This window comes from Enhydra lutris, unplaced genomic scaffold, assembly GCF_002288905.1.
Source record: "Enhydra lutris kenyoni isolate GAN:26980312 unplaced genomic scaffold, ASM228890v2 scaffoldscaffold82, whole genome shotgun sequence".
Taxonomy (NCBI): domain Eukaryota; kingdom Metazoa; phylum Chordata; class Mammalia; order Carnivora; family Mustelidae; genus Enhydra; species Enhydra lutris.
In genome coordinates, this window is record NW_019154166.1 from 2284676 (window position 1) to 2552692 (window position 268017).

A 268017-nucleotide genomic window follows, 5' to 3' on the forward strand; every position below is an offset into this window, starting at 1 on the left:
GCTCTGTGGGGTGCTCGCTGGTGGAGCAGAGCCCTGAAAGGTCTGATCCTGAGATATGCGCTCATGTCCGATTCCTGCTGCTCTGTTTAGGTTATGATGTGATCGCTCAAGCCCAATCTGGGACTGGGAAAACAGCCACTTTCGCCATATCGATTCTGCAACAGATTGAATTAGATTTAAAGGCCACACAGGCCTTGGTCCTGGCGCCCACTAGAGAGCTGGCTCAGCAGGTGAGCATGTCGCTTCTTCCCTCTTCCCCTGAGGGGCTCCTTTAGGAATGATCCGCATCATCAGAAAACGGGGAGAGGTGTGCTCCCCGCAGATCACCGTTCATCAGAAGTGAAGCACGGGCTGGGGGGACAGCTAGAGGGGCCAGCGCGTGAGGTGAGGAAATAAACCAGAGCTCCGGGAAATCTGGAGGCTCTTGGGGTTAATTATAAGCCCTCTCTTGCCCAAACACAATAAGCATTATTTTCTCCACCCATTTCCTGAGTCAAACAAAAAGGTGGAGCCTGGCTGGCTAGGCAGGTTTGGTGTTTGTTTGATGAACAGAGCCCCTGGCGATGGGCAGAGAGACACCTCGTCAGTGGTGATGTGCTCCTAGCAGCTGGGGGCAGAGCGCACGCACTGCCCTTTGTTCATCCTAGCTTGATGCCTGCGTTGGTGGCCAGAGCTGTTTCATGCCTGGGGCACATAAAACCCTTGTGGTAGACTGTTTTCCCGGCTCTTGGAGGAGGGAGGGTCAGAAACGGTAATCTCTTCACTAGAAAAGTTGCGTGGAGAAGTCAGGGTGATTCTGTGCTGACTGAACAAAGGTAAGGTACTGCAGGCTAGGGAGAGTTCTAGAAGAGCTCTAGAAAGACCTTATGTGTGCAGAAGATACTTTTCTAGAAATTGCACATACCCCCAGCACAGGTCGTGCGGCCAGAGTGCGCTAGGATGCCGGTGGACGGCCTGTTCCTGAGACCGGTGGCTACGAGACCTGACGAAATGGGTTGCTGGTGGCCTAGGAAGGGGGTTACTGTGAACCCTTGTGTTCGTAGGAGCCAGACGCAGCTCACACCCTGAGCCTGCCACTTAATGCGCGTGATCTTAAAAGAAGCATCTGCCCGTTCCTTGTCTGAGCAGTGAGTTCAATGGCACCCCGTCTGGGTTGGAGAGCAAGCGTCTCGTCCCGATCCTCTCCGATGGGGCCTCGCTCTGGCGCGGCTCACATACGGGCATTTGTCTCCGGGTCTAGATACAGAAGGTAGTCATGGCGCTGGGAGACTACATGGGCGCCTCCTGCCACGCCTGCATCGGGGGGACCAATGTGCGCGCCGAGGTCCAGAAGCTGCAGATGGAGGCACCGCACATCATCGTGGGCACCCCGGGCCGGGTGTTCGACATGCTGAACCGCAGATACCTGTGTGAGTCCTGTCCCCCATCCCCAGCCCCCCACGCCGGGCTGCGCTGCTCTGTGATGAGCCCATGCGTGTCATCTGAGCCCGCTTCCCGTCCTGAGCCTGGGGGAGCGTTCTGCTTCTCGGGGCTGCCAGCTGGCTGAGCGGGTTGCAGGCGGAGGATCAGCCTTCCATCTTCTGAGAGCAGTGCTCTTGTCCCTTCCCTGTTCCTCATCGGGAAATCAAAGTCTCCTGTCATCCCCTCATTCTGGTCTGCTGGTGTCTTCTCTCGCTAGCTCCCAAGTACATCAAGATGTTCGTCCTGGACGAAGCTGACGAGATGCTGAGCCGCGGCTTCAAGGACCAGATCTACGACATATTCCAGAAACTCAACAGCAACACCCAGGTGAGCAGCCGCTGCCCGAGCTCCTGCCGCAAAGGCGAGGCTGCCTTTGTGCGATGTGTGCTTGGGGTGACAGCAGGGGTGCCATCGAGAACGCTGGGGTCTCCCCTTCAGCCGTTCTGGGCACCGGCTTCCTTTGCAGGTGGTCCACGGGAAGGGGGGGCGAGTGTTGTGAAGGCCCCCCACCCCGAGGCTGCCGTTTTGTGTTAGGTGGTTTTGCTGTCTGCCACGATGCCTTCCGACGTGCTCGAAGTGACCAAGAAGTTCATGAGGGACCCCATCCGGATCCTGGTCAAGAAGGAGGAGCTGACCCTGGAGGGCATCCGCCAGTTCTACATCAACGTGGAGCGAGAGGTGGGGCCCAGCGCAGGAGGCGGGCCGGCGGGGCTTGGTTGGGTATAGCCCCTGACGGGTCTCCCCTCCCCCACCCAGGAGTGGAAGCTGGACACACTGTGCGACTTGTACGAGACCCTGACCATCACACAGGCGGTCATATTCATCAACACCCGGAGGAAGGTGGACTGGCTCACCGAGAAGATGCACGCCCGGGACTTCACCGTGTCCGCCATGGTACGTGCCCCTGGCATGTCCGCGGGCCTTACAGGTACCTGCTCCCCTGCGCCCGCGGGCCCGTGACACGCATCCTCCTCTCTGTTCCTGCTCTAGCACGGAGACATGGACCAAAAGGAACGAGACGTTATCATGAGGGAGTTCCGCTCGGGCTCCAGCAGAGTGCTGATCACCACTGACCTGCTGGTGAGTGGGGGGCGGCCGCCAGGCGGGGAGGAAAAAGGGAAAGTCCAAGCTGATTCCCTCTCCAGGGGGCCCGCTCATGCCTCTCTTCCGGAAAGTAGCAACTTGGAAGACGATCTGGCGTGCTTGAGGCTGCTCGGGAACAGGGCACGTCTGTTCCTTTGCCTGCCTTTGGCCGCCTACACTCACTCCAGTTCCTCCAGCTTGATTGTGTCGCGCTCGTGCTGACACGTCCTCTCCCCTGACCTAGGCCAGAGGCATCGATGTGCAGCAGGTTTCTTTAGTCATCAACTATGACCTTCCCACCAACAGGGAAAACTACATCCACAGGTAAGCGTAGATCTGGAATGTTCCTGCAGCTTGCCTTGAGCTAAAGTTCTTTCCTCTTCCCGTTCCGTCATTCATCCATCCTCACCCTGAGATGTCCTTGTTTCCCACCAGAATCGGTCGTGGGGGACGATTTGGCCGTAAGGGTGTGGCTATTAACATGGTGACAGAAGAAGACAAGAGGACTCTGCGAGACATCGAGACCTTCTACAACACCTCCATCGAGGAGATGCCCCTCAATGTCGCTGACCTCATCTGAGGGGTTGTCCTGCTACTAGGCCCCCCAGGGTTCAATCTGGGGGGCTGAAGAGCGGCAGGAGGGGGGAGGGAAGGGAGCCAAGGGATGGACATCTTGTCATTTTTTTTTCCTTTTTTTTTTTTTTCTTTGAATAAATGTCACTTTTTGAGGCAAAAGAAGGAACCGTGAACATTTTAGATCCCCTTTTCTTTGGGGCAGGCTCTTGCTCCAGGCGCCGTCTCTTCTCCCAAAAACACTAATCTGTCCGTAACCTAGTCAACCTCCAAACCCCAGAGGCTCTCCCCCACCCCAGCTGAACGCCTCAGGATCCAAGGGGCCACAGTGTCACTCAGCCTCATTTGCTGGACCAAATCTGGAGAATCTCTGAGTTCAGGGACTCGGGATTGTCCCCAGGTGGGGGGAGCAGGGGAGGAAAAATGGTAGCCATTTTTACATTGTTTTGTATAGTATTTATTGATTCAGGAAACAAAACACAAAATTCTGAATAAAATGACTTGCAAACTGCCTGTTTGGGCTTCTCATTTCTTGCCTCCCCTTCCTTCCCACCTGTTACTGGCACATCTCTGGCTGTGCCCCTCACCTCCCAGCGAGTAGTCATTACCCTTCCAAATTATCCTCGGATTGCCTTTTTTCCCCACCTCCCTTCTGACCAGAAAGTGGTCCCATTCACTGGATGGGACACTGCTCTGTAACGGGCTGGACGCCAGGCACCCGCAGCATCACAAGTGCCTCACGTGTCTCAGCCAAGAGGAAGTGACAGAATAGAAACCTTTCCCGGGGCCCCTGGGTGGCTCAGTGGGTTAAGCCTCAGCCTTCTGGCTTTCTGCTTGGCAGGGGGGGCGGCTCTACCCTGCCCGGCCTACTTGTTATCTGTCAAAATCCCCCCCCCCCCCCAAAATTTTACCTTTAACCAAACCCCTTGGCTTACATACCCCATTTCTGGGGAACATTGGGGTATGTGTCCCCACGGGTTTTGTAATCCCTTGGGACCTCTGGCAGACTTGGATACATTGTTCCCTGAGGAACAGCTGCCTCCAGACTCCCATCTATGTGTGAACTTTTGAAGGCTGGTGGCACCCACTTGGGAAGCCAGGGCAACCCCCCTCACTCAATGACAAAGGTCAGTGACTCAGGGATCGGTGGCTGGGGCTGAGGTACTTGAGTCAGGCTGGGGTGTGGACCGCCGGAGTTACAGGAAGTCAAAATCCTAATTCCTCCTTCTCCAAACGGAGGCAGAGGGCTAGGGTTGAGCAAGCAGCGGGTGCAGACAAACCCAACCCGGACTGCCAGGGTGAGGCCCGTCGGTCATGAGGCTCGCTGTGCTCTTCTTGGGGGCCTTGGGGCTGCTGGCAGGTAAGGAGAGGCCCAAGGGGAGGAGGCCCCGGGAGGGGCATGCCCGAGGGCTGCTGACCAGTCTTCCTCTGCTGAAAGCCCAGGGGACGGGGAACGACTGTCCTCATAAGAAGTCGGCCACTCTGCTGCCGTCCTTCACGGTGACCCCGATGGCCACAGAAAGCACAGCAAGCCCTGGGACCACGAGCCACAGAACCACCACGGCAAGCGCCACCAGCCAAGAACCCACGACAGCCACTCACAAGCCCCCGACCACCCCCAGCCATGGAAACACCACAGTTCACCCAACGACAAGCAACAGCACCACCGCCAACCCCAACACCTCCACCAGCTCCCCCCACCCAGGGCCACCGCCCCCTCCGCCCCCACCGCCCAGTCCCAGCCCGGGGCCCCAGGAGGCCATAGGAGACTACACTTGGACCAATGGCTCCCAGCCCTGCGTCCGGCTCCAAGCCCAGATTCAAATTGGAGTCATGTACCCAACCCAGGGCGGAGGAGAGGTAACGCCAAGAGACGGCGGAGGACCAGAGGGGCAGGGGTGCAAGGCCCCCGGCTGCGGGGCAGAAGGGGACACGTGGGGTGGGCATGCAGAGGGTGAGGAGCCTTGGACGGCACAACCGTGTTCTCACAGCACGCTCATCTTAACTTCTGCAGGCCTGGGGCATCTCGGTCCTGAACCCCAATAAGACCAAACCAGAGGGGCGCTGTGAGGGCGCCCACCCCCGTCTGCTGCTCTCGTTCCCCTCTGGACAGCTCAGCTTCGGATTCGAGCAGGTACCTGGCCCTCATCCCTGCCCCCATGAGCCCTCCTCCCACCCAGCACTCGCTGCGCTCCTGACTCGGGGCCGAGGCTGCCGCTGTCCCTGGCCGCCCTGAGCCTTCCCGGTCACCTCCCCAGGACCCACGGCAGGGCGCGGTCTACCTGAGCTCCGTGGCTCTGGAGTACAACGTGTCCTTTCCTCGGGCAGCGCGTGAGTAACCCGCCCCCTCGCCGCGGGCCCTGGACGTCCGGGCTCCTGAAGGGACAGCAGCCGGGGACGGGGACAGAGAGCTGACCCTTCCTCGCTCTTCCAGAATGGACCTTCTTGGGTCAGAATTCATCCCTTCGGGCTCTCCAAGCGCCCCTGGGCCAGAGTTTCAGCTGCAGAAACGCGAGTGTCACCCTGGCACCGTCTCTGCGCCTTGACCTGCTCGGGCTGAAGCTTCAGGCTGCTCGGCTGCCTCCCTCGGGGGCCTTTGGGCCAAGTAAGACCCCTCCTCCCCCCCTCGGACAGCCCCCCTGCCCTGGGCCCAGAACCTTCCTTCTTACACTGTGAACTTCCCTTCCTCTCTCAGGCCTGCCGTGGCTCTAAGGCAACCGTCCTACTTCCTCTGCAAGACTCTGGCCGCCTCCCCTTTTGTTTAGGGCCCAGAGTCTTCTAGGGGAGCTCCGCACCAGCCTCCCACTTGCCAGCGTGCCCCCCGAGGCCTCCTCCCTCCTGGGCCTGGCCTCCACGTGATTCCTGCCCACCCTCCCTCTCTGCCAGGTTTCTCCTGTCCCAGCGACCAGTTCAACCTGCTGCCCGTTATCATCGGCTTGGTGGCGCTCGGCCTCCTTGCCCTGGTGCTGGTTACATTCTGCGTGGTTCGGAGACGCCCACCCTCCTACCAGGCCCTCTGAGGATCTGTCCCAACACCAGAGGACACCACGGGGCCCGCGGTTCTCCCCACTCAACCGACTCAGAAACAAAAGTTGTCTTCCCTCTCCGCCTTCACGGTCACCAACAAGAGCAGAGCTAATGCCACATGGAGGGATGGAGGAGAAAGATGTTTGTTAGATGTGACCTGTTTTTCCTCTCCCAGCCCCCGAATAATAAAACCTGCTCGAACCTCTGCCCTCGGTTTCCCCTTTCTTATCAGGATTAAAGGCCGCTGAGGGTCGCTCACACGCCTTTCTGCGCCGTCCAGGACTGAGGCTCAGCCAGCCAGACCGTCAGGTCACAAGTGACCACGTGCCCTCATGGGTTCACAGCAGGTGTTGCATCCGCCTTGCCCCCCCTTCTCCTCTCTCCGGGGCCTCTGGCTGCTCCAGCGCCCCCTGCCCTCCAAACCAGTTTTGCAGTCACAGGTGAACCAATGAGCGTGGGTGGGAAGGTCACACCTGGGTCATTTCCTTTCCAAGGGCTGTGTGGGATCTCCTTAGCAACAAGAAAGCTCTGCGCTGCCCGCAGCCGTCGGGGGAGGGTTGCACACGCCGATCAAACCCTCCTGCACCAGGGATGCTCCTATCCCAGCTGCGGCAGCAGTGGGTACTCTGACCTCCACCCACAATCACCCTCGGTGTTCCCCCAGTAACAGAATACCTCCAGCCAGGGCCCCACACCTCCAGCCCCGTGCGGTGTACTTTGTGGGAGCGGGCGGCCGCCCCAGGCCGGTTGCCCACCCCAGGCCGGTTGCCCCACTTCACAGGAGCCCACGGTGCAATCGCCCGGGGGCCAGGACTGGGCCCTTCCAGCTGCAGAGGTCCTATAAGGCCGGAGACCTGTCCCACTGGGAGCAGCCCCACCACCGCGTCCCCGGACATCCGGGGTGACCTTGCTGTCTGTGGCAAAGAACGGCCGCTCGACAGCGTGATCTGTGCGGCGGGCGCCAGGCCCGCCTCCGCCAGGATGGCTGGGAGCCCGAGTCCCAGCGCGGGGGCCGGAGGACATCGCTCCGCGGTGCTGGGGGGGGGGTCGTCCACGCTGGCCTTTCCCAAGGGGTGCTGCTGGGCCCGGGGCCTCGCTGGCGCGCTCGCTCGGCACGCGGCCGCAGAGGGCGCAGGGGTCGGCGGGGTGGGAGGGAACCCTCAGGTCCCGGGGCTCGCCTTCCTCCCCTGCTGCCTCCTCTTCCGCCTCACCGTCCCGGCCCAGCAGCTGCGAGCGCACCCAACCGCCAAGGCCCAGGGAGTCGGGGGAGGTGGAACGGGGGCCTGCGCGCAGCTCGGCGCCTCCGGGGGGCTACCTGCCACAGGCTGTCCTGCTCCCGCCGGCGCCCCTCGCTCTGGAGACGCCGAGACAACAGGAGACAGGGAGCCACGGCGCCCCCACCCAACGCCCTTCGGGAGACTCAAGTGCCTTCTCTCTCAACTTCGAACAACGTGGAGTCGGCCCAGGGCGAACAAGATGGCGCCGCGCAGCAGGCGCGGAGAAAGGCAGGAGGCTCCGCGCCTCCGAACTGGAAGCGTAAACAAAGGCGCGATAGGTGGAACTGCGCAGGCGCAGAGCCCGAGGACGCCGTGAAATTCGAACAGGGAGGGTGCGTCCGAAACGTGGTCTCTCGGCGAGACCTATTTCACGCTGCTGAGGGGGGGGGCAAGAAAGAGCGGGGACCAGGGAGGGCGGAAGCCCAGAGCGCGCATGCGCAGCGTCGGTCAATGGCGGCCCGGAGATGGGCGGAAGCTAGTTTTGCAACATGGCGGCCGAGGCAGACGGCCTGCTGAAACGGGCGCTGGTACCGCTTCTCTTACCTGAGAAATGCTACGACCAAATTTTTGTCCACTGGGACTTGCTTCACGGTGAGCTTTATTCGGCCTCCTATCAAAGCTCTGCTCGATAGCCCTCGGCCATCAGTGGCGCGGGACTGCGGTCCAGGCTGCGGCCTCCCCTGCCGGGCTGAGCCGGGCGGAAGTCCCTGCGGAGGGTGCGGAAGTGTCTCGGCCTTCATAGACGGGGACTCGCCTTGTATGGGCGGGCGGCGGCCGGGAGGGGTCGGCAGGCGGCGGCGGCGGAAATACTTATTTATGAGAGTGAGAGATGGGAAGACTCGGCACGGAGCAGAGTCACAGCCTGACTATATGTCGTTCCGGTTTCCAGTAGATCGATAGGATCCCGGGGTCCTGGGATGGAGCCCCGCGCCAGGGAGCCTGCTTCTCCCTCTCCGTCTGCCGCTCCCCCTGCTCCTGCTTTCTCTGTCAAATAAAATCCTAAAAAAGATGAGTAGACCTTGAGCAGTTGGCGCTTGCTTCAAGGCCTCTGAGGAGTTTGGGCTCCAGGGGCACTTCCAGGGGCGCCTCTAACCCTCCACGTTTGCTCATGGTCTGAGCCTGGGGTGATCCCGCAGTGCCCCGTCTGCGAGGCAGACCCCCACGAAGCCCACTGCAGACGTCAGTTCCCGTGGGAGACCGGCCCAGCCTGCTCTTGTCCCTTCCTGGTCCCCCACTGTGTGCTCCTGGGACCCGACTGGGTCGAGCTCCTAGGGCTACAGAAGGTGTGGGCCAGGGCCTACCTGAAGGGTAACGTGAGGTCCCTGAGCAGGGGGCCAGGGACAAGGGTTCAGGAATGAATGGGTCGGGAGACAACTGGAGTGGATCGCCTGGGTTGCCCAGATGAGGCGAATGAAGGATCTGTGGACTCCTGGGCATTGCTCAGCTTTGCACAAGGGAAGCGATGGAGACTCTTGGAAGTCACACCAAGAAGTTTTTTCTCCCACATTTTTATTTGACCAAGAGCGCGTGCATATACAAGCAGGGGGAGCCACAGGGAGAGGAAAAGGAAAAGCAGGGAGACCAACGTGGGGTTCGATCCCAGGACCCCTGGATCACGACCTGAGCCAAAGGCAGACGCTTAACCCACTGAGCCACCCAGGCGCCCCCACACCAAGCAGTTTAGATGTAATCCGCAGGGTAAAGCCTGTTTTGGAAAAGTCAGCTGACAGTGATAGGATTTGGAGCAGGAAGGCCCAGGCCTTTTGCACCCGCCACCAGACAGCCCCAGGCTTCCCTGTGCGGCTCCGTGCAGGTCTTAAGGAGCGGTGGCAACCCACCGCAGTGTGAAGAACCTTTAGCCTTGGGCTGGGTTCGAGAGGCGTCCATTCTGTTTACTCCTTTTTTTCTCTTCTCAGTCCCCTGCCTCAAGATCCTGCTCAGCAAAGGCCTGGGTCTGGGCATTGTGGCTGGGTCACTGCTGGGTACGTACCTTGTACCTTATCTTCTTTCCCTGCCGTTGGGTGGAGGGCGGAGAGCTGAGATGCCAGAAACTGGGTGGGTCCCTTAACCAGAAGTGGAGGTCCAGGCTTCCCAGCCTGCTGTCTGGCTGGGGTGGTGTGCTCCCGAGGGATACACGCCCCTCATCCCTGGTCTTCTCTTCCTGTCTCTAGTAAAACTGCCGCAGGTGTTTAAAATCCTGAGAGCCAAGAGGGCTGAAGGGTTGAGCCTTCAGTCAGTAATGCTAGAACTAGTGGCACTGATGGGGACCATGGTCTACAGCATCACCAACAACTTCCCGTTCAGGTGAGGAAGCCCACCCTTGGTCCCTAAGGGTGAATGTCCACATGTCTAGTGGGGGTAGGGCGAGGCAGGTAAAAGGGTGGCAAAGCTTAAGCCCTTCTTGAAATCTGGCCGTCTTGTGTGGTCGTGACGAGAGGAGAGTACGCCACGGATGGCCAGGACCTAGACGGAGTCTGTCGGGGGTGCTGAAGGACGGAGAGTCATCAGCGAACTGTGGCCCCAGATGGAGGGGCCATGGAGGCTCTCCCTGCCTCTTTCCAGGCCCGCCTTTCTTCCTCCCAACTCTTGATTCTGCAGCTCTTGGGGAGAAGCCCTGTTCCTGATGCTCCAGACTGTCACCATCTGCTTCCTGGTCCTGCACTACAGAGGACAGACCATGCAAGGTGCTGGGGGTTCAGCAGAGAGCAGGCTGTGGCTCTAGCGGGCCCTGTAGGGCACTCCGGCCTGGGGAAGCCCGAGCACTGGAGAGGCTCAGCGGGACTCCTTACTTCCCTGACCCCCAGGTGTCACCTTCCTAGCGAGTTACGCGCTGGTACTGCTGCTGCTGCTGTCCCCGCTGACGCCCCTGGCCCTTATCACCCTGCTCCAGGCCTCCAACATGCCTGCGGTGGTCGTGGGGAGGGTGAGGACTGGGAGCAAAGGAAGGGTGCAGGGCGGGAGCCCCACGTGTGGGGGTGCGGGTGGACCGGGAGGGGCCGGCAGCTCTGTGACGGGACACGGGAGAATTCAGATGTCACCGTTCACTGTCTCCCCCAGCTGCTCCAGGCGGCCACCAACTACCGGAACGGACACACGGGCCAGCTCTCAGCCGTCACCGTCTTTCTGCTGTTTGCGGGGTCCTTGGCCAGAATCTTCACCTCCATTCAGGTGAGCGCCTCTTCTGCCCTCCAGGGGGCACTAGAGCCCTACCCTTGCGCAGCGGCGGGCTTGAAGCGGCCCCTTCTCTGAACACTTTCTGGGTCCCTGGCGGTCTCTCTTGCAGGAGACGGGAGATCCCCTCATGGCGGGCACCTTTGTGGTCTCTTCTCTCTGTAACGGCCTCATCGCCGGCCAGCTCCTCTTCTACTGGAATGCAAAGGCCGCCCACGGGAAGAAAGAGCAGTAGGGTGGAGCTGGCTCCTGGAGCGGGTTCCGGGTCTCTTCCATTCGTCCCCCCAGCCTCAGGGTCGTTCCCATCCGGACCAGCCTGCTGGTGGGACCTCTCCTCGTTCTTCATTCCTCTACGGTCGTGACAGCCTTGAGCCAGGGTTTTGGTGGGTATGCATATCCTCGGAAGGGACAGGCGTCGAGATTTTCAGGCTGACACTTTGCACGGCCCCGTGCGTGTACTATTAACTTACTTAATCGTTCGCATACTTCTCCAGCAGCAATCCCCAGCTATTTAGGTATCTCGGGCCCAAGTCAGCCCTGCACTACCCCAGCGGCCCTAGAGGGCAGAGCCTGCCGATGGAAGCATCTGGGGGCCTGGGGCTGCTGCCTCCCTCCCCGAACCTGGTTGGGACGGCCTCCAGGACCCCAGTGCTGGCTGGGGGTAGGGTGGGGGGATGGAGAGTGACTCAGGCAGGGCCGCAGGGTGGGGTGAGGCGGTTCCTGCTCTGGCAGGTCCAGGCGGAAGGGAGCGGAGACTGCTGGTTCTTGCTGCAGTGAGGGGGGAACAGACACAGGGCAATAAAGACGCCGAGACATGGTTTAATTGTAAAAACTGTGTTAATCCTACAAAAAAAGTGTGTTTTGTGGGGGAGGTGGCAGCGGAGATGGGGACCATAGCACAGGCCTCCTCTGAACTGGGGTCCAACAGAGTTCTAAAGGAGGGTTTGCAGCTTGGGGTGGGCGTGGGAGGTTCTGGGTGAAGACAGAGGAGGGGGGGAGGGGGCCCTTCCTGGGAGGTCCGTGTCCACCGGGGTTAGAGGTGGGTCAGGGGAAGGGGGGACCCTGACAGGGGAGGGTTATACGGAGTGGGAGAGCCTGGGGGGAGGTAGGGGCTATAGTGGGGGAGCAGCTCTCCCTGGAGCCGGGGGTTACTCTGAGGGAGGGAGCACGGCGAGGTCGTCTCTGGTTTACAGTGGGAAGAGCTGCAGAGAGACAGACACCGGGGTTAGAGCCTGTACCAGGCTGGGAGGGGCCGGCAGGGCCCCCCACTCACAGGTTGGGGGGCTGGACCAGCTCTGGGCAACGTAGGAACAAGGCCCCGGCTGTCCGGAGCAGACCCCGGGACAGCTTGAGAACAGCGGCGCGGCCCTGTCGGGGCACGCTCCGGAGGGCCAGCTTGCGTGCTGCGCCTGTTTTCCTCTTTTGGGGCGGGAGGCCAGGAAGGGGCAGAGTTGGGCCTGGCCTCTCCTTGCCCCGCGGGCAGGGAGAGGAAGCCGGGTCACAGGAGGGCCAGAAGCAGGGAGGAAACGGGAAATTCAGGTAACTAGAAACAGGATCACATCCGCGGGGCCGGCACTGCGGGGCTGGGATGGAAACCCGGGGCCACCAGAGCGCTCCCAGGCCAGCGCGGCACTGGGGCGTCCTCCCAGTCGGCTCCCCCCGCCCCCAGAGTGGCCCCTGCGCGTCCCTCAGCCCGCTCCCCACCGCTCACCCGTATCCGCCGGGCAGGCAGGCTGTGGAGTAGTTGGGCGGCTGGTACCCAAAGCCTCTGCTCCCCTGGGTGGTCGCGAACCCGGGGCCCCAGACCGGCCCGCCAGCAGCCACGCCGCCGCTCCCCGCGCCGAAGTGGGGCGCCCCGGCTCCCGAGCTCTTGGCCTTGCGCCGAGGCCGGTACTTGTAGTCGGGGTAGTCGCGCAGGTGCCGGGCGCGGAGCCGCTTGGCCTCTTCCACGAAGGGCCGCTTCTCGTCCTCGCCCAGCAGCTTCCACTGCGCGCCCAGGCGCTTGGAGATCTCCGAGTTGTGCATCTTCGGGTTCTGCTGCGCCATCTGGCGGCGCTGCGCGGAGCTCCACACCATGAACGCGTTCATGGGCCGCTTCACCTTCTCCAGGGGGAGCCCCCCGGAGACCCCTGGGCTCCCGGCGCCCTCCCGCTCCTGGCAGCCCGAGGGCGAGTTGGCAGGAGCCGCGGGGGCAGGAGGCTGCAGGCTCCAGACCTGGTCGTGGGAAGGGCCGGGAAGCGCCATGGGGGCGTGGGGCGGGGGGGGCGGAGAGGGAAGCCTCGAGAGAGCGTCCCGCGCGCCCTCCCCTCCGAAGCGCAACGTCGGTGCCCAAACCCGGGGTCCTTAAAATGCAAGTGTCTTCCTAGTCTCGAGTCGTTCCAGAGGAACTCGTGTCCCTAAAAAGTAGGCGTCGTCCCCAAGTTCAGAGTCCTGAGAACGGAGCCCCTGCTCCCAACCAATGAAGCGCACCTGGGAGAGCCGGCGCTCGGCCCGCCGCCGGGCACCCCGCACTGAGCAGGCTGCGCGCTCCGCTCCCCGACGCCGCGAGGCGTCCGCCCCAGCCCGCCTGCCGCCAAGGCGCGCCCGGCCTCCGAGCGTCCCGAGTAGTCCCGGGCCCGGCCGCCACCGCCCCTCTCACCTGGCCTCAACGTCTGTGGCTGGCGGGTGGGCCAGACCCGGGAACGGCTTTTAACCAGACTCCGCCCCACTCCCTCCCCGCAGACCGCGCCTCCTTAAGGGCGCCAACGTCCCCCTCCCTCGGGCAAACCCAGGTGTCCTGTTCTTCCCAGCCCCCAACAGTCCCCTCGGGGCACCACGCCCCCTCCCCACCCAAGACCCAGATGTCAAGCCTTCCAGCCCCAGGAACGCTGCACGCCTTCTCCTTCCTGCTGCAGCTCCGGCAATTTAAAGTCAATTCCTCCGCACAATGGGATGGCGCACAGGGGAATCAAAAGCCCTCAGGGTCCCAATTGAGCGAGGAGGAAGTTGGGAACACCCCACCCCCTACCCCAAACCCTTTTCTTGTGCCTATTGCTCCTCAAAGCCCTGACCTGCCCCTGGGCCAACACCGTCTGGAGGCAGGCCGGTTCGGGCTTCCTGAGTCATCCCAGCAGGTGCTCAGGTGGTGATTCAACCCGGGGTCCAGGTGAGCAGACTTAAGCCATCCCGATGCTAGCCCCCAAGCCTCGGTTTCTCCCCGCCGGCTGCCCTCTGCAAACCTGAGTCTGAGGACAGGGAGCCCCAGGCCCCGGGACAACCCCCCCAACCACCACCACCCCCGGAGCAAGGGGTCAGCAGCATGTATCCCTGAGAACGAGCCTGGAACCAGAGCGGAGGGCGGGCCCCCTGAGCCTCAGAGGGTCTCGAGGGAGCCCGGCTCCCCGTTCTGCCCCAGGCCTCGGTAATCGGATTAGGCAGCCCAGCCTTGGCTCTCAGCCCTTCTCGGGACCGGCTCCAGCTCCCGCTCGAGTACCCCGCAGCAGCCCTACCTAGGCCTAGGCCGCCGTGACTCAGGGGAGGAGCGGCCCGCTCCCTCTACCAGCACACCCGGGGGAGGGGAGAAGCACCACGACAGGCCACAAGCCACTGGGCTCCAGACTAGGAAGAGACCTGGGCCTGGGAGACAGGAATGCCAGGAATTCCCAGAAGAGAAAGCAGGTGGGGAGAGAGGAAACGAGGCCGGGCAGGTCCATCAGAGAGAAACTGACGGACCCAGCTGGGGCCAAGGAAGGTACAAGGAACCACAGAGCCATTTGGATTTTTTTATTCTCTTTTTAAATACTGTACAGTGAAAAATAAATACGCCTTCTCATCCACCAGACAAGGTTGGTCCCCCCCTCCCCTGGGGGACCTTGTCAGCCCCCTTCATACACACCCCTGGTTCTACTCCAAAACCTTCCCCATGCCTCCCACCCACTCATACCCTTACTATCCCCGTCTTCCACAGTGATGAGGCCCCAGAGATGGGGGGTACAGGATGGGAGGAGGGATAGCAGGGGAGCCCCCCTGAACTGTCGAATCTGGGTGGGTCGAGGAGCACCCCGCACCAGCAGGCGGAGGACGGGGGTGTTCAGAGATCGGGGCGTTAAGAGGATAAAGGCACATCCAGTCTGATGGGGAAGGAGAGAGGCTCCCCTCACCCTGGGGGTTGGGCGGACAAGAGGGAGGGGGTATGACCCTGTTACACACCCCTCCACTAGCTCCTGGAGGTTGAGGGGGACCCAAGCTGCTGTGCCACCCCCCTCCCCCCTAGATAGAGCAGCTCCAGCGCAGGTCGGTCGGGCCTGTGAGGGCCACGGTGTGGGGCAGCAAGCGAGACGGAGAAGGGAGGGATGCGGGCCAGAGGTTTTATGAAACCCCGTTCACCAAACTACCCAACTCCAGGGACGTGGAGAGCTCCCCATTCTCTGAGGGGCCCTTAGGAAGCTTGCTGACAGAGTCACCCTGAGGGGAAGTGGGAAAGAAAAAAGGAGAGGAAGCGGGAAGCCGGTCAGTAGAAATCCAGGCCGTGCCCCCCCCATCCTAGTGCTCCTGGCGGCCGGCGCCCCAGGGGCTGGTCCCGGGACTCTAGCGACTCTCAGAGGAACCCAAAAAGTCCGAGCCAAACCTCCCTCTGTCCTACCACACCTTCCCTATTCCACACGCGGCCTAAACGCCATCAGACACGGGCTCCTCCGCGAGTCCCTGCGTGCCTGCCCCAGGAGGAAAGCGTGGCGGGTACGGGCACCCTGCCTGCCTACCTTCTGTCCCGAAAGAGAGTCCTCTGAGGGCTTAGCGCGTTCCAGGGGGGGCCGCTGGCGGCTCTGAGACTCTGCTCGGGAGATGTAGTCAGCCACGGTCACTGCAGAAGGCAGAGGACCCAGGGTTTCAGAAGGAAGCAGGTGTCCAGCTCTTAGACGCCCGCTAAGACCCAAGCCCTGGCAGAAGGCACCCCGTTCCCTCTGCCCTGGGGAAGGACGCGGGCACCCGGCGTGCGCTGACCTGGCTGACGGTCCCCACTGATGGACCCATCCGTCCGGTTCCCACGGTTACGGCGGCGGCGGCTCCGGTTCCGACGCTGGGGTCTCAAGTCATCTTCTGTGGGGCAGGGAAAACCCAAGGGGTGCATCTCATCTCCCGTACCTCAATTCCTGCTGGGTTCAACCTCTCTAGACCCAGGCACAGCCCTTACCCAAGCCATTCTCTGTCATGCTGGGCCCGTCGGATTCCAGGCCTCCATCCATGACAGTCCGGTCCTCATCCGTGCGGCGGCGGCGGGAGCGGCGGCGCCTGGCACTAGCTGGGGGGGGTTCCCCAGGCTCTGAGTCAACTGGGGGCTCTGGTTCAGAGGTGTCCAGGAGGCTGTAGGGATTGCTGTCGGGGTCTTTCAGCACTGGTCGGAGGAGGACGAGACGGTGGTTATGGGGCGTCCGCCGTCCCTCCTCCTGGCCCGCACCTGCACCCCCAGCTGTCCCACGCTGGCACCTGAACTGATAGACGAAGCGCTGTATCTTGTGGCAGGCCGAGGGGCAGCTGGGGGTCCCCTACCCCGGCCCCCGATCGGCCGCCTCCGGCTTTCTTCTCCCCGGGTTGGGGGGTCCCGGTCACCAGGCCCAGCTCGGCTGGGCTCCTCCCTCTTCTCCGATTCGGTCTCGGAAGCTGTGGATGGGTCCGAGCTGGGGCCTGAAGGACACAGTGGGCTTCAGTCGGGGACCCTCGCCCCTGCCCAGGATCCATCCCGCAGCCAGTCCCACCTTCAACGTGTCTGTCACCCTGTCCTCGAGGTTCCACCAGGCCTGTAACGCCCCCCATCCCCCCTGCAAGGCCCGCAGCCTCTCTTACCATAGGCAGGACCGCCCGTCCTCCGGCCCCGGCCGCGGCCCCCGTAGCTGCCCCCATAGGTCCGCGTGGCGTGGAGGGAGGAGGAGGAGCTCTCATCGGTGGTGTACCCGGCCTTGTCACTGCTGCCGCCGCCCCGCCCGCTCCCGGGAGGGCGAAAGCCCAGTCCTATCTGCCGGAGCTGCTCGTCGATCTGGAGCCTCTCCAGGCGAAGCTGCTCCACCTCCTGGTCAGGCAAGGACAGAAGGAGGGACCAGAGGAGTGACCAGACCCGCGGACAGCCTCCCTCCTGCCCGCTTCTTCGCCCTGACCGCCCCCAGCGACCTAAACTCGTAGGAACGTGACAAAGACGTGGGCTGAACAAGGAACATTACGGGACCCAACCCCACAGCCCCAAATCCCCGCTCCGAGGTTCCCGCTATCCTCAGAGACAAGCAGGGCACCACTGTCCCAACCCTGTCCACCAGCGGCCTCTGCCTCCTCACTGCACCCAGACCCTCCCACCCCCCCGCCGCCTGGGTACCTGCAGGTAGGAGAGATGGTATTCTAGCAGGGCCTGGGCGTTGCTGATGCTCTCCCGGGTGCCCACGAATATGAAGGGAACCATCCCCTGCAGAGGAGAGAGGGCGCAGGGTCAGCGGGACAGTCGGGCCCGGTACCAACCCGACCCTGTCTCCTACAGAAGCTCCCCCAGGGGCATCATTCTGGGCTCTGCGCCTCCCATCCCCCACACCCCGGGAGCCCGCAGAGGAGAACCAGAGGACGCTGCCATCTACTTTGAGAAGCAGCCCTCAGAGGCAGTGCCCCGTACCTCCTCCCTGGGATTCTTCTTGTCATTGTCACCTTCTACTCGAACCCTCACCACACCAGATTTATCCACAATCTCCTGGATCACTTTCCCGTTCTTTCCAATCACTTTGCCTGAATGGGTAAAGGAGGAATGAGGTTTTTGGTCTGTTTTTTTTTTTTTTTTTTAAGAAAAAAAGAGTAAAAATGGGGTGCCTGGGTGGCTCAGTGGGTTAAAGCCTCTGCCTTCAGCTCAGGTCATGATCCCAGGGTTCTGGTATCAAGCCCCACATGGGGCTCTCTGCTCAGCAGGGAGCCTGCTTCCCCCTCTCTCTCTGCCTGCCTCTCTGCCTCTTGTGACCTCTGTCTGTCAAACAAATAAATGAAATCTTTAAAAAAAAAGCAAAAACTAAATAAACACTAAAAAAAAAAAAAAGTAAAAATAGAAAAAAATAGATAAACAGTCTTCCAGCTCCTACACCCGGATTCTGTTTAATTGTTCTCCTTCAAGGTTTCTACTGAGTTCTCAGGACAAAATACTACAATCCCCAGAAATCTGTTCTTCCATTTTGTCACTCTTCTGACAGACTGTTTGCTCCATCCTCGTGAGACTGGAAGGTCCCCGGGGGTGCCGATCCCACCACCCTGGTCCCGCCGTGCTCTCTCCTGGGCGTACACCCACGACTCACCAACAAGGTTCCTGGGCACTTGCACGGAGTCCTCCGAAAACTCCAGGTAGCTCCGGGCCTGTCGGCACGCCTCGGGAGTCTACGATGGGAGGAGATGGGGGCTGTTACTCAGCCCCTGACCTTCCTGCCTCTCTCTGCCTTTGGGAAAGTGTGCTGCCACCAAAGTCGGGGAGGTCCCCGGGACGCAGACATCGTCTCCCCTGAGCGCTCGCCCCTCTGTAACACCCCAAGGCCCCCAGCCACGGCTGTCTTTCGCTGACCTCCCCATAGATGCGGAAAGTGCAGGTCTCTTCACCCAGCTCGATGGCGGTCACCCCAGGTACTTTTCGGGCCTGCTGGATGTTGGCACCGTGAGTCCCAATGGCCAGTCCCATCAGGTCCTCTCGCACGGTGAACTCCTCCTGGAAGGCGGCCGCCAACTGCTTACTTGTCTGAAAGGAAAAGGCACGGCGGGTTCCCAGCGGCGGATCCCCAGACACCTGGCCCGGGCACCTGACCCTCTGCAGGACCTCAAAGAGAGAAAAATGTGTGGAACCGAGCCAGAACCACCCCAGATCCACTGACCACCGGGACCCGTGTGGAGGACTCCAGAACCGTTCATTCCACCCCTACCTGCCGAACACCCATGGCTCGGCAGGGAGGGGAGGTACATGAGGGCGGAGTTTGGGCCGGAACCACCAACGTTCTGGATGTGGCTCTAACCCGACCTGGTTATGGGATCCAGAACACAGCACACTCTCAGGGTCTCTACTTTGTCCTCTGCTACACGGTTACGCCTGACTGACCGCATACCCCAGACTCTCAGGAGATTAAATAAGGTTGTAATGAATTAGAATTAAATAAGATGTGAAAGGCCCTTTCACAAAGTAAATGCACGAGTAAAGAACCAGGATTATTTGAACCAAACTCGTATCAACTCCCAAAATAGTCAGCAGGAAGCAAGGGGCTGAGAAAAGCACGAAAGGAGCTACGGAACAGCACGCCGCCGCTTCGTTTCCACAGCGGGGCGCAAGGGCAGGAAGACACGGAAGGTTCTGGAAGAGGGAGTCCTATGTAGAAGCACCAAAGAGGAGAGAGATCTGAAAGGAGACACTCCCGATCCCGGTCCACTCCTCCTCCTTACAAGACGCAAGAGACTGTACTACGGCAAGGACTTCCCCTAGCCAGGAAGAAAGTGGACACGGAGGGATGACGCTGGGTGTTCAGAACAACTGAGTCACGGAGGGAGGGAGAGATCTAGAGTGATTTACAAATGTCCTCTGGAGACGTCTGCCAAGGGTTTTATTCCTTAAACTGCCTGATGGGTACAAGGGTACCTACTGTGTTATCTTTTTCCCTTACAAGGGCGGTATTTCAAAATAATTTTAAAAAACGGGGAGAAGACAAGCTCTCTCAAAATCAGACTTTGCACAAATGGCTAACTTAGTTATCTACACTTTTTAAGAGATTTTTATAATTTATTTATTTATCTGAGAGAGAAACAGAGGGGGGAGGGTGAGCTTGCAGGAAGAGGAGGGACTGAGGGAGAGAATCTCGAACAGGCTCTGTATAGAATGCGGAGTCCAATGCAGGACCCAATCCCAGGACCCTGAAATCATGACCTGAGCTGAAACTGAGAGTCAGATGCTCGGCCGACTGAGCCGCCCAGGTGCCCCGTTATCTGGCACTCTGTACCCGCTAATCAATACAACCAGATCCCAGGCGATCTGAAGTCTACTTTGGTCACCAGGGAACCAGAGCAGACACACTGTGTACCATCTCGGGGTAAGGGTGGATTTTTAACTGCCAGTGCCCCGAGAAGTAGCGTCCCAGAGAAGGAAAGATCGCCGTGGTCCACCATCTCCACAGGCTCAGAGAAAAGCCCCCCAGATCAGGTCTCTGGATGAACAGAAGTGGATGGGCGCACATGCACCCTATTAGCGTGGGACAGTGTGGCACCTAGGGAAAGGGGATCTGACCTTCCTAAGGTATCAGAACTCAGAAAGGCCTTGGAGAAATGTTCTGGTCTAACTACCTTGCTGTCACAGAGATAAAGCTGAGTGGAATCAAATGATCTGCCAAAGCAAGACTCGGGATTTCACGTCCAGTGGTCTTTCCAGCATATAAACGGTTCTCAAATATACGCCGCTGAAGCGGTTTGATTCAGAGGTGACCTGGGTTGGGGGTGATCTGGGGAGATGACCTGGGGGAAGTGACCTGTGGGGGGTGGCCTGGAGGGGGGATGACCTGGGGGAGATGACGGGGGGGGGTGATCTGGGTAGATGACCTGGGAGGGGGGATGACCTGGGGGAGGTGACTTCCGGGGGGTGACCTGGGGGAGGCCACCGCCGGTCAGGACCACCCCCTCCTCTTCTACTTCTAGAGAGTGGCCCTGGTGGACCTGTTTTAGACACCGCGCTTTCAAGTAGAATTTCCCTTGATTGGGGCGCCTGGGGGGCTCAGTGGGTTAAAGCCTCTGCCTTCGGCTCAGGTCATGATCCCAGGGTCCTGGGATAGAGCCCCACATTGGGCTCTCTGCTCAGCAGGGAGCCTGCTTCCTCCTCTCTGTCTGCCTCTCTGCCTACTTGTGATCTCTCTCTGTCCAATAAATAAACAAAATCTTAAAAAAAAAAAAAAAAAAAAAAAAAAAAGGATTTCCCTTGATCAAAGGGCGCCGTGGTTAAGAACAGAGTCTGAAACCAACTGTACTACTAGAACCCGACGGAGCCTGGCATCTGGAGGAGTCTGGGATCAAACAGCAGACCCAGCTTTAATGGCCCAGAAAGACCTTCGTCTTTTTGTTCTGGGGACACAAGAGCTGGGGTGGCAGGGGGGGATGGGCAGGGGCGACAAGAGCGCCGTTCAGCAGTAGCAGCGCGGCCCGGGCTCACCTCCAGATGCTTGGTGGCTTCTTCGTTGCGCGACATGAGCAGCAGCTTGGTGCGCAGGCTCCGGAAATGCATGTCCCCCAGCAGGGACGCCCGCTTCACAGGCGCTTCTGTGGTCGACTGGGGAGAAACCAATGGAAAAGTCATTCAAACGGACTTGGAACACACACCAGGGAAGGGCGGGAGCTGGGAATCAGGACGCCTGAGTCTCTGGGAGAGGACAGGGGTTAAGAAACGAAACGAGAGAAGAGGAAAATCGTCGTCAGTCTCACAAGGGCCTACTATCTGGGTACCTAAGGGAAGGGATTTTAGAGGGGAGAACTGTACAGTGTATCTCCTGAGAGTCCAAATACACAGGCAGGGTCCAGCCCAGACTGTGCTGTGGTGGCCAGACTAAAAAACGAACGAAGGCCAGCCAGGGGGCGACCCGGGCCCGCAGGGTCAGGAGCTGTAAGAAGCCTTCTTTGAAAAACAGAAGCACATCTGAGCTCCTTCCGTTCTACAAAGGAGTTCAAAGGGGAGAAGGAAAAAAGCACTGAGGGGGTTTACGTGCAAGTCAGGCACCAGGTAACTCACCAGAATGAAGAGCTCACTATTCGTGATGTTGAGAAAGATGCAGTTGGCTCCCAACGCTTTCTTGAACTCTTTGTGGACGTTTTCGTTGGAGCAGCTGCCGAGAAAGAAGGGTGCTCAGTGGCACAGTGCGGAGTGCGCGGAGAGGTTCACGGGAGAGACAGGGACAAGGAAACGAGAGAAGGAGGAGGACCGCAGTGAGAGAACAGGGATGAAGAAAGCTGGGAGACAGCAGGGCTTCGGAGGCCCAAGGGAACAGGAGGGAAGACGGACACTAGGAGTGGGGCCTGGGAGAAGGAAGGGCAGACAGGCGGACCGCCAAGGGGCCCCGCCCCGACATCCCTAACTCACGCCTCTCTGAGATCCTCAGGCACAGCCATGGTGACCTTGAAGAAGCTGCCTTTGGTTGCGAGGGGATTGGGATTCACTGGCCGAAGCCGTTCCAGGGTGACAATCTCATTGTAAGTGGCATCGCAGGCGGCGTATTCGATGACATAGAACTGGCAGAAACAAAGAATGGAAGAAACAAGCGTGGATGACCTGATTGTCGGCCTCCCCCCTTCCGGTGACGACGACACACGTGTCCCATCACTCACATCTCCCTTCATCATGCGCACCCGGGCCAGCCACCAGCCGCACGGTTCTTGCTCGTTGGCTCGAGAGTACACCTGGCAGCGGAAAAAGAGACGCTGAGTGCCATATCACAACATCGGAACGAGATAGGTGTTCGGACACTTGGGAGACCCATTCCACAGAAACAACGGGAAACTTGAGGGAAGAGCTGACTGAAAGCCAGAGGGTGCGGTCACCGGAGACGGAGGGAAAATGACTGCCCTGAAATGGGGCAGCTCCCAACAGTTCGACCATGACAGTGACCGGGGAAGCAGGGTACTTCTCCTGCACAGCCTCCCAGGCAGGGCACAGCAGCTTAGCGTGGGAAGGAAGGAGAATGAACCAACCAGCAGGGAGCCTAGGACGCTAGTATCAGGGCGAGGGAGACGCAGAATCCTGGGAAAAGTGACATTTCTAAAGGGCAAAGCACGGGGCGCCCTGGGTGGCTCCGTTGGTTGAGCAGGGGCCTTCGGCTCAGGTCATGACCCTGGAGTCCCCGAAGCGACAGCATCGGGGTCTCTGCTCAGTGAGAGTCGGCTTCTCCCTCTGAGCCTCCCCTCTCTCATTCTCTCTCTCAAATGAATAAAACCTTTAAAAAATAAATAAGTAAAAATGGAAAAAAAAAATAAAGGGTGGAACCCGCGGCCCTTACCTCCACTTCATCCCCTTCTGTGATCTCTTTATTATAGTCGGCTGGAGGCGGTAGCCGGACATCCCCGAAGGGAATCTGTCTCTCACTCTGCCAGCTGCGGAGGAAACAGTGACACGAAAGCTACTCAGCCCACTGTGGTTGTCCACGTCTTCAGGAAGGGGTTACTGCCTCTGCTGGGCAATTCCCACCCGCCCTGGTTTTTAGAGGCTACATTCCAGGCCCTGCCCCAGAGTGGTGTCTTTTCTTTCACTAGAATCTAACTAAATAGTAGTCAAAACGTCCCCCACCCTCACCAAATTTTGGCCCGCTCCTCTCCTGGGATCCACCTGAGTTGGCCACCCAAAGCCCTGGCTCTCCCCCACCTATTACATGCCTCATAGGACTCAGCCGCCCCCTCTTCTCCACTCTCCTTCTAGGAACTAGTATGCTGGATTCTCTATTCCCAAGGTCTTACTTGTTTTCAAAGTAGATGGTGACAGAATCTTCATGGACATCCTTCACAAAGCCCTAGGACAGATTGTAGAACAGAGTGAAGACAGACAGACAGACAGACAGACAGTGACAATTTAACACCACCAAGGGCACAGAGACAGAGACTGTTACCTTCCGTTTTAGGCAGGGACACAAGCGATCTGAAGACAAGGCCAGGAAAACCCGTACTGGGTAAAGAGTAAGAATGGACACGGAGGCAGAGACAAAGGAAACGATACTGACATGGCAAGAGAAGTAGCAAAATCCAGAGTAAGATGACACAAATTCAACAGAAGGGCGAAACACCATGTGCCCGAGAACAGCCTGGAAACGGACGGGTCTACTACGGCTCCCACAGGGGCCTCCCTATCTTTCTGCCTCCTGGTGTGCTGCGCAACTTGCCAGAGTTCAATTAAAATGCCAGCCACACTCAGCAAGGCTAAGAATATCCCATGAGAGTGCGAGGCCGTCCTGGGACACCTAGAGGACAGCAGGATCCGCCGAGAGAGACAAGGGTCCAGCTCCCCAATGGCGAGAGGCCTGAGCAAACCTGGGCCTTCATGGTCCCACAGGAGTACTCAGAGCACTGATGACGTTCAAAGCGGTGACCACGATTTATAGAAGGGAAAGTCAGGACTTTGGAGATGTGAGAGTTCTTTTTTTTTTTTTTTTTTTTTTTTTTTTTTAAAGATTTTTTATTTATTTGTCAGAGAGAGAGGGAGAGAGAGCAAGCACAGGCAGACAGAATGGCAGGCAGAGGCAGAGGGAGAAGCAGGCTCCCCGCCAAGCAAGGAGCCCGATGTGGGACTCGATCCCAGGACACTGGGATCATGACCTGAGCCGAAGGCAGCTGCTCAACCAACTGAGCCACCCAGGCGTCCCGGAGATGTGAGAGTTCTTAATGCTAGACTAGGACACACTACTATGAATCTGAAAAAGATAAAAGAACCCCCAATTCAGACGACATGAGAAAGGAACAAGGATGCCTGCATAGCCGGTCCACCTCTTAGTACGTCCTCATTGAAGAAGCCAAAGCTATGGGCTCAGCTGTGCTCCTAATTTTTCTACCTTCTCTAATCCTCACACACTCAAATTTAGGGATGGCTAATTCTGAAAGTCCAAGTTATCAATTTGTTCTTTTACAACTGAGCTTTTGGCGTCCTAGCTAAGAAATCTTTGCCTAGGGGCGCCTGGGTGGCTCAGTGGTTTAGGCCTCTGCCTTCAACTCAGGTCATGATCTCGGGGTCCTGGGATCGAGCCCCACATCGGGTTCTCTGCTCAGCGGGGAGCCTGCTTCTCCCTCTCTGCCTGCCTCTCTGCCTGCTTGTGATCTCTCTCTGTGTCAAAAAAATAAATAAAATCTTAAAAAAAAAAAAAAAAAGAAATCTTTGCCTAATCCAACCCCACAAAGCTCTCTCCTATTTCTTCTTCTACAAGTTTCATAGTTTTTATTTTACATTTAGGTCTACGATCCGTTTTGATTTAAATTTTGTACGTGGTGCAAGATACGATCAGAGCTCATTTTTTTTACCCGCGGACAGCCAGTCTGAGCACCATTTGTTCAAAAGACTACCCTGTCTCTACCGAATTGCTTTTTCACTTCTGTCAAAACCCAGGAAGCACAAATTATTGTATTACTGACAGAAAGCAGATCGGCGGTTGACAGGACTTTGGGGAGTGACGAACTATCTTGACTGTGATGATGGTATGACACAGCTACAGAGATATGTAGACAGGGATCTGTGTCAAAAACCTAACAAATCATACTCTGAACACATCTACTTCATTGTTTCTAACTCAATAAAGCTGTTAACAAAAAACGAGGGGTTGGGGCGACTGGGTGGCTCCATTGGCTGAAAGTCCGACTCTTGATTTTGGCTTTGGTCATGATCTCAGGGTTGTGGGGAGCCGAGTGCTGGGCTCCAGGCTCCGAGGGGAGTCTGCTCCGGACTCTCTCTCTCTCAGCCCCATCAAATAAATAAATCTTTAAAATGAAAAAAATTGGTGGGGCGCCTGGGTGGCTCAGCAGGTTAAAGCCTCTGCCTTCAGCTCAGGTCATGATCCCAGGATCCTGGGATCGAGCCCCGCATCGCATCAGGAGCTCTGCTCGGCAGGGAGCCTGCTTCCCCCCTCTCTCTCTGCCTGCCTCTCTGCCTACTTGTGATCTCTGTCTGTCAGATAAATAAATAAAATCTTGGGGCACCTGGGTGACTCAGTGGGTTAAGCCTCTGCCTTCGGCTCGGGTCATGATCCCAGGGTCCTGGGATCAAGCCCCGAGTCGGGCTCTCTGCTCAGCGGGGAGCCTGCTTCTCCCCTCTCTCTCTGCCTGCCTCTCTGCCTACTTGTGATCTCTCTCTCTCCGTCAAATAAATAAATAAAATCTTAAAAATAAATAAATGAATAAATAAATAAATAAATAAAATCTTAAAAAATAAAATAAAATAAGATGAAAAAAATCTGTGTTTCGAAAGGCTAACACACAAGAACTCTTCCTGAGCTCAGCCGCTAGGCACAACAGCTGAGCTTGGGAGAAGAAACACAGAAAACGCACGCCTGCATCATTCCCACCCCAACCAACTGGTCAAAGGTGGGTTTACTACACCGCTGTTTCCTTGCAGTGGGAAAACCTAAACCCAAATTTTACTCTTGATACCAGCGGGCAATCCTTCTTTTCTCTCGGGATCAGATCTCGTTCTGGTCCCTCCCTATGCAGACCTTTACTGTGGCCCAAGGTGCCTGGCCTCCTCCTCAGCCAACGCTTCCCCTTCCTCTGCCACTCCCCAGGTTTTCTCCGCTCTCGGTTCCTTGCACCCCGGCCTGTGCCTACTACTCCGCACACAAGTCTCCCGAGGCACTTTTATCCCTCACTAGTTGCCCGAGTCCCTCTTCCCTTTTAGGTTCTTCTCTTAGCTCCTTCTTTGGCGTCTTCCTCCTTCTTCCCGTAACCTTGAACACGGCACCCCTTTCCTCATTTCTCCCTTTTTGAGGGTCTGTCTGGATTTCCAGAAACATCTCAACCAGCCTCTTCCACTGACTCTATCCAATTCTTTCCCCCAAATGTCAATCTCCAAAGTGGAAAAACAGTCTGAGTTAGCTATTCTCAAAACGTTTCAGGGATGAGATAAAAGGAGTGGAAGAGATAGAAGAAAATCTTGTCTGTTCCTCGGCGAAGAGATTCCCGTTCCAGACCCGCCCCTCACAGAGGATGTGCCCCAGGCTCTGATCCAGCTCTCCCCCAACATGCCAGGGTTGGCCCTCGGACGAAGCGAGCACTAACACCCCGTTTTTGTTTTTAGCTCCCGTGATCCATCCCCAAGGCAGAAATGCAGAGCTCGGAATGGAGTCTTCCCTCCCATTACTCAGCAGTTCAACCAAACGCCACACACTCTTCGACTTCTCAGGTCTTTTCCCTTCACATGTTCTCCAGAACAAGCTTTCTCCTCAACGTCGTATTCCCGTCTAGTCTCCGCTCCTTAACCTCACCCACATCACCTGTGTTTTCCCTCCAAAGACACCAGGGGTAGAATGTGAGTCCACGCTCAACAAGGGTACAGGCAGGTGAGGCCAGGGGCAGGTGAGTCAGTCTCTAGAAAGCCACCGAGATCCAAAGAATGACTTAATTCAGTGGCTGCGGCATATCCTGGCTTTGGCTTATAGGGCCTCGGACCAGAAAGAGAGAGAGTGGCCCGAGATTTCCAGATACCCACGTAAGAAATTAGTCCCCACCTCTGTCCTATGTTCTAGTCTGGGGCTCTCAAAAGAAAGGAGGGAGTTCTAGGAGAAAAGCTGGATGGATCTGGGTAAAAACCAGAGGTCGAAGATGAGGATGTTATACTCCTTAAGGCAGGAATGGGAATGTGGTATCAGTCAAGGTCTGCGAAGCCGGATGACTGCGCCCTGAAAGGTGACCAGACACTTGGGAGGGTACAACTTAGAGAGTAACACAGTATACCGGCAGAAAAGGAAGCGCTGGTGGGACAGCCCCCGGATAATGGAGATCCCAGACCTGCCATGCGCAGGGCCGTCGTGGAAGAAGAGGCACAACACGACCCAATTCTGAGACAGGAGAAGGGACCTTCCCAAATGTATAGTTCTAGAAGCAACGTAAATACTTCTCGACCCACAACAAAGTTTGCTGAGTCATGAATATTAAATCAGTGGCAAGGTCAGAATGGCTACGTATCTAGATGGCACTGAGAGTTGAAGATTAGTCGGAATTTAGGGATTTATTGTTGTTTTTAACTGAGCCATGAGGCAGAAGTGCTAACGCAGCCACAACACAGAATCCGCATCACCTGGCTTTCCGCTCAACTCCGAACTCTGCTCTCTGATTCGAAGCATCCTGTCCCTAATTCACCCAAGTTTATCCCTGCCAGAGCCCACAGGGGAAAAGGGAAAGATTCAGAGAGATTTTCTCTCAGACACGTACACGTGGAAAGGGAAACATCTCCCTTCCCATCCACCCCAGGTAATCCGAAGTGGATACCAATCTTTCCCAGCTCTGCTTAGTGCCTACGCTTCCTAGAACAAAAGCCAATCTCATATCTCCATCTCCAACTCAATTTAAGAACCCAGAATTGAGGGGTGGGGCACACCCAGATGAAGGCCAAAATACTGGGGGAAATGGGTCTCAAATCCTATGAGGGAGGGCATTTCAACAAAGGCAATGCCAAGTCTGAAGGAAAAGGATACAAGAGACAAACGTGCTCTATCCGAATCAGAAAGGAATTAGAGACTTTTGCCAAAGAAAACAGAAACGCTAAGGAGGCAGCTAGAAGGAAAAAAAAAAAAGTCTTCTGAGTTAGAAAAGTATGCAGAAAAGAGTGGCCAGGAGCTTCCTCCAGACAGGGAGCTAGGCAGTTCCTGGAGGGTACACAAGTTTTAGGTAAAACCCGAAGACTTAGGTTGACAGGATAAGTCAAGACAGAGAGATAACGGTTGCCACTGGCGCTGAAGGGAAGGAAATCTGGTGACGGAAGCCGGGCCCAACTGGAGGCATTTAGGGTGAGTGAAAAATCACTACCCTCCTCTGACCCGCAGAAGCCAGGGCAGAAGCCTTCCACTGCAAGAAGACGAGACCCTTCCAGTGACAGGACTTCATGGAGAAAGAGCTGGAGAAAGTCACCTCCAAGGTCATGAAGGTGGAGGGTCTTTTACAGGAGAAAAGGCCCGAAAGGAAGTGGAAGAAAGGGGGCTCTTCTCCCTCGGGATAACGAGATACCCCTGCTCCGGCTCCTCGGGGTAAAATGAGAAGAAGACAGGAATCAGAAATCTCTGCCACGATGCCAGGCCTAAAGTCCAAAGAGGTTAAAAAATAATGACAGTTACACAAAGAAGAATCCCTGAGAGGCAAGAGGGGGGTCACCCCGTCTGGCTTCACCCAAATGGGAGACAACGTCCTGGGAAATGACTTCGGAATACAGAAGGCGGGAGTAGGGGCGCCTGGGTGGCGCAGTGGGTTGAGCCGCTGCCTTCGGCTCGGGTCATGATCTCGGGGTCCTGGGATCGAGTCCCGCATCGGGCTCTCTGCTCGGCAGGGAGCCTGCTTCCCTCTGTCTCTCTCTCTCTCTCTCTGCCTGCCTCTCCATCTACTTGTGATCTCTCTCTGTCAAATAAATAAATAAATAAATCTTAAAAAAAAAAAAAAAAGAAGGCGGGAGTAGCAGGACTTCTACCGGACCAAATCCTGGGCAAGGGAAGTGCGGAGGCAGAGAGCAGGGACCCTTTGAAGACAGATCCCCTCCTTCGGAAGGAGAAAGGTTATCACTCCCAAACGGAGCGAGTTGGCCAGAAGTACTGGAGAAGCAGAAATCCTTCACAGGACCGCCGCCTGTGATCCCTCGATCGGAGATTACAAACGTGGGGCTTACCCTGCTCCAGGGAAGAAGCTACAGGAAGGATCTAAAAAGACAGCTGAGGTTGCCCCCCAGAGAACGGCAGGCCAGCTGGCCGCGGGATAAAGGGGTGAGGTGAGAGACTTGGGAAAAGATGCCACCTTACGGCTAGGAGGCAACTTGACGGCTTACAACCCAGAGTTGCTGAGGTCAAAGATAGCAAATGTCATAAATGGATTTTGACCGTTTCTCCTTGGGTTGGGAGCAGAGATGCAGCATGGAAGTGGGGTGAGCCTTCCAGAGCCGGGAGGCAGAGGCCTCTCCGAGCGAGATGAAAGGATCTAATATGGGACGGCCTTCCCAAGGGGGCAATAGGGAAGAATAAAGAGAATTCTCCATGTGCTTGGACCGGGGGGGGGGGGGGGCGTGATTAAGGTCTAAGGTCTGTCTTCCACCGGGGAAACAAGAAAAGTCCACGAGAAGCTGGGAAAATGGGGTCTCCCGAGTGGGGGGGCCGGCGGGGGGAGATGCGGACGCTGATCCGAGCACAATAATGCCCCGACGTTCGTTCTCTCCGAGACGGGGTGCAGAGCAGGTGTAACCGACCGAGGGGCCGGAAATACGAGGAAGGGGGCTCACTTGCAGAGGTCTCCCCAGGAGGACTGCGGGCGGGAGCGGGGTCTGGGGCTCGGGGCGCCAGGACTGGGCTCCAGAAGTGCAATCCCGCCCCACGGTCCCCCTCCCCGGCGGGAGCCAGGGGCCGCACACGGGTGTCCCCGGTCGGCGCGCCGCCTCACCTTGTAGAAGGCCCCGTTGGAGCCGCGCACCTCGACGGGCAGTCCCGGCTCCACGTCCCCCCCGGAGGCCAGGCCGCCCATGGCGCCGCCGCCGCCGCCACCTCCGACTGCCCCGGCGGCGGCTGCAGCGGCGGTCTGAGTCCGGGCCGGGCCAGGCCCCCGGCGTCTCCCCGGGGGAGGAGCCGGAGGGGGAGCCGCGGGGGGCGGGAGCCGGGCCGGCCCCACGGCGGCCCTGCCACAGCCAACGAGCAGGGGGCCGGGGCCGGGCCGCTCCCCGTCCGCCGCCGCCGCCTTGGTCTCCGCCACCGTGAGGGAAACGGCCGCCGCCGCCGCTGCCTTCGTCACCTCAGCTTCCGCCTGCCGCCGCCCCCGCTGCTGCCTCAGTCCCGGGACCCGCTGCTGCCGCTGCCGCTCCACGGCCTCCACCTCCCCCTGCCGCCGCCGCCTACTGCGCAGGCGCACCGGGCACCCGCCCGCCGCGCGCGGGGCCCCGAGGGCCACGGCGCAGGCGTCAAGGCTGGCGACCCAGCTCGCGCTCGCCAGCGCATCAGGGCTTCCACACTCCCTTTCGCTCTCGTGCGCCCCCTCCTGGTCGCTTGCTCGCGCCTGCGCAGAACGAGATGCCTCTCTTTCTTCGCCGCCCCCCCTCCCCCGCCCACATCTCTTCCTTTCCCCGCCCCACAACACTGAGAGCGGACCAATCGTGCGGAGGGAGGGGCCGAGCCCACTTGGTCGGATTGGATTTCTGCCGCTCCTGGTAAGGCCACACCCACTTCCCCACCGCCCAGCATCCCCGGGCTGGGGCAAGTTCGGGATGGGCATGCGCCTGGATGACTGCTTGGTCACTTTCCCCACCTTTGTCTTTCTTGGTGCGCACGCTCCAAAGGAAAAAAAAAATTAAAAAAAAAAAAAAAAAAAAAAAAGAGGAGGCCAAAGGCCAAAAAAAAAAAAAAAAAAGACAAAGCCTGGGGCGCATGCGCCGGGCTTAATCGCGCTCACCCTGGTGTAGACTCTTAGGAGCATCTCTAACTCCAGCTGTAGATTTAAGAGCCGTGTTCCTGCCTTGAGAAGTCGGTCGTGCATGCAATGAAAGGTTAAAGGATAATTTCAAGGCCGTACCAAAAAGCAAAGGCAACTTAGCGCAAGATTTGATGTCCAAATGCCGAGGAAATTCAAAATAGGAAAAAATGTAGAGTAAGAGGGTAGTAGAGGGAAAACTCCGGATTCCCGAACTAAGATAAGAACTTGGGTTGTAGAGATGAATATAAAAGTAGCACAGAAATTAGAACCGTGTTGTGCATTTAATCACTTAGCAAGTATCTATTTCGCCCTCACTGCGTTTCCAGTGGCTGTGTGCTAAGCGCTAAGGATGCAAAGACAGGATGTCAAAACAAGGATTTTATAATGCCTTGGCAAGGAGGGGACAAGCAAGTTAAACCAACTCACAAGTAAGTGCACAGGGTGGGACTGAAGGTGCGATAGAGATAAGGGCTTGGTCTGAAGGGAATCCCCGGGAGACAATGATCTGGGGTTCTTCCAAGTGACTGGGGAAGACTTGAAGTTTCGAGAACTGAGATGTGAGGCCCGAGTAGGCGTTTGCTAGAGGAAACATTCGGTAAGAGTATTCTTGAGCTATTAGGAACACCGTGATGCAGACGAACAGAAAGACATATCCTTTGGGGAACCACGACTAATCGGAATAGCATTTGGCTTGAAGTAAGGAGCTGCCAGAGGGTAGCCTGTGAGGAACTTGTAAATCAGATTAAGGAGAAGGGCATTTACTTTATGAATTCCAAAGAGCCACTGAAAGGTTTTAAGCAGGAGTGTCTTTCTACAACTGCATAGAATGGATTAAAAGTAAGGGTGGTCTCAAGATGTGAAACCGTGAAAAACCATTGCGATAAGAAAGATGCCGATGACCTTGGAGGAGGGCTGTGGACAACAGAAGTACACAAAGATTGGGGCCTCTTAAATTTGCTGTAGAATCAACAAGAATGGGTGGTGAGGGTGGTGTGGGGAGGGTTCAGGAGCTGGTGAAGAAGTGGGAGGACCCCAAGACAACTCTCAGATTTATACTTCGGGTCACTGAGTGAATGGTGCTGCCAATCATGATAAAAAGAACGCAGGCGACAAAGTTTTGGATGACACGTTGATGACTTTGAGTTTGGTGTTGCTCTGAGTTGAAGGGTCCATCGTCTACATGGATATCCCTTGTCTTCAACAAACTTCTCTTTCAATTTAAATGTAATTTCTTTAGCCTTCCACTAGGACTTCCACCTCACACTGTGAAAGCATCCTACAGTCCTTTGTGGTATCATCATGGTTGTACTCTTAATAATTTGTCCAGCATCTGTCTTCTGCCATGTAAGACATCAGAGACTGGGCTCCGGGTCTATTTTTGCCTACCACTGTATACCCAGTACCTAGCACAGTTCCCAGCACGGCAAATTTTTTCTTTTTAAGATTTTACTCATTTATTTGACAGAGAGAGAGAGAGCACAAGTAGGGGGAGCAGCAGAGGGAGAGGGAGAAGCAGGCTGTCCGCTGAGCAGGGAGCCTGACGTGGGGCCCAATCCCAGGACCCTGAGATCATGACCTGAGCCGAAGGCGGACGCCTAACCAACTGAGCCGCCCAAGCGCGGGCACACACACACACACACACACACACACACACACCCAGGTTGGCTAATATTAATGAAAAGAAAGGATCAATGTTCTGCAAGTCAATGGACACACAGGTATGTGGTCCAAAGAGGTCTTGGTTAGGCAGGTGGATGCAAGAATCATCTAGTGTATTATTCATAGTTAAAGCTATAAAACAAAAATAAATCTCTAAACAGAAGTGTAGACTGAGGAATGAAATGGTCCATGACGGAACTTGCAACTACAGCAGTATTTAAAGTGCTGGCAGAAGAAGAGGTGACTTGGGACACCCGGGTGGCTCAGTCAGAAAAACATCTGCCTTAGGCTTAGGTCATGATCCTGGGGACCTGAGATCCAGTCCCATGCAGCGTCTGCTTCTCCCTCTCCCACTCCCCCTACCTGTGTTTGTTCTGTCAAATAAAATCTTTAAAAAATTAAAAAGAGAGAGAGAGAGAGATAAGCCTTCCAGAATTTCTGGGCATCAGTATAGGGAGGGAGAGACAGTAAAGATGGTGAAGAGCCAGCAGCAGTTCTGACAAGGAGAGGGAGAGAGAGTTTGAGTCACTGAGAGGAGCAGATCATCAAACGTGCTGGCTGTGAGACTGAAGAGTTTGAGTTTGGACTCATTTTTTCCCTAAGATTTTATGTATTCATTTGAGAGAGAGAGAAAAGGAGTGCATGAGAGGGGTTAAGATCAGAGGAGAAGCAGACTCCCCACTGAGCAGGAAGTCCGATGTGGGACTTGGGGCTGGGACTCCAGGATCATGATGAGATTCCAGGATCATGACCTGAGCCGAAAACAGTCCCTTAACCACCTGAGCCACCCAGGTACCCCTGAGTTTGGACTCTTAAACAATTGCAGTGACTGAATTTTGTTTTAAAAATGGCACCCTTGGGACGCCTGGGTGGCTCAGTTGGTTAAGCAGCTGCCTTCGGCTCAGGTCATGATCCCAGCGTCCTGGGATCGAGTCCCACATCGGGCTCCTTGCTCATCAGGGAGCCTGCTTCTCCCTCTGCCTCTGCCTGCCATTCTGTCTGCCTGTGCTTGCTCTCTCTCCCTCTCTCTGACAAATAAATAAATAAAATCTTTAAAAAAAAAAATGGCACCCTCACAGACTACTCAGCCTCTGACACCAACAATCCTTTCAGGTTTACGTTTTGTCCATCCGCTGTAGTCACAGTCCATTCAGGCAGAAGATGGGAGTGGGAGAACAGGGAACAGTGTTTCAGACAGGGGAACGGCTTGTGCGGGTGGCCCAGAGGGGGAGCGCGCAGCACTTCTGAGGTACTTACAAAGAGTCTGACATGGTGAGAACCAACTAGACAGGCAAGCTCACGGCTGGAAGGGTTGGGCCCGAGCTTGGAGAGGCTGGAACATGTTTAGAAGTTTGGATTTTATGCTGAGAGCTGTGGGAGCCATTGCAGAATTTTCAGCTAACTTCTGGCGGGACAGGCAAGGCGTGGCTTGTCTTCGGACTTCCAAATACACAGAGATTTTGAGAAAGACAAAAAGATGGATAGGTCGATAGAAAAATGTTGGGAAGTTACTGAAAGTGGGGACTATGTGAAAATTTACGTGCTGAACGTTGACACTTGCCCCAGACTTCTTCTTCACCCAGCTCTGAGGATATGGACAGCCAGGCTGATGCCCTCCGACTGGGGGTCTGGAAGAGTCTTCTGAGAAAACTCATCAGGTGAGCCAAAAGACCTAAAGATACTGGCCTTAGGGGTTCCTCAAGGAAATGGCCCAGTGGATCGCCCTTTAGTGACGTCCACAGAGAACATGTCTCCCCACACCTGCCACATACACACACACACACAGTTTCTGATTGTTCCTTAGTGTCCCAGTCTTAATTATGAGCACGCAGCTGAGAACTACCTGACATTTGAGGAAAGCCTCTTAAATGAAAGAGCTTCACCCCCGCAAAAAAAAAGAGAGAGAGAGAGAGAGAGAAATAATAAATAAAAATTTTAAAAAAGAAAGAAAAATAGTTTAGAAGAAATAAAGACTGTGCAAGAAGAAAAGCATTAAAAAAAAAACAAAAACTACAGGGGATGGGGCACCTGGGAGGCTCCGTTGGTTCAGCGCCTGGCTCTTGATTTTGGTGCAGGTCGTGATTCCAGGGGTCCTGAGATCAAGCCCTGTGTCAGGCTGCACACTCAGCAGGAAGTCGGGTTGATATTTTCTAGCTCCCTCTGCCCCCCCCCCCCCCGCTTTGTGCGTGAGCACACTCTTGCTCTAAAATAAATAAATAAAATCTTTAAAAAGATATGTATTTTTTAAATTTTATTTATTTGACAGAGAGACAGTGAGAGAGGGAACACAAGCAGGGAGAGAAGGAGAGGGAGAAGCAGGCTCCCTGCTGAGCAGGGATCCCAAAGCGGGACTCGATCCCAGGATCCTGGGATCATGACCTGAGCCAAAGGCAGATGCTTAACAACTGAACCACCTAGGTGCCCTGAAAAGATAAAAATAGGGACACCTGGGTGGCTCAGTTGGTTAAGCGACTGCTTTCAGCTCAGGTCATGATCCCAGGGTCCTGGGATCCAGCCCTGAGTCAGGCTCCCTGCTCAGCGGGGAGTCTGCTTCTCTCTCTCCCTCTTTCCATCCGCTTGCTTGTTCTCTCTCACTCAAATAAATAAAATCTTTTTTTTTTTTAAGATTTTACTTATTTGACAGATAGAGACAGCCAGAGAGGGAACACAAACAAGGAGAGTGGGAGAGGGAAAAGCAGGCTCCCCGTGGAGCGGAGAGCCCGATGCGGGGCTCTGTCCCAGGACCCTGGTATCATGACCTGAGCCAAAGGCAGACACTTAGCGATTGAGCCACCCAGGTGCCCTTCAAATAAATAAAATCTTTTAAAAAAGAGCTCTTAGAAATTAAAGACATGAAATCAGAAATAAAAATTCAATAGAAGGGTTGGAAAATAAAATTAAAGCAATTTCCCAGAAAGCTGAGCAAAAAATTAAGGAGATAGAAAATGCAAGAAAATTAAAGGTCTGGCCCATGGCATTAAACATCTGAGAAACAAAACTTCCAGAAAGAAATAACAGGAACATGGAGGGGAAGAAAAAGTCCAAAAAATTACTATATATATATATATTTTTTTTTAAAGATTTTATTTATTTATTTGACAGAGATCACAAGTAGGCAGACAGGCAGGCAGAGAGAGAGGGAGAAGCAGGCTCCTGGCTGAGCAGAGAGCCCGATGTGGGGCTCGATCCCAGGACCCCGGGATCATGACCCAAGCCGAAGAAGGAGGCTTTAAGCCACTGAGCCACCCAGGCTCCCTGACAACATGTATTTTTTAATTTTTTTAATTTATTTTTATTCATTTATTTTTTTAAGATTTTATTTATAAAAAAAAAAAAGGTTTTATTTATCTTGGGATGCCTGGGTGGCTCAGTCATTAAGCGTCTGCCTTTGGCTCAGGTCTTGATTTCAGTGTTCTGAGATCAAGACCCATGTAGGGCTCCCTGCTCAGCACTTGTGCCCCCCCCAGTAAAGCCTTTTTACAAGATGTTTTTCTATAACTGAAGAAGATGAGCTTCTAGGTTGCAAAGACCCACTCAGTCCCCACTAAAACATTCCCATGTAAGATTTTAGAAGGCTAGGAAAAGAGAAGATCCTAAAAGCTGTGATTGGGCAAAGAGAGAAGGAAAATGAAAATGGGCTTCATACGACATTTCATTTGCCAGAGTAAGAAAATTTTCAGGCTTCTTAACAGCAACACCAGAAGCTTGAAGACAATGGAGAAATGCCCTCAAAATTCTTAGTGCAAATTATTTCCAACCTAGCATTTGATACCCAAACACAAGACTGACAAGGTCCCAACAACTTTTTAAAGTTTTTATTTAAGTAATCTCTACACCCAACATGGGGCTTGAACCCACAACCCCAACACCCCAAGATCAAGAGTCTCATGACTTTCCACCGAACCAGCCAGTTGCCCCGAAGTCCCAACAAAATTATTTCCCAAGCACCCTTTCCTAAGAAGCTCCATCAAAATAAACTGAAAAAGATAAAGAGATAGGTTGGAGATAGGTTGCAGGAAACAGGAGATTAATCCAAGAGGCGAAAAGGGAATCCCAAGATGGGTGTGGAGGGAGATCCAGCAGTGTGGACCGAAAACCAGCCTTTCGCGGCTAGAACAGGTCTAAAGGCTCTGTGAGAAAATTCTCAAACAGAAGAGAAAATTCCTTACTTGTTTGTATATCCTTAGAACTCATTAACTCAGGGCTCCTGGGTGGCTCAGTGGGTTAGGCCTCTGCCTTCGGCTCAGGTCATGATTTCAGGGTCCTAGGATCGAGTCCCACAGCATCAGGCTCTCTGCTCGGCAGGGAGCCTGCTTCCCCTCTCTCTCTCGCTCTCTGCCTACTTGTGATCTCTCTCTGTCAATAAATAAAAATCTTTGAAAAAAGAACTCATTAACACAACTAAAGGAGAATTTGGGGATAAGTTAGAGTACACAGAAAACGAACCAAACAAAAGGACAAAGCAACTATTAACTCCAGAAAAAACACAAATGGTTTGGGAAAGATAGACAACTACATCTCTCCACATGGCAGGGCACCTGGATGGCTCATGCTGTTAAGTATCCAACTCTCGATTTCAGCGCAGGTCATGATCTCAGGTCAGGCTCTGTGCTCAGCATGGAGTCAACTTGAAATTCTCTCTCCCTCTGCCCCTCCCCCTGCTCCCCCCTCTCTCACTCTCTAAAATAAATAAATAAAAATCATTTAAAAAAAAAAAAGCTATCCATAGGGCACAACTTGTAAAGAGCATTTGCATCGTCATAATACATGAACACTAAACAGATCCAGCCGGAATTATGATATAATATTGGAAGCGTGGGATGATCGGAAATGGGGGTGGGGTGACGGTGGGAGTGGAAAAGAGTTAGCAGTGGGAAGTCAATAGCTAATGTCTGAAACAGAAGCAGGAGAAGTAGCAACATTGGCATGCTATTTTTAGTGTGAGATACACAGATGAATCTAAGACAAAACATAGTAACACCATTCAAACATTCAGTTGAAAGTGATTGTCTTTAAAAACTTAGGGAGTTGCAAGACTGATGTTTTTTCTATTAGCCTCACAGAAGTATTTGATTGTTCATGTAATATAATGTGTATCTAGGATAGGAAAAAAAGTACTGATAACCTCATGGAAGGGGGCAGTTACTGGAGGAGGTCAGTTAAGACACTACGGCAATTTGCAAAGATGATAGTGGAAGGGGACATAGGGATGTGGATGGATTTGAAAGACGTTTTAGTTACGCTTTCTCTATGCTCCCCCCTTTTTAAAAAAGATTTTATTTTTTTAAGTAATCTCTACACCCTGTGTGGGGCTGGAACTCACAACCCTGAGCTCGAGAATTATACGCACCACCGACTAAGCCAGCCGAGTACCCCACCCTCAGTGCTCCCTTTATTTTTATTTATTTATTTTTAAGATTTATTTACTTGACAGACAGAGATCACAAGTAGGCAGAGAGGCAGGCAGAGAGAGAGGGGGAAGCAGGCTCCCCGTTGAGCGGAGAGCCTGATGTGGGCCTCAATCCCAGGACCCTGGGATCATGACCTGAGCCAAAGGCAGAGGCTTTAACCCACTGAGCCACCCAGGGGCCCCTATTTTATTTTTAAATATGTTATTTATTGGGGCACCTGGGTGGCACAGTGGGTTAAGCATTTGCCTTTGGCTCAGGTCATGATCCCAAGGTCCTGGGATGGAGCCCCTGGTTGGGCTCCCTGCTTGGCAGGGAGCCTGCTTCTCCCTCTCCCTCTTCTGCCCCTCCCCCTGCTTATGCCTACATGCACCTGCTCTATCTTTCCCTCTCTCTCTTGTGTGTATTCGGACTCTTTTTTTTTTTTTTTTAAAGATTTTATTTATATATTTGACAGATAGAGATCGCAAGTAGGCAGAGAGGCAGGCAGAGAGACAGGAGGAAGCAGGCTTCCCGCTGAGCAGAGAGCCCGATGGGGGGCTCCTTCCCAGGACCCTGGGATCATGACCTGAGCCAAATGCAGAGGCTTTAACCCACTGAGCCACCCAGGTGCCCCTATGCGGACTCTTAATAAATAAGATCTTTTTAAAAAAAATACGTTAAGGGGCGCCTGGGTGGCTCAGTGGGTTAAAGCCTCTGCCTTCGGCTCAGGTCAGGATCCCAGGGTCCTGGGATCGAGCCCTGCATCAGGCTCTCTGCTCGGCGGATAGCCTGCTTCCCCCCTCTCTCTCTGCCTGCCTCTCTGCCTACTTGTGATCTCTGTCTGTCAAATAAATAAATAAAATCTTTTACAAATAAATAAATAAATAAATACGTTAAAAAAATAAACATTTGATTTATTTAAGAGAGAGCTAGAGTTGCGTGGGGTGGGGGGCCACCGAGGGAGAGAGCATCTCAAGCCAGACTCCTTGCTGAGCGCAGTGCCCCAGCCAGCCAGAACCAAGAGTCAGATGCTTAACTGGATGAGCCACCCAGGTGCCCCTCCATGTTCCCTCTAAAAAGCCCTCCGCCTCAGCGCCCTCCCCTTTGTTCTAGCTGCCAAGGCCAGAACCCAAGTCCTTATCACCTCATAAGGATCAGGCCCAACATCTAATAGAATCAGCTGGCAGAAAGCTAATGAGGTGGTAAGTGGGCAGGAACCCAAGGCGATACTGGCTGAGAACGAGTGAGCTGGACTGGGGACATCGGGTGAAAACTGGCCAAGATGGGGTGGGGAGGGGCGAGACAAGAGAGTAATGCATGGAAACCATAAACTCCAAAAGCCAAGGCAAAACAAGATGGGGCAAGATAAAATTTGGCAATATTGCTTCCCACTTTATGCCCTATTCTTCTGCATTAACTTTTAAAGTTTAAAGTATTCTATTCTGTTGTGTTTTTGTTTTTTTGAAGACGTGATACATGGGCATGGCACAAAATTCAGAAGATTCAAAGAGCTAAGTGGGAAAAGCTGTCCCCTGGCCCCTCAGATCCTCTCCTCAAAGGTGACTACATTCCCTCAGCTTGTTCGTGCGTTTTTCTGGAAATAATACATTCTGATGCAATTTAAGTTTAAGAAAGGCATCACTAGATAAATTGATCATACGTAAAAGATATAAATCCTGGGGTGCCTGGGTGACTCAGACGGTAGAGCACATGTCTCTTGATTTCGGGGTCGTGAGTTTGAGCCCCATGCTGGGTGTAGAGCTCACTAAAAAAAAAAAAAAAAAAAAAAAGTATATGATCCCATTTGTACTCACTTAGCTAATGATGTGCATATATGGACATTGAAAACAATCTGAAAAATTGATACCAAAGGGTTAATAGCAGTTAGAGAACTAAGGCTATGGATTCTATTTTGATGTTACATGTCCATTCCAATGTTCCTACCAGAAACCCACAGCAGCTGTGTAATAAAATATTATGAAAGTAGGACAGGAGCTTGTCTCCCTTCTTCGCTCCGTGGGTCTAACGTTCTGTTTTGGGTTTGCTGAACTGAAAATAAGGACTTTGTGACTTTTGAAAAAGGAAAAGCGCTGGTGAGCTGAACTGAGTTTATGGGGGGGGGCGGGGGAGTTGAGGCAAGTGTCCCTTCCCAGCACCGTCGGGACTCCACCAGCAGGGGGCGGCCTGCTCCTGGTGTTGAGCCAGTGGGCGGGCCTCAGTCTGGGGTCCTGCACCTTGCATTCCAGACACTGGAGGCCTCTGTCTGGGTCCCAAAAGGAGACCCACCAGCCTGATGTCCCAAGCTGACTCCTTGCTCTTCTCGTCTCTATACACTATAGCCAACACTCTGGCCCTCTGAGGGTGAACATGGTCTTGGGCCCACCTTTGGGGCCAGAAGCCACATCCCCCCCACGCCCCCGCCCGACTCACCAGGAGACCAGAACATTCCAGAAAGGTCTCGGGATGGCTGAACTTATCGAGTCACGCACTCGCAGTAATTCTCCTTTATTTCTCACCCTCAGCAAGGAGGTGGGACGGCCTCTCCCCCAATTCTGCTATGTCCATATTTTGGGTATAGTTACTCCCAACCTCTCTTCCTTCAGAGGCCAGCGCCAGGGGACACAAGTGTCTCTGCGGAGTGCTTGAGCAGCGGGGGAAGGAGATGGTCCACTACGGAGATCCGCAAGGAACGGCCTCACTTTCCCGCCAACTTCCTCATGGCCTCTCCGTCAAAGGTAAAGGCATGCCAGCCCTCAGCTTCAGTCAGATCCTGGGCTCCCAGAGCCTTGTACAAGGCCATGGCTTTCTGGTTCCAGTCCAGGACGGCCAGGCGGAACTGGGAACAGCCCTGATCCAGGGCCACCTGTGGGAGAAGACGTCGCTGACTTTCCCTTCCCAAAAGGAAAAGGCTTTCTCACCCTGCGTGGTGACCCCTGTGCCTCCCACCCGTGCTTGCTTTTCCAGGGCTAACCTGGAGGCCCCCCCATCCCTCTCCTCACCTGCGCCACCCTTCTGATTATTGTGGAGCCAATCCCCTGACCTGTTGTGGGGGGTAAAAAAAGAAAAAGAGAAAACAAAAAGGGGGCGGGAGTGGGGGTGGGGGAGGAGGAGGGGTTGTTTCCGTTGCAGGCACTCAGAGGAGGGCGTGAGGCTGGGGTTAGGGGGCAGAGGATGGGTGCTGGGTCTGGCTGGCTTCCCCCCCCCCCCCACCCCCCGCCCGGCCCCACTCCGGTACCCCGATATTCCGGGGTCACGTAGATGTCTTCCAGATAAACGGTGCGCCCCTTCCACGTGCTGTAGATGAAGTAATACAGCCCGTACCCCACCACGCGCGGCCCTGGTATGGAGACAGAGGAGGGCACTGGGCGCCAGGGACCGACCTCTGCGAACGCCGGGGCGGGGGACCCTCGCAGGCCCGGCTGCTCTTACCCTGCGCGTCCCCGGGGGCGGGAGGAAGGTCTGCCACCAAACAGCGGTACAGAGGTTTCTCTCCGAAGCCATCCGCTCTCAGCGCTGCGGAGGTGGGGGTGCGGCAGAGAGACGTAAGGGCCTGGGTGTGCGCCCGCCCGGCCCGGAGCTCCGGCCTGGCGGACCCCTCCCCACTCCTCCCCAGCTTGGGCCCCCACCTTCTTCGCTGATCTGCACCTGGTCGGAGAGTTTCTCGTACTCGGCCAGTTCCTGCGGCGCGGGGACAGAGGCCAGATCAGGGCAGGGGCCCCCGACTCCCCGCGCCGCACCCCTCCCCCGGCCGCGCCGCCCGCACCCCCTCGGGGGCCCCGGGTTCCCGGCCCGCAGCCGTCACCCGAATCAGCCTCAGGATCTGTCCACAGTCTCCCTCCTCCGCCTCTCGGATCCGCACGGAAGCCATCTGGACCCCGCGAGCTGGGACTGAAGTCCGGGACCCTCCCCTCTGGTCCGACGGGGTTGCGGGGGGTTCGAAAGGGCCTACGCGCCGGGCCGGGACAGCGGGGAGCCGGGCGCGGCGGGCCAGGCCGCGGGAGTGGTGGGCGCGAGGGGGCGCCTCTCCGCGCCGCACCCCTGCACCCGCCCGGGACGCATCTCGCCAGCCAATCAGCTGGCAGAGCAGACCCGCCCCGAGGCCCTAGCCCTGCCCCCCACCGTCAGCCCCGTGACCGGGCCCCGGGCAGGGGTCAAGACTGGACTGCCCGCCGCCTCCCTGTTGTCGCCTGGGTGTCCCAGCCTCTGTGGGTGAAACCCGGCAGTTCAAAAGTCACCTCCCCCGGTCTTCCCTAAGTCACCTCCCCCGGCATTCCCGAAGTGAAGTGTGCAGTGATTTTCGGTCATTCTCGTCGCTCTCGCTCACCCACCCGAGGGCCCTGCGACGCTGGGTGATTCCTGAAACCCCCCAGCTCTGAGCTGTCTCCTAGGGGTCTCGAATGGCTCTAGGTGTCCCCTCTCTCGGGCGCTCTGGAATTTCAAAACGGGATAGGGAGAGGGCGATGCGCTTCTGTTGGTAGATGCCACTAAATCACACTCAGGGACAGAACCTCCCTCAGAGGCCTGGGAAGACACTGAGGGAGGAGCTCAGAGCCTGCGTCATCGCAATGAATCCTCCTTCCAGTGAACCCCGTAAAGCAGATACTACTTTTCACGTTTTAAGAACAAGGACACTAGCAAGCATCATGGTGGTGTGACTCAGCCAGACCCACCCAGCTGGATGTTTGGTAGTGGAAGTCTCAGCTGTAGTCCTCTGTCTCTCTCTCTCTCTCTCTTTAAGGATCTTATTTATTTGAGAGAGAGCGAGCGTGTGGGGTGGAGGGGCAGAGGCAGAGGGAGAAGCAGGCCCCCGGCTGAGCAGGGAGCTGAAGTGGGGCTCGATCCCAGGACCCTGGGAGCCCAAGGCAGACGCTTGACCCACCGAGCCACCCAGACGCCCCTCGGCTGTAGTTCTGACAGAGGATGCTTCTCCGGGTGCAGGAACCTCAGGGGGGGGGGGGTAGAGGCATCCTCCCCAGAGGGGGCAGAAGATTTCAAGGGGCCAGGTCAGGCTCTAGAGGAGGAGAAGGGAAGAGGGGTATACTGTTCTAGCTCATAAACAATCCTGGCAGGGGGAGTGTAGTGGAGAAACTCGGTCCCTCCCCCAAGTTGTCATCAGAGGGGTCAGAGGGGCCACAGGGTCAGTGTCCGGTCTCCTGCCCACCTTCGTCCCCCTAGCAACCTTTAACCCAACACCAACTACAGAAAGGCTGTCTGCCCCCACACATTCTCCCTAGAGTTCCCTGAGCCACGGAGAGGACTGTAGCTGACCATGGAGGGCAGAGGCCTGCTGGCCACATCTCCCGGGTGGCTGTCGCTGCTGCTGCTGCTGCTACCACGTCCCGGCCACCAGGGACGGGCCCTGAGACATGGTCTCTCCGCCCAGGTGCAGGAGTCTTGGGATGGGGTGCTCCGTGCACACGCGCGTGTTTAAGCAACCTACACTTTGGCTTCTGCTCCTGCCTTCCTCCCCTCCCTGCTGCCCTGCCTCTCCGTCCATCTCTGGCCAATCCTCACTGTACCTTGTTTGTTCTTCTCCTGCTGACAGAGGATCCAGGACTCCCCTGCTGTGCACCTCAGCAGTGGCTCAGGACAAGAGCCTATCACCATCATGACTTTTGACTTCACCAAGATCAGGAAGTATGAAGTTGACCCAGCCCCTTGTTGGAGTCCCCGACCCTACCTTCCCTCTCTCGGATCTTCTCCTTCTCCTATCTCCCTCCCTGTCCCTCAGCCTCCCCCTCCCCACTTTTACACCCAGAGGGCATGCCACATGCACAGCCTTTCCTTCTCTGTCCTTCCAGAAGCTTTTCCTCCTTTGAGCTTCAAACCTGGGATCCAGAGGGAGTGATTTTTTATGGCGACACTAACCCAGAGGATGACTGGTTTGTGCTGGCACTTCGAGATGGCAGGTCCGAGATCCAGCTGCACAATCAGCTGGCGCAGGTGACTGTGAGTGCTGGGCCACGGCTGGACGATGGCAGGTGGCACCAGGTAAGCTGGCTCCGGTCCTGAGGGGAGGCGTGTCCCGAGCTGGTCCACAGAAATGCAACACAAAGGAGTTTTCGGGCATCCCCTTCCCACCATCGCCTTATTCAATCCGCACACGGCCTCACTGTGCCTGTCCCCAGTTTTCTGGAGGGCCGTCCTGAGGCTCATGGGCCAGAGTGAACCAAGGATGCTAGCGGACTCCACGAGTCCATGTTATTTCTGTGATACGTGGCTGCTTGGGAAGAAGGGGGCAGAGGCAGGCCCCAGCGGCCTCTGATTGGGTTCTGCTCCTTCCTCCCTGCAGGTGGAAGTGAGGGTCCTGGAGGACTCCCTCCTCCTGAGCGTGGATGGGGAGGAGGTGCTGCGCCTGAGACAGGTGTCTGGGTCTCTGGCCAGCAAACCCCAGCCCATCATCAGGATTGCCCTGGGGGGACTCCTGTTCCCTGCCTCCAGCCTCCGTTTGCCAGTAAGGACATCGCAGGGCTGGGGGCTGACCCAAGCTTGTTAGAGTGTGGCTGGTTGGGTGACCGTGGGAGCCCAAGGCCACACTTTTCACAAGAGCTGGTGGCACGTTAGCTGCGTGGGAGAAGCCAAGAACTTGTGTCACGGAGGGGAATCAACTGAGGGCGGACAGGGGCTCCGATGTCTTGATGACTACATCCCCGCTTTTTCCCTTCCCTCCACTGGCTCCAGCTGGTCCCTGCCCTGGACGGCTGCCTACGCCGGAGTACCTGGCTGGACCCGCAGGCCCAGACCTCGGGGTCTGTCCCTACGAGGAGCCTCAAGAGCTGTGCCTTGCAGTCCCAACCTGGAACGTTCTTCCCTCCAGGGACCCGTGCAGAATTCAATCTCCAAGGTAAAGGCTGCTCTTCCCTGCGCAGCTAGCTCTGTGTCTGCCTTCCCCCGTCTCCTTCCAGCCCTGGGTGCCTCCGTCTGTGAGCCCCCAGGCTTGAGTCCTCACGGGGATCTCTTCTCTCCCCGCCCCCCGCCGCCACCACCCAGACATTCCCCAGCCTCATGCAGAGCCCTGGGCCTTCTCTCTGGACCTGGGACTCCAGCAGGCAGCAGGCTCTGGCCACCTCCTTGCCCTTGGGACCCCAGAAAACCCTTCTCAGCTCAGCCTCCACCTCCAAGATCAAGTAAGAGGGGTGCTGGCTATATTCGGCGGAGCCGGGGAGCAGCGGGTGGAGGCGGGAGGGAAAGGGGGATTCCAAACTGTATGTTAAGAACACTTAAGGTGCAGGGGCGCGGGGGGCAGAGACACATCTTGAAGCTGCCCACAGCAAGCAACATTTTATTTACTTATTAATTCGATCTTATGGTTAAGGAATCTCTATACCCAACATGGGGCTCGAACTCACAACCCCGAGATCCGGAGTCTCAAGCTCTGCCAGGTCAGCCAGCTGGGCACCCCCACAAATGGCTTTTATCTAGACTGTATTGACTTGGGAGAGGTGTGGTTTATGAATATCAAGCTGGGAAAATTGAGGCAATAAAGGACAGGGCCCCAGGGAGTAGATGTTGTTCATTTTTTCCAACCCCCCAACCCCCCCAAACCCTGTCCCGCACACTCTGCAGAAGGTGGTGGTGTCCTCTGGGACAAGGCCCGACCTGGATCTGCCCCTGGTCTTGGGACTCCCTCTTCAGCTGAAGCTGGCTGCGTCCGGGGCGGTCTTGAACCAGGGGTCTAAGAAGGAGATCCTTGCTCTGCCTGACTTGGACTTGGCCTCCCTCCTCAAGCTCTGGGTCCGGCCGCAGGGGCGCCTCTTCCTGGGGGCTCTGCCAGGTAAGACGGGGACATTCGCGTTGCTCGGCACACCACTGGAAATAGGTAGAGGGAGAGAACAAGACGGGCAGGCTTGTGTTCCTAGGGGAAGGAAACCTCTGGAAATGGAAAAGAAAGGCCACAAGAAGAGAAGGGATAAGGGGCAGCAGGAAGAAGTGCTTTAAAAAAGTTAAGTCAGAGAGCTGGGAAAGTGGGGGGCAGCCAGTGGTTCCAAGTTGCCCTAATGCGCCCTCTGGGCCCCCTCTGTGTAGGAGAGACCTCTTCTGCCTCCTTTTGCTTGAATGGCCTTTGGGCCCAAGGCCAGAAGCTGGACATGGACCAGGCCCTGAGCAGAAGTGAGGACATCTGGACCCACAGCTGTCCCCAGGGCCCAAACAATGGCACCGACACCACCCATTAAATCCCCACCTAAGAATCCCCTTGAACGTCTCTCATTTATTACTCGACCACGGTTCACGGTGCCTCTGCAATGTACCAGGCGCCCTGCTGCACAGCAGGTTGTACTGATGAGGAAAGGACATCCTGCTTCCTGGCTTCTTGGTGCTCACGGCCCCCCGTGGGAGGCAGGCATCCAGCAAAGACTTGCAAGTAAGTGGATGACTGGAAACCAGTAAGCTCCATAAAGGGAGCTTGGAGAGACCTTAATCTAGTCGGGGGTCAAGGCAAGCTTCCTGAGAGCTGTGGTTTCTCCAGCTGAGATTAACAGCAGCACCAGGACACACACACACACACACACACACACACACACACACACACACACACTACATACAGATAATTTTCTTTCCCAGCATTTACTCCCTGTGGAAGTTCCACTCTCCCGTCCCCCCATGTGGACCCCGCGTGGACCCCGCGTGGACCCCGCGTGGGAGGTCGGGGTCCAGAGGGGAGGGGAGCAAGGGAATTCTGTCCTCCCTGCGATGGGCCACTGCTGTGCAAGGAAAAAGCAGCAGGGGGTGTGAGAGAGCTGTAGAGACAGGGGGGCAGCGTTCTGGGAAAAGGGGCAGAAACAGCAGGGAGGAAATAAAAAAAGAGTGGCACCCAGGGAGAAGCAGCCTGCATCTCTCCCAGTCTTGGTCCACTTGCTGCATTCCCCGACGAATTCGTCTCTTACTCCATTAAACAAGAGCTGGTTTATGCTGGTCCCAGCTGGAAAAAACAGATCCCGGAACAACTCTGTCATCAGCCCCCAGACCTCTGCAGAGTGCTGGTGTCCCAGCCCCTACCCAGGGCACCCTCCCATTTCAGCCCCTAGCTTCCTGGGAAACCTTCAAGCCCAGAACCCCCAGCCCCCTAGAGAGCCCTGGAGCTCCATCCCCCCCCACCTCTCAATCCTCATCCCCTCTCTAGAGCTGATCACCCATCCCCCATCTCCAGAACCCATGGGGATCCCAGCCTCTTAGCTCCTTAAAATGATTTTCCTACCAGTCACCCGGGCAACAGGGTGAGTCACTCATTGGACCACTGTCTCCTTCTGCAGGGATCAGCGAGGACCTAAGTGACCCCAGGGTAAGGAGGCTCCGGGAGATCCTGTGGGGATGGAAGTCACAAAGCCCAGGCTTCTCCTTGGACCCTCCCAGTCTTGACTTTGAGGGTCTACAGCTGCCTCCAGCAGGTGGAGTGTTCTGGAGAGGTCTGAGCAGGGCCAGGAAGCCCAGATTCAGCTCCAGTCCCCTGGGCCATCGGATGTGTCCATTCAGGTGGTGTTTACTGAGCACCTACTGTGTATCAGGCATGGTTCTAGGCACTGAGGACGCATTGATGAAAAAGACAGACACAATCCCTGTTCTTTTTTTTTTTTTAGATTTATTTATTTATTTGAGAAACAGAGAAAAGGAGCATGAGGTAGGGAATGGCAGAGGCAGAGGGAGACAGAAACCCTAGCAGACTCCCACTCAGCATGGAGCCCGACATGGGCTCGATCCCATGACCCTGAGATCACGGACCCCAGCCAAAACCAAGAGGCAGAGGCTTAAGGAAACCGATGGCACCACCCAGGCGCCCCCACCGTCCCTGTTCTTATGGAGCTCACGGTATGGTGGCAGGGGCCGAGAGCCCATGAAGAAGAAAAACAAGTAAGCGAGATCATTTCAGATAGTGGTTAGTGCTGTAAAGGGAATAAGATCCTGTAACGTAAGAGAGGACAGGAGTAGACAGGCAGCACTGGCCGGGTGGTCAGGAACGGCCTCTCTAAGGCAGTGTCACTTGAGCAAAGACCTGAATAATGAAAAGAAACCAGTCACGTGGGGGCCCCAGATGGGAGCCAGTGGGGAGGGTTAAAGGACCCCGAACACACCTGGGTCCCCATCGAAGGGTGGTTCTGAGCCTCCTAAACTCTTGTCTCCAAGGATTGTCCTAGGAGCTGGCTTTTCCCTCCTCCCTGCACCCCACCCCGTCCGGGAGTCCGCACCCCCCAACCTCTCTTTCTCCAGTCTGCCCTAGATTTCGGGATTCCTGATTACCGTCCAGAGCTGTCTACACTCTTTCATTAAGACTGACTTTGCTTTGACACATAGGCTGCCCCACCAAGGGCACCTCCAGTGCCTGCCCAGTGCCCCCTGGCTCTCCCACACCCCTACAGACCTTTCCAGAGCTTGGCAGCATACCCTGCAGCCTCCAGGCCTGGTCTGTCCACTCACCCCGCCCTGGGTGCTGTCTGTCTCTTCCCTCCCACCTTCGCCTTCTCCCTCCCTCTCCTTTTCCTTCTTTTAAGCCTTGAATACTGGCTATCAACCATATGCCAAGCTATGTCAGGTAGTCCACAGGGACCCCCAAGATGACTAAGTCTCACTCCTCATCCTGGAGAACCAGAGTCTTGGGAGAGAAGTAGGCAGACCAGTGAAGTTCTTGAACAGAGACCTCTATGAGGTGCCAGGGAAACTGGCTGCGAGGGGAACTACCGAACGTTTGAACTTGGAACAAACGCATCAGTCTCTTGACTTTACACGATCCCCATCTCCAAAAGAGGAAAGTCCCTCTACTCCTAGGCTTGCTGTGAAGATCTCATGAACCTCGGAGTCCAGATTCCCGGCCCTGAGCTTGACCTAGAGGAAGCGGTCAGTATATGAGAGATGTTGCTTCCTTGGCCATCGTGAACCTCATGCATAGTTCTTGAAATCAATGTCTGACCTTGAGGGTATAAAAGACGAGGAAGGGCGTGCAGGGCTGGGCTGAGATGGGATGAGGGCTGGCTGAGGAGGCTCCTTGGGCCGCAGGGTGAGAGGCCTTGTATGTGCTGCTGAGGAGCTGGGCTGGGGGGGTGTGTGTGTGTGTGGGCTGTGGTCTGGTCAGTGGTCAGTGGCAGAACATCTGTGTTTCTCTCCTTTTTTTTTCCCCCAGTTGTGGCATAACATGCAATTAACCATCTTAAGAAAAGAAGATTAATTTTATTTATTTGAGAGAGAGAGAGAGCGTGCGAGTGTGAGCTCGGCAGGGGGTAGGGTGAGGGAGAGAGAGAAACAAGGAGACTCTGAGCTGAGTGCAGAGCCCGACGTGGGGCTCGATCTCATGACCCTGAGATCATGACCTGAGATGAAGGCAAGAGTCAGACGCTCACACAGGTGCCCCACAATCGACTGTCTTCTAAAAAAATTTTTTGAATTTGACTCTGGTTGACTGAACTTTACCATCTTAACTGTTTTTATCGCTCCATGGCGTTTAAGTTTCTACTGTGGGGCACCCATCGCCACCATCCATCTTCAGAACTGTTCATCTTGCAAAACTGAAACTCTGTGCCCGTTCAATAATAGTGCCCACCCCCATCCCCATATCTGTGTGCTGGAGTTCTTTTTCTTTTTATTTATTTATTTATTTATTTATTTATTTATTTAATTTATTTTTTTAAGATTGTATTTATTTATTTGAAAGAGAATGAGTGAGAGAGAGCATGAGAGAGGAGAAGGTCAGAGGGAGAAGCAGACTCCCCAAGGAGCTGGGAGCCCGATGCAGGACTCGATCCTGGAAGCCGGGATCATGACCTGAGCCCAAGGCGGTCGCTCAACCAACTGAGCCACCCAGGCGCCCCGGAGTTCTCCTTCTTTATTCTTGTCTCTGCAAAGACCTGTCTTGTTGGGAACGAGATAGCTGAATCCGTGGGATTTGGGAGGTGAGAGGAGAATCAAGGGGCACAGACCTCACGACGGCCGCTGGATTTGGGACAGGGGGTGTGGGAGGTCTTACTCATTTCCTCCTTTCTGGAGATGACTGGGTTCCAGGAAGAGGCTGGAGGTTTGTAGCGGCTTTTTTTTTTTTTTTTTAAGATTTTATTTATTTATCTATTTGACAGACAGAGATCACATGCAGGCAGAGAGGCAGGTGGAGAGAGAGGGGCAGAAGCAGGCTCCCGGCTGAGCAGAGAGCCCGATGCGGGGCTTGATCCCAGGACCCTGAGATCATGATCTGAGCCGAAGGCAGAGGCTTTAACCCACTGAGCCACGCAGGCGCCCCTTGTAGCGGCTTTTTGACACCCCCTCCCTTCCTTATCGTATTACCCTGTGAATACTAATGCTGCATTTGGTAGCACACTCCCTCCTGCCCACATTTATGCTGACCGCACCTAGAGGAGAAGAAGAACATCCATAAGTACCACAGGTGCCTTTGGCCTCACCCCAAAATGCACAGAAGGCGTTCATTCTTTTCTGAGGGAGCCCGTGTACAGGACAGAAACAGAGCCAGAGGTCTGGAGCCTATCCCCAGGCCATGCGGGCTGAGGGTAGCAACCAGGCCTCATCTCTCCGATGGCACCTGGATCATTTCGATGCTCCTTGCCTGATGAAAGAAAGAGCAAGTGACCTCACCTGTGGTTTCTAGAAGGAGCCATTCCATGCTGAAGCACAATTCAGCAACCAGACTTTTATCTTCCATAGCTCTGTGTGTTGCTTGGGTGTCGGAGGACATATATATGAAGTCGAAGGCAAAAGGTCTGTTCTCTAAATGCTCGGAGTCTGATTAGAAAAGGTAAATTACAGGGCGCCTGGGTGGCTCAGTGGGTTAAAGCCTCCGCCTTCGGCTCAGGTCATGATCCCAGAGTCCTGGGATCGAGCCCTGCATCGGGCTCTCTGCTCAGCAGAGAGCCTGCTTCCCCCTCTCTCTGCTTGCCTCTCTGCCTACTTGTGATTTCTCTCTCTGTGTGTAAAATAAATAAATAAAATCTTTAAAAAAAAAAAGAAAAGAAAAGGTAAAATACATCAGGAGAGCTGTCAGCCCAGTTACTCCAGTCAAAAACCCAGGCACTGGACTTGATTGTTCTCTTTCTGTCACCCCATGGTTCCTGCAATGGTCCTTCCAATGTAGATCCCGAACCTTTCCTCTTGTCTCCACCTGCAAACCCGCTTCCCTCATCTAGGACATCCATGTCTCCTGTAGGGACTCCTGCGAAGCCTGCCCCACTGGTCTCCTTGCTTCCCGTGGTCCATTCTCCACTCAGTAGCCGTGGTGATTTTCACGAAATCTCATCAGGTCGCTCCCTGCTTAAAACCCTAGAATTAGGGGCGCCTGGGTGGCTCTGTCAGTTAGGCATCTGCCTTTGGCTCAGGTCATGTTCCCAGAGTCCTGGGACTGAGTCCCACATGGAGCCCTGCATCGGGCTCCCAGTTCGGCGGGAGGCTTGCTTCTCCCTCTCCCGCTGCCCTTCCTGCTCCCCACTACTGCTCACTCTTCTCTCACTCACACTCTCTGTCTCTCTCTCTCTCTGTATTTGAGATCACAAGTAGGCAGACAGGCAGGCAGAGAGAGAGGGAAGCAGGCTCCCCGCTGAGCAGGGAGTCCGATGTGGGGCTCGATCCCAGGACCCTGAGATCATGACCTGAGCTGAAGGTAGAGGCTTAACCCACTGAGCCACCCAGGCACCCCTGTAAATAAAATCTTAACCAACCAACCAAACAAACCCTAGAATTACTTCTGTGATGGTTGGATTAAACCAAACTATGTCCTAGACCTGTATGATCTGGTTCTTACCTCCCTCTGGGATCTTTTGCTGTACTTATCTTGTCTTCCCTCATCGAAGGCCAGCTTTCGCACTACACTTCCATCCTCCTGGAAGGAAGAGTCTTCTCCCACAGGTCCCCGTGGCTCCCTTTGGGTTACTCGGGTCCCACACTGACCCTTACACCCTTCATTAAGGTCCTCCTGGACCATCCAGGGGCTGTCTGGAACATCACCCTGTTGTATTTTTCCTGCATAATATTATAATGCATTATTTTATTTCTTTGCTGGTTTTTATTATTTGTCGGAACGGGAGTCCTGGGAGCACAGGGACCAGAACAGAGCCTGGCCCTAAGTTAATGCTCGTTAGCTGCGTGCATCGAATGAATGAATGGGAGGTTGGGCTGGGCTCGGAAGGGCGGGCAGACGGCCAGGATGCGGGAATGAAATGGACAAAGGTGTGGAGTCAGAAGGAAGCACAGCCTGTCCTGGGAGTGGCCGGCTCCGCTCCAGGGGACGACGCATTGGTCCTAGTGGGAAAGGAGGCTGGGGACACAGGCTGGGTCTAGATTGTGGAAGGCCCCAAAGGAGACACAAAAGAATCAGGGCTCCGTCTTGCAGGCTGACAGGAAGCCATTGAAGACCTTTGAGCTGAGGAGTGGCCTAATTAAAACTGTATCTTGAGAAAATGAATCCAGAGCCTGCTGCAGAAGGCACCAAGGCAGAACCAGCTGTATAATTTGCAGGACAGAGATGTGGGATCCCCTGTTCAAAAAGCAGGGGGAAAAGTTCCATTCAAGGCACTGAAAGAGAAAATGTTTTCCTTTCTTTTTGACATTCTGTCCTCGAGTTCTCAGGGGCTTTTGCTATTTAATGTTGTTTGAAATAAAGAAAAACTACCCTTTTTCTACTTTCAGCTTTCTGACGAGCATAGAAAGACTGAAAGTGCTCCCCTTCCTTCCATGTCATTCTTTCCAGCTGAAGAGCTTGACTGAGTCAGGAAGTAGCTAGCACGACCGAGAAGGGTTAGAATACCATGCCTCCATCACCCATGTCTTCTAGAACGCCATCGCCTTCTTTCTGTGTTCCAAGCAAGGTCGGCTTGGAACGTAAAGTGTGGCCTCTCAGCGATCGGCCCCCGGAGTGGTGCAGGTGTATGTATAACACGCTTACCTTATCTCCTCTGGGCACAACACACTCCATTATCCCATTGGGCTTGTCTTGCAAATTACAACTTCAAAGATAAAATTAGGAAGAGTTACAGGATACTGACAGCAGAGCAAAAGGCTCTTCTGGGCACCAGCCCTGTTTGAGCAGATCCCAAGTCCATGAAGCTGGGCTCCGGGGAGAGCGTTCGAGGGGGAGGCTGACAGTCGGGAGAGGCGTTGTGGAGGGCTAGAGCCAAGGATGTTGAGTGAGAGTTGAAAGCAGAAACACCTCTCCAAGGGAAAGTGACAAAATTTGAAGAGAGATAAAAAGTGACAGATAATGATTCTTAAGTTGAGGTCTGTAGAGGCTCCCGTACCCCCTTCTAGTCTGTGGGTCTCTTGAACCCCGGGTGAACTGTGACTTTGCTTCCCCAGGGCTAGAGTTGCATAAGGTCTCTTGTAGGTACTTAATAAATGTTTGCCAACCCAAATGGGTAAGTGGGGAAGGGGGACTTCAGACATGGGGGTGGGGGGGGACACGACACCCGAGCAGATCTGGATCTAGGGCTGGGATCTCAGGGCAGTGCTAGGGGCCAGGAATGTGGTGTCCGGAAAGACTTTGCCTAGAGAGTGGGTGGGGACGTGGGGAAGCTTCTGGGCTTGGAGAAGACCAGGGGCTGTGGAACTTGTGAAGGAGGTATGGGGGGTGGCGGTAGCTGCTCCCCAAAGGGGATTTTCCTCCTGCGGTGACCTCTGTCCATCTCTGTGTGGCCTGGTCTAACACCCTGGCTGGTGCCTACTGTCGGTCCTGGTCTCTGACTCTTTCTCTATTCCTCTCACATTTGGCCCTGTCGGTCTCTGGATCTCAGTCTCGAACGGCCGGCCTGGGGCCCCTTCTCAGCACAGATCGGCTTCCCTCTCCCGCCCTACGCCTCTCTGGGGTTGTAGTTCCCTCCACTCCGCCGCGACACGCCCTCCATCCCCTCCATCCACCTGATCCGGTCCAGTACCTGGGATGGGGGGAGGGGAGAGACCTCCCGGTCCCGAAGAGGCGGCAGGGGGGCGGACCCAATCCCTCTCTCCATATTTGCATATGTATGAGGTCGCCCGGGCCAGCGGCGAGGAGGCGGGGCTTCTGGGGGTGGGAAGGGGGCGGACACCCCCACAGCCGCCGAGTATAAAGACCGCGCGCCGCGACCGCCGGCCCCGCACTGCTGAGGAGCGGAGCCTCCGCCTGGGGGGGCCCCCATCCCTGGCTGTCCCCCAATTGCGCGTCCCTGCCCCACCCCCCGCGGCCGCGCCACCACTGGTGTGGCGGTCTCTGCTTGGCGGAAGAGCCTTGAGCGGTCACCCGGCCCCTCTCCATAGCCTCTTTGCATCTCGGATTTCGGGGCAGCCCCCTCCCCCACCCTCCCCGGCCTCCTTGCACCCCTATTTTTTCTGCGTTTCGCTCGGGTTTTGCAGCCGTCTGGTTTTGCATCCCTTTTCATTTTGATTCTAGAAGGTTTTTTTTGGGGGGGAAGCTGCACCGCACCCCTTCCCCTTTCTATCCTCCTCTGATCTGACAGTCCCCCTTTTCATCGCAGCTGGGGGGGCCTAGGATCCGTGCATCCTACGCCGCGCTGCCAGCACTCCGCAGCGCGTGGCCGTGCGCCCCGGAATTAGCAGCAGCTGCCTATCTGAGGAGGGTCTCCCTCGCCCCCGCTGCCTTTGCTCCCCGCGCGTTCCGGAGCGTGGGGGCGCTTCTGCGCGCCGCACCCCAGCTTCTCCGCAGCCCCCCGACCAGCGCGGGACTCGCCCCCCGCCGCCAAGATGGTCATCCAGAAGGAGAAGAAGAGCTGCGGGCAGGTGGTTGAGGAGTGGAAGGAGTTCGTGTGGAACCCGAGGACGCACCAGTTCATGGGCCGCACCGGCACCAGTTGGGGTACGCAGGGCGGGCCGCACGAGGGGCGGGGCGGGGGTCCTCCGGGCGACGCCCAGGGGGCACCGGGTCCCTCCGGCTTGGCCCCAGCTCCCTTCCCGGGTCCCCCGGCGTCCGGCCCCCCTGCCGGGCTCCGGCCTGGGAGGGGGCTGAATCGCCGGTCTAATCTCCCCGGCCGGCCGCTGCGGAGGCGGAGAAAGTAGGTCACTGCCGCCTTCCCGCCCCCCGCGGAGCCCCCTCGCGCGGGGGGTCGCGGGCCGTGCGCGCGTGTCCGCGCCGTGGCGCTCGCGCTCCCTCCCGGGGCAGGTCAGCTCCGCACGGTCGCCCCCCCTTCCGCAGAAGAGCGCCCCTTCCCTCCCTCTGGCTCTCACTAGCTAGCCAAGCCCGTCTATTTTTAGCTCGTGCCCATCCCCTGGACCCTGGGAACATTCATGAGGGGGCGGGTCTTGGAGAGGTGGGGAGTGGGGGGGGGTTCTTCACAGCGGAAGTTGTCAGTATCCCACTGCTGAACGTTTGGAGCTTTTCTGTGCTGCTTTGTGGGTGGGGGGCTGTTGAGGAGGGGTGGCCCTAGGAGGTTTTGGAGATTGGATATTCGGCTCAGATGTCGCAGGCGGAGGGAGGAGTGGATGCTAGTGGTGGTGAGAGGCGTACATCATCGGGCAGAACGTGTCTGTGGGGCTGGGGTTCCTTGGGATCTTCCCAACCCATAGCAGGACTCGAGGTGTGTAGTTGGGGGATCTGGTGCTTGGCTTGAGTGCAGGGGGTGGCCGGCATTCTTCCAAAAGGGATTGTGAGGCTGGGAAGTCCAAGCGAAGCCTTGACTTGGGGACCCTGGGTGACACAATTTGCAATTCATCCACACTGATTGCATACTATTCCCATCAGTGCCACCCCCCACCCCCCCTCCCCGCCCTGGGGCCCTGGAGACGGGTCCAGGTAATCCTTGCCTTGGGGGTTCTGCAAGCCGGGCCCCTGGGATTGGAGGGGTCCCTGACTGCTTGGGGGAAATCTGGAGAAACCTCATAGGGAACGAGTCTTCTGAGATGGAAGGATTGGGGGTCCTGAGTGGTAGCAACAGCAAACACTCACCCTAGGCGGAAGAGTGATGGAGTTCTTGTCGCATCCACCAAGCACCTGCTCTGTGCCAGGAAGGCTCTGGGACGGTCCATCTTTCCTCTCCGCCTCTGGCTTGGGGGCTGTGCGTGAATTGGGGCTGGTGTGACTGTTGAAGGTTCTGCACAGCTGAGAGATGTCGTGGGTAGGCAGGAGCTGTGTGCAGGGTCTCTGCTGTTTGAGGGTGAGGGTCTGCAGTCTGAAGGATGGGCTGAGAGTTTAGGTGTGAATGGCGGCCAGAGTCGGCTTAAAAAGTCCTTTTTCTGGATGAACAGCTTTAAGCATGAGGACCCATGTAGCAGTCACAGACGTGGCGCCTTTTCAGGGCCATGAATGGTCGAGAAGTTGGAAGCGTAATTGGATGCAGAATGACTGTGGCCTATACTTGGGGTTGTCCCAGTAACGAGAATTTAGGTCTCTTGTGGCCTCAGCAAGGTTGGGCTTCACTGCGCCCTAGGACCGGAGGGGGCTGGGAGCCATGGCTGGAAACCAGATGCAACTGCCTGTTTCTAGCTTGTCTCATTTTGCTCCCAAGGGAAGGCTCAAAGATGTCCCCAAGACTCTGTGACCTGTGCCCGTGCTGAACCTCGGAGAGGGAGACGGGTGTGTGGGGGATAGGCGAGGTCATCCCGGGAGCCTTGAACCTGCTGACCCCGTTTCCTCCTCCCTAGCCTTTATCCTCCTCTTCTACCTCGTCTTCTATGGCTTCCTCACGGCGATGTTCACCCTTACCATGTGGGTCATGCTGCAGACGGTCTCTGACCATACCCCCAAGTACCAGGACCGACTGGCCACGCCAGGTGAGTGGTGCACGCTTCCCACCAGCCATTAACCGGCTCTGTGCCCCCCAAACCTCCAAAAAAGACCTTACAGCCTGGTAAGAACTCACAGTTCGCAGAGGCTTGGTTCTGGTGAGCCGAGCACTCAGGAGTGCTTGAAGTCTGCCTTTCTTCCCGTTTCCTGCAGCTGAGAGCTTTGTGACCTGGAAAGTTGCCCTATGTTCCCAGGAGATCTTCCTCCTATGCAGCCGATCTCTCGTCTTCATCCCACCATCCCTCCCCCTGCTGCTCCCTGTGTCTACCTTCTTCCCTCTGTGTGTGGTCCCTCCTCGTAAATATGTATTCTCCACTCCTGCCCTGGTGGGCTGTAGGCTTGATGATTCGCCCCAAGACCGAGAATCTTGATGTCGTTGTCAACGTCAGTGACTCCGAGAGCTGGGACCAGCACGTTCAGAAGCTCAACAAGTTCTTGGAGCGTGAGTGTGGCGGTGCGGGAGCTCGGACAGGGCATTGGAGGACCCAGGAGGCAGAACATGGGGCCCATGACCCTCTCTCTTCCGCCACCTTAGCTTACAATGATTCCATCCAAGCCCAAAAGAACGATGTCTGCCGCCCGGGGCGCTACTATGAACAGCCGGATAATGGGGTTCTCAACTACCCGAAGCGTGCCTGTCAGTTCAACCGAACCCAGCTGGGGGATTGCTCTGGCATCGGGGACCCAACCCACTACGGTTACAGCACTGGTCAGCCCTGTGTCTTCATCAAGATGAACCGGGTATGTGTGACCTTGGTCACTGGGGAGAAGGCAGAAGGAGGGGGATGGGGCCACCCTCCGCTGGCAGATGCTTCCTTTCACTGGGGATCCTGGGCATTAGAGAGATTTGGGGATGTTTGAGTGGCCGGGAGAGCAAGAAAGATGGGGCTGTGGGAGGCTGAGACGTGGGGAGGGAAGGCTGGATACGTGTGTCTTGGCCAAGCTCATACCTCTCTCCTCCCTCCAGGTCATCAACTTCTACGCAGGAGCCAATCAGAGCATGAATGTCACCTGTGTGGGGAAGGTGAGTTTTTCTGGCCTTGCCCAGCTGCCCACCTGTGTGCCCTTCGTGGTTTCCATGTAATTCATGGATCTCTCCCTATCTTCTTTGCTGTCAGAGGCCCCGTCACAAGGGGGTAAGAGTGAGTCCCCATGTGGCTCAAACTCCCCAGGGGCTCTCCCCCCACCGCTTCTCTTTAGGATGCAGGAGCCCCACCATCTGACTCCACCCAAGCCTCCACCCCTGGCTTCTGTCCCTAACCCCCACCTTCTCATCTAGTTCCTGATGACCGTGACTTCCGCTCTCCCTCCTGGAGCTCGCTGTTCCTTCCTCAGTACTTCTAGGCGTCTGGTAGTTAGCCCTACCTACCGTGACTCAGCGTCCTCGGACCCCACCTCTGTCGTCTCTAGAAGCTTTCTGTCCTCTTCACTCCCACCACAGCCCCCTCCCCTGCCTACTGAGCCCTTAACTCATGTGTCTATTCTCTCTTGGCTCTGCTCCAGAAACCGATTCCTGAGACTGGGGTAAGAATGTGGTGTGGGGGACGCCTGGGTGGCTCAGTTGGTTAAGCCGCTGCCTTCAGCTCAGGTCATGATCGTGGGGTCCTGGGATCGAGTCCCGCATCGGGCTCCTGGCTCGGCAGGGAGCCTGCTTTCTCCTCTCTCTCTGCCTGCCTCTCTGCCTGCTTGTGTGTACTCTCTCTCTCTGACAAATAAATAAAATCTTAAAAAAAAAAAAAAAAAAAGAATGTGGTGTGGGAGTGCAGTGGGGGACGTCCGGATCATGAGCGCCCTTCAGGACTTCCCAGTCTGATGGAGGAGGCGCACACACACACACACACACACACACACACACACACACACACACACGGGCTCACAGCCCAAGGGAGACTGATCAGAGACAGAAATTATTTGGGCTGAAGGAAGAGCAGAGGGAAGCCTGGAGCGCTCTTGGGTTCCCAGCACCCCTAACATGCTCCCCCCCACTCCTGTGCCCCCACAGCGTGATGAAGATGCTGAGAATCTTGGCAACTTTGTCATGTTTCCTGCCAATGGCAACATCGACCTCATGTACTTCCCCTACTATGGCAAAAAGTTCCATGTAAGTCCTGGTGGGAGGCCTGGACTTGCGGCACCCCTAAGGGAGCGATGAGGGGTGGTTCTTGGGGAGGAGGCTGAGTCACGGCTGTCCTGGACCTTCGCTCTCCTCCTCTGGCCCAGGTGAACTACACGCAGCCCCTGGTGGCCGTCAAGTTCCTGAACGTGACCCCCAACGTGGAGGTGAACGTGGAATGCCGGGTCAATGCCGCCAACATCGCCACGGATGACGAGCGGGACAAGTTCGCCGGCCGCGTGGCCTTCAAGCTCCGTGTCAACAAAACCTGAGGCCCCTTCCTCCTGCCCCCACCTCTTTCCTATGGATGCTTCTGGAATGTCCCCGACCCTGCCTGATCCCTCCCTCACCCGCCCCAAAGGTATTTTTTATAACAGAGCTATGACTTGTTTGAGCCCCACTCCCTTTTTCTTTACTTGTGAACCCCACCTGGTGATGGCCATTTGTGATTCCTGGCCTCCTGTCCCCGCCCTTCCTCTCCCGACTCCAGCTCTGTCAGAGGCAGGGAGACGGGATCCCGGGACGGCCCCAGAGGACTTAGGAGCTGTTCTGGTTCTGTTTTAGCTGTGAGTAGGGTGTCTCCACCCCTCCTGTCCCCAGAGAACTATAGAAGATGCCTTTCTGCCCACCTTCACACCTGCCCACTTTCACACCTGCCTTCGCACTCATCCTCCTCTTACACACACAGACATACACACGCGCATCTCTGTTCAGCTCCAGACACTCCATTCCCCCTTTCTCTGTGTCTCCCACGCCTCCTGCCTCATCCACACAGTCCCTGCCTTATTGGCTTTTGACGTATCTGGCTCCCCCTGTGGCCTGTCCCCACCTCCTCTCCACCCCCTTTCCCTCCTCTGAAAGACAACTGTTTGTCATCCAGGACGAGGTGGCTCAGTGGCCTTTCCCGTGTTTTCTGGCACATTTGTCTTCCCACCCTCTGGTGACGGCGTGCGCTGGGAACCAGGGTCTGGAAGAGGAGTCCCTGTTGGTTCTTCTTGAAAATTCTCTTCCTGTCACCCAAAGAGGCACGCCCCCAGAGGGATGGGGTTGACCTAGGCTGAACGTCCACTTTGTTTTGGCTGATGGCTCACTTCTCCCTGTTTGTTTTCCCAGAATATCCTTCAAGTTCCACTTCCCCGGAGCCCTGGGGGAGGGGCAGCCGTTTTGGCCGGGTCCCCAGTGGCCACCTTGGAAACGCCAGCTGGCTATGGGACTGTTTCACCTCCTTCCCCTCTGGGCCCGAGCTGCCCCCACCGGCCTCTCTCCAGTCTCTCTTAGCACGTTAGCAGCTCGTCCCTAACTCCCTCCCTCTCCTCCGCATGTCAACCCGAAGGTTGCAAACAGCCACTCAGTCTAGGCTCTGAATGTCTCGGCCCCTGTCTCCTCCAGACCCCTTGGCGTTTTTAAACGACCCATAGCGCCCATAGAATGCCCCACGAGGGGCCTCTGGCATTGTCCAGCGATAGCGCCCTTCGTCTCCACCCTCTCTAACTGTCCGTCTCTTTTCTGACACTGCCGCTCCTACACCCCATCCCCAGACAGACCCTTCCCTGCTTCCCCTCTTGCTGGATCGGAGTCTCTTCCCTTCGGGTCCCCATGTCCTCCTGCATTGCCCTCGCTCCCACGGTCTCTCTGCATTTATACAATGCCTGTGTCAGATCTACTGTAAAAAGAGGATAAAGTACAATAAAAAGAGAGCATTCTGTATATAAATATATATCCTACACGGAGCCCTGCGTGCAGGCTTGTTTCTTGCCGAACCTTCGGAGGAGCTCTGGGAAAGGGAGTGGGGGTGCTGGGTGGGGGTCCCTTGGGGCTTGCCCAGGCCTCCTTCCCAGCTCTGGCCTCACCGTCCGGTGTCCAAGTCACCAGATCACCCCTTCACCTGCACCGTCTGAGATCGCTCCACACAAGAGGGGCAGGAAGCCTACACCCTGCTGTACAGCGACGATACTTATGATGTGCCTACTGTATGCGTTCTGGGCAATGTGAGGACACACTGATGAAAGAGGCAGAGTTCCCACTCCCAGGGAGCTCCCCAGTTTAACATGAGAGGTGAGGAGCCCACGAGACACTCTCCTACCAGGTAGACCTACACAAACGTGCTTCCAGAAAGGGGACAAAGCCAGCGACGACAAAATCCAGGGGGGCCAACCGCCTTCTATTGGGGGGCCTCCGATGGCAGGTTTCTTAGAGGCTTAAAGGATGGGGTGTTTGGGGAAGAGAACATAGCATCAGCAAACGCCCAGGGACATGAGAGAAGCTGACCCGAAGAAACAGATCTCATAACCGTATGAACCGTTATGATCCTAATTTTGCATAAGCGTGTATACAGGTAACTGTAGAGAAAAGGATGGGCGGGTCCGTATAATAGTGTTTATTGTGACCTATGGGGATGGGTCTGGAGCCAATTTTTACTTTTCTTGGGGTTTGTTTTTGTCGGTCTCCAGGTTAATATTTGCCATGAAAACTACCTTTATTACACAGACACATATACACACAATTTTTTTTTTATATACACACCATTTTATCACGAATGTGTCCTACGCACCAGGATCGCTGGGGTCTGGCGCTGGTTTTGCACAGTTGTGCAAAATTGCATCATGTTAGGTATGTTCGTGCATTCCACTTTTTTCACTCAATAAATTTCTTGTGCCACTATTTCACTTGGTAGAGCTCCAATTAATATATATATTTTAGACGGCTGTGTAATCTTTTGTCTGTTGGGTTGTTCTTCCCTTGTTAATCTGTTCAAGTTCCGTGATAGCTATAGATACAAAGTGTTTTCTACATTGCACAAATTCCCCCAAGCCATTAATTTGGCTCTCTATTAAGAAGCGTTAGGTCTTCAGGTGGTCCAACATGCTTGGCTCTTTTGTGGTTTCTGGGTTTCCGGTCACTAGAATCTTCTCATATTTTCTAGCCTTTTTTTCAGTGGGGGCAGGATTTCCAATACATTTAAACTTCTACATTCACTTTAATCCCTCTGATGTGTGTGTGTGTGTGTGTGTGTGTAAACTGGGAGTCCAATCTTCTTTTTCTAGTTTTGTCAGTTTCACTTTATTTTTAAAAAATCGAGGGCGCCTGGCTGGCTCAGTCGGTAGGGCACGGGGCTCCTGATCTCGGGGTGGCGAGCTTGAGCCCCAGGTTGGGCGTAGTTTACTCAACAAAAGAATTATTTTTTAAGGGTGCCTGGGTGGCTCAGTGGGTTAAGCCTCTGCCTTCGGCTCAGGTCATGATCTCGGAGTCCTGGGATCGAGCCCTGCATCGAGCTTTCTGCTCAGTGGGGAGCCTGCTTGCTCCTCTCTCTGCCTACTTGTGATCTCTCTCTCTCTCTCTCTGTCAAATAAATAAATAAAATCTTTTAAAAAATATTTTGAAAAAATCTGTAATTGATTCCCATTGAGTTGAAATGCCAACCTTAGCTGGATAAGAGACATCCCTGTGTACCGGAGATTTGATTTTGGGTTTGGTACTTGTCTATGATTGCACACAACAAGCCATGTTGGTTTGATTTCAACAGTGTTAGTGTTTTCTGAAGTCTAGCAAGGAGACTGGATTTTCCTCCATTGCTTATTTTTTTTTAGTAATCTCTACCCCCAACATGGGTTTCAAATTCATGACCCTGAGATCAAGAGTCGCATTCCCGGGGCGCCTGGGTGGCTCAGTGGGTTAAAGCCTCTGCCTTCGGCTCAGGTCATGATCTCAGGGTCCTGGGATCGAGCGCCGCATCGGGCTCCCAGCTCCTTGGGGAGTCTGCTTCTCCCTCTGACCTTCTCCTCTCTCATGCTCTCTCTCACTCATTCTCCCTCAAATAAATAAATAAAATCTTAAAAAAAAAAAGAGTCGCATTCCCTTCCAACAGTCAGCCAGGTGTTCCCGCCCCCTTTAAAAAAGTTATTTATCTCTTTAATTACTAAGAATCTAATCTCTACATCCAACATGGGGCTCGAACTCATGACCCCCGAGATCAAGAGTCGCCTGCTCCAATGACTGAGCCAGCCAGACGCCCCACTCAGCGGTAATTTTTGATAAGATAAAAATATATATATATTTAAAGATTTTATTTATTTACTTGACAGAGTCACAGCAAGAGAGGGGACACAAGCAGGGGGAATGTGAGAGGGAGAAGCAGGCTTCCTGCCGAGCAGGGAGCCCTACGTGGGGTTTGATCCCAGGACCCTGGGATCATGACTTGAGCCGAAGGCAGAGGCTTAACCCACTGAGCCACCCAGGTGCCCCTGTCCATCTACTTTTAATCCCAACAATTCTCTACCCTGGTCTCTTGAGTTTTGGGGTATATAATCGTACGATCAGAACGGGAAAGAGAGATTTCACCAATGCTGTTTTTTTTTTTTTTTTTGATCCTCTTGAACATGTTTTAACATTGTCAGTAGGCAACCCTGCATTGTTCTTTATCTTAACTGAAATTACTTTAGTGTTTAACTATTATAATAATACCTCCTGGTATCCCACTACTATTTTTTTTTAAAGATTTTATTTATTTATTGGACAGACAGAGATCACAAGTAGGCAGAGGCAGGCAGAGAGGAGGAAGCAGGCTCTCTGCTGACCAGAGAGCCTGATACAGGGCTCGATTCCAGGACCCTGGGATCATGACCTGAGCCCAAGGCAGAGGCTTTAACCCTCTGAGCCATCCAGGCACACCCCCACTACTATTTTTAATTAAGATTTTTTTTAAAGGAGTGGATGCTGAAATTTAATCAAATTCCTTTCAGCATCTGTTGATATGATCATACTTTTCTTCCTTAATTTGTTAATGTAATGAATTATGTTGATAGATTCTCTACTAAACAGACTTTGTAATCCAGGAATAAACCTTTGCGTACAGTGTTAATCTTCTTCTGATTCTTCGGTGCATTCTGATACCATTTTGAGAGTTTTGCATCTACGTAAGTTAATTTAGCTTCTGGGTTTTTACAGTCTTTTTTTTTTTTTTAAATATTGTATTTATTTATTTGACAGAGAGAGATCACAAGTAGATGGAGAGGCAGGCAGAGAGAGAGAGAGGGAAGCAGGATCTCTGTGGAGCAGAGAACCCAATGTGGGACTCGATCCCAGGACCCTGAGATCATGACCTGAGCTGAAGGCAGCGGCTTAACCCACTGAGCCACCCAGGTGCCCGGTTTTTACAGTCTTTATCAGGTTTTTCTATTCATGGAACCACAAAAACTTTCCATAAATTGGAGATTTCATTCTTTTGCTGTGGCACAGAATTGTTTAAGTAGCATTGGACCAATCGATGGTCTTTGCTGTGTCTTCCTCAATAACCTCTGGACTGTTTCTTTTTAAATTATTTTTAATTTTTATTAAAAATTTTTTCAAAAGATTTTATTTGAGAGAGAGAACAAGCAGGGGGAGCAGTGGGCAGAGGGAGAAGCAGGATCCCCACCAAGTATGGAGCCCAATGTGGGGCTCGATTCCAGGACCCTGGGATCATGACCTGAGCTGAAGGCAGAGGCTTAACCAACTGAGCCACCCAGGGGGCCCTACTTCTAATTTTTTTTTTTTAAGTTAACCTCTACGTCCAACATGGGGCTCAAAGTCGTCACCCTGAGATCAAGAGTTGCGTGCTCCACCAACTGAGCCCCCCAGGCACCTTTCTTTCTTCTTTTAAATTAATGGTTTTTATTCCCCCTAAGCTCCTGCTTTTAGATTTACCCTTTCAACCAAGTTTGCTTTCTCTTCCAACAATTTGTTTCTTTTTTAGGATGCACGCTAGGTTCCTTTTATTTCTTTCTCTCTCTCTTTTTTAGAATAATGAAAGCATTTGTGGCTACGCATTTTCCTCAGAGTACATCTTTTGCTGGGTCTCATAGCTTTGGGAACTCTGTGTTCCTGCAATCAGGGAGTTAAGTCGGTTAGCATTCTGGATCGCAGTGGTACTGGGCTCAGGCTTTGAGCTTGAGGGCAGAGGCTGCTGCATCTGCCACAGGTAGGGAAATGGGAGTCAGGGGTGCTGGACACTGGTCAGAAGGGAGCTCCAAGGTGACCCATCTAGCAGAGTGAGGTGACGAGAGCTCTGGTTTGCCAAGGCAGGAGAACCGTCTCTCAAGGAGATGGTTCCAGGTCTCCTGGGGAGTGTTTGGCATTCCCCGGTGAGAAAGAGAAAGAAGGCAGTTTTGAGGCCAGGGAGGCTGGATCCTTGGGGCAAGCCACAGTGCTCCCACAGGCACTCAAAGCCTGGTTGATAAGGCTGAGAAGACAGTGGCCTCAGAAGCTTCTCCGGACCTTAGCACCCCGCCCCCGCCCCCACACCTCTAGGGAGGAGGTGGGCCAAGCCATGTTCCCACTCTCTGGCCATCCCTCCAGGCACTGGCTCGGCCAGCAGCGGGTGACGGGGAGAGCTCGTCCCCAGCCCCCCTCCCTGGGAGCCAGCAGCACCGAGGAATAGGACAGGCGGGGGTGCTGGGCTCCCCAACCTCAGCTCTCCTCCCTACTCCAAGAAGCCCTTTGAAAGGTTTTCTTGGCAGAGTTTAAAGCTTCAATTCATTGAATTGCCTGGCATCAGGCCCAGTTTGAGGGGATGCCGGGAAGGCCCCCGCCCCACACCCCAGCCCTCACCTTAGCCGCCCCCACTTTCCTGGGACCCAGGCTGGCAGGCCTCTCCTGCTCCCTCTCTTCATCCGATGGCACCCACCGCCTTTCCCCTCAGGGAGCCAGGTGTCCTGCTCCTCTCCTGTGGAGCAGATGGCGACCCCAGAGGCTCAGTCTTGCTAAATCAGACATTTAAATCCCATAATCCTCGGTGAGAGGTTGATGGAGGGGGGCAGCGGCCCAATCCTAGAAGCAGGGGCAGGAGAGAACCTCGTGCCAGGCCTGGCGGGAGGGGAGGAGGGACAGTTGGTTCCCGAGTTATGAATGGAGTCCCCCCCCTCCCTTGTTGTCATGCAGCCTGCAGACTGACCCAGTCTCCAGCTTTTGTTCTCCTCCGGGAGGCCCGGCCTTGGGCGCCCCCCAGCCCACGCTCCCGGGACACTCAGGTGGCTGTCTCCCAGCGTCCCCTCCTTCCTCACCCCCGCCGTGCGGCAGCCCCACGCAGCCAGCCCAGGTGCCCGCCCCGCGGACGCACAGGTGGTAGCAAGTTTTATTGTAAAATGAGACACTGGTACAAAAAGGGGATATAAAAGTGGAAGAGGAGGAGGGGGTATGGGTGGTGAGTGCAGAGTGCAGAAGAAATTCACCCTGAACCAGGCAGGGAGGCAAAAGCCCTCGGCAGATACAGACCCGACACCAGGGATGCAATCAGTCCTCTGGGATGCGAGATGGGATGAGATGCTGGGGTGCCGGGGCTCCCCAGGAGGTTAGACAGGATTTGGCTGGGCCAGCAAGGAGGGGACCCCTCGCCAGCTGCCCCTGTCACAGAAGCTGTCACCCCACCCACCAGCAGGGACAGGGAACCGACGACATCCACGAAGGCACCAAGGCATAGGCACCATGGGAGAAAAGGGCTGTCTGGGGGGGTCAGACATACATCACTTCATTCACCCTCACAACAAACTTCGTGAGGTAGGTATGGTTATCAGAATTTCATAAAAATGGACTATGAAATTAGGAAATTTCAACCACTGGCTAAAACGGTAGAGAACTGGGCTCAGAGCCCAGTCTGTGATGGCTTCAAAAACGCACCTGACATTCAGGAACATTTCCCTACCTTTCCCATGGTTCCTCACAGTAAAAATCTTTAAAAACCAGCCAGAACGTCCTACGTCCCCCCCAACCAACTGACCTTGGAGGCCACCTCCTTTAGGAGCGCGTTAGGGCAAGGCAGATGGAAGAAGCCAGGGCTTCTGTGGGGTACACCTGTACCAAAGCAGTCAACACACCAAGCAGGTGTTCCAAGTCCCCAAAATGCCAGGGAGGGAGGGCCGGGGGCGGTGGGGAAGGGTCAGCAGGGGCGGGGCGGGGCGGGGGCCGCAGGAAGAAGGGGACATCAGTCTGAATCGGGCCCCTCTTTCTTGAGCATCGGTTTTTTATGGCGGGAGGTGGACTGCCCCTTCTTAGCCTTCAGGTGGCTGTTGGGAGACAAGGCGGGGAGAGGTGACATCAGCGAGTGAGAGGCTGGGGCTCCTTGTCCTAGATGTAGGCTAAGGGAAATTTCAGTTAAAATGGCTGCAGCCAGCTACAGACATATTGGCTGAGCACCTGGGGCACTTCCATGTTTTCTCTCCATCTTCCCCCACCCCCTGACAATCAAGGAAACGGAACCCAAGAAGGGCAGTCGCAAGGCCACATGGACCTGCTCGTACTTGGCCGGGCTGGAGGGTCTGTCCCAACCCCACTGTGTCCAATACAGTCCCATGGTTATCAGGCCCCTATCTGAGCCCCCAGCTCTGTGCTAGAGGTTGCTGGAAATGACAAAGAGGTACCCCACTGTTCACCCCTTGAAGGGTCTGGGGACCTCCCAAGGCTGGAATGGGGTTGTGGGATTGACCTGTGGGAGACAGAAGCAAGTCTGGGCAGGGTGGGCCCCATGGGCCCCACCCTGAGGGCGTCAGCTCCGTAGGATGAGAACGGAATCCTGTGGCTTTCCAAGGTGGGAAGGCAGGGGATGGGGGCTGGGAGAGGGCCCCGGTCACTCACCTGGAGTGAGCCCTGCTTCCCCCTGGCTCCTTTCCGTTCAGGGCATCCTTCAGCTCCAAGGCCTCATTCAACTCCCTGAACATGTTGTAGCGTTCAAGGCCACGGATCTGTGCCAGGGGAGGAGGGGGAGAGAAAAGCGTGAAGGCAAAGCCCAAAGGGCATTCACTGGTGGTTTGAGGTAAGCTGTAATCCACGGCGAGGGACGGCTGCCCCCTGAAGGCAGGGAGCCTAATTGCAGGCAGAGCAGCCCAGAAAAAAAAGCCAGCATTCTGGGCGCAGGGCTTGAAATCCATCTTCAAGCCAGTAATATTCACTTCCAGGATCAGGGACAGGAGCAGAGGGAAGGATGGACAGAGGACCAGGGCCCAGCCTCCCGTCTGCCCCATTCACAGTTTTTCTTCCCTCCTCCGGTCCCACTGAGTGGAGACTGCCTGTCCCCCTGAGACTGGGTACCTGAAGGGTGAAGTACTCCCCATCCAGTGGCTTCTTCTTTTGCGGGGGAGATGAGCTGGTGCTGGGAGGCAGTGCTGCGAAGACAAGAGAAGGACACCTTGGGAGCCGAACTGCACCCTCCTGCGCTCCCCCCACCTCCTCTAGTCCTGCCTGCTCACCTCGCTTGGTGCTCCCGGGGGGCGGCTCGGGGCAAGGCTCCCCCTTCTTGCGGAAATTTTCCTCCTCTGTGCGCCGGTCTCTCCCGGGACAGGCACAGACTCGTACCTCGAAGCTGCTCCGTCCCAGCACGTTACCACTACCCCAGGCAAGAAGACAGAAGCAGGCGGCAGTGAGGGAGGTGAGCCCTCTCACCGAGCACCCCCCAAATCCCAACCACCCTCATCCTCTGTGGAGCCTGAGCCAGAGGAATATTAAGAAGCCACAGGGCCAGAGAGATTCTGAAGCTACAGAAAGGAAACTGGGGGAGGCGGAGGGCTCGAGGGAGGCAGCGAGGGAGGCAGCCGGGAAGAGTCCACATGTGGGCACGGGAATGAGTGGGAAGGACGGGTGTCAGTAAGGGAGGAAGGGGACCTACCTGGAATCTTCCAGAGTGATGATGGTGAGGATGGGCCGGCGGTTCATGCCCCCCATGCAGGAACTGTTACACATGTAGTTATAGTGGATGGTGGTGCAGTCGGAGCCCACCTGAGACAGCAGACAGGCCCGAGGGCAGGCCGCCCCGCCCCTGGGGGCAGGACTGTAGTCTCCACAGGCCTCAGTTTCCCCCACCGAGGAATGGGAATGACCCATCCGGCTCTGCACCCCTCCAGGGGCCGTGGGGAGGTTGAGTAAGGAGGATAAAGCTCCCCTATGTCCCACCTGACAAACCCCTCCAGCCCTCCCCTCCCAGAGAGCTCAGACACCAAAGCAGACCTCGGGTGGCTCGTAGGGCACCACCACGCTCTGCCGGAAGGTGTTCCTGTCGTCCAGGTACTTGGCCCGCAGGTTTCCCTCCACCCGGATGAGATGCTGAGGCGGGGCCAGACCTGTGAGCAGAGCCATTGGGGAGCAGTCAGGGGTCTGGGGTCTCTGGGCACCGGCCCCGCCCGGTCTGTGCCCCTGCCCTGCTCACCATCACTACTGTCCAAGCAGCGCTCGTGGTGGGGGCAGCGCCGCACCACCTCCGTCACAAACTCCGACTTCTTGTAAATGGCCATGGCCCGGACACAGGTGTCGGCTGGGGGTGGCGAGCTGACCCACAGCTGCACGGGGCAGGTCTTTGCCAGCTGACAGAACAGCTTGTTGAGGGAGGGGGAGTACTGTAAGGAAAGGAGAAGGGTCAGGGGACGGACAAACAGCCCAAGCATCCCCCGGAGGCTGCGAGTGGTGTGCAGAGGGTGGCCAGACACAGCCGGGCTAGAGGGTCTGCATCCTAGAAGCTTACTTTAAAGAGCCAAGGGCTGAATGAGCAAAGGAAACGAGGGAGAGATCCAGGGCCCCATATGATGGGAAGGACGAAAGCTCAAGGTCCCGGACTAAACAGGTAAGACTGACAGCAAGTGCAGACTGGAGAGGCACCCCAGAGTCCTGAACAGAAAAAGCCAGGGGGCATGTGGCCAGGCACCCAACGTTCCTATGGAAACCAGCCCCTGAGGGCCACTGACCGTGCAAGTAACAGACTTGGCTGTCCCGGAATGCAGGAACCCCAGACGGAACCCATAGGCGCCAGGGTAGGTCTTCGGGGAAGGGACAAAGGATGACAGGGGCCAGGAGGGGGCGGGTCCGGGGGCCGCGGGCGCAGGAGTCGCCGGCATCCTGGGAGCGTCATTGGACCCTTCTCCCAGCCAGTTCACGCCTTCTGACAGCAGTTCATCCACTGCGGGGGACAGCTCGGAAGACTGCAGGTGCGGAGACAAGAGTCAGGGCCAGGTCCCCAGCCCCTGGCCCCTGGCCCCCTACCGGCTCTCCCTACATCCCGTCCTTACCAGAACATTGTTTTCAGGAAGCCTGGAAGACAAGAGCAGGAAGTCAGCGCTGGCGTTTGCCCACCCCCCCTCCACCAAGGGCTTCTACCGGGGGGCTGGGGATCGGGGTGGGTGGGCAGGACGGGCAGGACGGGAAGTGGTCCCGGGAGGCTGGTGAGGAGCCTGCCCCGCCTTCCACTTACAGGTTCCACAATTCGGAAAATGTCTCCTGGCTTAGAGGGGGGTCGATGGTGAGCTCGGACTGTGGGTCCTGCATCGCAGCTCCTGGGAATGGAGTGTGGCCACTGGGGAGAGCAAAGTAGGGGTTCCAGGTGAGACACACCCAACCCCGGGACCCCCAACCCTGAGGCAGGGCGGACACTTCCACCAACACCATACCGGGTCCAAGATACCATGGCCCTGGCCTCGGCCTCCCCAGGAGCCGGGGCGTTGCGCCTGCCCAGCCCCTCCATGGCGCAGCCCAGCCCACCTGTCCTCAAGGCACAAAGATAACCAGAGAGGGAATTCCAGGCTTCCCACTAGGGGGTCCACAGCCTTCCTGAAAGGGTACCCTACTTTTTTTTTTTTTTTTTTAGATTTTATTTATTTATTTGACAGACGGAGAGCACAAGTAGGCAGAGAGGCAGGCAGAGAGAGACAGAGAAACAGGCTCCCTGCTGAGCGGAGAGCCCGATGGGGGGCTCAATCCCAGGACCCTGGGATGATGACCTGAGCCAAAGGCAGAGGCTTTAACCCACTGAGCCACCCAGGCGCCCAAGGGTACCCTACTTTGCCCTCCGTCTTGGTATTAAGGACGAAGCATGTCAGCCCACATCCTCCACCCGGGGGGGGGGCGATACCTCCCCGGACGCCCACATTCCCCACCTGACCCCCTTCATCACGAAGCTTCCTGGAGGACCGCCATCTCCACTCCCACCCCTCGCTCAGGACTCCCCGGCCTGCCTCTCTGACCTCATCTTCTAGCACTCTCCAGCCACTGGCAGCCTTCTCTGCTACCACACAGCCCGGTTTACCCTGCGCTGGTGGTTCCCTCTACTGGGAACCCTGGGGTCAGCCACTGTCTCGGGGGAGGCACGTTCTGGGACCTCATCTTCACAGCTCCTCAGGGGTGTTTGCCCAGGCCACCCAAAGACTGCCCGGTTGGGCTCCCTGACTGCGGTGAGCAGGTGAATGGCTGTGCCCAGGTCATGAGCCGGGGTTGTCCACGGAGCAAGCAGTTCACAGGGATGATCCCAGCCCCGGCCCGGGCACCTACCAGGCTATGCTTCCACCGCCTCCTGACATCTTCCCCAAGTTTGACATGAGTTTTGCGGAAAAAACACACCCCCTGTGGACGTCCCTGTTCATGACCTCTGTGTCTTGTAGAGCGGGGACAAGCCCATCACCCCTACCCACGAGGCTCCTCCCACCATCAGCCTCCCCCACCCTCCCAACATTCACCTGCTCCTGGGCCTGATTTCTTATGTACTCAAGAGTTTGTGAAATCCATTCATGTGTGTTAATTCATTTGTCCCGAGAACCACACTGGCCGCCCTAGGCAACCTCCCCCCAACAGGTGACTCCCACAGGTGAGGAAGCTGCGTCTCAGAGAGAGGGGAAGGGATCCGCCCACAGCACACACACAGGTGAACGACTGAGCTTCTGTTAAAAATGACCATTCAGGGGCTCCTGGGTGGCTGAGTGGGTTAAAGCCTCTGCCTTCGGCTCAGGTCATGATCCCAGAGTCCTGGGATCGAGCCCCGCATCAGGCTCTCTGCTCAGGCGGGAGCCTGCTTCCCTTCCTCTCTCTCTCTGCCTGGTTCTCTGCCTACTTGTGATCTCTGCCTGTTAAATAAATAAAATCTTTAAAAAAAAAAAGAAAAAAGTTCTCCAGTGAGGAGGTTGGCAAAGGGCTCCTTATCATAGCCGCCAACGCTAACTGGCGGGAGTGAGGGATGGAAATGCCCGTGCAGGGAGGAAGGCAAGAGGGGGCGGCAGGGGCGAGATCCCGAACATTTGCTTGGTGGGGAAGGACCAGGACTTCCGCCCCCCGTCAATGATCAAAAGAACTTTGAGATTTTCATGGAAGGGAACTTCAGAAGTCAAAAGCCCTGAGCTTGACATTGTACTGTTCCCAAACATTTGCGGGGCAACTTCCCCTACCCCAAGGGCTAGCCTTTCGGCTTTCTCACATACGGGCATGGAGTTTTGCTCATCTCTATGTGCTTGCTGAAAAGTACCCGGGACCGGAGACAGGAGCAGCAGGCTAGGCCTGCATCCCAGACTCACCACCTAATCGCTGTGTAATTTGAGGAGGTTACTTAACCTCTCTGGGCCTCAGTGTCCTCTGCTTTAAAATAGTACCCTACTTATTATGGGTAATGCGCAGAGCTGAGACGAGTGCCTGGCACATAATAAGAGCTCAACAAACGTGTGCGTTTACAGACTGTCCCATTTTATTAGTTCTATACTGCAGGCAGAATCACTAGAAAACCTTTTCAGAGCAGGTTCCTTCCCAGGGGTGAGAATCAAGGGCCATTAAATTTTCCAAAGCTGAACCAGACAATTGGGGAGGCAGAACCTTCCCTGGTGGGAAGGCCACCAACTCAGCCCAGACTCTCCTCCGAGGCGCCCAGCCCACCACCATCACAACAGTGGGGGTTGCTTATCATCCCCATGGGGCCCACTGCTCCGGTGGCTTATCCCATTAATCCTCTCAAGAAGGCAGTACCCTAGGTATCATCTTCAGCTGCAGGAGCGGAGGTTGAAGGAATTAACTCGCTTACCCAGGTTCAGAAACCTCTCCCGGGGCAGGGCGAGGGATTTGAACCTGGGCTGTCCAAAGCCACACCCAAGCTCTAAATAATTAGGCTTCTAAATACATCCGGAGTCTGGTGTAACAAACTTTCTTCGCTGAAAGCTATGACCGGAAAACAAAACACAAAAAACAAAAAAACAAGATGATTCTGCAAAGTAATAAGGCAGAGTCTGGCAACTTACTACTTTGCAAAACCATGTCTAGGCAGACCCCCTTAGAAGACTGTCCCATTGGGAAGCATCCCGAGTCTTGCACAAGTATGTTGATGCCAGTGTTGTTCTCTGTGAGATGATGAGAAACGTTACTATGTATCGGTAGGGAAATACCTACTACACGAAATGCCCACAAGACACATTCACTGCCTCAGTTTGAGGAGATGAATTTATCTGTGTGTATTGAACTCGACATAGCTCAGATACAGGTTGATTAAAAAATAGTTTGCAATGGGGCGCCTGTGTGGCTCAGTGGCTAAGCCTCTGCCTTCCGCTCAGGTCATGATCTCAGGGTCTTGGGATCAAGCCCCGCATGGGGCTCTCTGCTCAGTGGGGAGCCTGCTTCCCCCCCACCACCTGCATCTCTGCCTGCTTGTGATCTCTCTGTCAAATAAATAAATAATTTAAAAAATTAGTTTGCAGGGGGACAAAAAAAAAAAAAAGCCAAACACAGTAATATAAGTAGGTTATGTGAATTACAAATGCAGAATAACTATAGTCAACCCTTGAACAATGTGGGAGTTGGGGCAGCACTCCCCTGTGCTGTTGAAAATCCATATGTACCCCTTGAGTGCCCCAAAATGTAACTGCTAACAGCCCGCTGCTGAGCAGAAGCCTTACCGATAACATAAACGATCAAGGGGCACCTCAGTGGCTCAGTGGGTTAAAGCCTCTGCCTTCGGCTCTGGTCATGATCCCAGAGTCCTGGGATCAAGCCCTGCATAGGGCTCTCTGTTCGGCAGGGAGCCTGTTTCCTCCTCTCCCTGTCTGCCTCTCTGCCTACTTGTGATCTCTGTCAAATAAATAAATCTTCAAAAAAAAAAAAAAACCAATCAAGTAACACACATTTTGTATATTTATTTTATACTATATATTTTTTAAGAAATATTTTATTTATTTGACAGAGAGGGAGAAGCAGACTCCCCACTGAGCAGAGTCCAATGAGGGGCTCGATCCCAGGACCCAGAGATCACTACCTGAGCCCAAGGCAGATGCTTCACCAACTGAGCCACCCAGGGGCTCCTTATATACTATATTCTTAACGTAGCTAGAGACGTGGGTGCCTGGATGGCTCAGTCAGTTGAGCGTCTGCCTTTGGCTCTGGGGTCGAGCCCCGTCATCAGCTCCCTGCTCAGGGAGGAGCCTGTTTCTTCCCCTGCCCCTCCTCCTTCTCGTGCTCTCTCTCTCTCTCTTTCTCAAATAAATAAATAAATACATAAAATCTTAAAAAAAAAGCAAGCTATAGATAATACTATAGATAATCACAAGGAAAAAAGAAAGACATTCATGATACTGTACTGTATTTATCAGAAAAAAGCCACGTATAAGTGGTCCCATGCAGTTCAAACCCATGCGGTTCAAGAGTCAACTGTATTTATTGCTTACAAACATATATATGTGAAAATATGAAAGGCAAGAATAAAAACTTACAAAGATATGACAGTGATGCTCTCAGAGGGGGGAGATACGTATGCTCATGGGACTGGGGGTACTGGTCAAAGGGTTCTAGCTTGATTAACGAAGAAAAATAAAGAGGATGGTATTCATACATTACTTGTAGATTAAAACAGGGACACAAATAAGACAAAATGTTAAATGTTATAATTATTTGGTGAGACTATGAGTGTTGTGTTATTCTCATCAGTGTTTTTCTAAAAACAAAAAACAAAAAACAAACAAAACTGAAAAAGAAAATTGCATAAGACCTATGATGGATAATTTCAAACACATAAAAAAGTTAGAAAACCATTTGACTACACTTATGGTCTTTTCCTGGGCTCTCTTCTGTTCACGGCTGTTGTCCTACAGTAGCTTTATAGTAATCTTGAAGTCAGCTAGTTTAAGACCTCCAACTTTGTACTACATTTTCATTTTGGAATCAGCTTGTCAGTCTCTACAAACAGACCCGCTAGGATTTTGACTGGGATCAAATTAAATGATTTTGGAGAGCCTGACATCTCACCAATATTGGGTGTTCCATCCAGGAATAGGGTAGTCTGTTATTTAAATCTTCCTTAAATTCACACAGCGGTAGTTTGCAATTTGAATATAGAACGCTTGTCTATCTTTTGTTCAATTTATCCCCAGGTACGCCATGTTTTTGGGTGCTTTGCAGGTGTCTTTGTTTTAACAATTCATTACCCAACTTCAGATTCAATGGTTGCTATTATATAAAAATATAATTCATGTATATTGTTTTTGAAATCTGTGACCTTGCTAAAATCACTTATCACTCGTGGTAGTTCTTCAAGATTTTATTTTTAAAGTAGTCTCTACCTCCAACGTGGGGCTCAAACTTACAACCCCGAGATCAAGAGTTGTATGCTCTACCGGCCAAGCCAGCCAGATGCCCCTCATAACCATTTTTCAATGGAACTTCTATTAGCCTGGTTAATACCTTCAGTATAATAGTGAAGGGATGAGAATCAAATTCTTTCCTAGTTCCTGATCTTAGAAAACAAGCATTCAGTCTGTCACGATAGTGTGCCGATGGTAACTTGATTGGGGGTGCCCTTTATCAGACTGAGAAAGTTTCCCTTTTCCTACTTTGCTGGGAGGTTGGCTTCTCTTTTCTTTTTAAAAACATGAATAGGTGTTGGATAATGTCAACTGCTTTTTAATGCATCTGTTGAAATGATCATAGGATTTTTATCCTTCAATCTCTTAATGTGGCAAATTAAACTGGCTGATTTTTAAAATGTTACAACCTTACTGCAGTCTAGAGTTTACCTAGAGATAAACTTTACTTGGTCCGGATGTATCTACCATTTTTATAGATTATCAGATTTGATTTGCTAAGATTTGTCAGATTTTGCATATATATAAATATAGCAAGAATGTTCTTTACTTTTAACACTTGTCTGGTTTTGATATCAGGATTCTCAGGATATCATTAAATTAGTTAACTAATCATGAAATTAGTAAGATTGGTATTGTTTCTTCCTCAAATGTTTGAAAAGAAGAACAAAGAAACAGGAAATAGGGGCACCTGGGTAGCTCAGTGGGTTAAAGCCTCTGCCTTCAGCTCAGGTCACGATCCCACAGTCCTGGGATCGATACCCGAATCGGGCTCTCTGCTCCACGGGGAGCCTGCTTCCTCCTCTCTCTCTGCCTGCCTCTCTGCCTACTTGTGATCTGTCTGTCAAATAAATAAATAAAAATCTATAAAAAAAATAAATAATTATGGCTCACAGACCTAAGTATAAAACCTAAAACTGTAAAGGTTCTCGAAAAAAAATATCCTAGAGTATCTTCATGATGTTAGGGTCAGCAAAGATTTTCATAACAGTCACAGAAAACGTTTGAAAGACAGAAGATGAATCTTCTGTAGCTCCTTCGTAGACCCTGACAGAGAAGCAAGCAACGGGTCAGGAGAAAACACAGATACTGACAAGAGACCTATCCAGAATATATAAAGAACTGCTCCGCAGTGGAACACAATTTTAAAAAAAGCAAATAAGGGCGCCTGGGTGGCTCAATGGGTTAAGACTCTGCCTTCAGCTCGGGTCATGGTCTCAGGGTCCTGGGATGGAGCTCCGCATCGCATCAGGTTCTCTGCTCAGTAGGGAGCCTGCTTCCCCTTCTCTCTCCCTGCCTCTCCGCCTACTTGTGATCTCTCTCTGTCAAAAAAAATAAATTAAATCCTAAAAAAAATAAGAAAGCAAATAAACCCACTTTAAAAAAATGGGGGAAAGATTTGAAGAGCCGTTTCCATGATGACATAGGAATGGCCAAAAAGCACGTGGAAACTGCTCCCAGCTAAGAGGACTGCAGATTAAAACCACAATGATGGGGCACCTAGGTGGCTCAGTGGGTTAAGCCTCTACCCTCAGCTCGGGTCAGGATCCCAGGGTCCTGGGATCGAGCCCAGAATCGGGCTCTCTGCTCAGCGGGGAGCCTGCTTCCCCCCTCCACCCTCTGCCTGCCTCTCTGCCTACTTGTGATCTCGCTCTCTGTCAAATAAATAAATAAAATATTAAAAAAACCAAAAATCCACAATGATGCGCCACATTAGAAAGACTGACAAACCAAATGTGAGGAAGGACGGCTCTTGCTGGTGGGAGTGGAACACGGGACAACCACTGCGAAATATGAGAATTTAAAACATCAAGTTTAGGTCTCCACTCCTACCTAGCAATTCCACGCCCCATGCCCAAGCAGTTATCCAAAAAACAAACAAAACGAACAAAAACAAAACATGAAAACATAGGACTACGAAAAGAATTGTACAGGAATATTCATAGCAGCTTTATTCGAAATAACCCCAAACAGGAAACCACTCAAATGGTCACCGAAAGGAGAACGGATAAAGGATCCACGCTTTAGTCCTGCGATGAGATGTGCTAATACAAAGGACCAAGAACACCGACACACGACGGATACGTTCAGGGACACGGAGGGACGTTGCAGGCACGGTGCTGCCCACCAGAAGCCTACGCCAAGGAGCGCAGACGGCGTGGGTCCATTTACACGACGCTCTCCAACGGGCAAAACCGGTGACGGAACTCAAAGTAAAGCCGAGGGTCTGCGGCTGACTGGGGAGAAGCACGAGCACGTTCTCGGGGGCGATGCAAACGTTTATTTTGACAGGCTGGGAGTGAGTTGCCAAAACTCGTCTAATTGCAGTGGGTGTAAATGCGGCCTCGATTTCGGAACGAGCTGCACACACGCGGAGCGAGCACAGGCGGGCACGGAGCAGGTGCGTAGCTGGTGCGCAGGTAAGTGGGCGCAGGCTGGAAGCACCGCGCCGGGAAGAACGCACGCGCGGGAGGCCGGACCCCCGCCCCTCCGGCTCCCTCCGGCTCGCTCCGGCTCCCTCCGGCTCCCCTCGGCTCGGCGGGCCCCGCCCCCTCCAGGCCCGCCCCTTCCGCCCCCACGACGTTCGCGCTGCGTAGGAAATCGGAATGGCTGAACCCGCGAGCTGGATGCTAAAGAGACCGTGTCTCGGCCACAAACAAACGGCGCGTCGTCGCACTGTCATCAGTCAAGTGTCAAACGCACCCGCTCTCGAAAACCCCCGGGGCCTGCCGTCGGCGCGCTGAGAGCCCCGTCCCTCGCAGTGGTCGCGTCCGCGCGGCGGAGCCGGCGGGGTGGAGCGCACCATTCACAGAGGGGGAGGGACCGAGGTTTGCGTTCAAACAGACCCTCCCTCCCGCCCCAGACTGACAGCGGAGTGGTCCGGCGAGGGGGAAAAAAGTGGAGGAGGGGGCGAGTGGCCCCGTCCGCGCGGAAGTAGAGCACGGCTCCGTGACATCTTCTCTGCTTCCCCGCAGTCGGGGGACAGTGAGCCGCTCCGGAAAAAAGAAACCGGAAGCGCTGCGGAGCAGGCAGGAGTGTATAGGTGCAGCCGCACAATAACGGGGCTCGCGGGCCTCCCGGGCCAGGCCGGGCCCCCGGCTGCCCGGGCAGGCCTCGCGTGGGGCACTTCCCACTCCCGCGACCGGCGGTCCGGCCGGGTTTTCTCCGTCCGGCGGAGCCGGGGCCGGCGGGGAAGCCCCCTCCGGGAAGGACAAAGGTCCGGAAGTTGGGGGACCAACGCAGCTCGGGCTTCCTGCATCGGCCCCCGAATAACCACAGCGGAATGGAGCCCGGGGTGCCACCAGAAGGCGGGGGGCTCGACAATCCGGGGCCACCGGTCCCCGGGATCCCGAGATCCGAAAATCTCAGATCCTGATGCTTTGTGCGTCTTGTTTCAGGGCTTCCCGCACCCAGCTCTGGGAGGGGTGGGGCGGCGAGGCACCCCTTAGGCCGCTGCAGGTCCTACTGTCCTGTCCAGCCGCGAGTCCGGCTGGTCCTAACATCCCCATCACTGCCACCCAGGCCTCCCCGCACTGCACTCCTAACCTGCTGCCGCCAGCCAAAGCTCCAGCCCCACAAAGCGCTACGTCCCCAGTGCCCCACCCCCAGCCCCCCACGACTCTCCCGAGCTGAAAACACATGGAGCCGAGAGCCGGTGACTCAGAGGGGACTCATCTGGCTCAGTCAGGAGCTTACCCGAACCTCGGGGGAGCGTGTCACCGTCCCGGGAAGCACGCTCCGAGGCCGGACGCCCGGTGACCCCGGAGCCCAGCGGCTACCTGCGCCCAGGATCGTGGCTCTGGACTTTTGAGAGGCTCAAAACTTTTAGCGCCAGTCGGAGCACATGGGAGGGGAAAATCCCAATCCCAGCAACCTCCGCGAGGCTCCTGGCACAAAGCTGGACAGTCGCCATGACAAGTAAGGGCAAGCCGCTCGCCGGCGGGCGGAGGCGGTGGGCGTGGAATCCGAGAGGAGGGCGGGGACACAGTCGGGCTTCGCGCCGGGTGGGTGCTGTCGCCGCTCGACGTTGCGGGTGGGGAAGTTCGGCAGGCCGGAGCTGCGAGCGCTGAGTTGGTGGACACCATTTTAGAAGACTCCTGCCGCCGTGTCACATGCGAAGGTGGAAGGAAGAAGGTCCTCTGCACTTGTCATTCCTCTCCCGGCAGCTAAAACGTCACCTGTTAGGAAGGACTTCCTCAGTATCCGAATCCAGCGAATTCCTTCAGATGCTCTGCATCACCCCATCCTGCTGACTTTCCCTCACAGCCCCAAACGTTCTCCGCAAAGATTTCTCCTCGCCTTAAACTCACAGCAGCGTGAGCCTTAGGGGCAGAGACCTTGCCTCCCATCTTATCCATTGTTGTCTCTCCCAGTGCTAGTGCAGGACTGGGAGCAAGGATGGGCTCCCTAATAAACACCGAACGAATGAATGGAAAGAGATCGAAGTCAGAAATTTGGTGGCATGAGAAGCAAAAGAGGGTCAAAACCTGTAAAATCAGACACAGCGCTCGCGCCCTCTGCCGGTGAGGGAGGCAGTGGGTGCTTTAAGAGTGCGCGACCGAGACGGCAGGGGGAGCTCAGACACTTCTCGCCGAGGAATTAGCTCTCGGACTACAACACCCGGCAGCCACCAGGGGTCCCGCGGCTCGATGGGAACGAACCTGCGTGACCTGTTGCGTGCCTGCCCCACCCCTCCCGTGGGTCGCCCGCGAAATGTAATCGGGGATGTGGATGGCCAATGGAAAGGTGGGGCCAAATCCCGCGAGAGCGAGCGGCTCTCGGCGACCGGCGGGGCTGAGGGACGCTGTGCTTGCGGTCTCGCCGCGTCCACCGGTCCGGCTCACCTCCCCGGGGTCTTCCGCGCCCTCCCGGAAGAAGGCGGAAGGCCCCGCGGGCTCTCAGGTCTGCGTCCGGGAGCCGAGTGAACTTCGGGGCGCTGTGGGTCCAGCGGGACGAGGGTTGCGGCCGAGGCCGGCGTCCGCGCTTCTTCGGCAGCATGAGCGCGCCCGAGGCGCCCGGGTTGGCCGCGGACTGCCTTGCTGCGGGCCAGGACTCCGCTCCTGCCTCACCGGCCGACGGAAGTATGGATCCCGCCCTGCTGCCGCCGCCGCCCCCCGCCGGGGGCGACCCGCCGCTCCAGTCTCCGGATCCCGGGGTTGGTTCCCAGGAGGCGGGGGCGTGCGGCTCCGCTTCTGCCTCCCCCTCCCCGGAGGCGGGCCTCGCTGCTCCTCGCGAGTTGAGCCCTCGAATCGAGGAGCCCGAACTTTGCGAAAACGTGAGCCTTCCTGCAGAAGAGACGAACGCGCCAGAGTCGGGGCCGGGGGAGGCCGGGGAAGGCATGTCTGAGGACCCCGCCCCGGAGGACGAGGGATACCCGTAAGTGGGGATGGGGGCCGTCGCGGCCCGAGGAGATCGGGAGTGGCAGATGCGTGGGAGTGCACCACTCGTCCTTTGCCCCGCTTGTGCAGGCCCGCTTCCTCCTTGCTTTGCCGACCCCCTTCTTGTATCCTCCCCCATTTTCCTTCCAGCACTTGGAACTACAGCTTCTCCCAGCTACCTCGGTTTCTCAGTGGTTCCTGGTCAGAGTTCAGCACCCAACCCGAGAACTTCTTGAAAGGCTGCAAGTGGTAAGTTAGAATAATGGGGCCGGGAGATAACCGTGCTCAGGATTTTTGCCATAAAATAAAAACCCCAGTTATCTGGGAGAAGTAAGAGGTCCTTTTGGACTGAGTTTATGTTTCATGTAGAGTTTTGTCTCTTTTGCTTTTGTCAAGGCCTTGCGCGGGGTGGGAGGCTTACCTATGCCAGGCATAGGCTCAGTCTTAGCCCTGTGCTTGGAAAATAGAGCCCTGTCCAGCTTTCTCTTTCTTGTTCCTACAGGGCCCCTGATGGTTCCTGCATTTTGACCAATAGTGCTGATAACGTCCTGCGGATTTATAACCTGCCCCCCGAGCTGTACAATGAGGGCGAGCAGCTGGAATATTCGGAGATGGTAAGGGTAGGAGCTACCTGTGCCCCCTCACCGGCCACTGCACATTTCAGTCCCTCACATGGGTGGAGAAAGTTGCGTCCATGTGTTTCCTTTTCACACACAGGACGTTTTTGCATGAGTGTACGCAGGCAGCATTTCCTGTCCAGGATGTGCAGGTGTTTAAGAGGCGTCCAGGTTTCCTTTAGTCGGGAATACATGCTGTCCGTAAGAGAGTAGCGGGTTTCTCAGGGCAGCGTTTCAGTGACTTAACGGATGTTTGTTGAATGACCACCGACCTGTCAGTTACTGTGTGTGCCGCTGGGATAAAGGGTGGAAGGTGGCAGATGAAGAGCTGGCTTGCTTTCTCGTGGGGGAGCTCGACGACGACACAGGCGCAAACCGATAAAGAATGAGGTTCATCGCTCATCGTGATAAATGCCGTGGAGGAAAGAAACGGGATGAGGAGGGATTGGCTAGAGGAGATTACTTTAGGTACAGTGGTTAGGAAGGAGCTCTCAGAAGAAGAGACGTTTGAGCTGAGATGTGAGGGACGGTGGGATGAGGCGTGGAGGGCTGTAGAAGGAGCCTCGTGGGAAGAGGCAGCGACACTACAGAGACCCAGAATGGGGCAGGAGCTTTGTGTGTTCAGGGAACAGAAAGGAGGCCGGCGTGCGTGGACTGAGGCCAGCGAGGGGGGAAGTGAGGATGGATGCCGTGACCCAGGCTGTGTTGCATCTGGTGGGTCGGCCATTTGGAGTTGGGAAGCCGGAGGAGAGTTTTAAAACGGAAGAGTGGAATGATGATGGAAGTTTAAAGAAGGGATTATGGTGAGCAAAAGTGAATGTGTCTGTCACGATCTGGGTGAGAAGCGGTGGTGGCAGGAGAAATGGCGAGGCGTGAATGGATCCGAGGTGTGTTTTGTAGGACGTGGAGGTGCAGGGAAGGAAGCAATCAAGGGTCCGGGTGTTTGCAGCCGGGTAGGTGGTGGCACGATTGACCCAGGAGGAAACAGATAGGAAAAGGTATGGGGGCAAGTCAGGGGTCCTTAGATCTGTGAAATGTGAAACTGAGGGAGACGTTGGGGTTGGGGGTGTAGTTTGGGAAGTGGAGGTGCATGTGGATGGTACCTGGTGTTTTGTGAATGGATCCAGTCTGGAGCGTAGCTGGGGATGGAGGGGACTAGCAAAGCTTGGGGACTAGCAAAGCTTGCCGGAGCAAGCACTCCAGCAGACGGAGTGGAGGGCAGCAGGGGCCGCAGAAGCAGAGACAAAGAGTCAGGTCTAATGCTCTTGAGGCTGAGACAGATTGAGAGAACGACCCAAGAAGACAGTGACCTTGGCAAGAACACGTTCCAAGGAGTGACGGCGGCAGAAGACCAGTAGGGCGAGGGGAAGAGAAGGTGGAGATGATTCTTTGGGAAGTTTTCTTGTGGAAGGGAGTTGAGAAACAGAGTGGTGACTGGAGGGAATATGAGGCCAAAGAAGGGCTAACGGGGTGCTTCCGCAGGGTCAGGAACAAGCCGGAAAACAGGGAAGAATTGGTGCTGGGAGGGGCGGGGAACAGGTCCCTGAGCGGCAGGCTGAGGATAGGATCCGGAGCGGAGCAGGACCTTGTTAGATGCAAAGTTCTCCTCTGGAGTAGGAAGAGAGGCAACTCGCTGGTGGTCGGAGGACTTCCACATCTCCTCACTTGGCTTCTCGGCGCAGCATAAAGGGAGGTTATCATTTGAAGGAAGCGGGTGCGTGGGGTAGCGGAGAAGGTGTGAATGATTGGTCCCGGGGAGGCAGAGATCCGAGGCAGCAAGGAACGTGGTAGCGTGGCTGTTCTGTGCTCAGCGCCCCCTGGAAATTCGCTGCCACTCATCTGACGTGAGGCCCCATGACTGCATCGTGCACCTGTCTCCCCGCAGCCAGTGAACGGGCTTATTTTCTCTGTTGGTAAAGTGAGGATGGGCGTCGTGGTGCCCAGCTCACAGGGTAGCTGGGGGAATTAAAGGATTAACGTAACATGGACAAACCGGGGCCTGTTTTATATTCAGTAAACACTAGTCGTCGGTATTAGTTGAGTCAGGCCTGGAATAAGGGGCTTGTCGAGCTGGGCTTGGCGGCAGAGAAGGACAGGGGTCCTGAGAACCTCCGTGGGATGGGTTGTGTAGCTAGTTGACTCGAATATAAAACAGGCCAGGGAATGGACTGGAAATGCGCTCTCGATGAAGCAGAATAATTGTGGCGGAAACAGCAAGTCAGCTGGGTGGGTGGGAGACCATAGAGGCAGAGGCTGGGGTGTGACAGGGCGCGGGACTTGGCTGTGGGAGTGGCGGCCGATGACACGGGAAGGTGGTGGCTGTGGGTGCTCCGGAAGGCAAGCCACTGGGAGAGAGCAGTGTTGGAGGGACCCACTCGTTCTCTCGATGATTGCTTTGGTGAACGCATTTTTGTGGAGCTCATCTTATGTGCTGGGTCCTGTTTCAGGTGCTCGGATTAGTCAGGAAAACGGACACACACAAGTCCCCGTCCTCTTTGTGTGATAGCTAATAACCTAGCACAGGGAACAGGGAATAAAGAAATGACCAAGTAAATGGTTTACCTGGCAGGGGCCTTGAAGAAAAATAAAGTGAGCAGGGGGACCGGGCCGTGGACTGCAAATTTTAAAAGAGCACGGTTGGGAAAGACCTCACTGTTAAGGTGACGTTTGAGCAGAGACGTGAAGGAAGGGAGGGAGCGAACCGAGCTGACATCCGGGGGCGAACACACTGGGCACAGAGAGGACTGAGCTCTCGGGTCGCAGCGGGAGTGAACATCACCGAGAACCTTGGAAATCTGTGGGGAGTGAGGCAGGGAGCAGGTCCCGCCTCCCTGCACTTGCCCGTGGTTCTTGAAGCAGAAACCAGTGGGGTCTCGGGGCCGGACAGGCGTGCTGGGCTCTCCTGCAAGAGCCCGGGAGCGGGGCTGCTGAGAAGAGCGTCTGGAAATGTGGCTGGCTGGGAATGGATCCCACCGGCCAGTTTACAAGGAACAGGAATGCTCGAAAGGGAGAAAGCCGTAGTCATCAGCCACCGCTCTACAGAAGTCAGCCCTTACCTTTACCTGTCCATTCTTTCCAAGCTTGTACCCCTCGGAAGCGTTCTCCGAGGTTGTGAGCCTGTAGATGGTGGTCGTATAGCCGCTGCTTTATTTCTTAACAGTCGTGTCCGAAGTGGTCTCCATGGTCCGTGTCCCCGTGTCTGATGCTGTGCTGGGGGCCTTGGATCAGTCATTCCTGTACCCAGTATCCTGTTTCAGACAGTCGGATTTCCAGGAGTTTTGTGTCCTAAATTGTCCAGTGGCCACCTTTGCGTGTTTTTTGTTTTTTTTTTTAAAGATTTATTTATTTATTTGACAGACAGAAATCACAAGGAGGCGGAGAGGCAGGCAGAGAGAGGGGGAAGCAGGCTCCCTGCTGAGCAGAGAATCCGATGTGGGGCTCGATCCCAGGACCCTGAGATCATGACCTGAGCCGAAGGCAGAGGCTTTAACCCACTGAGCCACCCAGGCGCCCCCATCTTCGCGTGTTTTGATGGAGATTCTTCTCATAAGAGAGATCTTACGAGCAAGAAAGACCCTGGGTCGGTAGCGTTGGTATTTGCTTTGTGTCCTGTGCTGTTAGTGTGAACGTCCAGGTCCGTCACAGCTCCACTCCTAGAGAATGTCACTGGCTGTGTATACAAGCTCAGTGTGTGCAAATGGACAGTTAGCAGGCGGGGACATTGGGGGAGGCCCAGTTGGAGTGTTTCCTGATACCCGTTTCTTCTTCCCAACGTAGTCTCCTAATTCCTCCTGTCTCTGACTTTTCACAGAGCTTTCTGGAACTCCCGTTGCTAACTCTCCGGCCTCGGCCCTGAGTGTTCTTCCTACCGTGGAGATCTCACCCGAGGCCTTCACTCCCTCTAGCCCTACCCAGGGGAGATCCCACATCCTCTGTGCCCCACATATCTCAGGTTCAGGTTCAGGTCCTCGTTCCTAGAAGCCATACTTAGACCATTGTGCCCTCTCTTTGTAAAGATTTTTCCTTCGAGGCTTACATTGTCTGAGTCTCCTTCATCCACCAAGGACGGGGGCACCTCATGGCTCTCCTGTGCACCCCAAGTCTTTCCACCATCTCGGTGACTTGGGGTATCCAAACCAGAAGGCCGGGTCTCATGCTTTAATCTTCCTTTTCCCTGACCCCCGACCTCCAGTTAATGGCCAGATTCCATCGAGCCCCCGCCCCAGGCTTTCGGATCCATCTGCTTCTGCGCACACCACTGCCCCTGCTTTAATTGAGGTCTTATCATCAGCGCCTTACGTTACTTTAACAGGTTCCTGTCTCCGCTCATTAAGATGTTTGGCATTGACTGCTGGTGGTACACTGGGTGCTGGGGAGACGGGGGGCCGAATAGGATCCTGGCTTCTTTAGACAGGTATGGTGCGCGGTGAGGGACACGGAGGGCTGTAGGAACCGGAGCGGGGCAGCTTGCTCTGCTGAGGGGTTAGGGAGGGCCTCCCCGTGGAAGAAGCCTCTCAGAGACCAGAAGGGTGATTAGGATTCAACCAGAAGGAGTTGTTGAGGGAGGTGAAGGGAGAACCTTCCAGACCTGCACACGCGTGAATGTCTGCAGATCGAAGGTGGGGTGAGTTGGCACCTTCTGGAGACTGGGAGTCAAAACGGGAGGTAGATTTTAAAGGAGCGAGTCCGGAAGGATGAGCCATGAGAGGGGAGCAGGGGGTCGTCCCCTGGTAAGGTGGTTGGGGCTCGCGCTGAGGGTATGCGGGCTCGCTAAACATTTTAAGCAGGAGTGTGTTGCCGGACGGAATTCCAGCTTAGCAAGGTCTCTGGGGCCTGCACCTGGCTGCCGCGTGGAGCAGCCTGGAGTACGTGCTGCGACGCGGCGACACGGGCAGGACAGCAGCGGCTGGGCCTGGCACCGGGAGGGAGCGCACACGTTCAGGAGAGCCCCGAGAGGCGGGCCTGGCGGGGCTCCCGTAGCCAGCCCCTGTCAGGTCGCAGACAGGCTGGACCAGGAGGGGAAAGGGAGTGAAGAGGTTGGGGTCGAGGCTGGTGCTCAGATGGGAGGCTTAGATGTCTGGCTGTGGAGCCCAGGGGGAGTGGAAGGTTCAAGGAGGCGGGAGCCGGGTCCCTCCCAGACCAGCTGAGTTCCATGGGACGCGGAGCAGCAGGCAGCCCCGGGCTGCCGATGGGCGCTTGGGCGGGAGTGCGACCGCATCTAGTGGAGGGGGCGACGTGCATGCGCGGAGCTGGCTTCGCACACATGCTCCGGGACGCTCTGGGCATGCCTGCCGGAATACGGGAGACACCGGGGCCGTCAGCAGAGGAGGGCAGTGAGCGTGCTGCTGTCCCGCAGCGGAGGGGCCCAAGTTAGAGCTCACACGGCACTGTGGTGACGTCTCCCGGTCGCAAAGGGAGGTCACGTGTCTGGCACCGTGGGCACTGAACCGAAAGGCGTCCAAGACAATGGTATACTTGGTGTTTGGGGTGTTTTTTGTATGAATGTATTTTTTCTTAAAGATTTATTATTTGTTAGAGCGAGTGAGTTACCATGTGTGTGCAAAGGGAGAGAGATTAAAGAGACTCCACGGTGACCTTGGAGCACAACACGGGGCTCGATCCTGGGACCCTGAGATCGTGACCTGAGCCCAAATCTGGAGTTGAACACTTAACCCAAAGAGCCATGAGGTGCCCCAGTAAGAACGTATTTTTAAAGAGATGTATGAGAATGACGAATTTATTTACCTCTGAGGGCAGGTTTCCTTGGGAAGAAGTTTTAACTGTTTTGTTTTACTTTATAAGCTGATTGGAGGAGTCACAAGAGTTTTTGAAAAATTCTTCTTTGCTGGGCAGCCCTCTCCAGTCCCCTCCCTCTTCAGGGGTTTTGTACCATTGCTCCATAAACTTTGTTTTGCTGTCTTACCAAAAAAGCCCCAAAACCAAAAAATCCTTTGCATGTTTGGACCGTTTAATAATTTTTTTAAAAAGATTTTTAAAATTTATTTCACAGAGATCACAAGTAGGCAGAGAGGCAGGCAGAGAGAGGAGGAAGCAGGCTTTCCGCTGAGCAGAGAGCCCGATGTGGGGCTCAATCTCAGGACCCTGGGATCATGACCTAAGCTGAAGGCAGAGGCTTTAACCCTCTGAGCCACCCAGGCGCCCCAAACCACTTAATCTTTTTAAGGATTGGGTGGGATCTAGTAGGTGCTCAGGAAGTGTATCAATGGTTGGTTCTTGGTTTTTGTGTGGGGATATTCTTTGCTTCTTCCTAAGTGTTTAAAAAGCAAAATGATAAACCTGTGGGGCTTTTGGTGGCCCACATCTGACCTCAAGGTCTGAGCTAACCCTCAGACACAGAGATCAGGATTCTTCCCGTTAACCCCGTCTGCCTTGTGCCTGGTCAAGTGCTGACAGCGCCACTCTGTCCTGACCCTGCTAGAGGCGTGACTCTGCCCCCTTTTCCTGCCAGTGACCCAGGCATCCCTGCATCTCTGCGCAGGCCCCTGTCCTCCGCATGGTGGAAGGCGACACTATATATGATTATTGTTGGTTTTCTCTGATGTCTTCCGCCGAGCCAGACACCTCCTAGTAAGTGATGTCCTTTGCCTGCCCCCTGTCTTCCCTTCCCATCCGGTCCCCCCCCCACCCACCTCCCTTTCAAGGGGACCCTCTACTGAGAGGGAGCTGGGGCCGCTAGGGGTTTCTAGGGGAGGACAGCCTAGTGTGCCCTTGAGTTGCGAGCGGAGAGGGCCGGTCAGTTGGCTTCCTCCCCTTCCTTTGACAGCACTGGGACCTCAGTGTCCATGTCTCTCTCAGCGTGGCCAGCAGCAGCCGGGAGAACCCCATTCACATCTGGGATGCATTCACCGGAGAGCTCCGGGCTTCCTTTCGGGCCTACAACCACCTGGTAGGGAGCTCCCCACCCAGGCCCAGGGCTCAGCCTGGCCCTGCTTTCCCTCCATGGGGACAACGGAGGCTTTGCTGGGCCTGTTTGCAGTGCTTTTCTGCCCCTAGGACGAGCTGACGGCCGCTCACTCGCTCTGTTTCTCCCCGGACGGCTCCCAGCTCTTCTGTGGCTTCAACAGGGCTGTGCGCGTCTTTTCCACGGCCCGGCCTGGCCGTGACTGTGAAGTCCGAGCCACGTTTGGTAAGCATCTGTGCCTCCCAGGGGAGGAGGAAGAAGGGCACTGCCGCGTCCAGAGGGCCCTTGTGTGAGCCAGGGGACCAGGTGTGGCCCATCCTCTTCTGGAGAGCCCAGGGAGGCAGGCTGTACTCTGTGCACAGAGGAGAAAGGTTAGGGAGCATGGAACCTTCCCAGGGTCAAGCTGCGGGGTAAGGAGCTGCTTCCCTCCTGAGCCTAGGCCCTGTCGGCCGCGTCCCTTTCGCTGTCCAAAATCTTGGTACATCTAGGAAATTGGCAGTGAAGCTGATTCATTTTCCTGTAAGCCTTCAGCTTTCCATCCCTCCAAGAAGACACAGATTTGAGAAGGAAGAAATAAGTCTTGAGCGTTTAGGTCCTTTGTGGGGATAGAAGGAACTGGGGAGCCTCAGAGGTCTTTATCCTGCTGTGACGAACCGGACAGGGGAGGCATTCATTCTGGGCTCACGGGACAGGAGACCGAGCGCGCCTCTGATTAGCTTGGTTAGTGTCAGCGGTCCCGCCCTCTGCCCAGCGTTGTTCCTTCCCTCTCTAGCCAAAAAACAGGGCCAGAGCGGCATCATCTCCTGCATAGCCTTCAGCCCCGTCCAGCCCCTCTACGCCTGCGGCTCCTATGGCCGCTCCCTGGGTCTCTATGCCAGGGATGACGGCTCCCCTCTTGCCTTGCTGGGAGGACACCAGGGAGGTGTCACTCACCTCTGCTTTCACCCTGATGGCAACCGCTTCTTGTCAGGAGCCCGCAAGGTAGGGGTCACACCCTGAGAGTCCAGAGAGGGTACACAGAAGGCAGGGGTGGGGATGTCGTCTGTGTTGTGTTGGGGGGCAGCTGTGGGAAGAAATTCAACCCAAGCTAAGGGAGCGTCTGTAAACCTTGTGGGAAGCAGGGATGTCTTAAGGGGTGGAGGGGGGTGGGCAGGGGAGGGCCAGACTGCAGGGGAGGGCCTGTGCTCTGTGTCTCCAGGATGCCGAACTGCTGTGCTGGGACCTTCGGCAGCCCAGTCACCCACTGTGGTCCCTGAGTCGAGAGGTGGCCACCAATCAGCGCATCTACTTTGATCTGGATCCGTGAGTGACCGGGTCCTGCCTGCCCTGGGATGCCAGAGCCCCTGGATGTGACGGGTCCCTGCCCCGGGGGGGGTGAGGAGTCCATGTCACCAAGCGTCTGTCTTCCCCAGGACGGGGCAGTTCTTAGTGAGCGGCAGCACTAACGGGGCTGTGTCCGTGTGGGACACCAGCGGGGCTGGACCGGATGGGAAGCCCGAGCCAGTGCTGAGTTTTCTGCCCCAGAAGGACTGCACGAACGGAGTGAGGTGATCCACTACCATGGATCTTGGGGTTGGGGTGGGGAGGGGAGGGCGGCGGGTCGCTGACGCACCCCTGCTGGCTTTGTCTCTCCCTGCAGCCTGCACCCCAGCCTGCCGCTGCTGGCCACTGCCTCGGGTCAGCGCGTGTTTCCGGAGCCCGTGGAGAGCGAGGACGAAGGGGAGCAGGAGGTGGACCTTCCCCTGCTTTCCATGCGCCACGTCCACCTTGAATGTCAGCTTCAGCTCTGGTGGTGTGGGGGGGGCCCAGGCGCCGGGATGGCCGATGCTCACCAGGGCAAGAAGGGCCAGGGAGGGACCCAGGAATCTGGGGGCGAGTTTCTGTAAAAAAAAGGTTTTATACCGTATGCGAGCCTTTGTGTCCTTTTTTGGGAGGCGCATGATGGAGATGGGGCTGGGAGGGGTACCTGTGGGCTCCCCTGTCCAGTAGCACAAGAGGCTGGCATATTGTTCCCCAAACCAGGGTTGAGAGGTGGGACTAGGCGGGAGCCAATGGGACTGCCAAGCTCGGTGTGAAGTCAAGGGAGCGGGGGTGGGGCTCCATGCCATTGACTGGCGGGTTGCTAGGCGACTCGGTAAACTGAAGGGGGGAACCTGTTTGAAATCTCACTCCCAAGGTGGAGGCGGCAGGGGTCAGGGTGAGCGTGGCTGAGCAGGAGTGGCAGGCGCTGTGTCAGACTGCTGGGTGTGACTGCGTGAGACCGTGCAGACGGTGACAGACAAGACACCCGCTCCCTCGCGATCCCCGCTAGCCGCCACCACCCAGCAGCAGAGGGACCATTACTCAGCTCTGGGGGAAGGGGAGCGGGAGCGCCCGCCTCTCCACCCCTGGACTCCCCCAGGAGGCAGGCGACTGAGTAGCCAGAGTCAAGGGCACACACGAGGGAGTAAAGGTGCCGAGAAGCCACAGACGTCACATTCCGTATTCCCGCTAGACGCGGGGCCCGGGCGGGAGCGGCTCAGTCGGCAGCTGTCACCGGTCCTGTGTGTCTCCATTTATCTGGGCGCTTTGGGGGTGGGGGGGTGACTGTGTTATTTTGGGCAGTGGCCGCTCCCCCCCCCCCGCCTCGTCGAACACTGAGAAGGGGGCTCTGCAGAGCCCGCGGGCAGGGGATCTGACTGGGACCTCACCGTCAGAGCGAGGCGACCCGAGGCCTGCGAGGCTGGTCGGGGAGAGGAATGTCACCTCTGCCCAGAGGTGCTGAAAGCGAGGGTTCTTACACCCGAAAAGGCAAATTCTCCTCCCTTCCCCCAGGATAATTGGAAACAGCCCTTCCGGCTGATGTGGGTTTGGGGCTGTAGGTACTCCCTTTCCTCTCCCCCGGCTCCGGTTCTCCCCGCCGCCAGGCAGCGAGGGCCCCAGTTTACCCCCGAACTCTTGCCTCGCGCCCCGTCCTAGGTAACGCGAGAGGGCCTGGGTGCAGGAGTGCGGCGACCCGGGCCTGCCGCCTGTACCGCCCACTCCCCGTGTGACCTTGGGCCGGTCTCGGTACCGCCCCCCATCCAGAGCCTCAGTTTCTTCATCCCTACAATGGGCGCCCTGTGGCTCTGCCCCTCCCACTTCGCACAGGTAGTCGTGACGACCAACTCAGCCCACTTTGTGAAGTGCGGAACCTTCAAGGTTATGACTATTCTCCCCAGACCTGCCGGGAGCCGCCGTGGCGTTTTGGGCTGGGGTGGGGGGGGCAGGGGGAGGAGGCTGCGGGAGCGAGAGGGGCCGGGCTCTTCGGGGCGGCGAGGGCGAGCGCCTTTCTGGATTTGGGCGCGGAAGGTTCCAGCCGCCCGGGCGGCCCCTGGGCCGCAGGGCAGAGGCGCCGGGGCGGCGGCGGCGGCGGCGGCGGCGGCGGGGGACGGGGGGAGGGGGGGGGCGAGGACGGAGGGGCGCGGGGGGCGGCGGCGGCAGGGCGCGCGGGAGGTGCGCGAGGTGAGGGAGGTGCGAGGGGCGTGGGCTGCGGGCTCCTCCGCCGCTCCAACGCTGGCTCCAGCTCCGGCTTTTCCCTCCGCCATCCTCTCCCCCTCCCCGCCACTCCTTTAACTCCCCCCTCCCGGGCTCGGCACTGGTTTCCTCCCCGAGCCCGCTGCCCTCAATCCCGGCGAGGCTGGGGCTCCGGCTCGCGCCCCTCCCTCGCTCCCTCGGCCGGCGCCCCATGCCGCCCCCGCCTGGCCCCCGGCTGCCCCAGTCCCCCACTTAGGCCGGCCCCGCGATCCCGGGGTGCCGGAGCGCGGGCCGGGGGCATAGGGCGCCCGCGGGCGGCCCCTGGAAGGGCTCTAGCAGGCTGAGCGCTCCGCGGCAGGGGCGCGGGCAGAGCAGGAAGCGGGTCCGCGTGGGAGCGGGGGGCGGCCGCCGCCGGGGTGGTCGGGGCGGAGGAGCCGGGCCCGCCGAGGCAGTCACCGCAGGGGGCGAGCGACTTTGGGGGAGTTGGTGCCCCGCCCCCCAGGCCTTGGCGGGGTCATGGGGGCCCCCCGTTCTGGGCCGGGGGGCGTGCGAGTCGGGGCCCTGCTGCTGCTCGGCGTTTTGGGGCTGGTGTCTGGGCTCAGCCTGGAGCCCGTCTACTGGAATTCGGCGAATAAGAGGTGAGTGGCCCCGGGCTGGGGAGACCCCACACCCTTCGGGCAGGGAGTAGGGGCGCATTGGGGATTTGGTTGGGGGGGGCGGTTCTCGGAGCTGGGAGAAGGCCGGAGGGAGGGGTGCTGGTGCTCTGATGCGAGCTGATAGGGAGCGAGACAGAGGTGATCTTGGGAGCCAGACTCCCTCCCGGGTCGCAGACAGACAGAGCTGGATGTGGGTGGCGACAGCCATGTGTCGGGAGTTGGAAGGACCCCACAGGGGCAAGGATCCGAAAGTTCCTGGGTAGCCGCCTGGAGGCTGGTGGAGTGGTTATTTGGGTTTGCGAGGGACCTGTGTCCTGTCGGGGGCTGGGCTTGGAGGGAGCCTGGTTAATGTCAGCTCTCGAGAGAGCCGCTGAGTAGGTGCCGCGGAGCGCGGAGGGGAAGGGCAGGGTGCCTCCCTCCCCAGAAGGGACTCGGTGTAGAGGAGGGGAGGGAAGGGGGCTCCGTCTGGGGGCCCTGGGGACAACTCACCCAAGGCTTCTGGACTCTCTCCACACCGTCTGTCCCCTACCTCTTGCCCACAGCCAGAGGGTCAGTGAGCCCTTGGCGGATGGTGTTCCCAACCAGAAGATATTCCTGCCTTCCTGGCTTGGAGACTTTTTTTTTTTTTTTTTTTTTTCTGGAAGAAGCCTGGAGCCCCTTTTTTCTCTCTTGCATCTAGAGTCCAGAGGACTCCCTTGCCCCCTCCCCCATCTTTGCTGCAAACTCTTCCACCAGACCCTCCCCTGGCTTGCTTGCTTTGCTCTGAAAAAAAGGCCAGGGGTCACATGAAACTTCAAGTCACACTGGGTAGATCGGAACCCTTGGGAGGTCATCCAGGCCCCTGGCCTCGAAGCGGAGCCCGCTCCCCCGAGCAAAAGAGTTTTGTGTTTTGCAAACTTCCCACTTCCCTGGGGGAGGCTGTGTGAGGCCACGGGAAGGGGAAGGGGGTGGGCTTGGAGCCCACGGCATCCGAGGGCTTAGTCCCAGCTCTGGTGCTCTCAGCTGTGTGGCCTTGGGCATGCCACTTAACCTTTCTGAGTTTGTATCCTCAGTCCTCCCGCCTTTTATGAGGATTAGAGAGGTAAGGTGTTTGAACGTATAACATGTTCATTGAAGGAGAACTAGGATTATTGTTTGTCTTTTCTTGACTTCCCAGCCTCCCTCCCTGCTGTGTCTCTTTGGGTAAAACCCCAAACATCTTTTCTCAGTCTGCTATCCAGCAACTCCCAGCTGCGGTCTGAGTCCAGCCCCGAGGCTGTAAGTTAGGCTTATTCTGATAGGGTCGAGCAGAGGGAGAGGTAGGGTGTTCTGGGGGCTCCTTGTGATGGGGGTTGGGAGGGAGTGGTCATTTAGGAGTCTGGGAAGATCCCGAGCGGCGGTGCTCCCTGGGGACCCAGCTCTGAGACCCCATCCCCATTCATGCACAAGGAGAGGCTGCAGTCATGGGCAGAGGAGGTGTGGGCTCCTGGGGGCTGTGGTTAGCAAAGTCAGTCCTAGAGCAATAGGGGACTTTCTCTGGGAAGTCTGAGCCCCAGGGCAGGAGGATACTGAGCAGGGAGATGTCTGGGGCAGCTGGCCCCCACACCCTGCTTCCCATTAGCCTCCTTGAGGACCATTGCCAGGCCAGGCATTTAACTCCTGTCACATTGCCTGGCTAACTTGGGACACCGGTCCGGATTGCCCTCCACACTGGGTAACCCCCCCTTCCCACCCCCACCCCTCTCTTGCCCTGAGAGCCCTCAAATTCAGCGATGCCCTGGGGGAGGGGAGGCTCTGCCCCCATGGTTGACTGCCATGGAATAGTGAAATCACCTGGGATGGGTGGGCTGTGTGGTTCCAGAGAGGCCAGCTCCTTGGTAACTGGCATCCCGTTGCCATGGCAACGGGGCTAGTGATGGAGCGAGCGATGGCAGTGTGCGTGTGGCGAGGGCGGGCTGGAGAGTGCATTTGGGCACACCAAGGGGCCGACGACCTCTGAGCCTGGCTTCCCGCTGCTGCTGAGTCCTTAGCGCCTGACCTGGGGGAGCAGGCCATGCCCACAGGTGAAGGCTGGCCTGCAGGGATGTGCGGGTGAGGGAGACGAAGCTCTGGCGGGGGCGGGGTGGGGGGACAGACCTCTGACAGCGCTCTCCTTGTCCACCTCGCCCTCTGATAGGTTCCAGGCAGAGGGCGGTTACGTGCTGTACCCTCAGATCGGGGACCGGCTAGCCCTCCTCTGCCCCCGGGCCCGGCCTCCCGGCCCCCACTCGTCTCCTAATTACGAGTTCTACAAGCTGTACCTGGTCGGGGGTGCCCAGGGCCGGCGCTGTGAGGCACCCCCTGCCCCCAACCTGCTCCTCACTTGTGACCGGCCAGACCTGGATCTCCGTTTCACCATTAAGTTCCAGGAGTACAGCCCTAACCTCTGGGGCCACGAGTTCCGCTCGCACCACGATTACTACATAATTGGTACTGCTGGGCAGAGGGCAGGGTCTGGGGGAGGTGCCCCAGAGACTGAGGGCAGAGGAGGAACCCAGAGAGACCCCTGATTCCTCCCCATCCCCCCTGCCCCACCCCCGGAGAGCTGTCTGGGTCCGGGAATGGGGATGGACCAGGGCTGGACTCTGGGCGGCCAACCTCTCCCTCTGGCTCTCCTCCCCCAGCCACTTCGGACGGGACCCGGGAAGGCCTGGAGAGTTTGCAGGGAGGTGTGTGCCTTACCAGAGGCATGAAGGTGCTTCTCCGAGTGGGACAAAGTGAGTAGGGGCCAGGGCACACCTCCCAGGAGCTGTGGGAGGTTAGAGTAGTCCCATATTGATCGGGGGCTGCCGTCTCAGCCCCTCTCTTGGCTCTTCCCTATCTCCAGGTCCCCGAGGAGGGGCCTCCCCCAGAAAGCCTGTGTCTGAAATGCCCATGGAGCGAGACCGGGGGGCAGCCCACAGCCTGGACCCCGGGAAGGAGAACATGCCAGGTAGGAGCGAGGGGTCCAGCCTCCTGCCTCCCCCCTACCCTGTGTCCTGTGCTCTCGGACCCCAGCTGCCTTGCCTTCACCCTCTCCCTCTGCCTTCAGTTGGGGGGGGTGGTGATACAGGAGAGAGAAGAGAGGACGGGAGGGTGGGAGGCGAGTGGAAGCCAAATGAGGAAAAGACTCGATTAGAACTAATTAGCCAATTCAATCAGAGCTGTGAGAGAAGTGGGAAAACTGCTTGGCGCCGAGCTGAAGGGCTGGACACACCTGGATTCGGAGTGGGCTTTAGGGGGAAGGGAGGTGGGGTCTCCAGGGGGGCTTGGGCACTGCCGGGGAAGCCCACGGGGACCCCCGAGGCTGGGTGTCCAGATGTCCAGGTGGCTCCTTCAGCCCCTCCCCCTCTTTCCTCCTCCACCCCTTCCCTGCCAGGTGACCCCACCAGCAATGCAACCTCCCGGGGTGCTGAAGGCCCCCTGCCCCCTCCCAGCATGCCCGCGGTGGCCGGGGCAGCGGGGGGGGCTGGCGCTGCTCTTGCTGGGCGTGGCAGGGGCTGGGGGTGCCATGTGCTGGCGGAGACGGCGGGCCAAGCCTTCGGAGAGTCGCCACCCTGGTCCTGGTTCCTTCGGGAGGGGAGGGTCTCTGGGCCTGGGTGGCGGCAGTGGGATGGGGCCTCGAGAGGCTGAGCCTGGGGAGCTAGGGATAGCTCTGCGGGGCGGTGGGGCCGCAGACCCCCCGTTCTGTCCCCACTATGAGAAGGTGAGTGGTGACTATGGGCATCCTGTGTACATTGTGCAGGATGGGCCCCCCCAGAGCCCTCCCAACATCTACTACAAGGTATGAGGGCTTCTCCTACATGGCTCTCCTGGATCCAGCCCTTCTTGGTGGGCGGGGGTCCCCCTCCAGTGAGTCACAGCTGGAGGGACACCTCTAGCGCCCCCTCGGCCCCTTGCCCCACAAGCTCCTGTGTCCCCGCTGTTGTGGACCCCTCCCCTACGTTTAGGACTCCCCACTACTCCCGCCCTCGGTTGGCCTTGCGTGGTCCCCCGCAGAGACTCAAGTGTCCTCTTCTGACCGTGACCCAGCCGTCCTTGTGCCCCCACACACCCAGAGCTAGGAGCGGGGACAGTCTGCCTTTTGGTTGGCACCTTCTCCTTTCTGCCTCTCACTGTTTTTCTCTTCTTTTCTCTTCTCTCTCTCTTTCTCTCTCTCTCTTTCGGATTCTCTCTCTCTCTTTCTCTCCTGTCTCTAGGTCTGTTCCTCTCCCTAGCGACCCCCTCCCTGCGTCTCCTTTTACCCTCTTGGCTTCCTCTCCTCGGCCTCTCCCATCTCCCGGGTGGGGGGACGCCAGCATCCCCCCCCGCAGCTCCCCCTTCTGACTTCTCTCACCACCCGTTCCCCTCAGTCTGCCAAAAACGGGGGCCTTATGGGGAAGGCTTGGGGCCTCCAGCCCGGCTGGGGGGCGGGCAGCGGTGCCTCCTCCTCTCCAGCCCGTCTAGGGTGGTTGGGTCGTGATAGCTGCGCGAGAAGAAGTGTCCTGTTTTGTCTGGCCACTAGCAAGACCCGGCCTGGTCGGGACACGCCTGTGGATTGGGCCTGACGCCGAACGGGGCGGCTTGGCCCGGGAAGTGACTTGTCCAGACAAGAAGTGCCCGGGGGCGCCCCCCTGGACGGACGTGGCCTGGCCAAGAGGGCAGGAGCGGTGCCGCAGGCACCAGAAGTGCCTTCATCCAGGACAGGAAGTCGCACTTCTGGAACAGGAAGTGGTCTGGCTGGAACTCCAAGTGGCTTAGTCTTGGGGGGCGGGTGTGGGGCTGCGGATGGTTCTTACTCTGTGCGGTGTGGGGTGGGGGCGGGTAGGAAGAACTTCCTGTTTCAGGAGGAAGCTGGAACCGACTGGTAGAGGACAGGGTGGCCTGAGGACATTTCCCCTGGTCTCCGGTGGCACTTCCCGGGACCTCTCTTCCCTGTTCCCTGGGCTGCTTGTAGGACAGCCAAGGTGACTGCTGTCGCCTGGGGCAGGCCCGGTTTGTCTCGTGCTTCCCTCTCCCCAGCCCAGTATAATCTCTGTTAATCAACAGGACTATCCCCAGAACCCACGTGTTGTCCCCAGTAACCCAGAGGGCTGTCTTGTTCGTCACATCGTACACTTCCTCATCCCTTCAGACCCGACACAGTTCCCTTCTCAGTGACCAAAATGGTGGCCTACTGACTGGTCTAGGGACGGTGGTACTTAGTTGCTGCCACTGTTTCCATAGCGACCAGCTCGTGCCTCTCTCTACCTGCCCCGTAGTGCACAAATCGGGTGTTGCCTTCTTCTCCTCCCAGCTCCGTTTCTCTAGATCAGAGCTGCCCCTGGGCACCGCGTCGGCCACCTCAGTCACCAGCCACGACGGTCACTTTGTCCGCCAGAGGTCCAGTCATCTCTCTGGTGCTGTAGTTCCCAGCTCCTTCCTGGTTTTTCTAATCGCTCCTTCCAGAGAACAGGAAGTTGGTATTGCCATGGGGGGAGGTGGCGGGGTATGGCCAGTCACCTCAATAGTTTTACTGTAAAAGGGAAATTTGAACAACAAAAACCAAAAAAAAAAAAAAAAATAAAATAAAATAAAAAATAAAAAACTTTAAAAGTTGATGAGAAGGCTGGAGAATGGGCTTGAGTTGGGAAGGGAGGGCAGGTAGAAAGGGTTTCAAGATGAGAGTTGGATCCCATGGAACCAAGGGGGGAGGGTGGGGAGCCGGTTGGGCTGGAGGGCTGAGGTGGGCAGTATGGGGGGCGTGGGATGCCAGAGCTGGGTGAGAAGGCCGAGGAAGGCAGCCAGCTCCAGGGGAGGGAGAGAGGAACCCAGGCTGGGGCAGGAGTTGCTGAGACATCCAGTGGGGACGTATGTGAGCCCATGTCCACACGTGCTGTTGCTGAACCAAAGCGCCAGAGACAAGGCAAGTCACAGTCAGAAACAGAGTGGAGAAAACATGCTCAGGGGTTCAAGAGTACCCCCTACCACCCCTGCCCAAGGCACCCTGACTTGGGGAGTTCTGCTGCCGGGTACCAGTGTGGGCCGAAGTGGCGTGACTACCCAGAAGACCCAGGGGCCCAGGCACCAAGCCGCCTGCCCTGCGGCTCCCCGTGGACCCATACCCCAGGCTCTTCCTCCCTAAAAAACCCTGGGTGCCCAGCCCCCTAGACCCAGCCCCATTCTCCAGCCACAAAAGCAGCCGTCAGGAGCACCGAGCATCTCCAGAGCCAGTCAGCAAGGGTCACAACCTCTGCCCTGCCCGCCCCTCCCCTGACTTTAGGTCCCCTCCCGCTGTCTCCCATCTGCCTGGAGGTCAAGGGGTCCTCCTGCCCCGCTCTATCCAATGGGACCCCGGCCCCTCCCCCTGTCTGAGCGGGATGCCCGGGGCCTGAGAGGTGTGGGCACTCCGGGAGGGGAGCTGCCGACTGAGCCCAGGTGCTGGGCTGTCTGGAATTTACTCCTGTCCTTCGGAGCCCGCGGTGGAGCCGCCCGAGGTGGGGAGGCTTGAGGGGGGGTGGAAGGGCTGGTCCCTGCCCCTTAGTGGGGGTTGGTTGTCATGGCAACATCCCCTTCTCCACACAATGGGAAGCCCCCCTCAGCCTCCCGCGTGGATGGAGCCGACAGCCCCATCGCTGGCTATCAGCCTCAGGGACTTGGCAACCGTCACTATGGCAACTCAGAGCCCAGCAACAGGGCCCAGTGAGAAAGGGAGGGGTCCGAGCCCAGGGCAGGGCTGCGTGTATGTGCGGGGGCAAGGGAGCCAAGGGAGACCCCCCCGCCAACAGACATCCAGGGGCACAGGTCGAGGGACAAGAGGGAAGAGAAGTAGGGATAAACAGTCTCGGTGACGAACACCTCGCCCAAGCAGCCAAGACATCACAACACGCTGAGCGACAGGAAGACACCTGGGGACAGACACGCAGCTGGGGAGAGGAACAGCATGTTCCGCACAACATCCCGGGACACACCCCCTCGGAACGCGGGCCTCTCTGCACTCTCCCCGCTCTGCAGGCACGCAGTGACAGCAGGGGACCCGCAGCCCGCCACATGGGTGGCTCTCGGGCTATTGGAAAGCCCTGGTGACTTCCACACAGAACCACACATGCCATCCTATTCTCTTCCTGAGTCCAAACACGCCGACGCACTCCCCGGGTAACGACTACCTTGAAAGGAGCAGAGGGCCGGGAAGGCATTCATATTGGCTGTTGTCGTTCGCTCCCTCGCTCAACATCGTATTGAGTGTCTACTTTGTTCCAGGTCCTGTTTCGGGCCCTGGGAATATAGAGTAAATGCAGCAAAGTCCCCGCTGTTGCCAAGCCCACCTTTGGTTTGGGGACAACCTGGTAACATGGCTGGCAGTGACAGGTGACACAGACAAATCAGAGTAACAGGACAAAGGGGACGGAGAGTGACAGGGGAGGTGCCTTAGGTTAGGAGGTCGGGAAGGTCCCACCGAAGAGGTGACATGTGATTCTGACCATGAGTGATGTGGAGGGAGGCATGCACTCTGGGAAGGGCACATCCGACACGGGGAACAGCAAATGCAAAGCGCAGAGGTGAGATCTTGGCACGTCCGGAAGAGCGAGCGAGAAGGACCTCGCAACCTTGCAGACACCCCAGCTGTGTCACATCCTTCTGCAGCCTCGGCCTGGAGGGGAGCAGGTCACGCAGGGTCTAGAATCCACATTTAGGAAGTTGGTCTAACTTGGTACTCCTTTCCTTGCCTTTGTGTCTTGCGCGTGCATTGTGTTTTCCTCAACTACATTTGAAGCTCTGGGAGGGCAAGGAAGGTGCTCTGAGCTTTGTGGGGATGGCTGCTGGTACAGGGTGGTACAGGGTCCAGAGAAGGCAGGCAGAGAGGTAGTCAGGGGACCCAGAGAAGGGACCACAGAGGCTGAAGCTGTCCCCATCCCCATCCCAAACAGCAGAGGCTGTTCTGGGACCTGAGCTGCAGACAGTCTCACACTTTGCAGGATGTGAATTAGGTGGACGTGTGTGTGTGTGTGTGTGTGTGTGTGTGTGTGTGTGTGTGTGTGTGTGTGTGTGTATGCACACGCCTGTGGTTTATGTTGTGGGGGGGTCAAGGAAAGGGGCATAGAACAAAGGACTCCAGTGGGAATTTCTGATGGGAAATGGTCAACATCCTAAGCGGAATTTCAGTTAGAATGAAAAATGGAGCTTCCTAAGGGGCTATCTGGGGAATCACGAACTTTCCCTCAGGGAAAGTTTCAAGATTTGTAGGCAGGCTGGGGGAAATGCCGCAGGGTGGCTTGGAGGCAGGGGGCTGGCTGGGATGGCTTGGAGAGTTGGGGGCAGCACCGAAAGGAGGGGCAGGAGGAGGAGAGATGTCTGAGAGGTAGCGAGGATGGTGGTGGCCTGAGAGGAGTGCTCAGGGCACCAGATCCCAGGGACCCCCCATTCTCATGGGAAATTGAAGGATTTGGGGTCCTGGTTCTCCCCCTCCTCCACCACCCTGCCCATGCCCTCAGAAATTAAGGCACCAGTTCCCCCCAACTCCAATGCCAGGAATGCTGCTGCTTCTGCTGGTGCTGGTGAGACTAACAGCCTCGGGGGGCAGCAGCTGGTGAGTGGGGAGGGAATCTGTGTGCTCAGCAAACAGCAGCCTCAGTGCCCGGTGGCTGCCTCCTCCCTCATCAATCAGCCCCAGCCAAATGTCCTTGGATTCCCACCACCCCAAGGGGACTGGGGCTGGGCCAGGGTCCCCAGGGGAGTGAGATGGGGATGGGCGGGGGGGAGGCAGGGGGGGAGCTTGGCTCCCCATCTCTTGGCCTCTGTTCCTTCTCTTCTCTCCTGGAAGCTCTCAGCTCATCCTGTTGCAGAACGGCTCTCTCCTGGTCCTGACCATTGTGAGGGCATCAGCTACAAATCACCTGTGGGGGTCCGCTGGGGGAGAAGGGGGGAAGAGGGATGAGTCAGGGCTGAAGAGGGATCTACTATGGTTCTCATGGACCGGCCCAGGGCACAGTCGGCAGGAGGCTGCTGGCACAGAGGCCCTGCCCCCCCGCCGGCCTCTCCGTCCCTGACAGATGCTCTGGACAACAGGCTGAGACCCCGACCCCCGGAATGTCCTTTCTTCCCATCTTCTCCTGGGCCCGCAGCCCTCACTCCCTTTGCTTCCCGCCAAGATCCAGAGGTCCAGCCCCCGGCTCACCCCAGATCTGCTGCTCCCCACTGGGAACTGAGGCCTTAAGACCTTAGCCTCTGGCTTGCTCTCCCCCCCCCTCAGGGACCCAGGCGTCCTGCCCACTCCCTTCACCATAACAACCATTCTGTGGGAGTTGCTCAAGACTTTAATATCATTTCATTAAGTCAGCTCGTTGGAGAAGGTTGGGGGCACAAAGAGACTGGGGTGGGCAAAAGACAGCCAAGGTAGGGGGGAAGCAAGGGAAGAGTCCCCCTCTCTCCGTGGAGATGGCTCTGAGACATCAAATATTGACAGTGAGAGAACAGAACTTATTAAATCTGGGGCAGGGGTGTGTGGAGGGAGCTGTGGGAATGGCCGGATGCCTGGGTTCTGGGGGTAACGAAGGTCTGGGAGGAGGGAAAGCCTTGAGGTTGGGGGATGCAGTAAGGGTAAAGGTCTCACGGGTACAACCCCTCTGTCCCTTTCCTTTGGGGGGGTCCTTCGTCTTGGTGCCCTGGCTGGCCCCTGGAGCTCCTGGGGACAAGACCCCCGCCCCAGCTGTGGTTGGTTCCCCTTCAGCCCCCTCCCCCCCACCTCTGTTGATGAGCTTCAGCAGCGTTTAATCGGATTGAGGAGTAATTAGCAAAGCGAGATGTTTGATTACCTATTTAGCATAATGTAGGGGGCTGGGATCCCTAGGCACAGCCAAGGTTGGGGGGGCAGTCAGAAAAGAAGCGGGGTCTACACAACGTTTCTTTCCTGTGGGAGCCAGGAGCCCTGCCTCTAAGACCTCACATCCCACGCCTCCCCTCAAATCTTCGTTGCTTTGGGACTTTTCCCTGGGGGACGGGGCCCAATGGTGTCACCTCGAGGATCACCCACTTAGTCCCACTTGCAGTGCAGCCGGTTTGGGGCGTGGCAGGACCCCTCACAACTTCAACCTTCAGCGATAGGACTTCGGCCTGGGCTAGGGAGCCCCAAATCAGAGCCGCCCAGACGCCTACCCTAAGGATAACGGGGCGGGGGGAGGGGAGTCCCGAGGGCAGGTGCTGTTCATTCTGGAAATCAGGACAGGTGGGATGGTGGGGTCAGGGTTGGGTGTGGATGGACCCAAGTGCCCTTCAGGAGCCCCCGAGGCCGCAGAGCCTTGTGGTGCCAGACTGGCATGTCAGAGACCCGTTAGGTGTGAACACCAACCAGAAAAGGGGGGACCTGAGGTGCCAGCTTCTCTCCCTCCGCATCCAGCAAAGAAAATGTCATCAATTTAGCTCCTCATGGAAATGCAATCAGTAGGCTCGCTGCTGGCTTTGTCTTAATTAGGCACTATTGATGGAAGCAGGGAGGGGGGGCCTTCCCATCCCCCGACTCGGCTTCCGCGCTCCAGCTTCTCCCGCCGCAGGTAGAGCCCAGGGTTCCAGGCGCCCCCTCCGCGGCCCCGGGCCCGCAGCGCCCCCTAGCCCCAGCCGAGGTCTGCCCCCCTCACCCCCACGTCCCCTCTCCTCTCGCTTCCCCAGGACTAAGCCTTTGTTCTCACGCAGAGCCGAGCCCCTCCCCGGCCCGGTCACCTTCCCCAGGGAGTCCCCGCCTCCCGTTCCCCCCAAAACGGGCGACGCTTCCTAGAGCCAATCCCCCGGTTCCCGGAATTCCAGTTCCGTTCTTCCCTGCGCTCCCCCGCCCTGCGCCGCCCGGCGCTGCCAGACCCCGGTCCGAGCGCCGGCGAGGAAAACGGGCGGGAGGGCAGGGGTGCTCCAGCCCCGGTTTTTCCCCCGGACCCAGCAGCAGCCGCGGCTGCCTTGAAATCCTGGAGCGCCTTCCAGCACCGCGGCGGGACCCCGGGCGCCACCTGCCGGCCGCGCGCGGGAGCGAGCCCGCGGACCCAGGCGCCGGGACGCCCCCGACCTTCCGGGGTCCCGCGGCAGCGCAGCTCGTGCTCTCAGCCCCAGCCCCGCCGGCCCGTGCTCGGACCAGACCCGGCCCGCCCCGGCCTGCCGGACACGGTGGCCGGCCCCGCTTCGCCGGCCCTTGCGGGCGCGGGTCCTCGCGGGGCGCACGCGGGCCGGGTCCGGCGGTCCGGCGGCCCGGCGGCCCGGCGGCCCGGCGGCGGAGCGGGGCTGCCCTGCGCCTGCGCCGTGGAGGCCGGGCTCGCGCCCTGGCCGCTCGCCCCTCCCTGCGCGGGGTTGCCTTGGCGACGCGTGCGGGCGCGGGCGGGAGCGGGGCTAGCCGGGCGCCTTCCCAGCTGGAGGGGCGGTCGGCCGGCCTAGGGTGGACAGGGTCGGCGTCGTGAGGTGTGTGTCGGGGGCAGAGAGGGGAGAAGGGGCCGTGGTGGGGGAGAGGGGCAGCCGGGTTGGGGCAGAGGGCGGCAGGGGCAGGTGTGGGGGGAGGGGAGAGGAAGGAGCGCTGGGGTCGGGACGCCGCGGCGGGGCTGGGGTGGGGGGCAGTTGTGGCCGTTGTAGGCAGGTGGCCGCGGGGGAGCTCGCTGGAGGACAGGGCCGGCTCCCCCGGGCGCTGGCGCGGGTCCCCAGGCCGGCCGAGCAGCCCCTCCAGGCGGGCCCGGGGGAAGAGCCCTGTGGGGAGGGTGCCCCCTCTCCTGGCCCGCGAACGCCCCTGGGGCTGCAGCCCGAGGCCGGGAAGCTTCTCTGGAGACCCGCAGCGCTGCTGCCGTTGGCTTTATCGATGCGTGGGCCCAGTAGGACGTTTTTCCTTCCAGCAAAGTCCACATCCTTCAGTCTGAAACTCCTAACCTGCGATCCCTGCCTGGGGCAGCCCGTGGGGCGGGAGGACAGCCACAGGTGGCTGTGGGCCTGGAGCTGGCTGCAGGAGGAATGCCCGGCAGCCGGCCCCACGTGGCCCCAGCGGTTCCCACAGCCGACAGGGGTACTCCCGCTTTCCCGAGAGCGAGAGCGAGGCCTTCTTCCCGCAGGGCCTTCTCCTGCAGACACAAGGCGGAATTGCACCTTGGGTGACTTTCCTCCTTGCTTCCCCCAGGCTGTCCTCAGGGCCCGAGGAACGGGGAGGATCTTGGTCTTCCTTGCAGGTTGGCCCAGAGTGACTGGGTCAGCTATGCCCAGAGACCTCTTCAGTACACGCAAAACAGGGTTCCTTCCCCCCACCCCAGCAATGAAAAATTAAAGCGACATGTCACAAATCCGGTTTTTCTCGGCTTAAGGAGGTTGCACATTTTAGTGTGGGTAGGAGGAAAATTTTCCATCTCCCCACCCCACCCTTGCAGGAGGTTATTAGTAAGCTGGGAGGAAAGGAGCTACATGGGAAAATCGTCCTGGTGTGTTTCGTGGACTTGACGTGGAGACACAGGGTGGGGAACCCAGGGGCAGTCTTCCCTTGCCCGGGCTTTGTCTCCCTCACCAGAGGCCCTGAGGGGTAAGGTGTTTGAGGGAGTGTACAACATCGCAGCTTATAGGTTTTTTCCCTCCTGATCTTCTGTTCCCACACTTCTGGGCAGAGAGACGGGTTCCTAAACCCTTCTTAGCGGGGTGTCTGTTAGAGGCTACTGTCTTCAGCTTCCATTCATTCCCAAAGCCTTTAAGGGACTCACTGCTTTTGGACTGAATGCTCTGAAGAAAGTGGGATTCTCCAGGGAAAGGAGTGGGGTCTGCAAGGTGCCTTGTGGTCCACGGCGCAGGGTGTGGGTATCCCCAGATGAGATTATGATACGAAGTTGGGGGGGTCTCAGTTTGTGTATTCAGAGCAGACAGGGTATGGGGGGCGGAGGTGGGGGTGGCTCAGGTGGTCGACCCCCAGCTGCCCGCATGCCTGCAGGTCCTGCCCACACCATGTCCAGCAAAGCGGAGAAGAAGCAGAAAGTGAGCGCCCGGGCAAGCAGTGGCCGTGGAGGCACCGGCAGGAGAACTACCCAGGAGGTGCTGGCCTCGCAGGCCGAGGAGAGCCTCCTGCCCTCCGAGGAGCCCCAGCCGGAGCCTGAGGCCCTCAAGGAGGAGCCTGGTGGGTACCTGCTGGGGTCGAGCTCAGAGGCAGAGTGTTTGCGTTTAAAGAGGATCCGAGGGCTGTTGCTTCTGGGTTAGAAGCTGGGGGTCGGTGGACTCTCAGGCCTGCTGCTGGGGTCCTTCTTCTGTGTCCGCCTTCCCCCGCAAATGCACCAAGAGCTCACCAGCCGGTGCTTTAACTTGGCCTCTGCCTCGGGGTTCCTCCTACCACACCGAAGAGGGTTTGATCTCTTCCTTCTTCCCATTTTCACCCTGGGTGGCAAAACAAATAATGTTTTTCTCCCATTAAGCCCATCACCATGGAGACCGCCTGCTTTGCCACCCTTTGAATCCTAAGCCTGACGGCTGCTTTCTCCCATCTGTTTCAAGCTCTGTAGCCCTGCCTTCCATTTTGGCAGGGGCGTCGGTCGGCTCAGGGGGTCGGGTTCAGGGCCACGAGAAAAGCAGCCTGATGTCTCCATGGGGGTGGGGGAGAAAAGAGTTTAAAGAGGCTGCCTCCTGCGGCTTAGATCCGAGGGACTCCGGCCCTGTGGGTTGGAAGGTTTGGTGTCCCTGGGCTGTCCCTTAGGAGCACCGGCCCATGCGGATACGACTATGAACTAAGCACAGGCCTCCTCTTTTCCATGGGTCTTCTTCTCATGGCTGGCAGCTTGTCGAGAGGGAGAGGAATGGAATCTCCTTTTGATATTAACAGCGGGGAGATTAGACATGGGTGTGGGAGAAGGGTCCGGGATCTGCGGGGTCCCTAGGATCCAGACGCTAGAAACCGGCAATTCTCTTGGAAGCATTGCAAGGGGGACCGGCTCCCAGAGGTTGGGTGGCCTGGAGCACAGGGGGGAAGCAGGAGATGCAGGAGGTTCAGTTTGGAGAACCCTCCAGTGGCGGAAGGGAAGGAGATTCTAGATGAAAGCACTAACCAGCAAATACAAAGATCCTGGGGCTTTCTGAGCTCTAAGCCTTTTATTGTTTGATGCATAACCCCAGCAGACGTTCAGAGAGGCCTGGGGCCTCTCTGCCAGCCCCAGAGCACACAGCAATCCCTGTCACCTTTGGGGTTGGGTAGGGATTGAGTCCTGTCCCACTGGAGACAGGGGGCCTGCTATGTCCAAGTGTTTGTGGTTTCCCCCCTCCCCACCCCCCAACAAATTTGTATGTTGAAATCCTACTGCCCAATGTGATGAGATTAGTGGGCAAGGCCTTTGAGAGGTGCTTATGTCATGGGAAGTGCTTACACCATGTCGTGGCCAGGATAAGTGCTTTAGGAAACTGGTTCTGAGATCCCTGGCCCCGTTCTTCCGTGTGAGAACACCACGAGAAGCCCGTGCCCCAGAAGAAGGCTTCCAGGGACCAGGCCAGCATCCTGATCTAGGACTTCAGGCCTTCAGAAGCGTGAGAAATAAGTGTCTGGTGTTTATAAGCCACCTGGTCTGTGGTATTTGTGATAGCAGGTGTTATCTGCTCTCATAGATGGGTGGAAAGAGGGTCGAAGACGCTTCTTGGTAAAGGTGGGCCAACGGTCTGTATTCACAACCTTTCCTTCCTTGAGTGTTTCTCCATTCCCATTAAGAAGAGAAGAAGGAGGGGCACCTGGGTGGCTCAGTGGGTTAAGCCTCTGCCTTCGGCTCAGGTCGTGATCTCAGGTCCTGGGATTGAGCCCTGCATCGGGCTCTCTGCTCAGCAGGGAGCCTGCTTCCCTCTCTCTCTCTGCCTACTTGTGAGCTCTCTCTGTCAAATAAGGTCTTAAAAAAATAAAATATTAAGAAGAAAAGAAGGACAGGTTTATAATTCCATATTTCTAATTTGAAAAGCTTTTTATTTTTTATTTTTTAAAAGATTTTTTATTTTATTTTTTTTTATTTTTTTTATTTTTTTTTTTTAGATTTTATTTATTTATTTATTTATTATTTGACAGACAGATCACAAGTAGGCAGAGAGGCAGGCAGAGAGAGAGAGAGAGGAAGGGAAGCAGGCTCCCCACTGAGCAGAGAGCCCGATGTGGGGCTCGATCCCAGGACCCTGGGATCATGACCTGAGCCGAAGGCAGAGGCTTTAACCCACTGAGCCACCCTGGCGCCCCTAAAAGATTTTTAAAAAAAAAATTATTTATATGGCAGATCACAAGTAGGCAGAGAGGCAGGCAGAGAGAGAAAGGAGGAAGCAGGCGCTCTGCTGAGCAGAGAGCCTGATGTGGGGGTCGATCCCAGGACCCTGGGATCATGACCTGAGCTGAAGGCAGAGGCTTTAACCCACTGAGCCACCCAGGCACCCCTGAAAAGCTTTTGAAGTAAAGATTCTATTTATTAGGGGGGGGCTTGAACACAAGCAGGGGGAGGGGCAGAGGAGGAGGGAGACACAGACTCCCTGCTGAGTAGGGAGACTGATGTGGGGCTCTATCCCAGGACCCTGAGATCATGACCTGAGCCGAAGGCAGCTGCTTTACCAACGGAGCCCCCCAGGCGCACCTCCCTCTTAGTGTTTCTTTCTGGAAGCTGGAGGGTCCTGTCCCCCAAGGTTCTCTGGTTCCATCTCATTTCTTCTTTTTAGCCCACGGCAGATGGGAAACCCACTGGTTCTACCCATCTCCCGTGTCAGCTACAGATCTGGAGGTAGAAAAAGGCCCTTCTGGGGATTACGGGTGAGCAGAGTGGGTGCCGTGGGAATGAGTGCCCTCGGCCTGGTCTTGGTTTGGAGAGAGGCTGCTTTCCGTGGGTGGGACTTGTCCGCGTGGGAAGATCAAGGAAGGCCGGAAGCTGAATGCCACCCCCCTACCCCCCAGGATAACCTTAACACTGCACTGCCCGCCTTCATGCCCCCCCAACTCTGCTCCTCCTCCCTCATCAGCTTTTCAAGAAAACGGAGATAGAATTCACTTACTGTAAAATTCACCCCTTTCAAGAGCACTTCCCTGATTTGGGGGGTACACAAAGCTTTTCAACCAGCACCACCAAGCGTATATTTCATCAGCTCCCACCAAGAAAGCCACATCAAGCGCCTTGAAAAATTGGCACCAGATAACCCGATATGTTTTTGTTTTTGTTTTGGAGACTGAAAGTGCATGTGCGGGAGGGAGGGAGGGGCAGGGAGAGAGGGAAAGTGGGAGGATCTCAAGCAGGCTCCACACTCAGTGCAGAGCCTGACAGGGGCCTAGATCTCACCGCCCGAAGATCATGACCTGAGCTGAAATGGAGAGTCAAATGCTCACCCGACTGAGCCACCCCTGGGTGACCCTGTGTCCTCACCACACCAGAGGCCAGGCTTTTTTAGCAGCCCCTCCCCCACATAGCCTGCTGACCACCAGTCCACTTCCTGTCTCTGTGGCTTTGCTGATTCTAAACATTTCACGTAAATGGAGTCACCCCGCCCGCGGTCTCTCAGGACTGGCTTCTTTCACCTCATGTCACATTTTCAAGGCTTGTCCGTGTTGAGGCTCAGAGGCTCGGAGGCTCCGTTTCTTTTCATAGCGGAGTCCCGGTCCACTGCCCTCTGTAGACCCATCGTCTGTCGATGGGCACTTGGGTTGTTTCCACCTTCTGGCTGCTGGGAAGGTTGCTTCTGGGAGCAGGGAGCTCGGAGCGGCTCTTGGAGTCCTGCCTCCAGTGCTCTCGGGGACACACCCAGCAGTGGAGTAGGGGGAGGTCATGGGGTGACTCTGGGTTTCAGTTTTGAAGGAATGCCTTCATCTTGGAATTTTTATTCTTCCCAGAGCCACAGTTGGAGGAACCCGAGGTAGAGAAGGAAGAATTCCAGGAGCCCGAGGTGGATGTGGTAAGTTAGGCTTTTCCGCCGAGATATTCCTCCCCGATAACCGGTGAATCAGAGGCTCAGTTGTTAAAATGGCGAATGAGGAATTTTTTTTTTTTTAAGATTTTATTTATTTATTTGACACAGAGAGAGATCACAAGTAGGCAGAGAGGCAGGCAGAGAGAGAGGGGGAAGCAGGCTTCCTGCTGAGCAGAGAGCCTGATGCGGGGCTCGATCCCAGAACCCCAGGATCACGACCCAAGCCGAAGGCAGAGGCTTTAACCCACTGAGCCACCCAGGCGCCCCAGTATGAGGAATTCTGTTCAGTCTGTCACTTGCTTCTGCTTACTCTCTCCTGCTCACCATAAATCTGTTCCACTGAGTAAAGGACAAAGTTGTCGGTGCCCCCCCCCCCTGCAGGAGGAGAAGGGCTTTAAGTGAGGGACAGTTCTCGAAGCTTTTGCTTCTTTGTCTCCCCACCTGGAGTCACACTGGGGCTAGTTCAGTGTGTGCCGCTCGGCTGTCTTCCAGATGAATTGCGCATTCTGGCCTCACACGAGCTGCAAGCGTTTTCCAGGTCTGCGTGTTAGCAGTGTAGCCATAAACGCCCTATCTTTGCTATTTTTAATTGTATTTCTTTGATTTCAAGTGAAATTGGACGTTTTTTCATACTTTTGCTTTCTGAGTTCAATGACGTGACATGATTCACACCTCATAGGTTTGTCTGCGTGTTTATGTGGGGCCTTCTTAGAGCACCAAGTTTTCTTGACTTGGAAATGTTAAGTGAAAGAGACTTCCTTCTCATCTTCCAGGAGAACTGGGAGAAGGACAAGGTGACTCCCCCCGTTCATCTTCGCGTCTTCTAGTTTCCTAAAATATTTAAAGCTTATTTATTTTCTTTAGTAATCTCTATATCCAAGTGGGGCTTGAAGTCACGACCCTGAGATCAAGAGCCCTGTGTTCCTCTGACTGAGCCAGCCAGGTGCCCCAAGTTTCCTGAATTTATTAGTGGAGCTCTACAGATGAAATTTTTCCAAGTTATCAATTATAATTTATTTTTCATTGAATTGATGTGTTCTTTGATATTTCCCAGTCTTGTCTTTTCCCCTCCCTTCTTCTTCTCTCCTATGCCAGTTGGCTTTCCCGGGATATCTCATTTTACTTTGATACCCCAGAGAGGCTGCGGCCTTATCCTTTTCTGTGGCATGGCATCTTTGCTCCTGGTTGCTTGCTTTAGGCTAATATCCTACAGGTTCCCTCGACTTAGTTTTACTTTGAGGTTGAGGATTGCTTGACGATGTGTTTTTACAACCACAGGCATAAAGGAGATCTCTTGGGAAGATACTATCCCCCACTTTCCCTCTAGTGATCTCGTCTAGTTTTACTTGCAGAAGCAAGGGAATATGATTGTTTTGTTTCTTCAGAAGCTTGAAGCCTATCACTCAGTTCATTGTCAGCCTTCTGTTCACTGTTCCCGACCCCTCTGACTTCCCGTCTCCGTCTCCCATGTCCTCATGGGCACTTGTGAGTGGGAGAAATGACTCATCCTAACGGCTGTACCTGCCTCGGCTCTCTGCCCTCCTTCTGTAGAAGCCCCTTTTCCGGTCCCGAGCTGTGCTGACGGGACTAGCGGATGCCGTCTGGACAGCCGAGCACGACGCCATTCTGGAACACTTTGCCCAGGACCCTTCAGAGGTCATCCTCACCATCTACATCGACCCCTATATGGGGCTGAAGCTAGATCTGGGCATGCCTGTGCAGGTGGGTACCCTGCTCCCCCGACTCTGAGGCGGCCTGCCAGAGAGCTGAGGGTCATGCCTATCTCCGTCATCTTGGAGTCTTAGCTCCTGGACTGGAGGTCTCTTGAGCCTCACGGTGTGTCAGGAATCCGGCTTGGCAGTGGGATACAGAGGAGAAATAAGGAGGGTTTTGGTTTTGGTGATCTCATGGTCTAGTGGAGAAGATGGACACGTACAGAATATTGACTGTGTTATGATGCCATGGGCAGGGCTTTATGGGAGGTTGATGGGGACAACTGAGAGAGCCAGCAGACGGCTTGCAGGGGCTCGGCGACGGAGGTGACATTTCAGCTGGAGAGGAAAGGTAAATGGGATTTCAGCGAGTCTGGGTAAGAGCTGTTCTGGTAAAGAATACTTTATGTGAGAAGAAGAGCTTTGGGATATGATCCTGAAATGGTTGGGGGGGCAGTGTGTGGACAGCCTCGTATGTTAGGCTAGCGGTCCGGCCTCGCTCCGGGGAGCTAGGGAAGGGCTGCACAGACTAGGTAGATAACCGTTGACAATGTGGAAGATCCGCTAGCGAGGGGTAAACCACCAGGAGGGAGACGGTTAACGGACAGGTGTACAGTCGAACATTCGCGGTAGGCTCCGGGCGGCAGGGGTACAGGTCGTTATTGTTAAATTCTCATAACTCTCCTACATGTTTGGTGTTTCTGAAATAAAATGTTGGAAAAGAGAGAGGCTTTTGCATTGTTTTTATTGGCAGCACACGTACAAAAATCGAAACGATAAAAAACGTGAGTGTGGCCCAGTGTGGTGACACGACTTGTGGAATGTTCCAGATTAAACAAGAGCAAAAACAGACTGTCGCTTTTTCCTCTCCATGGGCAATCATCAGCTATAAGATGACATGGGAAAAAAGAGAAACAAAAAAAGATCCCATTCATAAAAGGAACAAAAATTTGCAAAAATGTGTAGGATTTATAATGCACACGCCTGTGGTTTATGTTGTGGGGGGGTCAAGGAAAGGGGCATAGAACAAAGGACTCCAGTGGGAATTTCTGATGGGAAATGGTCAACATCCTAAGCGGAATTTCAGTTAGAATGAAAAATGGAGCTTCCTAAGGGGCTATCTGGGGAATCACGAACTTTCCCTCAGGGAAAGTTTCAAGATTTGTAGGCAGGCTGGGGGAAATGCCGCAGGGTGGCTTGGAGGCAGGGGGCTGGCTGGGATGGCTTGGAGAGTTGGGGGCAGCACCGAAAGGAGGGGCAGGAGGAGGAGAGATGTCTGAGAGGTAGCGAGGATGGTGGTGGCCTGAGAGGAGTGCTCAGGGCACCAGATCCCAGGGACCCCCCATTCTCATGGGAAATTGAAGGATTTGGGGTCCTGGTTCTCCCCCTCCTCCACCACCCTGCCCATGCCCTCAGAAATTAAGGCACCAGTTCCCCCCAACTCCAATGCCAGGAATGCTGCTGCTTCTGCTGGTGCTGGTGAGACTAACAGCCTCGGGGGGCAGCAGCTGGTGAGTGGGGAGGGAATCTGTGTGCTCAGCAAACAGCAGCCTCAGTGCCCGGTGGCTGCCTCCTCCCTCATCAATCAGCCCCAGCCAAATGTCCTTGGATTCCCACCACCCCAAGGGGACTGGGGCTGGGCCAGGGTCCCCAGGGGAGTGAGATGGGGATGGGCGGGGGGGAGGCAGGGGGGGAGCTTGGCTCCCCATCTCTTGGCCTCTGTTCCTTCTCTTCTCTCCTGGAAGCTCTCAGCTCATCCTGTTGCAGAACGGCTCTCTCCTGGTCCTGACCATTGTGAGGGCATCAGCTACAAATCACCTGTGGGGGTCCGCTGGGGGAGAAGGGGGGAAGAGGGATGAGTCAGGGCTGAAGAGGGATCTACTATGGTTCTCATGGACCGGCCCAGGGCACAGTCGGCAGGAGGCTGCTGGCACAGAGGCCCTGCCCCCCCCGCCGGCCTCTCCGTCCCTGACAGATGCTCTGGACAACAGGCTGAGACCCCGACCCCCGGAATGTCCTTTCTTCCCATCTTCTCCTGGGCCCGCAGCCCTCACTCCCTTTGCTTCCCGCCAAGATCCAGAGGTCCAGCCCCCGGCTCACCCCAGATCTGCTGCTCCCCACTGGGAACTGAGGCCTTAAGACCTTAGCCTCTGGCTTGCTCTCCCCCCCCCTCAGGGACCCAGGCGTCCTGCCCACTCCCTTCACCATAACAACCATTCTGTGGGAGTTGCTCAAGACTTTAATATCATTTCATTAAGTCAGCTCGTTGGAGAAGGTTGGGGGCACAAAGAGACTGGGGTGGGCAAAAGACAGCCAAGGTAGGGGGGAAGCAAGGGAAGAGTCCCCCTCTCTCCGTGGAGATGGCTCTGAGACATCAAATATTGACAGTGAGAGAACAGAACTTATTAAATCTGGGGCAGGGGTGTGTGGAGGGAGCTGTGGGAATGGCCGGATGCCTGGGTTCTGGGGGTAACGAAGGTCTGGGAGGAGGGAAAGCCTTGAGGTTGGGGGATGCAGTAAGGGTAAAGGTCTCACGGGTACAACCCCTCTGTCCCTTTCCTTTGGGGGGGTCCTTCGTCTTGGTGCCCTGGCTGGCCCCTGGAGCTCCTGGGGACAAGACCCCCGCCCCAGCTGTGGTTGGTTCCCCTTCAGCCCCCTCCCCCCCCACCTCTGTTGATGAGCTTCAGCAGCGTTTAATCGGATTGAGGAGTAATTAGCAAAGCGAGATGTTTGATTACCTATTTAGCATAATGTAGGGGGCTGGGATCCCTAGGCACAGCCAAGGTTGGGGGGGCAGTCAGAAAAGAAGCGGGGTCTACACAACGTTTCTTTCCTGTGGGAGCCAGGAGCCCTGCCTCTAAGACCTCACATCCCACGCCTCCCCTCAAATCTTCGTTGCTTTGGGACTTTTCCCTGGGGGACGGGGCCCAATGGTGTCACCTCGAGGATCACCCACTTAGTCCCACTTGCAGTGCAGCCGGTTTGGGGCGTGGCAGGACCCCTCACAACTTCAACCTTCAGCGATAGGACTTCGGCCTGGGCTAGGGAGCCCCAAATCAGAGCCGCCCAGACGCCTACCCTAAGGATAACGGGGCGGGGGGAGGGGAGTCCCGAGGGCAGGTGCTGTTCATTCTGGAAATCAGGACAGGTGGGATGGTGGGGTCAGGGTTGGGTGTGGATGGACCCAAGTGCCCTTCAGGAGCCCCCGAGGCCGCAGAGCCTTGTGGTGCCAGACTGGCATGTCAGAGACCCGTTAGGTGTGAACACCAACCAGAAAAGGGGGGACCTGAGGTGCCAGCTTCTCTCCCTCCGCATCCAGCAAAGAAAATGTCATCAATTTAGCTCCTCATGGAAATGCAATCAGTAGGCTCGCTGCTGGCTTTGTCTTAATTAGGCACTATTGATGGAAGCAGGGAGGGGGGGCCTTCCCATCCCCCGACTCGGCTTCCGCGCTCCAGCTTCTCCCGCCGCAGGTAGAGCCCAGGGTTCCAGGCGCCCCCTCCGCGGCCCCGGGCCCGCAGCGCCCCCTAGCCCCAGCCGAGGTCTGCCCCCCTCACCCCCACGTCCCCTCTCCTCTCGCTTCCCCAGGACTAAGCCTTTGTTCTCACGCAGAGCCGAGCCCCTCCCCGGCCCGGTCACCTTCCCCAGGGAGTCCCCGCCTCCCGTTCCCCCCAAAACGGGCGACGCTTCCTAGAGCCAATCCCCCGGTTCCCGGAATTCCAGTTCCGTTCTTCCCTGCGCTCCCCCGCCCTGCGCCGCCCGGCGCTGCCAGACCCCGGTCCGAGCGCCGGCGAGGAAAACGGGCGGGAGGGCAGGGGTGCTCCAGCCCCGGTTTTTCCCCCGGACCCAGCAGCAGCCGCGGCTGCCTTGAAATCCTGGAGCGCCTTCCAGCACCGCGGCGGGACCCCGGGCGCCACCTGCCGGCCGCGCGCGGGAGCGAGCCCGCGGACCCAGGCGCCGGGACGCCCCCGACCTTCCGGGGTCCCGCGGCAGCGCAGCTCGTGCTCTCAGCCCCAGCCCCGCCGGCCCGTGCTCGGACCAGACCCGGCCCGCCCCGGCCTGCCGGACACGGTGGCCGGCCCCGCTTCGCCGGCCCTTGCGGGCGCGGGTCCTCGCGGGGCGCACGCGGGCCGGGTCCGGCGGTCCGGCGGCCCGGCGGCCCGGCGGCCCGGCGGCGGAGCGGGGCTGCCCTGCGCCTGCGCCGTGGAGGCCGGGCTCGCGCCCTGGCCGCTCGCCCCTCCCTGCGCGGGGTTGCCTTGGCGACGCGTGCGGGCGCGGGCGGGAGCGGGGCTAGCCGGGCGCCTTCCCAGCTGGAGGGGCGGTCGGCCGGCCTAGGGTGGACAGGGTCGGCGTCGTGAGGTGTGTGTCGGGGGCAGAGAGGGGAGAAGGGGCCGTGGTGGGGGAGAGGGGCAGCCGGGTTGGGGCAGAGGGCGGCAGGGGCAGGTGTGGGGGGAGGGGAGAGGAAGGAGCGCTGGGGTCGGGACGCCGCGGCGGGGCGGGGGTGGGGGGCAGTTGTGGCCGTTGTAGGCAGGTGGCCGCGGGGGAGCTCGCTGGAGGACAGGGCCGGCTCCCCCGGGCGCTGGCGCGGGTCCCCAGGCCGGCCGAGCAGCCCCTCCAGGCGGGCCCGGGGGAAGAGCCCTGTGGGGAGGGTGCCCCCTCTCCTGGCCCGCGAACGCCCCTGGGGCTGCAGCCCGAGGCCGGGAAGCTTCTCTGGAGACCCGCAGCGCTGCTGCCGTTGGCTTTATCGATGCGTGGGCCCAGTAGGACGTTTTTCCTTCCAGCAAAGTCCACATCCTTCAGTCTGAAACTCCTAACCTGCGATCCCTGCCTGGGGCAGCCCGTGGGGCGGGAGGACAGCCACAGGTGGCTGTGGGCCTGGAGCTGGCTGCAGGAGGAATGCCCGGCAGCCGGCCCCACGTGGCCCCAGCGGTTCCCACAGCCGACAGGGGTACTCCCGCTTTCCCGAGAGCGAGAGCGAGGCCTTCTTCCCGCAGGGCCTTCTCCTGCAGACACAAGGCGGAATTGCACCTTGGGTGACTTTCCTCCTTGCTTCCCCCAGGCTGTCCTCAGGGCCCGAGGAACGGGGAGGATCTTGGTCTTCCTTGCAGGTTGGCCCAGAGTGACTGGGTCAGCTATGCCCAGAGACCTCTTCAGTACACGCAAAACAGGGTTCCTTCCCCCCACCCCAGCAATGAAAAATTAAAGCGACATGTCACAAATCCGGTTTTTCTCGGCTTAAGGAGGTTGCACATTTTAGTGTGGGTAGGAGGAAAATTTTCCATCTCCCCACCCCACCCTTGCAGGAGGTTATTAGTAAGCTGGGAGGAAAGGAGCTACATGGGAAAATCGTCCTGGTGTGTTTCGTGGACTTGACGTGGAGACACAGGGTGGGGAACCCAGGGGCAGTCTTCCCTTGCCCGGGCTTTGTCTCCCTCACCAGAGGCCCTGAGGGGTAAGGTGTTTGAGGGAGTGTACAACATCGCAGCTTATAGGTTTTTTCCCTCCTGATCTTCTGTTCCCACACTTCTGGGCAGAGAGACGGGTTCCTAAACCCTTCTTAGCGGGGTGTCTGTTAGAGGCTACTGTCTTCAGCTTCCATTCATTCCCAAAGCCTTTAAGGGACTCACTGCTTTTGGACTGAATGCTCTGAAGAAAGTGGGATTCTCCAGGGAAAGGAGTGGGGTCTGCAAGGTGCCTTGTGGTCCACGGCGCAGGGTGTGGGTATCCCCAGATGAGATTATGATACGAAGTTGGGGGGGTCTCAGTTTGTGTATTCAGAGCAGACAGGGTATGGGGGGCGGAGGTGGGGGTGGCTCAGGTGGTCGACCCCCAGCTGCCCGCATGCCTGCAGGTCCTGCCCACACCATGTCCAGCAAAGCGGAGAAGAAGCAGAAAGTGAGCGCCCGGGCAAGCAGTGGCCGTGGAGGCACCGGCAGGAGAACTACCCAGGAGGTGCTGGCCTCGCAGGCCGAGGAGAGCCTCCTGCCCTCCGAGGAGCCCCAGCCGGAGCCTGAGGCCCTCAAGGAGGAGCCTGGTGGGTACCTGCTGGGGTCGAGCTCAGAGGCAGAGTGTTTGCGTTTAAAGAGGATCCGAGGGCTGTTGCTTCTGGGTTAGAAGCTGGGGGTCGGTGGACTCTCAGGCCTGCTGCTGGGGTCCTTCTTCTGTGTCCGCCTTCCCCCGCAAATGCACCAAGAGCTCACCAGCCGGTGCTTTAACTTGGCCTCTGCCTCGGGGTTCCTCCTACCACACCGAAGAGGGTTTGATCTCTTCCTTCTTCCCATTTTCACCCTGGGTGGCAAAACAAATAATGTTTTTCTCCCATTAAGCCCATCACCATGGAGACCGCCTGCTTTGCCACCCTTTGAATCCTAAGCCTGACGGCTGCTTTCTCCCATCTGTTTCAAGCTCTGTAGCCCTGCCTTCCATTTTGGCAGGGGCGTCGGTCGGCTCAGGGGGTCGGGTTCAGGGCCACGAGAAAAGCAGCCTGATGTCTCCATGGGGGTGGGGGAGAAAAGAGTTTAAAGAGGCTGCCTCCTGCGGCTTAGATCCGAGGGACTCCGGCCCTGTGGGTTGGAAGGTTTGGTGTCCCTGGGCTGTCCCTTAGGAGCACCGGCCCATGCGGATACGACTATGAACTAAGCACAGGCCTCCTCTTTTCCATGGGTCTTCTTCTCATGGCTGGCAGCTTGTCGAGAGGGAGAGGAATGGAATCTCCTTTTGATATTAACAGCGGGGAGATTAGACATGGGTGTGGGAGAAGGGTCCGGGATCTGCGGGGTCCCTAGGATCCAGACGCTAGAAACCGGCAATTCTCTTGGAAGCATTGCAAGGGGGACCGGCTCCCAGAGGTTGGGTGGCCTGGAGCACAGGGGGGAAGCAGGAGATGCAGGAGGTTCAGTTTGGAGAACCCTCCAGTGGCGGAAGGGAAGGAGATTCTAGATGAAAGCACTAACCAGCAAATACAAAGATCCTGGGGCTTTCTGAGCTCTAAGCCTTTTATTGTTTGATGCATAACCCCAGCAGACGTTCAGAGAGGCCTGGGGCCTCTCTGCCAGCCCCAGAGCACACAGCAATCCCTGTCACCTTTGGGGTTGGGTAGGGATTGAGTCCTGTCCCACTGGAGACAGGGGGCCTGCTATGTCCAAGTGTTTGTGGTTTCCCCCCTCCCCACCCCCCAACAAATTTGTATGTTGAAATCCTACTGCCCAATGTGATGAGATTAGTGGGCAAGGCCTTTGAGAGGTGCTTATGTCATGGGAAGTGCTTACACCATGTCGTGGCCAGGATAAGTGCTTTAGGAAACTGGTTCTGAGATCCCTGGCCCCGTTCTTCCGTGTGAGAACACCACGAGAAGCCCGTGCCCCAGAAGAAGGCTTCCAGGGACCAGGCCAGCATCCTGATCTAGGACTTCAGGCCTTCAGAAGCGTGAGAAATAAGTGTCTGGTGTTTATAAGCCACCTGGTCTGTGGTATTTGTGATAGCAGGTGTTATCTGCTCTCATAGATGGGTGGAAAGAGGGTCGAAGACGCTTCTTGGTAAAGGTGGGCCAACGGTCTGTATTCACAACCTTTCCTTCCTTGAGTGTTTCTCCATTCCCATTAAGAAGAGAAGAAGGAGGGGCACCTGGGTGGCTCAGTGGGTTAAGCCTCTGCCTTCGGCTCAGGTCGTGATCTCAGGTCCTGGGATTGAGCCCTGCATCGGGCTCTCTGCTCAGCAGGGAGCCTGCTTCCCTCTCTCTCTCTGCCTACTTGTGAGCTCTCTCTGTCAAATAAGGTCTTAAAAAAATAAAATATTAAGAAGAAAAGAAGGACAGGTTTATAATTCCATATTTCTAATTTGAAAAGCTTTTTATTTTTTATTTTTTAAAAGATTTTTTATTTTATTTTTTTTTATTTTTTTTATTTTTTTTTTTTAGATTTTATTTATTTATTTATTTATTATTTGACAGACAGATCACAAGTAGGCAGAGAGGCAGGCAGAGAGAGAGAGAGAGGAAGGGAAGCAGGCTCCCCACTGAGCAGAGAGCCCGATGTGGGGCTCGATCCCAGGACCCTGGGATCATGACCTGAGCCGAAGGCAGAGGCTTTAACCCACTGAGCCACCCTGGCGCCCCTAAAAGATTTTTAAAAAAAAAATTATTTATATGGCAGATCACAAGTAGGCAGAGAGGCAGGCAGAGAGAGAAAGGAGGAAGCAGGCGCTCTGCTGAGCAGAGAGCCTGATGTGGGGGTCGATCCCAGGACCCTGGGATCATGACCTGAGCTGAAGGCAGAGGCTTTAACCCACTGAGCCACCCAGGCACCCCTGAAAAGCTTTTGAAGTAAAGATTCTATTTATTAGGGGGGGGCTTGAACACAAGCAGGGGGAGGGGCAGAGGAGGAGGGAGACACAGACTCCCTGCTGAGTAGGGAGACTGATGTGGGGCTCTATCCCAGGACCCTGAGATCATGACCTGAGCCGAAGGCAGCTGCTTTACCAACGGAGCCCCCCAGGCGCACCTCCCTCTTAGTGTTTCTTTCTGGAAGCTGGAGGGTCCTGTCCCCCAAGGTTCTCTGGTTCCATCTCATTTCTTCTTTTTAGCCCACGGCAGATGGGAAACCCACTGGTTCTACCCATCTCCCGTGTCAGCTACAGATCTGGAGGTAGAAAAAGGCCCTTCTGGGGATTACGGGTGAGCAGAGTGGGTGCCGTGGGAATGAGTGCCCTCGGCCTGGTCTTGGTTTGGAGAGAGGCTGCTTTCCGTGGGTGGGACTTGTCCGCGTGGGAAGATCAAGGAAGGCCGGAAGCTGAATGCCACCCCCCTACCCCCCAGGATAACCTTAACACTGCACTGCCCGCCTTCATGCCCCCCCAACTCTGCTCCTCCTCCCTCATCAGCTTTTCAAGAAAACGGAGATAGAATTCACTTACTGTAAAATTCACCCCTTTCAAGAGCACTTCCCTGATTTGGGGGGTACACAAAGCTTTTCAACCAGCACCACCAAGCGTATATTTCATCAGCTCCCACCAAGAAAGCCACATCAAGCGCCTTGAAAAATTGGCACCAGATAACCCGATATGTTTTTGTTTTTGTTTTGGAGACTGAAAGTGCATGTGCGGGAGGGAGGGAGGGGCAGGGAGAGAGGGAAAGTGGGAGGATCTCAAGCAGGCTCCACACTCAGTGCAGAGCCTGACAGGGGCCTAGATCTCACCGCCCGAAGATCATGACCTGAGCTGAAATGGAGAGTCAAATGCTCACCCGACTGAGCCACCCCTGGGTGACCCTGTGTCCTCACCACACCAGAGGCCAGGCTTTTTTAGCAGCCCCTCCCCCACATAGCCTGCTGACCACCAGTCCACTTCCTGTCTCTGTGGCTTTGCTGATTCTAAACATTTCACGTAAATGGAGTCACCCCGCCCGCGGTCTCTCAGGACTGGCTTCTTTCACCTCATGTCACATTTTCAAGGCTTGTCCGTGTTGAGGCTCAGAGGCTCGGAGGCTCCGTTTCTTTTCATAGCGGAGTCCCGGTCCACTGCCCTCTGTAGACCCATCGTCTGTCGATGGGCACTTGGGTTGTTTCCACCTTCTGGCTGCTGGGAAGGTTGCTTCTGGGAGCAGGGAGCTCGGAGCGGCTCTTGGAGTCCTGCCTCCAGTGCTCTCGGGGACACACCCAGCAGTGGAGTAGGGGGAGGTCATGGGGTGACTCTGGGTTTCAGTTTTGAAGGAATGCCTTCATCTTGGAATTTTTATTCTTCCCAGAGCCACAGTTGGAGGAACCCGAGGTAGAGAAGGAAGAATTCCAGGAGCCCGAGGTGGATGTGGTAAGTTAGGCTTTTCCGCCGAGATATTCCTCCCCGATAACCGGTGAATCAGAGGCTCAGTTGTTAAAATGGCGAATGAGGAATTTTTTTTTTTTTAAGATTTTATTTATTTATTTGACACAGAGAGAGATCACAAGTAGGCAGAGAGGCAGGCAGAGAGAGAGGGGGAAGCAGGCTTCCTGCTGAGCAGAGAGCCTGATGCGGGGCTCGATCCCAGAACCCCAGGATCACGACCCAAGCCGAAGGCAGAGGCTTTAACCCACTGAGCCACCCAGGCGCCCCAGTATGAGGAATTCTGTTCAGTCTGTCACTTGCTTCTGCTTACTCTCTCCTGCTCACCATAAATCTGTTCCACTGAGTAAAGGACAAAGTTGTCGGTGCCCCCCCCCCCCCCTGCAGGAGGAGAAGGGCTTTAAGTGAGGGACAGTTCTCGAAGCTTTTGCTTCTTTGTCTCCCCACCTGGAGTCACACTGGGGCTAGTTCAGTGTGTGCCGCTCGGCTGTCTTCCAGATGAATTGCGCATTCTGGCCTCACACGAGCTGCAAGCGTTTTCCAGGTCTGCGTGTTAGCAGTGTAGCCATAAACGCCCTATCTTTGCTATTTTTAATTGTATTTCTTTGATTTCAAGTGAAATTGGACGTTTTTTCATACTTTTGCTTTCTGAGTTCAATGACGTGACATGATTCACACCTCATAGGTTTGTCTGCGTGTTTATGTGGGGCCTTCTTAGAGCACCAAGTTTTCTTGACTTGGAAATGTTAAGTGAAAGAGACTTCCTTCTCATCTTCCAGGAGAACTGGGAGAAGGACAAGGTGACTCCCCCCGTTCATCTTCGCGTCTTCTAGTTTCCTAAAATATTTAAAGCTTATTTATTTTCTTTAGTAATCTCTATATCCAAGTGGGGCTTGAAGTCACGACCCTGAGATCAAGAGCCCTGTGTTCCTCTGACTGAGCCAGCCAGGTGCCCCAAGTTTCCTGAATTTATTAGTGGAGCTCTACAGATGAAATTTTTCCAAGTTATCAATTATAATTTATTTTTCATTGAATTGATGTGTTCTTTGATATTTCCCAGTCTTGTCTTTTCCCCTCCCTTCTTCTTCTCTCCTATGCCAGTTGGCTTTCCCGGGATATCTCATTTTACTTTGATACCCCAGAGAGGCTGCGGCCTTATCCTTTTCTGTGGCATGGCATCTTTGCTCCTGGTTGCTTGCTTTAGGCTAATATCCTACAGGTTCCCTCGACTTAGTTTTACTTTGAGGTTGAGGATTGCTTGACGATGTGTTTTTACAACCACAGGCATAAAGGAGATCTCTTGGGAAGATACTATCCCCCACTTTCCCTCTAGTGATCTCGTCTAGTTTTACTTGCAGAAGCAAGGGAATATGATTGTTTTGTTTCTTCAGAAGCTTGAAGCCTATCACTCAGTTCATTGTCAGCCTTCTGTTCACTGTTCCCGACCCCTCTGACTTCCCGTCTCCGTCTCCCATGTCCTCATGGGCACTTGTGAGTGGGAGAAATGACTCATCCTAACGGCTGTACCTGCCTCGGCTCTCTGCCCTCCTTCTGTAGAAGCCCCTTTTCCGGTCCCGAGCTGTGCTGACGGGACTAGCGGATGCCGTCTGGACAGCCGAGCACGACGCCATTCTGGAACACTTTGCCCAGGACCCTTCAGAGGTCATCCTCACCATCTACATCGACCCCTATATGGGGCTGAAGCTAGATCTGGGCATGCCTGTGCAGGTGGGTACCCTGCTCCCCCGACTCTGAGGCGGCCTGCCAGAGAGCTGAGGGTCATGCCTATCTCCGTCATCTTGGAGTCTTAGCTCCTGGACTGGAGGTCTCTTGAGCCTCACGGTGTGTCAGGAATCCGGCTTGGCAGTGGGATACAGAGGAGAAATAAGGAGGGTTTTGGTTTTGGTGATCTCATGGTCTAGTGGAGAAGATGGACACGTACAGAATATTGACTGTGTTATGATGCCATGGGCAGGGCTTTATGGGAGGTTGATGGGGACAACTGAGAGAGCCAGCAGACGGCTTGCAGGGGCTCGGCGACGGAGGTGACATTTCAGCTGGAGAGGAAAGGTAAATGGGATTTCAGCGAGTCTGGGTAAGAGCTGTTCTGGTAAAGAATACTTTATGTGAGAAGAAGAGCTTTGGGATATGATCCTGAAATGGTTGGGGGGGCAGTGTGTGGACAGCCTCGTATGTTAGGCTAGCGGTCCGGCCTCGCTCCGGGGAGCTAGGGAAGGGCTGCACAGACTAGGTAGATAACCGTTGACAATGTGGAAGATCCGCTAGCGAGGGGTAAACCACCAGGAGGGAGACGGTTAACGGACAGGTGTACAGTCGAACATTCGCGGTAGGCTCCGGGCGGCAGGGGTACAGGTCGTTATTGTTAAATTCTCATAACTCTCCTACATGTTTGGTGTTTCTGAAATAAAATGTTGGAAAAGAGAGAGGCTTTTGCATTGTTTTTATTGGCAGCACACGTACAAAAATCGAAACGATAAAAAACGTGAGTGTGGCCCAGTGTGGTGACACGACTTGTGGAATGTTCCAGATTAAACAAGAGCAAAAACAGACTGTCGCTTTTTCCTCTCCATGGGCAATCATCAGCTATAAGATGACATGGGAAAAAAGAGAAACAAAAAAAGATCCCATTCATAAAAGGAACAAAAATTTGCAAAAATGTGTAGGATTTATATGAAAGAAAGCAACTGTGTTGCAGGCCTTGTCAGAAAATCTGACTACACAGTGAGCCATATCCTGTTTCTAAGTGGAATCTTGATTATAAAGATCATTCCGTCCAAACAAATGCACCATTTTAACGCAACTCCAATCAAAGTGCCACAGTCCCCAGATCTCTTGTGTAAAGATTTTAAGATACATCCAGAAAAATGCAGGAAAAGGACAAAAGAACACGATGAAGAAGGAAAGTACTGAAGGAGAGCTGTGAATATGGAAATCTCGTATCTAACTGTAGTGATTAAAACAGAGCTGGGCGCCCGGCAGGCTCAGTTGGTGGAACATGTGAGTCCATCTCAGGGTCATGAGTTCAAGCCCTGTGTTGGGCATGGAGCCTCCATCAAATAAAATTAATATAAGATAAAATAAAAATAAAACAGAGTTGTCCTGGGCCAGGAATATATATCATAGGCACAACATTAAAGACACAAATATAGACGCATATATGTAATCATTTTCTATAAAAATTCCATTTAAAAATCTGTGGGGAAGAATGGATTATTCAATGAATAGGACTGGGAGATTTGGAAAACAAAGTTTTCCATTAAAAATCTATTTAGCTGGGGTGAGGGGGAAACAAGGCGATGTTGGTCAGAGGGTGTGGAATTTCTGACACCAAAACCAAAGGCAACCAAGCAAAACCAAGCAAGTGGGACCACATCAAATTAAAAAGCTTCTGCCTAGCAAGGCTTCTTCCATCCACAAAATGAAAAGGCAACATAAGGCATGGGAGAAAATAAGTACGAATCCTAGATCTGGTAAGAGGTTAATATCCAAAATATATATATATAAAAAAAAAAAACTCCTACAACTCAGTGGCAAAAAGAGCAAACAATCTGATAAAAAAATGAGCAGAAGGATTGAAGGGACATTTTTTTCGAAGAAGACACAGAAATGGCCAACGGGTATTGGAGAAAGCGTTCCAGATCACTCATCAGGGAAATGCAAATCAAAATCATAGCGAGATGCCATCTCCCACCTGTTAGAATCGCTGGCATCAAAAACACAAGAGATAACGCCTGTCGGAGAAGATGTGGAGAAGGGGGAACCCTTATGCGCTGTCGGAGGGATTGTAAGCTGGTGCCGCCACTAAGGAAAATGGTGTGGACATTCCTCAAAAATTTAAAAATAGGACCACCCTGTGATCCAGCAATCCACCTCTGGGTACACGGCCAGAGGAAATGAAAGGACTGCCTCGAGAAGTTCGCAGCGGCGCTATTTACAACAGCCAAGGCATGGGGACAGCCCGGGTGTCTGTTGATGGATGGAAGGATGAACAAAATTCTGTCCACATGCAGTGGAATAGTATTCGGCAACGAGAAGGAAAATCTTGCCGTTTGCAAAAACCTGATGGAACTCGAGGCCATTATGCTAGGTGACATAAGTCAGAAAGACAAATGCTATAGGATCTCACTTATATGTGGAATCTAGGGAAAAAATAATACTGTGTTATACATGATGTTTACTGAGAGGGTGAATCTTAAGTGTTCTCACTGCACACACACACACACACACACAGGAAAAGACAATGGGACCTCGTGAAATGCTGGACATATGAATTAGCTTGATTGTGGTGATCCTTTCACAATGTTTATGTATATCAAAACATCAAGTTGTACCCCTTAAATATATACAGCTTTTTATTTGTCAAATTCTGCCTTAATGAAGCTGAAGAAAATTTATTTGGTGTGCTGACATATACTTAAGATCGCGGACTTCCGGGTGTACTTTTGGGATAAGACGGCCCATTGAGGGGCGCCTGGGTGGCTCAGTGGGTTAAAGCCTCTGCCTTTGGATCAGGTCATGATCCCCACATCGGGCTCTCTGCTCCGCAGGGAGCCCGCTTCCTCCTCTCTCTCTGCCTACTTGTGATCTCTATCTGTCAAATAAATAAATAAAATCTTTAAAAAAAAGAAAAGACGGCCCATTGAAAGTTCCTTAAAAAATTATTACTCTTGATAAAATGGGCAAGAAGTAAAACCAGAAGAAGAAGTGAAGGAGGAGGAGGAAGAGGAAGGGGAGGAAGAAGAAAGAGAAAGAGAAGGACACACTCAAGAGTAGAGAAGAAGCGTGATCTAATCTAATCAACTTAAAAAGGAGGTGACCAATGAAAGGTCTGTGCACTGAGTTAGGGACACCGTCCTCCCCATGGAAATGGTGGACCCCCAGCAAGATGGGAACTTCAGCTGGACATTGAACAACATCTGGAAAGGGAGAAGGAGCCCAGGTATTTTTAACAAAGATTTTACACTGTCTGAGATGCGCCTTAACCCCCTGCCCATCCTGTCATGTATTTCTCTTAGGCTAGAGAGAAGTGAACAGGACGTAAAAGACCCAGTCCTTTCCCTTTCACTTCGAGGTGGGGAGAAGGAACTGGGCTCTCAGAGCAGGACATCAAGGAATCACCCAGCAGACGGCAGAGCAGAGCAGGACGGATTCGCGGAGCTGCTCAAGCATGAAGACAGAAATTACATGGCAACGGGAAGCGTCTTACATCGAGGGCAAAAACCTGGAACAAAGCAGGCAGAGAACAGGGGAGCAGAAGGAAATCCACCAGCACCAGGTTCCAGTACGACTTACTAAGAGCGTGAATTCAATTTTTCAAACACAGAGAGACGAAATGCTGCCATATGAGAGAGAGAGAGAAAAGGGAGATTGCAGATCTTAGGAAATAAAGCTGCATGCTCGCAAACGCGTGGGTTAGAAACAGCAAGGCACTGACCGGCTGTTGCTGCAAGTGTGAGTTGCCGCAAAAGGGAGGCTCGAGATAATTACAGGGCGCGGGGAAGAGAAAGCCAATGACAACATAATTAGGGAAAAGTTAACGAGACAGGGTGATCTAATACAGAGCCCCGAGGAAGGAAACAATGTAAGTTTCAAGAAGATACAAAGAATGTCCCAGACCCGCAGCAGGAGCTGAATGGGGGGCTTGAAAGCAGGTACTTCCTTCCGCGAAATTTGTTTTGCGACGTGTCATGCCAACACACATCTTAGGCAAGCGCTAAACTCCAAGGAAATTAATTCTTTAGGAACATCACCAACCTGGCATTCCTGCCAAGAATATTCAACTTGAATCGAATAATGAGGGAACAATCAGAGGAATCCAAATCGAGGGACATTTTGGAAAACAACCAGCCCGAACCGTTGGAAAGATCAATGCCACAGAGGAAAGACAAAGGCTCGGGGACTGCAGAATTCGAGGGGACTGAGGACAGATGACCCCGTGCGATCCTGGGTTGGGTCCAGGGTGGCAGAGAACAGCTGTAGACGACATTATCTGGACCACTGGGAGAGCTGAGTACGTCTGGTGTATCGTGTAAGGCATTATAGGAAGTTTAATTTTCTGAGTGTGGTAATGACAGTGTGGGGTATATTGGAGAAGATCCTCATTTCGGGGGGGCCGTGTGCTAACATATTTAAGGGTGCAGTGTGGCGCGACATCTCACTCTCTAATAGCTTGGTGGGGAGAGGGAGAGAGAGAGTCGCCCTGGAGCACACGTGGGGCAAAACATGAACAGTCGGTGCCTCCAGATGATGGGAATGTTGTTCACTGCACTTTTCTTGCAATTTTTCGGTGAGTTGGAATTATTTTCAAAATAAAAATTTGGGAAAGAATTATTTAGCCCTCTAGTCAAAAATGCAAATGGTCTACGGAGAGGAGGCTGGTAGCAGACTTCTTCGATCTCCCGGGAGAACAGCCTCAAAGAGTTCTCCAGGAGGGGCAGTGGGCCCCCCGACGTTTTCATTCCCAGCCGGGATGGTCAAATACGTAGGCAACGAGTGCGTCGTCCTTTTCAACCTTGAAAGAACCCTGCCGTATAAAACAGAAATGAAGCAATCAGTGGAAAAATCTAGTCCCTTCAGCCATGAACCAAACGGGGGTGGGGGGGTTGGGGGGCTGCCCAGCTCCGTTGGAAGATTGCGCAACTCTTTATCTCAGGGTTGTGAATTTGAGCCCCACGTTGGGTGGAGAGACGACTTAAAAATAAAATCTTAAAAAAAAAAAAAAAGAACCAAATAAAGAACTGGGGAATAGAGAATCTACGAGCATTCAATTCATTTAAGTAAACACCAGCACTAAATGACCACGGGCATTGCTGTTATGCTGTGGCATGCAAATGCCGCCGCTGGAGAGGGTAAATATAACAAAATAACACACACAGAGCAGGGCTGAGCAGGAGACCCGGGGTGAGGTGCTGGTGTCCTTGTTTCTCAAAGCAGCCAGTCACTAGGACCTCACGTTGAAAGGCAGTGGAAAATGAACCTCAAAAATTCTTAAAGGTTTTTATTTATTTATTTAGAGTATGCGAGTAGGGGGAGGGGCAGAGGGGAAGAAGTGGATTCTGGGCGGAGTGCAGACCCCACTACGGGGCTCGATCTCATGATCCTGAGCTCGTGACCTGAGCTGAAACCAAGGATTGGATGCTCAACCGAATGAGCCATCCAGGTGCCCTGAACCTCAATAGTTTTAATAATCTCATATGATTTTAGAAAGAGGTCTTTCAGAAAGAAGTCTCTCTTGCTGGTGAAGAAACACTTATTGAAGCTCGGTGATGCCTGTGTTTTATTCACACCGGAGTCTTTATTCTATTAAATCCAAGTAGGGACGCCTGGGTGGTTCAGTCGGCGGAGCGTCTGCCTTTGGCTCAGGGTCCTGGGATCGAGTCCCACACTGGGCTCCCCACTCACCGGGGAGTCTACTGCTCCCTCTGCCTTTGCCTGCTGCTCCCCCTACTCATGGACGCGCTCTCACTGTCAAATAAAGAATACAATCTTTAAAAGAAAGGAAAAAAATAAACCAAGTAAAATTAAATCTAATATTTTTTTTTAAAAAGGTTTTATTTATTTGAGAGAGAGAGAGCATGAGAGGTGAGAAGGTCAGAGAGAGAAGCAGACTCCCCGCGGAGCTGGGAGCCTGATGTGGGACTCGATCCTGGGACTCTGGGATCATGACCTGAGCCGAAGGCAGAGGCTTAACCTACTGAGCCACCCAGGCGTCCCTAAATCTAATACTTTTAATAAAAAATAGCACGATCCTTTCTGCAATGACCTTTAATTTGTTCTGTTCGTGTTGGTCTGTAGAAAGATGTCTAGAATAACATTTTCTGTAAAGCGAACAGCAGTGTGTCTGGGTGGTGGAATTGTAGATGACAGTTTAGCTGTCACACTCTTCTGTATTTCAGTTATTTATAATACATGTACGTCATTTTTTAAATGACAAGACTTCTTTTTTGTTTAGTTTTATTTATTTTTATTTTTAAAGATTTTATTTATTTGACAGAGAGAGACACAACAAGAGAGGGAACACAAGTAGGGGGAGTGGGAGAGGGAGAAGTAGGCTTCCCGCTGAGCCGGGAGCCTGACGCCGGGCTCGATCCCAGGATCCTGGGATCAGGACCTGAGCCAAAGGCAGACGCGTAACGTCTGAGCCACCCAGGCGCCCCTAAGGCTTCATTTTTAAATGCTAAGGCCTTACTTCACCTTCCTTTCTTTTTCTTTTTTTTTTTTTTGTTTTAAGATTTTATTTATTTATTTGACAGAGAGAGACACAGTGAGAGGGAACACAGGCAGAGGGTGTGGGAGAGGGAGAAGCAGGCTTCTGGCTGAAGCAGGGAGCCCGATGCGGGGCTCAATCCCAGGAATTTGGGATCATGACCTGAGTTGAAGGCAGATGCTTAAAAACTGAGCCACCCAGGCGCCCCTAAACAGTAAGACTTTAAAGATTTTATTTTTGAGTACTCTCTACACCCAGTGTGGGGCTTGAACTCACGACCCCGAGACCAAGACTCGCCGCTCTTCTCACTGAGCTGGCAGGCGCCCCAAGAGTCTGTTTCTTGGTTTCTCTCTCACACTTTTTCCCTTTCCTCATTTGTTTTGTTTCTTAAATACCACCCATGAGTAAAATCATATGGCATTACATATGTATATCATTTTAACAGAAATAATGGTGTTAAGCTTTTTGAAAAAAAAAAAAAACCTCGAAATGCCAAAATTTAACTCTGGGTAGTGGGAAGATGGGTGATTATTAAATTTCTTCTTTGTGCTTTATTTTCATTATTAAAAGTCACATACAGAGGCGCCTGGGTGGCTCAGTGGGTTAAGCCGCTGCCTTCGGCTCAGGTCATGATCTCGGGGTCCTGGGATCGAGTCCCGCATCGGGCTCTCTGCTCAGCAAGAAGCCTGCTTCCTCCTCTCTCTCTCTCTGCCTGCCTCTCTGTCTACTTGTGATCTCTCTCTGTCAAATAAATAAATAAAATCTTTAAAAAAAAAGTCACATACATTATAAAGAACTGGTACAAAAGCAGGCACACACGAGAAGTGAATCTGATCTTCAGGAGGAATGGCTTTTCTAGGCATGTAGAAGTCAGGAACTTTAAGGGGATAATAGAAGGTCACACCGTGTCTGAATGTGCACATCAGCACCAGCCACACAGAGTCACCAGAAGACAGACCGAGGGGTGAATGAGACATTGGGCGGCAGGGGTGTGCCGCCGAAATGGGAGACCCCGGACAGCCGCCTCTGACCTCCTTTCTTTCTCGTTTCTGGCTACAAGGGCTTCCTCCATTCAATTCTTTTCCTTCTATCCAACCCGCCCAACATTCACTGAGTATCTAACACGTCCCGTCAACCGTGCGAGGTCCTGGAGTGAAGCAGGACAGAACACACAGTCCCTACCTTCAAGGCGCGCGCTCTGCATTTCCTCCCTGCCGGTCTGGGTATGGACTCCACTGTGTCCCCAAAAGAAATAGGAAGCCCTTCGCGTTCCATTTGGGGAAGGATCAGGATAGGCTAAGGGGATGGAACGAAGGACTCAGCCAGGCGTTCCCGATGGGCGTCCCAGATTCCGCTGTGTGCCATGCGGGGGCTGGAGACCCATCTCCCGTCTACTGTCTTCCATGCAGACTCAGAACCAGATTGTCTACTTCATTCGCTGCGCACCGGTTCCCATCACCCCGGAGAACTTTGAGGCAACTGTGCAGTTTGGGACCGTGCGGGGCTCCTACATCCCAGCCCTGCTGCGGCTGCTCAGTGGGGTCTTTGCCCCCCAGATCTTTACAAACACGACCTGGCCCGAGAGCATCCGGAATCATTTTGCTTCTCATCTGCACAGATTCTTGGCCTGCCTGACAGGTGAGCAGAAAACCTCGAGGGCCTCGTTTCTCTCCGGTGTTGCACTGACAGGAGGGTGAAGGAGGCGGGTGGGAGCATCATCCCGGGGGCCCGTGCGCCGTGGCACGGAGAAGGCACCCATATGTGCTTGTTGAACGAGTGGCTCAGGGAGCAGAAACTGCCTTCCAGTACAGATGCAGTTTTCTGCTGTAGAAAGTGGGCCAGACCTGCCCAAAAGTAGAGTTGGATATTTCCAAGAGTACACGTGGGGTAAGGGGAGATGCAGGTGGGGGGGGGGTTTCCTGAGGGGAAGGTGTGTGTCACACCAGAGAATGTGGAGGACATGGTACAGCTCTTTGACCTTATTTTGTAATCATCTCTTATTTTACCTCAATGAGGGTTCCCTCTTGCCTTCTGTCATTTTCCCTCTTGATAGCCACCCCCCACCCTGGCCCCGAAAAATGCTGAGTCATCATTTCTTTTGGCGGGTCTCCTGAAATCCACCATCCTAGCGGGGCCCCAGTCCGTGAGCTGTGATCGCGGCTGGGATGGCATGAACTCACCCCCCGTGAACTTCCGTGGTCCTGTCCTGTCCTTAGATACTCGGTACAAACTGGAGGGGCACACCGTGCTCTATATTCCTGCGGAGGCCATGAACGTGGCGCCCGAGGTGGTGGTGAAGGACAAGGAGCTGGTACAGCGGCTGGAGAGTGAGTGGCCGGCAGTGCCAGGGTGTCGTGGGTGCTCCGGGAGAGGAGAGGGCCCGATGCAGAGAAAGGGGCCGGGTTAGGAGGGCTGCGTCGTCAGTCAGTCGGTGGCAGAGGGAAGGACACGACTGGGGAGCAGCACAGAGAAGTGTAAGGCGTTTTGCATTCTCCCCCGCAGCCTCCATGATCCACTGGACCCGGCAGATAAAGGAGGTGCTCAATGCCCAGGAGTCTGTGGAGATGGGAGAAAATTTAGGTCCGCTGGAGGAGATTGAGTTCTGGCGCAACCGGTGCATGGACCTGTCCGGCATCAGTAAGCAGCTGGTGAAGGACGGCGTGAAGCATATTGAGTCCATCCTGCGTCTTGCCAAGTCCTCCTACCTTGCGCCCTTTATGAAGCTGGCCCAGCAGATCCAGGTGCGTGAGCGGGCCTAAGGACGGAGGCTTAGCGCCGGGGGGATAGCGGTGGGGACAGTCGCTAGTCGGGCGCAAGCAGAGGGAGCCAGCGGAGTCCTCCACAGTGGAGGCGGGCCCCCAGTGTTTGGACCTGCACTTGGGGAGGGTACAAACGTGGTGGGACGCAGGGTCCCAGGGAGCTCACGGAGTAGGTAGGGAGACTCCAACCCACACGGAGCATCCTCTGTGAGCCCAGCCCCTACTGTCCGGCTCAGAAAACCAGGCTTGCACAAAGCAGGACCCCCAGATGGCACGGGGTCAAAGGGGAGCCCACAGTGGTCAGCCAAGAGAACTGTAAGATAAATACACAAAACACAGATTCGAGGGGCACCTGGGGGGCTCAGTCGTTTGGGTGTCTGTCTTTGGCTCGCCTCATGATCCCGGGGTCCTGGGATCGAGCCCCGCATCAGGCTCGCTGCTTGGTGGATAGCCTGCTTCTCCCTCTCCCTCTGCTGCGCCCCTGCTTCTGCTTTCTCTCTCTCTCTCTGTCAAATGAATAGATGGAATCTTAAAACAAAACAAAACAAAAAGAATGGATTGGCACATCATCCTATAAAATATCAACAAAAAAATAAATTCAGTCAAGTACGACAAGCTGATTATGTTAGTGTTGGGGACAGCAGCAGGCAGGGTGCTCTGCGGAATGTGGGCGTGGAGGGCTTCCCTCCCCCAGTGGGATGTGGCGCTCGGGGGTAAGGGAGCTGAGCCACGGTAGGTGGAGAAGTCTAGAAGCCTGGTGGAGAACAGGGTAAGGGCGCTGGATGAAATGAGGTGAGCGGGGGTGCTGGTGAGTACAGACCTCATGTGGGATTCTGACATTGGCTGGGGAACCGGAGGAGTGGACACAAAGCCCGAGCTAATGGGGTCTAATGGGGGGACAGGCTCACCGTGAGAAGAGTCACAGGGACACTGTGGTGGGAACTAGCTCTCGAGTGAGGGCAGACAGCTGGGCACCCCGGTCTGGCGGCCCCGCAGAGCTGAGATGCTCGCTCCTAGGTTTCGAGAGAGGCCGCTCAGGGCGGGTCCCCCCCCTCCCCGGGTCAGCGGTGCTTGCTTTGAACCAGTTCTTGCCCACGGCCAAGTCTGCTCTCCCCATCCTTCTTCACTGCCAGGATGGTTCCCAGCAAGCGCAGTCGAACCTGACGTTCTTGTCGATCCTGAAGGAGCCCTACCAGGAGCTGGCCTACATGCGGCCCAGAGACATCTGCAGTAAACTCCCCAAGCTCATCAATCTCATCCGCATCATCTGGGTCAACTCTCCACACTACAACACGCGGGAGAGGCTGACCTCCCTCTTCCGGAAGGTGTGTGTGTGCTCGGGGTGGGGGGCGCGGGGGGCACGAGCGGATTTGCTGGAGACCCGGGAGTTCATGCAGTAGGAAGCATGCGGTGAAAGGGGCGAGGAGGGCTCAGGGGTCAGACAGAGACCATGGGCTTCTGCCTGCTTCTCCCACCCCAGGGTGCTCTGTGTTGGGGCCTGGGCCGCACAGCTCACTTTGGGATGGGGTAGCCAAGGCGGGAAGACGACCTTTGAGAAGGGGGGAAGCGCGGCGGGGGAGGCGGGGAGGACGGATCCCAGGCTGAGTGCTCGCTGGGAAGTGAGCTGGGCTGAGTTGGGGGGGTGCAGGTAGAGCCCCAGGGGGTACCCCCCCACCGCCACCCACACCTGCTGGGTATCAGGAGCGCAATCAAGCCTGGGAGGCTGAGACCCAAGGCCTGAGGCCGGCGGGGAGACTCGGACCGCGAGCGGGGGTTGTCCGTCCCTCCTGCAGATGAGCAACGAGATCATTCGCTTGTGCTGCCACGCCATCTCTCTGGACCGCATCTTCGAGGGCTATGTCACTTCCAGCAGGGAGGACCTGCAGGGCTGTATCACCTGCTGTCAAGCCTGGAAAGATCACTACCTGAGGGCCGTGCAGATGCATACCCAGTGAGACCTGGTCCCCGCCGACCCCGGCTGGGTCTCTAACCCCCATGGTTCCTCCTGAAGCCAGAGCGGCCCCTCTCCCTTGCACTTTTCAAAAGCCTACGGATTCCGTTTCCCTAGACCTGGTCCCCGTTTCCTCTCTGGGTATAGCTGTCCTAGCTCCTGGCCCTCCGTTCTGCTGCTTCTCGTAACCGTCCTCCCCGAAATTCTGTCACGTGCAAACCTTCTTCCTGAATGGAGATGCTTGTCTGCTCATCTTGCCTTTTTTCCTCAGTTCTGCAGGAGAGCTGCATCTCGGGGTCCCTTTTTCTAAGCCCCCCCTCCCTGGACTCCTGGTTCTAGCTTTGCATAGGGAGGCTGGTCCCTGGCATCCCTCCGCCTGCATTCAGTCCGTCTTTCTGCGAACGCAGGTTCTCCAGCCGGGGCTGGGTGCTGGATCAGACCAGCATATTCGCCCAGGTGGATGCCTTTGTGCAGCGCTGCAAGGACCTCACTGAGGTGGGCAGACCTGGGGGAGGCAGAACAGAGTCCCAGGGGGCTCTGGACCCGGCGGGGGGTTGGGCGGGAGGGGCGCAAGCCCCGCAGGCTCTTTCCCAGGACTGTGTAGACTGTTGCCAGTCTCAGGGCCCTGGTATCTCGCCGTTCATTCGTCGGCCAAAGCTCCTCCCGCAGCTCCTTGCTCCTGGTGGTCCTCCCTGGTGGTGTATTTATTTATTTTTAAAAAGATTTTATTTACGTATTTGACAGAGAGAGAGATCACAAGTAGGCAGACAGGCAGGCAGAGAGGGGGAAGCAGGCTCCCTGCTGAGCAGAGAGCCCGATGCGGGGCTCGATCCCAGGACCCTGAGATCATGACCTGAGCCAAAGGCACAGGCTTACCCAATGAGCCACCCAGGTGCCCCGTCCCTGGTGTTTTAGACACTCCAAGCTGGCTGGAGTGCCCAGGCCTGACAAGGTCAGAAGAGGGAGCAGCGTCCCCCTCATGCAGGCCTTGTTTCAGGTGTGCGACTGCCAGTACCACTTCGCCCGCTGGGAGGACGGCCAGCAGGCTCCGCTCCCCTGTTTCTTCGGGACCCAAGGGCCCCAGATCACACGGAACTTGCTGGAGATCGAGGACATCTTTCACAAGTATCTCAATATGCTGCGGGCTGTCCGTGGGGGCATCCTGGACGTGAAGAACACGTCCTGGCACGAGGACTACAACAGGTTGGTGGGGGCCCGGGCGGCTGAGCGGGGCGCAGGAAGGGAGGCATGGGGGCGAGCGCCAAGCAGCGCGTGCAGGTGGCAAAGCCAGGCAGGAAGGAGCCACCGCTCAGACGCAGGGTCCGGGCTGGAGTCCCCCTGGGTCGCGAGCTGCTAGGTGACTCTGGCAGCCCATCCCTCCGTCAGGCCCATTGCCTTGTCTAACAAAGCCAGCGTGACCCTGTGTCATTCTAGGCCGCAGACGACGAACGCACCTAACGCTCCGTGTGCCTGGCACGGGGTGGGGGGGTCGCCCTCAGCGGGCACCGGGGATTCTTATTTGGGGGCGGGGGAGGTGGGTTGTCCTCAGGGCCCGCAGCGGTGCCGCCAGTCCCCACACTCCTCTGCTGGTGCAGGTTTCGTAATGGAGTCAAGGACCTGGAGGTGATGACTCAGAACCTGATCACCTCTGCCTTTGAGTTAGTCCGGGATGTGGAGCAGGGAGTGCTGCTGCTGGACACCTTCCACAGGCTGGCCACGCGGGAGGTGCCGCCACCCTCCTGGCCGCCGCCCCCCCCCCCCCCCCCCCCCCCCCCCCCCCCCCCCCCCCCCCCCCGGGCCGCCTCCGCCCGCGCCCCCTGTGTGCCCTTCAGTCCCAGCCCCCTGCATGCCCTTTCCCGCGTCCTCTGCTCCCTGCGTGTCCCTGTCCTGATGGCTAGGGAGCAAGCCTCCTTGCGCAGCCTGGGGAAGGGGGTGGGACCCCCAGGCCGAGTGGTCAGGCCCCTCCCCTTCCTCAGGCCATCAAGCGCACCTATGACAAGAAGGCGGTAGATCTCTACATGCTATTCAACAGTGAGCTGGCCTTGGTGAACCGCGAGCTGAGCAAGAAGTGGCTGTACCTGGAGCCCTACAGGGCCCAGTACTCGGGGCAGGCGTACTGGATGCGGATCCTACGGCATCGCATCGACAGGGTCATGAACGTGAGCTCTGGGGAGCCCGTGGAGGTCGCACACTGCGCCACACGCCTGCAGGGGTGGGGCGTGCCCCCTCCCCAGTTTCCCCGAGAGTCTTCCCTAGGGGCCGGGGGAGGGGAGCGCCAGTGCCGGCGGGGAGGGGGCCACAGCTTCCGAGGCTCATGATGGCGGGTGTGGTTGGCGGACACGGGTCATGGCAGGCCTTGGCCATCAAGGCGGGGAGGAGGAGTAGGGTGGGCCTCCGGGAAGCTGGGCCACCAAGAGGAGTATGTACAAGCCCAGGATCCAGAGAGCTGGACAGGCCCTGCGAGGACCTTGTCCTGCTACAAGAACCGCACAAGGAAACAGGAGAAAATGCCCCTGATAGGCCTTTTGGGGAATGTAGTTTGCAGGCTACCGAGGGGCCTGGCATCGTGTAATTGGTTCTGGGTGAGAATAAGGTGTCTTCCCGGTGTCTGAGCTTGGACTGTGGTGACCAAGGGCTCATACTGGATTTCAGCCTCATCCCTCTCCAACCCTCACGTCCTGTAATGTCCTTTCTTAGCCAACTTTTGCTGAGCTGAACCTCTGCTTCCCTTCATGCTATGATCCCCTCTCTCTCATGCCCTGGTGTCCTCCTCTCACCCTGCTGTGTGGCCCCGTGACCCCCCTGAGTGGTCAGAGCGGGCCTCCCTGGCTAGCCGCAGGCCTGGTGGGTGCGTGGTGTGCGAGACCGGACGGTGGGGGACGGTGGCTTGTGGGCTCCGGCCACCCGTTGTCCCTCCCCTCAGTGTCTTTCCAGTGCCCACTTCCTGCCCCACATCGGAAGTGGAGAGGAGAGCGCGCACACCTACCAGCAGATGGTTCAGGCCATCGACGAACTGGTCCGGAAAACCTTCCAAGACTGGACGCTAACAGTGGACAAGGACTGCATCCGGCGGCTGGACACGCCGCTGTTACGAGTCAGCCAGGAGAAGCCGGGCATGCTAGATGTCAACTTTGACAAGTACGAGACCCAGTGGGACTCCTTGCCCCGCTGAGCGCGTCCCCTGCTCACTCCAGAGCTCAACTGCTGTCTCTTGGTTCCACGTGTGGTTCTGGTTTCCAACTCTCCTGTGCCACGCAGGGGGAACACCACCACCTCCGGCCTCTGATTCCTCCGCCCTTGGTTCTCCAAAATAACCCATCCCAGGGACCCACTGGCCCGTGATGTAGGTGTGCGGCCACTAGATGGCCTCGGCGGCCCAGCTAAGTCACCCCGGCCACAGGCAAGGACCTGGCAGGGTTGGCGGGTCACGCTGTCTCCCACAGCTTTCCAGGTAGGAAAATTTCCCGTTCCAGTCCCTTACTGCGTGACTGATTCCCGTATTTGCGCCGCGAGGGCCTTCCCTACGCTGGGACCCGAGGTAGGTGCCGGGAGTGTGCGGATGGCAGAGCCCTGGCCCTCGGCCGCGCTTCCGCTCGCTGTGAGATGCAGAAGAGAAAAGGAAGGAAGGCGCTCTGTAAGACATCTGTCTACAGAGATTGCACGCCGTCTGGTGACAGTTTTTCCTAATTGGAAGGAAATCACTTTCCACTTGATTGCTTTTGGCTCTCCGTCGTCATCAGCCGGGCCCTGGAAGACGAGCTGCCTCCCGGGCTCCCGGGCTCGTCATGTTGGCTTCGACTCCTAGGCCGTCTTCATCTGCTGGGCCCGGGCAGGAGGGGCTTTGCTAGAAAAGGCCTGGGGGGAGATGGAGGCCAGGGGACAGGGGGTACAAGGGCAGGAGGATACGTCATGGCGGGGGGGACCAGGGTGCAGGAGCAGTGCCGCGTGTCAGGGGAGGCGGAGGCCTTTGTGAGAAGGACAGAGACGTCGGAGGGCGGAGATCCATCCTTGGCAGGGCAGCGTGTAAGAGAGCGGCCCTGACAAGGCCCGTGGGTTCTGGAGGGATGGCCAAGCTGCAGCCCATCCTAACGGCTCCGGAAGTCAACGCTCTGAGTTTGCGGGGACAGAAGATGAGGCCGGTATTACCCTGGCCGGGACATTGTGCAAGACATACCGTCCCGCCGAGCAGGGTGCTCCCCGAGGTGCTGTGCTTGGAGTGACCCCGGGACAGACGGACGGACGGACGCACTTGTAGTGACACTGACGTGAACGTGCACAGCCCAGAAGCTGCCTTGTTCCTCTGGAATCAGAGGGTTGTATCCCAGCGGCAGAACGGTCTGCACCATCGGTCTGCGTTTACATCTTAAGTCGAGAGGAGACAGGGTCCAGCAAGAGGCGAAGCGCGTCAGTGTCACCGCCAGTGGGCTGGGAGGTGGCCTGGGGCGGCCTGTGCCTCCTCCCGGTTCTCGGGGCTGAGTGTGAACCCTGGGGTCCTCAGGCCTCACTGTGTGACCTCGGGCTGCGGCGGAATTCCTCTAAGCCCAGTTTCCTTATCCTTATCCTTTTTTATCAAAAAATCCTTCTCTGAGCTTGTCACGAGGCACGATGGTGTGTGTGGAAGCCCTCACGCAGCCCAAACAGTCCACAAACCTGATTTCCCTCCAAAGGAACTGCCTCGAAAAGCTGTGGGAACACAAGAATGTTCCCAGCAGATCTGGCAAGGTGACAGGGTCGCTCTGTAAATGCTCTGCATCATCTTTTTTTTTTTTTAACTTTTTAAAAAGATTTTTATTTATTTATTTGACAGACAGAGATCACAAGTAGGCAGAGAGGCAGGCAGAGAGAGAGGAGGAAGCAGGCTCCCCGCCGAGCAGAGAGCCCGCTGTGGGGCTCGATCCCAGGACCCTGGGATCATGACCTGAGCTGAAGGCAGAGGCTTTAACCCACTGAGCCACCCAGGCGCCCCTGTATCATCATTAAAAAAAAAAAGTAATGGTAATTTTTACAACAGTTTAACCTTTTACAAAGGGTGATCTAAGGCCCATGTTACAGAACTCCGAAGTTACACCAGGGTAGAGAGGCGACAGTCAGGCTCCCCGGCTGTGACTCAGTTTCTTTCTAAGGAGTCTGTGTCACTAGTTTCTTGGGGAACCTAGTCCAGTGGCAGGCGTGGATAGCTACACAAATAGCATGCCACGTACACTGTGCATCCAAAGTGTTTTCACAATGATTAATTTCCCATCATACAAGTATGGACGGTTTTAGAAAACTTGCAAAACACAGGAAAGAGAAGAAAGTCTCCCCAGCGATAACCACGCTTGGTGGTTTGGTTTATCCTCCCCCGCCCCCTTGACGTTCCTACTTCGTACATTTTTTTGTCTTTGATTTAAAAAAAAAAACAACAACAACAAACCTTTAGTGGGTATTTTTAAATGTAAACTAAAAATAGTGCCTGCTCACTGTAAAAAAGAAAAAAAAGAAAAGAAAAAAGGACGTGGACGTATACACAGGAAACAGTGAAACTCCAGCACCCGTCCCGCTCCCTGGAGGTCCTGTGGGTCACAGAGAAGCCGAACTAGCCGCGGCGCACAGGATGGGAACATGCTGTAACCCGGACTGTTGCAACTGGCTTTTGTCACGGTCACCCGCACCCGCGTGTGGGGGAGGGGCGGGCCCCCTTCTGTGCCGGGAGAAGGAAGGCCATGGTGGCTTCCGTGGTGTCTGCTGTGCTGTGGTTTGTACTGTGGCTCAGTCCACTCCAAACCCATGGACTTACAAGGGTTGCACAGGTCTGCACGGCTCCTGAGTGTTCTGTCCTGAAGGATGTCCAGCGCGGACTGCCTGGACCTTGTGCCCTGTCCCCGCACCGTGGTGCGTTTGCCCGACGTTGGGGCAGGATGCCCGTGGAGCTTTGAGAGGCGTAGGAGACCTTTTCCGTCAAGAAGCACATGAAATAACTTGACATACTGGTTGCATAATCTTTACAGCACCGCCTAGCAAGGCAGCTCCGGGCCAAATAGTTATGGCACGGGTTTAAGTGAAACCCAAACAATGGCCAGACGCTTGTTGCCGGGAGTGTTTCTGTCCCTCCGGGGTTGTTTACTAGAAGGATCTGCTGTAAGCTTCTTTACATTTTTGTGGTTTCAAGATAAGGCTGCCTCTGCGGGGTAAATTCTGTATGGGGAAGGGAAAAACAAAACAAAACAAAAAACCCAACCCATGATCCCAGGGAAGGACTCTGCCAAGCCTGGGCTCATCCCACCCATAAAGAAATGTCCGGCGTACAAAGTGCTACGGGGGAGGTGCCGATGGCTTTATCAGCTGACTCTTCCGTGCTCAGGGGTCTTGATAACATCTCGAAATATGCTTGCTTTTCAAGTGTCCTGAGTGTTCTCCGAATTACCCGACTCCCCCTGAGTTCGGAGCCTTCCGGGCCCTGAGAGAGTCTGTTTTATCTCACAAGGGGCTTTCTTATCCCACCTTCTATCCCAAACATTGGGGCTCTGAAGTCCCAATGGGCTTTTACCATGTTCCACGGCCAGACTGGCTTCACCGACTGCGTGTAGCGCAAATGTGTTCCAGATGTCGTCTCTCCCCTGGCTGAGGACAGCCGTGTGGTCCCTGTGTCCCGCACCACCCTGTGCCGCCATGCATCCCCCCGCCCCCAGCAGGAGAGGGGACATGGGGACAGACGCCCGTCAGTCTTCTGTCTGTAGGGCCTGCACTCCCTCCTTGTCCCCCACCCATATAGGGGCTTTCTCTGTGGGGTCAGTTCACTCCAGACTGTCACCCTAAACTCCGTGGGCTTCCCTTTCCTGCCTCTGTGGCCCAACCGCGGCTCTGAGGATCAATGAGGAAACACCTTACAAAATAATTTCCCAGGCTGATTTGTTTTTTTTTAAAGATTATTTATTTATTTATTTGACACACAGAGATCACAAGTAGGCAGAGAGACAGGCAGAGAGAGAGGATGAAGCAGCCTCCCTGCTGAGCAAAGAGCCCGATGTGGGGCTGGATCCCAGGACCCTGAGAGCATGACCTGAGCTGAAGGCAGAAAGGCTCAACCCACTGAGCACCCAGGCACCTCTGATTTTTTTTTTTAAAGGAAACTTTATTTGTTGGGGCGCCTGGGTGTCTCGTGTGCCCGGCTCTTGACTTCAGCTAGGGTCACGATCTCAGGGTTGCGAGATCGAGCCCCACGTCGGGTTCCGCGCTCAGCAGAATCCACTGCTCTCCCTCTGCTCCTGCCTGTGCCTGTGCTCGCTCCCTCCCTCCCTCTCTCAAATAAATAAGTCTTTAAAAAAAGAGATTTCATCTGTCAGTAAAATAAAATGTGCATTCTGGACATTAATTGACACACTTCTGGCCCCATCAGAGCCGCAACCCTGTGGAAAGAGTTCTTTCCAGGATGTTTGAGCTCAGCTCAACATCAAGATGGCGTCATCCAAGTCCATCCTGTCGGCCAACACGTTAAAACCTGACGACAGGCCTTCAGTTACTTTGCAGATCTTGCCAAAATGACCAAATGAAGAGATATTCGAGTGCGGTGCTGGGGAGCACACTTGCCCACGTGGGCTGGCCGCGGTGCTGATCAGGGAGACTGGTTCGGGGCCTCTAGTCTAAAGAAATGCTCAGACCCCACTCTCCGTCGGGCATAGCTCTCACACCAGGTTTGGGGTTAAGTCTGTATCTAGTGCTTAGCTTAACGTGACCTTGTTAGTCTCGTTTGCAGCTGGACGGAGGGATTTCCTGGTGATGCTTCTTTCCTTGGCTTGTCTGATGTTTGCTGTTTTCAGGACCGATAATCTCCTTGTTATTTTTGCTAGCACAGTTTGCTGACGTTAATTCTCCCAGACCCATCACGTTTGTCCTCACTCTCTGACTGGCTTCCTGTTTTTCTTAGAGCTGTCCCCTGCTCGAACTCCTTTTCCTCCTGAGTCAGTAGGGCTGCTTGGTTTCAAGGCTTGCTACGAAGCCTGGAACTTTCCCCTGCACCTGGAGCCTCCTTTGTCTTCCTCTTTCTTGGGTTAGGCCCTCATTTTGGTGGAGTGTATTTCTCAGTAGCTTTCCCAGAAATGGTGTGTGGCAGGGAAATCTTTTGAGTTCTCATGTGATTGGCCACGGTTGTCTTCTGCCCTCCCCTTGTTGGACGTTTGACTGGATTTGGAATCCTAGGGCAAAAGGAATTTTCCCTGGCTTTGGCCTCTCTCTCTCTTTGGAGGGTTTCCTTCCACGCCTGGTAATGCACTGTTCACTCACGTGTAAGAGAGGCCTATTCACTTGAAAATAATTTCCCTTACTGGGATTTTCCTCTCCAGAGAAGGTGAAATTATGACCCTTTGCAACACCTCAAATGCAAGATCATTTCTTCTTGTTATTTCAGCCATTGCCTGTAGATCAGACACAGAATGTTCTGGAATTTTCTTCTCATTGTGCTTCCAAGTAGCATTTCAGTAATATTCAGAACACGGACTTTCGTGAGAACACCTCCAGATTGTGGGGGCTTTGGGCTGTGATCAAAAAATACGCTTTCCTTAAAAAAAAAAAGAAAAGAAAAGAAGAAAAAAAGACAAAAGAAAAAGAACAATAAAAAAAGAAACCACACCGATTTTACAAATCACCTGATTTTTTAGTCAAGCCTTTTTTTTTTTTTTAAATTTTGAAAATATTCTATATTTTCTTCTGGCATTTCATGATTTTATTCATTACATATAGATGTCTGATCTATTTGAAACTTAGTTTGATGTAGGGAGAGAGCTGCACATGCGGCTGGGTTGTGTGTTTTAATCCCAGATGGCTAGCCCGCTGACCCGATCTCATTTATATAACATAACAAATTCCCACGGAGAGTCGTGTCTATTTTGGGATTCGCTTTTCTGTGCTGGTATGTCTGTCTGTTCATGTGAAGGAACAAAACTGCTTCAATTATTGACCTCATTCCTCTCCCTTTGCCGAGTTTTTGGGGGATATTTTTAATATTTATTTCCCATAAGAAGTTTGGAATCAATCTGTTTAGTGCCCAAAATAGTTCTGTTCCTATTTTTATGGGAATAAGGATTGGGTTAAATTTATAGGTTAACTGAAGAAGAATGAACATCTTTAAGGTTTGAGTCTTTCTACCCAAAAATAACACTTTTTCTTTCAATGTATTTAAATCCATATAAAATGTCTATAAGTCATTTTTCCATATACATTGACCAATGAGCAAGAGATGTCATCATATATATATATATATATATAAACACATCTATAAATTTGCGTGCAAATGTTATATATAAACATCACTTGTTAATTGGTTAATTTGGGTATTTTATTTTTATGGTTTTAATAGTCATGGAACTCTTTTCTTCCCTGAGAATGTTTAACTGGTTACTGGTTTTTATATTGGAAACTAGTTCTGCGTTCTGGCCTTGCTTGAGAGATCGGATGCCGCAGTCATGCCGGGCTCCCACACGTGGTGGCAATTCCCTGGCGCCTTCACTCTTTGGGACGGGTGGAAAGAGCCGCGTGCTCTCTCGATCAACTTTAGGCCAATATCCAGTTGCCGTTTCACATTGCGCTAGGGTCACAGGTGCCTTGGAGAAAGTGGAGTTTCCGAACTTTGCTTTGCCTCTAAAAGCCCAAGGAGGTGGTAGTGGGTGGTGGTGGTAGTGGGTGCTAGGTTCAGAAGCACATGTACCTATGGAGCGCATCCCGGGCAGGCAAGGCAGGGAGCTTTCCAGGGTGAGAGGACAGAGGGCCAGGCCTGAGGAGGCCTGTGGGGCTTGGGGACAAGGTGTCCTGGGGAGACTTGACGAGGGCAGTTGTGGAGGTGAAGGGGGCAGCTCTCAGGGCACAGAGTTTGCGATGACAGCTCTGCATGGAAGGTACGTGGTCGATGGGAGTGCGGGGCACAGGGCCCACAGGGGGTTACGGAGTCCTGGGGGGCTAGGTTTGGTTTGTTTTTTTCAAGATGGTGGAAACTTGGCCTTCCTTGACTGTTGATGGGAGGAACTGCAGGCTGAGGACAGCTGGAGGGGCTGCCATGTTCCGTGTCAGGACGTGGAGCCCTGGAGGAGGCCTTGGCCTTGGGGGTGGGGAGGGCCTCTTCTGTCCTAAATGGCAGAAGCTTTGGGTGGGACTCAAGTCCCCAGCCTTCTGGGTTTGACAGCAAGAAGTACGTGGCGTCTCCCTGGGGTGTAGGAGGTGGGCTTTCCATAGAGACGAGGAGGGACGGGTCCGAGAGAGTGGGGAGGTGCTGCTGGCGGTGGCCAGGAGAACAGGATGGAGGGCAGCCTGGGGAGCCCTCAGGGTGCTCATCGATGTGGCCCCGCCCTGCTGGGCCCCCTGCATGGGCGCACAGGGCAGGCACGTGGCAGCAGACTGAGCCAGGCTGGGGTTCCGCCAAGTGGCTTATGCCAAGGAGCCAGTGAGGAGTGGCAGGAGGGCCGCGGAAGTGACAGATGGCGGGGTTCAGGAGCAGGGGGGTCTGAGGGGCTGATCTCAGAGGTGGGCATGACAGCCGGGAGGAAAGGGGGAGAGCTTGCCGGATGCGGGGGCCACGTGCGCAAGTCCGATTCCTCTGGTACTGCCTCTAAGAGAGGAACAAGAAACAGCTGAGATCCGTTTTAATACCCAACCCGACGCCGCCCTGCATACGATCCTTCCAACATGTAATAAATATAAAGATTACTACTGGGGAGTTTTCTGTTCTTTTTTTCATGCAAATTCCTCTGCCTTCCATCTCTGCGTCTTTTTCTCTGCTTTCCGAGAGATTTCTGTCGATTTCATTGTTAATGGGCTTGTTTGTTCGTTAATGTCTCTCCTCTAACTTCCAGGAGCTCTTCTGAGTTTTGGGTCACGGATGCTCCTTTTTTGTCCGGTCTTACTTGGTGCAGATGGCCTCCTTTCTGCCTCCTTTCTATGCGGCCCATCCCCTCATCTCTCCTTGCATTTGCTTTTCTTCTCTTTGGTTGTTTGGCTCCTGCCTTCTGTGCTTGAAAGGACAGAGACCGATGTTTTGTGATCCTTGGTCGTCCATCTTCAAGGGCAGGGAGATGGAAAGTGGACCCGAAACACTGCTGAGCAGGTTGTAGGGCTCGTCAGCTGTGGGCTGCTTCCAGGGGACCCCTGCAGTGACTGTCTTTGGGGTTCACCCCTCAGGCTGGCCAGAGGCCATGGAAAACAGTCCTCCGGGCCTTGTTCTGGAGGGTGTTGGTCCAGCTATCTGAGCCCGGTCAGTGGCTGGGAAAAGAAGCCTGGTGGGGGGGTCTTAACATTCAGTGTGCGTGTGACCCTAAATGTCCCTTTCTCTTAGTACACCCCCTTCTTCAGCCGGGCCTGGGGTCCCCAGTCCAAGAACCTCCATCGGTCTGTCTCTGTATGTTTCTCCGGACAAGAAGCCTTCCATCTTCTGCTGGGGTGACAAGGGCACTTGCTTAAGTGTGCAGAGTGGGGGTGGGCACAGGTGGGGCGCTGTTTCCACAACCTTCCCTCCTGAGACATTCGGAGCCACCAGCCTGGGCCTCAGAGAGCCCCACGGTGCGGACGGAGCGGCCTCTCAGCGGTCTCCGTCCCCAGCTGAGGATGTCTGCTCTGCTCCTTGCCCCTGGGCCCTCTGCTCCCTGTCTGCCTCCGAGGGCTCATGCCCTAAACACGCAGCACCCCACTTCCCGCTGTTGTGGCGGTTTGGCAGGGAGTCCCGCAGCCTTCTTTACCGGGACGTTCTGCTTCATTTCTCATCTGTGTCTGCGCCTGGGGCCGCAGCCAGGCCCTCCAGCAGTCCCGTGAGTGGCCTCGCTGTTTTTCCCCGAGGTCCCTGCTGATTCTCTTCGTGGAGATTGACTACTGGGAGCGGCTGCTCTTTGAGACGCCCCACTACGTGACGAATGTGGCAGAGCGCGCCGAGGACCTGCGCGTTCTCCGGGAGAACCTGCTGCTCGTGGCCCGAGACTACAACCGGTGAGGCTGCAGCCCTCCGCGTGGCCTTCTGCACGCCTTCCGGGTTCCTCGGTGTCTTATCTGTCCCGTGATGTCACCTGTCTCCTGCAGGATCTCTCCTTTAGGTCTGACCGTCTCGAAAAATGCTTTCTCCTCCTCTCTTGCACAGCCCTGCGGTTTTTCCTGTCCCTTGCACTTCTGTCTTCTAGCTTCAGGGTAGAAAGCCAAAAACACCCCCGCCAGGTCCCCTCCAGCCCCACAGGCACTGGGGCCAGGCGGATTATGGGCCGGGTCACTTCTCTAGGAACGCACAGTGAGAGGGGGCATTAGGATTGCGGAAAGCATCAGCGGTCCTGAACCAGGGCCCCCTGCTTGGAGCCCTTGGTGCTTATCTCTGCCCCGAGGCTCTGCTCTGGGTTGGGTGCCGGTCTCAGCCCAGGTAAAGTCCACTGGTGGAGCCCGTGGTCTCATCTGGGAGTCTAGAACAACACCATCCAATATGGCGGCCCCCAGTTGCATGTGGCTGTGTCTGTTTTAATTACTTACTTGGAATTATGTGAAATATTACAGCTGAGTCACTCATGGGCACAGGCCATGTTTTTGGTGCGGCACTGCCACACGTGGTTGGTGTGTGGCCAGCACAAAGTGCAGAGCATTTCCGCCACAGGCGGAAGTGAAACCTTCCTCGGAAAGCTCCAGATGGCCCCACCGAGTTCCCTGGCACGGGGGGCGGCCTGCAGAGCTTGTCCCAGCTGCTGCTGGTCCCCTGTCCCACACAGGATCATCGCCATGCTGTCCCTCGACGAGCAGGCCCTCTTCAAAGAGCGAGTCCGATTCCTGGATAAGAAGATCCACCCTGGACTCAAGAAGCTGCACTGGACCTTGAAGGGGGCCAGCGCCTTCTTCATCACGGAGTGCCGCATACATGCCAGCAAGGTGCGTCCCGGGCACTCGACTCGGCTGACCTGAGGGCCGGTGCGTGGACGGTCCGTATGGAGCCCAGGGAGTGTGGGAAGGACACGAAGCGTGTCCGCGTGCGTTATTGTTGATGTCAGCAGCTGTGGCTGGAGCACAGGTGGGAGGCGAGCACGGAGCCCAGAGGGTCTCTTCCCAAACTGAGGCCCCCCCTCCGGCGTGCGGGCCGCCTCCAGGTGCAGGCCATCGTGAACGAGTTCAAGACCTCCACTCTGACCATCGGCTGGCGAGCGCAGGAGATCTCCGAGACGCTGCTGGTGCGCATCAGCGGCAAACGGGTGTACCGGGACCTGGAGTTTGAGGAGGACCAGCGGGAGCACCGCGCGGCTGTGCTGCAGAAGCTACAGCGCCTGCACCAGGACGTGGTGGCCATCATGACCAACTCCTATGAGGTCTTCAAGAACGACAGCCCGGAGGTGCGGCTCCTGGGGCCCGGCTCTGTGGCTGCGCGAGGCCCCCCAGCCCCACCTGTGGCCGTCAGAACTTTCTCCTGGTTCTTCCCCTCCATCCTCTGTGGGGCGCTTCTCAGACATCCTGCTGTCATCTTGGACTCACCTGACCTTCAGTCCCTCAAACCTTCCTTTGGGACTCTGCGTCCCACCTCTCTCTTTCACCGGCTTCCTCCCCCACCACCCCCACCCCGGCGCTGTCTCCCCTGAGGCCCCCCCTTCCGCCCGCACCCCCAGATCCAGCAGCAGTGGATGCTGTACACGGTCCGGCTGGACCGCATGCTGGAGGATGCCCTGCGTCTCAACGTGAAGTGGTCGCTGCTGGAGCTGTCTAAGGCCATCAACGGGGACGGGAAGACCACACCCAACCCCCTCTTCCGAGTCCTGGTCACTTTGCAGAATGACACACAGGGAGGTGTGGCACAGGTGGGGACCTTAACTCCTGATGTTCCCAAACTGTCTCACTCTCCTTTCCATTTCCCTCCGTCCTTAAACTTGGCCCTTGGCCTTGACTTCATCCTGCGGCCTCTCAGTCCCAGGGCCGGTCTCCTCCACCGCCATGCTGAAGCCCTCTCTGCTGTGCACCCCCGCCCCCAGGTGGAGTTCTCACCCACTCTCCAGACTCTGGCAGGCGTGGTCAATGACATTGGCCACCACCTCTTCTCCACCATCTCTGTCTTCCGCCACCTCCCCGAGATTCTCATCAGGCGCAAGTTTCATCGTGACCCCATCCACGTCATCGTGGGTGAGTGCGCGGCAGGGAGGGCACCAGGTTCGAGGGCCATCGGAGACTTCGGGATGGGCAGTGCCAGGAGGAGAGGCCAGGGCTGTCTCCAGACATGGGGGCCGGTCGTCTCCATGATGCTGGGAAGGCCAGGTGGGGGGCCAGACAGGGGAAGGGAGCAAGCATGGTGGGGAGAGTGGATGGCAGGTGACTCACGCTCAAGGTGTTTGGGACTGAGGTGGCAGATGTGGAAGGACAGTTTGGGACAGGGGTAGGATAGGAGGCGCCCCTCTCAGTCCTTGCCCCCTCTGCTTTCGAGTGCTGACGGCTGAGCTGCATTTCTTTGGGCAAGTGGTGTTGGAGAGGAGGGGTTGGGAGCCGGGGGCCGGGGCCCAGGCTGGAGCTTACGCTGGGCTGGGAGTGAGTGACAAGCATTGTGCCGGCTCTTGAAGAGCGAGACGAGGACATCAGGAAGATCCAGGCCCAGATCAGCAGTGGCATGACCAACAACGCGACCCTGCTGCAGAACTACCTCAAGACCTGGGATATGTACCGGGAGATCTGGGAGATCAACAAGGACTTGTTCATTCGCCGCTACCAGCGCCTCAACCCCCCCGTCTCTTCGTTCGATGCCGACATTGCCCGGTAAGGCGTGAAGCTGGCAGACCACATCCCTCTCTCGCCAGCCTTGTGATGTGGGTTCTGTTGTTACCGCCGCGTTGTAGGCGAGAGCTCGGGGCCAGAACAGTTTCGATAACCCGAGGTCACAGAGCTGGGGGGCAGCAGTGGGTACTCAGATCTGTGCGTCCCTAAAGCCTCGAATGCCAGCCGAGGGGGTCTGCCTGCTGTCTCGTGGGCAGAGGTTGGGGAAATGATAGGCTCCTGGCCGTGGGGCTGGGACAGCCCCGGAGTGGAGGAGCACCGCCGTCTGGGGCGGGGGTGCTGGACACCAGAGCTCAAACTCGCGACGGGGCAGCGGGCTCGGCTGCCGAGGGACAACCGTCCTAGTGGGGACCCGGGCCCTTGCAGCTACACGGAGGTGGCCAACAATGTGCAGAAGGAGGAAACGGTGCTCAACATCCAGTTTGTGCTGCTGGACTGCTCCCACCTCAAGTTCTCGCTCGTGCAGCACTGCAACGAGTGGCAGGACAAGTTCACCACCCTGCTCAAGGAGATGGCGGCCCGGCACCTCCTGGAGCTGCACACCTACCTGCGGGACAACGGGGAGAAGTATGGGCTCCCCCGGCGGTGGGGCGGGGGCAGGAGGGTGGCCCGGGGTCCTGCCCGCTCGCCCACCGGCCCGCTCTCCGCCTGCCCTCAGAATCAGCTGCCCTCCCCAGACACTGGAGGAGCTGGGGGTCAGTTTGCAACTCATGGAGACCCTGCAGCACGACCTGCCCAACCTGGAGACCCAGATCCCCCCCATACACGAGCAGTTCACCATTCTGGAGAAGTACGAGGTGCCGGTTCAGGAAAACGTGAGTTCCCGCAGCGGGCCGTCCCCAGGTTCCAGCCTGTGGCGGCAGCAGCTTGCCGAGGAGGCTGACCCCGACGTCGTAGGTCCTGGGCCGCCTGGAGGGATGGCAGGGGAGTGAGCTGGGCCGAAGGCACGAGATCCCAAGGCCTTGGAGAGCCAGAGAACTCAGCTGATAGTTTGGGTCGGGTTCTGGATTTCTGGTAGGCTCTAAGGCTGCCGTCCATAGGGTCAGAAATGAGGTCCTAAGAGCATGGCGGGGGCTGGACCTCCTGCTCATGGGTCACCGTGCCCTCCTGGATGTCCTCAGGTCCTGGAGATGCTGGACAGTCTCAATGGGGAGTGGGTCATCTTCCAACAAATCCTGTTGGACAGTGAGCAAATGCTGAAGAAACACAAGGAGAAATTCAAGACAGGCCTCATCCACTCGGCAGACGACTTCAAGAAGAAAGCACATAACTTCCTGGAAGACTTTGAATCCAAAGGTAGCCGCTCCCGAGCTCTCCCGCTGGACCTCTGCTCTGACCCAGGGTCTCAAAGCCTTGGTCCCCAGGAGGCGGGGACAAGGATGAGCAGGGAAGGATGCTGCCCGGGGATGGGGACGGAGGCCTGGCTCTTCTGGCCGCACCGCCCAGCTCAGGGCGTTTCTAGTTTTCTTTTTCCCCATGACCCGCCCGGTTCGGATTCTCACGCCAGGGGTAGGAGTTTTCACTAAAGCGAAACGTCATCCTTGCTGCGCATTCCCTTGTTTCTCTTCCCGACCCTGCCGGGTGGGGAGAGAAGGGAGATCTGCCCCCAAGGGGATAGGAGAGCCGTGATGGTCCTTCCTGGGGACGAAGGCCTTCACCTGGGACTTGCCGCAGGCCCCTTCACCAGTAATGTGGGGCACCAGGCAGCCCTGGAGCAGATTGCACACATGCGGGCCGTGCTGAACGCCATGCGAGAAGAGGAAAACAGTCTCCGCTCCAACCTGGGCATCTTCAAGATCGAGCAGCCGGCCTCCAAGGACCTGCAGAACCTGGAGAAGGTGGGGTGCTGGGCCAGTGCCTCGCGCTGGGCAGCGGTGGGGGCCGTGGGCAGGGGCCTGGGGCCCGAGGGCCAGGCCAGGAAGATGGGAATGCCTTTAAAAAAAAAATGGAGGTAAAATCCAGGTAACAACATAACCGATTTAAAGCAAGCGGCATCCCGTACATTCACGATTCACAACGGAGTCAACCTCTCTGGCTCCAGAAGCCTTCCACGGCCCGGACGGAAGTCTGCGCCCTCTCCCCTCAGCCCCCGTCGACCTCTTGGCCATCTTCTGTCTATGGATTTGCCTGTCCCGTGCACTCCCTACCGATGGCTTTAAGTGTCTGGCTTGGTGGCTCGGAAGGACGTTTCCCAGGCTCTAGTGTGTGTTGGTGGTTCGAACCTTGCTCCGGCCGGGGCGCTTCCTTGTGTGCACAGCGGGCTGGTTCCCACCTTCTAGCAATCTCACTGCTGGCACCGTGTGTGCACCTGACACACTTGAGCCCTGCTCCTGGCCCCGGGGTGCGGGTGGGGGAGTGGCGGCAGCTCTCCCATGAGCGTGTGTGGGGCCGCCAGGCTCCCTTCCCCTGTGGCCCCCACATCCTCCTGGGCGCCCCCCCTCCCCCCATGCCTTTTCTGGGCCTGGTGGTCCTGCTGGGTGTGAAGTGGTGCCTTTGCTTTGTGTGTCCCTCGGGGCTAAAGATGGCGAGGATCTTGGCACGGCTCTTAAGGCCAGAGAGTGGAGAAGGAGCCATGAGCCCGGGAGACAGCCCTCCCCTGTGGGGCTTGGCCTGAGTCCTGGCAGGGAGCAGGAGGGGGGCGGGGGCCTCACTCACCGCTTCTTCCTGCTCTTGGCCCGGAAGGAGCTGGAGGCCCTGCAGCAGGTGTGGGAGATCACCCGGGACTGGGAGGAGAACTGGAGCCAGTGGAAGACCGGCCGCTTCCTGATGCTGCAGACGGAGGCCATGGAGGCCATGGCGCACGGGCTGTTCCGCCGGCTCACCAGGCTGGCCAAGGAGTACAAGGTGCTCGGAGCGGGCAGGAGGCGGAGGAAGGGGACTGTGCGGGGACGCTGGGCGGGGCTGCTGACGCCTCCCGGGTCTTCCCAGGACCGCAACTGGGAAATCATCGAGAGCACGCGTGCCAAAATCGAGCAGTTCAAGAGGACGATGCCGCTCATCTCGGACCTGCGCAACCCGGCCCTGAGGCAGAGGTGAGGCTGCTGCATGCTCCTCGGGGCTGGCCCCTGGGCCCTGGCCGCCTGGGCCTCGCGCTGTCCCCTCCCAGCGTCCACCCACAAACACGCTTCCCGGGGAAGCCGCACTCTGTTCTACCACCGCTCAGCTTGGTGTCTTCTGTCTACAAAAGGATTTATTTTCTTTTTAAAAACAGATTTTATTTATTTTATGTTTTGGGGGGGCGCAGAGGGAGAGGGGGAGAGAATGTCAAGCAGACTCTGCCCTGAGCTCGGAGACTGACACGGGGCTTGATCTCAGGACCCTGAGATCACGATCTGAGCCCCAAACCAAGAGTCGGACACTTAACTGACTGAGCCACCCCGGACGCCCCAAGAGGTTTTATTCTGATTTCGCCGAAAGTATCCCCTTCTTCCTTCCTGGTCTGTGATTCTGGGCTTCGCCTAAGAAGACCCCCGCCCCGAGTTCAACCGGCATTCTCTCCGTACTTCCCTCTAATACTCTGTAATTTTCTTCTGCAAGTTTACTCTCTTGATGTGCGTGGACTCTGCCACGTGGTTGGAGAGGAGGCCTTCGGGGCTGTGGAGGACGCGATGTGCTCTTCTCTAAATGGTGTAATGGTCATGCATTCAGAAGGAAGGGATTTCACTTCTTCCGCGTTGCGTCCCGGACAGGGTTTCCGGCAGGTTTGCCCTCACGTGTCCCGTGGCTGAGTGTCACCTGACCACTTTACCCGCTTCAGTTGTCTGACCCCCTCGGGTTCAGGGGACCCGGGGCTCCTCTCTGATCGTGGGCGTGTGAGTTGGATGAGCTCTGCGGGCCCGGCGCTGGCCCCGTGCGCAATCTGTCCACCGTAGACCTGCAGCGGTCGGTCTGAACCCCCTCTCCAGAGTCAGTCCCTCCCTCTGAACTCCCTGCAGTGCCCAGTGGGGGGGCATCTTAGGGCCTATTTAATGAATAATATTGATACACATACGGACTCACCCTGTTCCAGTTGGGGAGAGGAAGCCTGCTCGTCGACGCAAACACTTACCAGGGCACCCTGGTGTCTGGCCTCATGGTCTGACCTTCTGTCCCGGGCTGCAGGCACTGGGATCAGGTCAGGGATGAGATCCAACGGGAATTTGATCAGGAATCTGAGAGCTTCACCTTGGAGCAGATCGTGGACCTCGGGATGGACCAGCATGTGGAGAAAATCGGGGAGATCTCTGCGTCAGCGACCAAAGAGCTGGCCATAGAGTTGGTGCGTCAGAGTCCCCTCCTGCCCCCTCTCCATGCCCCGGCTAGCTTTTCAGCATCCCATGGCCCCTCCCGAGTTCTGGTCCCTTTGGGGACCGAATACTGGATGGTTCTGTCCCCTGGTCTCTCTCCACAGGCGTTACAGAACATTGCCAAGACTTGGAACGTGATCCAGCTGGACATTGTCCCCTATAAGGACAAGGGCCATCACCGACTCCGGTAAAGATGGCTTCAGGGCACGGGGGGCGGTGGGCTGTGCGCCCTGGGCTGCAGGCCCTCCTGAGGTCTGGCAGACGGGGATGGACTGGAATTTTGATGCTTTCCACCCCAGAGGCACAGAGGAGATATTCCAGGCCCTGGAAGATAACCAGGTGGCTTTGTCTACCATGAAGGCGTCCCGTTTTGTCAAGGCCTTTGAGAAGGAAGTGGACCACTGGGAGCGCTGCCTCTCCCTCATCCTGGAGGTCGTGGAGATGGTGCTGACAGTGCAGCGCCAGTGGATGTACCTAGAGGTCAGGACCCACTCTGGCTCCTTTCTTGGCACACGACCTACATCTCGGTCCTCTTCTCAGCTGCGTTTCCCCACCTCTCAAGTCCTCCTTCCTTTGGGCCCCGAGCGTAATAGTGATGACCCGTCCCAGTCACTTCCCTCCTTGAAAGTCCTGTTTTCCTTCCGTTTCTCTTCTCAGACCTGGGGGTCTGGCCTCCCGACCCCAACTTTCCTTCCAGAACGTGGGCATTTCGCCCTTTGGTTCTGATGCTCCTTCTCTTGTCCTCGGCTGCTGTTCCTGGTCTGGGAGTGGGGAGCAGAGCGTGGGGCGCACGTGAGAAACAGCCTCTCGCCCCACTTCTTGGCCCCCCAGAACATCTTCATCGGAGAGGACATCCGTAAGCAGCTACCCAATGAGTCAGCCCTGTTTGACCAGGTCAACAGCAGCTGGAAGTCCATCATGGACCAGATGAGCAGGGACAGCAACGCTCTGCAGAGCACGCACCGCCCAGGTCTGTCGGCTCCGTGCGCTCGCTCTCATCCCGATGGGGGCTCGGTGGGCGTGGAGTGCGTGAGGTCATAGCCATGGGCTTCATTTATCAAAGGGCCATTGCGCCTGGCCCTCCCGCCATCACCATTGCCTCTTCTGAGCGTGAACAGTTCAGTGAACGAAACCCCACAAATCCATAAATACTCGGGAGGAGTAGAGGGTAGTAGGGTGGGGTGAGGGGGTGGGACGGAGACGTACACGGAGAAAGCCTGGTTAAGTGAGGTCTGGCACCGGGCACCGAGAGGGGGATCCTGAGGAGAAGAGCTGTGTCTGGGGGCCATGCGGCCGACTTCCTTGTTTTGTCTTGGGCCAACTAAAGGTTCCTCATTTTCCCAAGAACCTTGGGGTATGTGCTAAAAAGACATTTTAATTATTCTGATAAAATGTGTCAGAAGGTATGCAAAGTTGAGGGACAGCATGCGTTTGTTGATCATTGGCAAAATTACATTTTGGAACACATTCTAAGCAAAGCCATCGAAATGCACACCCATTTGGGGAACACAGAAACCAAATCCGTCTCGCCCATGGCTACCGGGTCAGCACCCGGAGGCACGGCGGCCCGTGGACTCTGTCCTTGAGGACGCAAGGATCGCGTCAGATTCCAGGGCTTCCACATTCTCCTCAGAAGCTAGAAGCGGGGGAAACAGGGGACTAAACCAGCAAAACCAAGACTGGGAGGACACTGAGATGATTGGGAACCTGTCACCAGGAATCCACTGTACGCGGTACCTCAGGCAGTTCTGAGGCGGACGGCGCTAGCGTCGTACCCACAAGGAGGCAAGCATAGTGGACCTGCTGGTTCGTGGGTGAGCAGACTCTGCCTGGCCGTGGTCTGTCCCTCTGTCCAGTGCTTTTTTCCCTGCACCTTGGGGGATACCGACACCCCCTGCCCGTGCTCACAGTCCCCTCACAATGTGTGCACATGACCTGTGTTTACGTCTAAGAATTGCACATGTGGGGTGTGTGTGCACAGAGCCGTCTCTCCCTCCCAGAAGCTCTTGGGGTGGCTGGCAGAGCTGCAGGAATGGGACCATCTAGGACCTAAGGGAGGTGAGACGTGGTCGTATTAGTGGAATCCCGTATGCCGAACGCATGTCGTACAATATGCGCACCTGTGTGTGACGGGCCCTTGTGATGAACTAGGAAGAGACTAGGCGTGGTAGAGTGATTTTGGGACACTTCTCGGCTTCCAGCCACCGTTAGGGCAAGATGTACCCCGACGTCCGCGAGCTGGTACTGCGGGTAGAGTCGCATGCTCAGAGCCACTCCGGTGAAGTGTCCTCAAGTGTCCTTGGCTGTCCTCTCCCAGGCCTCCTGGACACGCTGACACAAATGAACATGATTCTGGAGGACATTCAGAAGTCTCTGGACATGTACCTGGAGACCAAGCGCCACGTCTTCCCCCGCTTCTACTTCCTGTCCAACGATGACCTCCTGGAGATTCTGGGCCAGTCCCGCAACCCAGAGGCCGTGCAGCCGCACCTCAAAAAGTGCTTCGACAACATCAAATTGCTGAGAATGCAGAAGGTCAGCTGAGCCGGCTGGGCTGGGATGAAGGGCAGGGGGGGATGGCAGTGTCAAGGGATTTGGGGGCCTTGGAGGGGACCGTGGCCTCCCAGCAGGAGGGGGGCATGAATGCTTCTGGATTATCTGGGATAGAACTGCTCGGAGTTGGTAATATTGGGGTCAGGGGAGAGTAGAGGAGACTCCCCTTGAAGAGCCCGGGGGCCTCTAGGTGGCTTGGAGGGGCAGGCGGGCCAGACCGCTCCCAGCTCCCTGTTTTTGCAGGTTGGGGGACCTGGCAGCAAGTGGGAAGCCGTGGGAATGTTCTCGGGTGACGGCGAGTACATTGACTTCCTCCACCCCGTCCTTCTGGAGGGGCCTGTGGAGGTGAGTAGTGGTGAGGGTCTAAGAGCCGAGCTTATTCTTCTTCCCCTTGGAAAGTGTGCTTGGCTCTGTGAGGGGAGAGCACCTCCACGAAGGGACCCTCCTACCGTCGCTGAACCCCCACCCTGTCCCCTGACGCTGAAAAGCAGACCGTCTGCCCCCTCACCTCCGTTTCCCTCTGGGACCCAAGCCAGCTGCCGCCCAGCTCCAGCTCGTCCCCCGGGGCCCAAAGTCCCAGAGACCTACTCCCGAAGCCCCTGCCCTCTGGGGACGCTTGTCTCTGGCCCTGAGGCCCGGCCGTCCGGCCCTGTCCCCTCCTCCCCCCCAGTCCTGGCTTGGTGATGTGGAACGGACCATGAGGGTAACCCTGCGGGACCTGCTCCGGAACTGTCGCCTGACCCTCAAGAAGTTTCTTAACAAGAGGGACAAGTGGGTGAAGGAGTGGGCTGGCCAGGTGAGCCAGGGTCAGTGGAGACGAGGGAGCATGGAAGGGGTGGGAGGGAGCCGCAAAGGTCAGGACAGAATCTCGAGTGTCGCCAGACGCAGGCCTCTTGCCCCTGTTCTGGGCGAAGGCCTTGCTGCTTTGCAGACTGGACCCTTAGCTCCTGCCCGTAGGCCCGAGCCCCCCCTGCAGGGCAGAGCGAGCCCGCTGAGAGGGCCCTGGCGCCCGGGGCCGAGAAGAGGCTGGGCCTTGGGGGCTGGGCTGCGAGCGAGGCCCGAGGATACAGCCTCTGCGTGGGCCCAGGTGGTGATCACGGCCAGTCAGATCCAGTGGACAGCCGACGTCACCAAGTGCCTGCTGACGGCGAAGGAGCGAGGAGACAAGAAAATCCTCAAGGTCATGAAGAAGAAGCAGGTGGGGGGCCCTCCAAGTGTGCGGCGGGCCTGGGGGGCCTTGGAGGGACACTCTGGGGTCCGGGTCAGGGCCACGGCGATGGTGTTTTGTGGTGGGAGTCCTGCGAGGCAAATCCGGGGGGCCTGGAAGGGCTGGGGGTCCGGAGTTGCGGGGGGCTGGGATGGGCCCGGGGCTGGAAGCTGGGTGAGGCGCCGTCGAGCTGTGCCGGCCTCGCCCCCGCCCTGCTCTTCCCCGCCGCCCCCTGTCCCGCAGGTGTCCGTCCTGAACAAGTACTCGGAAGCCATCAGGGGGAGCCTGACCAAAATCATGCGGCTGAAAATCGTGGCGCTGGTGACCATAGAAGTCCACGCGCGGGACGTGCTGGAGAAGCTGTACAAGGCCGGCCTCATGGACGTCAGCTCCTTTGACTGGCTCAGCCAGCTGCGCTTCTACTGGGACAAGGTGCCCGGCCCACGCTGCCACCCACACCCTCCTGGCGCTGCGGTCCCTAGGCCTGGTTCTGCTCTCGGTCCTGTCCCGTCTCCCGAGGCAGGACAGCTCACCGCGGGGGCAGCTGATCGGGCCCAGGAAGGCCGCGGGCATTTGTGCAGCCCGAATATCACCTTCTGCGTGGGCTGTAGGCCCTTCCCTTCACGGTCCGGACGGAACCCTGGTCTCGTAACTGCAGCCTCCCAGTCACCCCCAACCCCCAACCCCCCAAGCTCCTCCTCCAAGCCCGTCTCTCCCTTCCTCTGTGCTGTTGCTCTAGGATCTGGACGACTGCTTGATCCACCAGACCAACACACAGTTCCGGTACAGCTACGAGTACTTGGGGAACTCTGGCCGGCTGGTCATCACCCCGCTGACCGACAGGTGGCTGACGCAGTGACAGGGTGGTGGCCTGGGGAGCAGCAGCTGCTGGGCGGGTGGGGGGGCGCACTCGCAGGAGTCCGACTGGCATCCTGCCCTCGATCCTCAGGTGTTACATGACCCTGACCACGGCCCTGCACCTGCACCGGGGGGGCTCCCCCAAAGGCCCGGCGGGCACGGGGAAGACGGAGACCGTCAAGGACCTGGGCAAGGCCCTCGGCATATATGTCATCGTGGTCAACTGCTCCGAGGGCCTAGACTACAAGTCCATGGGCAGGATGTACTCAGGCCTGGCCCAGGTCTGTCCCCCCGCCCCGCCACCCCTTCCCGGTCCCGGAAGGTCAGCTGAACCCCGGTCCGGTCCCCAGCTTTGTGTAGTGTACAGCACTCCCTGCCCTCAGTGTTCACGACTGTGGAAACCCCTGCACCTCCCCGAGCTCCGCTCGAGTTCATTTTTGCTTGTTTGGAAACTTAGGAGATGACGTAAGGGCTCAACGAGGTCATGCACGTGTACATACCCGTCCCAGGCACAGGCCTCCGGGCTCACCAGTTCCCTCCCCAGGGTCTCTTCCCAGTGCGTGCTGGCTCCAGCCATCCCTGAGGTTGTCCCTGAGGTTGTCCTGTCGGCTGGAAAGCTTTGGGCCAGGACTGCCCCTGGGGTTCCCTGCCCCGCCAACCCGCCCAGACAGCACTCGAGCTCTGGAGACCGCCACACCTGCCGGGACATATCAGGCAGGGCTGCCCAACCCGGCCCCTCGGGGCTCCCCGCTGGAGGGGACGGTGCTTCTCTGGCCCCCCAAAACTCTGCCCCCCCACAGACCGGCGCCTGGGGCTGCTTTGACGAGTTTAACCGCATCAACATAGAGGTGCTGTCCGTGGTGGCCCAGCAGATCCTGTCCATCCTGTCCGCCCTGGCCGCCAGCCTCACCCGCTTCTACTTCGAGGGCTTTGAAATAAACCTGGTGTGGTCCTGTGGGATCTTCATCACCATGAACCCGGGTACGGGGACGGGCGTGTCCAGGGCAGCTCGCTGTCTGCCTGCTCCCCCTTCCAGGCCAGTGGGTTCAGCCCAAGGGGAGGGCGGTGAATGACGGTGCCTGGAGAGGGAAGGACAAACACCCAGCTTTCTGGGAGAAGGGGAAGAGGTCTTGCCGTAACCTCTGTGTGTCTGTATGTGCCCTGTGTCCTTTGGGGTACTCCGCCATCTTCTCCGGCTAGGCCGGCCCCAGGTCCTGGTGTGTCCGCCGTCCCGTGTGCAGGCACAGGGACTCTCACCAGCACGCAGGGCCCGGGCTGTGTCATTACAATTCCCCGGGAACAGCTGGGGGAAGGGTCTGCGGGGAGACCAGGAAAGAGTGAACCGGGGTTGGGGAAAATGGGGCTGCGAATGGGTAGGGGTCCTCGGGGACCGGCCTGGGTTCTACACAGACGGTGCTGTCTTGCAGGCTATGCCGGCCGCACAGAGCTGCCAGATAACCTGAAATCCATGTTCCGGCCCATCGCCATGGTGGTGCCCGATTCCACTCTCATCGCGGAGATCATCCTCTTCGGGGAGGGCTTTGGCAACTGCAAGGTATGTCACCAATGCTCTGACGTCCCTTCCGGGATGAGTCCCCAGACAGAGGCATCTCCAAGGGAGGCGGGCTGCGGTCAGGAGGGTGTGGAGCCCCCCTCCCCCGCCCCTGGGAGGTCCCCAATCCGCGGCAGCACCATTCCCAAAGTCTTCTGTTAGGACTGTCCCCAGAGCCCAGCCTGGCCTGCTGGAGGCCCGGGGCCCCGCTGCGTGCGTCTGTCGCTGTCCCCGCGTGAGGCCGCGGTTTCCTCCTCGGTTTTCCTTCCCCAGATTCTGGCCAAGAAGGTGTACACGCTGTACTCGCTGGCTGTGCAGCAGCTGTCCCGACAGGACCACTACGACTTCGGCCTGCGTGCCCTCACCTCCCTCCTGCGCTATGCGGGCAGGAAGCGTCGCGTGCAGCCGGACCTGTCCGACGAAGAGGTAGATCGCGACACGGCCCTTGGGCCTGACCTCCAGGGTCCCTGGTCATACCACCTGCACTGACGCTTTCCAGCTCCTCTCCCCAGACTGGGATCCCCACCCCGCAGCCCGTCCCTGCGTCACCTGTCCCCTGCGTCGCCTGTCCACTGCGTCGCCTGTCCCCTGCGTCGCCTCGCTTGGACGTCTGCACTGTTCTTGCCCCCTGCCGCTCAACCCTTTGGACAGGAAGGGGGGCCGAGTGGGTGCCCAGGGCCCCCCTCCTCAGGCCAGAGAGCCCCTCGTTTCCTGGCCAGGTTTTGCTGCTCTCAATGCGAGACATGAACATCGCCAAGCTCACCTCTGTCGACGTGCCGCTCTTCAATGCCATCGTGCAAGACCTGTTCCCCAACGTCGAGCTGCCCACCATCGACTACGGCAAGGTGCTCGCCCTCGCCCCTCCCGCCGACCTCACCTGTGTGCTTGTGGACCTGGCGCTCGGCTTCTGGGCCTTGTCCTGCTGTCCACGAGCTGTGACTGTTTCGGGGTCCGCTGCCCTCTCTGGGCCTCCTTGTCTACGGAACGACCTAGACCTATTCAAACACTCCACTCTCTGGCCGCAATCCCACCACCCCCGGCGCGGCTGGCCTCTGCCTCTCTGGTGCCCTCAGAGCCCTTCTTGCCTTTTTTATACCCACCAGCCCCTGCTGCCGTGTCAGAGCAGTGGCATAGGAAGGGTGGGCAGGAGGATTCTAGGAAGTTCTAGAAATTCTAGAAAATGCTACAAGAATTTTCTTCTCTGGGGGAGTGGTGGTTCAGATACCCGGAATGATCCTTCTCCCTTGAAACCCATAAAACATTAGCTAAAAATATGTCTTTGCAAATACATCGCTAGAGAGAAAAGGAGAATTCTTGGGCCAGTGGGGGGAGGGGAGATCACAAGCTAGCCTGCCGAGGAAAGCGCCCTCGCTGCGCCCACTTAGCAGATGAGGACATTGAGGCCCAGAGCAGTCCCTGCCTCAGGGTCCCTGGCTGGCTGACCCCAGAGCCCAGCCTCGCAGCTCTGCAGCGGCCAGCGGGCTCCTGAGTGAGCGATGGCCAGGGTAGGGGGGCCCCGGGTGCCACGGTGGCGGGGCTTACAGGCCTCCCGCCATCTACCGCCCCTCTCAGCTGCGGGACACCATCGAGCAGGAGATCCGCGACATGGGCCTGCAGAGCACACCGTTCACCCTCACCAAGGTCATCCAGCTGTACGAGACCAAGAACTCGCGCCACTCCACCATGATCGTGGGCTGCACAGGCAGCGGCAAGACCACCTCGTGGCGTATCCTCCAGGCCTCCCTGTCCTCGCTGTGCCGCGCCGGAGAGCCCAGCTTCAACATGGTCAGGGTGCGGACTGGGGACGGGGACACGCCTGCCAGAGACCGCAGCGCAGGCGGGCAGTGCTGGCCAGGAGGGTGGGGCTCAGCCCAAGGGGACCGGGGAGAGACCGGAGACCGAGGGCAAGTCCGGACATCTGGGAACGGGGCTGACCTGGGTATAAGCCGAGATCTCTGTGTCCCTTTTAGGAGTTCCCCTTGAACCCGAAGGCTTTGTCCCTGGGGGAGCTGTACGGGGAGTATGACCTCAACACGAACGAGTGGACAGACGGCATCCTGTCCAGCGTCATGCGGACAGCATGTGCAGGTGCCGCGTCACGGGGAGGGAACCCCAGCAGTCCGGGGGCGGAAAGACCCCACTTGGGAGGAAAATGCCAGGCTGGAGTGTGCTCGCCTCTCTGAGGAGCGGAGGATGAGGGGTGGTCTGGGGAGAAGGTTCTAGCTTCCTGACCATCCTCCTCCTACCAAGACGAGAAGCCGGATGAGAAGTGGATCCTTTTCGACGGCCCCGTGGACACGCTGTGGATCGAGAGCATGAACTCGGTCATGGACGACAACAAAGTCCTGACCCTCATCAATGGGGAGCGCATCGCGATGCCTGAGCAGGTATGACCCTGCGGGGAGGGTCAGGGAGGGGGCCAGGGCACCCCAGACGAGGAGCTCCAGCGGGAGAGGGGAGGAGGAGGGCGCCGGATTCAGGGAGACCTGTGTCCCAGGGAAGAAGGCCAGGTAAACCGTGGGTGTGGGGAGGAACCGTGGGAAGGGAAGCCCTGTGCACAGGAGTCAGCCCTCCCGCACCTCCCTGGCCTCCTTCCCCCTCCTCCCGGCCTGGATTCATGGGCTGCGACGCCCCCTTTCTCATCCACTCAGTGCGAGCCAGAGGGGGGTTTTCTGGAAGCTTCACCTCGAATAAGCCCTAAATTCTTTGTAAAAAAGCAAGTCCTTTGTAGACCTTCGTCTTGGCACGTCGTGCCACGCTCAATGCTCGGATAGAGGCACTTGGGGGACATCGGGGGCTGCGTGTTTCTCCCCGTGGAGGCTGGGTGGCGGGAAAGACGGAGCCCTGACCGAGTGTCTCCCCAGGTGTCCCTCCTGTTCGAAGTGGAGAACTTGGCCGTGGCGTCTCCCGCCACCGTGTCCCGCTGCGGGATGGTCTACACCGACTACGCCGACCTGGGCTGGAAGCCCTACGTGCAGTCCTGGCTGGAGAAGAGGCCGAAGGTACGGGGTGGACGGGGGAGCAGCGGCGGGGCCCTGGGGCGGGCGGAGCACAGAGGTAGAGCCTGTTGTCCGGACTCCAGGCGGAGACAGAGCCGCTGCAGCGCATGTTCGAGAAGTTCATTAGCAAGATGCTGGCCTTCAAGAAGGACTACTGCGCCGAGCTGGTGGCCGTCCCGGAGTACAGCGGCATCATCTCCCTCTGCAAGCTCTACTCGGCCCTGGCCACGCCGGAGAACGGGGTGAGGGCGGCCGCGGGGTGCGGGGGTGGGAGAGGCTGCAGCCTCGCGGGAACAGCCCGAGCGCAGCCATGTGTCCGAGACCCGGTTTGAACCCGGGTGTGAGTGCAGCAGGGACCCCGAGGGGAGGTCTCATGGACCACGGAGCCGTGCGGGCCCGTGTCCACATGAGGCGGGATGCCAGACTCAGGACTCCCGGTCGCTTACTGCACACAGCGAAACCTCGCTCTCATTTCCTACCGTTGTTTGGGACCTGAGGGTTGTTCATTTGGTTCCTCGTTTCTCCATCCTTTAGAAAAATATCTATTAAATTTTGGTATATGGGAGGGTATGGGATACCATTTCTGCTGGAAGGAGCTCCCCGTCTAATCTGATGACAGGTTTTTGGAAATTTTCAGGTTGAGCCTTCGGCTCAGGTCATGATCCCGGAGTCCTGGGATCAAGTCCCATGTCGTCAGGCTCTCTGCTCGGTGGGGAGCCTGCTTCTCCCTCTGTCCCCATCCCTCTGCTTGTGGGCACGCACTCTCAAGTAAATAAATAAATAAAATCTTTAAAAAATTTTAAGAAAAAAGGAAATTTGCAGATTGATTGGTACTTAAGAAAATTGTTGTTCAGTTTAGAATTGTGGAGTGAGGACCAGACATGCATATTTTTCTGTTGAGATTAAACCTCTGCCCCGCAATGGTTCCTAGTGTTTTTGAAGACATTGCTAGATAACCGAACCGTTCATAGGCAGTTACAGGACGATGACGGTCTCTAACAGTGTGTGTTGCTCCTGGCGGAGCCAACGCAAGTGGAAACTCTGCAAATGAACTTGCAAGGTCACGTGTGGGACGAAGACAGTCCTATAGCCTCAGTGCACGGGTGTTGAGGAGGCGGGCGGGGGGCAGAGCCTGGAGGGGACGGGAGTGGGGGGAGGTGTGCAGCGCCTGGGGCAAGCTGGAAGGACGGACTAAGGCCTCTGCGTTGAATACGGTAGAGAGTCAAGTCTCAGCACTGTTTCCCACCTGCAACTTGTGATGGGGGACTGTGCTGACCCCAAGTCCGATATCCTGGACCGGACGGCATCCTGTGTGCCGTGTTATCTGTGGTTCTCAGCATCTTAATTCGGAACCTCCCTGCTCCCGGCCTGTGGCTGTTTCGTGTGGCAGGTGAGAGATGGGGCAAGCGCTGCTGAGTTAGCCGCCTGTGGGCCACTGTCGCCGAGAGCCCCGTGTGCCGCACACACCCCGCTGAAGGCACCTGCAACAAGCCCTCGGCGGGGGTAGTTGAGAGCAGGAGCCTGGACATGCTGTTTCTGGGGGCGCCCGGCTGGCTCAGTCGGCGGAGCATGTGACTCTTGATCTCTGGGTCATGAGTTCAGGCCCCACGTTGGGCGTGCAGCTTGCTTAATACATATACATGCTGTTTACCATGAACTCGGTACACTGTAAAATCTCATTATTATTTTTTAATTTCATGTTTAATTACACAAGTAATAGTTGAATCTAATTCCCCTTTAAAAAAAACCATTTTATTTATTTATTAGAGAGAGAGAGAGCGCGCGTGCGCACAAGAGTGGGGTGAGGGGCAGAGGGAGAAGCAGGCTCCCCGCCGAGCAGGGAGCCCAAAGTGGGACTCAAGTCTGGGGACTCTGGGATCATGACCTGAGCTGAAGGCAGATGCTTCGCCAACTGAACCCCCCCAGGCACCCCCATCACAGACCTTTTAAATACGTATTTGCCTGCGAGCCCAGACGTCGCCATAGAAAATGTATTTAAAACCCATATTCTGGGGGCGCCTGGGGGGCTCAGTCTATCGTCATCTGCCTTCGGCTCAGGTCATGATCCTGGGGTCCTGGGATCGAGCCCCACATCGAGCTCCCTGCTCAGTGGGAAGCCTGCTTCTCTCTTTCCCACTCCCCCGGCCTGTGTCCCCTCTCTCAGTGTGTCTCTCTCTGTTATGAGTAAATGAAAACCTTAAAAAAAATATGGCCCTGTTATGTACCACATTCGCAATATGCTTACTAAACAGTGGCATGGTTTTGAGTTCTGTGTCTCTGCGTGTAGATTAATTTCATTGCTTTTTTTTAAATCTTGGATACTATCCCACTGTGGAACACGACATATTATTTTTCCGTCCCTCTATCGGTGGACATGTGGGTCTTCTCTGATTTTTTGCGCTTACAGAGAAGTCACCGTGAGCGCCCCTGGACCGGTCTCTGTGAGCGCCCTTGGCCCTTGCTCAGGGTCCATGTGGTGTGGCTGCGTCACTTCTATGGCATCTTCCTCTTCTTCTTCTTTTCTAAGATTTTATTTATTTACTTATTTACTTATTTGAGAGGGAGTGCAAGTAGGGGGGGCGGAGAGAGAGGGAGAGAGAGACTCCCCGCTGAGCGCAGAGCCTGACGCGGGGCTCGATCTCAGGACTCTGATGACCTGAGCCGAAATCAAGAGTCGGACGCTTCACCGACAGAGCCCCCCGGGTGCCCCAATGCCGTGTCTTTATAACATAGCGGAGACGAGACTCGGGGCAATGGCTGAGCTGCAGAAGTTTCGGGTGTAACTCCCTGTTTTAGATATACGGTCATCTACAACAACACGGTTTCCCGAACGGAGCCAGGGAGGGAGGCGAGCTCCAAGCTTTTGTGGCCATCTGCCAGAATTGCCCCCCCGCCCCGTCCATCTCCTATGTGAGGAGGCTACTTCCCTTGTCGTCCGTCCAGGTGAACCCGGCGGACAGTGAAAACTATGTCTCCATGGTGGAGATGACCTTTGTGTTCAGCATGATCTGGTCCGTGTGCGCGTCCGTGGACGAGGAGGGACGCAAGAGAATTGACAGCTACGTCCGGGAGATTGAGGGCTCCTTTCCCAATAAGGTGGGGACCCTCGGACCTGCCGACTCGGCCATCCTTCTCCTGGGGGCCTGTGAGCGCTTGCGCCTGTGGGGGGAGCGGACGCCGGCTTTGGCAGCCTCACACGCCTTCCCTCCTTAGGACACAGTGTACGAGTACTTTGTGGACCCCAAGATGCGGAACTGGACGTCGTTTGAGGACAAGCTCCCGAAGAGCTGGCGCTACCCTCCCAAGTGAGAGTGGGGCCTGGGGCGGGGCTTGCTGGGAGGGGGCCAGAGGCAGGTGAGCTGTGGGGTAGGGGGCTGCAGACAGCGGTGCCTCTGGAATGAGGGAGTGCGATCTGGAGGGCCCGGGACAAGGGCCCTAAGGAGGAGGCAGGATGCCCCATCTCCAGGCCCCTCAGGGGGATGTGTGAGGGAGGCAGGGGGAAGCCGGGTCGAGAAGGAGCAGCCCAGGCCCTTGGCCAAGGCTCCCTTTCCTCCCCAGCTCCCCCTTCTATAAGATCATGGTGCCCACCGTCGACACCGTTCGCTACAACTACCTGGTGAGCGCCCTGGTGGCCAGGCAGAACCCCGTCCTGCTGGTGGGTCCCGTGGGGACCGGGAAGACGTCCATCGCCCAGAGCGTCCTACAGTCTCTGCCCTCCAGCCAGTGGTCAGTGCTGATTGTCAACATGTCCGCACAGGTGCGCCACGGGGCCCGGGGCTCCGCCCCTCCGGCCCTGGGTCTCTCCCTGCGAGGCCCCGCGTTCATGCTGTGTCCGTTCACCAGACCACGTCCAACAACGTGCAGAGCATCATCGAGAGCCGGGTGGAGAAGCGAACCAAGGGTGTTTACGTCCCATTTGGGGGCAAGAGCATGATCACCTTTATGGACGACCTGAACATGCCCGCGAAGGACATGTTCGGGTCCCAGCCCCCGCTGGAGCTGATCCGCCTTTGGATCGACTACGGCTTCTGGTACGACCGCACCAAGCAGACCATCAAGTACATCCGAGTAAGCCTCCCAAGAAGCCGCTCCCTGCCCTGGAGGTTCAGCTCCTACTCCCCAGGGACCCCGGGAAAGAGCCCCGGCATCCTGTACTCCTCTGCACCCACACAGCCCGTGCCGGCATCTTGTGCCTCTGGCCCGTGCTCCCCACCGCGCTCTGTCCGCAGCTCTCATGCCAGCCCTGCCGCTTCCCAGAGTGGCCCGTGTGCCCAGGGTCCCTGACTCCCGTCCCACCTCCCTGCATACCCCCAGCATCTCCCTCCAGGCGGGCTCTGCACCCACAGGATTCTGAGCATCTTGGTGGTTTCTTTCTCCCAAATGGACGGGCGGCAGCCCTACTATCCTTGCTGCGGGGGTGCCTGTCCACCCAGCCCCCAGAAACTCGACCAACAGTGCGTTCTTCTGTTTCTGGGAAAGAGAACAGATGTGCACACACACATACACACACACGCAGAAGGAAAAGAAGAGTCTAGAAAACATTCTTGCACTGACCTGTATTTTCTGGTTTTGGTACATGGATCACGATGAAATGAAAACAAACACGTCTCTTTGCTGATTCTCAAGGAAACGGCCCCGATCCCTTCCTTCCGTTCTACCTTCCCTGCATCTTTATTTCCATTTGTTCTTTCTCTTTCTCATTCTGTCTCGGGCCCTCTCCCCCTCCCCACTCCCTCCGCTCCACTCCCGTGCCCTGTCTCGTCCCTTTCCCACCTGTCCCAGCCCGCCCTGTCTCTGCTCCCCAGGACATGTTCCTGATGGCCGCCATGGGCCCCCCCGGGGGCGGACGGACCGCCATCTCCCCCAGGCTCCAGGGTCGCTTCAACATCATCAACATGACCTTTCCCACAGTGAGGGCACAATGGGGCCGGCAGGGTGGGGGGGGGTTGCTGTAAGGGGCAAAACCGACCGCGTCCCAGAGAACTGAGCGGGCGTATCAAGGAGGGCTGGGGGAACCCCTGAGCAGAGGTGCGTGCGGGGGCTGTCACGTAGGGCAGGGGCCACTATTGTGGGAGCCCTAGCTTCTGAGCCCCAAGGGCAGCAGGAGGCAAGTGTAGCTGGGGCTTTTGGAATGAGACACGCGGTGGGGGGCAGAGAGCTCAGGGGGCCTGCATAGACGAAAGGAAGGTGGATCCTGCAGCTGAGAGCCGAGAGCAGCGCCCGGATTCGGGGAGCTGAGCGGGGCCCTCAGAGGTGCCCCCAGAGCCTCAGTAATCAAGATAAAGCACAGCTGAATGCAATCTTAAAGCAGCTAATGCCAAAAATAGAGGACGCTCAAACACCCCAGTTTTACATAAATGCACGCGATGGGCGCGTGCCGAGCGGTGGCCCAGCCCAGGGCGGGGGCGCGGGCAGCAGGCACGGCCACGGCCATCCCTGTGTGAGCTGTTGGTGTGCGTTCGTCATGCATATCCGCTGATTTTTGAATATCGCACAAACACCTTATTGCTCTCGACTTTGGGGGGGTTTTGGTGCCCCCCTAAAGCCAGCTGCCTCCCCGGGGTCCCGGGGAGGGGCGGGCGGGCCAGAAGCCGGCGAAGGCGAGCGTCAGGGCCTGTCCCCAGGAGTCGCAGATCACCCGAATATTCGGCACCATGATCAACCAGAAGCTGCAGGACTTTGAGGAGGAGGTGAAGGCCATCGGCAACGTGGTGACCGAGGCCACCTTGGACGTGTACAACACGGTGGTGCAGCGCTTCCTGCCCACGCCCGCCAAGATCCACTACCTGTTCAACCTCCGGGACATCTCCAAGGTGAGCCGCCTTCCCCTCCCGCGGGGCCCTCGCAGCCCAGCCTCCCCGGCTTCCCGCTGCAGCCCGGGGGTCCTGCCCCTCCCACTGGCCATGCCCCTCCCGCAGGTGTTCCAGGGCATGCTCAGGGCCAATAAGGACTTCCACGACACCAAGTCCAGCATCACGCGGCTCTGGATCCACGAGTGTTTCAGGTGAGATGCCTGTGCCCCTCTCGAGGCCGGACAGATGCCCCCGTCAGACGCCAGTTGCGGGCCTCCTGGGCCTGGCACCCAGCCCCTGCCGCGGGGCCCTGTGCCCTGCACTCCTGGGGCTCAGCCCACTCCCTTCCAATAGAGTCTTCTCTGACCGGCTGGTGGATGCGGCAGACATGGAGGCCTTCGTGGGCATCATCAGCGACAAGCTCGGCTACTTCTTTGACCTCACGTTTCACAATCTGTGCCCCACCAAGCGCTCTCCCATCTTCGGTGAGTGGGCGCTGTGGCCGCTGCGGGTGTGGGAGGGGGCCTGGGAGGAGGGCTGGGCTGGCCCCGGAGGTCTGAGCCCTGCTCCCCTGGCCCAGGGGACTTCATGAGGGAGCCCAAGGTGTATGAGGACCTGACGGACCTGGTGGCCCTGAAGGCGGCCATGGAGGTGGCGCTTAGCGAGTACAATCTGTCTCCTGCCGTGGTGCCCATGCAGCTGGTGCTCTTCCGAGAGGCCATCGAGCACAGTGAGCACCCCCTCCCATCCCTCTGGCACCCCAGTGGAGGGCTGTTCCTGAGCACGGGCATGTCTGGGAAGGAGCCTTCCTCTCGGGCCCCAGAGGGCTTGTCCTCCCCAGGGGCGGCTGCTCGAGGTGCCCCAGGCCCCGGCCTCTTCCCCACTTCTCTGTCCAAGTCCTTCAGTTTCAGGCAGCCCATCTCCAGCTTAGGGCCCTGGGGTCCCCCCCCCGCCCCCCGCCGTGGCTCCGCGGCCTCACTGCCGGGTCCCCCTCCCCAGTTGCGCGGATCGTGCGTGTCATCGGACAGCCTCGGGGCAACATGCTCTTGGTGGGCATCGGGGGCAGCGGGCGCCAGAGTCTGGCCCGCCTGGCCTCCTCCATCTGCGAGTACATCACCTTCCAGATCGAGGTCACCAAGCATTATCGCAAGCAGGAGTTCCGAGAAGGTGCAGCCGATGGAACCCCGGGTGGGCTGGGGGCTGGCGTGAAAGGTCAGGTGCCCGCCTTCCTGTGGAGGCAAGAGTAGGGGCGGTAGAGGCGGGCGCTGAGCCTGCCAGGCTTGGTGGGCGGCAGGCGGCATGGTGCGCGGGTTGCAGGCCAGGGGACACGGGAAGGGGAACAAGGGACGGGATGGCGTGTCTGACACCCACCTGTGCCCTCTGCCTCCTCCCCTCTTCCCGCCCAGATATCAAGCGCTTGTACCGCCAGGCGGGAGTGGAGCTCAAGCCCACGTCCTTCCTTTTCGTGGACACCCAGATCGCTGACGAGTCCTTCCTGGAGGACATCAACAACATCCTGAGCTCAGGGGAGGTCCCCAATCTCTACAAGGCTGATGAATTCGAAGAGGTGCGAGCCCCTCCCCCGCCCTCCACCAGCGGCTGCGCCCCTCTGACCACCCCTCCCTCTCATCGGTGCCACAGGGGCCCCGCCCCCTGGGGCTCTGCCCTCCAACCGCAGCCCTGCGAGCCCAGCTGATGTGGCTTCTGTGCAGATCCAGACACTCATCGTGGAGCAGGCCAAGGCGGAGCAGGTGTCCCCGTCCTCCGACAGCCTCTTCACCTACCTCATCGAGCGCGTGCGCGACAACCTGCACATCATTCTCTGCCTCAGCCCTGTGGGCGACCCCTTCAGGTGACCCCTGTGACAGCCTCTCCCCCAGCCTCCACCCTTCTCCATTCCCCCTGCCTCCTGGGAGCGAGTCTCCTCAACAGCTCTGGCTCTCTCTCCACCTGCCCCCCCCCCGCCCCTCCGTGGGCCGCTCCTTTCCCTAGACCTCGCCTTCTGTCCCCAGTGCTGCTGCTGACAGAGGAGGCGTACCTTCCCTTTCGGTAGGGACTAGAGTGTCCTGTTGTCGCTTTGTGTTTCGTTTTTAAATTTTTAGTTGTCATTCTACAAAAACAAAATAACATCAAAATTTACCGTCGTAACCATTTTGCAAGTGTCCCGCTCACGTGGTTAAGCATAATCACATCGTCGTGCGACAGATTTCTAGAACTTCCTCATCTTGCGAAATTGAAACTCTATGCCCACTGGATAATTCCCCACTTCCTCCGCCCCCCCAACCCCTGGCAACCACCAGCCCCCTTGTGTTTCTGCGAGCTATTCGCTCTTGGGTCTGTGGTACGTGGTGTGTTTACCGCGCACTGGGCACTACACTGCACATGTCACCTCGAGTCCAGTGACAGCTTGGGTTTGTGTCCCTGTTAGTCCCATTTTATTTTTTTTTAAGGTTTTATGTATTCACTTTTTAGAGAGAGAGCAAGAGAGAGCGAGTGGTGGGAGAGACAGAGGGAGAGAGAATCTGAAGCAGACTCCCCACTGAGCACAAACCCTGAGGCAGGGCTCGAACCCACGACCCCAAGATCATGACCTGAGCCGCAATCAAGGGCTGGACGCTCCACCGACTGAGCCCCCGGGGCATCCCCATGTTACTCCCATTTTAGGGATGAGGAAACTGATGAGGGGAGGGTTAGCGCATCTGCCTGAGATCCACAGCTAGAACAAGAACCCGTTCCTATGTTCTACACTGAGCTGGCCCTGAAGGAAGCAGGGTCAAGACAGGGACACACAGGAGCATGGGGATGGGACACTTAGGTTCCAGGAAAGCAGACGGACCTTGTGGAGGCCAGGAGTGGAGGCCACCTGCCTCCATAAAGGGGCTTGACTGCCTCTCGAAACCCCTCCCCAGGAACTGGATCCGCCAGTACCCGGCCTTAGTGAACTGCACAACCATCAACTGGTTCTCAGAGTGGCCCCGAGAGGCCCTGCTGGAGGTGGCGGAGAAGTACCTCATGGGAGTGGACCTGGGGACGCAGGAGAATGTGAGCACCCCCCACCCCCGGCACCCAGCCCCAGGCCCCCTCCTGCGCCCCTCCTTCACCTGCCCTCACTCCGCATCTTCCGTCCTTTCCCACGGGCCTCAGATCCACAGGAAGGTGGCCAAGATCTTCGTCACCATGCACTGGTCGGTGGCACAGTACTCCCAAAAGATGCTGCTCGAGCTGCGGAGACACAACTATGTCACCCCCACCAACTACTTAGAGCTTGTGTCCGGGTACAAGAGGTGCGCAGAGGCATGGAGGGCGGGGAGGCCCGGGGAGCTCGGTGACATGATGGGGTGGGACATATCCGGAGCCGGCCCAGGAGGCCAAGGAGCCAGGCGCCCTGGGGGGAGAGGCCGAGATGTGGGGGTCTCATTCTGCCCTGCTGAGGGGCGGTGAGAGAGAGCCGGGGTTCACATCTCAGAGCCTTCGGGCCGGGACTCCTCTCTACACCCTCTATGCTCTGTCTTTGTTTTCCACGATGCCGTTTCTTTCTCCAAGTGCAATACAACGGTGATGGTACCGTGTATGCCCGCGAGGCAGGTACCAGTCCTCTTCTCTCCAACCTCTCCTTGACTTTGCACCATCTCGAGAATCAGACATTCCTTTAAGTTGTATCGAGTGCCTCTTTACGTGTGCAACGTAATACCAATTTGCTTCGAAAGACCTAAAACAAATGTAAAAAAAAAACCCCACAAAACCCACCTCATTGACTAGATTCTGTGTTGTGATCAAGGCGAGGAAAAAGCCATTTGTCATAAGAATGATCACCTGTGCCTACACATCCACTTCATGTATTTTCTGAGCATCTACTATGTGCTGTGTACTATTCCCAGTGCTGCAGTCCCGCTGTGAGCAAAGAAAGCTCTTGCCTTCCCTAGATACCTGGGTGACCGGTGGCCAGTCGCTGTGCTCAGCCCTTCACGCATATTTTCTCACTTAGTCCAGAAAAGGATCCTGCATAGAATTTTTTGCTGGGGTGGGGTGGGTTGGGCCTGAGCAGTGTTGAAAACTTTTTGAGTAAGTTGCTAACTTTTAACACGAGAGGCTTAGTAAAATCCAGATTTCCAGGTTTTCTTTAACAATCAGAAATCGTGTCAAAATGGGGTGGAGAGGAGGGGTGGCCATCCCCTGGGGACAGGCTGGTGTGTGCTGGTTCAGGGCAGCCCCTGCTCGGTGCGCAGTGGGAGCGAGAGTGGGGAGCGGGTGTGAGGACTGCGGCCCGTAACCCGTGCTTTGCCGTAACCCGTGCTTTGCAGCTCGGAATAACGTGGAGGGATGAGAGTTGGGAAGCGGGGAGACAGCTGGGGAGCTGTTAGCCCTGATTCAGGCCGGAGGCTGTAAAAACGTCACGGTGCTGGCGGCGGCGGTAACAGAAAGCGAGACGGGGACCCATGCGGGGTGTTCCCCTTTCCGGGGGCCCAGCCTCTCCAGGCACAGTCTCCTTTCGTGCGCGCCCCAGGTTGCTGGGAGAGAAGCGGGAGGAGCTGCTGGACCAGGCCAACAAGCTGCGGACGGGACTGTTCAAGATCGACGAAACCAGAGAGAAGGTGGAAGTGATGTCCCTGGAGCTGGAGGACGCCAAGAAGAAGGTGGCTGAGTTCCAGAAGCAGTGCGAGGAGTACCTGGTCATCATCGTGCAGCAGAAGCGAGAAGCGGACGAGCAACAGAAGGTGCTCTGGGCCATGGCACTCTGGCCCCGCCCCACGCCCCTCCCACCCAGCGGGCTGTGGCCCCGCCCCACGCCCCTCCCACCCAACGGGCCGTGGCCCCGCCCCACACACCCACAGCTGTCAGCGCCCTCCCGCAGGGGCTTCCAGATTGCCCTCCCTGACCGTGTCAAGGGGGACACAGGCCCCTCCTCAGACTTCCATCCTCCCCGCCAATACTTCCCCCACTTTCGCCCACGGCCCAGAGGAGTCCTCTCCGTCCCTAGGCAGTCACAGCCAATAGTGAGAAGATCGCAGTCGAGGAAGTTAAGTGCCAGGCACTGGCTGACAATGCCCAGAAGGATCTAGAAGAGGCCTTGCCAGCCCTGGAGGAAGCCATGCGGGTATCAGAGCGGGAAGCCCCAGGGAAGGGAATGGGACCAGCCTGCTTTGTGCCCCAGACTCCCCCAGGGAAGCGAGAAGGGGCGGGCCAGCCTCAGCTGGGACCTATCCTGTTCCCTGAGTCCCCTCGGGCCCTGCTCCCTGAGTGAGTCCCTTTGTCCAGGCCCTGGAGTCCCTGAACAAGAAGGATATAGGAGAGATCAAGTCTTACGGACGGCCCCCCACCCAAGTGGAAATGGTGATGCAGGCCGTCATGATTCTTCGAGGCAACGAGCCCTCGTGGGCAGAGGCCAAGAGGCAGCTAGGTAAGCCGGAGCGCACGGGGTGACTGACGCCCGTCCACCACACTTACCCATCTGCTGTGCGCCGGGCACTCAGGGACACAGACAAGCGAGGCGTCCCTCCCACCCTCAAGAGCGGGTAGAGCCCAGTGCATAGGAGGAGATGTAACTGGCAGTTAGGTTCTTTGGTCGTAAGTGACAGAAAACAACTCATCTTGATTGAAAAAAAAGAAGACGAAATCGTCATAAAAATACAGGAGTATATCTCAGAATCCAAGGGCAAGAATGCCTCTGGGCACCCCCAAAAGGACAAAAATCAGAAAATATGAAACCGGAGGCTTGGTAGGACAAAGCCTGCAAGCTGTAGGTGGGGGACCCCTGCCCTGGAAAGTCAGTGCGAGGCATACAGAAGTGATGGTGTGTGTGTGTGCATGTGATTGTGCACGTGTGTGTGCACATGTGTGTGTTGGGTGGGAGGGGTTTAGGCTGCGAGTCTCCAAGGGACGTGGTCGCAGATGGGGCCAGTACCACTGGGGAGAGTCCCGGGGACTTGGAGCTTCCAGAGACAGAAGCAAGGTCCGCGGGGGACCTTGGGGTGAGGCGGGGTAAGCCAAGCCAGGAAGAACACGGCTGTGCCCGAGCCGTGGAGGTGAAGCTGGAGAAGACTTCCGGCTGAGTCCCCCCTGTCTTCACCCCTCAGGGGAGCAGAACTTCATCAAGTCCCTGATCCACTTTGATAAAGACAATATCTCGGACAAGGTTCTGAAAAAGATCGGGGCCTACTGCGCACAGCCCGACTTCCAGCCTGACATCATTGGCCGAGTCTCACTTGCGGCCAAGTCCCTGTGCATGTGGGTGCGGGCCATGGAGGTGAGCGGGGTGCACGCAGGGTGGGGGCGAGGCTGCGGGAGGCCCCCACAGGAAGGAGGCCCCGCGGGCGCGGGCGGGCAGGCGCGCGGCCACCGCAGCCGGGCTGTCTCCCCACAGCTGTACGGGCGCCTGTACCGCGTGGTGGAGCCCAAGCGGATTCGGATGAACGTTGCCCTGGCCCAGCTTCAGGAGAAGCAAGCAGCGCTGGCCGAGGCCCAGGAGAAGCTGCGGGAGGTGAGCCTCAGGCCCGTCTCTTCCATGTGGACACTGTCCCTGATTTCTGGGGTGCTGGCGGCCATTTGCTCCCCCGTTATGGTCCTGTGCCCCTGCAGGTGGGCTGCCTCTGGCTCAGAAAGGTGTGTCCCTGGCAGGGGTTGAAAAGGCACGGGGGCCACCGCCCCGACCAGCCCCTTCAGACGCTGACCTGGGGGCTGGCGGGGAGGGGAGGGAACCACTCTCTGCCAGCCGGTGACATATCCAGGTGCCCTCCTAGCGGACTTGGGGACAGCACCTCCCACGGTTCCTGCCCCCGGTTCAATGGTCTTTACTATCCACATGGTGTGAAATTCCAAAGGTACAGGGAGAGGCTAGCGAGAGGCCTCACTCGCGCCTGGCGCTCCCCTTCCTGGAAAGCAGCCTCGCTGACAGCTTTCTGTGTAGCCGTCCAGGGCTGTTTGCTGTACAAGCACATTTTTGTCATTTTTTCCTCGTTATATACACTGCTGTGCGCCGTCTGGTCTCGTGTAGCTGAGTATGTCGAGGTTGAATTTCTCTCTGATGCTCGCCTGCCTGGCTCCGTTTACTTCCCTGTGTCCCTTTCTGGCGGAGATGCTTGTCCTCCCGAAGCTTCTGGTCTTCACATGTCCTCAAAGGCTGTTGACACTAACTGTATCCGCAGCGAGGTTTTACGTTTTTATGGAGCCAAAGCTGGTCACGCCATCCCAGAGCGTTTCCCCCGAAACCGCCAAGGGAGCACGTGCGGGTCTTAGTCCTGGAATGGAATGAGGACCCCGAGGCTCGGTGAGGGGAAGTGACTTCCCAGTTACCCACAGAGCAGGCTGGAGCCCACGCTCCGGGCCCCCAGCCCCGCTCTTCCCGCCGCAGACATCCTTGCCATTGGAAACGCAGCTGCTTGTGGGGCCTCTTTGACTCCCTGCGAGCAGGGCCAGGCAGGCTGGGCCCGTGGCTTCAGCCTGCACACGCACCCCCTCCCCTGCCCCGTCCCCACGGCATGTCCCCTCCCGGCCGCTCTCACAGCAGCCGGTCTTCTCCTCTCTCTAGCAAGAGTGAATAATCACGGGGCTGACAGCTCATTTGGAAAGGTCTTGCACTCACGATGATTCATATCCTGGAATGAACAATTAGGAACTGTTCCCCTGACGTGTGAGAACCCGGGCCCGCAGCGCCCACTGCCAACAATGTCATGCACTGGACAGGCGTCCATAGGGCACCGCGTGTCAGGTCTCTTGGGAGCCCCTCGCTGACGAGAGGAAGCAGACAAGGACCCCACGTTTCCCCTTCGTCACTGAAACGCTCTGAAGTTTCCGAGCCGAGCGCCCAGCCTGCCTCGCCGGCCACATGAGGACACCGAACTGAGGCCACGGCCCGACCCGTGGGCACCCGTCTCTGGGACAGCCTGGGAACGAGCATTTTGAAAATTTCCCTGTCAGAGCCAGCCGGGGCGGGAGAGCCTGGATCTAGCGAGGGCCCAGGGTGTTGGAAAGAGGCCCAGAGCTCCGCCATCGGGCGCGTCAATTCAAATCCTGAATAAACAGTTTTAACCTTGACTCCCCTGCTTGGAGACCTGAGAAGACCTTTCCCCTGGCCGGATTCTGACATATGTAGGCAGGGATTGAGCAGAACCCTGAGCAGCGGGGAGCAGTGCATTTCAAAGATTAAGTCCCCGCGTGAACTAGATCCCAAGTAAAAATCTGAAATCATCTTCTTTTGAGAGTTAAAAATCAAGAAGCCAACCTTGTTGAGTTAACATCCCCAAACCCTCTCAGTTTCTGCTCAGTCTCTGCCAAGGGACCCCCAGCATCGGGGGAGACCCTGTATCCTCCAGCCGTGGCCCTGGCGGTCACTCAGCGGAAATGGGCTGCCTGTGGGGCCTCAGGGGCTGTCACGGCTCTGAATCACGTCTCTCGTGAGCAGTGTTTGAAAATCAAAAAAATCAGGGGCCTTAAGGCATGCACGGCTTCCAGATAAAATGACGTTCCTGGGGACCAGCTGTTCTTGTCCCTGAGACCGCATTAAAAATTTGGCGGCGTCTGCAGGAGGAAGGATTCTCGGAGATAACCCTGGTTTTAGCTCCACTGGAACGTCCCCGATCTGGAACCCGCCACCTGTGAACTTCCAGCGGGGAGAGCCTCCCACAACAGATTGATTTGAGACAGGATCTGACCTTGGCTGAATCGGGGAAGGCTGCAAGGCCGAGGGTGCGCGCGTATCTTTCGCAGCGGGTGGTCACTGGTTGAAATACAGGGTTGACCGCCGCAGACCCTCCGTTGCCCGTCGGTGGCATTGAGACGTTGGCCATGTCCTGCAGCCACCCCAGCATCTAGTCCAGAGCCTGCCCCCGGCGCACACGGAAACCCCAGCTGGGGCCTTTCAAGTTCAGGTTCCCGCTCTGCGTCTTAGCGAGGCGCGGTCAGCCCACCCCGCAGCAGTGCATGGCCGGCTCCCTGTGGACTGGCTGAGGCCCACGAGGGCTGCCGCTCAGGGAGGCCTCTCACCCCGTCCCCTGCTTATCCTCGCTGGAAAGTTACCTTCAGCCGAGTCTGAGCTGCAGCCGCCGTTGTTGCTGACACCTGGGGCCTGGCAGGAAACCAGCCCGCTGCCGTCGCATCTGAAGACACAGCCACCCTCCCCTCCAGAGCCCCCCAGATTGTTCGGGCCTGGTCCCTTAAGGCACAGGTCACACCCACGTGCCACCTGCCGTAACTGCGTGGCCTGGAACCTCGGCCCAAATGCAGTCTCAGCCTCCCACGAGCCTGTGGGCAGACCGAGCAGATTCAGGTCCGTCCCGCCACCATCGCCTCCTTGGCCCAGAGTGTGAGACGCTGAAGCCCAGGACAGCTGGTCCAGGGCCACATGGGCCTGGCCATCGGCGCAGAGCCTGCTGTCCTGCCGTAGAAGCTCCCCCAATGTCACACGCTGTCTGCGTGCGCCTCAGACTCCGCCCCCACTGCCCCTTAGTCTGGTGGCAGGCCCTTCTGTCGCCGCGGGAGCTGTCATCCTGGGCCACCCACCCTTGCAGCCCACGCCTGCAAGCAGTCCTGCCTCCCCAGACCCGGCCACCCACCTATGGTCAAAGCCACTGTCGCCTGCCAAGGTCAGACTGTCACAGCAGGTTGGCCTCGGTGCAAAGACCCACCAGGCCTGATAGGAGCCTGGACAGATCCTTTGACGCAAAACCCACGTGCGTATCCGCAAGGTCCATGTGTGGCGCCTGCTCCTGCCCCCAGCTTCTCAGTGGTTTCCCAGTCAGATTCTCTCGAGAAATCTGAGAACGTGCAGCCTTCTTCTATTCCTGGGATTCTAAACACATCAAAAAATAAAACAAAAGGAGTTTGGCCAAAATATCACTGGTAGAGACTAGGTGGGAGGATGTGGCCGACACGGTGGGCGAGCGGTCCAACTAGAGGCGACGCTGTCATCAGACAGGCTTGCCCAGTGTTGGGTATTGCCGGGGGGGTGGGGGGCAGAGTGGAAGGGACTGGAGGGTCCAGAGCATTCCAGGTGCCTGTGTCAGTCAGATCAGCCACGCGCGGCCCCTGGAGAAGGGGCGCATGAGGCCTTGGGGAAAGTCTTCCAACAGAACGAGGGAACGGCCAAGATCAGAAACTGTAACAAAACACGGCCCCAGAAAGAAAAAATAAACCCAGAGAGAACTCAGGTTCAGGGGAAGCGCTTAAAAAGCAAACCAAGGTAAACACGGCTGTCATCAGAGGAGGTGATGGAGGAAGGGCCGACACCCGGAGAGCAAAAAAAGGACATTGAGAGGGAAAAAAAGTGCAAAAACAGAGACAAAGAGAGAATCCTGGGAAAATTGAAAATGCTTAAAGTCCAACAGCCAGCAGAAGGGCGGGAAGCAGCAACCGCAAACGCAACCCCGCGGGACAGCGGACCCAATCCAACTGATGGGAATTTCCACAAGAGAAAAGCGCAGCATCAGACGCGACGGGAAAAAATTTCACAACTGGGGCAGCGGGCTCAGTGACCCCGTCAGAAGGTGCCCCAGCCACAGGTGGCTCGGCCAGTCACCATGGACCTCGAGAAGGCCGTGACTGCTGAGTGGGAGCATCGTGATCAAGCTCGGCCCCATAAAAATGAGAACACAGCTCAGGGGTGGGAGACGGGGTGGGTGGGGGAGGGGAAGGACTGGGCAACGATTGTGTGGGAGATCAGATCAAACAGGGTCTGGAGATGTTATCGGCAGGATTAAGGTGACAAGCAGCAGCCTTAGAAGAGGTAGGAGAGGGGCACCCGGCGGGGGCTGTCAGTGGAGTGCACGACCCTGGATCTGAGGTTGTGGGTTCGAGCCCCACCTAGGGTGTAGAGATGACTTCACAAAATAAAAAAATATTTTTTTTAAAGATTTTATTTATTTATTTGACAGAGATCACAAGTAGGCAGAGAGGCAGGCAGAGAGAGAGGGGGAAGCAGGCTCTCCGCCGAGCAGAGAGCCCGATGTGGGGCTCGATCCCAGGTCCCTGAGATCATGACCAGAGCTAAAGGCAGAGGCTTAACCCACTGAGCCACCCAGGCGCCCCTAAAAAGAAATCTTAAAACAAACAAACAAACAAACAAACAAACAAACGTAGGAGCAGGGACAAAGAGGTGGTGGCGTGGAGGGTCAGGGTCGACACCTGCCTCCCTCGTAGCACAGACGTCATAGAAATAGTTTCGAATGGAAAAATCAGGAAACAGTCCTGTGGAATGTGCTCAAATGAGTGCACAATACCTCTGGAGGGGTGAATATTCAAGAAGGAGGAGGCAGCAGGGAGAACCAAGGGTAGGGCTGGGACACTTTCCAGGCCCTTGTGCCTTCTGGATTTTCAAGTGACTTGTTCACCAAGTAAACAAAAAAGAAACAGCCGTGTCAAAATGTGCTTACGCATGGACGAGGACGTTCATCCCAGCGTGGTTAAGAATAGAAAATGTGGGAAAGACACACATGTCTATCAGAAGGAGGCTTGTTATATAAATTATGGTTCAGTCATTCACAAGCGGTTTTTGCAGCTGTTAAAGAGAATGAGGCAGCTTGATGCGAGCCGACTTGGAGACAAGGAAAAAATAGTAAAGCGCGTTAGTATGCCAGCGTTTATCCTCATGAGAAGACTCACCCAGGCATGAACCATCTCCTGAGCGTGGGGCAGCCTTCTAAGTGTAAAGATCTAGCCAGTGAGCAAGGTCCTGCCTTCACGGGGCTTGTATTTACTTTATTATGCACTGGCTCAGTGCCCAGCCTGCCCAACTGGACCCTGTCTGGAAAGCTTTCCAAGTGAGCACAGGCACAGGGGGCTGGCTCAGGACCTAGAGGAAGCCAGGATCTTCCCCCTGTGTGTGCTCTTCCTTCCTTTTGATGTGCATTCACTCTTTACAGAAAGATCTAGAAGATGAATATGATTATCGTTATTTTTTTAATTTTAATTTTTTTAATTTTAATTTTAATTTTTAAAAAAGATTTTATTCATTTGAGAAAGAGAGAGCGTGAGAGAGAACATGAGAGGGGAGAAGGTCAGAGGGAGAAGCAGACTCCCCGCACAGCTGGGAGCCTGATGCGGGACTCCAGGATCGTGACCTGAGCTGAAAGCAGTGGCTTAACCAACTGGGCCACCCAGGTGCCCCTATGGTTACTTTTTTAAAGACGATTTTGTGGTTAGGTGTGATAATGGGGTTACCGTCACGTGGGGAACATCCTTGTTTTGTTCCCAGGAGGCATTAGGAAGTCTGGAGGCTGGAAATGTCATGAGGTCGTAACTTCCTTTAAGATGCTTTGGCAAAACACCAGGAGACAAGATTAAAAATAGCAAAATGCAAACAACTGTTAAATTGACGGGTATAGAGGGGCTCGGCATGTGATTCTTTTCCCTAGGTTTGCAGTTTTTCACTGTCTTTGAATTAAAAGGATTAAAACTGCGACCATTTAAAAAATGCAAACAGATGAGTATATAGATATGTATGTATTTTTAAAAAAGTAGCTTACAGGGGCGTGTGGATGGCTCAGTCAGACGACCAACTCTTGATCTCAGCTTAGGTCTTGATCTCAGGGTTGTGGGTTTGAGCCGTGCATCGGCTATGCACTGGGCATGCAATCTACTTAAAAAAAAAAGAGAGAAGGAAAAAAAAAACTAGCCTAAGTATAATAGCCAAATATACAGAGGCACCTGCCAGAAGACGTAAGAAGAGAAACAGTTACAGAATGACTTGCTGCGGCAGGGTGGGGTGGGAGCGGCTTGAAGAGGCAGCTAAGGGACTCTCGCTGGTCATTCCGACTGCTTCTGTCATCTCATTTAGGCCTTTCACCTTATGCACGCATTTCCTGTATAAAAAATAGAAACAGTGAAGACAACACCACGTGCAAAGCCAGTAATGAAATACAGCACGGTTGTGGGCTGAGCCTCCCTGCAGACACATCTCGGCGGGAAGCCCAGTCATAATCAGGGCTGCTGACAAGCTCGGACCAGGCGCAGGGAGGCGGTCACGTTCACCTACCTGGGGTGAAACCCACATGTGTGGGGGCGGGGGGGGGGCAGACAGGGTGCCCCTCCCCCTCCGGGCCCCCCCAGCCGTGTTTCCTCCTTTGCATGGCCCAGCTCACTTCACCCCTTCTTTCTTTAGCGATTAGTGCCTTTTAACACATCACTCCCGAGGCTCGCGCTGTCCCCTGAAGGTGACGTTGCTTTAGGGACAGTAATTTGGGGGGTCATATGTTGCATTTCCAGGATCTTAGGGGTCGGCCTATGGGTTTGGGCTCAGGTGCTGCTCCCTTGCTGGGTGCCAGGCCCCATGCACTCCTTCCGACAACCTGCGCGGGGCCCGTCAGGGAGGCAGGCGAGGATGCATGCTCCACACGGTCGCAGGCTGCTGATCCCTGGGCTCTGGTCCCTCCCAGGTGGCCCAGAAACTGGAGATGCTGAAGAAACAGTATGACGAGAAGCTGGCCCAGAAGGAGGAGCTCCGGAAGAAGTCGGAGGAGATGGAGGTGAAGCTTCAGCGCGCGGGGCTGCTGGTGTCTGGGCTGGCCGGTGAGAAGGCCCGGTGGGAGGAGACCGTGCAGGTGAGCCGGGCCGCCAGCTGGCGCGCCTTTCTCCTGCGCACCCTGCCCGGAGCTGCACCTGCCTCCAGCTGAGGGATGGTCGAGGGACGTGGGGACATGGGGTGTCAGTGCATTCTCCCCCTCCCACTTCAGGAGAAGAGTGGAAGAAAAGACTTCGTGCCATTAGGGGTCTGCTGCCCTGTAGGCCTGGAAAGTTCACGCCGGGGCCCCTGATGGGGCTGCCGAGCTGGTAGAAACAGCCCCGGGGCATCTTGTCTTTGCCTCTATTGTGTTCTGGGCTTCAGGAAAGGCTCCGGCCTTATCACCAGAGTGTAAACAGAACCGCTATTAAAGACCGGGAGCTCAGAAGTAATTAGAATCAGGTTAGAGCTTTCAGGGCCAAAGGTTCAGGAGAGGGGAAGCACCTCTTTGATCTAGAAAGTGTCCCCAGGAGAGTGCCTTCAGAGCACTCCCAGTGTGTCCCCCCCACCTCCGCTGGCTTATACCCCCTCCTGCCCCCCAGGGCCTGGAGGAGGATCTAGGCTACCTGGTGGGTGACTGTCTCCTGGCTGCTGCCTTCCTGTCCTACATGGGCCCCTTCCTGACCAACTACCGGGACGAGATCGTCAACCAGATCTGGATGAAGAGGGTGAGGCCGTGGTCAGGTGTGAGTGATCTCTTGGGCCGTGAGACCACAGCCTCTGGGAGGAACCGAGGGAGATCCGGCAGGGGTCAGGGCTGGAGGGAGGACAGGCTCAGGTCTCCAGGCTGAAATTCAGGGCTCTTCCCCACCTAGATCTGGGAGCTGCATGTCCCGTGCTCACCCCGCTTTACCTTTGATAACTTCCTGTCCAATCCTACCAAAGTTCGAGACTGGAACATCCAGGGGCTGCCCTCGGATGCCTTTTCCACGGAGAATGGCATCATCGTCACCCGTGGCAACAGGTCAGGAAGCTGCTGGGGGCAGGGGTGGGGGGGCATCATGGTCACCCGTGGCAACAGGTCAGGACGCTGCCACGGGGCAGGGGTGGGGGGCCATGCCCGTGGTCTGGCTGACCGTCCTCCCACAGGTGGGCGCTGATGATTGACCCCCAGGCCCAGGCCCTGAAGTGGATCAAGAACATGGAAGGAAACCAGGTACAAGGTGGGGGGGGGGGTTGCTCCCCAAGCCTATCTCTTCCTGAGCCACTACCCAAGAGCCTGGTTTTCCTTTGGTCCTTCGGTGGGTCTCCTACTGTTTCCCCTACTCTCTAGGGCCTCCAGATTATTGACCTGCAGATGAGTGACTACCTCCAAATTCTAGAAAAGGCCATCCAGTTCGGATACCCCGTGCTGCTCCAGAATGTGCAGGAGTATCTGGACCCCACCCTCAACCCTGTGCTCAACAAATCTGTAACTCGAATCGGTGGGGGCCCAGGCTTGCTGTGGGCTCACATTGCGGGGCGTCCGAGAGGCCAGCCACGTGGGACCCGGGGGACAGAAGGGCTGGTCCCCAGGCTGGGGGGGCTTCCATTCAGACAGCCCCCCCGGGGGGGGGCCTGTAGCACGCTGACCACAGCGGGTCCTTGCCCTTGACCACCACCCTCCGACCCCGCTGCTACAGGTGGTCGGCTGCTGATGCGCATTGGAGACAAGGAAGTGGAGTACAATCCGAATTTCCGGTTCTACATCACCACCAAGCTCTCCAACCCCCACTACAGCCCGGAGACCTCAGCCAAGACCACCATTGTCAACTTTGCCGTCAAAGAACAGGTGGGTGGGGGCTGGCGCCGGGAGGAACTCAACTCCAGCGGAGCAGGCATGGGCGGCATGGAGACGGAGGCCCATGTCGTGGGGCAGCAGGGGACGAGGGGCCGGGAGATGTGATGGGGCGACAGGAGTGAGGTCCCCAGAGAGAGTGTCCCCCTGCACCCGCGCTCCCAGGGCCTGGAGGCTCAGCTGCTGGGGATCGTGGTCCGGAAGGAGCGGCCGGAGCTCGAGGAGCAGAAGGACTCACTGGTCATCAATATCGCTGCGGGCAAGAGGAAGCTCAAGGAGCTGGAGGACGAGATCCTTCGGTGAGAGCGGCCTCCACGCCCACCCCGACCCCCACTGGGGCCCACAGGCACCTGGGGCTGTGGAGGAGTGCCAGGCCCCTCACCTCTGCATCTCCGCCCCTGGGGGCCTCCTTTCAGGCTGCTGAATGAGGCCACAGGCTCCCTGCTGGACGACGTGCAGCTGGTGAACACCCTGCGGACCTCCAAGGTGACGGCCACCGAGGTGACGGAGCAGCTGGAGACCAGCGAGACCACAGAGATCAACATCGACCTGGCCCGGGAGGCGAGCTCCCGCCGTGGAGACTGGGGGAGGGAGGGGTTCGGCCCGGCCCCGCCCCAGCCCCGCCCCCATGGTCCTGACTCCGCTCCCCCGCAGGCTTACCGCCCCTGCGCCCAGCGGGCCTCGGTACTGTTCTTCGTGCTCAACGACATGGGCCGCATCGACCCCATGTACCAGTTCTCGCTGGACGCCTACATCGGCCTCTTCATCCTCAGCATCGACAAGAGCCACCGCAGCAACAAGCTGGAGGACCGCATCGACTACCTGAACGAGTACCACACCTACGCAGTCTACAGGTCGGCGCCCCCAGCTGTGCGTGCGAGACGCAGACCTTCTCGCGTCACCAGGCCGCGGCTCCTGGTGCCCTGCCCCCCTCTCCCTGCAGCTTCCCTGGGCAGCCCGTCCACTGAGGGTCTAGCCCCGCCTGTGGGCCTAGAGCCCAGCAGTAGGAATCTTGGTAAAATCCAGGTTCAGATTCAGCGGGTCTGGGGTGCCGCTTGAGGTTGTGCATCTCTAGCTAGCTCCCTGCTGGTCTGGGGACCAGGCTCTGAGCAGCAGCGAACTTGACCTCTTCACCCAGAGGTCCCACAGCCCCCTTGAGTTCAGCTCATTTCACCTGAAACACCTCATCCCCCCCTTCCTTAAGGGTCCTCACCCCCGGACAGCACCGATACCCACCTCCCTGTCCCCCAAGCCAGAAATCAGAAGTTCTCCCTGACCCTTCTTCTCCCTGACCCCCGGATCAAGCCCCAGGGTTTGCTCATGGGTCTTTCTGCAAAGGCCCCTGCCCAGGTCTGCCCACCAGGCCCTGCAAGCCTTTTTGCCTCGGCTCCCTGCTCTCCCTGGGTCCCCCCTGCTCTTCCTCTTCCACCATGCTCATGACTCTGCTGCCCCCTGCTCCTCTCAGAGACTGTCTGGGGGCGGCCCTACCCTGCGATCCCCCAGTGGCGCGGCCACCCTGTGCAGGACCTGTCAGGTCACACAAGAATCCCCGGGCTGGCTGGCTGTCTTCCCGCTCTACCCGACTGCCTCCAGGACAGAGTCTGGGGCTCATTCACTTTTGTGTCCCCGGGGCCTGGCTGAGTGCCTGGCACAGAGTAGGGGTCCCACCAACACTGCGGGCTGTTTGCTGGAAACGAATGACTGATGTCCCCAGTGAACCTTCCAGGTCCCTGTGCATGTGGCTGTTTCTGGGAGGCTCGGCTTAGACACCGACCGGGGCCCTCGTCATGTGTCAGGCTCAGTGAGCCTTCATGTTGGCTTCCCCGCCCCCTCCCCCTGCACCGTCTCCCAGGTACACCTGCCGCACACTCTTTGAGCGCCACAAGCTGCTATTCAGTTTCCAGATGTGCGCCAAAATCCTGGAGACCTCCGGCAAGCTCAACATGGATGAGTACAACTTCTTTCTGCGCGGGGGCGTGGTGAGTGGGGCAGAGGTGTCCAGGTCGGGGCCAGGGGGACGTGTGATAAGGACTCCAAGCCAGCCCATAAGGCACACGGCTCTAGGGCGCGAGCTAAGGAAAAGCACCAGGAGCAGGTGCTCCCCCAGGGTGCAGAGCGTGCACCTGCCATGGGCTCCCTTGCTCGCCTTATGGGCAGAGCTTTGGGGCCCCTCTTCCCTGGGACCCGCGGATTGGTGTGATCTTGCCTCTTTCCCTGCTGCTGGAGCACTCCTCCCCCAGCCTGGCTGCCATGGTCACATGGAGCTCTCTCCCTCCTGAGCACCCTCCCTGCCCACCCCCATGCTGCTTTTGCTTGGCAAAACCGGGGTCTGGTTGGATCCCGTCCTCCTGCTCCTGTTGGCCCCAGGCAGCGAAGCATGCCCACGCAGGACAGACTCACTTGAAATCTCTAGTCCCTTGGAACTGGCAGATGTGGCCCATCTTAGTACCCTTGTGTCCCCTGTTCCTTCTGCCACAAGTGGGGGTGGGGCCTTCCCTTACCTCCTCCAAGATTCAAATCCCACCTCACTCACTGGGACCTCCTTGACTTTCTTTTTCTTTTCTTTTCTTTTCTTTTCTTTTCTTTCTTTCTTTCTTTCTTTCTTTCTTTCTTTTTTTTTAAGATTGTATTTATCAATTTGAGGTGGGGGGAAGGGCAGCTGAGTGCGGAGCCCGATGTGGGGTGGGGCTTGGTCCCCCAGACTTGGAGATCAGGACCCCTGCCGAGGTGGAGAGTGGGAGGCTCAGCAGACTGGCCCACCCAAGCACCCCTTCTTATTTAACACTCCAGCACCCCCCCAGCCCCCAAGAACTTCTAGTCTTTTTTATCCTCAACTTTGTTTCTGCATGGCATTGCCCTCTTTAACCTACTAGATCATTTAATGATCTGTCCCGGGTTTTGGCTCATCATCCGCCCTCCCATTTTGGACACTAAGCTCCTCCGGGGCCGAGGACTCTGTCCTTTTACGCAGTCACGTGTCCCAAGCGCTGAAAACACATGGTCGGTGAGCAGTAAGTGTTTGTTGAAGAAGGGAACCCACAAACCGCCTCGAGGGGTGAGGCCACCCGCCGAGAGCCTCGGGGGGCGAGGGACAGTAATCCCGGGAAACCACCAGAGGGCGCCAGCTTCCTAACTTTGCATGGCGAGCCCAGGACCCCCAAACCGCCGTCCCTAGGCACCAAGGATTCCTGTCCTCCTTCCTTCATCTGGCCATCCCGGCCAAAGAAAAAGAAAAAAGTAATTCTCAGGAGGTGTTCCCGGTCGATCCCTTGCCCTCTGCCCGGCCCAGGTCCTGGATCGGGAGGGCCAGATGGACAACCCCTGCACCAGCTGGCTGGCGGACGCCTACTGGGATAACATCACGGAGCTGGACAAGCTGACCAACTTCCACGGACTCATGAACTCCTTCGAACAGTACCCCCGGGACTGGCACCTGTGGTACACCAATGCCACCCCGGAGAAGGCTATGCTGCCAGGTACCCGCCGCCGCCTGCCCTGCCCCCCCCCCGCCCCCCCCCCCGCAGCCCCGCAGCTACCCCCCCTAGAGCCCCCCCCCCCCCCCCCCCAGGTGAGTGGGAGAACGCGTGCAACGAGATGCAGCGTATGCTGATCGTGCGCTCGCTGCGCCAGGACCGCGTGGCCTTCTGCGTCACCTCTTTCATCGTGTCCAACCTGGGCTCCCGCTTCGTCGAGCCGCCTGTGCTGAACATGAAGCTGGTCAGTGGCTTGGTTTCCCGCCGCCCGGGGTCCCTCCGTCCCTCTTCCTGCTGCCTGACGCCCCGGGCGGGGCGCCCTCCTGCCTGAGGCCACGCCCCTGTGCTCCTGGCAGGTGATGGAGGATTCCAGTCCACGAACCCCGCTGGTCTTCATCCTATCCCCCGGCGTGGACCCCACCAGTGCCCTCCTGCAGCTGGCGGAGCACTCGGGCATGGCCCAGCGCTTCCACGCCCTGTCGCTGGGCCAGGGCCAGGCCCCCATCGCTGCCCGGCTGCTCCGGGAGGGTGTGAGTCAGGGTCAGTATCCGTCCTGCCCCCTCCCAGCCCCCACCTCAGCTCCACAACGGTAACCATAGCCCCCCACTTCCCCGGAAGGCCCCTGCACCCGCCGAGCTGGGTTGGGACTCCTGCCCCTCACATGCACACACAGACCGGTGCAGAGCATGGGACAGCTGGGGCTCGGGGACGGGTTCTCACCGAACCGGCATCTCCTTGCAGGCCACTGGGTATTCCTCGCTAACTGCCACCTGTCCCTGTCTTGGATGCCTAATCTGGACAAACTGGTGGAGCAGCTGCAGGTGGCAGAGCCCCACCCATCCTTCCGCCTCTGGCTCAGCTCCAGCCCGCACCCCGAATTCCCCATCTCCATCCTGCAGGCCAGCATCAAGATGACCACGGAGCCCCCGAAGGTAGGGTGCCTGCAGATGGCCAGCTCCAGCTGGGCCATCTGGCCCTGAGGGCTCCCTGCGAGCGTCCGCGAGAGGTCTGGCCATAATGACAGCACCGCGTTTTGGTTCTGCTGCCTTCCACCTCATTTCTTTTCTCTACATGCCAAACTCTTAGAGCCTAGGAGTAATATCTAAACATTTTTTTAAAAGGATTTTATTTGTTTGTTTGAGAGAGTGAGAGACCACAAACAGGGGAAGAGGCAGAGGGAGAGGGAGAAGCAGACTCCCCACTGAGCAGGCAGCCTGATGTGGGGCTTGATCCCAGGACCCTGGGATCATGACCTGAGCCGGAGACAGACACTTGACCATCTGAGCCACCCCGCTGCTCCAATATCTAAACATTTCTGAGCACAATCATGGTCCAGGCATCATTCATTTATTAACTCATTTAAAACACACACCCTCATCAGTATTGTTCCTTGCATTTTACAGAGAGAAAATAACTTGTCCATAGAACCTTCCTGCCTCACAGCCTTTCCTTGCATCTCTCCCTGATGCCACACCCGCTGGACCCCAACCCCTCCCTCCAGCTCTGGAAAAGGTGATCTCCGTATTACGAAGTCACCATCAGCACAACCGTCCTAATCCTTCAAGATCGGCTCATATTCCCACATCCTACCTGTTCACCTCTGCGTGAATGGTTTTGGTAGCTTTCTACTGCTTTTAGCCAAGACCAAAACCTGTATTAGCATAGCCTGTGCCACCCCCAAACCCCTGCTACACCCATCACATTGTCCCCCCCCCACCCCCGGCTACACCTAAAATGTTGTTCCCCTTTCCTTTGCTCTACGTACACCATTAATTTTTAAAATGCCTTGTCCATCTTCCTCCAGACTCTGTACTCTTCCCCCCGCTCCCAAGACTTCTAGAAGCCCCTGCTGCTGGGCCTACATCCTCCTCAACCTCTCCTCTGCCGTTTCAGGCCGGGGACCATCACTTCCTCAAGAAGCCTCTGCCCTCCAGGTCTAGGCCAACACACATACGACCTCCCTACTCCTATTGCCCCCCAGCCTGCTGTGACACTGGACTGTGTTGTATGGGTTGGGAGCCCGATGCCAGGACCCTGGGATCATGACCTGAGCCAAAGGCAGATGCTTAACAACTGAGCCACCCAGGTGCCCCCAAATCCCCCACTCTCAAAGCAAGTTGCCAGCCTGCCACCAGAGAGAGCCTCCTCACCCCATCTTTGTTAATGGTGCCCTTAGTTTTTTCATTTTCCTTTTTTATTTTTTGAGAGAGCAAGCAAGCAAGTCGGGGGGTGGGCAAGGAGGGATAGAGGGAGAGAGAACCTTAAGCAGTGTCCACGCTCAGTGTGGAGTCCGACACCTGAGATCATGACCCCAATGGAAATCAAGAGCCAGACGCTTACCTGACAGAGCTACCCGGGCGTCCCTGATGATGTTTTAACCTAAATCTATTATATATTTCCAGTTTTCTTCAGTGACCCAATCATATCCTTTATAAAATCCCCCTGCAGAACCTCAGCCCCCAGGTGCCAGTTGGGGGACGGCTCTGGAGTATATTTGTGGATCACTGCCTGCTGTCTGGCCTTTTCCTTTTAATTAAACATTCCACAGACACAAAAAAATATAAAACATACACAAGACATAAAGGATCCCAATTCCACACACACCCGTGTGCCCACCTTCCCAGGTAAGAATGAGGACTCTCCTTCCCATCGCCTTCCCTGCCTGCTGGGCAGTCACCACTCTTCTCAAGGTGCATTGGCTGGAGGCACCGAGCTGGCCGCGAGCCCCCAGTAACCTGCGACTCGCCTTTCCCATTCAGTGCAACGTACTCGACGTTCATTCATGCTCGCGGTTCCTGGTTCCTCAATGCGCTCCCCATCCAAATCCGTCCTTAGTCATGTGTCTTGTCAGTTGTCTTTTTCCTTTTTATTTTTTTTCATGAATGGAGATCCTTAATTTTTATGAGGTGGAATTTAGCTCTTCTTTATGGCTTATGCTCCTAGGTGTTGTTCAAAAAATCGCTTACTCCAAGGTGGTAAAGGCAGTTTCTCACACTTGTCTTCAGAAGCATTTATAATTTGACTTTCTCATATTGGTGTTTTAACCACTTGAAGTGGATTCTCACGAGTGTGGGATGAGTAGGGGTCCAATATTTTTTTCTGGCCACACAGATAGCCACTTCTCCCAGTACCATCATCGAACATCGTACAGTTACCCTTCTGATCTGCAGGGCCTGCTAAGCCTTAAAACATGTTTATATATGTGTAGGTTTCTGGGCCCTTTATTCTGTTCGTTGGTCAGGTTGTTCATATTGGGGTCAAAAGACACGGTCTCAGTGACCCTATAGCTCTGTAATAGTCCTTGCTTGCTGGTACGGCAAGTGTCTTTACCGCATTCTTTTTCAGGCCACTCGTGGACTTTTATTTTGCAACAGAATTGCTGGGATTAGCTTGTTAAATTCTACAAAAAAAAAAAAATCTCTTAATCAGTCTGGAGGAAATCAACATCTTTCGTATATTACGCCTCCCCATCCATGATTATAGTATATCTCTCCATGTAGTCTTTATTTCAATCAAGTTTTTTCATTTTTGCTTTAAAGATTTGTGCATTTTTATTTATTCCTGGAAACTTTACGTATTTTGGTGTTGTCAATGACAGTATTCTTACTCTAATTTTTTCACTACGTTCTGTCTGTCACGGATGCATCGTCTTTTTTTTTTTTTTTTTTAAAGATTTTATTTACTCATTTGAGAGCACAGGCAGAGCAGCAGCAGAGGCAGAGTGAAAAGCAGGCTCCCCGCTGAGCTGGGAGCCTGACATGGGGCTCGATCCCATGACCTGGAGACCATGACCCGAGCCGAAAGTAGATGCCCAACCCTCTGAGCTATTCAGGTGCCCCAATGGATGCGTCTTCTTAAAAGCACTGTGTCAACAACATATTGCTGTCCTGCTCAAGACAGAAAGTGGCTGGGGCACCAGGCGGCTCAGTTGGTGAAGCGTCAGCCTTAGGTCATGATCTCAGGGTCCTGGGATTGAGTCTCACATCAGGCTCTGTGCTCAGGGGGGAGCCTGCTTCTCCCTCTGCCTCTGCCCCTCCCCCTGTTTGTGTGTTCTCTCTCGATCACTCTCTTTCAAATAAATAAAATATAAAAAAACAAAACAAAACAAAAAAACCCAAAACAGAAAGTGGCCCTCTGACTCCTGGTGAATCAAGTCCTAATGGCTCCATCTGGTCATAGCTTTTCTGACCCCACCTGGGTCCTTGCCCTTGACTTCAGTTAGACTCATCTTCTCACTTGTTCTCTGCTTTGAGCCTCTATCCCTTCCATTCTTTCCATCTCCATGAAACCAACGCCCTCCTGTCAGCCTCATTATCTCTTTCCCCTCGGTGAGACTCTGCCCACCTTGACCCACGAGGGCGTTCACAAAGCCTGAAAAATCTATCACACAGATGATACGCTATGACCCTCTTAATCTAGCCTGAAACTTTGCGTATGGCATCGTATAGATTTTTGTCCATTAATAGTTGCATGTACTATCAAAAGTGGGGGGACAAGAAGGTAGAGCTGCCACTAGCCCACACAGCGCCCGTGTGCTGATGAAAGAAAGAAAGGCACCCACCTAGTCCTGTGAATTGGTGCACATCCTGGCATGCAGATCAAGGTCTGGATTTCAGCTTTCACTACCCCCTTCAGCCAGCGTCCTTGTGCAGTGAACAACCTCCACAACCGTACGTGGTGGTGCCAGTGGCAGGGCTTAGCATGATGCAGGTCATCCCATGCGGGACATCCCAATAAAATGTCCTGCATTGTCTCCAGGGCCTGAAGGCCAACATGACGCGTCTTTACCAGCTGATAACGGAAGCACAGTTTTCCCGCTGCGCCAAACCTGCCAAGTATAAGAAGCTGCTGTTTGCCCTCTGCTTCTTCCATTCTGTGTTGCTGGAGCGCAAAAAGTTCCTGCAGCTTGGATGGAACATCATCTATGGCTTCAATGACTCTGACTTTGAGGTTTGCACCAATAGGGGCCTGTTACCCCAGGCCTGCCTGGTGGGGTCCCGGTGGGAGGAGCCGCGGACAGAAAGCCCCCCTTGAATGAGTTCCTGCCCTAACTGCGTGTGGGGGCGGGGCCGGGGCGTCCACAGGTGTCGGAGAACTTGCTGAGTCTCTATCTGGATGAGTACGAGGAGACGCCATGGGACGCCCTCAAGTACCTCATTGCCGGTGTCAACTATGGTGGGCACGTGACGGACGACTGGGACCGGCGCCTGCTCACCACCTACATCAACGACTATTTCTGTGACCAGACTCTGTCGACCCCCTTTCACCGGTGAGGCAGGGAGGGGCACGGACACGGGCCCAGAGAACAGCAGCTGCCCGAGGGGGCAGGACTGGGGGCAGCGGGGACGTTTGAGAAAAGGCCGAGTCTGTGGGGTCGGGAAGGGAGCAAGAGCAGGGGCGGCACGAAGGGGCCACGCAGAGTGGCTGGGGTCCTGGCCTGGCGGAGCCCCAGAGGCCCGCAGCGTGGTGACGGTCATGCTGGGGGCCTTCAGGTTGTCGGTCCTGGAGGCTTATTTCATCCCCAAAGACGGGAGCCTGGCCTCTTACAAGGAGTACGTCAGCATGCTGCCGGGCATGGATCCCCCCGAGGCCTTTGGCCAGCACCCCAACGCGGACGTGGCCTCCCAGATCACCGAGGCACGGACTCTCTTTGAGACTCTGCTGTCCCTGCAACCCCAGATTACTCCTGCCAGGGCTGGAAGCCAGAGCCGGGAAGAGAAGGTAGGAGCGGGCCGACAGCTGAGGAAGGGCAAGCAAGGCGGCAGAGAGGCTGCCACTCAGGGCTCCTGCCGTGCCAGGTCCTCGAGCTGGCTGCTGATGTGAAACAGAAGATCCCTGAAATGATCGACTATGAGGGGACCCGAAAACTGCTGGCCATGGACCCCTCCCCTCTCAATGTGGTCCTTCTGCAGGAGATCCAGAGATACAACAGGCTTATGGAGACCATCCTGTAAGATGGAGGGGGCAAGAGGAAAGGGCTCCCCCCCCCCCGCCCCCGCAACGCTCCCCACCCCCGCCCCTCAGGGATGGCTCTGCCAGGCCCCTCCCATCTCTAAGCTCCCACCTTACCCTACTCAGGTCCTCACTAACAGACCTCGAAAAAGGCATTCAGGGCCTCATCGTGATGTCTACAAGCCTCGAAGAGATTTTCAATTGCATCTTTGATGCCCACGTCCCTCCGCTCTGGGGAAAGGCAAGATTGCATCACTCTCAGACCCCTGTGCCCTCCTCCCCTATTTCTGGGAGGCATATGGCAACATGCGGTGTGCCTGGGTTTTGGAGCCAGAGAGATTCAAGGGGGAGATCCTGCTCCGCTATTCACAGACTGGGTTTGCACCGAGTAATTAACCTGGAAACTTAGGGCAAGTTCCTTGCCTCCCCCAAGGACATTTCAAGGATGCTCGGTACTGTGCGTCCCTCTCAGTTGGTGCTTCTTTCCTGGGAGCTGGCTTTTGGAGAGCTTGGCCCAGCGGCAGCTGGGAAATGGGCTGACATGGCAGATTTTCTTCCAGGTCTGCGCGCCAAGCGCTCGAAATCAAGATTTGAGTGCGCGAGTCAATGAGTATATAACACGCCCTATTTCCTCCTCCAGGCATATCCCTCACAGAAGCCACTGGCTTCCTGGACCCGGGACTTGGCCACACGCGTGGAACAGTTTGAGCTGTGGGCCAGCCGTGCCCGGCCTCCCGTGATCTTCTGGCTGTCTGGGTTCACCTTTCCCACCGGCTTCCTCACCGCGGTGCTGCAGTCCTCAGCCCGCCAAAACAACGTGAGCGAGCAGCGTGGGAGGCGGGATGGGGGGTGGGTGCTGGGGGTGTGGATTTGCTCTGCTCCTTAAGGGTCCTCCCTTATGCTCCCCCTTAACCCCCAGATTCCAGTGGACAACCTCTCTTGGGAGTTCATTGTTTCCACCGTGGATGACAGCAACCTAGTATATCCGCCCAAGGTGGGAGCAGAGGTCTGGGGGGGTGGGGGTGCTGGGAGTAAACCGCGGGAAACAACTGGTTAAGAAGGGAGAAGAGAGGTGGCAGTTCGGGGGTGCTGGTAGACAAAGGTCTCCACTTCTCCCCCAACTAGCCCCCCCCTGCCCCCCAACGTGTCTTCCCAGGATGGAGTCTGGGTCCGTGGCCTGTACCTGGAGGGCGCTGGCTGGGACAGGAAGAACTCCTGCTTGGTAGAGGCGGAGCCCATGCAGCTTGTCTGCCTCATGCCCACCATCCACTTCAGGCCTACAGAAAGTCGCAAGAAGAGCGCCAAGGGTAGGCTGCCTTCCCAGTACTTCGTTTGGATCCCAACCCACCCTGGGCCCCGCCCCTCCCCCACACCTGCTGGGGCCCTGCTCTCTCCAAGGCGCCCCGGGGCTCTGACTCCTGACTCCTCCTCCTCTCCTTTCCCCCAGGTCTGTACTCCTGTCCCTGCTATTACTATCCCAACCGGGCGGGCAGCTCAGACCGAGCCTCCTTCGTCATCGGCATCGACCTCCGGTCGGGGACCATGACATCTGATCACTGGATCAAGAGGGGCACTGCTCTGCTCATGAGCCTGGACAACTGACAAGGCCTCCTCTTCCTCCCGGCTTGAGGGAGGGTCGGGGACTCTGGGGACGGAGGCTGGACTTAACGGGGGCCACAGAATGGGGGCCGGGAGACAGCTAGGTGTACTGGCCATAAAGGTGGAAGAATTGTATAGGAACTCAGAGCAGTAAAACGCCTTCAACCGTAGCCCTGACTGAGCCTCTCAATGGGGTGCCGGGAGTCTGGGGAGGGAGGAAGCCCAGGCCTTACGGAGGAAGGTACTCCCGCGCGCAGCTAAAGGATGGGGAAGTTGCTAGGGAAGTGGGAGAGGAGGGGGCGTGGCCTTGAGCGAGGGGCCGGGCGGTGGGACCAGAAACGCGCGGGGCTAAATTTCGGGGCTGGCCCTGAGCAGGTGGGGCGGGGCTTACTTCGGAATGGCGCGTGATCCGAATGGAATAAGGGTTTGTCAGGCGAGGCTCGGGGCTGGACCCGGTACGTTGCACCCCAAACCCGGCACCCGGCATCCGGCATCCTCCTGCGCACCTGCGCTGAGGCGAGTGGGACCCGCAGAAGGCGGGGCGGGGCCCGAGAGAGGGACTCCGGCGCGAGAAGGGGCGGGACCACGGGGAAGGGGGCGGGGCTGGGGCGCAGTGGGGGCGGTGTTTGTGTTGGAAAATCCAACTGCGCCACGGGGCGGAGCGGCCCCCCCGGCCCTGGCCTGGGAGAGGGGGGGCCCGCTCGACCCCCTGGGAGACCTCGGGGAGCCTGAGCACCTGGGACTCCCCAGAAACAGGTAACGGGGAGCTGCGAGGGCGTCTGAAAGGGGGAAACCCATCTCCGCGCAGGGGGGCGGGACGCCCGAGTCTCAGGACCGGTAGAGCCGGGGATGGACGTTTGGGTCTCGGCAAAGGCACTGAAAGGAGAGCGGGGCGCAGGACGCCAGGGTTCCCTAGAAGAGTGCCGGGCGGGGTGGGGTGGGGGAAGAGCGGGGAGGCGGAAGACTTGGGGGTGCGGGTGTCCAGAGGGGCCTGAAAGGGCTCCCAGTCCCCCTCGGTCTGGGATTCCCCTCCCCGACCCTGGGCGGGGCGAGGCGGCCCCTGACAGAAGGGCAGGACCGAAGGTCAGAGTCCGCAGCTGGGCGGGTGCGACCACCCCCTGAGGTCGGGCGTGGCCAGTCTGGCAGGGGTCTCCGGGCCCGGGGCCACCTCTGGGTGTCCCTTCGGTTCTCCGCACGGTGAAGTGTGTCGCCTCAGCCTTGCCCCTCACGGCGGGAGCGCCGGCAGCCGGCCTCCCCGTCACGGCCTTCGCCTCCATCCACTCCGCCGAACCCCGCTAACCCCTCCATCCCTGGGCCGACCCCACTCGGCCGCTCGTCGCCCCGCCGGGCCCGGCTCCGTGCGGACCTTCCCAGCGCAGCCACGAGATGGCGAGGGCGAGACACGCAGCCCGAGCCGCGGGAGCGGGGTGGGTGCTGTGGCCCGGAGGGCGGCCGAAGCCCCCCGCCCGGCCGGAGAGAAAGGTGGGCGGCGGTGCGCCTCTGGCTTCCTGTCATCTCGGCCCCTCACAGGAAATTGTGGGCGGGAGGGCGAAAGGCAAGACGTGGGGAGGGGGCTGGGACTCAGTCTCCGCCTCCCCGGGCCGCGGTAAATAGTGGGGAGGGGGCACGCGGCTTGGTTACTAAGCAACGCAGATTCGCTTCCTGTTTGCTACGGCTGGTGGCCGTTACCTGGGGACCGGGTGTGGGGGGGGGGGCGGGGGGCGGGGGGGGGGCGGGCCGACTGCGGGGAAGGTCGAGGGCCGGGCGCCTGCTCCCCGGGACCCGGAGAGCCCGGGAAGGACGGAAGGGACGGCGTGAGCCGCGCTGACGCAGAGGAGGGCGCCGCGACCGTCCGGGGGGAGGCGGGATCCAGGCGCGGCCCCGAGCGCCGCTCCGCTGGCCCTCCCGGGGGTTGCTTGCCCTGTTGCCCGAGTAACTGTAGAGCCAGACTCGGGAGCCGGATTCCCGAACTCTCGCGTCGGGCCAATCCGCTTGGGCGGACGGCCCTGACATCAGGGCCCTGGCAGCCAATGTGCTGGAGGCTTCATAGAGCCACAGGAAAGGGGCGAGGGGAGGGGGAGAGGAGGAGATTGGCGGGGGGGGGGGGGGCGGGAGCTGCTCGGGACCCGCACGTGCACTCCCACACGCTCGCGCCCACCCTCCTCCCTCCTCCGCACGCGCCCGGGTGCCCCCCTGCGCCTGCGCGGCGAGTCGGCGCTCGCCGCACACGGTCCCCCCACCCCCATGTGAGTCTGTGTTTGCAAATTACTCCTGGACTGCGCTCCTCAGCCTCTGGGGACCCGGGCGTCTGGATTCGCCGGTCCTCTCTCGCTGGGTCTCGAACCTTTACAGCCCAGCCCTGCGTGGGCGGGGCCGGCTACCTGTTTCCCACCGACCCCCCAGCTGGCGCCCCACTCTCCCAGGTGGGCTGGGCGGAGCTGCGGTTTCCGGCCCCTTAGGCTCCGCCGCCGCCTTCCCGGGCTCCGGCTGAGGTTGCCTCCCCAAGGGGAACGGAACGGGTGTCTGCGCCCCTTCCCGAAGCTTCACTTGTTCGGGCTCAGCTGTAGTAGGTGGCGGGGGAGGGTGCTGCGGGGAAGCCCCGGACGGCCCAGGTGACTCTTGCGGGCCCTGATGCCCCTTCGCGGGAATTCCTCCCCTCGACTGGCACACCAGAATCCTTTCCATCCTTAACGTGTCCTCCCCGCTCGCCCCCGTGCTGTTTGCACTTCTCGGCGCTCCCTCCGGGCTGTGTGTCCCGGTCTCCACTCGTCCTTCTCGGCTTCTCCCAGTTATATAACTCTTCCTCTCGCCGTGTCCTGGTTTCAACTCCACAGACTCCGCCCTGGAACAGCGCGGGGAGGGGCAGGAGAGCTGGGGACCCAGACAGGTTCCGGCTGGCTGCCGGCTGGGCCACGGGGGATCCCGCAGATGGGAGACGGAGCCCCGCGGGACCCGGTGTCCCCGTCCCTCACCTTCCGCCCCCGCCCCCTACCCGCGATCTCGCCCGGGAGAGAGAAGGCACAGTATCTGCGAGAGGCGTGTCGGGACTCCGTCAGAAATGTGGGTTGGGAGGTCAGGGCTGGAGGCGGGGAGGAGGAGCCTTAGCAAGCCCGAGTCCCGGGGACTGGAACCGCATTGGGGGTAGAAGAGATAAAGGCAAGCCGCCTGGGTTCCTTCCCTCCCCTGCTTTTTGGGCTCCCAGAATTCCTAAGGCTATTTCCCAGGAAGCTTAGCCAAAGGCCCCTTTCCGCCCCCAGGGGTCAAAGGTCTGTCCTAGAGGTGGCCTGGGATGATGTCACCAGTGCACGTGCCCTGGGACGGTTGCCAGGCTGGAGGCCTCCTCCCCTTTCCATCCCCGCACCCCCGCCCCCCAACCTCTGCCCCGAGTCCGGTTCCAACCCCGTGCCATCTTTTCCCCCTCTCCCTTCCCTTGGCCTTAGCAGCCTGCAGGTGGGAAACCCTGGCCTGGAGTTTTCTGAGGGGGAGGGGCACGGGTGTGGTGTGGCCCGAAGACTTTGCCCCTTAGCTGGGCTACGGGAACCTTGCGGCATTTTGCCCCAGATTGGTGGGGAGAGCTTTCCTTCCCAGTTCCTCCTCCCCTTGAAAGAGCCTCCCAGCCGTCTTTCTGTTTTCCCACCTGCTGCATTGCCAAGTGTCCTGTTGCCCCTCTCCCCATTTTGAGTAGAAGGGGGAGTGGTTGCAAGATAGCTCCCAGGAGAGCTGCGTGTGGTGTGGGAGGGGTCACTGGACCGCAGCTCACCTCTGACCTGGATCAGTGACACCCCAGCAGTGAGGAAGAGGGTCAGGAAACAGTATTAGACTGAAAAGTCAGGGTCTTTATTCTGTGTGGGTGGGTGGATCACTTTTCTGAGGGAGGAGAGCTCCGTTCATAGCTGCAGGGGCTTTTCCCTATTGAGTTAAGTCCTGGGGTTTGGTTATGATAATTGGAAAAAAAAATTCATTTTTCTTATAATGCACCTTAGAGCTGTCAGATCAGACCCGGATTCCTTTCTCAGCTCTGCCACTTAGTGGCTATAGGGACTTGGAAAGGTCACCACCTCCCAGAGCCCTATATTCTTAATCTGGAAAATTTAAATATCAATACATACTTTCTAGGCCGGGGAACTGGGGGGGTTGAGATAATTTATGCAAAGCACTCAGCACAGGGCCTGGCACAGAATAAATACTGCATGAATGCTTGTTAGGAAAGGCTATTTCTCGTTAAATGTGGATAGTTATTATTTTTACGATGATAGTTGTTCCACCGGCTTCAGCCTGGCCAGGACCTCAGGAGTTGGTCAGGGAGGAGTGGAGAGTTGGTGTTAATTTGGTGGGTGGGAGGGAGGGGGGCTCGGGATTAGCTTTCCCTGCGTTGTGCACTTTATTTGATGAGGGCTTTAGTCAGATTTGTATTGCTTTCTTTAGGATTATTATTTTTTTCTCTCTCCTCTTGGAGAAGAAACAGCTCAGACTATTCCTCTGGCCGTGAAAATAAAATAATTGTATTGTGGTTCCTGATTTTTAAGCAAGACCCGGGTCCCCTCCCATGTTGTTCTCTGGGGCCTTTCCATTTAGCAGAGGGACTCCACAGTTTTCTTTGCGGGGACTGGGCTTGGCTGAGGGGTGTGTAAAAGGTTGGGTGGGTGGGTGGAAGGAGACTTGTGCTGGGGGCTGGGGGGGGGGGGGGGGAGGAGGAGGAGGAGGAGGGAGGGAGGGGGTTGGGGAGAGCCTGCTACAGTTCTTTGTTTGACTCCGGGACTCAGGGACGGGGAGGAGGAGGGAGGGAGGCAGAGGCTGCAAGCGCCGGGGCAGGCCCAGGAGGCAGAGGAGGGACCGTCTCCCCCGCCCCCCCAGCCCCCACTCCCCCCCCCGCTGCTCCCCCCCTCCCTACCCGGACTCCGGGGGCACCGCCGGGGGACAGACACCCAGCAGGTAACCCCGGCCTGGCTCACCCTCCCTTGTCAGATTTTCCTCCACACCCTCCTGGATGACCCCTTTCCCCGATTCTGTCTCCCCGTTTTCCTCGGCCTTGCCTCTTTTCCCTGGCCCTCCTTGTTCCATCTCCCCCACTTGGGCTTGTCGCCCGCTGGCCGCGCCGCTGTCTCGTGCAGCCCGACTCCCTTCCCCTTGCCCGGCAGCCTCTGCGCCCCAGGTCTGCCCGCGACACCTTTTGGGGCTCTGTCTCGCTGCTTCTCTGGGCTTTGCTTTCCTTCCGACCTGTCCCCTGGGGCTCTGAGTAAGGAGGCAGTCCCTGTCCTTTTCTTGCTCCCCCTGTTCCCCGCCCCCCCAACTCTGGCCCCCTTTCTCCTTCTAGCAGTCTCTGGAGGTGGGGAGAGAACCGGAATTTGGGGGGCCCTCTGGAGGGGCAAGGGGCTGTGTGTCGCTGGGGAAAGGGTCTGTGAGTGTGTGTGGGGTGGGGGTGGGGGCAGTTGGAGACCAGGCTGCTTCCCTGTTGTCCCTTTAAATGGCCCTCACATTTCTGGGGACTCTTGGGGGGGAGGTGGCAAGCTGCCTGCCTGGGGGGTAGGGCCCTCGGTTTGTGCACACAATCAGGGGTGGTAATGATTTAAAGGGACAGGCTTGGTGTGGCCACTGCCACCTCGAGCCGGCTGGAGGGGGAGCCGGCAGGCCGTGTCTGGGGAGGCTGGGCCGGTGAACAGGGCATTTGAGGCTGGATCTGTAGTGGAGCCTGCCAGGTCCAGGATGGTGTGGCTGAGACCTGCAAGGAGGGGTGACAGCTTGCGGGGGAAGGGAGGCACTCAGCCTGGGCCTTCTCCTGGGCCCCACCTTTGGGTGCTTGGACTCCTTGGCCAAGAGCCTTTGAGTGCAGACTGTGGAGTCTGTGGGCCATCAGGTGGGGACCGCTGGTGGGTCTGCAGGTCAGCAGTCTGGCCTGGGCACATTGGAGCTGGCCCCGCAGCTTCCCCTTTTGTTGTTTGGCTCTGTGCACAAGAAAGCCCCAGCCCCTCCCCCAGCTCCCCCTTCCCATCCACACGCCCCCCCCCCCCCACACACCCACCCCAGCTGTTGGACAGATGAATTAGAGCCTCCGGCTTGGGGCCAGGGCTGGTGAGGGATTAAAGCTCTGGGGCTGGCCCTTTAAATGGCTGTTGGCCCCTCCCCCCGCTTTGGTGTCCAGACACCCCATACACACTCCTGTGACCCCCTTGGCTGCCCCTCACTCCTTCTTTGGTGTGTCCTGAGGCCTGCCACTCCCCTCTCTCTAGGCTTGACCTTCCCCTCCAACACAACCACATAAACACTACACACACACACACACACACACACACTCTCTTTCTCTCTCTCTCTCTCTCTCTCTCTTTTTTTTCTCTCTCTCTCTCCCTCTCCCCCCACATTTTCAGCATCTCTGTCCTGGAAGGTTCCTTCTCCAGTAGGAGAACTTTGCCTGTCTGGCCTCCCTAGCCTGCAGCTGCCCGCGACCTGGCCCACGGAGGGGCCCCCCGCCTGGGTCAGGAGTAGCATCTCCCTCGGGGCCCTGTCGTCAGCAGCCCAGGCACCTTGCTGCACATTGCATCATGGAGGCTGGGGGCTGGAGGCCTGAGTCTCTGGGGCAGGGGGAAGGATGTCGGCTGGAAGGCCAGGGAATGGAGAGACTGCACTGGGAGCCCAAGTGTCTGGGACCTTAAGGGCCGAGCACGGTGGCTAAGGAGGCAGAAACCATGGGTCCCTGAGGAGGACTGAGTCTGAGGACAGGCAAGACTTAGGTGTGACCCGAGGTAGACACCTGATTCTTGGCCCTGGACTTCTGTTAAAAGACCTAGCTGTTTGTCTGTGACAGGAGGGGAGGGGGTGGGCCTCTGTCACCTCCTTGGGCCACATAGAGGAAGGAGGTGATGGAGAAACAGGATATGGCCTTGAGGGGTGGGATGGAAGGGAGGCTTGCATCCAGACCCAGGACCGGAGTCAGTCCGTGTTCAGAGAGAGGCTCCTCCCCGCTGGGCCCGTTTGTCTTGTCTGGCCACCTGTGCTGCTCGCAGAGACCTGCCTGCGCCCCGCCTGGGGAAAGGGGAGGGGGCAGAGTCCAGAGGGTGGGGTTGACTGGTGTGATAAGGTGTGGGAGGAGGCTGAGCTGAAGGCCAGGGCTGCGAGCACCTGGGGCCGGGATGGAGGCTGACTTGGGCGAGGAGGTCAGAGGCCGAGGGGGCTCCTCTGGGACCCGGGACTCAGCGGGAGGGGTCAGTCCCAGGAGGCATCATGAGTTGGGTGTCCACCGAGGACCTACACAGATGCCATCGCCTGTGCCTCTCACCCCCTGCTCCAAGCTGCTTCCTAAAGGGGAAGAAGGCTGGAGGACCACTTTAGGGATGGCTTTTTCTGGTTGCCACGGAAACAGGTTCTCCCATCCCATCTGACCACCAGCGGCTGGTTGCTCCTCAAGAAGACAGGGAGCACAGGAAGATTCTCCAGCCCGGGAGACCCCACTTCTAACTGGCTTTTTTTTTTTTTTCTTTCAGGTTCCCCCAGGCACCATGCCAGCCCCGTAGCACCACCCATCCCACCCACGGTGGTCTGCTGCACCCCACTGCTGGGGCACTGGTTCCAATGAGACAGGACACATCAGATTCCATCTGGTAAGTCCTGCCTCCGAGCAACACCTCCCCCCACCCGCAACAGTCCAGCTCGGTGCCACATGCTTGAGGAAGAGTGGTACGGTCTGCATCATGCCCACTCCCCAGAATGGTCCAGTCCAGCTCGCGGCATGCATCCCCCCCATGTGGTGCTGGAGTGGTTCAGCCTTCCTGGTTTATGGAGCCCCCCTCTGTTGCCTCTGAGTGGTTCAGCCCGGTGCTTCACAGCCTCTCCACGACCACCAAGCCCCCCCCCCAGCCCCCGCCCCCCACCCCAGTGCTACAAGCCAGTTGCTTATTGAATGGACTTGAGCTAGTTTGCAAGCCGCGCGGTAGAGGTGAGCTACCCTGGAGGGATTTTTCATGGGGTGGGGGTGCCCTAGAAGAGTTGTTGAACAGTCTGGTTTGTGGATGGTGATTGGAAATTGATTCCGAGAGGTAGTGGAGGCCCCTGGAACAAGCGCCTGCTGTTGCCATGGCAATCGTGGCATCTCACCTTTCCTTCCAGATCCCTTTCTGTTCCGTCCTGTTCCCACTGCACTACAGCATTTGCCGGCTGCCCAGCGCCTCAAGTCTTACCCCTCTTCTCCTCGCCTCTCTCTTTCTGCCAGTTCTCTGCCTGAGGCTCTGTAGGCCAGAGCCTCCATCCCTCATTCTTTAGGAGAAAAGATGATACCTAAGCCGGGGACTTGAGTTCTCCGAGCGTGTGCCGCTCTTCTCCACTATTCACTGAATTTTTGAGTGGGACTGTTTTCTCCTCTGTGTCTCTGTTTGGCAGGATGGTTTGCACATTGGGTTACCTCAGTGGAATTGTGTTGAATGAATGTTGTTAACTGAATGCGCTCTCTTGCCAAGAAAGTAATGGCTTCTGAGATCTGCTACACAGTCTCCTGCCCACACCCGCTCTAGAGGACGTGAGACATTTGGGATGGTAGAGATGCCTGGGGTAGAACCCCGGGGGCAGGCTGACCCAAGAGATGGCCTGTGAGGATAAAACCAAGGGATGGAGACTAGGACAGAGGCCTTCTAGAAGAGTGCAAAGAGTTGAGGCCCTGGGAAGAAGCCCAGCCCTTCCACTCTCTTGCAGAGTGAAATTCACGAAGTTACCTAACCTTTCTGAGCCTCAATTTCCTCATCTGTAAAATGGGGTTAAAAAAAAAAGTACCTCCTACCTTAGGTTTGGGGTGGTGGTGGGGAGAAGTTTTAAAAATGTATGTGAAGTGTTTAACACGGTGGCAGGCATGTAATAAGTATTCACGAAATGCTAGCAATTATCATCATAATGGGAGCTGCAGGGACCTGGGAGGATAAGCAAGGACCTTAAGGAATAGGACAGAACTTGATTGAAGGCAGACAGACGCCCAAATATTTGACTCAAACAGAAGGATCACTGATCCAGCAAGCGTCAGGATTCCGGGCAGTGAGGCGAGGAGTCAGCAGGGTCAGCCTGCTCCAGTGTTTCCCAGACTCTGTTCAGGAACATGAAGGCAAACCCAGAAGGGCATGTGCAGAGACACACGTGATCACGCAAGTGATGCAGAGGCAGACCCAGACAAAAGACCGAGACAGGAGCCAGGCAGACACACAGACAGAGACAGCCCCTCAGAGTCATGTAGACAGGCATTAATGACAGGAACGCGTCCGACGCAGGCCCTGAAGGAGACAAGATGAGCAGATATGCAGGTGCACTGAGACAGACACCGGGACCCACACACAGCCGACCTTGTCAGACACACTGGGGAACACAGCGGTCCAGTCAGAGGCAGACACAAGGCTCGCAGTGACACATAGCGGGCCGGGGCCGGCACTGTCACTCCTCGGTGGGGGGCGGGGAGGGGCCAGCGGCGGGGGAAGGCTGGGGAAGGGAATCCCGAGCGGGCGGCCTGCCCGGGTGGCTGAGTCACAGCGGCACCCCAGCCGGGGGCCCTCCCCTCCGCCTCCCCCTCCCCCAGGTAAGAAGCGAGCCTGTAACCCCTCGCTTCCACCGGGCCGGAGGAGGCCTGGCGGGGACCGGGATGCGGCGGGGTTCCGGGACCGGCACCCCCTCGGCGCCCGTGGCGCGCGTCTGCCGATCGCCTGCCGGGGAACACCGTGTCTGCGGGGTCTTGTCTGTGGCCGGCATGTGAGTCTGCGTGCGCACGTCTGGCCCCTCAGCCCGCGCCCCGCGCGGCTCCAGCGCTGCGCCGAGGGGTTTCTCGGGCTCAAGCCCGCAGAGGGTTAAGTGGGTGTGATTGATGGAGTGGGTCTCTCTCGGGGCTCCGGGGGAGGGGGTCGGTTAAAGTCCCTGAGTCCAGAGCCCGGATGGAAGGGGCGGAGCTGGGCTCAGCCGGGAGTGCCCGGATGGAGAGGGCGTGGCCTCGGCAGGAGAAGAATTAACCCTTTCTGGGCGGCTGGCCCCCCGGGACACGGGGCGGGCGGGCGGGAGAGGCTGGAATGGAATGTCTGCCCCAGAAGTATACCGTCCTCTCAGCCTGGCTCCGGCCGCGTGCGTCTTCCTCTCATCTGCCTTCGAGGAGTCTGTGGGCGTCTGTCTTTGTGCCTGCCCGTGGTTGTCCCCTCCCCTTGGTTAGTAGGGACACCGGGAGTCGGGGAGGGCTATTCCTGCCCCAAAGCGAGAGTGGAGGTGAGAGTGGACCGCGAGCCGCCTGCGGGAACAGGTGTGAGCGGGGCGTCGAGGCTGGCGTTCGCGGGGAGGGGCCGTCGTAGGGGAAGACGAGAGGGGAAATTCCGCGGGACCGGTGGTGAGTGGTGTGTGGGCTGAGTTGTGTCTGCCTCTGACTGTGTGTCTGTGTGTGTTCAGGGAGGCGGGGACTGAGTCAGTGGGAATAGGGGAAGGTTTTCTGGGTGACTCACGCTCCCCCCCACACCCCGAGCCTGAATCAGACCCCGAGGGAGGTCTTTGTACGGGAGGCGGATGGTGTGTGTGGGGAGGGGGGTAGCGGGGGGAGTCAGGAGCCTGGGTCCCCGGTGAGGACAGGGATCCGAGGTCGTTGGCGAGAGTGAGTGTGTGCTTAGTGTACAGGAAGTTTTTGTTGTCCAGTGAGGGCTGTTGTGTTCTGAGTGCCGGCGTGGGGGGTTCCGGACAAAGGTGGAAACGGGCTTGGAGGGACGGGGCTCAGTGTTTTAGGGAAAGCTGAGTCAGTTCCCCGTGGGAAAGGGGAAGTGGTGGAGGGGAAGTGTCATCATCGCACTAGGGGAAGCTGCATTTCCTGGTAACTGGCGGCGCCCTGGGCGCCCCTTCGCAAGCGGGGATCTGTTCCCCTGATGCCCGGACCCCCGGACCCCCTCCCCACCCCGTCTTCCCTTGCGTGGTCCGGGACTTGGGTGGGGGACTCTGGCCGGGGCTACACTGGGACCGCCGTTAAGCGCTCTGCTCATGCCAGGGCTTGGGAACTGAGAGAAAGTCTGTGTGGCGAGGAGAGAGAGCTCGGGGCAGAAACTCCGCCAGAGTGGCGGAGAGGGTCCGTAGAACCCCGGGCGTGAGCCGGCCTCAGCGGGGAGGGCGCGCCGGGACCTGCGGGGTCCGAGAACTAGCATGTAAACAGACGACCTTGCCCCGCGGAGGGAGGACTGTTTTCACCAGAAAACCGCCTGCCCTTGCGGGCTGGGTGGAAATTTCCCCACGGCGCAGACTTCTCTCGGCGAAGGCGAACTTTCCAGCCGCCCCCAGCCCCTCGTCGCGCGCTCTCCCCCGGCTTCCTGCCCGGCGCGAGCTCCAGCTGGAGCGCTGGCCCCGCCCCCGCCGCTTTGTACTCTACGCTCGCCTCTCGCAGCTCTTTGTACTCTAGACTCTCAATGGACCGATCCCGGGAGCGGAGCCGGCGCCCTACCTGCGGGGACGCGGGGTAGGCGACGGGGAGGCGCGGGGACGGGGAGCCTGGGCTCAGAGAGGCGAGAGGGAAGAACTGGGGCCAAAGGGAAGGTGCCCAGAAGGGGAGCAAGGCGCCCGTCGTGGGTCGAGGCAGCACCGACGGGAAGGGGCGGGGGGGTGGCGGTGAAGGAGGAAGTGAAACGGGTTCTGGGTTCTTTAAGGGAGTGGGCGGTGAGAGTGGGACAGGGGTGATGTCACCGCCTGTCGGGCCCCGCCCTCCTCCCTCCCGAAGGACCCCCCCCTTACACTTACACACGCCGCTTCCGCTGCGCAAGTAGCCACGTCACGGGCAACCCCCGAAATCCCCCCTCCCTTGGGGGGCGGGGGCCACGTGGGCCGCGGGGAACCGCGTGGCCCCGACGGGGAAGGGCACAGAGGATACGGGAGCCACGCGACAGGGGCCACTCGGGACCGCGGTGCGCGACTTCTCACAAGTTGGGGGGATTGAGGGGAGATTTTGGTTTGGGGGGTCGGTTGGCATTGAAGGTCTGGACAGGCGGGGAAGTGGAGGAGCTCAAGGAACTGGGTACGAGGCCGGGGGCCTGACCGTGGTTTGGGATGGGGTCAGGCGTCGGGGATGGGGCGCTCAGGTCGCGGAGCGGGCGGGTCTGGGTACCGGAGAAGTCGCCGTGACCGGCCAGCCCTCCGCAGCTCCCGGAGGCACTCGGGGTGGGAGGCGAGGCAGTGCGCGGGGTGAAGTGAGGAAGGGGAGCGACCCCTTTGTCTGCGCGGGGCGTCCGTTGGCCGTCAGTCGGTCTCACGGCGGCGGGGCGCGGGGCGGCTTCGGGCGGTCGCGCCGGGAGCGCCGGTGGCTCCGCGGGTGCGTGGGACTTGAGGGTAGCGCCGTCCGCCAGGCGGGCCCGAGCGTGCGACTCGCCGCCTTCACGCGCCAGGGTCCCGGGCCCCGCCGGCGCCGCCGGCCCGAGCGCCGGGCGCGAGGTGGAGACCCTAGGTGGGAGCCACGGGGTCACACCGGGGTCACCCCAGGCCGAGCCCGTCTGACCGGCTCCACCGCCCCTCCTCCCCCGGCCGCGGCCGGCCGGGCTCACCTCGCTCTCATTGGTCTCGACCAGGCTGTTACTGAGGCGGAGACACGGGTGATGATTGGCTCGCTGGGGAGAGAGGAAGTCCTGTGATTGGCTAGATCTCGGGAGCTCGCCGACGCCGGGAGAGGACGCTCCCACGGAGGCCGGGTAAGCCGCCGCGCCGCTGTCGGTCCGCTCCAGTGGCTCCCGACTGCGAGCTGCCGGCGGCCGGCCGGGCCGCTCCCCGCCGCCGCTCCCGGCGCCTCGCCGCCGCCCTGGGCCGCCGGGGGCCTCCGCTCAGGGAAAGCCGGGGCGGACGCCCAGTGCAGATGACCGCCCGGCCCAGCCCCGGGCCTCCGCGGTGTGCTGGCCGGCTCACCTCACTCCTCCTCCTCCTCCCCTCTGTAGAATTGGCTGTGAAGGGCCCTGGGTGGCCGTCTGGGGGCAGTGGGCACTCCTGTCAGAGCGGCTGGAGCGGGACCGTCGCCCCAGAGAGCTGGGGCAGGGGGCCGTGCCCGATCTCCAGGGCTCCTGGGGCCACTGCTGACCTGGTAAGGGACAGGCCGGGGCGGGGTTGGCGGTGTGCAGGCTGTTGGCTCAGGCTGCGCCCCCACTGAGACCGTAATCTCTTCTTCCTGGCTCAGGCTGGATGCATCGGGCAGTGGACCCTCCAGGGGCCCGCGCTGCACGGGAAGCCTTTGCCCTTGGGGGCTTGAGCTGTGCTGGGGCCTGGAGCTCCTGCCCGCCCCATCCCCCTCCTCGTAGCGCATGGCTGCCTGGAGGCAGGTGAGAACTTGGGGCCTCTGTCTCTGTCTCCAGGCACCCTTCTTCCCATCCCCTCAACTCCTTAGTCTCTGTGTCATTCTCTGGGTTTCTGCCATTCTGTGGACCTCAGTGCCATCCTCGGCTGCTGTCTCTTAGCCTCAGTCCCCTCCTTCCTAGGTAGGGACAGGACTGTGTAACGTTGCTGCGTGTTAACAGACCGCTTCTCTCTCTAGGTGCTCTGCCAGCATCGGGCAGCCCCCGCTCTCTGCGCCCCTACCCCCTTCACATGGCAGTAGTTCCGGGCACCCGAACAAACCGTATTATGCTCCAGGGTGAGTGAGGATTCAAACATGCTGGGGATAGGAGGTAAGTCTGGGGTCTGGGAAGAGTTCCCTGAAGCCTGACCCCAACGCCTGCAACCCCTTCTGCTCTGTAGGACCCCCACTCCAAGACCCCTCCATGGGAAGCTGGAATCCCTGCATGGCTGTGTGCAGGCGTTGCTCCGAGAGCCGGCCCAGCCAGGGCTGTGGGAGCAGCTTGGGCAGCTGTACGAGTCTGAGCACGACAATGAGGAGGCCATCCGCTGCTACCACAGCGCCCTTCGATATGGAGGAAGCTTGGCTGAGTTGGGGCCCCGCATTGGGCGACTGCAGCAGGTGGGATGAGGCAGACCCTGGGATGGGGGGGGTAGGATTGTGCCTCCGCCCTCAGTACCCTCATCTTAATGTGTGCTTCTGCCCTCAGGCCCAGTTCTGGAACTTTCATGCCGGCTCCTGCCAGCACAGAGCCAAGGTCCTGCCTCCCCTGGAGCAAGTGTGGAACTTGCTGCACCTCGAGGTGAGACTGGGGCCGGCTGGGCTAGGGAGGAGGCCTGGGCCAGGTATGGAGCTGTGTCATTCTCTCTCCCCTTTCTGTCTTCAGCACAAGCGGAATTACGGGGCCAAGCGGGGAGGTCCCCCAGTGAAGCGAGCCGCTGAACCCCCAGTGGTGCAGCCCGTGCCTCCTGTGGCACTCTCAGGCCCCTCGGGGGATGAGGGCCTCAGCCCTGGAGGCAAGCGCAGGAGAGGCTGCAGCTCAGAGCAGGTACGGTTGTGTGTGGGCCGGTGGGCAGGCAAGTAGCCGGAGGGCAGGACTGGGGGACTGGGGGTCTCACGCTCTGTTTCCTTCTAGACCGGCCTTCCCCCAGGGCTGCCGCTGCCACCGCCGCCACCGCCACCGCCGCCGCCGCCGCCGCCGCCACCACCGCCCCCACCCCTGCCTGGCCTAGCCACTAGCCCTCCCTTTCAGCTGACCAAGCCAGGGCTATGGAGTACCCTGCATGGAGACGTCTGGGGCCCCGAGCGCAAGGGTTCGGCACCCCCAGAGCGCCAGGTGAGCTCCCGTCCGTTGCCCCTTACCTCTTGGGTGCCAGGCCTGCGTCCTCTGTCCTCCGTCCCTCATTGGTGGCCCTCCTTCCTCTCCCACAGGAGCAGCGGCACCCGCTGCCCCACCCGTATCCATACCCGGCTCCGGCCTACATGGCGCACCCCCCTGGCCACCGGCTGGTCCCGGCCGCACCCCCAGGCCCCGGCCCCCGCCCCCCAGGAGCAGAGAGCCATGGCTGCCCGCCTGCCACCCGTCCCCCCGGAAGTGACCTTAGAGAGAGCAGAGTTCAGAGGTCGCGGATGGACTCCAGCGTTTCACCAGCAGCAACCACCGCCTGCGTGCCTTACGCCCCTTCCCGGCCCCCCGGCCTCCCCGGCACCACCAGCAGCAGCAGTAGCAGCAGCAGCAACACCGGTCTCCGGGGCACGGAGCCGAGCCCAGGCATCGTGAGTGCTGGCGGTGGGCGCAGTGGGGCACCGGCCCGGGAGCTCCTCTTCGGGTGTGGGAGCTGGAGTGGCACTCTGACCCCCCCGCCACCCTTATCCTCCGCTCGCAGCCCGGCGCTGACCATTACCAGACCCCTGCGCTGGACGTCTCCTCTCACCAAGGCCGCCTGGGGCCCTCGGCACACAGCAGTCGGAAACCGTTCCTGGCGGCTCCCGCTGCCACTCCTCACCTGTCCCTGCCGCCCGGGCCCTCCTCACCTCCTCCGCCACCCTGTCCCCGTCTCCTGCGCCCCCCACCGCCCCCTGCCTGGCTGAAGGGTCCGGCCTGCCGGGTACCCCGCGAGGATGGGGAGATCTTAGAGGAGCTCTTCTTCGGGGCTGAGGGACGCCCCCGTCCTCCCCCACCACCCCTCCCCCACCGTGAGGGCTTCTTGGGGCCTCCGGCTCCCCGCTTTTCTGTGGGCACTCAGGATTCGCACACCCCTCCCCCCCCCCCTCCCACCAGCAGCAGCAGCAGCAGCCCTACGGGGCCTGTGTCCTTCCCCCCCCCTCCCTCCCTCGCCAGAAGTTTGGCCCCCCTTCCCCGGCCCCCCGCCCCCACACTGAGCTCCCAGGACCCACCTCTCACACCCTTGACTCTTGCCCTGCCCCCAGCTCCTCCCTCCTCCTGCCACCAAAATACCTCAGGAAGCTTCAGGCGCCCGGAGAGCCCTCGGCCCAGGGTCTCCTTCCCAAAGACCCCCGAGGTGGGGCCGGGGCCGTCGCCAGGCCCCCTGAATAAAGCCCCCCAGCCTGCGCCGCCCAGGGTTGGGGAGCTGCCTGCCCGAGGCCCACGGCTCTTCGACTTTCCCCCTACCCCGCTGGAGGACCAGTTCGAGGAGCCAGCCGAGTTCAAGATCCTCCCCGACGGGCTGGCCAACATCATGAAGATGCTAGACGAGTCCATCCGCAAGGAGGAAGAGCAGCAGCAGCAGGAGGCAGGCGTGGGCCCCCCGCCCCCCCCTGAAGGAGCCCTTTCCATCTCTGCAGCCTCCATTCCCCAGTGACACAGCCCCAGCCGCCACCGCCTCTGCTGCCGCCACCACCACCACGGCCGCCACCGCTGCCACAGCCACCCAGGAAGAGGAGAAGAAGCCACCACCAGCCCTGCCGCCGCCACCGCCTCTCGCGAAGTTCCCGCCCCAGCCCCCGCCTGTGGCTGCCCCGCTGCCCCCAGCGGCCGGTCCGGCCGGCCTGCTCAAGTCCTTGGCCTCCGTGCTGGAGGGACAGAAGTACTGTTACCGGGGGTCTGGAGCAGCTGTTGCCACCCGGTCCGGGCCCTTGGCCGCCACTCAGTATTCCCCCCGCCCCCCGTCAGGTGCTACCGCCCCACCATCCACCTCAGCGGCCCCCGGCGCCCAGGGCTCCCCACAGTCCTCCGCTTCCTCGTCATCTCAGTTCTCTACCTCAGGCGGGCCCTGGGCCCGGGAGCGCAGGGCGGGCGAAGAGCCAGCCCCGGGCCCCATGACCCCCGCACCGCTGCCCCCACCCCTGCCTCTGCCCCCTGCTCGGTCTGAGTCTGAGGTGCTAGAAGAGATCAGTCGGGCTTGTGAGACCCTCGTGGAGCGGGTGGGCCGGAGCACCACAGACCCGGCGGGCCCGGTGGACGCGGCGGGCCCGGTGGACAGTGGGACTGAGCGGCTGCTGCCTCCTGCCCAGGCCCGGGAGGAGAGTGGCGGGGCAGGGGCGGCGGCAGGACCAGGGAGCGGCAAGCGGCGGCAGAAGGAGCACCAGAAGGAGCACCGGCGGCACCGGCGGGCCTGTAAGGACGGCGTGGGTCGACGGCCCCGAGAGGGCAGGGCGAAGACCAAGGCCAAGGCCCCCAAAGAGAAGAGCCGCCGGGTGCTGGGCAACCTGGACCTGCAGAGCGAGGAGATCCAGGGGCGCGAGAAGGCCCGGCCCGATCTCGGTGGGGCCTCCAAGGCCAAGCCGCCCGCAGCTCCGGCCCCTCCACCGGCTCCCGCGCCCTCTGCCCAGCCCATGCCCCCCTCCACCCCCGGGCCCGGGAAGAAGGCCCGGGAGGAAGTGCCAGGGCCCCCCGGCGTCAGCCGCGCTGACATGCTGAAGCTGCGCTCCCTTAGTGAGGGGCCCCCCAAGGAGCTGAAGATCCGCCTCATCAAGGTGGAGAGCGGCGACAAGGAGACCTTCATGGCCTCTGAGGTGGAGGAGCGGAGGCTGCGCATGGCGGACCTCACCATCAGCCACTGTGCTGCCGATGTGGTGCGCGCCAGCAAGTAAGCGAGGGGCCGGCACCCGGGACCCCCTGTCCCCGCCGGGTCACCCTGGTAGCCCTGCCCTCATCTCTCTGTCCTCCCCACAGGAACGCCAAGGTGAAAGGGAAGTTTCGAGAGTCCTACCTTTCCCCTGCCCAGTCTGTGAAACCGAAGATCAACACTGAGGAGAAGCTGCCCCGGGAAAAACTCAACCCGCCCACCCCCAGCATCTATGTACGTGGGTCACCCCTGCCATTGGGCTCGCGGCTGTGCTGGGGGCCGCAGGGGTGGGGGGTGGGCCCCGAGCCTCACCCTTGCCCTGTCTCCTCCTGCTGCAGCTGGAGAGCAAACGGGATGCCTTCTCGCCGGTGCTGCTGCAGTTCTGTACAGACCCTCGGAACCCCATCACCGTGATCCGGGGCCTGGCGGGCTCCTTGCGGCTCAGTGAGTGTGGCAGGGGGTGTGGGGCAGAGCCATCTGAGGGCCCCCGAACCTGGAGATCCCTGGCTGGCGGCCAGCGCAAGCCCTCCTCAGTCCTATGTAGCTTGTACTCTGAGTGATGGGTCCGCCGGTCTCAGGCTTTTCTCCCATCTGTGTGTCCCCGGCAGTGGGCAGAGGGAAAGGGATGTATCTCAGGATCCAGCTGGAGTCCCTTTCAGTTTTCCTGGCAGTGAGAGTGAGGGCATGGATTACACAGGGCCTCGGCCAGCCCATGGTTTGAGGCTTTCCCTCTTCCAGTCCTTTATTGTGCAGAATTTCAGACAAAGGTACAGACATAGGAAGGGAAACCATGTAGAAGCATAAAAATCACATCTCCCGTGTACCTGGAGCGTCCTCTCTCCCCACATAGCCTCCCTTCTCTCAGCTGAGCTCCTGGAAGCACTTTCTAGGCTTTCACTTCACCCCATCTCCGTGGATCCAGTGATAAGGAAACTTCCACCCATTGAGCACCTCTTGAGTGCCAGGTGGCGTGCACCTGTGGCCCCATGCACACCCGAGGACACGGCTGGAGGGGCCCCGACTCGGGGCAGCAGTGGGAGGTGGCGTTGGGGGTGACCCAGATGAGAGCCACGTTTCGGGAGGGCCAACCGCGCCAGCTGCCTGTGGGGCCGGCCTCGTCACCTGTCCTCCTGGGCTGACCCTGTGTCAGGGGCTCAGGGAGTAAGAAGGCCCGAGCTCCCTACCCTCTGCCCCTGCCCCGACGCCCTGCTCGGTCCTCCCTTGCAGACTTGGGCCTCTTCTCCACCAAGACGCTGGTGGAGGCGAGCGGCGAGCACACGGTGGAGGTGCGCACGCAGGTGCAGCAGCCCTCGGACGAGAACTGGGATCTGACAGGCACGCGGCAGATCTGGCCTTGCGAGAGCTCCCGCTCCCACACCACCATTGCCAAGTACGCACAGTACCAGGCTTCATCCTTCCAGGAGTCCCTGCAGGTGAGGGGCGCATGCCTGGCTGGACCCAGGGGGTCAGGATCTGGGGGCTGCCGCGGGGGCACCTGGGGGCGGGTGCTGACCCAGGCCTGCGCCCACCCCTCTGTGGCCAAGCAGGAGGAGAAGGAGAGCGAGGATGAGGAGTCTGAGGAGCCGGACAGCACCACGGGGACCCCTCCCAGGTAGGTCCAGTTGGGCCCTCCCCTTCCCCACTCCTTGGTTCTCGTGCCTCTCCACCCACCCATGTGCCCTTTGCCCTGGCAGCAGCGCGCCTGACCCGAAGAACCATCACATCATCAAGTTCGGCACCAACATCGACCTGTCTGATGCCAAGAGGTCAGTGGGGCGAGGGCTGGAGCGCCACCCGGTGGGCAGAGTTGGGGGGGTAGCCTCTCACTTCCATGGCACCTTCGCCCCCGCAGGTGGAAGCCCCAGCTGCAGGAGCTGCTGAAGCTGCCCGCCTTCATGCGGGTCACGTCCACCGGCAACATGCTGAGCCACGTGGGCCACACCATCCTGGGGATGAACACGGTGCAGCTATACATGAAGGTCCCCGGCAGCCGCACTCCAGGTGCGCTCCTGGCGGGGGCAGGCGCATGCGCGTGCGCAAGGTGGGGGGCGGAGGGCGGGGCTGCTGCCGGGGGGCCTTCGCCAACCAATGAGGGCGCGAGGGTGGGCCGGGCGCGGAGCGCAGCCCCGACCCTGGCCAGCCACGCCGTTCTCTGTCGCCCCCTGCAGGCCACCAGGAGAACAACAACTTCTGCTCCGTCAACATCAACATTGGCCCTGGCGACTGCGAGTGGTTCGCGGTGCACGAGCACTACTGGGAGACCATCAGCGCTTTCTGCGACCGGTGCGTGCCGCCCTGCCTCCCTCCCGTCCCTCCCCGCCCCCTGCCCCGCCGCAGGCCCGGCCCGGGGTCCTCAGACTTCCCTTCCCCTCTGACCCTGTGGCCACCCTGCAGGCATGGTGTGGACTACCTGACTGGTTCCTGGTGGCCGATCTTGGATGACCTTTATGCTTCCAATATCCCCGTGTACCGCTTCGTGCAGCGCCCTGGAGACCTCGTGTGGATTAATGCGGGCACCGTGCACTGGGTGCAGGCCACTGGCTGGTGCAACAACATCGCCTGGAACGTGGGGCCCCTCACCGGTGAGAGGGCGGGGGCGCGCGGGGCGGGAGCGCAGCCCGCTGTGAGGAAGGGGCCTGTCCCTGCCCCCCTGCGCCACGGTCTGGGCTGGCGGCGCATCCTCAGTACCCCCTGTGGCCCGCAGCCTATCAGTACCAGCTGGCCCTGGAACGATACGAGTGGAACGAGGTGAAGAACGTCAAATCCATCGTGCCCATGATTCACGTTTCCTGGAACGTGGCTCGCACCGTCAAGATCAGCGACCCGGACTTGTTCAAGATGATCAAGTGAGGGCCCCGTGTGGGAAGCAGCCCGTCTCCATCCGAGCAGGCCCCGGTCTAGTGCTTCCTGTCCAGCGCCACCCGGCGCCCCACCTTGCCCCCATGTCCCGCACTGTGCCCGCGCTGGGATGGCCATGGGCCCCCGCTCCCAGGCGCTTTCTTTTTCTCTGATCCAAGTAGACAAAAGCCACACGAAATGTCAGCTGTGACAGATGCCCCAGGTCAGGGACTGTGACACCCCTCCCGCCCCCCTCCGGCCCTCACCACGCCCTCGCCCCAACCATGTGCAGGTTCTGCCTTCTGCAGTCCATGAAGCACTGCCAGGTGCAGCGCGAGAGCCTGGTGCGCGCCGGCAAGAAGATTGCCTACCAGGGCCGCGTCAAGGACGAGCCCGCCTACTACTGCAACGAGTGCGACGTGAGTGCGCTCGACCCCGGATTGCCCCCCTCCCCGTCCGTCCCGGGACTGCCCTCCCCACCCCTTACCCCCCCTCTCCGCTGACGCCCCCCGCCCTCCCCGGGTCTCAGGTGGAGGTGTTCAACATCCTGTTCGTGACAAGCGAGAATGGCAGCCGCAACACGTACCTGGTGCACTGCGAGGCGTGCGCTCGGCGGCGCAGCGCGGGCCTGCAGGGCGTGGTGGTCCTGGAGCAGTACCGCACTGAGGAGCTGGCGCAGGCCTACGACGCCTTCACGCTGGTGAGGCCTGGGCCTGCGGTGGTGGCGGCAGCGTCGGCGGGCGGGCTCTTCCCCCGCACCACTCCACCCCCGCGGCGCGCCCGCCACCGCCCAGCCCGCCGCTGAGCCTAGTGCCCGCTTTCTCCCCGCAGGCCCCCGCCAGCACGTCGCGATGAGGCCGGACGCCCCGCCCGCCCGCAGGGCGCCGCGGGGCCACCAGCACACGCCTGGGCTGGACCTGGGTCCCGCCTCTGGCCGGGAAGGGGGTCGGGCCCAGCCCTTCCACCCCATTGGCAGCTCCCCTTCACTTAATTTATTAAGAAAAAAGTTTTTTTTTTTTTAACAAATAAGAGGAAAAAAGGAAAAAAAATGGGAGACGGGGGAGGGGGCTGGCAGCCCCTCGCCCACCAGCGCCTCCCCTCACCGACTTTGGCCTTTCTAGCAACAGACACAAGGACCAGGCTCCGGTGGCGGCGGGGGTCACATACGGGTTCCCTCACGCCTGCCAGCCGCCCGCCCGCCCGGCGCAGACGCACGCGGCCGGTGCATGTACATAGACGTTACGGCAGCCGAGGTTTAATGAGATTGTTTCTATGGGCTTTACCCCTCCCCCAGGACCTCCTTTTTTACTTCCAATGCTAGCTGTGACCCCTGTACATGTCTCTGTTTATTCACTTGGTTATGATTTGTATTTTCTGGGGTTTTGTTTTGTTTTTTAGTTTTTTTTTTTGTTTTTGTTTTTAATTTATAACAGTCCCACTCACCTCTATTTATTCATTTTTGGGAAAACCCGACCTCCCGCACCCCCCCTTCCCCTAAGCCATCTCGCCCGCCCCTCCGGGGACCGCCCGCCGCAGGGCTCTCCCTGCGCCCCAGTGTGTGTCCGGGCCCGGCCCGTCCGTCTCCGCCCGCCCGCCCGCCGGGCTCTCATGGTGCTCAAACCCGCTCCCCTCCCCGACGTCCTGCACTTTCTCGGACCAGGCCCCCACTCCCGACCCGACCCCAGCCCCGCCTGAGGGTGAGCGACTCCTGTACTGTAGGGGAAGAAGTGGGAACTGAAATGGTATTTTGTAAAAAAAAAAAAAAATAATAATAATAATAAATAAATAAAAAAATTTAAAGTTTTAAAGAAAGAACTATGAGGAAAGGAACCCCGTCCTTCCCAGCCCCGGCCAATTTTAAAAACACGGACCTTCCCCTCACCCCCCCCCCCCCCCCCCCCCCCCCCTTTTTTTTTTAAGCGTGAACCAGCCCAGGGCCAGGGCCTCACTGGGGCAGGGACACCCCGGGATGAGTTTCTCCGGGGCTTTATTTTTGTTCGGTCGGTGGTTTTTCTCTCCCACGCTGGGGCTGCGGAGGGCTGGGGGGTTTACAGCCCCGCCCCCTCGCACTGCACTGTCTCTCTGCCCCAGGGGCAGAGGGGTCTTCCCAACCCTACCCCTATTTTCGGTGATTTTTGTGTGAGAATATTAATATGAAAAATAAAATCAGAGAAAAACACCCGGTTTTGATAACGTGCTGGAGCTCGCGGGGCGCGCACGCGGGGGAGGGCTGCGGGGCCCGGCTGCGCAGACCCCGGCGGGGCGAGCCCCTCCCCGAGGCGCCTGTGGAATGTCCAGAGCGCTGGTCCGCTCCTCGGGCTGGGGGGTGCCTAATCCTGGAGCTGCATTCCAGGATGAGGGGGGGTGGGGAGAGGCTAGGCCGGGGGAGGGGCAGGAAAGAGGGCTATAAGGGCCGCGGCCCCGGCGGGCGGGAGCCAGGCAGGCCATGGCGGATGTCCCCGGCGCACAGCGACCGGCTGCCGGTGGCGGCCCAGAGCCTCGGGACCCCCTGGACTGCTGGGCCTGCGCTGTGCTGGTCACGGCCCAGAATCTGCTGGTGGCCGCCTTCAACCTCCTCCTGCTGGCGCTGGTGCTGGGGACCATCCTGCTACCCGCTGTCACTATGCTCGGCTTCGGCTTCCTCTGCCACTCCCAGGTGAGCTCGGCCCTGCGTGCGCGGGTGGCGGTGGGGTCCGCGGGCCGCAGCTCCCCTCCCGGTCTGTCCCGCCGGCTTGGGCCTGACGCCTGCTCTCCTCCCACAGTTCCTGCGCTCCCAGGCACCTCCTTGCACCGCGCACCTGCGGGACCCGGGCTTCACGGCCCTGCTGGTCACCGGATTCCTGCTCCTCGTGCCGCTGCTCGTGCTAGCCCTGGCCAGCTACCGCCGCCTTTGCCTGCGCCTCCGCCTGGCCGACTGCCTCGTGCCCTACAGCCGAGCCCTCTACCGGCGCCGGCGCGCCCCGCAGCCGCGGCAGACCCGGGCCTCACCAGGGGCCCAGGCCGCTCCCACATCAGGAAAGGTCTGGGTCTGAGGACCCGCGAGTCAAGAACCACCCTGACGACTGCCCCCACTTCCAGTTGGCCCAAGGACTTGAAAAAAAACGGGGTGGGGGGTGTCTCCTGACCTACTGCGCTGCCACCTGTGCCTAAGCCGGGTTCCAGCATCCCCTCAGGGAAACCGGAGCCTTCGTGGACCCAAAGCTGGCGGAAATCCGCCACACCCCAGAAAACCCACTTTTCTCCCTGAATCCTGAACATCTGGGCTGGACCCTGCCCACCCCCATCCCCCACTCTCCCGTCCCTCAGGACAACTGAACCTCGTGTGGTCCCTCTGCTGGTGCAGCTCCTCTGGGATCTACGGGCTGAGGGGGCGAGATTGGAGGGGGAGCGACCGCACATCAATAAAGAATGAGCTGAATGCGTCCCTGGGATCCTGTGAATAGGAGGATGGCACAATTCCTGTCACTCCTGCCCTGTGCCCAGAAGCAGGAAACAACATGGGGCCAGGGCTGCGGAGCGCATCCTTCAGCCTCCCGGGGGCCTTCCCTTATCGCGGTGGCCTGTTCTTCCTGGCCAGACCCCAGAGCTCTGTCCCTGACTCTCAAGTTACCTCCCCCTCAATAGAGTGGAGAGGGCCCGGCCTCTATCGCCTGCCTTGCTCCCCTTGGGGACCCGAGCCCGTTCTCTGACCCCAGCTTGGAGGAACTCGGTGTTGCCAGGCCGGGGAGGGAAACAATGGGCCTTCCGGAGCAGGATGACACCCCCTCCAGGCGCAGTCCTGGAGCAGTGGCGTGGGAGGGAAGATGGAGGGGCCCACCCTGGGGCCTGCACGTCCAGGGTGGGGAAGGCGCGCTGACAGTGTTCCCGACACGCCAGCTACATTCGGACACAAGGCACTTCGTTGCAGGTTTAATGGTCTGCCGAGCACGCGCGGCCGCGGTCAGAGATAGGGAGGCCCCACCAGGCTCTCCCGCTGCACTTCAATAGAAACGATGTGGTGGCCGGGTACCATGGCCAGGCCCAGTACACGGGGCTCCCCCGCAGAGAAGGAGTCTGGAAAGAAGGGGCAAAGCGTCAGGGAGGCAGGCCGGCGTCGGTCCCGCCCCTTCCAGCCCCAGAAAGCAGGGGTGCAGCCAGACCGTGCGCGGGAAGCGCCTCCCAGGAGGGAGCGCCGCCGCACCAGGTGGGCGTGCATCCCCCAGGCACTGACCCGACGGCTTGAGGAACTCCTGCGCCGAGCCCAGGATGACATTGCAGTCGCGGTCGGTGCAGAGGAAGCAGCCGACCAGGGTCCGTCCATCTGTCATGCGAATGCGCATCGTCTTGTTGAGCAGCGCCTCCAGCTGCTGGCGGGCCCGCGCGGCCGGCGAGTCCTCGCGCTCCCCGTCCGAGTCCTGCGCGGGGCGGGACACGCGCTGAGATGGCACCGCCCCCCCCACCCGCCCCGCCGCGGAACCACAGCTCCCGACAGCCCGCGGGGCGCTCCCACCCAGCCCAGAGGCTGCCGGGAGCTGTGGTTCCCCCTCCGGCCCCCCATCTTGCCCCCAGGCTGCCCCTCGATCCCAGAACCCGAGCCCGCGCTAACCCCGGCGCTGGAGCTGCTTTGACGCCGGCTGCAACAGCCATTCTCCTCTCGTAGCAGCATGGTTGGTCCAGCCCCGGCCATTTGCCCCGGGGCCTCTTCAGGTCTCGTCAACTTCCTAAGAACCTTTCGAGTCCGTTGGTCTGAGATCTCGCGAGTGCTCCCGACCTCTTTTCTTTCACGAGATCACCTCTCCTCCTCCCCCTCGTCGTCGTCTCCGGGGCAACTGCAGAGATCTCGCGAGCTTCTCCCACTCCTCCGGCGCCGGGGCTCACTGCGCCCTATGGCGCCGGATGTCTTAATATATCGCGAGAAGTTTCACCGCTTTAGGTTCATACAGTTCCTTCAGGAGGCCTGGAATTGAGCGGAATGACCTCCTCTTGTCATCGCACTCCACCCCATCCTCCCTTGCTTTTCTGCCTCGCCAGTCAGTCCTAAATATCCGCTCCAGCCCAGACCACTCTGAAAACGGGGGGCGTGCGCTTTCCCCCGGACCTCTGGAGGAGGGAACTCAGTTACTTGAAAGCCAGACTCACACTACATTTCCCGTGAGCGCGCACAGCTCCCGCCCTCCCCCGCCCCCCCCGCGCCCACGTCCGATCTCAGTAGACGGTGGCCGGAGAGGGACAATGGTTTCCATGTCAGCGGGCCCACGCGCTCGCCAGGGGAAAGATGCCGTGAGTGAGCGAGTGCGTGCTGAGGGGCGATGAAGCGACCAGAGATGCGGGTGGCCGGTAGTGCAAGAGCCATGCCGCGCCGAGGCCTCGTGGAGGGGCCGGACTTTGAGTTTTTCCAGCGTCGCTATTTCACGCCAGCCGAGGTGGCCCAGCACAACGTGCCGGAAGACCTGTGGGTGTCCTACCTGGGATCCGTGTACGACCTGACGCCGCTGGCTCGCAAGTACAAGGGTCAGGGCCGCGCCTTACGCCAGGGTCAGGGTGTGCGTCGGGGGTTGGGGGGCAGGTGCCCGGTCCTTGGGCGGCTGGCACTGACGGCGGCTGCTCCTTCCCAGGAGACCTGTTGCTAAAACCCATCATTGAAGTTGCGGGCCAGGACATCAGCCACTGGTTCGACGCGAAGACCGGAGACGTGAGTCCTGCCGGAGCCCGGGGTGGGAGGGCGGAATCGGGCCGCGGGAGCGCGGGACGGGGCGGGGGGAAAGGCGGGAGCTGGCTGGAGCCGGAGATCGGGGGAGATCGATCTCCCGCGATCGCTGCTTTAAAGATCCGCAAGCACGTCGACCCGCTGACCGGCACCCTGAGATACCGCACCCCCCGGGGCCACTTCCTGCACGTCCCGCCGCAGCTGCCGCGTTCAGACTGGGCCAATGATTTCGGGAAGCCCTGGTGGCAGGGGGTGCGTTATGAGGTGGGGCGGCTGTCTGCCAAGACCCGCAACATCCGCATCATTAACACGCTCACGTCGCAGGAGCACACGCTGGAGGTGAGAACCCGGCGGCAGCAGGTCGGCGGGAACTGGGCGTCCCAGCGAACCTCGGAGATGTTTAGGCCATCGGCTCTCCGTAACCAGTGGGAGCTGTGTTTTGGGTAGCGTTTGCAGTCGGACTCTTATTAATGTTCTCTGAGGAAGGGATGGGGAAAGGGGGCAGTGACTTTGACCCTTCAGGGCCATCTGTTTGTTAGAAGTGGCTGCCACAGAGACAGGTGACACTTTGGGGCTATTCAAAGCATGTTGGCGCTCTGGCTTCATTTGGGAGAGGCTGCCAAGGGAGACATGCTGGTCCCAGCACTACCATCTGTGCTCCTGGCCTTGGCTTGGGGCCCACATGCACCTGTGTGTGTCTCATCCAGAATCGGGGCTGGGGGTGGGGGCACTTTCATGTTCTGCAGGTGGGGGCCGAGGAGTCCATGTGGGAGATCCTGCACCGCTATCTCCCCTATAATGCACACGCAGCCAGCTATACATGGAAGTACGAGGGCAAGAAACTGAACATGGATTTCACCCTGGAAGAGAACGGGATCCGGGATGAGGGTGAAGATTTTGACTATCTCAACATGGACAGTGCCCTCTACACACCTGCCATTCTGCTCTACTTCAATGATGACCTCACAGAGCTGTAGGAGTGGAGCCGAAAGCTTATGTAGACTCAGGATGTATTTTGAGTTTGGCTGTTTCTGTGCCCTGGAAGGGGGTGGGGGCGGAGTGCGGGACGTAGACCTCCACTCCACTCTGGGAACTGGCCTGAGGTTCCCGTGTCCCTCTGAAGCGTACAGGTCCTACTTCCCAGGCCCACTGTGATTAGCTCAAAGTTAGGGAGAATGCTAGAAGCACATTCATTCATTCTCAGGAGTGACACAAGAAGATGAGGTATTTTGGATTAGGGAGACAGCCAGAGCTCAGGCAGAACTTTCTGATGGTCGGAAAGGGAGGAGTCCTACACAGGGATGAGGGATGGGAGAAGTTTCATGGCAGTGATGGGAATGGGGACGGCTGCAGGAGGATGGGACTGCCACAGACAGGAACGGGAAGTGTCCATCGCTGGCCATACGGAACTGGCTGATCTGCCTTCTGAACTTGATAGTTGAAACCCCAAGGGGAAGAAAGGAAGTGAAGGGGTAGTCGGTAATTCAGTCCGGAGCTTATGGTACGTGCCTCGTACACCCTTTTAAATAAAACTACTCCGAGAGATGGGCACCATCGCCACGATTTTACACGATTTTTAGATTTCTTTTTGAAGCTTAAAAGATTCTTTCCATATTTGGCTTTAGTAAACGATTGATGACCCCAGGCAGCATCCCATCCAGCAAGTAGAGGGAACTCCTGAAGCTCGGCAAGATTTAGTGGCAGGAAGGCACACTAGTTAGTGGCCAGGGTGCAAACTCAAGTCTAAATCTGAAGCTGATGTTCTTCCTGTGTAGAGAGGCTCTCCCTGTCTTAGGCTGAGAGTGGCCGGGTTCGTCTCCTTTAACCCCGGTGAGGGAGGGGAATGAGGATGACAGGAGGTGAATTTCTCAACAGTCTTGGGCCAGAAAGGATCAGGGAGAGAGGTGCATGGGCCTGCCTGGCCAGAGTGGGGCAGGAGGTGGGGGGGGGCACCAGAGCCCAGACAGGGGAGAGGAAGCACTGGGCCTGCTGCCCAGGCGTTTTCGGAGAGGCTGGCCAGGAAAGGCATGGCCAGAGGCGGAGACCTGTCCCGGCCTCAGCACTTTCTGAATCATGGGAGACTGAGGGCTTCCACTCGGGCCCATGTGATACAAGAGGCCGTGAATTCACAGAAGCTTTCTGATGTGCAGTCAGCTCTGCAGTGGTCTCACGTGTATCTTGTCCTCTCAGTGACACCGACTGGAGAACCCAAGCTATGCTGCTGCTCCAGCACCAGCCTCCGGTCTGCCTAAACTGCCCCCCACCCCCCGCACCCCCAGAGTCTCCCACCACAGCGCCTCCTGCTGGAAACGCCCTCCTCTCCTCGCACCCTGGTCACTCTCCAATAGACCCCAGCTCCGCAGTGCCTCTGGGACACGTCCTCTTCCTCTCGGCCGTCATCACCGCTTGGCCGGACTGCCGTGCACACGTTCCCACCAGCCTCCCAATTCCACATCTGACCCCCACGCAGCAGCCTGAGTGAGCGCTGAGAACCAAACCCAGGCATCTGACTTTCCTTCCTTCAGAGTCTTCAGTGCCTCCTGGGTGCTTCAGGAACAAAGTCCCGTCCATCCAGAGATGTTGCACAAACCAGCAGGTGCCCCCTCCCCTGCCAATGCCTCTCCTGTTCCCTGTGTCCCAGCCACACGGGCTGTCTCGCAGCCCACGGAGTGTCTCCCTGCCTCAGAGTCCTCACACACACTGTTCCCTCTGCCTCCACACGCTTCCTGCCATCCCCCAACTAGCTGACCCTACATGCTTCTTCCTCGGGATCTCTTCTGACTCCTCGGTGTAGAAAGCAGTGTTTTCTATTAGATTGTTTCTTAGCATCACACTTATTTCAGAGTACTAATCCAGTGTAAATTTTAAGATTACGGATGTGATCGGCTGGCTGGCGGCTGGACTCTAAGCTCACGAGGGCAGAGCCCGTGTCCATCTTGGTCACCACCGTATTCCCAGTGTCGGGCACACAGTGGCTGCTCAATAAATTTTGATGGAATGTCCTCCACTGTTGAGTGAATTCATCTGTCCATAAGAACGAGTGTGGATGGGATGTTGTGTCCTGGGAGGCAAGGTGAGACCGAGAAGCAGGACATCTAGTTCCCACGCTATCACAGGCTTCCCTGTCCCTGTTCCCTCAGAAGGAAGACCACTCGCTAGAGGCCTTCCCCTCTTTCCCTTTTGGGGGGAATCCACCTGCCATTCCCCCATATGGCCACCAGGTGGCTGTCATCACCCACAGAGGCAGGTTGCGGGGGTCCGGAGTGGGGCAAGGGAGGGAAACCCCACCCAAGCTCTAAAGAGGTCGCAATCAAACGTGGTTCCCTGAAATGGACAGGTGGGAGGGAAGGACCCAGAAAAAGGAAACACCAGGTGGCTACTGTTTCATTAGCGTTAGGCCACATTCCAGTCTAGGTTTTGTCCACAAGTGGGAAAGGAGTCCAGTTTGAGGGATAAAACCCACCGGATGGCACAGGTAGGGGCTCTGATGACAGATGCGGGTGTTTAGGGCGACGTGCAGAGCTGTGGAAGGAATACAGAGCGCGCATTTCAACGAGGATACGGTACACTCCCTTAGTGATACTTACCGACGTGTTTGTGTCTGTGTGTGTGTGTGTGCGCAAGTGAAGCTTTTTACGAGACATTCCCCTGTTCCCTACACATCCAAGGCCCGCTCTTTGCAGGAGGAGAATGTAAATAAACGCCTCGTCAGAAATCTAGAAAGTCGACAGCACACGAGCATGGGCTCCAAGTCCTCTTGTGGTGACCTCCTTCGTTCTGCAGCCGGGTGCGGTGACAGGCGGAGTGACAGGCCTGTCCTCAGTCAACCACAGTGACATCAAGGGACTCAGCTGGCTGAGATTTCCTACGAGCGGCCGTCCCTGTGAGCACGGATCGCTGAGGAGAGTCAAGACCCTCATGTCCTTGCATGGGCGGCCTGCTGTCACAGGATAAAACCCACACGCGTGAAAGCTGAATGAAGACAGTACCGGGCCACGGAGTAGGTCTGGGTCTGGAAAAGGTTTCCACCCTCAGGGCAAGTCACAAGTGGATGCCCCAGGTCTCGCACTAACTCAACTGCCTCAGCGTCTCCTTCTGCTGAGTATGAGGACTGATGCAAAGCACACCGGCCTGTAACAAACAGTGATGAACGGAAGGACGAAGTGACAAGTAAAATAAGACTCATCCTAGGGGCACCTGGGTGACTCAGTGGGTTAAGTGTCTGCCTTCGGCTCAGATCATGTTCTCAGGGTCCTAGGATCGAGCCCCACATCCGGCTCTCTGCTCAGCGGGGAGCCTGCTTCCCCCTCTCTCTGCCTGCCTCCTTGTAATCTCTGTCAAATAAATAAAATCTTAAAAAAAAAAAAAAGACTCATTCTAAAGCAAGCACACGTTCTGTCTCATTGAGCTGTCTATCCTACCGCTGCCCGCAATTAAGCAGTGGCCTGGTGAAGCTTCAGTATTTTCCCAGCAGTCCTTGGCCGACCCCCGAGCACATCTGAGAGGACGCAGGTAGTACAGGACCCTTGGGGGCGAGGGCGGAGGGACAGCGTGTTTTCTGTTGACGCGCACGACAAAGGCAGGGGCCGCAGCTGCGGAGGGACCCTACAGACAGCGGGTCGGGAGCCGGTCAGAACCGGGGTTGTCTTCGCACGTCTCGTGCAAGCGCTGCGCGCGCACTCATTAACCACACAGTTGTCACGCGCGTCGCGTGCGGGCCTGCTTCGGGTCCTGCGGATGCAGGAGGGTCGGGTCGGGCCCTGGGCTCGGCCGTCTCGTGGGATAAACGGTGAACACAGAGACAGCGCCGCGGCACATGGGACTGAAAGCGGATGCGGCAGGTGCGTGCGCGTGCGCACAGACGCGCGCACACAGGCAAACGCGCACGCGCGCGCAGAGACAAGCACAGAGACGTGCACGCACACGCATGCACCTGCTCTAAAACCAGAAACAGAGCCACTCCACAGAGTCACGGTCAGCCGCCCTGAGGCTTGTCCCGACGCTGCCACGGCCGGTCTGTATTGCTTGGAGACCTGCGTTCGCCTGCGTTCGTCACTTACTCCATCACCCGCCATCACAACAAACGGAAACACTGTTTTGTGCACACTGCGCAGCGAAGGACACGGGAGCAGAGAGCGATGAACGGACTTGCCAAAGGTCACACAAATACGCGGTGAGTAGCCGCGGTGGGCTCCCAGCCAAGGCCTGATGAGGGCCGTCCACTTAGCCACCAAGCGAGCGCCACCTGCCACCCGCTGCTGGACACACACAGGACGCCAGCCTGGTCCAGCTGCCGGTGGCTGCTGCTCAAAGCCAGCCCAAGACTTGGGGGCCTTCAAAGGGCCCGGATCTTTATTTTCCTAATGGACCTGGGATGTGGGCAGGGTCTGGGGAACCAGGCCAGTGGCACGTGGAGCTGCAGGATTCACCTGCAAAGTGGCTCAGGGGCACGGCCCCCAGGTGCTGTTGGCCGTGGGCATCCCTCTGTGTGGCCCCCCCATGAGGCAGCGTGACCTTCCTCCCCGGGGGTGGGATGCTAGAGCACAAGCTCTGGACAAGCAGGAGGAAGCAAGCCTCCCATCCAGGGGGACTAGGCCTCGCTGCTCAGAGGGAAGGGGTCAGAGTTACGTTGTAGTAAATCTGGGCTGGACGCGAGATCTTCTGAAACCCCCCAGGCTCCCTTCTGGCAAGACCTTGTCTCCCCCGCTGGCCCCCACTGTTCCGAACACTCCACCCCCCCCACTCCTGGCTTGCCCCAGCTTCTGTCCCCTAGAGGCTCTGCTCAGCGTCACCTCCTCCAGACCCCTCCAGCCATGTCAAACATTCCTTCTCTCTCTCTCAATGCAATGGAAGTATTTAGTGTAATTCAGTCTAGTGTCCCTTTCCTCCCTTCATAGACTCGAAGCTCCCGGGGGCAGACAGCCCCACACCTCCCTCCCTTGGTGCTCAGCCCAGGGCATTTACTCAAAGAGGTGATAAATGCTACAAAAAGGCTAAGATGAGGCACGTCTGGGGAGATCAGTGAGGGCATCTGGGAGAGGCATCACCGGCAGCTGAGAGCTAAAGTCGAGGGAGGAGCAGGAGAGGACAGAAGGCTTCCCACAAAGAATAAACAGCACGCATAGGGCAGAGTTTAGGGTAAGAGACAGAGGCCAGGGAGGGTGGGCGATGAGGGGTGTGGAGGCCAGACCAGGTCTGCTGCGGCTCTCCGAACCTGGCTTTGGTTTGTTTGCTGGGCTGTAAAATTCACCCTTTGAACTGCTCCAGGGTTACGGGTTTTCTAGGGAGAACAGCACAGTCAGAACTGCATTATAAAGCGGTGAGTTGCCTACAATGTCAAAAGAAGGGACGGGAGGGGAGAAAAGTGGGGACGGTCTGGAGAGGGATGGAGGTGGCGGGGACTAAGCTCAGGGCCGTGGGGGTCAGGGAAGGCGGACCAGAGTGAAGACAGAATCACCCAGCTCCATGACTACATGGGGGCCGATGCGGGGCAGAAGGAGGAGACGAGGATGACAACCCACTGTCTGGCCCCGGGGAAGAGCCTGGAAATGGGGCCAACCGTTGGGAGCAGGAGAAGCTACAGGCAGGCCTTCGGGGGAGGTGCTGTTCGTACCCCAGGCTGCAGATCTTCTCGCCTTCATTCGCGCTAAGTGAATCTCTGCACGGTGAGAAATGCCCACCGTGGACAGGGTGCTTTAGGGTGACAGCTACCAACTGTCACGCGTCTTACAGCCCGCGCTCTCTGCAAGGTAGCTCCCCTGATCCCGACAGCCCTGGGAGGGAGGCCCTCACATCCCTGTGTCACACACGTCCCCATGTCTCTCTCCTTCTGCCCCCTCCCTGCTCACGTACATGCGTGCTCTCTCTCTCTCAAGTATATAAGTAAATCTTAAAAAAACAAAAAAACAACAAACAACAACAAAACGACTACAACAACAAAACCCCAAAATGACTCTCGTTGTCTGGAAAGCTAGATGGCAAAAAGGCCCAAGCCCAGCCAAGGGGCAGGAGGGAGCCAGCGTGGGGTTGGCATTGACCGTGACAAATCTATAATCTCAAAGACAATTAATCAGCCAGGGGAGGTGGCAGGGCGGTCCTGCTCAAAGAGCTGGCTGCCGCTAGACGGCATTTCCAGCTGGCCGGCCAGTGGAGCAGTGTGAAGACACCGTTAAAAGGCAATGTCGCAAGGGGGGGAAGGGGTTGCCTTTGGCCGTTTCGTGCAGGACCTCTCAGCTTCCCTGACCAGCAGTGTGGGTCTGAACGGATCGGAGAAGAGAAAGACAGTGATTTGAGGCTTCGTGAAAAGCCAGCAATAGAAGCGTAAGCAGATGTGAGATCACAGAAGCCACGCGAGGACTATTTCAAGAAGGGGGTGGCAAGGGAAGGACTCAGAAATAGCTTCTGTATTGGCAGCCCAGGGGCTGGGGGTCGCCTGGCGGCAGCAGGTACCAACAGAGATTCAAGGAGGCCACCGGATAGGGAGGCAGGTCGTTCCTTCAGGAAGCGCAGCTGTCGGTGGGCACAGGGAGGTGGAGGGCAGTGGGGGGTGGCGGGGGTCCAGAGGACTTTTTTTTTTTTTTTAAGATTTTATTTATTTATTTGACAGGCAGAGATCACAAGTAGAGAGAGAGGCAGGCAGAGAGAGAGGGGGAAGCAGGCTCCCCGCTGAGCGGAGAGCTTGATCCCTCGACTCTGGGATCATGACCTGAGCCGAAGGCAGAGGCTCAACCCATTGAGCCACCCAGGTGCCCCCAGAGGACGTCTTTTAAAGACAAGGAGATGTGGTTGAGAAGGAGCAAGTTGAAGTAGCAGTAAGGGTCTCGGTGAACCCTTGGGCCCCAAGAAGGCAGCAGGGGTGGGAGGCAGAGCCCTGGGCCCCCCCCCCACCCCCCCTCAGGGACCAGCTTCAAATGGACCAACAGGAGGGAGGAGGGAAGCCCACAGGCTCAGTGTCTGGGTGTGGCTGTTTCTGGGGAGCCCTCATCTGGTGATCTGGCTTCTGGAAGGTGAGGAGAAGGTTTCCTCCTGGAGGAGGAAGGTTGGGAAAAGTCACCATGGGGAATGGAAAGGTGGCGGGCTAGGGCAAAGGATTTCTGAGCAGGGACGGGGTGGGGGGGTTCCCTGGGCTGCGCTGTGCATGCCGGGTATAAAGAGGCAGCAGAAGTGGCCATGGTTCGAGGTGTGTGGGAGGAAGTCGAGGACAGAGCACGGAGACCCCTGGCAAGACAGTGGCTGAAATGACCAAGCATGGGCTCTGAGCTGGACAGGGATAATGGACGGTGAAGGCATTAGAGTGTCTTATGGGTCCAAGAACAGCAGAGATGAGAGCGGGAGAGACAGAAAGTTGTAAGTAAAGCAGGGGGCTTGAATCTAGAACTTCGGAAGAGATTAAGTACAGAGGTGGGACGGGCATGGAATGGAGAGAAAGGTCTCCGGTTAGGGAGTCGAGGGCAGGACTGAACCAGGTGCCCTTCAGTGAATGAGGGACAGGACCAGGACGAGCACATGTGGCCAGAAGGAGAAGTGTCGGGGGGCCCAGCCAGGCTGCGGAAGCTCCAGGCCCCCCACGATTGGGGACCTGGAGTCAACCCCAGAGATGGGGAAACAGATTCCTTTGGGGCACCTGGATGGCTCCGTCTGGTAAGTATCTGCCTTCGGCTCAGGTCATGATCCCTGGGCCGGGGAGCCTGCTTCTCCCTCACCCTCTGTCCCTCCCCCTGCTCATGTGCTCTCTCCCCCTCTAATAAATAAAATAAAATAAAAGAAAAGAAAAAAGAAAAAAAGAAATAGATTCCTTTACATATGTGTGGTCTCTAGACTTATTTGCCACATTACTGTAAACGCACCGAACTTTGTGACCAAATATTTGATGTCATCTCCTATCCTTTCTCTTCCCGTATGTCTTTTAAGTTAAAATTTTTTAAGCTTCGTTTTATTTTTCGTTGTAAAACACGGGCCCTTCACAGAAAATTCCAGGTAGGCAAGCGTAAAGATGCAAAACAAAATCGCTGTTATTCCTATCACTCAGCAGAAACTCGTATTAACGTCTTAACCACATCCTCCTAGTATTTTCCCACATGGTTGCGATTATACTACATGTATGATTTTCTACTGCTTTATGCAACTCACATCAGATCGTAAGTTGTTAAAAGGGAACCAGGGTAGGACTTACAACGGTGGTTGTCTCTAGGAGAGGCACAAACCAGAAAGACACTGGAAAGTTCTGGGGTGCTGGAAATACGTTGTATCTTTACTGGAATGGTGTTCGCACAGGAGTACATATTTGCACAAACCCAAAACGTACGCCTGAAAAACCCCCAAGCGAGCGAACAAAAACCAAAATGAAATCAGATCGGGAGCATCTGCTCGTGCCATTTTGTCAATGGGGAAAAGGTTAATCAGTGAATCGAGGAGAGTATGTAGGTATCAAGTCAGGAAAGGATGGGTGTTGGTGAGGATGTGGAGAACGGGGAGCACGCCTGTGCTCTTGCTGGAGGGCAAGCTGGGACAGCCACTCTGCAGAACAGCATGGAGGTTCCTCAAGAACTTAGAAATAGAGCTACCCTATGACCCAGCAATCGCACTACTTGGTATTTACCCAAAGGACGCAGAAATTCGAATTCAAGGGGATTCACGCACCCTGATGTTTATAGCGTCATCATCTACGACAGCCCAATTACGGAGCACAGCAGGTGTCCATCGGTACACGAACAGATATATCAAGACATGGTACACACACACACGGGAATATTACTCAGCCAGAAAAAATGAAATCTTGCCATTGGCGAGGACATGGATGGAGCTAGAAGGGATAATGCTAAGTGAAAGTAGTCAGAGACAGACATATGCCTCATGATCTCACTCATACGTGGAATTTAAGAAACAAAGCAGAGGATCGTACGGGAAGGGAGGGAAAAACAGGACGAAATCGGAGAGGGAGACAAATCCTAAGAGACTCTTAATCATAGGGAGCCCACTGAGGGTTGCTGCAGGGGAGGGGATGGGGGGCTGGGCACAGGGTGACAGGCACGAAGGAGGGCACGTGATGTGGTGAGCACTGGGTGTTCTAGGCAACTATAATCACAGACCTTGACTTCTGAAACTAATATAACACCATATGTTAACTACATTGGCATTTATTTTATTTTTTTTTAAATTTTTAAAAGATTTTATTTATTTATTTGACAGACAAAGATCACAAGTAGGCAGAGAGGCAGGCAGAGAGAGGAGGAAGCACGCTCCCTGCAGAGCAGAGAGACTGATGTGGGGCTCGATCCCAGGACCCTGGGATCGTGACCTGATCCAAAGGCAGAGGCTTTAACCCACTGAGCCACCCAGGCACCCCCCTACACTGGCATTTAAACACAAATTTAAAAAAAAGCGGTATACAGATCAGACAAGGCTTTAAAAAATATTACTGTTGTTACATGTCTGTTACAGACGATGGAGTCACATGTCCCCTGGAAGAGTCTTCATGGCTGACACATGTCACATCTATTCTTGGGAGACTGGAATAGTTCTCAATAACAGATCAAAAATTTTCAATTAAAAACCTTCACAAGTAACATTTTTAAGGTTTCTCATAATCTTTCGTTGCTATCTGACTCTCTCACCAAAACTCCCTTGAAGGATGACCAGCTGCTGGGGCACCTGCTGGCTCAGTTGTGGAGTTTGGGACTCTTGGCCTTGGGGTTGTGGGTTTAAGTCTGTGTTGGATGTAGAAGATTACTTTAAAAAAAAATTAAAATCTGGGGCATGTAGGTGGCTCAGTGGGCTGAGGGTCTTGACTTTTGGTTTTGGCTCAGGTCATGATCCCAGGGTCGTGGGATCGAACCCTGTTTCCGGCTCCACGCTCAGCAGGGAATCTGCCTAAGATTCTCTCCCTCTTCCTCTGCCCCTCCCCACCACTCGTGCTCTCTCTCTAAAAACGAATAAAATCTTGAAAAAAAAAAAATAAAAATCTTAAAAAAAAAAAAAAAGTGACACTGCCAAAGAGAATACTTTCCCCGGTTTGCACTTAAAAAAAAAAAAAAAGCTGAGATATAATTTATATCCCATGAAGTTCATGATTTTAAAGTGTTCAAGAGTTTTTATTTTATTTCTTAAATTATTTATTTATTTGACAGAGAGAGAGAGAGAGAGCGAGAGAAGGAACACAAGCAGGGGGTGTGGGAGAGGGAGAAGCAGGCTCCCCGCTGAGCAGGGAGCTGGACACGGGGCTCGATCCCAGGACTCTGGCATCATGACCTGATCCCAAGGCAGACGCTTCACCAACTGAGCCACCCAGGCGCCCCCGAGCTTTTGGTAGAAGGTTTACAAGACTGTGCAGCTATCCCCACTCCCGCATTCCAGAGTGTTTTTGTCACTACAAAAATAAACTCCGACCCATTAGCACTCATTCCCCAAGGTCTTCTCCCGTCAAGTTGGGGCAAATGCTACTCTGTTTTCTGCCTCTATGAATCGATCTATTCCGACCTCTCGCAGAAGCGGAAAACGATATACAGCTTTTTGTATTTCGTTTCTCCCTAAGACAGAAGTCGCTGGGTCACATGGCAACTCTGTGTGTACGATTCAAGGAGCATCAGTTGGCGCCTTTCTGGCCCTCCACGAAGCAACCCACGGTACCCATCATGCTTGCTTCCAGAAGCTGTCTCCTCGTTCCACCATAGTAACCCTATCTGGCGCTCCTACCATTCTAGCAACTTCTGTTTTCCCTTTGGCTTCTCTTCGCTCCCGCCCATTCTTCAAAGTTCCTCCAAGGGTCTGGCCTCTACTCTTTACTTGATAAACCAACAGTTCTTACCCTTTCAAGAGCTACCAACATCTACTAGAACTTTCTATCATGACCTTACCACCCTAGCCAGATGGGGTCAACACACTACTTGCTAAGTACTTTCTTTCTTTTAAAGATTTTATTTATTTGACAGAGAGAAAGAGATCACAAGGAGGCAGAGAGGCAGGCAGGAGGGGGGGAAGCAGGCTCCCCTCTTGAGCAGAGAGCCCAATGTGGAGCTCAATCCCAGGACCCTGAGACCATGACCTGAGCCAAAGGCAGAGGCTTAACCCACTGAGCCACCAGGCGCCCCTGCTAAGTACTTTCTTTTTTTTTTTTTTAAGATTTTGTTTATTTGACAGACAGAGATCACAAGTGGACAGAGAGGCAGGCAGAGAGAGAGAGGAGGAAACAGACTCCCTGCAGAGCAGAGAGCCCGATGTGGGACTCGATTCCAGGACCCTGAGATCATGACCCGAGCCGAAAGCAGAGGCTTAACCCACTGAGCCACCCAGGTGCCCCTGCTAAGTACTTTCTTAATCGACATAGACCGCCCTTCTTCCTCCTATCTGCTGTAAATCTTAGTGCTCTCTGGGGGCCTACTTCAGATGCAACTACACAGGAAAGGTCTTCAGTGATCCCCCTCTCCCCACCAAGATCTCTCTTCTCTCAATTCTGATTTCACAGCCCATAGCAATGATCACTACCCCATATTGTTAATTAATTAACGGTTTGGCTTGTTTATGTCTGAACTCAAATGGCTCTCCTCCCAGCTAATCCCTTGGTCACTAAAAAATTCCCAGGCTGCTTTAAAAGATGCACAGAGAGAAAATATTGTCCTTCCCAGTGGTAACTATCGCAGTTTCTCATATATTCTTCTAGAAATACTTCATGGATATTTACATATTTTTTGTCTCATCAACAATACCATATTATATCTGTGATCTTCTATACCTTCTTCCCTTCCTACTTCTATTCCTTTTTAAACTTGAACCTCACGATTGTTTTCAAAAGTTTAACTTACATCACATTCATTGATTATACCTTGCTTCTGTATTTTTCTCCCCAAAGAGTTAGAAATGAGTGAAGAGTGATTTCTTTAGAGAAATTATACTACCTTTTGTCCCACTTGGCTTCACGTGCTAATGAGATCATAGGGCTACTTAAAATTCTTTTTCTTTTTTTTAAAGGTTTTTGTATTTGTGAGGGAGGGGGTATAGAGGGGAGCAGTAGAGGCAGGCTCCGCACCGAGCGTGGAGCCTGACACGGGCCTCGATCTCACGGCCCTGAGATCAACACCTGAGCAGACACCAAGAGTCACCTGCTCGACCAACTGAGCCGCCCAGGTGTGCCTGTTCACACACATAATAAATATTTTCTTTTTTTTCTTTTTTTTTTTTTTTTAAAGATTTTATTTATTTATTTGACAGAGAGAGATCACAAGTAGAGAGGCAGGCAGAGAGAGGGAGGGAAGCAGGCTCCCTGCTGAGCAGAGAGCCCGATGTGGGACTCGATCCCAGGACCCTGAGATCATGACCTGAGCCGAAGGCAGCGGCTTAACCCACTGAGCCACCCAGGCGCCCCATAATAAATATTTTTTTGTTGTAAAAATTCAGAATTCTAAATAGAGCTAAATACCCCTCATTATTCTTTCCCAAAAGTAACCACTCTTATCAATTTGATAGGTATTATGTCCAGAATTTTTAAAAGCATTTATATATTTATGTGTGTGTGTGAGTCTTTAGAAATATACAGCACTGATTTCAGTTTCTTTGGACATAAGCTAAATGATATTACAAAGTATACATTGCTTTCTGCCGTTCGGTAATATAGGAAAGAATCCTACCACGTAGATGTAACCGACTTCTTATCTGCTGGGTAGTTGATTTAGCTATTCCTTACTATCAGAGATGTGGGTGTTTCAATTTTTGCTCTCACAAATAATGCTGTAATGGATGTCTTTGTACAGGTTATCTTCTGGACGCGCCTTCATGTGCACGCACAAGTGTGATGACTTTCTCAGGGTAGATGGTAAGAAGTGGGATTCTGGGGGCGCCTGGGTGGCTCAGTGGGTTAAAGCTTCTGCCTTCAGCTCAGTTCATGATCCCAGGGTCCCGGGATCGAGCCCCGCATCAGGCTCTCTGCTCAGCGGGGAGCCCGCTTCTTCATCTGTCCTTCTGCCTACCTATGCTCTCTCTCTAATAAAGAAATAAAATCTCAACAAAAAAAAGAAGAAAAAGAAAACATGTATGTTTAAAGGTGTACTAGAGGGGCGCCTGGCTGGCTCAGTCAGTAGTCAGGGTCGTGAGTTCAAGACCCACATTGAGCAGACACATAACTTAAAAAATAAAAGTTTAAAAGTGTACTAGACACAATTAAGCTGACTACTGCCACTTCTACAATACAGTTGTTACAGAAAATAAGTTATATATATGGCCATCACTTTCATATATTAATTCTTTTAAGACCTGAGGACATCTCATTGACTTAGAAGTCATCTCATATGTAGTAGAAAGATCAGCAGACTAGAAATTGGAAGGTAGAGGCTCATGTCCTGGTTCTGTCCCTAACAACCAACTTGATCTCAGGCAATCCCTTCCACTTGTGGGCCCCCGTTCTCTACCACAAAACTAGATGAAACGAGGTTTCCTACAACACGGTCTCAACACCATTGACTGCAGGCAAGATGTTTTCATTTCTACTGAGTTTTTTAAATAAATATTTTCTTTATTTATTTGACAGAGAGAGAGAGACAGAGCACAAGCAGAGGAGAGGGGGAGAGGGAGCTCTTGACTGAGATCGTGACCTGAGCCGAAGGCAGGTGCTTAACTGACTGACCCACCCAGGAGCTCCTCTTGATTTTTACTTTAATAATTACTTGTAGCTTAAAATAAATAAGGAATGGGGTGCGTGGGGGGTCTCAATCAGTTAAGTGTCTGACTCTTGATTTTGGCTCAGGTCATGATCTCAGGGTCATGAGAATGAACCCTGCCTTGGGCTCCATGTTCACTGAGGAGTCTGCTTCTCTCTCTCTCACTCTCCCTCTGCCCCACCCCCTGCTTGTACTCTCTCTAAATAAATAAATATTAAAAAGTAAAATAAATTAGGAAGTAATTACACTGTCAAATCAAGGGTTTATAGATACTCTTTCTCAATCACATGAAATTTACCTTCTAAAGGACATGTGTTTGGGGTGCCGGCTAGCTCAGTCGATAGAACATGCAATCTTGACCTCAGGCTGTGACTTTGAGCCCCATGCTGGGTGTAAAGATTACTAAAAAATAATAATAAACTTAGTTACTTAATTATTTTTTACATTAGCTAGAGTAGCAAGGTCTATATTTATTTTTTAATTAATTAATTTTTAGGTTTTATTTATTTATTTGATAGAGACAGAGGGAACACAGGCAGGAGGAGTGGGAGAGGGAGAAGCAGGCTTCCCGCCGAGCAGGGAGCCTGATGAGGGGCTCGATCCCAGGATCCTGGGATCATGACCTGAGCTGAAGGCAGACACCCAATGACTAAGTCACCCAGGTGCCCCAAAAATAAACTTTAAAAACAAAAATTTTAAAAACAAAAATTCTGGGTGGTTCAGTGGGTTAAAGCCTTTGCCTTCGGCTCAGGTCATGATCTCCGGGTCCTGGGATCAAGCCCGGTATCAGGCTCTCTCGTCAGCGGGAAGCCTGCTTCCTCCTCTCTCTCTGCCTGCCTCTCTGCCTACCTGTGACCTCTGTTTGTCAAATAAATAAATAAAATCTTTAAAAAAAAAAATTCTGAAGGACCTTTAACTTAAAGTGAACGACTTAAAGAAAACTAGCAAGCAGACCACAGTACAGGGCGGTATGCAAATACAGCCAAACATGAATGTGATACACGAAGAACTGAAGTTCTTTGTGAAATCAAGAAGAGGTAGATTAAAGCTGTAGATCCCAGAGTTTTGGATTTTGATAACCGGCAAAATGTAAAAACAAACAAACAAACAAAAACCCGAAAAGTCAGTGATCTACATGGGAGTTGCTGACTTTTTCTTAAGTACGTTAAGAACAACAAAACTCAAACCTATATACCTATCTCTGTTATTTACTAAAAAGGAAGTTAAAATGTCGTATGATTATAAAAGAAGTACATGTTGAAAAACTTTCAAATTGTATAGAAGTATAAAAAGTCTTCCTTTCTTTTCCTTCATAAAATCTATGATGGCCCTCCTTCCATGCAGATCAATCTCATTTTTAGAAAGGACCTTTTTAACAAATACGCTATTAATCTGTAAGCATTCATATACACGTAACATATACTTGTTATGTATAATATAGTATATTCTATTATTTACGCTGCATAAAAATCTATAGAAAAACATGTAATCTCAAAACAAAGGACAGACCTTCCCAGGGAAAGACAAGCAGCAAGCTTACTTAGCCATCTGGAAACCACTGGTCTAGGCACCCTTCTCTCTGAAGTCCCATGATGAGGCATACCTGGGTGGCTCAGTCGTTAAGCAACTGTCCTTGGCCTGGGTCATGATCCCAGGGTCCTGGGATCGAGCCCCGCATCTGGCTCCCTGCCCTGCAGGAGGCCTGCTTTTCCCTCCCTCACTCCTCCTGCCTGTGTTCCTTCTCTGGCTGTGTCTCTCTCTGTCAAACAAATAAATAAAATCTAAAAAAAAAAAAATAAAATAAAATTCCATGATTAAGTCTGGCATATCCTCCGTATTTATGTGACTTTCATGATCCCTCATCTATATATCTCCAAAGACAACTAGGAACCTCTTTAACATTTCCTTGAGTAGAAAAATCACTGAGTGCAGAGTGATCTTTTCAGTCCTTTGACCTGCCTGGGGGACATGAGGACATGTCTGTGCCCAACCAATCGCTGTCACTGGTCCCTACATCAGAGTTTTAACCTGGGGTCCGCAGACGTCCGGGTGTTCCTAATACCATAAAAATATACGTGGTATTCTGCATATACCAACAAAATCCCTGAACGGCACGAGGCCTAGGGGTGCTGACCCTTTGTGCAGTGGAAAAACTCTCAACCCCCCCATAACATGACTAATGACAGCCTACGGTCGACCAGAGGCCCCAGCAATACCATAAAAGTTGGTTACCCCTATTTTGCATGTTACATGTATATATACCATATTCTTACAATAAAGTTGCAAGAAAATACTATGCTATTAAGACGATCGTAAGGAAAATACATCTATAGTTCTGTATTTAATGATTCCGTAAGTTTACATCATCTGTTTATGGGACAAACCATCTCTCAGTACCTTGGCCTCTACTGCCTGACAGGACATTATACCCTCGAGACCTTATACATGGTGGACGTGAGTTACTAATACCAGACATTAAAGATAAAAAGACAGCACGTGGTCTCTGTTTTTGTGCATAAGTTTGAACTTAAAAAAAAAAAAGATTTGGGTGATATTTTCAGGTAGCAAATGATAAAATCGTACCTGTGTGTATTTTACGCACTTGTGAAATACCTATACTTTTCTTAATTTTTTCGATGTTTCTAGGCTATAGAGCACATCTGCAAGTTTTTTTTTCAAATTATTGCACATCTCCAAAATATCTTCCAATATATTTATTGAAAAAAATCCGCACGTATGTGGACCCACGCGGTTCAAATTTGTGCTGTTCAAGGGCTTGTAACTTTCCACGAACCAAAAAAGATTAGAAGCTCTTGCTCTGGGTACGTTTCTTGCTTTTGCATTAAGGAAATAATCTTCTTGTGGCTAAGGAGTCCCTCACTGTTTTCTTCTAGTTCTTTCTTAGCGGGAGGGGGCGTCTGATTTCTGGTTTGCATTTGACAGGCTGTGTGCCTAAGTTCCTTGTTCTCACCTTAATGGTCTTCTCAGTAAAAACAAAAACCATCCTCCTCTAGCTGTGAGTCGTATGGCATTTTAATTTTGTACTGGATTTTTAGTTTTTCAAGTACAGAGGGATGGAACAAGGAGGGAGAGGCGTCCACGTGGACACCGGCAGGTGGGAAGACGAGCGGCCAGGGACGGGGAGACGTGCAGGCCCAGATAAAAGGCGTAAGGACGGACACACAGACAGGCTGTTGGGGGGGGTGATGAGTGACAGGGAGGCCGATGAGAGCGCCAAGAGAGACGCGGCTGGACAAACGGGTGTGGGGAGAGCAAGAAGGCAGACAGCCCAAGGAAGGAGGAGAACGAGGAGAGAGAAGACAAAGTGATAACAGTCTGCGGCCGCACGCGGCTGTGTGACGGATAAATGCCATCACATCCATTACTGCAGGCAGACAGGGAGAATCCAGCAGACAGATGGGGTGATGGAGGGATACAGGCCAATCAGACAGAAGAGGGGGAAGGTGGCCAATCAGAGGGACGCTCGAATGCAGCCCAAGACAGACAGTTGAGGGGAAAGACAGAACCGAGAAAAGAGAAGTGAGAGAGGGCGGGTGGGAAAGGGGCCAGAGGCCTGGAGGCCGGGGCTGCCACAGTGTGGTTCAGGAACGCGGGCAGGGAAAGAGCAGTGCATCCTGTGCAGAAGTTTCCTTGTCGTCCCCCTGGAGAGACCCGCACAGAGGCTGTGTCTTTGTTCCCCCCCAAGGACTGAGCCTCCCCATCCGAGGTGGCAGGGCAGAGGCGCCCGCGGGAAGGAGGCAGAGGGAGAAAAGTCATAGGAGGAAGCGGTGTTTCAGATCGGGAAGGGGCCGCGCTCGTTGCCCAGGCCCAGGGGTGGAGAGTCAGAGGCCTGTGAGGGCTGCACACGCCGCGTGCACACGGACGTGCCAGGGAGGCAGGGCAGGCCCGCACTCTGCGTGCACATGAGCTGGGCCCGTGGGCTCCCTTAGTAACCGCACCCGACGGACGGACTCGGTACTTTTCAGGTCCTTGGGGGCCCCCACGTCCTGTCTCAGCTGATGCATGGCTGGGACGTGAGGGGACCGTCGGTGGTGCTCGGTTCTCTGCAGGCAGCTCCCTACACGGAGGAGAAGCCCCTGGGAGGGACAGGTGCGTCCCAGGTCCCGGCAGTGCGAGCAAGCCGCGAGCAGCCGGTCAGCCAGGAAGACAGGTGCCCTAGAGTAGAAGCGAAAAGACGGGAAAAGAACCGGCAGGCCCAGTGACAAAGGGACGGAGAAAGAAGCATCCGGCAGGACTGGGAGAGGAGGAGGAGGAGGGCAGCAAACGGCAGGGAGGAGGGGAGACTGAGATCCTCGGAGACCCTCATCTGGCACGATGTCCAAGAAGCACGAAGTGGCGGCTGCCTCGGGGGCAGGGGACTGGTGGGGTGGGGCAGGGGGTGGCCCACATGGCCTGGGACTCCACTAGCGCCTCACACCGTTTGTGCCGCGTGTGGGCTACTGACTGGGAGGCGGAGGGACGCACCAAGACCACGAGAGAAGAAGAAAGGCGGGTGGAGATGTGGACCTGATGTGGCCGGAGATGTGGCCTGAGCGGAGATGTGGCCTGAGCATCGCAGGGGCCAGAGATAAGATGCAGCAGAAGCAGGCCCGCCCCGAGCGAAGGCCAGCAGCGGGGAAAGGCAGGGCAGGCGGTGCGACAGGAAGGCCCAGAGATGTCAGGGCAAGGGAGTTGCTGACAGCTTTGGGGTAGTGAGGCCACCTCCATGGAGCCCAAGTGGACGTGCAGCTGGAGGAAAAGGAGGCGAGCACTGGACGGGGCAGGGGGCGGCCAGCAGCAGCAGAGCAGGCAGGGCGGACCAGCGAGCAGACGGACGCTCCGGGAGGCGAGCAGAAAATCGCGGACTTAGCAGGCATACACAAGGGGAAGAACACGGAGAGGAGAAAGATAAGAGGCAAACCCAGATAGGGAAGCATGGCAGGGCCTGGAAGGTAGACAAACCAAGAGACGAAGGCTAAAAAAGTGACAGAGACAGGCAGGCGGGGAGACAGATGGCTGGAGAGAGAGTGGTGGGCAAACAGCCAGGAGAGCAGACAGACAACCAGAGAACGAGGCTGCCAGCCAGTCGGGGAGGAGCAGGCAGGCAGGCAGGCAGACACCAGAACAGGAGGAGCAGGTAGAGAGGCAGGCGGGAGCCAGGATCCAGGGAGGCAAAGCGAGAGAGGTCGGTGGGAGAGAAGAGAGGAGAGGAGAGGTGGGTGGACAGAGGGGGACGTGGACAGAAGAGAGAAGGGAGCCCACGAGCAGATCCACACGCAAAGCACACTTGCAGGAATGACGAATGTGGGGACAGGGGTGCACCTGCAGCTCCTGGCACATGGCGGCGGGCGGGCAGGGGTGCCCGTCCACGGGGAGGGGGCGCCGAGGCAGGCAGGCTGCGGCGCACCCGGTGTGCAGGGGTGGCCCACATCCACGTGGGGACACTCCTCCCCGACACACGCCGAGGAGCCAGGGAGAGGAGGGAGCCAGGCACACGAGAGGAAGAGACAGACACATGGAGGCAGCGCCCAGAAGACAGAAGTAAACAGAAACAAGACAGGGGTGGAAAGTCACTTAGAGGTGACAGAGCCTGAGAGCCCGGAGGGAGGACCGGGAGTCAGTGTCGGTGAGGAAATAAAGTCATCCATACAAAGAAGCCCCGGCACAAAAAGAGGGGGATACCCAGATGGCCTTGCACAAAGGGACCGGAGAAGGAACAGGACAGAACCGAACAGAGGAGGGACAGGAGGTAGACTTGGCGCAGGACCGACGCAGGAGGCGGCCGGGAGACTCTCAAAGGCCGGGTTAAGAAAGAGACAGAGCTCCTGGCTCGGTCAAGTGCATCAGTGTGTGCGTATGGGGGGTGGCGCATCAATAAAGAATTTTCTAGCCTCCTAAGCAAAGCTGGCACAGGATTCCCTGTCATTCCTACTTTCTGTCTGCTGCCTACCTACCCCTCCCGCCTGAGGTGCTCCTGAGCACTGCTGGGCCTGCAGGGGAATGGGGGGACGGTAGCTCCACTCAAGGGGCAGAGAAATAACCCAGGAGAGAAAGGGCTACCCCGGGCAAGGGAGGGGAAGCAAGGACGGGGCAAAGGGAGATCAGAAGAATGGGAAGAAGCTGGAGTTAGGAGAGGTGACAAGGACGGAAAAGGGTAGAAAGGAGCTTTTTGCCCTCCTTCCTTTGCCGGCCCTGTTCAAGAGGCAAGTTTTAGAGGACTTCTCGGCTGGATCTCCGGATGAGAGAGCTACTTTGGGACTCCTTTCCAACCTTCCATCCGATTCCCGGCTCCACTCCTAAGATAAACACTGTGATACAGTGGGACATCATGCGCCAGGCAAGTGGGATGAAAATGCCAGGGGGACCCCTACCTCTTTTTCTCAGTCCCAGAGACTTTCCTGTTTCACGGTACCTCAGTTTCTTCTACTGTACCAGTGTCGGAGATCATGGAGAAAAGGGAAATAGACTGCAAAGGGAGAAAAGAGAAAACAATTTCACAATTTTTCCGACTTGACTCTTTCCCCTTTATTCTAAAAATCTGTACTCCTAACCCCTAAATTAATTTCCCAAGTCAGATGAATTTTATCGTCGAGCCATGGGGGGAGGGGAGGGCGAGGTAAAGCAGAAAAGAGTGCAGATAGAATTTACAACAATTATAAATCACCGAAAAGCCTGGGCAAAGGGGAGAATCAAACATGGACTCCTTTGGAAAAAAAAAAAAAAACCTCAATCATCGTATCTATTCATATCTCTCCCCCAAAAGTCACTAGAATTTCTGTCACTTTTTTAAAAGAAAGGGGAGAAAAACCCAGCCCCGCTCCTCACTTGAAGGATACGTACACAATTAAATGCGTTTTGACTCCAGTGAGGTATGCAGAAACAGAGTTATATATAAACATATATTTCATCTTTTCCTTTTCAAAGCCTGAAGGGGAAAAAAAAAAAAAACCTTCACATCAAACCACTCCCTTCTGAAGTATTCAGAAAAAAAAAAAAAAAAGCTTTTCTTTAAGAGAAGGGAGGTGGGGAGGAAGAGACTAGTAAAGAAAAGAAAAATATTTAAATCTAGTTGGACTAGTATCTAACTAGTTAACCTTTAACAATTTATGCTGATGTCAGACTGAGCATGAGTACTGATTAATGCCCCCCCTCAAATATTTTTATGGGGGGGGGAGTTAGAAAGAGCAGCCATTTTTGTTTTATGCAGAAATCCTTCATGCCCCCCCCAACGCGCGCACACACACTCATACACACACTCACACAGTACACAAGGAAAATATCTCTATTAATCTGTGCACTAATCAGTTATGAAAAAAAGGGAGAAATTTGTGGGTTTCTGGGTAGAGGCTTGGAGATGGGGGTGTAACAGGGGAGGAGAATGGGGGGGTGAAAACTGAAATATTAAGCCAGCCATTTTGTTTTAAAAGGGGATTTTTCCCCCCTCTCCCTTTCTTCATGGAGGGGGTGGCGGTGCTGGGGGGGGTTGTTTTAAAAATAATTTCAAGGCGGCCATCTTAGTGCCTCAGCTCTGAGAAATATTTCTGAGCGCCCCCCTCAGAATTTAAATATATTTAAAGCAACGGAGAGGGGGGCAGAGAGAAGTCGAAAACTTTTATATATATATATATATATTTTTAATCCCCCTTTCTTGTTCTCTTGGGAGGAAGGGGAGAGGGGGGAAAAAAGTCTCTCAATTTTTTCCAAGACAATTTTTGGGGGTGGTTCGGCCCCCCTCCTCAGCCGGCGGCCCCGAGGGGGGGTTCTGGAGGGGGGTGGCCCGGGGGTTTGGGGGGCTGGGGGAGGCGGTGGGGAGGAGGAGGAGGACGCCGCCGCCGAAGAGGAGGAGGAGGAGGAGGAGGAGGAGGAGGAGGAGGTGGTGGTGGTAGCGGTGGGGGAGGCGGGCGGGCGGTGGGTGGGGGGGTGGTGGGGGGGCCAGAGCCACAGGATGGCTTCCCCTCTGAGGGACGAGGAGGAGGAGGAGGAGGAGATGGTGGTGTCGGAGGAGGAAGAAGAGGAGGAAGAAGAGGGCGACGAGGAGGAGGAGGAGGTGGAGGCGGCCGACGAGGACTACGAGGAGGACGACGACGAGGGAGCGCTCGGGCGCGGGCCGGGCCACGACCGGGGCCGCGACCGCCACAGCCCCCCCGGCTGCCACCTCTTCCCGCCGCCGCCGCCGCCGCCGCTGCCCCCGCCGCCGCCGCCGCCCCCGCCGCCAGGTAAGCGGCCGCCCCGACTCCCCCCCGCACCCCCCCCCAGCCCGAGCGGGAGCCGCGGGCGCGCGAGGCCGGGCGGGGGCGAGGCACCCACCGCGCGGCCGAGCCGAGGCGAATCCGGGGCGCGGGGCGCCAGTCTCGGGCCCGGGGCCCCGCGGCGGGCCGGGCGGCGGCGGGCGGGCGGGCTGCGGCGGCCGCCGCGGGGCCAGGCCTCTTCCCCTCCCCCGCCGCCCCCTCCCCCGCCGCCGCCGCGGCCGCCGCCGCCGCCTCCGCCACTGCTGCCGCCGCTGCCGCCGCCGCCGCCGCCGCCCGGGCTGGAGAGCGCTGGGCGCGAGCTGCGCGCGCGGACCGGGCCACTCGGTCGCGGCTTTCGGGGGAGGAGGAGGAGGAGATTTTTTTTTTTACCCTCGGCGGGGAGGGGGTAGGCAGGAAACGGCCGCGGCGAAGCCAGGGCCCCCTCCCTGGCCGAGCGAGGGACCGCGGAGACCCTGGCGGCCGGACGGCGGCGTGGAGGAGGGGCGCGTGGGGGAGGGGCGGCCGCGCGGCCGCCCCTGGGGCTCCGGCCCGAGTGGGGTTGCACTGAGGTAACGGGGGGTTTCCGCGTGTGGAGCGGACCGCGGGCCTAAGCAACCCCCACCTCAGGATTGGGGGGGCGGGGGCCGGGGGCGGGGGTCGGTCTCCATCGGACCCCCACCTGCGGGGACCCGGGTGCCCGCCAACTCCGGGGTGTGCGGTGGCACGTGGGGGAGGGGTCGCGTGAATGTCTGCGGGCGGCTGGGGACCGGGGGCAGGTGGTGGCCGCACTCCACGCAGACCACTTCCTGGAGTCAGACTTGATGCTGCCGCCTGTCCCCCCAGCTCGTCCCGGGGAGAGCACTCCTTTAACATTGGGGAGCGCGGGGAGAGTGTCTGGGAAACCAGATGCCCCCAACTCCACCCCCTTTATCTCCACTCTGCTCCGGGCTCTTTTGTGTCAAGTGCGCCCCCCTCCCCAGCGTGACCCCGTCAGTCTAGGGTGGCCGAGCTGCCCAGCTGTGACTCTCACGTGGCTGCCATTCACTGTCACTCACTCTCTCGCGGAAACCACCCGCACCTTGATCACGCTGGGGGGCGTGAACTGCCCACTCAGCTGCTGTGCAGCTTGACCGTCACTCGGCACCTCTCCCCGGGGATGACAAGTCACCCGGGCCGCTCTCTGGGCAGTTCCCCCAGGGGTGGAAGGGGCACACTGGGGCCTCGCATGGTGGGGGGGGCAGCAAGGGCCCCACTCAGACCACCCTCCTAGTGGAGTGATTTCTAACCTTCTTGAGGACAGGGGAGCACTCTGGGGGTGCTCACATCTGCTGGGGGCGTGAAAGGGGACATCCAGACCCCCAGGCCTCTGGGTGCCACGCAGCACAAATGCACCAAACTTCAGGACGCTATTTGTAAAACTGTCACATTGATCTGTGTGGGTGATGTAGCAAATGTCCCTGTTCAATTGAGAGCACCTTTGAAGGGAGTAAGGGGTGTCTTGGTGGGGGGCGGCGGAGGCTGGTGCGTGTCTCATGAAAACAGGGACCCCCCCCCCACCAGGCTTGTCTGAAAAAGGGAAAAGTTTTTACAAAGTTATCCCAGAGAACCCATGGATTTGCAAGAGGGAGAAGGAATAAAAAATCGTGGGGAGGGGGATGCCTGGAGCCGGGCAGACGCAGCAAAGAAGAGAAAGAAAGGATGTCAGGTTGTGTCGGCCTGATTTGTGCGGCCAACGTGGAATGTGGTATTTGGGTGTTTTTGATCCCGGATTTGGGGATGTGAGAGAGAGCGAGGGGCATGAAAGAATCTGAGGTCGAGGTGGGTCTTTGTGTCAGTTCCTCCCTCCCCCTCTTCCCCTCTGTTCTCTCAACAGCCGAGAAGAAACGTCAAATGTTTTAAAAAAAATTTTGTATTTGAAATGAAAACCCACCTTCTCGCTCTCCTGGGGGCCGTTGCATCCCCGCCCCCCTTTCAGCCCTCCGAGTCCAATGAGTGACCCAGATGCAGACCCTCAGACGACTTTCGGAGGCAAAACTTTGGGGAAATATTTTTGGTCCGCTCGTTATTTCGGTCTACCTAAGTGCGGGCAAAATAAGCCTCCTGGAAGGAAATATGTGCGGGCTGCCCTCCTTCATCCTTCTCCGGAGTGTGAATTTGCGCGTCTTAGACGTCTATTGTTTTTCATTCTGACGGCTTTGATTCTCACCATTTTGTTTTACATTCTTACCAAAGACCGATTTTATCCCTTCCCCCCTTTCTCGGCTCCTTACATTGTTAAACGTTTAAAATAATAGCGCTTGTGTTGGTGGGGGAAGGAAGCAGGAAGCCAAAACTCATTTCTTCTCCCTCCCCCTTCTGGCAAGTCTCGAGAAATAATATAACATAATATATAGATGTGATTCCTTGGGGGTGGGGGTGGGGAATGATTGTGGGTGGTGCGGAAAATTCTGGTAGTTTCTTTGCAAAAGGTCTGAAAATACAAACCCACCCCCTGCGTGCAGTACGCATGTGCAGCAGACCTATTATGGTGGTGCGTTGTGGGGGAGGGAGGGGAATTTGAGAAAAAATAAATATATGTGTGAGAGATTGATGGTGAGATTAGAGGGAGAGCGGGGCGGGCGGGAGGCGTGGCCTGGGCCGGGCTCCGCCCTCCTCTCCCCCCCCCCGCTGCCCCGGCGCGCCAGGCCCCGCCCCCGCCGCGCGCCGCCCCCCGCCCCCGCCCGCTTCCCGGGATCTGAGCCGGGGTGTGGGAGAGTCTGGGCGCCGGGCCAGCATTGAGTGGCTGCTGAGACCGAGGTTGGGACTTGGGTTTGCTTTATTGCCCTCCCTTTCCCTTCCTCGCCGCTCCGCTCTGCCTCTCCCCGCCGCCGCCGCCGGCTTCCCGAGTTCTGGAGCCTCCTGCTGGGGCGGGGAGGGCGGCGAACTGGCGGCTGAGGTCCCCGGGGCAGGTGCCCCAGCCCCCCGAGGGGAGGGTGGCGGCGCAGGCCTCGTCCCTGACGCCGAGCCAGTTGGCCTGCCCCTGCCACCACCCCGGCGGCCTCCGTTTCCATGTTCACATTAAGCGACGTCCCGGGGGTTGGGGAGAGCTGGCTGCTGGGGGCTGCCGGGGGCGGGCCTAGAGGGTGATCCTGCACCAGAAGACACAGGATACTGGCGTTCTGAGGACAGGTAGCGAGGAAGGAGGCGCCGGGATCCCCAGGCAGTGGAAGCCGTGTTAATTGTGGCTAATTTTCTCTTGGCTGTTGTGGGCCGAAAGATTGTGTGTCCTAGAGCAAGGGGCTGGGCCAGGCCCAGGCTTTCTTCCTCTGCCTGGAGCAGGACAGGTCTGGCTGGTTAGTCTAGTGCCTGCTGGGGGGGAGGGAGGCCAAGTAGGGCCCCAGGTCTGTGGCATCCGTGTCCTCCCCAGACCTGAGGTCGGGGTCATGGAGAATTGGGCTGGGGAACACATTAGGGAAGCCCCGGCCCTGATAGAGACATCTAGGGAGAAAGTCCGGGACCTAGGCCTGCTGAAAGCCGGTAGAGGCAGCCGCCGTCTGGATTTGTGCTCAGGCCTGTGTTCGCGTGTGCGTCTGAGAACGCATATGCTGGGTGTGTCTTTGTTTCCAGCTTTGTTTGGGTCTCCCCTGCTGCTTCTGTATGAATGGGACTAAATTTGGAGGCGAAGGGTGAGACCAGGGGACAAAGGGGAGGACCCCTGAGTTCTCCGAGGGAGCAAGGTTATGGAAATAGATTTGAGGGGAGGTTCCAGGCTACTTGGGAAGAGGAGGAATGCTTAGGTAATTCAGAGACTGCTCCCGTAGGGTTAGGGTATGATGGTCGAGCCAGACGCTGCGGTCCTGCGGGCAAGATGTGAAAATGACTGGCAGGGACTTCTTTTCCTCCAGGGCCGTGTTAGGGTGACGGGAGGCTTGGCGATCATCTGAGGAAGTATAAATAGAGGCCTCCCTCGTGGCGGAAGGGATGTGAGGGCCCCGGGTGTTAGTGTGAGATCCCAGGTGTCCACCTTTGGCTCTCCCGTCTCAGCATCTGGCTTAGGGAGCTGCCAGCTTGTGTCTCCCCACTCCAAGTGCTGGGGTCAGGCCAGGCCAGCAGCTGGGCATGGCTTCCCCAGTTCCCGGGCAGGATGCCAGCTGGCTAAGTGAGGGGGAAGGCAGGAGGAGCCCTGGCGGCGACTGAAAGGACCTGCCACAGTCCGAGCCCATGGCCTAGAGCCTGCTCCCTTGTTAGTAGGAGGAGAGAGGAGGGAGTGGTTTGGCCGCTCTTCCCTTCTGACCCCTGACCTCCCATTCAGAACCCAAGCATCCCAGAGTACTCGAAACACTCTCTGCACCCAGTGAAGGGAGGCGAGGTTTGGAGGAGTTAATGCCCTAGTTCCTAGAGAGTGGGAACGGGAGAGGTGAGGAGGGCTGAGGTCTAGGGGCCGCCGAGCCGGGGAACCTGTAGGCTTAGGTTTTTTGGTGCTCTTTGCTCCAAAGATAAGGATGACATCCGGCTGCTGCCTTCAGCTTTGGGTGTAAAGAAGAGAAAACGAGGACCCAAGAAGCAGAAGGAGAACAAGCCAGGAAAACCCCGGAAACGCAAGAAGCTTGTAAGTGCGAAGGACTCCTGTCTGCACGCAAGGCTCAGCAGACCTCTTCCCAGGCACCCTCATTTTCTCGAATTTTCTCCGGGGTGGAGGGTGGAGGGTAGAGGGTAGAGGATAGGGGACATCCGGGAGTCAGGGAGGTCTGACGCCCCCTCCCCACTCTGGCTCGGCCCTGTAGCTCCCAGGTCTGGGACCCCAGCTTCAGAGCCCCCAGTGTCCACGTGACTCGCCTTAGCAGCCTGGAGCCCCCGTTGAGAGCAGGCTGTGGGCACGAACTGCATGCTTCCAGAGCCTAGCAGCCCCACGTCTCCTTGCCAGTTTGTTCAGTTCCGCGTGCCTCAGTTTCCTTATCTGCAAAAAAAAAAAAGGGGGGGGGGGCAGATTAAAAATAGATAAGTTACTATTTCCAGAAAATTGTTGTGAAGATTAAAAGGGATAATACGTGTTATGGGCTAAGAACAGTTCCTGGCACATGGTAGGACTGAAGAAATGTTATTTTTATTTCTCTCCCTCAGGACAGTGAGGAGGAATTTGGCTCCGAGCGTGATGAGTACCGGGAGAAGTCAGAGAGCGGGGGCAGCGAATATGGAACGGGACCAGGTCGGAAACGGAGGCGGAAGCACAGAGAAAAAAAGGAAAAGAAGACCAAGCGACGGAAAAAGGGGGAGGGAGACGGGGGGCAAAAGGTGAGTAGAATTAGGGATTGGGGGGACGCACATCAGTGTTGAAGACGGGGCTGGAGAGGGAGCACCCCAAGGAGGGGCTGCTCAGTGGAGAAGCTAGAGAAGTCACCCCAGAGCCTCAGCTGGAAGCTAGTGGGGAGGGAGGGAGGCATGTGGGGGGCCCAGGATGGGGGCCGGGGAAGCGCCTGCCTCGTGGAACCCCCGCCCCGAAAGCCCCATGACACCTTGTCACTCGCAGCAGGTAGAACAGAAGTCGTCTGCTACTCTGCTTCTGACCTGGGGCCTGGAGGACGTGGAACATGTGTTCTCCGAGGAGGACTACCACACGCTCACCAACTACAAAGCCTTCAGCCAGTTCATGAGGTAGGACAGGCCGGTGGACACTTTCTGGGGGGTGGGGTTGGCCTGCGGAGCCTCAGAAACTCTCGGATGCTGCTCCCCAGAGAAACGCACGGCACAGACACACCACACTCTGCACAGAACTTGAGAGGACCCTGGTTGCCGCAGGGTCCAGGGACCCCGGTCAGGATCCCTTCACGAGAGGATGGGGGGGTGGTCCTGATTCCAGTGCAGGGTTCTAAAGCCCTAGTGACAGAAGACAGTGAGGGCTGATGGCCCTCGCCGCCCCAGCCGTTTGGCTCCCCCCGCAGGACTTCTCTCTCCACTGAAACCGAGAGAAATGAGTGTTGCCCAATTTCTTTGCTCAGTTATCAAGTCCTTTCTGTCCTTGGCTTAGGACCCCGTGATTAACAGTCACGCCCCACTGGCTGTGGAGCCTGGGCTTCAGCGCCCCCCCCACCCTCCTAGTAGAGTAGATGATAGCAGAGTGGCCCAAGCCCGGCGAGTGTTCCCTCCCTGTCGTCAGTACCCTGTCTCTCCTGCCTCACCACTGAGAATCGTGCTGCTGTGAGCACCATGGTCACCCGTGTCCTCACGAAAGTCTGACACCCCGCCACAGAGCCTAATCCTCCTGGCCTGTCAGGCTGCACATGCTAGGGCCCATGGAACTTGCTGGAAAAATGCAGAGAATCCTGGCAACTCATGGTATCATCACAAGGATGAAACGCGACCTCGCTAACATATGTGATAGGATCTTACAAACTGGAAAAGATTGGAAGCGTTTTTATCATCGTCTTTGTTTTATCTTTTCTCATCTGCTGCGCGTGTACGTTTCCTTTCTTCTCATACGTGTGCTTGGTTTTTATTATTTTTTTTTCCTCTCTTTTTTTAAAGGTTTTATTTATTTACTTGACAGAGATCACAAGTAGGCAGAGAGGCAGGCAGAGAGAGAGGGAGAAGCAGGCTCCCCGCTGAGCAGAGAGCCCAATGCGGGGCTCGATCCCAGAGCCCTGAGATCATGACCTGAGCTAAAGGCAGAGGCTTACCCCACTGAGCCACTCAGGCGCCCCTGGTTTTTTCTCTCTTAAGCTCTGTATCGGGTTACCTTTAAAGCGAGGTCGTTCCTGATGGGTCTTACCTGGCCCAGGAGCCAAGCACAAACGCAGACTCAGCCCCTGAGGGGTGTGGCGGAGTCCGGACCATGTGTGAAGGTCCCGTGTCCTCTGCTCCTGCATTTACAGGCCCCTGATCGCGAAGAAGAATCCTAAGATCCCGATGTCTAAGATGATGACCATCCTCGGGGCCAAGTGGAGAGAGTTCAGTGCCAACAATCCCTTCAAGGGGTCGGCAGCTGCGGTGGCGGCGGCGGCGGCGGCGGCAGCCGCGGCTGTGGCCGAGCAGGTGTCAGCTGCCGTGTCATCAGCCGCCCCCATAGCACCTTCCGGACCCCCCACCCTCCCGCCACCTCCTTCTGCCGATACCCAGCCCCCACCCATCCGAAGAGCCAAAACCAAAGAGGGCAAAGGGGGGGGCCCCCCCCCCCCCCCCCGCTTAGGACCGCTGTCCAGGGGTTCCGAGGCCTCCGTGAACTGCGTTATTCCAGAAGGTCGTGACGTCCGACGTGTCTCCCTCACCCCGCTCCTCCTTCAGGTCCAGGCCACAAAAGGCGGAGTAAGAGCCCCCGAGTGCCTGACGGACGCAAGAAGCTTCGGGGAAAGAAGATGGCGCCCCTGAAAATCAAGCTCGGGCTGCTGGGTGGCAAGAGGAAGAAGGGAGGCTCGGTGAGCAGCCCGTCCCCGTTGGCTAAGCGCTCCGGCGTTGTGGGGGTCAGGGTCCAGAGGGAAGACACGGGTCCAGACACAGGGGTCCTTGAGGGAAGCAGGAGCCGGAGGCCTGGGGAGAGGAACGCGGCGAAGCCGGCCTCCCTGACCGCCCCGGGGCTCCGGGCAGTATGTCTTGCAGAGCGATGAGGGCCCCGAGCCGGAGGCCGAGGAGTCAGACCTGGACAGCGGCAGCGTCCATAGTGCCTCGGGCCGGCCGGACGGGCCTGTCCGCACCAAGAAGCTCAAGAGAGGCCGGCCGGGGAGGAAGAAGCGGAAGGGTAAGGGGTACCAGCTGTGTGTGACCTTGTCCGTCTGGCCACCTGTCGTCCCTTGAGGGCCCCTTTTGTGTCCCCCTCTAACTGCTTTGTTCAGCCTTTCTCTCCCCCATCACTTCTCTCTCTCTCTCTCTCTGTCTCTCTCTCGCTCTGTGCCCTTTGCCTGCCCTGGTGTACATGACAGTCCTGGGCTGTCCCGCAGTGGCCGGGGAGGACGAGGTTGACGGCTACGAGACGGATCACCAGGATTACTGCGAGGTGTGCCAACAGGGTGGGGAAATTATTCTGTGCGACACCTGCCCTCGTGCCTACCACCTCGTCTGCCTTGATCCGGAGCTGGACCGGGCTCCTGAGGGCAAATGGAGCTGCCCCCACTGCGTGAGTACCTGCTCCCCCCTCACCCCGGGGACCCACCTGTCTGCTTGCTGCCCCCAGACGCCTGGCTTTCTCCGTGGCCAGGCCCCTCCCCCATCCCTCTGCTCCCTCATCGACGTGTCTGGGGGTGGAGGTGTCCCATTCCTTCGTTCCCGCCTGCCTCCTTTGCCCTTCTAGCAATCAGGTGTCCCGTCTCTGTCCCTGGCTTCCGGTTTCACTGCCTGTCTTCTCCCTTCTGTCCATCTCCGTGTCTGGCCTTGGTCTCCCAGGAGAAGGAGGGCGTGCAGTGGGAGGCCAAGGAGGAGGAGGAGGAGTACGAGGAGGAGGGAGAGGAAGAAGGGGAGAAGGAGGAGGAGGACGACCACATGGAGTACTGCCGCGTGTGTAAGGACGGGGGCGAGCTCCTGTGCTGCGACGCGTGCATCTCCTCCTACCACATTCACTGTCTGAACCCGCCCCTGCCCGACATCCCCAACGGGGAATGGCTGTGTCCCCGATGCACGGTGAGTCGGCCCTTCCCGCCGGGTTTTCTGGCAGCCCCAACTCTTCCCATCTCTGGGAACCCACCGTCCGGCTCCTCTTTCCGTTCCTGTCCCTGCACTTGGCCTTTGACTCCCTCGTGGGACCCCGAACTCCTCCTCCTCTAATGATGGCACTTTTTCCCCGTGTTTCCTCCTTGTGCGCGCCTGTCCCCAAGTGCCCCGTGCTGAAAGGCCGTGTGCAGAAGATCCTGCACTGGCGGTGGGGGGAGCCGCCCGTGTCCGTGCCGGCACCCCAGCAGGCCGACGGGAACCCCGATGCCCCGCCACCCCGTCCTCTTCAAGGCCGATCGGAGCGAGAGTTCTTTGTCAAGTGGGTAGGACTGTCCTACTGGCACTGCTCCTGGGCCAAGGAGCTTCAGGTACGCGGCCTGTCCTTCCCGCTCTCTGGGACCCCCTGTGCTGCTCGTCTCACTCCTCTCTCCTGCCCCGCTGTTCCAGACCCTTTGCTCGCTTCGGGCCTCCGGCCCTCATACCCTCTCTCCGTCCTTAGTCTCCGTGGGAGTCTCCTTCGGCCTCCACTCCTCCTGCCGCCAGCCTCCCTTCCCTTTCTGCCCTCAGTCCACCATGTTCCTGCTCCCATCAGCCTGTCACGTGCTTGCTCAGTCCGCTGAGCATCTGTCCTCCCTGTGCCGCTCCCCCCGGGGGCTGGTCCCCTGTCCCCTGCGGTCCTCTTCGGATGCTGGGACCATCTCGGCCCCTCCCTCTGTGCCCCGTCAGCTGGAGATCTTCCACTTGGTGATGTACCGGAACTACCAGAGGAAAAACGACATGGACGAGCCCCCGCCCCTGGACTATGGCTCCGGCGAGGACGACGGCAAGAGTGACAAGCGCAAGGTCAAGGACCCGCACTACGCGGAGATGGAGGAGAAGTACTATCGCTTCGGCATCAAGCCGGAGTGGATGACCGTCCACCGCATCATCAACCACAGGTGCACCTCCGGCCTCCTGCTCGTCCACCCGTGCCATCCCCTCCCCTATTGCCACTGCCACCCTGCCGGAGGCTGTGTCCCCGCGCCTGGCACCTGGTGCGCCTGCGGGACTCCAGCCTCGTCTCCCGGGGGTCCCGGTGGTCCCGGTGGAGAGAAACCAGGTGTAGAGTCCAGGCCTGAGTGACCCCTTCCCCGTGGCCTCTGAGCTAATGACCTGCGAGGCTGGGTATCAGGCCACAAAAGCCAACGCGAGAAACATGGTTCAGCCAGGCCCGTGTTTGTCGTGCTGCTTGGTGCACGTTACCACCAGACATTTTCCACGCACATGTTTCCCGGGTCGTCACTGCCATCCGCACCGAGCGTGAGCTCCGTGGACTTGGGGTCCTTTGTCTGTTCGTGCCTCACTGCTGAGTCAGCCCCGCCCGGAACAGGGCCTCCCACCCAACGGCTGTTTAGTTAAGACCAATTAGACGAAGCTCCGAGGGGTTTTCTGGTCGTAGATTTCTTTTTTTTTTTTTTTTTAAATTTTAAAATCTTTATTTATTTGACAGCGACAGAGAGATAGCGAGAGCAGGAACAGGAACAGGGGAAGTGGGAGTGGGAAAGCAAGCTTACCGCCGAGCAGGGAGCCCGATGGGGGCTCGATCCCAGAACTCCGGGATCGTGACCTGAGCCGAAGGCAGACATCCAACGACTGAGCCACCCAGGTGCCCCTCTGGTCGTAGATTTCTAAGTAGTGGTGCTGGAAAGCGTAGGGTGGGACTCAGCCATCCTAAATTCCCTCCCAGGGGCCCCTCATTGAGAATGAGGCAACAAAGGCTAGCCGTTGGCTGATAATCATGTTTATGACGATTTCTTTCTGCTTGTGGTCCGTGTCCTTTTTCTCCTCCTGCTCCTTCTCTTGGTCTTCTGTCCCGCAGTGTGGATAAAAAGGGGAATTACCACTATCTCGTGAAATGGCGGGACTTGCCCTATGACCAGTCCACGTGGGAGGAGGATGAAATGAACATCCCCGAGTATGAAGACCACAAACAGAGCTACTGGAGACACCGGTGAGGGGCCAGGCCGTGGGGTGGAGAGAGTCTGAGGACAGGGGAGCGAAAGCCAGCCCCTTGGGCAAGGGGAGGGCCAGGAGGGGCAGAGCCGACCTGAAATCGAGGGCAGTGACAGCTGGTGCTAGGTTGTCTGTGGTGGGACCAGTGGAGGAAGGAACAGTGTGAGGAACAGACGTCAGGTGCCCATCATGGGGAGAGGGGATGCCGAGGACTGGGGCGGGGGTGGGGGCGGCTGTTGGCACTGGACGTAAAAGGGGTGAAGGTAAAAACTCTGGAAGAAAGGAACTATGAGATGTTTAAGGGAAGTGGGAGGGAGGTCTGGAATGGGTTCATGGGAGAGCGAGGCCCTGAGGAGCAGGCCTCGCTCACACTCGCTCTTCTCCCAGAGAACTGATCATGGGGGAGGACCCTGCCCAGCCCCGCAAGTATAAGAAGAAGAAGAAGGAGCTGCAGGGCGACGGACCACCCAGTTCTCCTACTAACGACGTAAGTCCTCCCTCTCGGCTTCTCTTCCATTTCTAGATCCGGGCGATTGCAGATTGCCCCGGGCCTCCGGACAGGACTTCCCGAAGTTTCAGCAGCCTCCCTGGACGGTGTCCAGCCTGCCCCAAGCGTGGCTAGGAACTCGGCCTAAAGGGCCAGAGAGAAGCTTGACACCCCAGCACCTGGGGCTCCCCCCGTCCCTGCTGCCTTCCTCATGCCAGTGCTGGAGGGGGAGGGACCGAAGTCTAGAACTTCCGAAAGCCCAGGCATCACGGAGGGAACCGTGATCCAACCTGAGCTCCATGCCAGCGAGGGGGGCGGAGGAGCCCTGACCGTCCCCCTGAGCGCTCGCATGTCTTGACTCCACAGCCTACGGTGAAATATGAGAGCCAGCCGCGGTTCATCACGGCCACGGGCGGCACGCTGCACATGTACCAGCTGGAGGGCTTGAACTGGCTTCGCTTCTCCTGGGCCCAGGGGACCGACACCATCCTGGCTGACGAGATGGGGCTGGGCAAGACCATCCAGACTATCGTCTTCCTCTACTCGCTCTATAAGGAGGTGCTGGACACGGGGGCTCCCGGAGGGACTGGGGAAGGTTCTCAAAGGTGGGAGTGGATGGAGGCTGAGGGCACGGAGGACTGCGGGGAGGGGGCGGCAGCCAGAGGACTGGGGCGACAGCCTCGACCCCCAAATGACAGTCCCCGCCCCACCCTCGACTCCCAGGGCCACACGAAGGGTCCCTTCCTGGTGAGCGCCCCCCTCTCGACCATCATTAACTGGGAGCGGGAGTTCCAGATGTGGGCACCCAAGTTCTACGTGGTGACGTACACGGGTGACAAGGACAGCCGGGCCATCATCCGTGAGAACGAGTTTTCCTTTGAAGACAACGCCATCAAAGGTGGCAAGAAAGCTTTTAAGATGAAGGTACGTCCCTTGAGCTCGTCTTCTCGGAGACTCCCAGGTGTTATTTCATTGTCCCCCACTGGCATTTAATCCTCTGAGCTTTCTCCTTCCTCCACCCCCCGCCCCGCCCCTGCCCTCCTTTCCTGGAGACGCACGCTTCTGCCCGTCCCGGACGTGGGGTAGAGGTTGGGGGCTGTGTCCAGTCATCCCCGCGTGGAGCCCACATGGCAGGATGGGGTGGCTGGCTCCCCCTGGCAGGCGCAGGCAGGACAGGGTGTCCGGGGAAAGCACGGGGCTAGAGGTCTGGGTGCCTGGGCGTCGGGTGGCAGCCGCACGGACCATGGCTGTGTTGGCAGAGGGAGGCCCAGGTCAAGTTCCACGTTCTGCTGACCTCGTATGAACTGATCACCATCGACCAGGCCGCCCTCGGTTCCATCCGCTGGGCCTGCCTCGTCGTAGACGAAGCCCATCGGCTCAAGAATAACCAGTCCAAGGTGAGTGATGCACCCAGACCTCTGAGTCTGGCCCTGTGTGTGAGAAGGAAGGTTCTGGACTTTCGGCAGCCCAGAACAGGGAGGAGTCCAGGTTAGGGGAGAGGGAGGACTGGAGATTCGGGGCCTGTAATCCGGACGGAGCAGAGGAAAAGTCGGGCTGTGTGGTCCAGCCGCGTGCCACTAACGGGCCCATTCTCCTGCCTCTCCTTGCCCCATTTTCTAGTTTTTCAGGGTCCTCAATGGCTACAAGATAGATCATAAGTTGCTGCTGACCGGGACTCCGTTGCAGAATAACTTGGAGGAGCTCTTCCACCTGCTGAACTTCCTCACCCCAGAGAGGTTTAAGTAAGTGACCCCCCCCCCGGGGTGGTCTGCGGAGCTGCGGCGAGGAGGGGCTGAGAACAGGGGCAGGCGGAGGGTTCCCCGAGGTGAAGAAGGAAGCCTGAGGCCAGGCACAAAGAACCCGATGGCCCATTCAGTTTCTTGTCTTCTTCCGCCCGCTAGCAACCTGGAGGGCTTCCTGGAGGAGTTTGCGGACATCTCCAAAGAAGACCAGATTAAGAAGCTGCACGATTTGCTGGGGCCGCACATGCTGCGGAGGCTCAAGGCCGATGTCTTCAAGAACATGCCGGCCAAGACGGAGCTCATCGTCCGGGTGGAGCTCAGCCCCATGCAGAAGTGAGACGAGAGCCGGGCCACCTGGGCCGAGGGGGCTGGGGGCGCCGAGGGCAGCCTTCCAGGAGGCGGCAGCCTCCTCACTGCTCCCCTGGTCCCGTCTCTTCCGCGCCCGCACCCTGGTGTTCAGGAAATACTACAAGTACATCCTGACGCGGAACTTCGAGGCCTTGAACTCGAGAGGTGGCGGGAACCAGGTGTCGCTGCTCAACATCATGATGGATCTGAAGAAGTGTTGCAACCACCCCTACCTCTTCCCCGTGGCGGCCATGGTGACGCACCCGCGGGGGGCTGCCGGCGTGCTGCTGTCCGAAGACGGGGTGGCGGGCTGCCAGTGGGGGGCGGGGGGCGGAAGCAGGCCTGGAGCTGGGCGGTGGGCTGCGGTGGGGCGCGGGCATGGGATTGCCCAGGGGAGCAGGAGGTCACAAGGGGCGAAGACTGGATTTGGGCCCCGGGCTTTCTGGGTGTGTCAGAACACGGGGGCGCACTCCCTGACCTTCTCATCCTTTTTGCTCCCTTCTTGGCAGGAGTCCCCCAAACTCCCCAGTGGGGCCTATGAGGGTGGGGCGCTTATTAAGGCGTCTGGCAAGCTCATGCTCTTGCAGAAGATGTTACGGAAGCTGAAGGAGCAAGGACACAGAGTGCTCATCTTCTCACAGGTGACCCGCACCCGTAGCTCTGTGTCGCCCCCAAGGCCAGTCCCTTACCTTGTTCCCCATGGCTCCCGTGGTGTGAGAGGTTAGGAGGTGGCACTCGAGAGGCTCTGGTCTGGCGGCGTTCCTCTTGGCCTCTGACCCCTGTTCTTAGCTTAGGTCATTGGAAGTTGCAGGCCAGCTTCTTGGAAGCCGGACGGGGAGCAGAGGGAGGGGGAGCCCATGTCTCCTCGGGGTCGTCTCCTGGAGGTCGTCTCTGGGACCGGTAGTGTTCCTTAGCCACGGGAGAGGAGAGGAGAGGAGAGCACAGCACAGAGGTCTTGGAACGCTGATGGAAGCAATGGGTCTGCTCTCCAGAAAGCCACCCAGACAGACAATTCCATACAGATTTTCCGGGCGTTTGTAGTTGTCCCTGGAACCTTGTGGGTCTCAGAGGGGAAGGGATGCTAAGTCAAGCACGTGTGACAAGAAAGCGGGGCGAGGAAGGGCAGGGGTGGGGGAGTACCCCCCGGGGAGTGGGCGTCACGGGCAAGGGGGGTGGCAGCAACAAAGGGCGGTCAGGACACGCTGTGCCTGGCCCACTGCCTCGTCATTCCAGACTCTGTCCTTCTCTCCTGCCGTAGATGACCAAGATGTTGGACCTGTTGGAGGACTTTTTAGACTACGAAGGCTACAAGTATGAGCGCATTGACGGCGGCATCACGGGTGCCCTGAGGCAGGAGGCCATCGATCGGTTCAATGGTGAGGGGGGATGCCTGCTGGGCGCGCAAGGCCTGAGCCACCTGCACCTGGGTCCCTGAAACGGGAGGGTATCTGTCACTTGGCTGCTGCGTGGGTGGCATGGTGGTCTGCGGCCGGGGAGCGTCTTGGACTTGGCCGCACAGCACGGCTGCCGAATCTTGCTGTCCCCTCCTAGCTCCCGGAGCCCAGCAGTTCTGCTTCCTGCTGTCCACTCGTGCCGGGGGCCTGGGCATCAACCTGGCCACTGCCGACACGGTCATCATCTTCGATTCTGACTGGAACCCCCATAACGACATCCAGGTGGGAGCTGGCCTCCTGGATCCCCCGTGCCCGTAGCAGGGGGATGCAGGTTTCTAGCTGAGGGGGTCATGTCCAGGGTCAGAGAGAGAGCTTTCAGTGGGGGTAGGAGACCCTTCCTTGCCGGCGGCTTTTCCCCAGCACGTGGGGCCCGTCTCCCCGGCCGCTCCCCTCGTCCATCGCACTTCCACCTCCTCCCCGCACAGGCCTTCAGCCGCGCGCACCGCATCGGCCAGGCCAACAAGGTGATGATTTACCGGTTTGTGACCCGCGCGTCCGTGGAAGAGCGGATCACCCAAGTGGCCAAGAGGAAGATGATGCTCACGCACCTGGTGGTGCGGCCCGGGCTGGGCTCCAAGGCCGGCTCCATGTCCAAGCAGGAGCTGGATGACATACTCAAGTTTGGCACTGAGGAGCTGTTCAAGGACGAGAACGAGGGTGAGAACCTGCCCTGCGGCCTCCTGGAGCCAGGCCCTGCGCTCCTGGGCGCACTCATCTTCGGGAACCCCCGAAGAAAAGCTCTCCCACGCGGCCCCTGGGAGAAGCGTGGCCCTTTCTCCACTGAGGATTGGAACGCCCAACACGTGTCCGCAGACTCCCTGGGGAAGGGCCTTCTTCTTCAGTGCTCCCGTGAAAAGGAAGCGAAGTTAGAAAGCTTTGCGCGGATTTTCCTCTGGTTGGAACTCACAGTCCCCTCTGGTTCCCCGTCTCCACCAGGGGAGAACAAGGAGGAGGACAGCAGTGTGATTCACTACGACAACGAGGCCATTGCTCGGCTGTTGGACCGGAACCAGGATGCGACGGAGGACACGGATGTGCAGAACATGAACGAGTATCTCAGCTCCTTCAAGGTGGCCCAGTACGTGGTGCGGGAGGAAGACAAGGTGAGAGGCTGGGGGGGTGCGGTGTACCCCGGGCCACCTCTACGGGGCAGTGTCCGTGGGTCTGCGGGGAGTCTGCAGGGAGTCTGAGCTCTTACCGTAGCGCCAGGCAAAAGGCGGAACAGCTCTTTGGTTTGAGGGGTGAGACCAGACTTTGGGGAGAACCTGGGGGGAGAAAGTACCAAAACACAGAGAGTGTCTGCACGTCAGGGCGGGACGGACACAGGTGGCGCCGAAGGACAGGCTCAGGGGAGACGGGGGGAGCAGGGAGGAGAAGCCCGCTGCAGGTAAGAGACGAGGAGGACGTGCAGCGTCCAGAAGATTCACGCGGGAGTCGCGGAGGCCAGGCGATGGGAAGTAGGCACGTGGTTGCGGGCCGTGAGCGCTGGGCAGTGGCAAGGGAAGCCACAAGCACGCGTTGTGCTGCCTGCAGATCGAGGAGATCGAACGAGAGATCATCAAGCAGGAGGAGAACGTGGACCCCGACTACTGGGAGAAGCTGCTGCGGCACCACTACGAGCAGCAGCAGGAGGATCTGGCCCGCAACCTGGGCAAGGGCAAGCGGGTCCGCAAGCAGGTCAACTACAATGACGCCGCCCAGGAGGACCAGGGTGAGCCCCAGAGGGAGGGACCAGGAAGGGAGGTGCTCTGGCCCGGAGCCTGGAGGCCTGCGCAAGGGGGCGGGCACATGGAGAGGGAGGCCTCAGGGTCAGGGCCGGCCCCTCCCCCCCCCGGAGGGGCAGGAGCTTCGGAAGGGTCTGTGGGAGCTGCCCAGAGGCTGGGCAGGCTTGCGGGTGGTCCCAGCCAGCTGGTGGTCCCAGCCAGCTGGTGGCTGCAGGGGCCCCCGGACACCCAGGGTCCTCGCCTGGCACCCGAGGTGCAGGGCTGGGGACCGGGTTCATGGTGACTGGACCCCATCCAGGATATGTGGCCCCAGAGTCCGACAGCATTAACTGGGGGGGCTCCAGCCAGAAAGAGCCCCCACGTGGGCTTACCTCGGGAGCTGGCCCTGACGTGGCGCCCTCTCCCCACAGATAACCAGTCCGAGTACTCAGTAGGATCGGAGGAGGAGGATGAAGATTTCGATGAGCGTCCAGAAGGTGGCACCTGTTTCCTGATTTCCCGCCGTAGCTCTTCCCGCTTCACTCCCTGGTGTCCCTTAAGTCCGTGGTTTTTCCATAAACGAGTGCTTCTCTGTTGACTGAGTAAAGGTCGCAGATAAAAAAGACGGAACGTCCATAATTTTTCCATTGTCAAAATGGGGCGTAGAGAATCGTACGGGCTGAGATGTCTAGAAGGAAAATTGAGAAAGTTTATAGTTTACATTCTCCCCGCTGGCCCGGCTACTAGTCCTTTAAGGGGACCCGTTTCTTTTAGACCGTTTCTTCTAGACCTCCTTGCTGGGTGGGTCGAAAAGCGCATAAAAGGAAATTAGAAGCGCCTGAGACTTGAGCTAGGCCTTCCCCGGATTCTGCATCTTGGGGGCTGGGTGTGGAGAAGGATTGAGGGCTGGAGGAAGTGGGGGACCCCCTAACCAGGCCACCTCCCTTCCCCCACACCCAGGGCGTCGACAGTCAAAGAGGCAGCTCCGGAATGAGAAGGACAAGCCGCTCCCTCCGCTGCTGGCGCGAGTTGGGGGCAACATTGAGGTGGGAGCTGGCCTCAGGCCTCCAAGGGTCCCCTTGGGGGTGGGGCCCCGAGGCTGAGTTCCCTGGGGTTGGGGGTCCCAGTAGTGAGACCCTCCCCACCAGACGTTGACGGCCCATGCCCTCCCCTGCGGCCCCCAGGTGCTGGGATTCAACACCCGGCAGCGCAAGGCCTTCCTCAACGCCGTGATGCGCTGGGGGATGCCGCCGCAGGACGCCTTCACCACCCAGTGGCTGGTGCGGGACCTGAGGGGCAAGACAGAGAAGGAGTTCAAGTGAGCGCGGGTGCTGCGGGCCCAGCGGGCTAGGGCCGGGGGAACTCCGGGTGTGCTCGTGTCCTGGCGGCCACCACGTGATGTGACCTTACTCAGCTGACCGCCACGCTCTCGGCCACGCGGCCTGGTCCGGTCTTTCCTGGCTCGATTTCCTGGGACGTGGGCTCAGCCTGCCCCACCTCCCCTCAGCCGAGCCTAGAGCACAGAGGCCTGGCTGCCTCCTGCCTACAGGGGAGAGGCCCTGGAGACGGGCGCCTGGCCCCGGGCTGTCCTGGCCTCACACTTACCGGCCGGGGAGCTGGTGGACAGGATGATGAGCTGACTGATGGGGCCTAGGAACGAAGTACCAAGGCCAAGGACCCTGGGGAGAGACGGTGGGGGGGTGTGGAGGGCTGGTCGTGGGGAGATTGGCAGGCCCTGGGCAGTGTAGGGTTTTAGGGTGTCAGTAAGCCCTGTGCCCCCATCACCGCCTCGTCACCCCCACCCCCTGCCCGGCCCTCCTAACCTGCATCCTGCCCTACATTTCCCAGAGCCTATGTGTCTCTGTTCATGCGTCACCTCTGTGAGCCCGGGGCAGATGGCTCGGAGACCTTTGCTGATGGCGTCCCTCGGGAGGGCCTGAGTCGCCAGCAAGTGCTGACCCGGATTGGAGTCATGTCTCTCGTCAAGAAGAAGGTATCAGTCTGTCCTTCACCCAAAGTTGAGCGGGTCCCCTAGGCCCCATCCCCACGCTGCCTGGCATCCCCAGGTTCTGGATTCAGACTGGCAGGAGAGCTTCCTGTGTGGCCAGTGCCTGCAGCTGACCCGTCCCTGCCACCCCCTGCCCCCTTTCAGTGCCTATAGCTGACTCATCCCTACCACCCCCTGCCCCTCTTGGTGCCTGCAGCTGACCCGTCCCTACCACCCCCCTACCCCCTCAGTGCCTGTAGCTGACCCGTCCCTACCGCCCTCTGCCGCTCTCAGGTACAGGAATTTGAGCACATCAATGGGCGCTGGTCGATGCCTGAGCTGATGCCCGACCCCAGCGCCGACTCTAAGCGTTCCTCCAGAGCCTCCTCTCCTACCAAAACGTCTCCCACCACCCCTGAGGCCTCTGCTACCAACAGTCCTTGCACTTCGAAGCCTGGTAACTGGACGGCAGGAGAGATGGGGGTGGGGCTGGAGCCCTACGGCAGGGACTGGAGTTAGGGTGGGGGTTTCTGCCTCCTCACTCTGCCTCCTGCTGCAGCTACCCCAGCTCCTAGTGAGAAAGGAGATGGCGTGAGGACACCTCTTGAAAAGGATGAAGCGGAAAACCAGGAGGAGAAGCCCGAGAAGAACAGCAAAATCGGGGAGAAGATGGAGTCAGAGGTACATGGCTGCCTGGCTCCCGCAGAGGGGTGAGCGAGAGGGCCTGGTGCCTGGGACCGCTCTGCTTCATCCTGATTCCATTCCGACTCCTAGGCTGATGTCCCTAGCCCAGCCCCATCACTTGGGGAGCGGCTGGAGTCCAGGAAGATCCCTCTAGAGGAGGAGGTGTCTGGAGTCCCTGGAGAAATGGAGCCCGAGCCTGGGTACCGGGGGGACAGAGAGAAGTCAGGTGGGTACATGGGCTTAGGGGTGATGAGGGGCTTAGACTCCGGGAGCTCCCTCTTCTGGGGCCATGGGATGAGGGTGACATCCTCCCTTCCTGTCCCCTACCCCCTCCCACAGCCACAGAGTCGACGCCAGGAGAGAGGGGGGAGGAGAAGCCGTTGGATGGCCAGGAGCACAGGGAGAGGCCGGAGGGGGAAACAGGGGATTTGGGCAAGAGAGGTAATGGGTGGAAGCGCTGTGCCCTGGGTCCCTGAGGGCATCGGGAGGTGGAGTCCGGGGGAGCCAAAGCCTGGGGCCTGGGGGGTAGTTGCGCCAGGCCAGGCCAGTCCAGGGTGTAGCGTTGGGAGCCGGGAGGGACCCGAGCATGGCGATGAGCTCTGCCCCGTCTGCCCTAGCAGAAGACGTGAAAGGGGAACGGGAGGTGCGGCCAGGGCCTCCCCGGGATGAGCCGCGGCCCAACAGCCGGCGCGAGGAGAAGGCGGAGAAGCCCCGGTTCATGTTCAACATCGCAGACGGAGGCTTCACAGGTGGGCACCCCTCACCAGGATCTGCTTGCCCTCCCGGGGCCCCTCGTGGTGCCTGCCTTTTGTTCCAAGTCGCTGCTGGTGGGGCAGGCTCACACCCCGCCTGTGGTCCTCCTTGGCTGCCCTCCGGACTCCGGAGCCCTCTTTACCCCTCCTCAATTCCTGGTCTGAACTTGAGCCTTGCTTGTAACAGCTTTTGGTCCTCAGCGCGAACCAGACCTTTCCATCTTCTCCCTAAAGGGCCCTCGGTCCTCTCCCCCGACTCGGGTCCTTCCCTTCTGCCTGCCACCGAGCTGGCCGTCGTTCCCACACTGCTGACGCCCCGTGTCTCTCTCTCCGGCCTGCTTTCCAGAGCTTCACACGCTGTGGCAGAATGAGGAGCGAGCGGCTATTTGCTCCGGGAAACTCAATGAGATCTGGCACCGAAGACACGACTATTGGCTTCTGGCTGGGATCGTCCTGTATCCTTCGATAGAAACGCAGGAAAAAAGTGGTTTTTTCTATCTGGAGTGGGGAGGAGCCCACACCCCGGGAAGGGGTGGGGTGTCGTATCCCACCCTGGGGGACGGGCAAGAGGAAATGAGTGCGGACCGCGCAGTGCCTCCCTGTTCGGTTCCTTGACGGCCCCTTCCTGTGTCGCAGCCACGGCTATGCACGGTGGCAGGACATCCAAAATGACGCTCAGTTTGCCATCATCAATGAGCCGTTTAAAACTGAAGCCAATAAGGGGAACTTTCTGGAGATGAAAAATAAGTTCCTGGCCCGGAGATTCAAGGTGGGGACCTGGGAGAGGAGGGACCGTGCTGAAGAGGGGCTCGAATCAGAGTGGGGGTCCAGGTGTGGTTGGAACACGGGGATGGCTGACGCCTGGACGGGGATAGCGGGGCGGACCCTTGTGTCCGGGACCGGGGTGTGTGGGGTCAGTGTGGGCTTGGTGGGAGGCTGGGGTGCTCTGGGCCGGCGGGGAGGGCAGCGTGGGTCTCCAGCGGGCCCGGCTGCTGGCAGATGCCCACGCCTCCCCACTCCCCCGTGGGCCCCCAGCTCCTGGAGCAGGCGCTGGTGATCGAGGAACAGCTTCGGCGGGCGGCCTACCTGAACCTGTCCCAGGAGCCGGCGCACCCCGCCATGGCCCTCCACGCCCGCTTCGCCGAGGCCGAATGCCTGGCCGAGAGCCACCAGCACCTCTCCAAGGAGTCGCTGGCGGGGAACAAGCCGGCCAACGCCGTCCTGCACAAGGGTAAGGGCCGCGGCGGCCCCGCGCGGGGGAGGGCCCACAGCGCTGCGTAAGTCTTCACCCCGCACCCTTCAAAATCTTCCCACCCCTCTGACCCCTTTACCCTCCGCACCACCCCCCTCTGACCTCTGCCCCCACCTCCAACCCCCCACCCCAGCCACCCCGTGGTTTTGAGCCTCTTGGGTTTGTGCAAGCCGGCCCTCATCCGTCCTAAGAGCATTCACACCAGCGCCCAATGGAGGGACCAGCCCTCCTCGCCCAGACTCTGTGAGACTGTGGCGCATCCCTCCGCAGGGCTGAACTCCTCCGTTGACCCACACGCCTGCCATACAGCTAACAGCACCCTCTCCGGGGCCGTGGCCTGCGTGTAGTCCCCCAGAGTCCTTACCCCCAATCGCACAAGTCATGTACCCCCCCACCGCGTCTCGCTCACCCCACCAGGCAGAAACTACCCCCGTCCCACCCTGTGACCCTCTCCCCGAAACTTCCCTTTGACCTCCAACCCTTCCTCCCAAACCCTTTTCCCCTGATGATGATAGATTCGACTCCAGACCTCTCTAACTGTCTAACCCTGTCCGACTAGCAACTGACTCCTGGCCCCTTGGATTCCTGTTTTAATTCCCCGAATCTGTAACGCTGATTCTCTAATCTCCCTTCCTCTCACACATGAAAACCTTGACTCCTGAAATCTGTGACACCAGTTACCGCCTCCCACGTCTCCTATTTCCTCCCCGTCATCCCCACCCCCAAAACGTCACTCTTGCAGTATGGAATGTTCTGACGACCCCCCGCCCCGTGTCTCCCGATGTCCCCCTGCCTCCCGTGTCCTGTGCGCTCTCTCCGTCTATCCTCTGCTCATCTGGTCTCTCTCCTTCTTTCTCTCCTCCGAGTCGCTCTTTCTGTCTCTTGTCATCTTCTTGGTCTCTGGTTCTGTGGTGTCTCTCCCTCTCTCTCTCTCTCTGTTTCTCTGTGTGTCTGTTCCTCTGACTCCTCGTCGTTTCCTGGCTCCATCCCTCCCTTTCCCTGTCTTTCTCTTGCCCTTCTTTCTCCGTGGCCCGGGCCCCAGTTCTGAACCAGCTGGAGGAGTTGCTGAGCGACATGAAGGCGGACGTGACCCGCCTGCCGGCCACGCTGTCCCGAATCCCCCCCATCGCAGCCCGCCTGCAGATGTCCGAACGCAGCATCCTCAGCCGGTTGGCCAGCAAGGGCACGGAGCCTCACCCCACACCGGTAACCCTCTTTCCCCCCAACTCCAGTTGTCCCTGCTGGTCCTCCTCCGACCCCCACACACACGCTTCCGGCAGCTCTCGACAGTGTGGAGGAACAACTTGCTGGGACACACTCCTCACCCTCGAGTCTCCCCGCCTGTATGTGATCCCCTCGGGAGTGCCGGAGCTGGGCCCCCGTTGTCCCCTCAGACTTCGGAGCCTCTCACGTGGCATGCGCTCTCTTCCAGGCCTTTCCCCCGGGGCCCTACGCTACACCTCCGGGGTACGGGGCGGCCTTCAGCGCCGCCCCCGTCGGGGCCCTGGCCGCCGCCGGCGCCAACTACAGCCAGATGCCTGCAGGCTCCTTCATCACAGGTGAGCCGGTGCCCTCCCACTCCCTGCTTGTCCGAGCTTCGGCCCTGCCTAGCCCCCCTTTGCCGGTCCAGCCCATCTCGCTTCCTTGCGAGTTTCTACGGTTTTACGGAACGGAGTCGTTCTGGTTTTTGTTCTTCCCACCCCCGAGTTCTCTTCTGTTCCCCTGTCCGAAATGCCACCAAAGGTGTCAGTGGCTTTCCCCAGCCTCCCCCACCACCTGGGTTACCTCTAGGAAGGAGAATCGGAGCTCGGAAAGGGTGTGGTGAGAGTCAGCACGGGGGTCTGTCGTGGGCATCGGGACTCCCAGGGACAGGGGTTCGCCCTGCTCCCATTCCTGCTGCCCTGGGAACTAAGTAGCAGCGGCAGGGGATAACCTAGTAGCAGCGGCAGGGGATAACCTAGTAGCAGCGGCAGGGGATAACCTAGTAGCAGCGGCAGGGGATAACCTAGTAGCAGCGGCAGGGGATAACCTAGTAGCAGCGGCAGGGGATAACCTAGTAGCAGCGGCAGGGGAGAACCTAGTAGCAGCGGCAGGGGATAACCTAGTAGCAGCGGCAGGGGATAACCTAGTAGCAGCGGCAGGGGATAACCTACTGTCACATGCTAACGGTCAAGAGGCCGCGTTGGGAGCGAAGCTGGGGTTCACGCCCTTGCCCCTTCCCAAACAGCCGCCACCAACGGCCCTCCAGTGCTGGTGAAGAAGGAGAAGGAAATGGTGGGGGCGCTGGTGTCAGACGGGCTGGATCGGAAGGAGCCCCGAGCCGGGGAGGTGATCTGTATAGACGACTGATGGGCTCCCAGGCCAGCGCATCACCCAGGCCCCGTGCCCGAGGCCGACCCCCAGCTCAGGCTCTGGGACCTGCTGCCAATCCTCCACCTTCCCCACCCCTTGGGCCACCTCTGGGCTAGGCGCCCCCCTGCCCCTCTCTACGACTCCTCTTCGAGAAGGGCCCCTTGTCTCTCTCCACTCCCCTGCGCCTTTCCCACCGCGCTTCGAAGACTGTGCTGGTGAGAAGAGGTCTGGGTGGGAGGCGGTGAAGCAGGGTCTTCCAAGTATCCTCACCCCCCACCGAACACACGCGGCTTCCCAAGATGTGCTTGGGGGGAGGAGAGAGGCGGAGCGGCCGCCTTCACCCCTGCAGTCTGAGCTCCATCTACAGACGTGGGGCATCAGCCTCACCGGTCCTATAGGAACTTTGGTGGGAAGAGCTTTGAAGAGAGGAAGGGGACTTTAGAGAGGGAGGAAGGGAAGAGGAGGGGGGAGCTGCATGTTTCCTTCCCCTTCCTCTCCCCGAAACGAGGGTGGAGCAGTTGCAGGGGAGGGAGTCGATTGCTGTTCAGCCTCAGAATAAAGGCGCCATTCCCTGGCTCAGTGACCTCGTTGTGTTGTGTTGGGGGGGGGGTTCTCCCCTCTCCCTAGGGACCAGGGACCCCCCAAAGAGAGTGATGGTTGGGCGATACTCCCTCAAGCCAAAGAGGAGCTCCCCAATCTGTTCTAGAGACCTGGGTCGCCTAGAAAGGGTGGGAGAAAACGCTACAGGCCCGCAGTGGGGGAGCCCCCAGCTCAGGGGCTCGGGTCCTTGGAGTACTTCTACCCTCCCTCCTGAAGGCCTGGATACGGACTGAATTTGAGTGGATCAGGCAGGGGACGTAGTCGCTGCACTGCCTTGCCTTCGGGACCAGAACAAAAGAGCAGAGGGCAGGCGGGGGAGACATGGGCATGTCCTCCCCCCCAGGAGGGGCCGGGGAGAGTGGCAGTTTGCATGGCGAACCCCCCACTTCCTCTTCGCGGCCCCTTCCCTTTCTCGCTGCCCCTTTCCCGGTCTCTTCACACCCACTCCCGGGCTGTCCCGACCCCCTCTTCTGTATCAGGTGTATTGGTTGTACATATAAATTATACTTTCCTTTCTGTGTGCTCTGTTGTTTTTGAGTGCGGGACCTCTCCGGTGGGGGGAGGGGTAAGCAAAGACCCAGCATTGCTTTCTCATGTTCCACCGTCTTCCGCTGGTTTTTTTGATCTCGTGACTTCCTATTTTTTTTTTCCTTGGATCATCAACTGAAACTCCGAGGCTCCTTCTCTGGCCCCAACCCCCACGCGAAGAGCCTGCTGGAGAGATGGAGGGTGAGCGCCAGGACGCCCACGCGGTCCTCAGGCTGAGAGCAGGGCCATGGCAGGGCTTACTGGGCAGAGGTGAAGCGGAAGGGCGCCTGGCAGGATCTGAACCGCCTCGCGTTCATCCCTTCCGGAGCCTCTTTCTGCCTTCCAGTTGCCCAGTTCCCCCAAGAGTCAGCAGAGGTCAGTACAGCTCCGCAGGTGCAACCCCAGGTCTGCAGCAGAGCCCCCCCACCCCCCGCCTTTTTTAAAGAGTTGGGGGGCCGGGTCATCCTTGCGGAAGATTGGAACTGCTAGTACCTTCCTGACATGTGCTCACTACCCCCAGACCTTCTCAGTGGTTGGGACCAGACACTTCGGTTTTGAGGCTAAATGCAATAAACCTGTATTCAGTACCTGCTCCTCCCGAACGCCAGCAGCCACCACAGTGACAGAGCAGTCACTGCTCTCTCTGCCCTCCCACCGCCAAACCCATCCTCAGAAAACAAAGGCAGACATTCTGGAACAGGACCTGGGAGGGCGGGGGCTGCGCTCCGGGGAGCACTGAGAAAGGCCTCCCCCAAGAGGGAACACGGAAGCAAACTCGAGCACAGGAAGATGCCAAGATACGGTTATAAAAATGGAAGTTTATATTTCGTAAATTCACATTTTTAACACAGGAAAATGTCACATAATAAATAAACTACACACACACAGACTTCTTCAGTCACAGAACATCCCTTTACAACCTCCAGTGAAATTTATATCCTTTATACCAACTGTTCCAAATATTGCCCCCACAGAAGGGGACGTCCTAGCAAGTCTAGGACCGCAGTCGGTGCCGCTGCAATGTTTACCTGCCTACACATCGCCCGGGGTTCTGGTTAAGGCTCAGAGTCTGAAGGGGAATCTGGAGATTTTGTAATTCCAGTGATGCAGCTGCGGCTCCCGCACTCTACTCTCCTAAGGTATTTATAGGATTTAAAAATAGAAAGCACCCAGTCCAGGGGGAGATGTCCAATTATGGGGCACGAGCTTAAAACTGCATGATAAGGGGTGCCTGAGTGGGTTAAGCTACCGACTGGATTTCAGCTGCGGTCATGGGGTCAGTC

At 57.3% G+C, this 268017-nt stretch overlaps 17 protein-coding genes across 22 annotated transcripts in view; 12 read left to right on the plus strand and 5 right to left on the minus strand.

Moving 5' to 3' along the window:
- The window catches only part of LOC111161114 (eukaryotic translation initiation factor 4A1), a 5945-nt gene extending 2316 nt beyond the window's left edge, over positions 1-3629 (plus strand). The window contains exons 4-11 of the mRNA XM_022524602.1: positions 91-230; positions 1241-1409; positions 1679-1788; positions 1996-2139; positions 2218-2355; positions 2452-2541; positions 2789-2868; positions 2980-3629. Coding sequence (XP_022380310.1) covers positions 91-230; positions 1241-1409; positions 1679-1788; positions 1996-2139; positions 2218-2355; positions 2452-2541; positions 2789-2868; positions 2980-3124 — 1016 coding nt within the window. The 3' untranslated portion in view covers positions 3125-3629. The remainder of the gene's footprint in view (positions 1-90; positions 231-1240; positions 1410-1678; positions 1789-1995; positions 2140-2217; positions 2356-2451; positions 2542-2788; positions 2869-2979) is intronic.
- A 68-nt stretch (positions 3630-3697) lies between these two features.
- LOC111161115 (CD68 molecule) lies at positions 3698-6352 on the plus strand. Of its 2 annotated transcripts, XM_022524604.1 has the most exons (6): positions 3698-4477; positions 4556-4977; positions 5132-5251; positions 5376-5448; positions 5552-5722; positions 6004-6352. In XM_022524604.1, the coding sequence occupies exons 1-6, from the start codon at positions 4432-4434 to the stop codon at positions 6135-6137; spliced, it is 966 nt and encodes a 321-aa protein (XP_022380312.1). In that variant the 5' UTR covers positions 3698-4431; the 3' UTR covers positions 6138-6352. The 2 variants fall into 2 exon arrangements, with proteins under 2 accessions (XP_022380312.1, XP_022380311.1); XM_022524603.1 differs by having other exon boundaries at positions 3698-4977.
- A 1511-nt stretch (positions 6353-7863) lies between these two features.
- Positions 7864-11421, plus strand: LOC111161141 (mannose-P-dolichol utilization defect 1). 2 transcript variants are annotated; one of them, XM_022524658.1, is made up of 7 exons: positions 7864-8012; positions 9338-9403; positions 9593-9725; positions 10020-10105; positions 10226-10344; positions 10479-10589; positions 10705-11421. In XM_022524658.1, exons 1-7 carry the CDS (start codon positions 7910-7912, stop codon positions 10825-10827), a joined length of 741 nt encoding a protein of 246 aa, XP_022380366.1. In that variant the 5' UTR covers positions 7864-7909; the 3' UTR covers positions 10828-11421. The 2 variants fall into 2 exon arrangements, with proteins under 2 accessions (XP_022380366.1, XP_022380367.1); XM_022524659.1 differs by lacking the exons at positions 10226-10344; positions 10705-11421 and having other exon boundaries at positions 10020-10133; positions 10479-10593.
- A 36-nt stretch (positions 11422-11457) lies between these two features.
- LOC111161049 (SRY-box 15) lies at positions 11458-12836 on the minus strand. Its single transcript, XM_022524508.1, has 2 exons — positions 12304-12836; positions 11458-11794 (listed from the first exon to the last, which is right to left on the minus strand). The coding sequence occupies exons 1-2, from the start codon at positions 12834-12836 to the stop codon at positions 11626-11628; spliced, it is 702 nt and encodes a 233-aa protein (XP_022380216.1). The 3' UTR covers positions 11458-11625.
- A 1509-nt stretch (positions 12837-14345) lies between these two features.
- Positions 14346-30106, minus strand: LOC111161175 (FMR1 autosomal homolog 2). The gene is made up of 17 exons (XM_022524721.1): positions 29691-30106; positions 23043-23095; positions 22589-22682; positions 21921-21992; positions 21676-21824; positions 21328-21421; positions 20755-20871; positions 18145-18315; positions 17885-17963; positions 17221-17330; positions 16933-17019; positions 16413-16635; positions 16056-16253; positions 15763-15963; positions 15573-15668; positions 15332-15432; positions 14346-15035 (listed from the first exon to the last, which is right to left on the minus strand). The coding sequence occupies exons 1-17, from the start codon at positions 29769-29771 to the stop codon at positions 14940-14942; spliced, it is 2022 nt and encodes a 673-aa protein (XP_022380429.1). The 5' UTR covers positions 29772-30106; the 3' UTR covers positions 14346-14939.
- A 10148-nt stretch (positions 30107-40254) lies between these two features.
- On the minus strand, positions 40255-41640 carry LOC111161204 (spermidine/spermine N1-acetyltransferase family member 2). Of its 2 annotated transcripts, XM_022524783.1 has the most exons (6): positions 41562-41640; positions 41386-41437; positions 41189-41272; positions 40995-41096; positions 40759-40799; positions 40255-40622 (listed from the first exon to the last, which is right to left on the minus strand). In XM_022524783.1, exons 1-6 carry the CDS (start codon positions 41625-41627, stop codon positions 40455-40457), a joined length of 513 nt encoding a protein of 170 aa, XP_022380491.1. In that variant the 5' UTR covers positions 41628-41640; the 3' UTR covers positions 40255-40454. The 2 variants fall into 2 exon arrangements, with proteins under 2 accessions (XP_022380491.1, XP_022380492.1); XM_022524784.1 differs by lacking the exon at positions 40995-41096.
- A 1328-nt stretch (positions 41641-42968) lies between these two features.
- Positions 42969-45952, plus strand: LOC111161194 (sex hormone binding globulin). 2 transcript variants are annotated; one of them, XM_022524771.1, is made up of 8 exons: positions 42969-43142; positions 43305-43396; positions 43561-43750; positions 44052-44213; positions 44441-44603; positions 44750-44886; positions 45326-45533; positions 45785-45952. In XM_022524771.1, the coding sequence occupies exons 1-8, from the start codon at positions 43029-43031 to the stop codon at positions 45931-45933; spliced, it is 1215 nt and encodes a 404-aa protein (XP_022380479.1). In that variant the 5' UTR covers positions 42969-43028; the 3' UTR covers positions 45934-45952. The 2 variants fall into 2 exon arrangements, with proteins under 2 accessions (XP_022380479.1, XP_022380477.1); XM_022524769.1 differs by having other exon boundaries at positions 43029-43115.
- Positions 45953-54341: 8389 nt separating this feature from the next.
- Positions 54342-59288, plus strand: LOC111161212 (ATPase Na+/K+ transporting subunit beta 2). The gene is made up of 7 exons (XM_022524794.1): positions 54342-54524; positions 56306-56434; positions 56785-56889; positions 56983-57188; positions 57415-57471; positions 58450-58548; positions 58668-59288. The coding sequence occupies exons 1-7, from the start codon at positions 54413-54415 to the stop codon at positions 58830-58832; spliced, it is 873 nt and encodes a 290-aa protein (XP_022380502.1). The 5' UTR covers positions 54342-54412; the 3' UTR covers positions 58833-59288.
- Positions 59289-65650: 6362 nt separating this feature from the next.
- LOC111161133 (tumor protein p53) lies at positions 65651-78735 on the minus strand. Its single transcript, XM_022524640.1, has 11 exons — positions 78585-78735; positions 69764-69865; positions 69582-69603; positions 69261-69494; positions 68729-68915; positions 68530-68642; positions 68192-68301; positions 67776-67912; positions 67618-67691; positions 67165-67271; positions 65651-66596 (listed from the first exon to the last, which is right to left on the minus strand). Exons 2-11 carry the CDS (start codon positions 69835-69837, stop codon positions 66515-66517), a joined length of 1140 nt encoding a protein of 379 aa, XP_022380348.1. The 5' UTR covers positions 69838-69865; positions 78585-78735; the 3' UTR covers positions 65651-66514.
- Positions 78736-79584: 849 nt separating this feature from the next.
- LOC111161213 (WD repeat containing antisense to TP53) lies at positions 79585-89710 on the plus strand. Its single transcript, XM_022524795.1, has 10 exons — positions 79585-80264; positions 80417-80515; positions 80769-80880; positions 87383-87471; positions 87700-87790; positions 87898-88030; positions 88578-88786; positions 89004-89107; positions 89218-89352; positions 89445-89710. The coding sequence occupies exons 1-10, from the start codon at positions 79885-79887 to the stop codon at positions 89689-89691; spliced, it is 1599 nt and encodes a 532-aa protein (XP_022380503.1). The 5' UTR covers positions 79585-79884; the 3' UTR covers positions 89692-89710.
- Positions 89711-91816: 2106 nt separating this feature from the next.
- On the plus strand, positions 91817-95743 carry LOC111161214 (ephrin B3). The gene is given in 6 exon segments (XM_022524796.1): positions 91817-91938; positions 94112-94404; positions 94599-94691; positions 94802-94906; positions 95333-95415; positions 95417-95743. Coding segments are annotated over 6 exon segments (1023 nt in total).
- A 20611-nt stretch (positions 95744-116354) lies between these two features.
- Positions 116355-193533, plus strand: LOC111161163 (dynein axonemal heavy chain 2). Of its 2 annotated transcripts, XM_022524700.1 has the most exons (87): positions 116355-116547; positions 120253-120314; positions 121884-122054; positions 129963-130191; positions 130770-130880; positions 131056-131294; positions 132446-132637; positions 133106-133263; positions 133671-133758; positions 134261-134466; positions 134859-134988; positions 135240-135422; positions 136187-136401; positions 145057-145203; positions 145962-146118; positions 146334-146573; positions 146844-147032; positions 147204-147351; positions 147783-147975; positions 148360-148560; positions 148652-148808; positions 149115-149289; positions 149668-149831; positions 150676-150837; positions 150922-151025; positions 152095-152251; positions 152384-152466; positions 152579-152759; positions 153111-153249; positions 154597-154814; positions 155076-155177; positions 155503-155628; positions 155920-156030; positions 156283-156471; positions 156779-156882; positions 156989-157178; positions 157698-157878; positions 158325-158452; positions 158723-158875; positions 159169-159294; positions 160022-160240; positions 160420-160537; positions 160700-160836; positions 161314-161451; positions 161532-161690; positions 164392-164544; positions 164662-164753; positions 165007-165205; positions 165292-165516; positions 166254-166358; positions 167022-167261; positions 167367-167452; positions 167595-167725; positions 167821-167970; positions 168240-168407; positions 168647-168807; positions 168953-169092; positions 170150-170282; positions 170385-170524; positions 171745-171955; positions 172219-172335; positions 172497-172638; positions 173315-173484; positions 173602-173718; positions 180605-180769; positions 181272-181397; positions 181545-181693; positions 181819-181885; positions 182003-182153; positions 182352-182500; positions 182672-182805; positions 182923-183067; positions 183161-183360; positions 184359-184485; positions 185796-185982; positions 186075-186223; positions 186336-186519; positions 186721-186911; positions 190738-190929; positions 191064-191248; positions 191472-191700; positions 191778-191929; positions 192058-192172; positions 192572-192748; positions 192851-192925; positions 193088-193238; positions 193379-193533. In XM_022524700.1, exons 1-87 carry the CDS (start codon positions 116355-116357, stop codon positions 193531-193533), a joined length of 13608 nt encoding a protein of 4535 aa, XP_022380408.1. The 2 variants fall into 2 exon arrangements, with proteins under 2 accessions (XP_022380408.1, XP_022380409.1); XM_022524701.1 differs by lacking the exons at positions 133106-133263; positions 133671-133758 and having other exon boundaries at positions 116379-116547; positions 167073-167261.
- Positions 193534-194232: 699 nt separating this feature from the next.
- Positions 194233-215083, plus strand: LOC111161179 (lysine demethylase 6B). The gene is given in 25 exon segments (XM_022524732.1): positions 194233-194286; positions 201006-201122; positions 206064-206183; positions 206424-206566; positions 206660-206801; positions 207014-207112; positions 207217-207436; positions 207525-207617; positions 207702-207863; positions 207951-208151; positions 208247-208591; positions 208702-209577; positions 209579-210864; positions 210951-211077; positions 211182-211287; positions 212071-212276; positions 212391-212455; positions 212538-212609; positions 212696-212844; positions 213012-213126; positions 213238-213425; positions 213548-213689; positions 213974-214100; positions 214211-214381; positions 214513-215083. Coding segments are annotated over 21 exon segments (4911 nt in total). The 5' UTR covers positions 194233-194286; positions 201006-201122; positions 206064-206183; positions 206424-206566; positions 206660-206664; the 3' UTR covers positions 214537-215083.
- A 1024-nt stretch (positions 215084-216107) lies between these two features.
- LOC111161211 (transmembrane protein 88) lies at positions 216108-216769 on the plus strand. The gene is made up of 2 exons (XM_022524793.1): positions 216108-216337; positions 216444-216769. The coding sequence occupies exons 1-2, from the start codon at positions 216128-216130 to the stop codon at positions 216711-216713; spliced, it is 480 nt and encodes a 159-aa protein (XP_022380501.1). The 5' UTR covers positions 216108-216127; the 3' UTR covers positions 216714-216769.
- An 806-nt stretch (positions 216770-217575) lies between these two features.
- Positions 217576-218617, minus strand: LOC111161099 (N(alpha)-acetyltransferase 38, NatC auxiliary subunit). Its single transcript, XM_022524582.1, has 3 exons — positions 218267-218617; positions 217892-218075; positions 217576-217734 (listed from the first exon to the last, which is right to left on the minus strand). The coding sequence occupies exons 1-3, from the start codon at positions 218345-218347 to the stop codon at positions 217622-217624; spliced, it is 378 nt and encodes a 125-aa protein (XP_022380290.1). The 5' UTR covers positions 218348-218617; the 3' UTR covers positions 217576-217621.
- Positions 218618-218871: 254 nt separating this feature from the next.
- LOC111161098 (cytochrome b5 domain-containing protein 1) lies at positions 218872-223542 on the plus strand. Its single transcript, XM_022524580.1, has 4 exons — positions 218872-219171; positions 219276-219352; positions 219488-219706; positions 220114-223542. The coding sequence occupies exons 1-4, from the start codon at positions 218970-218972 to the stop codon at positions 220342-220344; spliced, it is 729 nt and encodes a 242-aa protein (XP_022380288.1). The 5' UTR covers positions 218872-218969; the 3' UTR covers positions 220345-223542.
- Positions 223543-241931: 18389 nt separating this feature from the next.
- Positions 241932-265666, plus strand: LOC111161097 (chromodomain helicase DNA binding protein 3). The gene is made up of 40 exons (XM_022524579.1): positions 241932-242228; positions 246716-246828; positions 247341-247511; positions 247747-247871; positions 249089-249378; positions 249504-249628; positions 249798-249948; positions 250130-250323; positions 250590-250823; positions 251018-251221; positions 251580-251791; positions 252712-252843; positions 253233-253332; positions 253699-253890; positions 254056-254256; positions 254592-254729; positions 254953-255074; positions 255234-255407; positions 255535-255676; positions 255932-256063; positions 256681-256798; positions 256974-257098; positions 257302-257533; positions 257813-257979; positions 258410-258587; positions 259011-259076; positions 259540-259625; positions 259764-259897; positions 260428-260572; positions 260861-261023; positions 261126-261247; positions 261341-261476; positions 261590-261691; positions 261871-261999; positions 262349-262457; positions 262639-262771; positions 263038-263233; positions 264297-264460; positions 264687-264813; positions 265482-265666. The coding sequence occupies exons 1-40, from the start codon at positions 241958-241960 to the stop codon at positions 265601-265603; spliced, it is 6177 nt and encodes a 2058-aa protein (XP_022380287.1). The 5' UTR covers positions 241932-241957; the 3' UTR covers positions 265604-265666.
- The last annotated feature ends 2351 nt before the right edge of the window (positions 265667-268017 follow it).

What these genes read in the sequence shown, in the direction of transcription:
- LOC111161115 (XM_022524603.1), top strand. Translation starts at nt 4,432, where the DNA reads ATGAGGCTCGCTGTGCTCTTCTTGGGGGCCTTGGGGCTGCTGGCAGGT. An exon ending in CAACCCAGGGCGGAGGAGAG is followed by an intron (nt 4,978 to 5,131) that starts GTAACGCCAAGA and finishes TAACTTCTGCAG; the next exon opens with GCCTGGGGCATCTCGGTCCT. An exon ending in GTCCTTTCCTCGGGCAGCGC is followed by an intron (nt 5,449 to 5,551) that starts GTGAGTAACCCG and finishes TCGCTCTTCCAG; the next exon opens with AATGGACCTTCTTGGGTCAG.
- LOC111161141 (XM_022524658.1), top strand. Translation starts at nt 7,910, where the DNA reads ATGGCGGCCGAGGCAGACGGCCTGCTGAAACGGGCGCTGGTACCGCTT. An exon ending in TGTGGCTGGGTCACTGCTGG is followed by an intron (nt 9,404 to 9,592) that starts GTACGTACCTTG and finishes TCCTGTCTCTAG; the next exon opens with TAAAACTGCCGCAGGTGTTT. An exon ending in GAATCTTCACCTCCATTCAG is followed by an intron (nt 10,590 to 10,704) that starts GTGAGCGCCTCT and finishes TCTCTCTTGCAG; the next exon opens with GAGACGGGAGATCCCCTCAT.
- LOC111161049 (XM_022524508.1), bottom strand. Translation starts at nt 12,836, where the DNA reads ATGGCGCTTCCCGGCCCTTCCCACGACCAGGTCTGGAGCCTGCAGCCT. An exon ending in TGCCTGCCCGGCGGATACGG is followed by an intron (nt 11,795 to 12,303) that starts GTGAGCGGTGGG and finishes GTCTCTCTGCAG; the next exon opens with CTCTTCCCACTGTAAACCAG.
- LOC111161175 (XM_022524721.1), bottom strand. Translation starts at nt 29,771, where the DNA reads ATGGGCGGCCTGGCCTCCGGGGGGGACGTGGAGCCGGGACTGCCCGTC. An exon ending in AGTGCCCAGGAACCTTGTTG is followed by an intron (nt 17,331 to 17,884) that starts GTGAGTCGTGGG and finishes TTACCCATTCAG; the next exon opens with GCAAAGTGATTGGAAAGAAC. An exon ending in ACTCTCTTTCGGGACAGAAG is followed by an intron (nt 15,036 to 15,331) that starts GTAGGCAGGCAG and finishes ACTTCCCCTCAG; the next exon opens with GGTGACTCTGTCAGCAAGCT.
- LOC111161204 (XM_022524783.1), bottom strand. Translation starts at nt 41,627, where the DNA reads ATGGCTTCCGTGCGGATCCGAGAGGCGGAGGAGGGAGACTGTGGACAG. An exon ending in AGATCCTGAGGCTGATTCGG is followed by an intron (nt 41,438 to 41,561) that starts GTGACGGCTGCG and finishes CCCGCGCCGCAG; the next exon opens with GAACTGGCCGAGTACGAGAA. An exon ending in CGCCCCCGGGGACGCGCAGG is followed by an intron (nt 41,097 to 41,188) that starts GTAAGAGCAGCC and finishes TCTCCATACCAG; the next exon opens with GGCCGCGCGTGGTGGGGTAC.
- LOC111161194 (XM_022524771.1), top strand. Translation starts at nt 43,029, where the DNA reads ATGGAGGGCAGAGGCCTGCTGGCCACATCTCCCGGGTGGCTGTCGCTG. An exon ending in ACGATGGCAGGTGGCACCAG is followed by an intron (nt 43,751 to 44,051) that starts GTAAGCTGGCTC and finishes TCCTCCCTGCAG; the next exon opens with GTGGAAGTGAGGGTCCTGGA. An exon ending in GCCTCCACCTCCAAGATCAA is followed by an intron (nt 44,887 to 45,325) that starts GTAAGAGGGGTG and finishes CACACTCTGCAG; the next exon opens with AAGGTGGTGGTGTCCTCTGG.
- LOC111161212 (XM_022524794.1), top strand. Translation starts at nt 54,413, where the DNA reads ATGGTCATCCAGAAGGAGAAGAAGAGCTGCGGGCAGGTGGTTGAGGAG. An exon ending in GCTCAACAAGTTCTTGGAGC is followed by an intron (nt 56,890 to 56,982) that starts GTGAGTGTGGCG and finishes CCGCCACCTTAG; the next exon opens with CTTACAATGATTCCATCCAA. An exon ending in ACTATGGCAAAAAGTTCCAT is followed by an intron (nt 58,549 to 58,667) that starts GTAAGTCCTGGT and finishes CCTCTGGCCCAG; the next exon opens with GTGAACTACACGCAGCCCCT.
- LOC111161133 (XM_022524640.1), bottom strand. Translation starts at nt 69,837, where the DNA reads ATGCAGGACCCACAGTCCGAGCTCACCATCGACCCCCCTCTAAGCCAG. An exon ending in CTGCTTGGACAGTAGTGATG is followed by an intron (nt 68,643 to 68,728) that starts GTGAGCAGGGCA and finishes CTCTGCTCACAG; the next exon opens with GTCTGGCCCCGCCTCAGCAT. An exon ending in ATCACTCTGGAAGATTCCAG is followed by an intron (nt 67,913 to 68,191) that starts GTAGGTCCCCTT and finishes TGCCTGGGGTAG; the next exon opens with TGGTAACGTGCTGGGACGGA.
- LOC111161213 (XM_022524795.1), top strand. Translation starts at nt 79,885, where the DNA reads ATGAGCGCGCCCGAGGCGCCCGGGTTGGCCGCGGACTGCCTTGCTGCG. An exon ending in AGCTGGAATATTCGGAGATG is followed by an intron (nt 80,881 to 87,382) that starts GTAAGGGTAGGA and finishes ATCTCTGCGCAG; the next exon opens with GCCCCTGTCCTCCGCATGGT. An exon ending in GACTGCACGAACGGAGTGAG is followed by an intron (nt 89,353 to 89,444) that starts GTGATCCACTAC and finishes CTCTCCCTGCAG; the next exon opens with CCTGCACCCCAGCCTGCCGC.
- LOC111161163 (XM_022524700.1), top strand. Translation starts at nt 116,355, where the DNA reads ATGCCTGCAGGTCCTGCCCACACCATGTCCAGCAAAGCGGAGAAGAAG. An exon ending in TGAAGGAGTGGGCTGGCCAG is followed by an intron (nt 155,629 to 155,919) that starts GTGAGCCAGGGT and finishes GCGTGGGCCCAG; the next exon opens with GTGGTGATCACGGCCAGTCA. An exon ending in CCAGCTTCAACATGGTCAGG is followed by an intron (nt 160,241 to 160,419) that starts GTGCGGACTGGG and finishes TGTCCCTTTTAG; the next exon opens with GAGTTCCCCTTGAACCCGAA.
- LOC111161211 (XM_022524793.1), top strand. Translation starts at nt 216,128, where the DNA reads ATGGCGGATGTCCCCGGCGCACAGCGACCGGCTGCCGGTGGCGGCCCA. An exon ending in GCTTCCTCTGCCACTCCCAG is followed by an intron (nt 216,338 to 216,443) that starts GTGAGCTCGGCC and finishes CTCCTCCCACAG; the next exon opens with TTCCTGCGCTCCCAGGCACC.
- LOC111161099 (XM_022524582.1), bottom strand. Translation starts at nt 218,347, where the DNA reads ATGGCCGGGGCTGGACCAACCATGCTGCTACGAGAGGAGAATGGCTGT. An exon ending in AAAGCAGCTCCAGCGCCGGG is followed by an intron (nt 218,076 to 218,266) that starts GTTAGCGCGGGC and finishes CGCCCCGCGCAG; the next exon opens with GACTCGGACGGGGAGCGCGA. An exon ending in GGAGTTCCTCAAGCCGTCGG is followed by an intron (nt 217,735 to 217,891) that starts GTCAGTGCCTGG and finishes CCTTCTTTCCAG; the next exon opens with ACTCCTTCTCTGCGGGGGAG.
- LOC111161098 (XM_022524580.1), top strand. Translation starts at nt 218,970, where the DNA reads ATGAAGCGACCAGAGATGCGGGTGGCCGGTAGTGCAAGAGCCATGCCG. An exon ending in TCGACGCGAAGACCGGAGAC is followed by an intron (nt 219,353 to 219,487) that starts GTGAGTCCTGCC and finishes GCTGCTTTAAAG; the next exon opens with ATCCGCAAGCACGTCGACCC. An exon ending in CGCAGGAGCACACGCTGGAG is followed by an intron (nt 219,707 to 220,113) that starts GTGAGAACCCGG and finishes CATGTTCTGCAG; the next exon opens with GTGGGGGCCGAGGAGTCCAT.
- LOC111161097 (XM_022524579.1), top strand. Translation starts at nt 241,958, where the DNA reads ATGGCTTCCCCTCTGAGGGACGAGGAGGAGGAGGAGGAGGAGATGGTG. An exon ending in AATGGAGCTGCCCCCACTGC is followed by an intron (nt 250,324 to 250,589) that starts GTGAGTACCTGC and finishes TTGGTCTCCCAG; the next exon opens with GAGAAGGAGGGCGTGCAGTG. An exon ending in GGCCATCGATCGGTTCAATG is followed by an intron (nt 256,799 to 256,973) that starts GTGAGGGGGGAT and finishes GTCCCCTCCTAG; the next exon opens with CTCCCGGAGCCCAGCAGTTC.